Source organism: Mauremys reevesii, linkage group 5, assembly GCF_016161935.1.
Source record: "Mauremys reevesii isolate NIE-2019 linkage group 5, ASM1616193v1, whole genome shotgun sequence".
Classification (NCBI taxonomy): Eukaryota; Metazoa; Chordata; order Testudines; family Geoemydidae; genus Mauremys; species Mauremys reevesii.
The window spans coordinates 105,506,604-105,750,396 of NC_052627.1; the positions used below are offsets into that span (position 1 = coordinate 105,506,604).

Sequence of the window (243,793 nt, forward strand, 5' to 3'; positions counted from 1 at the left end):
CTAGCCCTATTCCACACACTGAATATAACCAACAAACAATATAGGGGACAATTCAATACAGAGATGTACTAAGTGCCTACAAATCTCCTGTGCTTCTGGGCACATTTCCTGACAGGAAGTGGAGTAACTGCAAATTCACCTCAAGAGTCTAGAGCCACCACTGCAGCCCCTTGTCAGAGGGAAGCATAATCAGAACAATTGTTTGAGCAAGGTCAGAAAATAGGCATGTCTGAGTACTATTCCCCACCACTCTGTGATGGTTTGGACCCCTTGGGAAGCCACCTGATTTGCTGAGATACCACTGAATCTACCTGTCCTGCCAGCATGGGCCCCCTTTAACCCGAGCCAGGGTCTTAAAACCTGCTCTAACACACACACAGGCAGGGCCACACCCAGCTGCAGATCAGCTCTGGGAAGACTCAGCTTAAGGGACTTGCTCCAGCGTTCAGATGTCCACCTCCCTTGGAGTGCAGACCCAAAGACATATTATGAAATTTGCCTGCTCCCTCAATGTACACACTTCTTCCCTCCCCCCCACCAACCAGTTAGAAATTACAGAAACTGGATTTAATAATAAACAAAACAAATGTTATTAACTATAAAAGGTAGATTTTAAGTGGTAAAAGGGGTAACAAACAGAACAAATCAGATTACTAAACAAATGAAATCAAACATGCAAACTGAGCTAGTTTCACTAAAGAAATCGGTTACAAATAGTATTTCTCACCCGAGATATTGTTGCAGGCAGTTTGCAAAGCTTCTGTGGTTCAGAGTTCCAGTTATATTCCTTTTCACACTGGACTCCTGTCTCAGTCTGGACTCCCCCCTTGCCTTCCCTTCCCTTTCGCAGTCTTTCTTCTTGGTCAGACAGGCCATGGAGAGGAGGAGTCCTGTTTGCCTTCCTGCCCACCGTGAAATAGGATTTACATAAGGCGGGAAATGTTTGTTTCCCAAACTTGATCCCCCTTCCCTCACAGTGGAAAGTTACAAGAAGTCCCAGGTAATGTTTTAATATCAGATGACAAGACCACCTGACTCTGTAGGATCACTGCGTCCATGAGTCAGTGGCAGTATGGAGGATCCACAGGAAGGCCAAGTTTTTCACAGTGCATTGTCCTTGCTGATGGGCCATTTGCCTCGTCTGGCTTTTCCATTGTTGTACCTGAAGTGTTAGCAGTGGGCGTCACCCCAAGTACCATAGTTGAAATACAGATACATAGTCAATATTCCTAACTTCAGATACAGAAAGTATACAGGCTTACAAATTGGATAATTGCATTCAGTAAATCATAACCTTTCCAATGATATCTCACATGAGCCATCTTGCATAAAGTATATCTCAGTTATGTCATGTTCATATCATAAGCATATTTTCATAAAGAATATGGAATGACACGTCACACAATCCACTTTCCATACTGTGGTTTGCAATAGTTGCCAGAAAAGTTACTGCAAAAACTGACAGGATTAAAAGGGGCTGTGTGAGGAATTGTTGTGCTTCCATAACCACTGTTGCAGCTTGTCCTTCACTGCAATGAAAATCAACTGATGTCATTTGTTGCAGGAGTGCTCTACGTCTGTATGTACATAATTAGTTAATATATAAGGTACTGGGAAAGGTGCTCAAAAATATGTACCTAGTTCCTGGGTTTTGTAGGATCAATCAAACTTCTTGTTGTGCACTGTAAATGGCTTTTTCTGGTAGCTCTTAACACCATTTACAAGGCCATAATCTGAGCCCAAGATCAGCCATATCTGGGTATCCGGACAATCTTCAGGCTATCTACTGCCCACTTGTGAACTCTCTGGCTGTGGCGACCCCGTCTTGGTCTCTGTGACCTAAGCCCCTATATCAACCTAGAAGACAACAGGTGGAGTCCAAACCTCGTTTTCCATATGGATAGAGAGAGTTAGGGAATCCAGTCTCGACTGAGACCCCCCTGGCGCTGCAGTCATATAAAAAAAGCTGGGGAGAGGGAATTCAAGATGCTAAGTTGGGTGTGTATGTGTGTGTTGTGGGCCACCTACATGAGCACTGCTCTCTGCAGCTGCATAGGTCACGTAGGCCTAAAATGTTCATAAGTAGTCTACCAAAGAAAGAGCCAAAGATATAGAAAGTTCCTAAATATTTACACCTGGAACCATAGAGTAATATTAGCACATACTCTTTGAACATCAATCGGAGTAATATATAATGCATAGTATCATTTCCCTACCTCAGTGGGATGTTTTGAGCATAAATGTGTTAAAGACTATAAGGTGCTCAGATACTACAGTCATGGGGGCCATATAGGATAGATGGAGACAGAGAACCAGAAACCATGAGAAATATAAACCCACAGAATGCCATGAAACATGGTTTCAAAACAGGGAAGATGTTTCCTTCCGCCCCCATCTTCTCACAGGGTTTTTCCAGATAATGTAGATGCTTAAGGAACAACTATAACATCTTTAGAAGATTGTTAGATTATATGAAAGAGAAAATAGTAATATACATAGAGAGCGATACTGAGAAAGACAGTACGTGGTTTGAGTCGGAAACCCTCTGATCTCAAAAGCAGCAGATGATGCAGATAAAGCGCAGGCTTCACTGGCACAGCTAGCGGGGAACTTTTATGCATATGTAAAGCAATTATAAAAGGTGTTTGATTTTGCATTAAACCAGCCAATTAGGCCCTTTTTAAAACTAAAAATATATATTTTTAATTTTTATATTTTCAGCAGACAACAGCCTAAAATGAAGCTTGGAAAAAGGGAAGAACTATAAAGAGCTTTTAAAGTACTCAGAACAGTAAAGCTGACATGACAAAAAATAAGCCTCCCTCCCGCTCACCCCCCACCCCTAATTTATAACCTGGACATGACAGCTTTCCAATGTAATTGATAAGGACAGTGGTTTCTGAAAAATTCCTTTTGGGCCAAGGACAAAGTTGGATTTTAGAACCTGAGGCTGAGACACAGCAGCTCACAAGAGACAGTGTGTCAGCTGTGGATGTGTACACTTACTCTGGGGTTATCCTGGTTAGGTTGTTCATTGGTTTTGCAAGAATTTTTCTCTTAAAAGCCGGGAGAGGTCAAGGAAAGCCAGTGACGAGTAACTGACTATGACACAGAACACAGAGCACAGAACCTATGATACGTTGGAGTCTCTGTTTGTTCTGCACTGTTGTAACTGCACAGTTGTATTACACAACACTTCTTTTGTTTTCATTTGGAAATGGCTTTCAGCAAAGTTTCTACAGCATAATATCTCCCCACTATGGGATGATTTTAGATGGCAACGCTGAATGACAGACATAAGACAACTGCCAATTTTAACATGTTTATATGGACACTGATTTTGTATAGTGGCACTGTAGCATACTAATATTCACTTATTATGTAGTACTTGCTTTTAGGCAAATAACATGGCCAATATTATATTCCTCTCCTTCGTCTCTCCTCCCAATACAAATGTTGTTTATTAAATATTATTTATTTAATAATTATTTATAAAATATAGTGGCAAGGAGCAAGGCTGAGATGACTTCTGGGGAGGTGGAGGATCTGCACACAAAAAGCCATGATATCTGAGTTTCTGGAAGCTGTCCTGGTCTAGAATGGAAAGAGTGTGCCCAATGCAGCTATGCTTGGCAGCATTTTAATGACTGGGAATAAAGATGAGTTAATGAATCACTTTTTGGTCAATGGCAGTTTAAAAACTTTTTAAACAGTTTTGGTTTGGATCCAACCAAATCTGATTTTTTTTGGAATTGTCAATGAATCGAAGAAGTGCATTTAGATTCTGTTCCAGAGCAGGGATTCAGACCTCATTTTCCCCAATCCCTCATGGGTGCTCCAACCACTCAGCTAAAAGTTAAATTGGAGCATGGGCAGCTTCAGCAGCGCCACATTCTCCTTTTCTTCTGGCTGTTTGTGACTGTCCGTAACAATTTGTGTCAAATTTGAGAATAGTTTTGGATCGACTGAAAGTGCATTTTTTGTCAAATAAACTATTCATCCACAAAATCTTGCCCAGCTCTAATTGGGTAATGAAGTAACTCAATCAATACAATGTGTCATGCTCACGGAGTACACCAATCATATTGTGATTTTTGCAGATTTACAAGAACAGTTTATATTGTTCTAGTCACCTTTACTGAGTCACAGCAGATGCTCAATTGCACAGGGCAATTTCCTGCAATGTCAACTCGGCATAAAGATCTTGAGTGAAGTAGACTAGAACTCTGATATTAGTCTCAACGGAACATACTCCACTGACTTCCATATGACGTACTTTACTGTGAATCTGTTGTATCCTACTGTATCACAAATTGTGAACAGTTATCTGTGGTCATTTTCTTGGACAGGTTCCATAAATCAAAAGATTTCCAGGACATCTTTCACTGACTGGCCTTGATTACTGCCAGGGGAAACACTCCTATTTATTTTGAGTATAAATCACAGATGTCAAGGTGATACCTTTATTCCTGGTTCATATGATGAATTTTTTGAAGACATCAGGCTGGAGGTATGTAGGTGGGTACAGGAGACCAGTGGCCATTTTGTTCTAGAGTAGGCAGTCTTGCTGATGCACTTCCTCATACCAGAAACAAAGTTGCTAGTTCCAAAATGCCTTTTATATACTCGCAATCTCCAACCAAGCTTTTTCACATGTATCCTGAACCTGAATGACTGTAACAGTCATGTCCTGAAAATTTCAGGAAGAACCAGGCTTTGTGTTGGGTGAAAGTTTGGAACAGCCTAGAGCTTCTAATGGGCAAATGGTGGCCAGTACCTGATGTTTCAAATGGAATGCATAGAACAGAACTATTATCAAGAGATAAATCAGTCCCAGCTTCTGGCACCTGGAGGTTTAGGGATACCCAGAGCATCGGCTTGTGTCCCTGACCATCTTTGCTAATAGCCATTGATGGACCTATCCTCTATGAACTTTTATAATTCTTTTTTGAACACAGTTATACTTTTGCCTTCACAGCATCTCTAGCAACGAGTTCCATAGGTTGATGGTTCCTTGTGTGAAGAAGTGCTTCCTTATGTTTGTTTTAAACCTGTTGCCAATTAATTTCATGGGTGACTCTTGATTCTTGTATTATGTGAAGAGGTAAATAACATTTCCTTATTCACTTTCTCCACACCATTCATGATTTTATAGGCCTCTGTCTCTTTGCTAAGCTGAACAGAATGAAAGCACTGAAGTACTTCACAGTTTGTTTTTCACCAAATGGAAATCTAGTTTTCTGGCCAGCCCTAGCACCTCGCATTTTTTTGGGTAGTGCATAAAAATGCCAAAGTCCTAGTACATCATTCCCTTGCTGCTGCAGGCTATCGTCACCCATTAAAGTCTATTTCAGATATGAAATAAATACTACATAGAGGGCCAAATCCTGTTCTTCTTACTCATGTAGTGCTAGACTATGACTTGGACTATGCAGCCATGCAAGAGAGTAATAGAGAACAACAACCTCCCCTTTAAGCATTTACCTGGACCTTGAGTCCAAGTGTTTAGGAGAAATTGATGCTACAAGCTCACTCCCTCCTTCTCTGGAACAGGAGAGTGGGGAGGGACCAGGAATGGATGGTGAATTGGCAGAGCCTTGATTCCATCCTCTACTCACTGTCTGGAGTAGCTTATCCAGTGAGGGTGTGGGGGAGTGAGGGGTGTAAATTACTACCTGCCACAAACAAGGAGGAAGTAAAGGAGGAACATTCCTCAAAGCTACTCCCAGGACAGTACTCAGGGCTGTGCCTAAAGTCAAAATCTAGCCCACAATTAATACCATTAAGTTCTTGGCTCATTATGTTCACGGGCCTGACTGGCAAATGAATGTAGAAACAGGTACCAGGCGAGAAAATAGAATCATAGAATCATAGAATTCAAGATCAGAAGGGACCATTATGATCATCTAGTCTGACCTCCTGCAAGATGCAGGCCACATAAGCCGATCCACCCACTCCTTAAGCAAGCGACCCCTGCCCCATGCTTCGGAGGAAGGCGAAAAACCTCCAGGGCCACTGCCAATCTACCCTGGAGGAAAATTCCTTCCCGACCCCAAATATGGTGGTCAGCTGAACCCCGAGCATGCGGGCAAGACTCTCCAGCCATACCCTCTGGAAAAAGGCTAACAATATCCTATCATTGACCCATTGTACTAATTACCAGTGTGGCACTTAATTGACCTATTGACTAAGCCCGTTATCCTATCATACCATCTCCTCCATAAACTTATCTAGCTTAATCTTAAAGTCATGGAGGTCCTTCGCCCCCACTGTTTCCTTCGGAAGGCTGTTCCAGAATTGCACTCCTCTGATGGTTAGAAACCTTCGTCTAATTTCAAGCCTAAATTTCCTGACTGACAATTTATATCCGTTTGTCCTCGTGTCCACATTAGCACTGAGCTGAAATAATTCCTCTCCTTCCCTGGTATTTATCCCTCTGATATATTTAAAGAGTGCAATCATATCTCCTCTTATCCTTCTTTTGGTTAAGGAAAACAAACCAAGCTCCTCAAGTCTAGTTTCATATGACAGGCTTTCCATTCCTCGGATCATTCTAGTGGCCCTTCTTTGTACCCGTTCCAGTTTGAATTCATCCTTCTTAAACATGGGAGACCAAAACTGCACACAATATTCCAAATGAGGTCTTACCAACGCCTTATATAACGGGACTAGCACCTCCTTATCCCTACTAGAAATACCTCGCCTAATGCATCCCAAGACCGCATTAGCTTTTTTAGCGGCCACATCACATTGCCTACTCATAGTCATCCTACGATCAACCAGGACTCCTAGGTCCTTCTCCTCCTCCGTTACTTCCAACTGGTGCGTCCCCAGCTTATAACTAAAGTTCTTGTTAGTCATCCCTAAATGCATAACCTTACACTTCTCACTATTGAATTTCATCCTGTTACTAATACTCCAGTTTACAAGGTCATCCAACTCTCCCTGGAGGATATCCCGATCCTTTTCCGAATTTGCAATACCTCCCAACTTGGTGTCATCCGCAAACTTTATCAGCCCACTCCTACTCTTGGTTCCCAGGTCAGCGATAAATAGATTGAATAAAATCGGACCTAAAACCGAACCTTGAGGAACTCCACTGGTAACCCCCCTCCAACCTGACAGTTCCCCCTTCAATACAACCCTCTGCAGTCTCCCCTTTAACCAAGCTCCTTATCCACCTCTGGATTTTCATTTCGATCCCCATCTTTTCCAATTTAACCAGTAATTCCTCATGCGGTACCGTATCAAACACCTTACTGAAATCAAGATATATTAGATCCACCGCATTTCCCTTGTCTAAAAAATCTGTTACTTTCTCAAAGAAGGAGATCAGGTTGGTTTGGCACGATCTACCTTTCGTAAATCCATGCTGTAATTTGTCCCAGTTGCCATCGGCCTCATGCTCCGTAACCACTCTGTCCTTTAAAATTTTTTCCATGACTTTGCATACTACAGATGTTAAACTAACAGGCCTGTAGTTACCCGGGTCACTTTTTTTCCCCTTCTTGAATATAGGAACTATATTAGCTAATCTCCAGTCAAACGGTACAACCCCCGAGTTTAGAGATTTATTAAAAATCATCGCTAACGGGCTTGCAATTTCACTCGCCAATTCCCTTAATATTCTAGGATGAAGATTATCCAGGCCCCCCGATTTACTTCCGTTTAGCTGTTCAAGTTTGGCTTCTACCTCAGATACCGTAATGTCTACCCCCATATCTTCATTCCCATCAGTCCCTCTATCACTATTCCTTAGCCCTTCATTAGCCTCATTAAAGACTGAGGCAAAATATTCGTTCAGATATTGTGCCATTCCAAGATTATCCCTAATCTCCAGTCCGTTTAAAGTTTTAAGTGGTCCCACTTCTTCTTTCTTGGTTTTCTTCCTATTTATATGGCTAAAAAACCTTTTACTATTGGTTTTAATCCCCTTCGCTAGGTCCATCTCCACCCAGCTCTTTGCCTTTCTCACTGCTTCCCTACACCCTCTGACCTCAATAAGGTAGGTTTCTTTGCTGATCCCTCCCATTTTCCACTCCTTGTACGCTTTCTGTTTTTTCTTAATCACCCCTCTAAGACGCTTGCTCATCCAGCTCGGTCTAAAACTGCTACCTACGAGCCGTTTTCCCTTTCTCGGGATACATGCCTCTGACAACTCCTGCAACTTCAACCTGAAGTAACCCCAGGTGTCATCTGCTTTTAGATCCCTCAATAGATTGTATCAATGTGCCAAAGACATGAAGGTATAAAATGGTAATTTTAATATTTCACTAAAGACTCAGACCTTAAAAATCCTTCTAGAACAACTAAAATGTATATATGACTGGATGAAATGAAAGTACTATACTATACTAGACTATAAAATTCTGGTAACTTTAATACCAATGTGATTGTTAGTGTAGTTATTCACTGAACAAATGGCAGTGGGATGCATGCAGGACTTTTTAGTTTTGTTGCATTTTGCTGACTTAACAGTAAAATGGTCTTCCTTTCTTAGATTTTAATGTGCTATGTCAGGAGTAAATTATATAATGGATGCTTGGGACTTTCTGTCTTGTGGACTGATTCTATAACAAATTTCACCCTTCTTTTCCTTGGAGAGGGTAATTAATGGAGTGTACCATGATTTCCATACAAGATAATCTTCAGAGAACTTTCTTTAGCTGTGTATGTGCAGCCTTGTGAATCCTTTGGTTAAAAAAGGAAATACATTGTTAAAAGCTTAAAATAGCACAGATAAGCCATAATTCTATGGAGAACCTGCTTTAATGGATTTAGAGTTAAATTTATTGTAGTGGTAAAGGTTTGTATTGTTTGTCATTTATATAGCACTATATGTTTGCATGGTCCTTTTAAAGTAAATATTGTCCCTGTCCCAAGGGGCTTAGAATTACAATTGCATTGTTAAAAGAACAGGAGTACTTGTGGCACCTTCAAGACTAACAAATTTATTTGAGCATAATCTTTCGTGGGCTACAGCCCACTTCATCGGATGCATGGAGTGGAAAATACAGTAGGAAGATATATATATACACAGAGAACATGAAACAATGGGTGTTACTATACACACTCTAACGACAGTAATCAGTTAAGGTGAGCTATTACAAGCAGGAGAGAAAAAAACTTTTTGTAGTGGTAATCAAAATGGTCCATTTGCAGCAATTGACAAGAAGGTGTGAGGAACAGTGTGTGGGGGAATAAACATGGGGAAATAGTTTTACTTTGTGTAATGACCCATCCACTCCCAGTCTTTATTCAAGCCTAATTTAATGGTGTCCATTTTGCAAATTAATTCCAATTGAGCAGTCTCTCATTGGAGTCTGTTTTTGAAGTTTTTTTGTTGTAATATTGCAACTTTTAGGTCTGAGTGACCAGGGAGATTGAAGTGTTCTCCGACTGGTTTTTGAATGTTATAATTCTTGACATTTGATTTGTGTCCATTTATTCTTTTATGTAGAGACTGTCTGGTTTCGCCAATGTACATGGCAGAGGGACATTGCTGGCACATGATGGCATATATCACATTGGTAGATGTGCAGGTGAACGAGCATCTGATAGTGTGGCTGATGTGATTAGGTCCTATGATGGTGTCCCCTGAATAGATATGTGGACAGAGTTGGCAACGGGCTTTGTTGCAAGGATAGGTTCCTGGGTTAGTGTTTTTGATGTGTGGTCTGTGGTTGCTGGTGAGTATTTGCTTCAGGTTGGGGGGCTGTCTGTAAGTGAGGACTGGCCTGTCTCCCAAGATCTGTGAGAGTGATGGATCATCCTTCAGGATAGGTTGTAGATCCTTGATGATGTGCTGGAGAGGTTTTAGTTGGGGGCTGAAGGTGACAGCTAGTGGCATTCTGTTACTTTCTTTGTTGGGTCTGTCCTGTCCTGACTTCTGGGTACTCTTCTGGCTCTGTCAATCTGTTTCTTCACTTCAGCAGGTGGGTATTGTAGTTGTAAGAACGCTTGATAGAGATCTTGTAGGTGTTTGTCTCATCTGAGGGGTTGGAGCAAATCTGATTGCATCGTAGAGCTTGGCTGTAGACAATGGATTGTGTGGTGTGGTCTGGATGAAAGCTGGAGGCATATAGGTAAGTATAGCGGTCAGTAGGTTTCCGGTATAGGGTGGTGTTTATGTGACCATCGCTTATTTGCACTGTAGTGTCCAGGAACTGGATCTCTTGTGTGGACTGGTCCAGGCTGAGGTTGATGGTGGGGTGGAAATTGTTGAAATCATGGTGGAATTCCTCAAGGGCTTCTTTTCCATGGGTCCAGATGATGAAGATGTCATCAATGTAGCGCAAGTAGAGCAGGGGCATTAGGGGACAAGAGCTGAGGCAGCACTGTTCTAAGTCAGCCATAAAAATGTTGGCATACTGTGGGGCCATGCGGGTACCCATAGCAGTGCCGCTGATTTGAAGGTATACATTGTCCCCAAATGTGAAATAGTTATGGGTGAGGACAAAGTCACAAAGTTCTGCCACCAGGTTTGCCGTGACATTATTATTGTTGACAATGGAAATAAGGACTTTTTCAATGAATAAGGGATTAGGGGGCGGGGGGAGGTGGTGGTGGTGGGGAGGTTATATGCTCAAGCCCTAAAGAAGTAACACTATTTTAGTAGCACACTTACATGTACTTTGGTCCAGGGCTTAAATCAGCATAGAGTAGGTAGATGATTGCAGAATGATGATCTCATTATTCAGGTGGAAATCTGATTATGGTGATCTTGGCAAGCTGATCCTCCCAGCAGAATTGACTCAGGCTCTTTAAATGCAAAATGGGGAATGAGTACAGAGAAAGGGGGAAACAGAACACAAAAATGAGCAAATGAAATTACTGTCTGATTTTATTGTCTTTGTTCATCTGTGTAGTAGAAGTTTCCTAACTGAGTATGTGGTAAAATAATCATTTGTCAAAGGAGTCAACTTACTGTACACTAAATCTCTGCATTTAAAAGATCCCCAGTGTACTATGAACTATACTGTATTCATAAAAAGTCATACTCAAGAGTCAAATATTCTTTCTTCCTCAATTACTGTAGTTTTCCATTGTCTCTTAGGATGGACTATTAAACACTCAGTGTCAAGATACACCAGGTTGTACTTTGTACTACGTACTGACACATTCATTAGCCCACATGCTTTGAATTTCTGATTATATATATATGGCTTTCAGCAAGCTACTTATAGGCTGTAATGAAAACAATGAAAACATTCAGTCAGTATGCATTGCAATTTTGAGGATACTGTGCATTAGTCCATGAAAGCCTGGGGTCATTTTAGCTTGGACATTGCATACAGTGTGCCTGCCAGATTCAATATATATAATCCAGTGCCAAGTGGCTGAAATTAGGGTTTTACTATTTGATCTTTCAGGCAAGTAAGCAAATTGTCGCTTTCATTTCCCAATAATTGCTGGGATAACAGATCTGACTATTATTTCCCCCAGTCTACACTATTAACCAAGATGGAATGGAAGAAATCTGATCAAAGGTAATTAACAAATTGGAATGAGATTTCATTGGGGTATTGGATCACATTTCCTTTTCACATGTCAACGAGAGCGCAAAAGAGAAGTCTGGCTAACTGAACTGGCAAGATTTTTGTGAATTATCCTGAAATACATCTTCCATCAGAAACTGTTGTTTTAAAAGTAATATATTAAAAGTCTGAGTTTATAGACCCCGATTCTAAAGGTGGTGAGGGCCCTTATAGACCCTGATCTTAAAGGTGGTGAGGGATGCTGAATGCCTTCAATTTCCACCTACATCATTATCATTATTTATTTGTATTGCAGCAGTGACTAAAGGCCCCATTCAGGACTGGGGCCCCATTACACTGTGCTTTGTCAAAATACAGACTAGAAGAACAGTCCTCACCCAAAAGAGCTCACAATCCAATTTAATTGAATGGGAGTTGAAGGTAGTCAGCTCTTCTAATGAGGTGCTCCACACCTTACAGAATTGAGAATCCGGCCATGAATCCAGATTTGCTTGAGCAGAGCTCATTGCAGGATGAGAGCCTTAGAGAAACATTGCTTAATATGTAGAACAATAGGAGGAATACTTAAACTAATTTAATAAATCACGTATACAGAGCACATATGCTATGGAATGAAATTCAGTCAAATGGACCGAACACCTATCTTGCTTAAAATAGTGTATCTTCATAGGAAAAAGAAAGTCAAAATTTCTTTAAATGCCACTTAGGAATCTTAAACAAACAAACAAACAAACAAAAAAAACCCAATGTAGACATGGGTAAATTGCTGAAACAATCTCAGAATATATATATTTATATATGTGCACAGACTCACACATACGACCCCAGAATTATGAGAGAGAGAAGGGTATGTATGTATGTATGTAGTAGTACCTTTTCTGTCAGATGATTGGCTGTGTACTGATCACTTTCGGAACTGCCTCCAGTTGCTACATTGAAGATTTGAAAGCCATACAAATATTTTTTGAAGGATGATTGTAGAATGCCTGTTATGTACTACCTGGCAGTCAGAGCACTTTCAGTGCTAAAATCCATCACTAACTATAAGGGAGTGGAGAAGTTATTATTTATTTTTTTAAAAGAGCACTTTTTCATATATTACTAATCTGTATTCTGCAAACCCACCATTAATGGCAGGTTTGTTGGAGTGTAAACCATTCTCTGCTTTGCCTTGGGCTGTCTGGTTTGTTCAAGTTACTGTGGAACAGAAATAGCTGTGGTTTTGGCAATATCAGCCCTGCTACGCTGTAGGGAATACATCACTATTTAGCATTGAACATTTTCAAATGCAAATGACCCTCCAAATTAGGGATGTCCTGCTTCTTAGAACCACTACTAAACCACCACCTGCATGTGTTCATATTCAAAGCTGGTCTACTCACCCCATATGCATCTCCTCCAGTGTTTTATTCGACAATCTGTTTCAGCTTTGCAAGGGAGCTAGCAAATTATGTATTGCTCATTTTGTCAAAGTCATCATTGATGACAATTCCGGCATCAAGAGGCTCATTTTATTCTGCAGATGTTTTTTTTCAAATAGAAGATAAATCATGGTTTACAATTTTTTTTTTTAAATTGTGTGAGTGTGAGTGTAGGCGAGAGTATATGTGTTGTGCTTCTGGGACTAACAGAGGGCACAAATAAAAAAAATTCTTTAATTTAAATAAATAAATATGGGACCTCAAGAGGATCTCCACTTCAAATCTGCAGAGCTCACCAGTAGGTGTTATATTTAGCACCAATGTAACAGGCAGGAAAAATTACTGAGCTTTTTACATGGAGAATGGTTTCATTTCATCCCGCATTGGATAACCGCCCAAATTCCATAGCATGATTTACAGTCAGCCCAACACAGAGCTATTTTGCAACACAGCACCATCCATGCCTGCAGAGGGCGGTACTATTAGATGAAAGGAACAAGTGAGCTCATTGGTAAAATGCTATGGGAGGCTCTCTTTACATCTTCCAATACTGCAGTCTGTCTAAGTCTTTACAATGCTGTCAGTCTTTTGAAGTTGGCAGGTAAACTTCTCTCTCCATGGCCAGATTTCTAGCTGTGCCCAGCACCCACACATGGGGCTAGATTTTCAAGAGCTCAGCTGCCATTTAGGGCCCTTAATGAGGTGGGCAGATTTTTTTCTGAGAATTCAGCACCTAGAAGCTCTCATTGGTCTCACTGGGAACTGTTGGGTACTGAGCAGAGCTGGTCAGAATTTTTTTCCCCATGGAAAATTTTGACTATTTGGTGAAAAACCAAAAAGTTCTATTTGGAGATGCTGCCTTGGTACCTCATGGGAGTTATAGGTGACTGCCTCTATTCCTATACTCCTGTATAGGCTGAGCTCCCTGGTCAAACTACATCTCCCATGATGGACTCCCCACTTCGTGAGGGGAGGAGGTGCATCATGGGAGTCCAGTGACCAGGTTTCATCATGGAAACTTAAGTACAGTTAGGGAGCCTGCCTGCCCCATAGAGGAAAATGGGGACATGTGGCAACTGAACTATAGCTTCCATGAGGCACTACAGCAGCATATCTATCCTCATCAAAATATTTTGGTTTTCAGACAAAAATTATTTTATTAATTTTTGTTTTGGGTGATACCATTTTTCAACAAATCAAAATTATCCATGGAAATTTGACCTCTCTCTCTCTCTCTCTCTCTCTCTCTCTCTCTCACACACACACACACACACACACACACACACACACACGTTTAGTTTTTTCTCTCACACATTTCCCCAAAAATTGTTTAGTTGAAAACACAATTTTCCACTGAAAAACAGTTTTGATGGGTAATTGTTGTCAGCCCTTTCGAAAAAATCTGCTTCCTTCATTTAGACACCTAAATAGAATCTATTGAAAATCTGGTTGCAAGTGTTTAATTTTTAGAAACCATCAAGAAGTTTTGAACAAAATTGTAAGTCTGTAATTTCGTGGCTGCATGGTACTTTGGAAATTAAAATAGAAAAGCTTGTTCTATTTAGGATAAGAATCTCTCAAAATTTTGTCAGCCATATCTCACAATGTGGGCCTTCAGTTTGCCAATCATTGACTTGCTTCTTGTATCAAGTAGGGCAATGTCCTACCAATAATTTGATTAGTAGTTCACTGTAATCAAGTGTTGCTTTTCATTAAAGATAAGTAAGTCCACTCCCACCTCTTCCCATGGTTGGGTGAGCAGTTCATATGGTAAGTCTTTGGTGCTGGCATTTATCATGTGACCAGCAGGTGTCACACCTTTCTATTAAGAAGTAGAGTTATTTATTCATTCCCTGCCAGTAAACACACACTTGAGCCCACCCATACCTGGGAGTGAGGCATGTATGCCTTGAATTACATCCATACATAAGGAGGTGAGGATAACTACTCTCTGTCTTCAAAATATGATTCCATCCTGTACACCAGGGGTAGGCAACCTATGGCACGAGAGCCGAAGGCGGCACGTGAGCTGATTTTCAGCGGCACTCACACTGCCCAGGTCCTGGCCACTGGTCTGGGGGGCTCTGCATTTTAATTTAATTTTAAATGAAGCTTCTTAAACATTTTAAAAACCTCATTTACTTTACATACAACAATAGTTTAGTTATATATTATAGAATTATAGAAAGAGACCTTCTACAAACATTAAAATATATTGCTGGCACGTGAAACCTTAAAATAGAGTGAATAAATGAAGACTCGGCACACCACTTCTGAAAGGTTGCCAATCCCTGCTGTACACTCAGCTCATCCTTCATTTGAAAATATGGTTCTGCTCCTACCAGTACTTGGCTTTTGTCTTCCGGTCACCCTGCTAGTATTGCTGTCTTGACTGCCTGTAGTTTGATGTCCTTTTCTGTAGCCTCTTTGATTACCACCGGCTTCGCTGTTGAAACTGGGAGATAGTGCTGCATATTCATGGATTCAGTATCCTGATCTCCTTCCCCCACCTCACTGATACTGGGTATATATGCCCTGCCCTGGTATCAGCTAACATTGGTAGTCATCCTGGGTAATATCTAATTTCTACCTAGTAACGCTGGTGTCACATCAACATGCACTGCAATCTCTTTGGAGCATGATTTTCTCTAGGGGTTTGTGGTCTCATTGCACTATTACTGGGTAGCCATAGGTGCACTGATGTATTGCTCCACTCCAAATCTCAGCTTTCTTTCTATTTTGTGTACCTCTGCTCAGATCTCTGGCAGGGTTTTGCTGGCATAAGTGACCAGCTGCTCCTGTAAACAGCTGTGCCCAATCTTTTCTCTGATGCATCACATGGTAGTGTCAGTGGTTCTCCTGGCCGGTAATATTCAGGACAGGGGCATCTGTTATTATTTGTCTCATTGTGTCAAATTCTTGGTGTTGGGAACCTGCCCAGTCCCATACAACATCCTGCCTTGTGCGCTGATGTATGAGCACTGCTACTGCAGACAGGTGTGGACCGAACTTGGACAGAAAATGTATCATGATGTACCCCTTTCACATCCACTGGAATGGCATGTCTATTCTGTCCTGAATTAGGGCATCTGTCAGGTCCCCAAACTGTGCATAAGGTGGTAACATATAATTTTCTCCTCCCCATCTTGCTCCACAGTTTCATTCTTCTTTGAGGTGCAAGAGGTCCCCAGGGTTCCTAGGATTGCTGTGAGCCTTGAGGCAGCACAGAGCTTCAGAGTAGTGCAGACTCCTCTCTGCCGTAAGGTAAAATAACATGCATGGTCATGTCCATGTTCAGCTGGAACTCCTCCTTCCACTGGGTCCGATGCCGGGCTAGGTTCGTGTTTGAAAAATCCAGGGCTTTGGGAGGAGGCTCACACTACCAGCTGCTGCAATGCAAAGAACTCACAGCTCAGATGCTGCCACCATGTTTCATTAGCAAAGAGTGAAGCTGAAAGCAGGTTAAGCTAAACAAGCAGAACTTTATTAAACTTTGTGCACTGCTCCATCCTTGTGGCTGAATTGCTTCCAGCCCAGCTCCTCACATTTCCTGTTTTCCTGGTGTTCCATCAATACCAGTCCTTTCAGGGAATAGGGGGCCTCTGACTCCATTTCCACTGATCATGACACAGTGAGCCATTGTGATACCTTCAGAGAAATGCAGGCCAAGCAACAAAAAGGAGACAATGAAAACACCTAGCATCTCTGAAGACCTTGGAGCAAACTAGGAATGGACCTTTTCACTGCAAAACACAAACTGCCTCCTTATTGTAGTCTACCACTCAGACCTCTGGGAGCCAGAGGAACTGTCAGACTCTATCAAAGTGACCATTACAGTCAATGCAATGAAAGAGTTCAGCAGGCATGGTATCCCACACTGTGTAGAATCAGACAACAAACCCCAGTTTATGTGCAGTGAGTTGTGCTATTTAACAAGTGTATTGTGTATTTACAATACATCATCACCATACCACATACAGTCAAATGGCAAAGCCAAATTGGCAGTTGAAATTGCTAAGACTCTATTAAAGAAATCTGCAAAAAGCAAAGAAAATATATGACAAGCCATTCTTAAATAGAAAGCCTTAACAGCAGCCTGGTGCAATGATTAATTTCAAGACATGTGTGGTGGTGGAAGGAATACCAGACAAAAAGAAAGAGAGACATGCAGAAGCCAAAGCCTACTGTGACAGACTAGCAAAAGTCCTTCCAGAACTACAGCTGGAGTCCGTGTCAGGATGAAATTATTTCCTGAGGACAAATCATACACTTGGAAGCAAGTTGCATGTATTGAACAGATAAATCCTAATTCATATAACATAGCAGTGGATTGGCCTATATTTATTTCACCAAAACCACAAATACATTCACATCCTATGAACACAAAATACGGATTTGGAGGAAGATAAAATAAGCACTCTGCTGAAATTGGATCAGCAGGACATGGAAGGAACACAGGCCAACAAGCAACTGATGGATATTGGAACAGACTCTCAAAACATGAGACCACCACAAGAAATAAAAGTGCATAACAGTTTCCTGTTATCATAAGAAAGACTTGCATTTGCTCCAACATCAAGGTATACACAAGACTTTGTACAACACTAAGGCATGACAGAATAACCCTTCCAAACCCAGAGGAAAATATCTTAGTTCTCAAGCAAGCTAAGAGTTAATTGAAAAAAAAAAAGAGCTGGTGTCAAGTTATATATATGATGTGATAGACTTTTTAAGAGAATGGAATAGAATGTTAAATACGTCTGCAATTTATGGTATTCATGTTTAATTTTGCTATCTCAAAAGGGATATTACAACAGATCGCTTCCCAGTAGTGTGGGGGTTGGGGGAAGGTAGTATTGTATGATTAGATATAGGGTAGTGTCCAGGAATTTAGAGTACTCTGCTGTCAGGAAGTGCTTGATGAGAGAGGACTGTGTATGTAGAGGAAGGAGTAAAATCTGAATGTTGCCCTGCCTCCCTCTCTCTCTTTTTATGCTTGAACAATGGGGATGTTTGAAATATTTCAGCACCAACCTGTTGCTTTAATAAGCATAAAGTAAAATCCCGAGGATCAAACTCTTGTGTACTTGATTATATCACTTACCCTGCAGCCATCAAAGTAGTCAAAGACCAAATTCTCCTTGCTTTTCCTTTGGACCAGAAAAGCAGAGCCGACAGAAGGATTCCTATTGAAGTTAGTAGAAGGCCTCCCTTTCGACTGAGGCCTTAAAGAGAAAAGGCTTTTTTTAAAAAAAAAAATCTTTCATGCCAAATGTTTCTTTCCAGTCTAGTTGTCTTCTTTCTGCTAGAGAATCTTTAGAATTTACCCAGCAGCTTCACTGCAGTTTGCTATTTAAGAAAGAGATTCCATCTTATTTCACATCATCCCCTATCAAGTCTGAATAAAAACAAGCCAATCAATATGTATCTCTATAACTGGGGCACTACAGTGGCTTTTTATGTGGGTTTTTTGTAACCCATTTACCTTACTTCCATGTGATTTACCATTAAAGGTTTAGGCAGAAAGAGATACTGAAAGGCAAATAAGGTTTTAACAAGCTTTGACAAAAGGAGATAGAAACCTAAAGCATGAAAATAATAAGCAATAGGGATGCCAACAAATACAACCTTCAAACAGATCCAAAATAAAAATATATGTATTTGTATCTTTCAGTTCGGCTTTATTTTAACTATTTGGTTTTCTCCCTGTTTGGATTTATTTAATCTCCTAATGCCTTTTTGCAACCCCCCTCCCCGTCTGTCTCCTTGCTTTAAAATCTTTTATATACTGATTTTCAGGCACAGTTTACTGTTTCTTACAAATAGTAGATATCATGGAAGTAGCAGTAAGAGTTATTGTTGGCGCACAAATAGCCTAAGACAGAATGTAAAGTCCCTGGTGATCAAGGAACTATATAATGCTGACTAGTTCCCGCAGCAACAGCAAAAATTTCATAAACCAGACACTTAGATTTCAACAAGCTCTTCCCCTTCAACTGTTTCCCTCTGAAAACTAACTAAACCCAGACTTATCAGTACCATTAGCATTATGTCTTTCTGACCCTAAAAAGTGTTCCTGGGAGTTTAGTGCTAAACCCTCTCTGTGCAAATAATCACAGGAGCCCAGTCTTGTGCTGTGCTGGGCAAAGCAGCTTCTGAAAGCAACTGAGTTCCTCAGCTCCCACAGTAGTCAATGGGAGGTTCGGGTGCTCAGCATTTCTCAGGGGGTGCTCAGCACCTTCAAGGATTAAGCCCCAAAGGACTAAGGGCTTGTCTAGAGGATTTAACTGGACTAGCTTTGGAAGTGGTCTAAGCCAATCTGGAAAAAAGGCATGCGTTTGAGTGTCTACATGGGGAGCTATATCAAAATAACAGTCATGCTTTGAATTCGCCCCCTACTTTAGTCTGAAATAAATTTCAAAGGTGGACAAATCCTAATCCACAAGGAAAAAGAAGTGAGAGAGGGCCTGATCCTGAAAGATGCTAACTGCTTCAAGCGCTAAGGCAGCTAAGCACCTTAATAAAGTGCGTCCTAGGTCAGCATCTTACTCTTATGAATAATTGCATTTGCACGTTAAAGGGTAGGATGATAAATAACTTATCTTGGCACCAATCTGTTTGCTTATTATCAAGACACAGTGTACTCTGTGGTCAGCTGGACCTGCATTCTGCCACAAGGTCCCTGGATTTTGTGCTACTTTGATGGGGTAAGACTGGAAATTCTGCAACTGCTTCCTTTAAATTACGAAGAGGAATTTACTGAATTAAATATGAGGATGAATAATACCTTGGCCTGGTGTATTTATTTTGTTATGACATTTAATTTATGTTATGCTGTTCCCATGTTTTCATTTTTTATATGCTGCAGATTTAGACTTGTCAACTCTCCAGGATTATTCTGGAGTCTCCAGGAATTAAAGATTAATCTTTAATTAAAGATTATGTGATGTGATGAAACCTCCAGAAATATATTCAACCAAAATTGACAACCTTATACAGATTCTTGTAGAGACAACACATAATTTCATTGTAGGAGTTATGAGTGGGAGGGAGGGTTTGGTATCTTGCAGCATGAGCTTTCGTGGGTGAATACCCACTTCTTCGAATGCAAGCAGTGGAAATTTCCAGGGGCAGGTGTGTACACACCTGCCCCTGGAAATTTCCACTGCTTGCATCCGAAGAAGTGGGTATTCACCCACGAAAGCTCATGCTGCAAAACATCTGTTAGTCTATAAGGTGCCACAGGATTCTTTGCTGCTTCTACAGAACCAGACTAACACGGCTACCCCTCTGATATTTGGTATCTTGGCAGTTTGGGTTTTGGGTAGTTTGGGTTTGGGGCTTAGTCACATAAACTGTATCTTTCTGCTGAAATAATCAATAGTGAAATAGTTAAAAATATTGACATTTAAACTGTCACCTTTAAGGTTTCAGAGTTAATTCTCATTGGGATGAATGGGGCAGTTCACACCTCTTAGAGCTATTGCTTCAGGCTGAATGCAGATCAAAGGAGATGACACTTCGATTTATACCTGGTTCATGTTTTCAAGGTTCTCTTCACTGCCATGAAAGCTAGAGATGAAAAGTATACTTGAGAGCTGTAATGAAAGTTCAGATTCTACAGTACAGTTCAGTGGCAAGGGATGGAGGCTGAAGCAAATTCAACAGCTCTGGAATCATGAAATAAAAGGGACCCTGTACAGTCATTGTGACCAATCCTGCCCTCTAAAGCAGGACAGTGTGAATCCGGGCAGATAATGCTCTCTGAAGCATACAGCAACCTTTTGATAGTAATGTAACATTTTCCATTCACATTAGGGTTTAAAATATATATGAGATGTGTGATGGTTTGGGGGCTATTGTGCATTGCAAATGCAGCTAGGAAAACTACACTGAAAAGTTACGTGATGTCAAAACATACATTACTTAACATGATGTTAAACATGACAACAGTCAGGGTAGACAAGGACTCTGACATTGTGTCAGCTGGTTGTAGATAACCTTAAGGTGGCACCAAGACCTGCTGACAATATTATACATAACAGATCTTGTCTACATTGTGGACTGTGTTCTTATTTACATGAAAGTCCCTTTACACCTCTCTAGATCAAGGTAAATGACTATATTTGGAGTGGCAGTACTGGCCACTTTACTGGCCCATCTCTGCATCATTACTTGTAGCAACGTGTATGGAAATTGGAGGGAGGAGCACAGGTTACAGGAGGGAAGAATTTGGAGGAGGCATCAGGAAGCCAGTGTATGTGCATGCAGCTAGAACGCTATTTGCAGCTGCAGCATCTTTTCAAATAGTTCTCTTTACAAAGAGCCAGTTTAGTTTTAGGAACTTAGTATCCTCTCATGTTCTTACCCAGGATGTGGTACATGAAACATGGTGGCAGTAGTCAGTCTAGCAAGACCCACCATAAGGGAGAGAGGGTGATTAACAGGCAAACAAAGCAGCACCTAGAGACAGAGCAACTAGGTAATATGAAAGGACTCAGACAAGTGGGAATGTTGGATTTCCAGACAAAAACCTTGCACAAGTATGGAAACAGTGGAAGGAAGAATTGAGTTTGTATAGAGCCAACCATGGGGGATAAAGATGAGAAAATGAAGGTAACACTTTTTTACTATCTTATTGGGAGAAAAAGATGAGAATTAGTTGGACACTGTTGCTGGGAATAATCCCCCAAACACCAAAACAGCTGATGAAGGTGTTTGCTGAGAACTGTAACCCTGGACAGAATGAGACTCTAGAGAGAGTACATGGGTACATTTTTCTACCCAAGACCAAGAAACAGAAGTGGGAATAGATATTTACATTACACAGCTGAGAACTCTGGCATGTACATTTAACTCTGGAGACATAAAACACTCACTAATTAGAGACAGACTCATTTGTGGGCCACTTGATTCCACCTACAGGAGAGATTGTTGAGATAACAGATCTAACCCTTGAGAAAGACTTCCAAATAGCAAGGGAAAAGATCAAGCCAATGATAGCCACTAGTGTGAACAAATACATATGCTCAAATTAAAGGAACCAAAGGAGCAAGACAGAGATAGATCAACAGAGAATATGGACATTGACATCGAGTGTATATCCTGTGAAAACATCATGAAAGACAGAAGGAAAAAAATGTCCTGCCTATAGGCAACTGTACAAAGGATGTGTGGAACAGAATTGCTTCATGTCCCAATGATGCAGGAATCCCAGGAAGAAAAAAGCAGCAGTACATGCAGTGATTGGAAATGTAGAGACTTCCCATGAAAAGAGAGGATATCTGCAGTGTGACTTTAGCAGACTCAAAGACACTCAATGTATACATGCCACAGAAGAGGGCTGCCAGCCATTCAACAACCTTACTTGCAATTATACAATTAAAACAACCAATTAAATTCCAGCTGGATTGCAGCAACAAGATGCAGTGTAGCCCTGATAAACAGTAATATAAGACTGGACAAGTGTGACCAAGTGCTGGTGATGTGCAATAAGATCATTTTGAGGCCAGTGGACAAATGCAAGTGTCAAGAAGAAACCCATGAAACAAAAAACATTATTACTGAGGGTTTCGCTGCACTGCAGCTGGACCCATGCTTTCCAATCTGGATAGACAGCTTAGCACTAGCTCTACTCAAGCTGGTGCACTAAAAATAACAGTGTGGATGTTGCTGCACAGGTGGAGGGATGGGCTAGCCTCATGGGTTCAAGCCTGCCAACTCCCTGGGTCTGAGCTCGGGTGGCTAGCCAATGCCATAACAGCCACACTGCTATTTTTAGCACACTAGCATGAGTCTTTCTACGCAGGCTCTGGGGCTCAGGGCACCCAGTGTTTTGGGGCTGGGGGTGCTTGGGTCACTAGGGCAGGCTGGCTGGGGCAGCCTGGAGCTGGGGTTGGTTGTGGCTGTGGTGGGGGGCTTAGGGCTCCGGTGAGGGATGGAGGGTGGGAGGAGCAGAGCCTCAGGCAGAAGGGGTGGGTCTGAGGGCTAACCTTCCCGAATGGGCAGCTCACACCCCGCCCATGTAAAAACCAGAATATCCTCTTTTTGAGACAGGAGGGAGAACTTCCCATCCATTCGCCATCCAGCATTCTAACACATTACAAGAATGTATTTCAAGGAGATGGACACCTAGACAGCAAGTTGAAGTTAGAAATAGACCCTCATGTGTAGCCCATGAGACTTCCGATATGCAGAATTCCATTGGCCCTGGAGGAGCCATGAAGCAAGGATTTGGGATGTCTGCAAAGAAGAGGCATCATTACATCATTGAAACTGGAACAGATGGGTCAGCAGCCTAAGAGTGGTGAGAAAACCTTCAGGTAAATTGAGTGTCTTCATTGATCCAAAACTACTGAACAGAGACTGAAAAGAAGTCACTGCCCATTGCCCATGATTGAGGACATACTATCTGATTTACCCAGGACAAAGGGTTCACTGTCTGTGTTGTCAAGAATGGGTTCTGGAATATAGAGGAGCCATCCAGCCACCTGACAACTTTTGCCACTTTTTATCAGGTACCACTGGGTATGAATGTCTATAGGTATCAGCCAACCCCAGAGGTGATCCTGCATAAACTGAACAAGGTACCAGGAGATTCCCAGGCTTCAGGAGGACTCCTAGGTTTCAATATTGTATCTAATGACATTCTTGTTGTAAGAGAGAGATATCAAGGAAGAGGCAAACCAGGACCATGAAACCAAGCTGTAACAACTCCTAAACAGGTGCTGGGAGCAAAGTATTAGGTTGACCACTGACAAGCTGAAGTTGAGGAGAACTGACGTCCCCTACGTTGGACATCTGTTGACTCCTGAGGGACTCCAGCCAGGCCATGAGAAACAGACAGCCATTAAGGCAATGCCCATACCAAATAAGTGAAGGGAGTCAAGCAGTGTGTAGGGATGGCAAGCTATCTGTTCAGCTTCTGCTCACACCTGTCAGAAGCCTGTGAGCCTTTGAGACAGTTAACATGCAATGAGTGGGAATAGTCAGGGATTCAAGAACAGGCACTGAAAGAATAAAGAAAATCATAAGTGAGGTACCCATCTAAAGTACTCCAACTCTGCAGAGCAGCTACAGCCACAGTGTGATGCCTCAGAAGGAGGCCTAGCAGCAGCACTGATGCAAATTCAGCAGCCTCTAGCATTTGCTACTAGAGTCCTGAGAGATATAGGACGCGGATATGCTCAGATAGAAAAGAAGCTACTGGCGGTAGTCTTTAGAATGGAATGATTCTGTCATGGAGACGTGAAGTCTGATCACGAGCCATTAGAATGCATTATGAAGAAGTCACTGCGGAGTGTTCCTATGCAACAACACATTACTGAGGCTGCAGTGCTACGATATGGGGACTTTTTGCCCAGGAAATTTGTTCCTGGTGGCAGATATACTGAGCAGGGCACATTTTCCAGAGTACAACACAGATGGCTCTATGGGACAGGAGATATTTTATCAACAGGCTACAATATCTTCATATTCCAATGGGCGGCTCCCCACAACCCAGCAAAGCACAGAACAGGATACAGTCATAGAATCATAGAATCGTAGGACTGGAGGGACCTCGAGAGGTCATCTAGTCCAGTTCCCTGCACTCAAGGCAGGACTAAGTATTATCTAGACCATCCCTGACAGGTGTTTATCTACCTGCTCTTAAAAACCTCCAGTGATGGAGATTCCACAACCTCCCTAGGCAATTTATTCCAGTGCTTAATGACCCTGACAGGAAGTTTTTCCAAATGTCCAGCCTAAACTGCCCTTACTGCAATTTAAGCCCCTTGCTTCTTGTCCTATTCACAGAGATTAACCAGAATATTTTTCTCTCTCCTCCTTGTACAAACCTCTCAGTCTTCTCTTCTCCAGACTAAACAAAACCTTTTTTTTTCCAAACTTACCTCATAGGTCATGTTTTCTAGACCTTTAATCATTTGTGTTGCTCTTCTCTGGACTTTCTCAAATTTGTCCATGTCTTTCCTGAAATGTGGCACCCAGAACTGGACACTTCAGTTGAGGCCTAATCAGAGAGGAGTAGAACGGAAGAATTACTACATGTGCCTTGCTTACAACACTCCTGCTAACACATCCCAGAATGATGTTTTCTTTTTTTGCAACTGTATTACACCATTGACTCATATTTGGCTTGTGATCCACTATGACCTTTTTGGATCTGGGCCTTAATCTCTCTGTACATCAGTTCCCCCTTTGTGTAATGGTATAATAGCACTTCGTCACCTCACAAGTCTGTGTGAGGAGAAATGCATTAAAGATTGTTGGGAATTCAGAAGCTATGGTAAAGAAGACCATATAAGAACCTATATAGGTTGTTGCACTAAATATGTTGAGTTTTGCTCATGACTAAATAGCAACCAAGTAACTACATGATATATACAGATTACTTAAACCAACCATATTTAACCACTTTTCAATTAACAGTTCATCATCATTACATCACTTTTGTAACATTGGGCCAGATGTTAGCAGATGTGAACTGGCATTGCACACCCATTCTTTTCTATTAAGTGTCCATTATCTGCATGTCTATCTATATTACAAATGTCTAAGAAGGAATCTTTTTTTATGTCTCCATTAACTATAGCATACACTAATCCATGCAATGTTTTCTATTGTGGCAAATAATGGTATGTGTATTACAAACTTTTTAGGATGGCTTTTATTAGTATTCCATTGACTGCCTCCAAGTTACATACTTCTTGTAAGGACATAAGAACATAAGAATGGCCATACTTATACTTACAATAGTCCCTCTAGCCCAGTATCCTGTCTTCTGACAGTTGCCAGTGCCAAATGCTTCAGAGGGAATGTCTAATCATTTTTGTTGTCCTTCTCTTTACCTTTTCCAATTCTAATATATAGTTTCTGAGATGAGGTGACCACAACTATATGCAGTATTCAAGGTGTGGGTGTACTGTGGATTGATATAGTGGCATTATGATAGTTTCTCTCTTATTTTCTATCCCTTTCCTAATGGTTCCTAACATTCTGTTAACTTTTTTGACTGCCGCTGCACACTGCGCAGATGTTTTCAGAAAACTATCCAGGATGCCTCCAAGATCTCTTTCTTAAGTGGTAATAGCTAATTTTATACACCTAGTTGGGATTATATTTTCCAATGTGCTTTACTTTGCACTGATTTTCACCTGCCATTATGTTGCCCAGTCCCCTAGTTTGGTGAGATCCCTCTGTAACTCTTCACAGTCAGCTTTGGAACTAACTATCTTGAGTAATTTGGAATGTCTACAAACTTTGTCACCTCATTGTTTACCCATTTTCCAGATCATTTATCAGGTTTCAGAGTAGTAGCTGTGTTAGTCTGTATCCGTAAAAAGAACAGGAGTACTTGTGGCACCTTAGAAACTAACAAATTTATTTGAGCATAAGCTTTCGTGGGCTACAGCATCTGATGAAGTGGGCTGTAGCCCACGAAAACTTATGCTGAAATAAATTTGTTAGTCTCTAAGGTGCCACAAGTACTCCTGTTCTTTTTACAGATCATTTATGAATATGTTGAACAGCACAGGTTCCATACAGATCTTTGGTGGATCTTGCTGTTTATCTCTTTCCATTTGTGAAAACTGACCATTTATTCCTACCCTTTGTTTCCTATCTTTTAAGCAGTTACTGAACCATGAGAAGACCCTCCCTCTTATGCCATGGCAGCTCACTTTGCTTAGGAGCCTCTGGTGTGGGACTTTGTCAAAGGCTTTCTGAAAATCCAAGAACACTATATCCACAGGATCACTCTTGCCCACATATTTATTGCCCCCCTCAGAGAATTCACATAGATTGAGGAGGCATGATGTCCCTTTACAAAAGCTCTTCTGGTCACTTAGAAGCTAGCTTTTTAACCCCCATTCTCCCTTAGTTAGCCCCGCCCTCACATCAAGGGATCCTAAAGGGATTAGTGATCAAATGATAGCAGGCTAGAGCCTTGTTAGGAAGCTCTCAACCTAGCCTAGCAAGGTGCTTAGCTCAGCACACAGCCCCACCAACAGACTGCACTATAAATTTCAAGCAAGAAAGCATACAACACGTGAACTACCAGACAACAAACTCACCCCAAGGGTCACATAGTCTTTCCTCCTTCACTTTGTGAATTCTCTCACAAAACTCCCCTGTTTGCTGGCTCCTAGCTAAAATTTCCCATTTGTTGTGTATCTAGTCATGTTTCAAGCAATGACAAATGTATAGTGTCCTGTCTCATGTATCCTCCATTACCAGTAATTACTGGTGTGCTAACCATTTCATGGTTCTTGGGTGAAAACTTTAATACTGCCCAGTTAGTAATTCAAACTGTACATTTCACTTTTACACAGGTTTCACTTCAGTTAGTGAAACTTATCTGAGGGCTGGTCTACACTGGTGGGGGGGATCGATCTAAGATACGCAACTTCAGCTACATGAATAGCGTAGCTGAAGTCGAAGTACCTTAGATCGAATTACTTACCATCCTCACAGCGCGGGATCGATGTCCGCGGCTCCCCATGTCGACTCCGCTACCGCCGTTCGTGTTGGTCGAGTTCCGGAGTCGAGAGGAGCGCGTTCGGGGATCAATATATCACGTCTAGATGAGACGCGATATATCGATCCCCGAGAAATCGATTGCTACCCGCCGATACGGCCGGTAGTGAAGACGTACCCTGAGACCAGACCAAGTGGGAGACAGATCAGGTCATTCACAAGTGGTGATTACAATAATAATCTTCATAAGGAAAAGGAATTGAGACAAATGGAACTGCAGGTTTAAAAACTCAGTTTACTAGTTCTGATCATACAGCTACAGACAAATCTTTTTAACCCTTTTATTAAAGTTATAAAGCCATGGCAAATCAGGATAAAGATCTAGTGCTGTCATCATCTTCTGCATTTAATCCACTAAGCGAAAAGGTCCACAATCCTCATCCATAACTGCAACTTTGCCTCTCCTATCATAACCAGTTTCTTCAGAGAACAAAACAGACAGGAAAATCATATTGCTGCCTGCCAGACTCTCCTTCCAATACTGGGGCAGAAATTAAAAAAAGGAGACCACATGAAAGAAAAAGAAAAGAAAGGAACATCATTTTTGCACAGGTCTCTCCCAAAGTCTCATGAGAGCCTCGCGTGCCAGACCATTTTTGTCTATTCCAAAAATCCTATGCTGTTTTCCAGATATACCTGTTGCTTCTCCATTCTTCTCGAAGATGACAGCGGCAGACAAAGCTTTGACAGTAGTCTCCTATCTATTTTCGACAGGAAAGTCACAGGACCCATAAAACTGAAATACATTTCCCCTCAAGTCCTCACAGTTTTGTAATGGATGGCCCTGTAATTGCACAGCCTTTTACTTGAGAATTGACAATATACATTCACAGAAAGAGGAATTTACTGGTGATGCAGAGATGTGGACAGTCAAAAGGATCAGCTCTCTTCTTCAACTAACAAACAAATGGGATTCTTTTATTTGAAGAAGGGGAGCATTGGTTTGATCAGACAATACCAAGCCAGTATATCATCAGCTACTCCTTGCAGAATAGTGTGGAGAAACATAATGCTTCCTTTCAATTTCAATGATACTGTATTTTGTGTTAAACCCATTGCAAATTAAGTTGATTGCCCAGAGACTATAGCTCGGAAGAGAGACAAGATAGTGTAATGATCTGTGTGTGCATACCGCACATGTAGACTACAGCCATCAATCAACTATAAAATCTTTATCAAGATTCATTCAAGTCGTTGGGAGTCATTGTTGTTAAAACACAGTGTGCCACTTAGAAAATGTGGGGCTTAATATTGCTGAATGGGGCAAGAAAAAAAGTGGAAGAGAAGAAAGGTGAGATCAGAGCAGAAGCAGATAAAGTTAGAGTTTAGTGCTCATGGGTGTACATTACTTTTTGAGTAGATGATCACCAAATAAACATTTTTAAAGGAAAACAAATAGCAATATATAATTTCTCCAAAGGCATAATTATTTTTTGTTTTTGTGCTCAACAAAATTATCATCCCTTTTTCATTAACTTCAGAAATATTATTTTGAAGAATATTGAAGTTCTTGCAGCCAAATTCCAGTAACTTCTTCCTTTTCGAACAACTGACAGTAATAAAGTGGCTCCTTGGGATCTGAAAGTGTTAAAAAGAAAGTTAAACCTTAATTATGGTCTGTGAGATGCTACAGAGAGAATACTACACTGTAACAATGACATCTGGACTAGTACTAGTGCACATAATGCATATTTGTCACTGACAACTCACTGGGTTACATTTAATTCAGAATCATCAGTCATGTCTTCTTCTTCTCCAAGCACAGAAAGAAGCTACAACAGCATCAGTAGAAACAATGCCAGTGGTGGACAGATTCTTTCATATGCAGTGCAAGAAGATGACCTTACAAATGTTAACATAATGGATACAATAAATGTCAGTAAATTTTAAGTAGGCAAGAGTTTCAAACAGCCTTGCTTACATGCAACTTTATAATAGCAAATGAAGCTTTGTCAATTCTCTTTTGCACACACTCCCTTAATAATGCTGGGCCTGATTCCTCTGCCTCTTTGACCTCAATGGAATTACTCTATATTTACCCCAGTATAACTTTGAAGGAAGATGTGATTTAACATCCATTTAATGCAGTGAAATATCTATTCCCATTCTTAGAAATCTAAGAAACATAATATTAAGCAGTTACAAGGTTACTCAAATGGCTGGTTGAGAAAAGTCAAGCTCTACATGCTCCACATATTTGTGCACTGAAGAGGCAGTAATGGCTAAGGACTAAAGGACGTCAAATGGAACTATACTTAAGTAAGGAACAGTCAATATTGAGCACCACAAACCTAAATACATAAGAAGAATGGTCCTCTCTTAGGCCATGTCTACACTACCCACCGGATCGGCGGGTAGTAATTGATCTATCAGGGATCGATTTATCATGTCTCATCTAGATGCGATAAATCGATCCTTGAATCGACACTCGTACTCCACCTCAGCAGGAGGAGTAAGTGGAGTCGACAGAGGCACTGCGGCAGTCGACTTGCCGCCATGAGGACAGCCAGGTAAGTCAAAGCGAATAGCGTAGCTGAAGTTGCGTATCTTAGATCAATCTCCACCCCAGCGTAGACCAGCCCTTACATTGCAGTTCTATATGCTTGAACAAAATGAGTGTACACCAACATGTAGGATTGTCTGGAGATGTTTCTCTTTAAACGTGCAACTGTTGCTCCCACAGCTTCACAAGAATGTGGATGCAGCCAATTTTAACTGAACAAGTCAGCCAAGAGAAGCAAAACAGCAGAAGCTAACACTTGTCCAGATGCCTTTCCTACAGATCTGAAAACCTATTTGGCAAGCTCTCATTCATTCAGCTACCAGTATCTCAGCTGTCCTCCCACTAAATGTAGTCTTACCACATACGTCATTTTTCAAGATAGAGTGAACAGATGAGTGCATCTTACTTAATCACTAATATTGATTCACACATTCACACATAAGAAGATGCAACTTGGAATAGTCTTTGCAGAGAACTCACCTTACATATGCACAATTAAATATTAAAAGAATTAGCAGGTGCTCTAATCAAGGCTCTTCAGGATGTGCTCTATGATTTGACCACACATCATTATGTTTGTCCTTTTTATGTTATGAAGTGACCTCTGAGAAGGTGCACATTTTCCTACAGTTTATGGCAATTGCGCTTCTTGTTCATGGTAGATTGACTAGAATCTCTTTCAACTATCTTGTGTATAATCTTTCTTTATGTATCTCTGCTATAATACTCTATGCATTAGCACTGGCCCACTGGGTATCATTTTTATTCCAGGCTTCAAATATACATTCTAATTATTCTATTACTGTACCACCATTTGAACTTAATGTTGGAAATAGATTTTACTTTTCATAAGGTCCACCAACGAAATTACAATTTGTGACACTTAGGTTAAGCTTCTACTAATAAATATGAAATAATATAGCTCTTTGTAATACGATGCATCCTAAATTGCCAAGTTAAAATCACATGCAAGCAAAGAAATGTATACTGTTTCAAAATATTACATATTATTATAAACCATATTCATAATGGCATCAGTTGAAAAGTAAGATGTTATAAGTTCTATAATGTTCTTTAATATTTACTATGCTAAGCTATTAATTATTATTATTACTATTATTATTATTTGCATTACAGTAGCTCCTAGAGACTGAGGCCCCATTTATTTATGCTTGACCCTGTTTTCTCTAAGCCCCACTCCTTTTCTGCTCTGGCAAATAGACAACATTTCTTATCACCCCCCCCCCCCCCCGGCTCCCCATCTAAAGTTCCAGACTTGGTCCCCCTCACAATGTTCTGGCCAGCATGCCTGAGCTGGGGTGGAGGTGTTATAATTTGCTGACGGTATAGGTCAATAACTAATTGTCCCTCCTCAGAGCAAGAGGTAAATTGGGGGGAATTGTGCCTCAAAGTGGTATCTATGAGGTACAATGCCCCTCAGGGCTACACCTGGGGTAGTGAAGCTTAAATATCTCTCCTTGCTCAGGGCTGTAACTAAAGGCCCAATCTACTCCATAAATTTTTGCTACCTTGGAACATTCCATTTTTAGAACCTACTTCAAGGAGTAGATTTTGGGGGTCACTTTAATTTGCCTTCACCCTGGACAGTGTCTATGCTGCAGAGTGTAAGATCCTATATATTTCTGTTACTGTATCCCTCTCCCCTCTCAACATGTACATAGAATGTTTTTAAAGTTGTGTGTTTTGATTAGAAAACAGTATAACAATATAACCATTGTGTCACTAATTCATTTGTGTATTTAGGAACTGTTTATGCAGAAAGACAAGTACGGGAGGCCAAATACAACCGATTAGTAAAGAACACCTCTAAAATATTTTGTTGCTTTTTAGAAGTACAGAATTTTCTTATACACAAGGAGTTCCTGGATAAATTACAGAGAGAGTACATTTTATACTGAGATTTGTGGCAGATCTCTTTTAGTATGCATAGGGGTTCCAACATAATACAATTCATTTAGGAATATGACACATCTGTGTAATTTGTAGGTGTTGACTGTCTAACCTTCAGACAACTTGGTGGAAAAAAAATAATTCATCCATAACAGAGACCTTTATTTTTCTATCCATAACATTCTATTTAATGTCTTAGAGCTACATGAAAAGAATAGAAAAACAGGAAAAATAAAACAAGAAAAAATGCCTTACTGTACAGAGCTTCAACAAGTAATGTAAATATGGATATTTCCTATGTTTTCTAATCCTATAGTTCTTTCTGTGGAACTATCTTACTTATCTTTGTGACAAAGTAAGAGAAAAGACATTATAATCGTATATAGATATGACATATATTCTTCCAGCAATTCAGATAACTCAAACATGACAACACTGAAGAGTATGTTATGACTATTTTATCTCATGATTGGGATCAACTTCATATTTAATGCTATACCTTCACATACCATAACTATGCTGTAATATACAAGTATATGATTTATTTACATCACAGTCATTTTTATCAAAAGAAAACAGAAGTTAGAGATAGCAAAGGCAGGACAATAAGTAAGGTACTCTAGTCCTAACATGACTTTGTTTTTCCTATTTATAATAAATTTAGTTAATTACAGCAGAGTGAATTTTGATTACCCCAGATAATATGATCTCTCTCTAAATATTGGCATGCTAGGTGTTGGCAATTTTGTTAATAGCAGGTTTAGGGCAATGGAGAGCAACAAAGCATTAAGATCTGCAGATTCTAAAGTAGCTCACAGCTCACCCTAGTGCTAATAATTTTGTTCCCAGAAGTGGGATCCCAGCTTATATAACACTGTTCTTCGCAACAGTTGTACAACCTGTGCACTTGGTATCCATTTGTCCTACATGTACTGACAGATACATTGGCATGGCATATATAGAGATGTACCATATGAAATCAACCTAGTGCACCAGGATCCACAGTCATAAAGTATGAGAAGCCCAAAAGGGAACCAAAATGAAGGTGATGGAACCCAGTGGACAATGGACAACATAAGCAGCAGTGATAAACAATGGCAGCTGTTTGTTACTGTTTGTTAACCAGTTGTTGTCTGATATTTCTCTCCATGCTGATCTCTTTATAAACATAGAGAAATGTTCTTTAGCCCGCCCGCTTCTACTTTGCCAGCTCTGCCCGGGTACAGGCTCTGCAGCCAGTGCTTTAGTAATTTTGAAGGGACTTTGCCCCACTTTAGCCAAAGGGGTCAGTTTTTTGCAGGTCAGTTTCCGTTTGGACCAGGAAGACGATGCGGAGTAAGCTATTTTCTTTGTGTAACTAGCTTATTTACAAGATGTACATCAGTCTTCTTCCTCTGAACAGTGGTAGGAACAAATTACTCACTTGACTTGCTCCCTTTTGCAGGAATCCCAGAAAAAGAATCACTGCCTGGCCTGAGAAAGCAGCTATTCTGAGCCCCCCTGGCTCTTTCCAGGGGCTCACACAGACTCACAGTCAAATGAACACTGCTTCCTTCCAAGGATTCCACCAAACTCAGTCCTCTGACTGCTTGACATGCTTATTTGTTCCAACCCCGCTAGCTCCATGCTTTCCCTGTGGCCTACCTGGTCTCCCTCTTTTGCATGGAACTTTTTCAGGCTACAAAAGGCCCTCAGCTACTCCTCCAGTTGGGCACGAAAGTGCTTCAGTCCCCTAATGATGGGCCATTAATACCTCATTCATAATGGGGAATCATTTGATGCCCTTTGAATTGTTCCTTTTCTAGTTTTTGATTTATTTTTTGACCATCAGGACTTTTGTTTGCACAAGGGGACAGAACAGCCTCTAGTGCTTGCAAGAGATACTCAGGTAAGCACTAATGATCTATCTAAGGTATGAGTCTAACAGAGCACATTTGGAACTACTGGAACTTTTCTGGAAAGGATGATCCAGTGACTGCTAATTTGGCAGAATGCTGAATTCTCTGTGCATGCAAGCTCCCCCAGTTTAGCTGCACAAGAAACGTAAGATAAGACTTTTTCTCTGCAACGTATTACAGAAGAAAAACCTACCCTACCATATAGTATATTGTAAATCTCTTGGCTATATCAGTAAGAATCATATTTTGAAGTGTGATAGAATGCACAGGTATGGTGTGCTACATTTTTTTTAAAGTAATGAATTTTATGCCTGCATGTTTCTGTTCCTTTGTCTATTTTTAATTCAAATATGTAAAAGCTTTTTTAATACAGACTCCCAGGTGTCAGTTGCTGCCTGAAGTCCCTTTTCTTTCCTCTATTGTTCTCTTAATTGTTACTTCAAAACAATTAGCTGGGCATTCAAATGCAAATGAATGCAAATGTACAGGGGATTGGGTGTGAGAGAATACCACCATTCGTTAATTTCCACTTCAAGGTCTGCTGGTAGGAAAGGCAAAATTGCTTAACAATGTATTTTTCCTGGGCCATAAAGGGTGAACTCATGAAGAATCCAACCATCCTGCTGGCTCTGCAATTGTTAAGATTCTGCTGTGTTACTTGGTGAGATTTTTTGAGGGTTTTATTTTTGTTATAGCAGTTGTGCTGAACCTCTCACTATTTACCTTGTCCTTGTTCATTCGTGCTCAAGGACATGCCTAAATAAGTTGGTTGCATCCCTGATTGAGATATGATATGAAATAAAATAAATAAATAATAATATGATCCAGTAGGAGATAACCCCTCCCCGTAAGAATTTCTCATGCCTCAAACAAAACATAACTTTTATAATTTATTTTAAAAGCGTGCCTTATTGCATTTATGCCACAGAAGAAAAGACATGCTGACTGATGTGTTGAGACTATGAATGAATCCTAGAGAGATTTTCTCAGTTGTTAAAATAAATCTGATCTTTTTTGGAGCAATTGCAGTCTATTGTGTAAATCTGCATTACTATTTTAGGCTGTGCATAGTAAAACTCCTTATGAAAAGCAGTTGGTTACTCAGCATTCAAAACTGCTTTTCAAAGATAAATATCTTAGCTTTTCACATCTAATTAATACATCGGAAGCAATTATAGGACTAAATCCTGCAATCTTCACCCAGGAAAAATTCCTAGGACTGAGGACCAAAGTGTATCCTAATCAGAAATTCCCTTCTCCGAGCAGGAAAATTCCACTGTACAGCTATGGATTTCCTATCCATCAGTTTGCTTCCAAGAGGCATAACTTCCATAACTGATATAGTGGGGAGCATATCTCTCAAATGTTGAGAACCATCACTCATTTTAACCCCAAAGTTACCCTCTCACTCTTATTGTTGAAAACTGAGCAGAAATAAAGGACCACAAAATTAGATTATTGAGGCAATGCCCCTCTTTTCTGGGGTGATTATACATAGCATAGTGGGGTCCTGGTCCATGACTGGGTTGCGCAGTGGTTAGGACAGTAGCAAAGGACTTGGGAAACCTGGGTCAGTTCCCTGCTTTTCCACAGACTTCCTTTGTGGCCTTGGCCAAGTCACCTATTTCCCTCTGTGCCTATGTTCACCACCTGAAAAATGAGGAAATTAGTACTTCTCTACCTTAGAGGGATGTTGAATGAATCCCATAGCATTTTAATTTTACTGTGTGTCTATTTCATTTGTTTGCTTCATTTGGGGGTCTTTGTAATTTGTTGTGTCCCACTTTGGGGACTTTCTGAACTTTTTCACTAGGAGGGTGGTGAAGCACTGGAATGGGTTACCTAAGGAGGTGGTAGAATCTCCATCCTTAGAGGTTTTTAAGGTCAGGCTTGACAAAGCCCTGGCTCAGATGATTTAGTTCGGAATTGGTCCTGCTTTGAGCAGCGGGTTGGACTAGATGACCTCCTGAGGTCCCTTCCAACCCTGATATTCTATGATTCTATGAGTGATGTGGTTTTGGGATATGCTTTTAGCATGTGGGTAAAATCCTGTATGTCTGCCAAAGGGAAGGAGGAGAGAGAAAAGAGGAAGGTGACTCCTTGTCTTTGATGAGCACACAGTTCCCTCACAGCGAGGAGGGGGACATGATCAACATAATCTTGGTTGGCCACCCCCTTGGCAACAAGCTTGAAACTACATGGTCTTTCAGTGGTTTCAGGGTTCTCAGGAGGATGATTCACCTGCACACAATTTCCCCCTTTCTGCGTGTCCCTACCATGATGGCCAGTACTCTGTTTAAATTAGTGCCCTCTTTTCCCCAGGAGGACATCCCTCTGTAATGATTTGATCCCAAACAAAGACTTCAGGATTTGGTCCACAGCTAATATACAAATGTCAGAAAGGCCTTTAATCATAATGGTTCTATTTCTCCCCTGCTTAAAACCTGGGGAAATTGATATATTTGTCTTCATTATGACACAAGCACCTGTGGAAGCTTGGAAGATACTGGATGTATCTCCTTACAGGAGGAATAAATGTCTCATCCCAACAGTCAGTGCCCTTATTGCAACCTATTCATACTTCACCAACCAATATATTTTATCTTCATATACGGCTGAAGATTTAATGGGATATAAAAAGGCAAATAAAATACATCTATCTTCCAATAATTACAAAAGAGGTTATTATTAGCCAGTGAAGTAATACTAAAACAGACTGAAGTGCAGGAAAGGGGAAAAGATTTCAATAGCTAAGTATATTAAACAAGTATTTAAAAAGATAAGCATGTTATATCCTACAGTTCTTAGAATGTTTTGTCATAAACAAGTTGTTTCAGAAATTTGCCCTTTTCTTTTATATGGCTGATGTGGTTTCAGCTTTAAGATATGAAGAACATTTGTAAATAGGAAAGAAGGTGATGAGTAAATATACTTTATGATCTCACTTTGGTGCAGTGCTCTGTCAGAGTTGCATGCTGGGTTTGGTAACAGAATTTAAAGTACCTGGCCTCCATTTGTGCATGTTTATTATTATCACTGTCACCTGCATGCACAGGTGGTAGAACTAGCTCTCATGTATCTAGCTATATAACGGTAAGGTTGTTTCCTATGTACTGTACCTTTAAAATTAAGTGGGCACCCTAACCTGTCTATAGATCATTCCCTGTGAGTTCATTCTGGCCATCTGCTGTTGTTGAGTGAGACGCACACACTGTATATACACTTAGAGACTTTATGTTCATCCTTTCTTTGTAGATTCCATTAATCTAAAAGGAGAAAAGCCATTAAGACTGAAACTATGTCCTCACTCCAGTAACTCCTTTAAATTTTGTCTCCTACTTTCACAAACATCTTCACACTTTCTTCCATGTCACCCTTTGTGCTTGGAACTCTGCCCCCAAACCGTTTCACTGAGCCACCTTCATTCAAATCACTCTTCCAAACTAATTTCTCCTGCAAAGCCTCTGAAAAGTGCCTTACTAACCACTTAAGCAACCATCTGCTCTCAGCATTGCCACCCTTCTCCTAACTCTCCTGCCCCCTATGTACCAACACACACACACACACACACACACACACACACACACACACACACACACACACACACACACACATATATATGCAGGTCAAAAATTCATGTGCAGGTCTTTGTGCTTAGGAAAAGCTCAGCATTTAAAAATGGAAGCTAGCTTGAGGCCTCTCTGAAAACTTTGTCCTGAATGTGGACTCCCCTCCCACCTTCTAAGCCTGAGCCTGAGCTGCTGGAACTTAAACAGAGGATGTGCCATTGATGTGTCCTGACCACTGAATAACCACTGTGTCCCTTCACCTCCCCATTCATTCTGCACTTGTGGCTGATTTACAGAGATTGACTGTGTTCAGGGCCAGTTTTAGGCATAGATGATGCTATTATAAGGTGCTCACAATGGATGGGGAATGGCTCCATTTTAGAGTTGGGGAACCAATATACCAATACTGGCCATAGACAGAGTTTTGCATAAGACTAGACTCTTGGAGGCAGGTAGCTATGATGCAGCTCCTGATGAGTAAAAAGGACTGGTAATAATTTAAAAGAGAAAGCATTCCTGTGTATCAAAGCTATGGATGTAACATAATATATATCTAACACATTTTATGCAGTAAAGATAAATAGAAAGAACACAAATGTGTAATCCCATCGCCAACATCAAAGCATGCAGATATCAGAAAGAAAATGCATGATTAGAATGTGATTCAAGATATAAAGCTTTTCACATCTCAGCAAAATGCATATATATATATATATATATATATATATATATATATATATATATATATATATATATATTCTTGCATAATACAGTTTGTGTAGCTCAGATCTCTGTCTTTAGTACGGTTCCAGTATCCTTCCTTTTATGTCTGGCACTCCCCATTCAGATTTTTTAAAAACAGATAAAATCCCCCCTAGCCTTTCTTCTTGATAATCCTTTTACTTTTTTTTCCTTATCTCTTTCTTTGCATCCATTTTTTGATTGTGACACTTACACAGGTCTTTACACAAGGTTAGTCAAATTAAACATTAGCTAGCTCAATAGGTAACTTCTATTGCTAGCTACTAAGATAAACATCCAGATACTGGATGTTGGAGTTTTCTTCTTTTCCACCTTCATTGTTTCAAGGGACTGTTTTTGAAGAACAGGTGACCCATTTCATTGAATATTCCTTAGAAGCAGTTTGCCCTTATAATACTTTGTGATAAACACTTCTCTGTTCTAAAAACATGTGGTAGCAGCAGTTAGTTTTAGTGCATCATCTTGATTTGGATATGGCTCCTCTGGAGTATTTAATATTCTTGCATTGACTAGTATCAGAGGGGTAACCGTGTTAGTCTGTATCCACAAAAATAATGAGGGGTCCGGTGGCACCTTAAAGACTTTGAGTCTTTAAGTCTTTAAGGTGCCACCGGACTCCCCGTTGTATTTGCTTTGACTGCTGCCATTGTGTATCTGGAGATTTCATAATCCACTGGTACACTGTGAGGTATAGAGTCCCGACTTCTTTAATCTTTTGTAAAGAATCAGAGCAGCAGGACTGAACAGAAAAACTACTGCAGATCCCAGAGCTCCACAAGACTTCAGCTGCTAGAATGCAAGACAGGGTGGGATCATAAGTTCCAGAACTTGGATAGGATGCGGGACTTACAAAGAGAGAGGCCTCGCATGGCCATTTTCTTTGAGTTTAAGGTCTAAGCTGGAGCAATAATCCTTTTGCAGTTTGCTCAGTATGAGTTTTCACTTCATTATGGAGCTTATTACTCCCCTGGGTTATTCAATGTGATGGGCATAAATGAACATAAGAGAGACAACCCAAGAAGGACAAAAAGTCCATTCAGTCTCTGCTCTAGAACAAATCGTAACCTGGCAACAGAATAGTATAGGTGCTGCTAGTGCTCATGGTTGGGAGGCATTGGCAAGCCCTATCTGTATAAGTTGGAATGGTAACTACCTGCACTAAACTAGGGCCATTGCCATTGCTCTTTGCCCGTCTGTTTCATAAATAATACAACAGCCACCCTTAAAAACATGCCAGCCCTTGCAGTGTTGCCAACTCTTGAAATTTTTTCATGAGTGAGGAGATTTTGACTGGGGCTGGAGCGAGTCTCATGATGACATGAGATGCCCCAGCCCTTTAGCAAATATAAGCCATCTGGTTGGTTGTCTGCTCCACTTACCCACCCTCAGGCAGAACAACCAATCAGAGCTGCTATAGGAAGAGGTCTCTCTCCTCCACCCTTCTCCTCAGCAATCCAAAGCTGTTCTCACAGGAGGAGAGGCGGAAAGAGAGAGCAAAAGATTCCATCAGCTCTGGGCACCTCTGCTCCCTCATCCCCTCCAGCAGCAAGGGGGACAGGATGGTACCTTTACTCCTCCCCCGTCCCTGCAGCATCTGGACTGGGAGCGGGCACAGTGTGGACAAGAGATATTGGAGCTACCTCTCCCAGCCTGAAAAGGGCAGAGGGAACCCCTCTGTAGTCTCCAGGCCTGAGAGAGGAGGGGTAAGAGCTCCAGGAGGAGTACAGGTGTGGTGATCTGAGGGGGGCTGGACTGAAGGGGTAGAGCAAAATTTATTGCTAGGTAGGGGATGGTCAGATGACAGGGGGTCAGAGCTCCTGCACCAGGAGACAAAGTCACTTTACCCAATACATTCAGATGAGTTGGCAACATACATTTTCTCTCACACACACTGAGGATGGGCATAGGGAGTTCAAAAATCAAAAGACAGGCCAAAGAACACAATATAATCTCTGAATAATCTCATGGTTTTGGGGCCAATATCATGATTTTGGGGGCCTGACTCATTATTTTTGAACTCTTGAGGCTGTCAGTACTACAACTGCCTTACTTCATGTAATAAATAGAAACTGAGTCTCATTAATGCTCCCTCCCTATTTCTAGTATTGCCTAGGTAAAAGGAATAACAGAAAATCCTGGGAAAATGGAGGTAATATTATACAATTATCTATATCCAATTGGTAAGATTTTAAGGTCTGTCACTATATGTTCAGTCTCAAGTTTACTAAAAAAAACAACACCTAGGGTCTTTAAAAGAGGGTGTTTTGCTACAGTTAGCTTAACTACATTTTCTGGAAGGTCACCTCAAGATGTCATCTAGTTCTGCTCCCTGTACTAAGACAGGACTATATATATATGGACCATCCATAACAGATGTTTGTCCAACCTGTTCTTCAAAACCTCCAGTGACGGGATTCCAAACCTCTCTTAGTAACCTATTCCAGTATTAAACTATCCTTATACATTTTCCCTAATATGTAACCTAAATCGCCCTTGCTGCAGAGAGCAAGCCAATTACTTTCTGTCCTACCTTCAGTGGACATGGAAAACAATTGCTCACCATCCAAATTTTAATCCTACTTAACTAGCTTACAAGTACAGCAAGTCCTTGGGATGGACTCTGTCCCTACCAGACCCTGTCCCTTCAGCTGTGAGCAATCAATACAGCTTGCTGACATCATTAGGACATTAGACCTCTCTGATGAGTAGTGACTGGCTACAATGAGCAAGGCAGCCAATCACATATAGGACTCCCTTTTTTGCAATGGATTTTTCACAGTTCTGAATGACTGACTTGAAGTGCCAACAACTTGCTGCCAGCAAATGCAATCAGATAAACAAATCTGCCTTCCACCCTCCAGCTCCAATGGCTCCTAGCCCAAAGAAAGGTGGCTGGGGACAGTTAGTACTGCCATGGCAGGGACGTTGGCTACTGTAGCTCACTAACGAGCTTTTACGTGCTGTAGTTGGAGTCTTCTGTTGGCATATTCTCTAATTATTCTCTTTAAACCTGCCCTATCTCTTGCGATCTAGCCATTGTGAATGTATGCATTGATGGTACAGTAATGCTTGTCTTACATGTCTGCACCCCTGGGCCATTCCCAGGGCCAGCTGGCTGTTTGAACAGGATTTCCATTGAAGCTGCAGGTTATCTGAGTGGAGTGGGGGATGGAATCTCTTCATACTGATTCCAGTAGGCATTAGGAATGGAAACTCGTGCCTTTTTTTCCCCTCTGCTGACTACTAATTGGGGTAATCTAATCAGGTGCTAGTGCTCCGTCTGAATGGTCCTTTTCTGTCACACTCACTCTACTCAGAGTACTGCACCCTTCAATTAGTTATGGACCATTTCTCACATCAGAGGCTACTCTTTTCTCAATATTATTTAACAGGGTAGTGTTAATTGCTTACAGATTATGCTTTACTGTCCACAATGCTCCCATTAAGGTCTCCTGCTTTGGACTCTCTTACGAAGTTCCCCTGTACTTGCTAATCCATTAGACCACTCAACAGACTCCTGTTCAGATTCTGAAGCACTTTAAGAGAGATTCATCCCTTCAGTGTCCCTGGTTTTCTTTCTCATCTATTTTAGTGATTCTCTGATTCCTTCATCTTGTTTTTGCCTCCCTCACCTGGCTTTCCTGATTTACCTTCTCTGTTCTGTCTCCCTGCTTTCTCTATTCCACAGCTCCATCAAAACATATTGCCTACTGACCATGAGCATTGCCCTTCCCCATATTTTTCCATTTCTTTCTTCTCATCTAGGTATAGATTTCCCAAGCCAGCTCTTCTTCCTACATCTGCTCTGTGCCATGTACAACAGCCCTCCTCAATATCTTTAGCTAACCCTCTTCCACCATTCCTTCTCCTACCCTTGATTCCCATTCTACTCTGTTCCTACCACCAACCTACCATTTCTTTTTTTCACTATACCTAACCAACAAGATCTCAACCCCCAACCATTATCCTTCCAAACAGTTACATCTGGTTTATCTCTTGTTTGGTCACTATTGTTTCTAAAAATCTGTTCTGCTGCAAGACTACAGTCCCTTAGAAATCAACTACCCTCTATTCAGCCCCATGACACATTCTACCTAACTCAAGCTTCACCATGCAGTGGAAGAGAAAAAAGACCGTGTAATGCTAAAGCAGACCTTTGTTAAATAGAATATTTCTGCATCCATCCTATTCCGGGCAAAATTTAGATTAATCCACAATGCTACATCTTTCACGTTCTGGGGCACAGCGCCAGTGTTGCAACTGCTGCAGAAGGCAAGAACAAAGAATGAAGATAAGGAGTCATAGTGTAGAAGAGAGGCGGGAGAGAGAGGTGGGAAAATATTTTGCATTCCTGGAATGACTGTGACACAATCATAATAATTCTGAAATAATTATATTTGTTATCAGTCAACATAATTTCCTGCCATTCTCCACACAACATCATTTTCCTCTCCTAACATTCAGGCTGAACAAACGGTTCTGTCCTTGTTATTATTTTAGCACGAAGCAGAGTAATGTTGGTTGAGCTAATAGTGTAAACACAGGGCTATCACTTAAAAATGCCAAAAGATGATATGCAACTTTCTTCTACTGCTTTTGGACAGGGGGCAACCACACCTGGTAACAATGAATATTTTCCTAACATTTTGCCCACAAAGTTGTGGTTTTGTCTTATAATATTGGACTGCAATATTGCTGTAACACCAAGTCTATTCTATTTAGGTTACTACACAGAGCCCATTATTGTAGTGTCTGAACACACAAGAGAAATAATATTCAGTGCATTAAATAATATCAGACAAACCCAGTATCATGCTGTAGGCTAACAACGTATAATAACATATTTAAAATAAATAAAAATGCACCCTAATGGATTTTAGCCTATGATTTATGAAAAGGAAACATATTTACCCCCTTTTTCTCCCATGGGGCACAGAGAGGTGAATTTCACTTCTCTCCACCAGGAAGCTCCACTGTTTTCCAGTGGGATTCACCTAAGAGAAAGTATTTCCCATTGGAGTTCTGCCAGGGGGGAGAGCAGCTGTAGCTTGTGCTATTGGCTCCATAGGAATTCTGACAGAAGGGGATGCACTGCATCAATATATTCCCTGGCTGTCATGGTCATGTCACTTCTCAGATGGGGCCACACAATTTTTGAATTCCATATTGTGCTGTGGCAAATTATCCCCAGTGGACTTTCTATTACTAGAAGCCCCACAGCTTGACTTAGACTAACAGAAGCTCACAGGAATAAATCTGGCCCAGCTGTCTACTTTCTTGTTAAAGTCACTGTCTGATATATCAAGCCAAACTCAGTCCTGGTGGAAGGGGATCCAGATCTCATTGACTTCACTGGGAGCTGCACTCCCTTCCTCCAGAGTTGCATTTGGCTCTTTGTGTTTAATGCTATTGCTGTATAATAATGAGACTACCTAACAATTGCTGTGCTCTTTACCCATTGTCTCATGTAACAGATTATTCATTTCAAATATAAATATGAGAAAATCAAAATGGAGTCTAAGAAACTTTAGTGGCTTGGATGGGAATCAAGAAGTGGGAAAGCAGGTGTGGTAGATATAGAAATTTAATAGGGGAAATAACTTGTTAGGCCATTTGCCCATTCTTGGTCTAATGCAAGACCAACTGGGCTCTACAATATATTCTAATACCACTGCCTATCATGCTGACCCATATTGTCTTATTGTTTCCTTGTATCCCCCCATATGTCTCTATCTAATTGTTGTCTCTTGTCTTATACTTAGATTATCAGCTCCTTGGGGCAATGACTTGGATTTTTTGGTTGTGTTTGTACAGTGCCTAGCACAATGAGATCCTGATCCATAACTAGGACTCCTAGGCAGTACAGCAGTACAAATACTACTAACTAATAATAAATAATAATATTTTTGTCCAGTTCAGTTTTAAGTGGACTTCAAAAAGAGCACCTAACATGCTGCTGATGCTACACAAATAGTAATATTGCAAGGAGGTTTCGAGTCGAGTGCCACAAAGCTCTATGTTAGATGTGGACTTATTCAATATCTTTATTCATGCTGTGTGTGTGTGTGTGTGTGTGTGTGTGTGTGTGTGTGTGTGTGTGTGTGTGTGGAGGGGGGATGTTGATTAAATTTACAGGTGATATTAAATTGAAGGCAAATACTAATGAGGGCAAATTACACAATAGAATCTTTAGAGGTCAGAAATATGGAAAGTAGCAAAATGAGATTCAGCTTGCAAAAAAATCAGTTGGGAATAATAGCCTTACCAGAATAGTGGATGTAGAACACATCCCCCTTACTTATGGCTATGTGAGATTTGACTTCAACAGCCTAAAGGGAAAACTACAGCTACAGCATGTCCCACAACTGCAGCATCATACAGTCTTCCATCAAAATCGACTGAATTTGAGTGTTTGACAACAACAAAACAACAACAACAACAACAACAAAAGAAGAGGTAATATTTATGGAGGCTGCCGTGTATTAGCAAAAGGGAAGGAAGTTTGATTCCCTCAGGGGAAGAACATTTTTATCATTTATTTCAAGGGAAAAAGCAGTTAATTCTGAAGTAAGTCCATACATTTCAACATGCATTGAATTATTTATTTATTTATTTATTTATTAGGGTTTAAATGGTTTTAGGGTGTGGTTTTTAAATTGATTTTATTTACTTTGCAAGCATTGGGGCTCAGGATTTCTAGAGGAAACTATATAATTTCACTCCCCAGTGCTCCTGTGTCCCCTTTGGACATTCCTCTGTATTCTCTCTTACCCTCATCAGGGCTCAGAGGAGTGCACAGGAGAGGTTTCCATGCCAGCCAACTTTTCTCTCTCGATTCTTATTCCAAAATCACATTGATAAGAACAAGGAAAGTTTTTCAAGCAGGGACGAGAACTGAAAACAAGATAATGGGAAAGAGTTCTCTGCTATCCAGATTTGCTGCCTTTTAACAGGGACAGCTATTTCCAGGAAGTAATCATAGAGGTATCCACTATCAGAAAGCTCTACGGGGAATTTCTTTAATAACCATTGCTTATATATATTGCTTATATAGATATAGATAGATAGAAACACACATACAGAAAATGTAATAAATGTTTATAGCTATCTATCTATAACTGGATATAGATGTAGATGTGCATGTATGTATATATATATATATATATATTATATATCAAGGGTAGGCAACCTATGGCATGGGTGCCAAAGGCGGCACGCAAGCTGCTTTTCAGTGGCACTCACAGTGCCCAGGTCCTGGCCACCGGTCTGGGGGGCTCTGCATTTTAATTTAATTTTAAATGACGCTTCTTAAACATTTTAAAAACCTTCTTTACTTTAAATACAATAGTTTAATTATATATTATAGACTTATAGAAAGAGACCTAAAAACATTAAAATGTATTACTGGCACACAAAACCTTAAATTAGAGTGAATAAATGAAGACTCGGCACACTACTTCTGAAAGGTTGCCAACCCCTGATATATATAATAAAATAGTTGAGTACAAAAATGCTGGCATTTCCTACAAATGATACACTAATATCAGGCTTTTAAATATTTTATTAAGCAATGGGCATTTCACTTGGGGGCTGATTTCCAGAGATACTGAACACCCATCACTCCATTCAAAGCCATTGGGACCGGGGTAGAATCAGCATCTCTAAAATCAGGCCCTTTGTCCCATCAGTTGTGAATCACAGGGCATCCAGTGAATCTGAACATCAGCAAATTTAAAACAGAGTCAGAGGAAGTACTTTTTCTGCAGTGTATAGTCAATCAGTGGTGGAATCACTGCCACAGAAATTTCCAAGGTAAGCTATTTGGGAGGATTAAAAAAGGATTAGGTGTCTGTATGAACAGGAACAACATTTGCAGTTTTGTAGCTATGCTACTAAGGCTGAAGAGTTATAAGGGTGATGAAGCCTCATGCTTCAGAGTTTAAACTGACAACCCATGGGGTGAGTAAGGAATTGTTGCCTCCATTATAGCACGTTCAACAACTGCCCAGTGGAATTATTGTTCTTTTCTGAATATGGGGTTTAGGGGCATTATAAGAGGCATGATACTGGATAGATGAACTAATGATGTCCCCGTGTATGGCAAAGCCTATATTTCTGTGACAGCAATTTTTTTCTAGCTGTGATCCTTTTGGAATAGATCTTTCCCGAGGGAACAGCCAGTGAGTTAGTTGTACAGCGAGGAAGAAAATTTGCGAAATGCCCATGATGATGTATTTGCTCTTGTCCTGTTTGCTTGGTATGCCCTACTGTGAATAATAAATTTTTGTTACTGAGCAAGATCGATTCAATGGACACATGAAGCAGGAGAAGCTTCCTCCCACACAAGAGATATCAAAACTCTTAAAGCTCTGTCTACAATCAAGTGAACTAGCTGTGGTGCCCACAGGGCCAAAGCTAAGATTCATGGGGCCAGGAGAAGATATCAAAGCAGTGCCCCACAGGGCTTCCACAGTGTTCTTCCTTGCAATACCCTAGCCCTCCCCAGAGGGCTTGCCCTTTTTGCATTTGTGCGCACTCATTTATACCTTTATGTTTCTATTTAACTCTAATCTGGTCAGAAGCCTGGCTCGCCCAGACACCACTGCCACCTACCCACACTCATTCAGCCCTCCATGCTTTGCTTACTCAGCTAGGCACAAGCACACATACACTCACCCACATTACACCCTCCTCCACGAACATCCACTAGGCTGTCCCATACTCTCAGCCAGGCACCCAGACACACTCACTTTCTCATTCCCTGGGATGCTGCTGAGCCTGTGCCTGAAGAGTATCAGAGGGGTAGCCGTGTTAGTCTGGTTCTGTAGAAGCAGCAAAGAATCCTGTGGCACCTTAAAACGTCTGTTAGTCTATAAGGTGCCACAGGATTCTTTGCTGCTTGTGCCTGAAGAGTGGCTTCTCCTCCTATCTCCCCTTAGGCTTCAGGAGGAGTCTTACCACTGAGTGGGAGTGGGGGTTAAAAGGGGCCTCTCCAGGCATTAGCACATGGGAGATGGGGCTCAGAAGAGGCCCTAAGGGGATCTGCTGATGGTGAAGAAAGGAGAACATCAGGCTCCATACAGCAACACTCAATTACTTTCTGGTGGTCAGGAGGAATGGTGTTGTGCACCTGTTGCAGTGCTTGGTGGCAGCATCACAGGCCTGACAATGGCACAGTCTGGAACAACTGCTCTGGCTGGCGTGCCATACCCCTAGCTTGCAATGGCCAACCCAAAACAAAGCATACTATTTTTTCTCTGTGGTACACAGTCTATTGGATTCAATGTTTTCACTTTACAGAACTGGCTACCTCTTCCAGTCTACTTGTGTGGCCTCCATCACCATAGCATCAGAGCTCCACCTATGTATGTAAGAATAGGTATTGCTGTTGACTGATTTGTGAGGTGACCACAACATATATGCAGACATTCCTGAAGCAGCAAAAACAGCCATTTATGGACAAAACATTTCAGCTAGTTTGGCAAATCCCACTCATTTACATTCACTAACTGCTACATAGTACACCCATCAACAGATAGACCACAAGGGAGATGGCAATGAGGGGCTGCCTTAGAAAAAAGCAGGTTAATAATCTGTCTGATATTTCTATTTCAATAATACCTACTGTAAATAATAAACCATGTATTCACTGGCGAACTGTAAAGCACAGTTCCAAAAGTCTATTGCTGATTTCAGATTGTGCACCAAGCGCCAAGCAGTCAAGATCAAAACTCATGAGAAGAAAACTCACTTGAACTGAGATAGCATGACCCAGCAGAGATGGTAGATTTATGATGATTTAAAGCAGCAATTTAGAATTAAAGTCTCCTTTTAGCCACGAATCCTCTGGAAGGATGTGATACAGTGCACCTGTAGTTTTGAGATAGATTCAGGAAAATTTAAAAGTTGCTAAGTAAGAGGTTACTGACAGTTTGCAGGAGGAGCAGTGATGGCTAAGCCTCTAGAAACCTGAAGGGATGCCAGTATGATTGGATTTTAGGAAAGGAAAGAATTGCTAAGGCAACAAAGTACACTCTCCTAAATGAGAAATCAAGGAGTACCCTCACTAGGGGCTTATCTTTGATATATAGATACTATATGCTAGCTACCAGTTCCCTTGAAGCTCTTGATAATTTAAGATGACTTTTTATAATGCACCTTGCTGTAGCATGCAAATTACATAGTCTTTCGTAGAATTGTATTATACAACAAAGCAAGAATAGTCTGAATGGAAATTAATGGACAGTATTAATATTAATGCACAAGTACTTAAGCATTCATTTTGGTTTGATTTACTGATCCTATTGTTTTCCTATTTTATGTCACCAAAATAATAATAAAATAAATATTACTACTACTACTAATAAATTAATTAACAAGAAGCAAATTCGCTCTAAATGCCACAATATATAGGACACAATATAGTTCATTTTGATTTTTGAAAAACAAATAGCACCATTAAACTTGCATATTAAAATATATATACACACATTCACACATAAACTGCTTCTTCAAGTGGCAAATAATACATTGGCTGCCAACATAACGGCCATTGAGAAGACAAGAGAAGTGATTTTCAATTGGCTAAAAAAAATTAGTTCATATACTGTTTCATAATCAGTATATACATTGGTTGGCTAATTGTGTGTATGCTATTTCAGGGTAAATTATCACACCAAACTCTTTGCTCTTCTAGTTGCAAATTAAGCTGTCATTCACAAATCATACCATTGCTAACCCTAAGAACAAACACACAGCCATTTTATATTTTAAAATGTCTTTTTTATATGTATACACTTCATCTTTTAATGATTCTTTTCCTATACCTTGTCTCAATTTTATGTTAATTTAATTAAATATTGAAATTTAGGGGCATGCTAAGTGATAATTATTTGTGCATGGTGTAAGGACTAGGTCAAGACTATGGGTTTCACCAATGCATTAATCCAGTATTTGAAAATCAATTGAAATGAATAGTTTTACCCTGGCATAAAACTGGAGTAAAACAGCAGTGAATCAGATCTCTCTCTCTCGCTCTCTTTTCAGTCATCCAATAGCTTAAGTTTTTGAAAATGGTTTGGACCTTTTAAAATTTACCCTGTGTGAATTTTAGTGGTTTTCATGTGTTTTTGTTAGGTTGTTTTCCCAATCCCAGTCCTGTTAAGTATTGTTTCTTAACTAAGTAGTAGAGCACATGGAATTTGCTAACGTGATGCTAATATGTTTCTGCTGATCAGACATCAGGGCCCATTTTGTGCCAGATCCTCCACTGGTGTAATTTGGTGTATCTCCATAAAGATATGGCCCTTTGGGTTTGGAATAGGTGCTGTTTTTCCACTGAAGACTCAAAAGGGCTCCTGAACCTCAGTTTTCTACATATTATCCTATTTTGCTGCCATTTCTGTTTCTCCCCACATTGTTCCCCAATATACATGTGCATAATTCCCATGTTCACTTCAGATAAGCAAATGTATAGGTACTTTTCCTGCTTGGACTATGAGACTCAAAACTACCTGTCTCATAAAAGAAATGCTGATTCTAGAAAGACTCATTCATTCATGAGAGAAATGTCAACTCATTTTTCCTACATTATAGGGGCCAGATAGTGGCTTGCCCTACATGCCCACCCAGGGAAGTAAAGGGACATAACTGATTCCTCAAGTGGCAGCTACCCCCCATAGTGGGTAGTAGCAGTGGAGGGTGGGAGAAGCACCCTCTGCAGAGCCACTTCAAACTTTTCCTGTGCAGGTGGAAGAGGAGTGGGCAGAAGAGGGCAGAGAGTAGCAGAGCCTTGGCTCTTCTCCTCCAACCCACTGGACAAAGCAGCTGTACTGGGAGGCCCAGGTATGGGGCTGGTGCAGGAAGCAGAAAGCAGGTCTCTGAGCTACAGTCTGGGTTCTGGGCTGCTCCAGGGCAGTGCAACAGCTTGTTCTCTCAGATATAAAACTTGTGGCCAAGCCACGGAATAGCCCCAATTTGTACCTTTGCCTCTGAGCTGTGTGGAGTTAAAAAATGCTGATCCACAGATACAGACTAGACAGTGCACGTGGCTCGGCAGTTTGTAACTGAAACACGGGGTTAATGGTTCGTGAGAAGTTCTGAAATAATGACATTTGATTTTGCTTTAAATTGGAATGAAACCAAACTTTTCAAGATTGCTCCTGAACTGGAAATCTCCCCAAAATGTCAAACACCGATACATGTTTTGTTCTGAAATGAAATAAACTCTCCAGACCTGCAGCTGCTGAGTGAAATTGACATTCTTGTCAAAAATGTCGATTGCAATCGCAGCTGCGGCGGCTCCCAGGTCTGTGTGTCAGGGCAGCCCAAGGAGCCAGCTGGCCTCGGAGTCTGGAAGCCGTGGTTGGCGTCCCTAGCCCAGGGCAGTCCATGTGGTGGGACTGCCCTGGAGACACAGATGCTGGACAGCCAGGCTGCCCAGCCCAAGGGCAGACCACACAGTGGGGCTGCCCCAGAGCTCTGGACCCTGGAAGCCTGGGCTTCCAGTAGTCCAACAGGTGAGCTGGCAGGGAACCATCAGAAACCTGCCTATGATTTGAAGGAAGTTCATCGAGACTGATCCATTTTTGTAACACATTTTAAGTTAAACAAACTGGCATTTTCTGATGAAACTTAGTTTTATTGGAGAATTTCTGACCAGCTCTAGTTTGTAATTCTCAGGAATGAAGGAAGTGGCAAAAGGTGTACAGAAGCAGCAGCATATGTTGGAAGGAGATAGAGTTCTCTGTAGATGGATATTTTCTGTGACCAGAATGCTGTATATGCTATTTTTTCTTTGTTGAATAGGTAAACATAAGAACATATGAATGGCCATACTGGGTGAGACCAATGGTCCATCTAGACCAGTATCTTGTCTTCTGACAGTGGCCAATGCCAGGTGCTTCACAGGGAATGAACAGAACAAATAATCATCAGTGATCCATTCCCTGTCATCCAGTACCAGCATCTGACAGTCAGAGACTTTGGGACACACAGAGCATGTGATTGCATCCCTGACCATCTTGGCTAATAGCCATTGATGGATGTATCCTTCATGAATATATCTATTTTTTAAAAATCCAGTTATAGTTTTGGCTTTCACAACATCCCCTGGCAACAAGCTCCACAGGTTGACTCTGCGTTGTGTGAAGAAGTACTTATGTTAGTTTTAAACCTGCTGCCTATTAATTTCATTGGGTGAGCTCTGGTTCTTGTGTTATATGAAGGGGTAAATAACACTTTTTCCACATCATTCATGATTTCATTGACCTCTGTCAAATCCCCCCATTAGTTGTCTCTTTTCCAAGATGAACAGTTCCAGTTTTTTTAAATCTCTCCTCATGTATAAGCTGTCCTGTACCTTTAATCATTTCTGTTGCCTTCTCTGTACCTTTTCCATTTCAAATATTGTTTTTTGAGATAAGTTGACCAGAACTGCATTAAGTATTCTAGGTGTGGCTGTACCACAGATTTATACAGTGAGATTGTGATATTTACTGTCTTATTATCTGTCCCTGTTCTAATGGCTCCTTACATTCTGTTGGCTTCTTTGGCTGCAGCTGCACATTGAGGGGATGTTTTCAGAGAACTATCCACAGTGACTCCATGATCTACTTCTTGAGTGGTAACAGCTAATTTAGACCCCATCATTCTGTATGTATAGTTGGGATTATGTTTTCCTATGTGCATTACTTTGTATTTATCAACGGTGAATTTCATCTGCCATTTTGTTGCCCAGTCACCCAGTTTTGAGAGATTCTTTTGTAACTCTTTGCTGTCTGCTTTCGACTTAACTATCTTGAATAATTTTGTATTGTTTGCAAACTTTGTCACCTCCCTGTTTACCCCCTTTTCCAGATCATTTATGAATATGTTGAACAGGACAGATCCCAGTATAGATCCCTGGGGGACACCACTATTTACCTCTCTCCTTCTGAATACTGACCATTTATCCTACCCTTTGTTTCCTGTCTTTCAACCAGTTACTGACCCATGAGATGACTGTCCCTCTTATCCCATGTCTGCTTAGTTTGCTCTAAACCCTTAGCTGAGGGATCTTGTTAAAAGCTTTCTGAAAGGCACAGTATCAGATCACTTAGATATTTGGGCAATAGTTATTTGTGTAGGTTCCCATTATTTTTATAAAGTTGACAGAGCTCTGACCAATAGCTTACCTCGCAATAATAACTAGCTCACATTAAGCACTTTTCATCCATACATCTCAAAGCACTTTACAAAGGCGGTCAGGTGGGGACACTGAGACGCAACCATGTGATGTGACTTCCTACATTGACACAGCAGGCCAATGGCAGAGCTGGAATTAGAACCCAGGTCTCCTAAATTATAGTTCAGTCTATCCACTGGGCAATACTGCCCTCAACACATTAATATTTCCAAAATTCATCAGCAGCTTGAAGGTTGTCATTACTGGGCAGAAATTTTATAGGGAATCATAACTACATACAAATAGATTTAGATTTCAAAGCCGACCAGGGATTTAGCTACAGTACTCCTAATTGGTGTTAATAATAACTCAGTGGCAGTGCTTTGAAAATCTTGGTCATAGCCTAGAATGCACCTCATAAGACCAAGTCCAAAAAGTTTACGTATGTGTTTATTACACACATATCAGAATTGAAGAGCAGTCTGCTTTGTATATGTTGCAATAGAAAAGAACAAACTGACAGAGAGAGCCTGCCAGTTGATTCTCTGCTGCAGCCTGAAGTTAGTAAGTAATAATAAGCACAAGTCTGTAAAGTGATACGACAGAGGAATTGTTCAGCAAGGTCTTGACTGTGACCTTAGAGTACCTGTATCAAAGTAATGCAAATAAGGAGACAGAATAAACCAGCCAAGTACCCTCTAAAATTATTCCTGGCATCAGAAACAACTACCGTACATCACAGTATTGCTCTATGAATAGAAGCTAGAGTAGCTCTGGAAGATTTGCAGATCATGTAATTTTGCAGCTGAAGTTGATGGCTGGCAGCCGTTTATGGTTCTAGCGGCTGAATAGTGACAGGACTTTAGAGCTGTCCAAGTGAAATCTACAAGCAAATTGCAAGGTACTTCAATACTTGAAAATTACATATCTCTCAAAAGCTTTTTGTTACATCAAAATAAATGTCAATGAATACAAGCATGGCAACATTTGCTGGTCAATCAAGTGAATCCTCAGAAGATTGAGACTGTTTTCCAGTTGTACAAATCATAGACCCGATCTTGGAAATGCTTAGCAGACATAGCGATTATTACTTGTGCTAGTTAGTGTTTTCAGGATCAGGACCAGTGGATTATTATTTCTCTTGTAGCAATGCCTAGGGACCGCAAACAGAGATTAGGGTACTACCGTACTAGGGACTGAACAAACCAATAACATAAAAGCAGTGCTTGCCCCAGAGCGTTCACAATCTAGGGTTTAAACAACAGGTGATAAGTAGAGAAATAAGGGGAAGAGGTGTGGGAGGACAAGGCTAGAGTAGAAACAGGTTGAATGTATAAGCCAGTAGTCAAAATGGTCAAAGATGACTACCAGCAATATTTGCATGAGCAAATTTGGGAATGAGTGTCCTTTTTTATTAAATAAAAGTCATATAGAATATTTGTCATTCAAGAGCTTATGTGCATGGTAAATGTATATCCATTGTTATCTGACAATCCAATCATATATTTTGGGTGCCAAGGTTGTGTTCCCCATGCTATGCAATGCCATTACAGATATCTACAAATAAAACATCTTACATCTCCACTCCAAGTTGATTATAATGTGATTGCAAATAGCAAGTGTACTGTCTCGACATGGTTACTGTTTATGAGATGCATTTCAGTTTATAGGTGCATACAGATTGCCTGGAAAAGTACCAGACCTATTTTTTTTTCTTGTAGGTTAGTGATGAAAGAAGACAAGAGTGTAGATCTGTGTATTCTACTGCTGTTTGAAAATCACATGGAGGGAAACAAATGAGTGCAAGAAATCAAGATTGCATAAAAGTCTCAATATCGATGAATTTCCTCCCCGAACTCCCTTGTGGGACTGGCTGGGAATCAGGCTCAGCTGAGCTAGACCAGGCCAAAAAGGAGAAGAAGTGGAGTCTGGAGATCTATGAGAAACCAAGACCACAAGTCTGTAAATTCTCAGCCAGATGTGTGAAGGGTCTCTGCCTTGGAGTTTTCTTTAGGCTACCCTGCTAGTCATGACAGCATGCCCCAGATGGTAGCTGTGCTATTTTTGGCTACATGACCCATGTGTGCACTCTGTAAGGAAGGGGTATAAAGGACTTAACACTGCTTCAAGCCATATTGACTTTACTCAACATTTACAGCATATGCTACCCAGCCTTCTCAGTAGAAAATGCCATATACACCAACTGCTTCCTAGCTCCTGTCACATCTCCCCTGCTATGCCCATATATCCCCATGACCTATCAGTCACTTGGATGTTTTGTGGGAGGGAATGTACCATTTACATGCACTGACTGGAGGGGGAAAACCAGAATGTATTGCCACTTAGGGGCTTTTTATACTATTTCCCCCCACCATACTCACACAAACAGGGAAACCAGAGAAACAGGCAGACAGACAAACTACATTTCAAGGTAGCAGGTAATACTTATGTTAGTTGACATTTTGGAAAAGGGTAAAGAAAATCACTACTGCATCTTGTTTACAGTACAAATAACAATTGTTTTACATATAGCACCACCACCAATTACTCAAGATAAATTACCCAAGATAATTACTTGGGCTGTCGATTATTCGTAGTTAACTTATGCGATTAACTCAAAAAATTAATTGTGATTAAAAAAAATTGCAATCAATTGCAGTTTCAATTGCACTGTTAAACAATAGAATACCAATTGAAATTTATTAAATATTTGGATGTTTTTCTATATTTTCATATATATCTTGTATTCTGTGTTGTAACTGAAATCAAAGTGTATATTTTGATTACAAATATTTGCACTGTAAAAATGATAATAAAAAGAAATAGTATTTTTCAATTCACCTCAGACAAATATTATAGCGTAATCTCTTTATTGTGAAAGTGCAATTTACAAATCTAGATTTTTTTTGTTACATAACTGCACTCAAAAACAAAATAATGTAAAATTTCAGAGCCTACAAGTCATTCAGTCCTACTTCTTGTTCAGCCAATCGCTAAGACAAACAAGTTTGTTTGCATTTACAGGAGATAATGCTGCCCACTTCTTATTTACAGTGTCACCAGAAAGTGAGAACAGGCATTTGCATAGCACTTTTGTAGCCAGCATTGGAAGGTATTTACATGCCAGATATGCTAAACATTCATATGCCCCTTCATGCTTCAGCCACCATTCCAGAGGACATGCTTCCATGCTGATGACGCTTGTTTAAAAAATGATGCATTAATTAAATTTGTGACTGAACTCCTTGGGGGAGAATTGTATGTCCCCTGCTCTGCTTTATCCACATTCTGCCAAATATTTCATGTTATAGCAGTCTTGGATGTTCACATGTTGTTCATTCACTGCAGATATGACAAAACGCAAAGAAGGTACCAATGTGAGAGTTCTAAAGATAGCTACAGCATTCAACCCCAGGTATAACAATCTGAAGTGCTTTCCAAAATCTGAGAGGGACGAGGTAGGGAGCATGCTTTCAGAAGTCTTAAAAGAGCAACACTCTGATGCGGAAACTATAGAACTCAAACCACCAAAAAAGAAAATCAACCTTCTGCTAGTGGCATCTGACTCAGATAATGAAAATGAACATACGGTGGTCTGCACCGCTTTGGATGGTTATCGAGCAGAACACATCACCGGCATGGATGTACGTCCTCTGGAATGGTGGTTGAAGCATGAACAGACATATGAATCTTTAGCGCATCTGGCATGCAAATATCTTGCGATGCCGGCTACAACAATTTCATGAGACGGCCTGTTCTCACTTTCAGGTGACATTGTAACAGGAATCAGGCAGCATTATCTCCTGCAAATGAAAACAAACTTGTTTGTCTGAGCAATTGGCCGAACTGGAAGTAGGATTGAGTGGACTTGAAAGCTCTAAAATTTTACACTGTTTTATTTTTAAATGCAGATTTTTTGTACATAATTCTATCTTTGTAAATTCAACTTTCATGATAAAGAGATTGCACTACAGTACTTGTATTAGATGAATTAAAAATACTACTTCTTTTGTTTTTTTACAGTGCAAATACTTGTAATAAAAAAATACAAATTGAGCAGTGTACACTTTGTAGTCTGTGTTGTAATTGAAAAAATCAATATATTTTAAAATGTAGAAAGTATCCAAAATATTTAAATAGATGGTACTCTCTTATTGTTTAACAGTGTGATTAATTGTGATTAATTTTTTTAATCACGCAATTAATCGCGATTATTTTTTTTAATCGATTGACAGCACTTATAATTACTCAGAAAAAAAGCAACCTATGGGCTGGAATCCAATGCACAGTTTAGTAGCACTACTATGTAACAGTTTATAAGCAGAGAGTAAGAGAAGAATAATTATCCAATGGAAGCCTCAGGTAAGTCCCAACTTCCCCTTTTCCTCTCAGCAGCGTTGGGATTTGGGAATTGTGTTATTTGCTTGGTATATCCCTATTCTTGTTAATTTCGGTAGTGGCATTAGTTAAGCTTTTACCAGGCCATCTAAAAGAAAGAAAAAAATGGCTAACTCAGAATGGCAGAAAGAGAATAAGACATGGTGTGAGGAGAGGGAACAGACCACCCCAGTTAAAAGCCTTGTATCTAGTCTCTCATGTAGGGTTGTTTTCCCTCATTTTCCTATTCTTCAGCACTTAATGATTTTTCTGTCATCAGCAGAGCTTTAATTGAGTGGGATTAGGGGTGGATTAAAGGATCTCATCAAAGCTCATACTCCCTCCATCCCTTTCCTGTTGGAGCCTCTCAACTGAAGAACTTTTGGCATTAGAAAAGTGAAAAATACTTAAGACATACTGAGGGGTGATCTCAATCAAAATGTAAGCCCATTATGGAGTAACAAATGTAAAGGCAGTATGTCATAGAATCATACAAAGCAGATTAAAAAATGATCTATGTCACTAGGCCCACTATTCCAGGATTTCTCCCAAAGAGTTTAGCAGTATCCAGAGAGGGGGTGAATTCCATCAGATTCAAGGAAATCACCTCAACCCCTCTTCGGCTGGTGGTGGATTTTTTAATGAAAGCTCTTTCCAGCACATTGCTGCATCCAGTGTAAACCATTTTCCCAATATTTTACACAACAAAATGGAGGCTACTGGGTCTTATATTCAATTGTCAATCTATATGCCACTTTGAAATAGTAAAGAACAGCAGAAGCATTTTTCCCCTTTTTTGTGCCAGGTAGAATTGGATAGCTAAGCCATATGGGTTCTTGGGTTAGTTTTTTACTTTTTATTTGTTCTTTAAAATATTGGGTTTTTTTAACCTGAGTGGCTACTCAAAGTTCAGAGCCCTGCTGGTGTCTCAGTGAGAAGTGGAAATCAAGAATGGGGTCTGGTATTTAATTTGATGCAATCTAGTTTATTTAAAAGGAATACACACAGTCCTGTTTCTTTGAACATAATAGAAATCACTGTTCCTAACCTGCGTTTCCAGCTAACATTCTGTACCCAAGAATCTTTTTCTTGTAGCTTTAGCTTTATCTCAGGACCACATTACTGTGCTTCCAGGCTGTGTCTGCTTGGCTTTCTTTCTCTCTCCTGTATTTTTTTTTTGTCCCTGTGTCTCTCTTTCCTTGTGCTGTGTCTGTGGTCCCCCGCCCCTCCACACACATGTCCTTACTCGAAAGACAATACTCAGCAAAAACCTCTCCATCTGAGTCATTAGAATTACAGTCCTGAGTGGCCTTGAGTGTGCCTTTGTGTTGAAGATCACAATTGTTTCTTACATTTAGCTTGAATGAAGGGCAGTTTTTTAATTTATCAGTTTAAGAGTTTTTAAACCAGTATATAACACTAGTTTATTTCTTCGTAACAAGAAGATAGGGTGCAGGAACTGGATGCAATGTGCATACATTTGCACTGCCTACTCACCCAAATACAGGGCAAAATCCTGGCTGTATTGAAGTCAAGGACAAAACTCCCAATGATTTCAGTGTCCACTGGATTTCATCCAGCATGTCCTAATAAAGAGCAGAGGACCAGTTCTGCTCTCCGTACACCCCTTTGTGACTCCCACTGAAATTGATCGAGAGTTCTGCATGCACATTGGAGAGGAGGATTGTGCCCAGCACATATAACCCTAATTATATAGCTCCGGGAACAATGACCAAATCCCATAAAAAATAATTCCTTATCTCTCAGACTTTACAAGAGCCACTCCAACAGCAAAATTCTCCTTTCAGATCTGCACAGCGGGTCTTTACTCTGATATTCTTCTGACATTAATGGGAGATCTGTGTGGAGCACAGGATATACACATCAAAATTTGCTATGAGTTTCTAAGAGGATGATATTACCAACTTATTTCCCTCCATTTCGGCAATATTAAAACAAACTGTAGCCTTTCAGCCCTTTCGATGTGTTCCTGGGTTCAGTGTAAATGGTTCTGAGGCTCAGTTCAAATAAACCTCTAAATATTTTGCCTATTCAAAGCTATCTGAACTACTCTGGACTGAAAATCTCATGGGGCTATTTCGTGAAATGTATTATTTATGATAATGACCATTATTATGTATTATTTACTGAGTGCAGTCAGTATTCAATGTTGGAAGACACAGAGAGAAATCACTATTGTGCCCATAGAGTTAGACACATCACATAGCAGTTCTTTTCAGAAACACTTTGGTTTTGCTTCTTGCCCTGGCTTAAATCAGGTAGTACAGACAAATATGTTTGTGGGCATGGGCAATAGGGAGGAACTGTCCAAACATGTGGATCTATTTTTGGGTGCAGGTCTTTTTTAGTTTGCCATCAAAATTCTGATCACTGTTTATTTAGTCTAAATGGTGTCTCTTAAATTAGTATTTCTATGTATGCTATACATTAGACTCCTGTCCAGTATGAGTTATTTAAGAATGTTGATCGTTCATGGGCCCCTTACTAGCTCAGCTGACAGAATTCCAAGTAAATTGCCGGTAAAAGTTTAGATTTACCATATTATATCATAAGCACGGTAAACTACCTTCCTCCAATTCCCTATAGCATATAGGATTGCACTATTTAAATACATTATAGGTGGTTTTTATGAGTATCCTGTCAGAGACAGATGCCAAACTACATGGACCAGTGATTTTTTTTCTGATATAACAATCCCTAGGTTCCTAAGGTAGATACAGTATTTTCAGAAAGCATTACTGCTTACACAACTTGATGAAATGCTGTAAGAGATTTGAGGAGCCCTTTCAGAACTTTGAATAAAATTAGATGACATGCTTGTATTGTAGAAAAACCATCAGAAATCTGAATATAAAGAAGCTTTGCAGATCAAGGCTTTGAAATAAGCTGGATTTGCACTAACAAGGGTTTATAAAGCAACCTGTCTAGTAGGGTGTGGTTGCTAAATTATTACAGAGGTAAAGTTTTCCATAAGCACAGAAAGTGAAGAATTTCCTCATTTGAATCCTGTTTAATTTTATGCAAAAGAGTATCACAATAACTCAAACTTGCCACAGATACAGAAAGTCTGGGATGCTGATTGTAAGGTGATGAGTCATCCCTATACTAGAGCCTGATTAAGCCACATGCACTGATGAGTCATTCCTGTATTAGGCTCCAGCCAATCCACAAGCCCGGAACTGGTCTGGTGACTTTCAGGGCAGGTATATAATCCTCACAGGATGACCAGAAATTCAGTCTGCGCAAGGCCACTCTGGGGCTTGAAACTCTCCCCTGTCTGATAGTGGCAACAGACTCCTAATCATAAAGCCTTAGGCCTGGGCTACACTGGGACGGGGAGGGGTTCAAACTAAGATACGCGTAGCTGAAGTTGAAGTATCTTAGTTTGACTTACCTGGCCATCGTCACAGCAGCAAGTCAACCGCAGCAGCTCCCCCATTGACTCTGCTTACTCCTCCTGCCGAGGTGGAGTACAGGCATCGATTCGGGGATCAATTTATCGCGTCTAGACAAGACGCGATAAATCAATCCCTGATACATCAAACACTACCCGCTGATCTGGCGGGTAGTATAGACGTATCCCAAGTCTGCTCCAGCTTTGCTCTCATTCTAGCCCTGTTCCTAAACCTGCTTCAGCCTGGCTCTCACTCTGACTTTGCTCTAACCCAACTCTGGACTCCTGGTTCTGGCTATGACAACTAGGCCTGACTATCCTCACCATGGTTTCTGACACTGATTTACTTCTCTGCATACAGCTTGGACTTTGAGTCAAATAAGTCTACTCTTCTCTGAGAAATTGTAGCATGCATGTCATCTTTATTAAGGCCTATTAGTGTGTTTTGGGCAAGGAGTGATAACCAACACTATTAGTATTTACCAAACAGAAAGATTTCCAGTGTTCATATCTTGTGAGACAATGAGAGCTTTGACCTACTGTTCTTTGTTGAGCCCTAATAAATACTTACACAAGGAGCATGCTAGAGAATATAAAAGGAGGCTATCCTGCTTAATCCAGTAACATGGTCTTTTGTTTGGGCAACAGTTACACCCTAAGGGTTGGGAAATACAGTTGGGAGGGAGATGGATATAAATTGTCTCTGAGAAAGCTGCTCTGTTGTAACCAAAGTTGATGAGCTGAAGCTTCTTGGAAATCAATGGCAATTTTAACTTAAAGTAACAAGTAGGCATTAAATGCAATTTGAGTTCTTCACTCTATAGCATTCATATTCAAGAGTACCAGGACTTGAATTGATACAAGATATTAAATTACTTCTACCACTAGAATCAGGGATTGGCTTGCTTTTATACCAGTTCCATCTTGGTAGGGTTGCATGTGTGCTGCTTTGAATACTTTGGCACCAGCTAGTAGTATTGGAGTTCTCTGTCCCTTTCTCTTTTAATGGTGGGTGGCAATTTTTCATGTCAATGTCATGACTGATGTGGGTTAACCATCACTAACAATCTTTTGAAACATTTTGAGTAATATTAAAAATCCTGGTATGCAATACATCAAAATCTTTCTCAAGACTTACTGAATAAGATAATAAACATCAGGGAATTGTGGAAGGCAGCTAGAGTATTTTGTAAGCAAATTTCAAAATGCACGTTGCAGGCTTATACGCTACATAATTTACACTGTGATATATATTGCATTTTATTAAAATATAGTGTGGGTGAGGAACAGATGGTAATCGCCTACATTTATGTCTTTGCACCTGACAATTTGAAATGGAGATCAATTCACTAAGAAAAATATCCAAGCATGGATTATGTGGCCTGTCTATCAAGTGTAAGTTCCCTGGGGAAGTCCTCAATCTCAGGCCAAATGTCTGTGTTGTAATGCCCAGCATTCTGAGTATGGAATATGGGATTACACCAACCATCTGTTATTGACAGGCAAATGTTACAGCCACTGATCTTGAGCAATCAGATTCTGCATAACACAGGAAATCCCTCCCAGACATGACTCACAAAGAAGTGAAGTGAAGCAAAGCAAGAAGAAGGAGTAGGTGGTGGTGTATTTATCCTAGCAACAGACAAAAACAAGATGATATCCACTACTGTCACTCAGACATGTAAATATATGAACAAACAGTGTAAGGTTAATCAGGTCACTGGCAGTTGTACAACACAGATCTCTACCATTTGTAAGGTCAATGTCTTTTCATTAAGTATTTAATTATTAGAAGAGAAGCAGAAAAGGAATGTGGGAAAGAAGCTGTAGCCACTATAATCAAAAGTCAAGTAATCTAAATTATTACTCTCCCTGTTAAATCAGCCACTTACATTATGGTGAACTAAAATGTTAACATTAAAAAGTCTGAACTGAAGAGACAAATTGTAAAATTGCTGAAGATATTGAATATTTGAGCCTGCTTAAGCATTCAGTGTGAGAAGATAATACAATTTCCATGGAACGAGTATATGGCACTTCAGAGTTTATGTTGTAATCCCTTGCACTAGTGTCAGATGTATCACGGAGAACAACTGGGGAGAAAAGCCTCTGGCACAGTTTGCCTAATAGGAAATTATCAAAGCCATGGAAAACCAAAATTTGACAGATATATTTGATTGTCATCAGTGATGCTCCTGTAGCAAAAGGCTGACCAAAGAGACACATAGTTTTGGATGAATACATACATATCCTTTGTGAGGGTATATTGCAACCCAAGAAGCATACATGGACCTTTAAATGTAGTCTGGCAAATAGGTTTGAGAAGAGTATGCTTGTACTACTGAACACACTCCTTTGATAAATCACAAGGGTGACTCCACCGAACACAACATACTGAGATGGTCACCTGTAAAGCTCCTGATTTTAAATAATAGCATGTCTAGTCATGAAGATAAACTGATTGTCCATAAAAGAATGCAAGTCCAGTGTTCTGCACAGTGCCCGTCAGGAAAATGCAAATGCTTAGGTGATGATCAAAAAACCCCATGTCTACACAAGCAGAGAGTGTCTGTCTGCTTATCTTGGGTATTTCCAGGTGTCCATCACCATAACAGCTGAGCACCTAACAACATACTGGCACCAATAGTTACAATATACTGGCACCAATATTACATCATGTTCCCTCTGGAGAGCTTCTAGTGGTGCAAAACCCACTTGAGGGAGAAACTGGTAGTGAAACCTGGCTAAACCTCACCTCTGGCAGAGAGCACTTAGCTGGAAAGGACAGCCCCAAAAGTGGGCCTTAGATCATAGAATCATAAAATATCAGGGAAGGGGCCTCAGGAGGTCATCTAGTCCAACCCCCTGGTCAAAGCAGGACCAATCCCCAACTAAATCTTGCCTTGTTGATCAAGAAGGGACTATGGCTTAAGCATTCTGGGGATATGCTGATTAACTGTAGCCCTATAACAGTCTTTACAGGTGCTGCTCCTATTGTACCCTGAGAATCACAGAATCATAGAACTGGAAGGGACCCCGAGAGGTCATTTAGTCCAGTCCCCTGCACTCAAGGCAGGACCAAGTATTATCTAGACTGTCGCTGACAGGTGCTTGTTCACCCTGCTCTTAAAAATCCCCAATGATGGAGATTCCAACCTCCTTAGACAATTTATTCCAGTGCTTAACCACCCTGACAGTTAGGAAGTTTTTCTTAATGTCCAATCTAAACTGCCCTTGTTGCAATTTAAGCCTACTGCTTCTTGTCCTATCCTCAGAGGTTAAGAAGAAAAAAATGTCTCCCCCTTCCTTGTAACAACCTTTTATATACTTGAAAACTGGTATCATGTCCCCTCTCAGTCTTCTCTTCTCCAGACTAAACAAACCCAGTTTTTTCAATCTTCCCTCAGAGGTCATGTTTTCTAGACCTTTAATCATTTTTGTTGCTCTTCTCTGGACTTTCTCCAATTTGTCCACATCTTTCCTGAAATGAAGACAGAACAGGTTCTGTACTGAGCTAGGTTGATGCTGAATTTATTTAAAAAGTGTAGAAAAGTGTGGTGGTGGGTTGTCCGTAGTAACTAGCATTGTAAAGAAACTAAGAAAATAAAGGTTCATTTTTACTTATATTATATCTTCTTCTGGCGCAGAACTGCCTCTTTGTTGTGTCTGTACAGTGCCTAGTCCTAGTCCACGACTGGGATCCCCTGACACTACTGCAATAAAAGTTACAAATAATAATAATAGCAGGGTCATGAGCCAGGCCCTGATGTGAGCAATTGGTCTCTCTGGGACTGGGAGGGAGCTGCTACTCAGAGAGCTGAAAAGTCTGACAAACCAAGCTCTCCTTGACCATGTCAGGGCGGTTAGGAGCTTATGGTACCTAGAATATTTACCTGAATAAAAATAAAGATCTCTGATCTCAGCCAGAAGCCTGATCCTGTGTCCACTGGTCAAATTTGCATTGACATCAAAGGTACAGGATCAGGCCCCAGAAGAGATGACAGACTTCAAGAGAGTATGTTTATATGTGAAGATGAACTTCACACTAATTATAGCATTATAGTGCTGGTTTGACCAGAATACAAAGAATTTTAGAACAGTGACTATTATAGCATCTTGTACATTTTTGAATGAAAATCTCTTGCTCTTTTTTAAATTGCCTCTCCTTTTAAAAACTTTTGGGGGGGTATGTGTGTGAAAAGCTATTGACATTATGAAAAAAAGGGGCTTTGTGATATTTTTGCAATATTTTAGTTAATTTTTTTATCATTTGGTTATCAAAATATGTTTAGCCAAAAACATGTTTTTCAGTGAAATAAAAGAGGTTTTTCATGAGTGTTGTCAAAATGGTTATTTTTTTTCTAATTCAATGAAAAAAGTAATCATTTAGATAAATTCAGAAAAATACTAATAAAAATAATTTCACTGCAAACCCTGTAAAAAGGAAACAACTTTGAAATTTACCACAATTTTTTTCCTGATAGCTCCTGTGACTATATTTTGGGGTAATTTTTTTAGACTGCATGTATATAATCCATATATCCATATGATGAATATGAGAAATGTGATCACGTGATAAAATTGCATTCGTTATGCAACTTTGACAATCCTCACATGTATTCTGCTCACTGATCCATCTCTCCATGGGCTTCCCAAGACAATGTCAATAAAACCTTTTTAGTACACCTCACCACCATGTGTTTTCTTTGAGCTATAGTCTAATTTACAAAGTATTTAAGATTTTTAGTATTGTTACTGATATTTTTCATATATTTCTACCTCTGCAGTCAGGTTACTTTAATTATCTTGCATAAAGCTGTCATTTGTTACAAACCTCTTCAGTCTATTTTTGCTATAAATAAGGGTTTCACAGTTTTACGGTCCAGTATCTCCTGACATGCTAAGGCTGAAAATCAAAGCTACATATGGTTTAAATTATGGCTTTGTCACCAGCCCCAAGTAAAAGGCAGTGCATTGTTGTGATGGCCCAGGAGCAGACCAATGGGACCCAGTTTTCTCTTTGCTCTAAGGGAGGTGGACCTTGAGTCCAATATGCATTGGGTTCAAACATGGTCCAATATATATCTCCCAGCATCTACACTGACTGGTGAATTGAAGGCTCCATCTACTCCCCACACCATCCCAGCTACTTCTGCACATAGGCAAAGTGGGGGGTCATCTAGAGTGTTCTCCTCCCATACAGTATGGATATCCTGCAGAAGAGATTAAGGGCGACCATTATGTCTCTGCACTTCCATGCACAAGTTTGGCCACAATTTGACTCTATATCACTAGAAAGGCTGAAATTCCAGGCCTGCACTGGTATACAGCAGACATTTCTTGTTCTGGTTGTTCATGAGATGAATCCTGAAACCCAGCACCAATGCAGGACTGGATATTATCAGTCTTGAGCTCTTGACCACTGTCATTTGAATTCTGCTTTTGCATTCATGATCTACATCTGTGAGGAGAGAAGAAAATATTTGTAATGATCCTGCTGGCTCATTACTGGGCACGGTGTTAATTTTCAGTTCAACATCCAGACAGCAGAGGACTCCATAACCTCCCTAGCACAGCAAAGGGAAATATAACTGGGTTTCAGTCATTTCAAGGAGCAGGCTCTAAGTGATATTACTTTATTTATATAGTGTCAGCAGCATGGTCTGGGAACTAAGGCTCTGATTCAGCAAAGTACTAAAGCTAAAGGTTAAATTTGTGCTTACGTCCCATTGAAGTCAGTGGGGTTTAAACGTGTATAAAGTTAAGCATGTACTTTGCTGAATCAGGGACTAAAGCAGGTGAGTGGGAGTCTGGACTCCTGAGTTCCTTTCTCACATCTGCCACTGAATCATTGTGTAGCCTTTGGGGCAAGTCATTTAGATCGAAATTTTCAACCCAGCTTCTAAATTATGGTTCCCTCAGCTTTTGATGCCCATCTTGAGAAACTGAGTGCAGGTTCTATAACCCTAAGTGAAGCCAAAGCTTCACTACACACCTTTGTTGTGAGGTGTTGAAGGGGTTGATTATTTAACATTTGTAAAACACTTTGGTGTACATAGATAAAATGGGCTACAAAAGTGCAGTGACTATTTTTATCAATAATGATTCTGTACTGTATATTTACTCTCAGTGTGACACTTCTATCAACAGACTAGAAGCAATTTGAAAAAGAGCAACAACAATTATTAAGGGACTAGGGGATTTGAGGAAAAAGTTGAGAAAACTATATCTGACCAAATTATGAGAAAGCATCAAGAGTATGAGAATCATCTACAAGTATCTATCAAAGATGGAAATAAATTGTTCAGTAAAATGCAAGAGGGTGTAACTAAGCGTAATAGAATGAAACCAAGCAAAGAAAAGTGTAACCTGAACATCAGGAAGAATGTGCTAATGATGCAATCAATTAAACTGTCAAATGATTTCCCAAGGGAACTAACAAAAGTCTCATTTTTGAGTCAATTCAGACTGGATAGAAGAGTGCACTGTGTGCAACATTCTGGCCCTGATAAGGGATAGACTAGATAATCTAGTAGATTTTTTCTATTCCTGTTTTTCATGGTTGTTTGAATTAAGAAAAATAAAGGGCAAGTTCTCTGACCTGTCAGAGCTGTACACAGCACAAGACTGTAGATGGGGACGGATGAAAGTGGAGTTTAGCTACCTGTGTGGCACGTGGATTCTGAGAGTAATCTGCTCTGACTGGCCCCTCCAGCACAAACTAGAGCAACCCTTACAATTGTCTGTTTTACACTAGCTGTCCTTGACTCCCAAGGGGTTGTTCAGCAACAGGGGATCAATGAAGGCATAGGGCCATCCCAGCTGCAGGCATGATCCAGGGGCTGGTGGAAGAAGGTAGGACATACTACTGCAGCTCTATGCCACATAACAAAGAGGAAAACCTCAAGGAGCCAGTTAGGATGGTTTTAGGACTGTCACTTTACCAGAGCAGCTCAAAGATGCTGGAGGAGGATTGAAGATTGGGTCCTCAAGTGTTTGAAATATTTGAGAACAGAGGGGCTGTGACAAAGTCACTCTTCTACCTTGGTGGGTCCTGCGCTTCTTGGCAGATTTGCTCACCTCAGTGATCTTCCCCTCTGGTGGAACCCACAATCTGGGTCAGCTTCTCCTGTGTCTGATCAGGAGTTGGGAGGTTTGGGGGGAACCTGGGCCCACCCTCTACTCCGGGTTCCAGCCCAGGGCCCTGTGGAATGCAGCTGTCTATAGTGCCTCTTATAACAGCTGCATGACAGCTACAATTCCCTGGGCTACTTCCTCATGGCCTCCTCCAAACACCTTCTTTATCCTCACCACAGGTCCTTCCTCCTGGTGTCTGATAATGCTTGATTGTATGATAATTCCTCAATCCTCCAGCAGCACACCCTCTCAGTCTCAGCTCCTTGTGCCTCTTGCTCCCAGCTCCTCACACCCTTCTCTCCTCTGGCTCCTCCTGCTTGACTGGAGTGAGCTCCCCCTTTTTATACCAGGTGCCCTGATTAGCCTGCCCTGATTGGCTGCAGGTACTCCAATCAATGTAGCTCTCTCCGGTGCCTTCTAGAAAGTTCTTAATTGGCCCCAGGTGCCCTGATTAGCCTGCCCTGATTGGCTGCAGGTGCTCCAATCAATGTAGCTCTCTCCGGTGCCTTCTAGAAAGTTCTTAATTGGCCCCAGGTGCCTTAATTACCCTGGAGCAACTGCCATTTTGGTTCCCATGGTACTAGGGATTTGCTTAGCCTGGGGCTAACATACCTGTTCCTGAGTACTTTCCTGTAGCCATCCGGCCTTGCTCCATCACAGGGCCTAAATACTAACAGATGCTTAATAAGTTGAGAACTCTGTCATGTTTTTTTTCCAAAAGATATGCTCTAATTCAAACAGGAATTATTTTGAGAGAAGTCCTATGGGCTGTGTAATGCACGAGTCTGTTGCCAGCATGGGTGGGTGAGGCTCTGTGGCCTGTGATGTACATGTTAGGCTACATGCTCACAATTGTCCCTCCCAGTGATTTCAATGGGAGTTGGATTGGACCTTTATTTATTTAATTATATGTACTTACTTTGATGAGATTAATAAAAAAAGAGTTGTCTATCCAAAGCTCTATGTACCCCTGACATAAATAATTAGCAACTAAGTCCACAACAGCGAACAAAAGTCAGCCTCCTACCAAGAGTATAAGAGACCTGGTGATAGTAGAATCCTCATCATTTGCAGCTCTGAATGGGCTCATTCACCCCCGCCCCCCCCGCATGTTTTGAAGATTAGAGGAGGAAAATCTCACCACACTGGTGCAAACAGCTCTAGAAGGCAAAAGGATGCAGATCTATACAGCACATATATGTCTCTGTGTGGTAGGGGGCTGGTGAAATACATCACAACATCTGATTGTATTATACATCATAACTGAGAACACTTAACTAATCTTGGGAAAGGTGTTTAAGAAAGCCACAAGGCCCAAAGAACATGTATTTCTATTCTGTATCAATATCATAAGTATATCAATATTATCCCAATGACAGCATCAAAATTTACTGACAGCTAAATGGAACAAAACCAATTTTTTTCACTTGTTGTGGAACTGTTTGGCAGCTGTCGAGAAATTTCCTCACCAGTGGCTTATTCATCTTTTTAAAGTGAATTAAAAAATACATTTAAAATCTAAAAATATGATGTGTAAAATATATGCTCAAATCTGAAAAGCTATTTGGAAAATCTCTCAAGTTACAACAGGGTCTAACCAAACCCTAGGCAGAATCAAGAGAGCAAATGGATTATTATACAAACAAAAAGGAAGTGGCAAAATGCAGAGCTCCCAAAAGTGATATAAATAACCAATCCAATATGGTACTAATAAATAATAATGAATAATAAACCTTAATATATCTAGAGTCTTTTATACAATAGAAATGTATTGCAAAACACTATGCAGACTTAGTAATATAGTTATAGGGGGTATGTCGAATTATATATGTGAATTCTGCTTTCAGTTGCATATGAACAACTCCCACTGAAATTAGTGGTAGATGCATGTATTTGGCCAATGGAATAATTTGGCAAGATATACGTAAAGAACTATGTAATGGATTTACCTACACTGGGCCAGATCCTCAGCTGGTGTACTGACAGAACTTCACCGCCCTCAGTGGAACCATGCAGATAGACACCAATGGAAAATATAACTCATACTTTTTAGAATGAGACATGTTAGTAAAGCTTAATGTAGTGGTTGCTACCTCTTTCCCTATAATTTCATTTAAAACAATTTTCTTTTACATGTAACACTAAGCTTGAGAAACTAAACATTCAAATATCAGAAAAGTAGATAAGGTCAGATATTCAACATTAACTTGGCCTTCTTCTGTTTATATCTTAAATTATGGTCTGTCTTTATGAGCCTGAACCAAAGATCATTGAAGTCAATGGAGGGCCTACACCAGAGGTCCTCAACCTTTTCATCTGGTGAGCGCCAGACGAAGGACCGTGGCGGTGATCGAGCATCCGCCCAATTTCGGCAGTGACACCTCTCAATGACGCCACTTGCTGCTGACAAATGGCGTCATCGAGAGGCATCGCCCCCAAAATGTCGCTGAATTTCGGCAGCATTTCTGCGGATGCTTGACCGCCGGCCAGGACACGGGTGCATTTAGTTGCCCCTGCGGGCGCCATGGCTCCCGCGGTCACCGCATTGGGGACCCCTGGCCTACACCATTTTAAATTATTTGTCAGTTAATCTATGATTGATACAAAGTGGAATTTCTTATACCTCCAACTTACATTCAGTAAGTGTGATAACCTGAGCTAACATGATCTGGAAGTCACAAACTGACAATATCATGAAACCTCATGCTGCAGGTTTTACAGACTCACTTTTGATAATGGAACCACCTTTTACATTTTTATGATTGTGCTGTATCAATTTATAGAAATGTAACATAAACTGAAGTATTTTATTACTCCAGTATGACATCAACACATGTATGCATAATGATCATGTGCACCCCTTATATAAATTTTATACAGAAGTAACCTGGGCAACCATTGAAAAACACCCGTCTTTCTCTTACACATGCACATGAGGTTTTCTCCAGTATTCTGTCAACAAGTGAGGCCTGTCAGAGCTCCCCTCACAACCCATAGCCTCATCTTCCAAAATGGAGGATGTTCTTTGGTCTCTGCAGCCATGCCACACATCCCTACCCAATAGCTGTCCCACACACCATTTGTGCCTGGTTTTGTCTGTCTCATTAACATGAAGTCTGGAGGTAATCCATAATAATGCAGAGTCCACAGTAACCTAACATGCTTCCTTCTCTAACTTCCAGTGTGTGTGTGTGGCAGAGAGGTTCCAGGCACAGCTGCATTAGATGAAGTTCAACATTACCAACCCCAGGTGCTCAAAAATCGTAATCCAAGCCCCCCAAAATCATGTGATTGGCTGAAAGATCATGAGGTATTTTTAAATAACGAGTTTGGGGTTCTTTTTATTTCCCATCCACTTACTGAGCCTTTAGGGTGCACTTACTTCATGTATTCAAACTTTTCTTCACAACTATCAAGCCTAAAAACTTACTTTTAAAAAGGGAAAGAAGAAATTCTCATGCAATCTCTTGACTCCAGGAGCCAGGGCTTTAAGAAAAACACCAGCTATCATGAGACTCATGGAAGCTGGCAACAATAGTTCATGACATCATGGCTTCTTCTGGTGCCATGTTATTTAGTTGCTGTTCGGGGCTGTCCCCTCGCCCCCTCCCCTGGTTCTTGTTGCGCAGACAGAAAGCAGAAGACCTGAAGTCCAAAGTGCAGGCAATGTGATGTTTATTGGGGTTAGTTCCAAGCAAACATATCCATAGCGCTACACGCCGGCAGAGTCTGTTTCCCAGTATTCTGTTCTCAGCACTGACACCACAGAGCGTTTACCCCGTGTTCCCCTTCCCAGCTCTGAAGTTGTAGAGCCCTGCCTGTGTCCCCGTTCCCCATTCCCACTTCCTCCTTCTTAGCAGGCCCAAATATACCTTCAGTGTACATCCCTAGTCACACCCCTTACAACTTATGGTCATGTTCCATTTTAGAGTCTGGGGTCTTCGTCCCATCTCTTTTGTATCCCAGGGGAGGGGTAAGGAGTGATGTTGTGTTCTGGCCAAGGACCTTTTCTTTGGCTTTTAGTGTTTCTAATCCTCCCCCCGACCCCATTTCCCCTTGCCTCTTCTAACTGGTTGCCTAACCTTGGCTTAAGAGAAGAGTCTGGCAGCCTTCTAGTGTATGCTCATATATTATATTCCCACCAGACCGTGAAACACATTTAGTTCCCTCTTATACCTTACCTTTTCTCATTGTACTAAAGCCCCATCTGGTTATGGGAAATGCAACACCCAGTGTCTTTGTTCATTGTTCTTCACCCATATTAGTAAGGATATAAAAGTATCAAGAGTCAAACCCCAAATTCTATCTCAGGCTGAAAAACAAGGCTATGTACTAACAGTCGCCATGGGGCTGCTGAGGCAAAGGAGATTCTATGTGGAAGCCTCTTGCCTTCAACGGATCATCAGGGTTCTGAGAGTTTATGGTCTCTTCCTTGGGGTAGATGGGATAGAGTCTGCCTGATGGAAGAGTTAGAAGGCAATCCCTTGAGTTTAAGAAATTCTCAGTTTCTATTCACCTACTTTATTACTTTTATTTTTTAGGCATAAGCACTGTGCTTGGTGCTCTATTACATGCAAAAAGAATGCAGTTCTTGACCCAGAGAGCAAACTCATAAATATCTGTGAGGTACTCAGATATTACAATCTAGACAGAAGTGTCTGGAACCTCTTGCAGTAGACTTCATGCCCCAGTCAGAGGTCTGGCTTTGATGGGTTTGTGCAATTATAACTTGGCTGAAGGAAGTATGGTTTCCATGTAACCTTACAGAGATCCCGTATGGGGTAGATGAAAACTTAAACGAAGGAGCTGATGAGATGAATTAAATGCCAAGTTGCAAGATTCATAAATCTCAAAGTCTTAGCACATTTTTACAAGTTTTGGCAGAAGGACATCATTAATATTTCAGAAGATATTCTGATCTCCCTTCACTCCTTTTTTGGCAGGCGCTCACTCCCTGCAGCTTTCCAGCATAACATGCTTTATTACTGGGAAGAAGATGATGTTTCTCTTGTTTGATGGGAATCTCTCCTCTTCTCCTTTAATGAATTGAAAAATGAAGCAGAACACAATTAAGTAAGCAGGACTTAAAATGTGGACACCAGGTTAATACAACAGTCAGTTCCTCTAGCCCTCTTTTTACTATTTGTTACCGTTAAGTGTAGGTTCAATATTATACTTCAGCTAAATCTTTGAGGGAGAAAGATTTAGCTTACAACAATACTTTAGGGTCTTGTAGGGGGTAATTCACTATGCCACATTTTTCTTTAATTTCTACTGGTTTACCATTGTATGTCACTTTTTTAATGTTGTTATCACTTTCACTTGAGCAGATATCTCACAAGAATCTCTCACAACGTAATCTAATATTGTATTTAACCTTACTCAGAAATATCGCAACTTTGGAAAAATGTTTTGCAAAATATAGTTACATTAGATATGATTTTTTTAATTAGTGGGGATAGAAATCCTCATGCTTAACATATGAACCAAATACTGGTAGACTTTAGAAGAATCTTCTGTTATTGTCACATTATTGAGGGCTTGGCTACACTTGCAAGTTGCAGCGCTGGTAGAGGCTTTCCAGCGCTGCAATTAGTAACCGTCCACACCTGCAAGGCACATCCAGCGCTGCAACTCCCTGGCTGCAGCGCTGGCTGTACACCTGGCCAGGTTGGGGTGTAGCGATTGCAGCGCTGGTGATCCAGCACTGCTCATCAAGTGTGGACACACACCAGCGCTTTTATTGGCCTCCAGGGAATAAGGAGATATCCCAGAAAGCTTTTAACTAAATTACTCTCTTTGTTTTGTTATGCAGCCTCTCTTTGTTTTGTTGTGAACTCCGATCGGAGCTCCGTTGAACTGCTTATCTAAAAAACAAACACTGATCACAGCAAACAGGAGCTATCTGTACCTGGCTGTGAACGATCAAATGAGAGGCAGGGAATGAATGTTTGCTTGACAGAGAAACAGCGTTGGAGGCAGGCTGTTTGCAATTAAGACCAAGGGTTCGCGAACATTTTGTGATTTTTCAATCCAGGAAGCTAAACTGTTGGCTCCAAAAATCCACTCTCTCTCTCTTCCCCGCTCCCTGTCACGGTTCACTACAGGGAGTGAGTGAAACAGCGGGGAGTCGTGTTGGCTGCAGGCTGTTTGCAATTAAGAGTTAAGACTAAGGGGTCGGAAACATGTTCTGATTTTTCAATGCAGGAAGCTAAACACACAGTGTTGGCTCCAAAAATCCCCTCTCTCTTTCCCCCCGCTCCCTGTCACACTAGACCCCACTCCACCCCCCTCTTTTGAAAAGCACGTTGCGGCCACTTGAATGCTGGGATAGCTGCCCATAATGCAGCACTCCCAACAGCGCTGCAAATGTTGCAAATGTGGCCACACACCAGCGCTGGTAGCTGTGAGTGTGGCCACACACCAGCGCTGCTCCTACACAGCTGGATGACCAGCGCTGCAAACTACCAGCGCTGCAAACCGTAAGTGTAGCCAAGCCCTCAGCAGTTGTCCAGTGTTTCCTACACCTTTACTCTGAAGCCTCTGCTACTAGTTTCAGTCTGAGACAGGGTATTGACCTAGATAGACCAACTTGATCTGATCAGGAGGGGAAATTCTGATGTTCCAAGGATATATGTTTTTTCTTTCAAAACTAATACTTCACAATCTAATAATAATACTTGTATGCAGTGTTGTTGTAACCATGCTGGTCCTAGGATATTAGAGAGACAAGGTGGTGAGGTAATTTCTTTTATCAGACCAACTTCTGTTGGTGAGAGAGACAAGCTTTTAAGCTTACACAGTATCCAGACCCGAAGAAGTTGGTCCAATAAAATATATTGTGTTACCCTAGAGTCAGCAGACAGCAAGTGTGAAAAATTGGGACAGGAGGTTGGGGATAAAAGGTGCCTATATAAGACAAAGCCCCAAATATCGGGACTGTCCCTATTAAATCGGAACATCTGGCCACCTTATGTCATCCACCTAGTCTTTCTAATATTAAGTGATAACACTTATCACTTAAATTTCCATTTGTTGGATGAATGAGGCACTTACATACAGAAAGTTAAAAAACTAGAGATAGTCCTTTTTACAAAATATTCTGAAATGGGCTAAAATTTTCATAGCTAGACAAGCTAGAGAAGTTTCAGTTTAATGGAACAGGATACAATAATTGCTAAATAATATGATGCTTATTTCCAGAACAGATCAGATTTGTTTAAGGAAAAATAAGGACTAATCTATTTCGACATTAAGATTTGGCAGTTCATTTTTAATTGAGGCCTAAGTATCTTAAATATCAATGTTCAAGAAATAAGCCTTGGTATTACTGATTATTGTATCTGCCTGAAACTGAATATTGTAGATATTAAGGACCTAATCCTGTAACTTTTATCTATGAAGAATAATCCCTTTGATTTCCATGGGACTATTCATGTGATTAAGATTAACCCACGAGTAAAACTGTAGGATTGGGCCTTGTATTTTATGAAGTCAGCAGACCACACCCTCAGTTGATGTTAATTGAAGGCAATAGAGCTACATTGATTTACACCATCTGAGGATTTGGCCCAGCATTTTAAAAATATATACTGTCAACTGGTGAATATATAATATAGGAGATACTAAAAATGGGATTCTGTTTAGATAAAAGAACACCTTATTTTAACTCTTTATGGGTAACCACCTAGCGACTGATCCTGCATGCATTGCACACTTGGAACTACCATTAGCAGTAATAGGAATTCCATTCACAGAGCACTGTAAGTCCCATTAAAGCACTTGAAAAAATCAAGCCCTTAAAACCCAATCCTTGAAAGACTTCTTAATGATCTGCTTGATTAGTGACTGAAGAAGTGACATAATGGCTCCTTTACTATGGTAGTTCAAAGAAGGGGCAGTTGACTCAAGAAATCATATACCATAGTATATCAAGTCAAGTAATATTTAAATGCATTTTAGTTCATAGATCAATGGTCTGATAAACTGTAATGAAACTTTCTGAGCCATTAAGATCTAATGGGGAAAATGCAAGTTCTGTTCCTCTGTTTGAATGTAAGAGCTATAATGGAATTACTTTGACAGGGTAACAAGCCTTATGGATGGGAGGAAGTGGTAGACACGGTATATTGTGACTTTAGTAAGGCTTTTGATATTGTCTCACATGACCTCATAAAAAAAATTAGGGAAATACAACCGAGATGGAACTACTATAAGGTGAGTGCTTAACTTGTTGAAAACTGTTCCCAGACAGTAGTTATCAGAGGTTCACAGTCAAGCTGGAAGGGCATATCGAGTGGGGTCTCACAGGGATCAGTTCTCGGTGCAGTTCTGTTCGATATCTTCATGAATGATTTAGATAATGGCATGAACAGTACACCTATAAAGTTTGCAGAGGATATCAATCTGTGATAGGTTACAAGTGCTTTGGAGGATAGGATTAAAATTCAAAATGATCAGGACAAACTGGAGAAATGGTTTGAAGAAAATAGTGCTGGTTTCTGTATTCCCACAGGAAACAGATAACTAAAACAGCTTTTGGCTTCTGCTTATATCTTCCAAAACTCATTGTATTGTCCCCAGAGTCAGGATGACTGTGGCTGTTCTTCATTTTCTCTTGACTTTCCACCCCCCAGCTGATTTGTATATAAATGAGGCTTCCATTGTTTTGATTCCATAATGCTTTATATACATTGGAGACAAGTAGATAGCTATCTTCTCTCCTGTCTGGGAGAAAACCTGCTTCTCCCTTTCTTTGGTCATAGATTTTAAAGCATAGTATCAATGAGTTATCAATAATTCTTCAGATAGCATTAGCACATACATTTTACAATGATAATAATCACCAATGTGTCATAAGCATTGATAAAAGAGCTTAGTTGATACTCTTTTATAGTATAGTAATATTGTATATCATCAATTAATTCAATAGCTTATTCTTTGGGGTTCAGACCCCCTGTGGTATCTGGACCTAGATTGTGACAATAACCTTCCCAAAGCACATCTTTTTATGATAAAAGCAATGGCAAATCCTTTGACAAAGTGAGTGATGCTGTCATAATATTCTATCATCTTAGTCCTAGAAAGAAAATGTTTAAGAATTAAACATTCCAGAAGCCATATTTGTTAATCCCAGGTCCAGAAAACCTTCATATTAAAGTCTGAAAATATAATAGTAGTGATAAGAAAATTGTCTAAAATATTTAGAAATTGTAAAATATAGAAATTTTGGATTTTGTAAAAGGATTTTTGTTTCCCTGACAACATCTTGAAAGCTCTTTCTCTTTCTTGAGTAAATGAGAATTCTCTTACACCATAAATACATTGGATTGATCCATTAACTACTACCAAGCTGAGTGAATGTTTGTTTTATACTAACACTACTCAGGTGAGCCTAGACTGCAGAATCTGGTCCCTAGCTCATGTGTACTAGCAAATTTGCTAAGGGGTTATGTATTGCTGCATAAGAAAGGTCCTAAACTTATACCATATTCAGTAATGAAACAGTGATCATGTACTGTATATGAAGGCATAAGTATTTTTATGGAGTAGGTCTCCTCCCTGCCTGTCCCCAGAGACTTTAAAACTACACTCCCCTATTTTGATGGTTTTGGAAATTCCAAAAAGTGTAGCACACATAAGAGTTTTCTTAACTGAGGAATATACTTTACTGCTATAGTAAAGAAGAGAATTATCAGACACACAGATAAACTTGATTGTTGGGGAAGACTCAAGATGGTTTTTGTAAAGGGAAATCATACCTCACCAATCTACTAGAATTCTTTGAGGGGATAAACAAGCATGTGTACAAAGGTGCTCCAGTTGATATAGTGCAGGGTTTCTCAAACAGGGGTCTCCGCTTGTGTAGGGAAAGCCCATGGTGGTCTGGGCCGGTGTGTTTACCTGCCCCGTCTGCAGGTCTGGCCGATCGCGGCTCCCACTGCAGGTCTGGCTGCAGATCGCTGCTCCAGGCCAATGGGAGCTGCTGGAAGCGGCGCGGGCCGAGGGACTTACTGTTTGAGAAACCCTGATATAGTGTTCTTAGATTTTTAGAAAGCCTTTAACAAGGTCCTTCACCAAAGGCTCTTAAACAAAGTAAGCTGTCGTGTAATAAGAGGGAAGGTCTTTTCATGGATCAGTAACTGGTTAAAAGATAAGAAACAGAGTAGGAATAAATGGTCAGTTTTCAGAATGGAGAGAGGTAAATAGTGATGTTCCCCAGGGGTCTGTACTGGGACAAGTCCTATTCAAAATATTCTTAAATGATAAGTGGTAAACAATGAAGTGGCAAAATTTGCAGATGATACAAAACTACTCAAGATAGTTAAGTCCCAGGCAGACTGCAAAGAGCTACAAAAAAATCTCTCAAAACTGGTGACTGGGCAACAAAATGGCAGATGAAATTCAATGTTGATAAATTCAAAGTAATGCACATTGGAAAACATAATCCCAATTATACATATAAAATGATGGGGTCTAAATTAGCTGTTACCACTCAAGAATGAGATCTTGGAGTCATTGTGGATAAGTTCTCTGAAAACGACCACTCAATGTGCAGCGGCAGTCAAAAGAAGCGAACAGAATGTTGGGAATCATTAAGAAAGGGTTAGATAATAAGACAGAAAATATCATATTGCTTCCATATAAATCCATTTATGCCCACATCTTCAATACTGCATGCAGATCTGGTCATCCCATCTCAAAAAAGACATATTGGAATTGGAAAAGGTACAGAGAAGGGCAACACAAATGATTAGGGGTATGGAACAGCTTCCATATAAGGAGAGATTAATAAGACTGGGACTTTTCAGCTTGGAAACGAGATGACTAAGAGATATATGATACAGGTCTATAAAATCATGAGTGGTGTGGAGAAAGTAAATAAGGAAGTGTTATTTACTCCTTTCTCATAACACAAGAACTAGGGGTCACCAAATGAAATTAATAGGCAGCAGGTTTAAAACAAACAAAAGGAAGTATTTCTTCACAAAGCTCACGGTCAGTCTGTGGAACTCTTTGCCAGAGGATGTTGTGAAGGTCAAGACTACAACGGGGTTCAAAAAAGAACTAGATAAACTCATGGAGGATAGGTCCATCAATGGCTAAGAGCCAGGAGACAGGGATGCAAAACAATGCTCTGAAGTGTCCCTAGCCTCTATTTGCCAGAAACTGGTAATGGGCAATGGGGGATGTACGTGATCTGTTCTTTCCCTCTGAAGCACCTAGCTTTGGCCACTGTTGGAAGACAGGATACTGGGCTGGATGGACCATTGGTCAGACCCAGTATGGCCATTCTTATGATCTTATATTTCCGTGGTGTAAAGCCAGACTAATTCCATCAACTTCAGTGGAATAACTGATTTTCACCAGTGTAACTGAGAACAGAATCTGGCCTTCTTGTCTAGCCACTCCTGGAACACAGAAGAAATTTGGCGATCTGATATAACATTGCCAGAGTGGTGCTTGGGGTTATGACACGGGGGAAGCAGGCAATATGAGACAAAGACAAAACTGACATCCTACATCAGGAACAACAATAGAAGGAAAGAGAGAGATTTTTATGTTTGTAATATAAGATTCTAAAGTATTTATATAGCTCAGAGCTCACTGAAGAGGAAGAGAGTCAAACAGACAGGCTGAATGTTTCACAGTCTCACTACTAGGAATGTGAGAGGCGAGAGAAATTTTTTTGAAAGGAGAGGAAAGCTAGACGTTTATTCTATTCATCAAAGGGAAGGAAGAAGCAAATGAATCAGAAATCAAAGATTGAATATCATCAGTCTTGCTGACAAAGCAATCAGCAATCCCCTCACAGCCAGTAATAATTAGTCAACAATAGCTATGTATAAATACATGAAGTAAGGCTTCCAGCCCCATGAGGGTGTTTTGGCAATAGTCTTAATCTCAGTTTTCCTGTCCTGGTTTGAGTGTCCAACAACACAATGCATTCCTGCAATAGCTACTTTCCTCCTCCCTCTCCTTCACTGCACCACTAGTCACTATTTGTTGTCTAGGGGTGGCAGCATCCAGAGTTCAAGCAGGTCCAGTGCTACCTGGTCCGCTCTAGGGCCTGTATCATCTAACCCAGGGGTATTAATTATAGCTATATTAATTGCTGGATAGCGAGCCCTCACCACAATCCCTACTTTATGCTGCTACTCTCTGTAGCTTCAGCAATTGTTGGGTCAGCATTACCTCAAGTCACACAGCCACTTCTATGGCATTGCCTGCCTCAAAACCACCTTAGCACTACTTCTGCATAGAATTTTCACTGAGGGATCAGTGGCCCATACGACACTGAGCAGACTCCTTATAATCTGGAATGCACTCCTACCAGAAGATAAGAGCTGCTTTCCCCCTCTTTCTCACTTTGGTTTGTGGGTCAGCTCTACAATCCAGTGGTGGAACACTGAGTCTTTGTTCAGAGTGACCCCTCACCCCATGCGCATTTGATGCAGCTGTCTTGTCCTTTAGCTCATCAATGGTGCTGGCAGAGAGCTCTGTGCACTATTGAGTTCCTGTCCATTTAGAGTTCTCAAGCCAGTCTGGGACATCTTCTCCCCATTCACCCACAGATGTCAACATCAGGCTCCCTATTCAAGGTCAGGGGGCGTGCATGTAATACAAATAATAATAATAATAAGGATGTAGCAGTACCAGACAGTAAGATATGTCTGTGAAGAGAAGACAAGCAAGTCAGAAAATATTTGACTATGTGAATGAAAAATACACCATTTCCACAGTCGTTAGATGGGAAAGTACTTCACAGTTTGCACCATGGAAATTGTGAAATTTGTGTTCCATAATGCTATGGAGTAAGTATTTAAAATAACAACTAACTGCCAACAAAAACACAGACGTTGTCTTATAGAAGCATATGAACAAATTCTTATTCTGCTACCCCTGAATTTTGGCAGTAGTAATGGAAAAAGAAAAGAAATCAGCTGAGGCTGCTTTCAAGAAATGGCAAATAATCTAGTGGCTAAAGCCAAGTTTCTGTTAAACATCTCATGTTATCTTAGGTACCAGTCATATAATCCCTTATCTGCAAAACTTTTTTTTATAGTAAGGAACATGTATTAAAAAGACCAAAAAGGAATTTCTAATGAGAAAGGATGCGCCTGCTTTTTGGGAAATTAACTGCTCCAGTGAATTGCAAAGATAAAGCAGACGAAATTATCCCAATAATTTGTCTGTTGTAATTAGAGATGAGCCTGAGTTGTGAAGTTCACAGCTAGATCCAAACGTCCCCAAATTTCGGGGGTATTTGGGCTGGGGTCATCTCTTTGTAATCAGGCTAATGTGAAGAGCAGATAAAAGTTAAAACTCCAGGGGCCTATTCCCCTGCCACAGGATTTAAGCAACTGCCATTGACTCTAATGTCAGTTACTCAAATCACATGGCAGAAGAATCGGAATGAAGTACTGTAAGTTAGTGGTGTTCAGCTCAAGATATTTTCCCTTTGGGCACAACACTGAAACCCAATACTATAATATTGAGACCATTGTACTTAATTACTCACATCCTGCAGGGGGAACATTAAGCCCCACATGTTTTCGAGCAGACTGTTACAAGGTACTAGTGTTTCAATTAAATGAAAGAAAAAATATCCCTGAAATCTAAAAACATGTTTCTGCTATTTACCTCTTGCGGGAAGAGTGGGGGATGAATAGGGAGGGAGAGAAGAGAAAGTGTGACCTAAGCCAATGAGCACCAAGAGCTTTCTGGCAAATCCCTGCCCCCAAATAGTTTGCCACACAGATGCAGTCAGGTGACAAGTCTTCAGAAGGTTACTAAAGATCAAACTAGTATGCTAAAGCCTTGAGCTATAGTAATTGAGTCATAGATTTTTAAGGCCAGAAAAGACCATTATGTTAATCTACTCTGACCTCCTCCATAGAAATTCACCCAGTGAGTCCTAGGTGAAGCTCATGCCTTATGATTGAACTAGGGCCTATGTTTTAGATATAGTGGTCCAAACAATCTTTTATTACTGTTATTGTTACTCAAGCAATATAAGTGAAAGGCACTAGGACCAAGAAGGCATTAAATGCAGATAATCCACCAGGCAAGCAGAAAATAGCAGCAGTGCAGATGAATTAATTAGACAAGAGAGATGGGAGTGGGGGAAGCAGCTATAGAAATTGGGTAGTAAACCAGAGGATGGGTTCGGGCTAATAGGTCCATTGTATGAGCAGTTCTACTTCACTCTAACAAGAGTGATCCTGAAAAAGATGCAGTGCAAGGGGGAAAGTAATCAACAGTTTAAAATACCAGTCAAGCAGCCCCAGCAAATTAACACTGACCTTCCAGAAAAGCTGCTACTTTAATCAAAACAGCTGCCCTGAGCCAGTTTGAAACAAACAACAGAAGGTAAAACTGCATCACTGATTCTGGTTACCACAAGTTCAAAAAGAGTGAATGAAGCACACTATAAACATTCCTACTAATTAAGTAAAAACTAAAACAAAAAGCAAAACAATTATCAAGCAAATAAAGGAAGCTAAAATCAGCCCAAACCCTATAAAATCTGGAGAGAGAAAGCAGCTAAAACATGACTAAAGCAAACCTCAAAGCACAACAGCCATCTGTGCCAGCCAGGATCTTGTAATAATGTGATTCCCAATAGCAAAACAAATAATAAAAGAAAAATCTCACAAGCTACCATGGCTTTTCAGTGACAATAATAGATTCTCTCTGTGGTCTCTGATCTTTGCTTATGGACCCTCATAACCATGTTTAAGACTTGGGGGGATAGAAAATCTCTCCTTTCCGAAACTAACAATAGTGTATTTGTACACACCTTGGGCCCAATCTTACTCTGTCAGCACAGCACTGGATCGCATGGAAGAACACCTCTCCCCTCCAACTGTGCAGCCAAAGCCACTCATAATTTCTCTGCACCCCCTCTCTTGTAAGCTTGAGTTTGGATAAAAGTAGCTTCCAGTCAGATATTAAGTTAAGGGAAAGTGTGGGGGAGCACAGCTTCCATTGCTAAAGATAAAGGAACCCTTTGGCATCCCTGCTCCTCTAGAGCTCGCCTTTCTTTTCCCTGGTGAATTAAGGACTCACTAGGCAGAAGAATATGAAATGGAAGCAGCAAGAGGAATTAGGCCTAGATCTTCAAAAGGTATTTAGGCACTTAACTCCCATTGGAGGCCCTTTGAGGAGCTGGGTTTGAGTGCATGATTGAAGAGTTTCTATAGCTGCTGGCCTTTATGCGCCCGTACTTCAAAAATGATGTTGAGAAATTGGAGAGGATTCATAAAAGAGCTACAGAAATGTTTCATAGTCTGAAAAAACATATCATACAGTGAGAGAACTAAGGAGCTCAATTTATTGCTCACCTATTCAGGTCTGCTATCTTGATATCGCCTCCCCCCGCCCCGCAAAATTACAAGTTTGGTTGATAAGGTAATAATGTAGACACAATATATTTAAATTTCTGAAAAGCGTTTGACTTGGTACTCTACAACATTTTGATTAAAAAACTAAATCAATGTAAAATTAACATGGCATATTAACATATTAAATGGATTACAAACTGGCTAACTGATAAATCTCAAAATGTACTTGTAAATGGGGAATCGTTATCAGGTGGGTGTTTTTCCAGTGCGGTCCCACAAAGATCAGTTCTCGGACCTAAGCTATTTGATTTTTTAATCAATGATCTGGAAGGAAACACAAAATCATCACTGATAAAGTTTGCAAATGACACAAAAGTTGGGGAGTGGTAAATAACGAAAGAGAGGTCACCGATTCAGAGTGATCTGTCTCTCTTGGTAAAAATTTTCAAGCAAATGATATAGGTTATAATATGGCTAAATACATTCAGGAACAAAGAATGTAAGCCATACTTCCATGACTGGGGACTCTATACTGGGAAGTAATGACTCTGAAAAAAGATTTGGGGGTCATGGTGGATAATCAGCTGAACATGAGTGTCCAATGTGAGGTGGTGGATATATCAAGAAAAGAATCTCGAGTAGGAGTAGAGAGGTTATTTTACTTCTGTATTTGGCCCTGGTGAAATCACTGCTGGAATACCATGTCCAGTTCTGGTGCCCACAGTTCAAGAAGGATGTTGATAATTTGGAGAGGGTTCAAAGAAGAGCCACAAGAATGATTAAAGGATTAGAAAACATGCCTTACAGTGTGTGACAGAATGTACCCGTGTCTACACGCTAGCTACTGTTGTAATAATCTTTGTACAAAGTATGCCTTGTAAGGTATCATCTGAAAACTCAGAATTCACTGTTCAGTCTTGTCCTGATAAAAGATGTGTAGCAACATTGTATGTGAAGTTATAAGATTCCACCATATGGTGATCTTAGCACATGTTCCAAAATGAGGTTGGCAAACAGGTCTGTCTCAAACAAAGGAATGTGTGCTCTGTTTAATTTGCATTTAAGCAGTAAACAGAGTCATCAAGCAGGACAGGTATACAAAGAAACCTCAAACAGGTGACAAAAAGCAGCAGGAAACATACTTTCCTATAGACTGTTTGGGAACCTGATCTGGGAATGTTTTCCAAGGGGAGGACTGACACTATAAAAAGGTACCCCCTCTTCCTCTCTCTCTCTGCCCATCGATTCACTGCACCAGAAGGAACAGAAGAAGCAGTTATTACACAGAAAAAGGCCTAAGAAGTTTGGCCAATAAGAGTGCTGAAAGCATCTGGTGAGAAAAACTTTAATTTGAATTTAATATGGTTTGTTAAGCTGGCACTAGCTGCGTTTTATCTTTATTTTTCTTGTAACCATTTTAGACTTTTATGCCTCATTACTTGTATTCACTTCAAATCTCTCTCTTTCTAGTTAATAAACATGGGTTTTTTTTGTTTTATCGAATCCAGTGTGTTTGAATTGACGTGTTCAGGAAACTCCATTTGGGGTAACAAGGTATGTTCATATCATTTCTATTAATAAAATGACGGACTTTATATAAGCTTGTATTGTCCGGGAGAAAACTGGGTAGTACAGCACAGACATTTCTGGGGGAAGATCTAGGACTGGGGGATGGGTGTGCTGGGCTCATCCTGCAATATATCCAAAGCTGGTGAGAGCCAGAGTGTAACCCAAGTGTGGCTGGCAGGCTGCAGTTGCACACAGACATCGGGGTGTGGCTTGCATGCTGGAAGTCTCTCTGTGAGTAGCCCAGGTGGGAACTCCTTCAGCAAGGCATTGTAAGGCACCCAAGGTTACAGGGCAGGAGTGACACAGTCAATCTGGATGTGTCACATAGTGATAGATTTAAAGACCTCAATCTATTTATTTGAACAAAGAGAAGGTTAAGGAGTGATGTGGTTACAGTCTATAAGTATCTATATAGGGAACAAATATTTAATAATGGGCTCTTCAATCTAGCAGATAAAAGTATAACATAATTCAGTGTCTTGAAATTGAAGCTAGACAAATTCAGACTGGAAATAAAGTGTACATTTTTGACAGAGAATAATTAACCATTGGAACAACTTACTAAGGGTTGTTGTGGATTCTCCATCATTGTCAAGGTTCCTTCCCCACTCTGAACTTTAGGGTACAGATGTGGGGACCTGCATGGACACTTCTAAGCTTAATTACCAGCTTAGATCTGGTATCGCTGCCACCATTCACAAGCACTCACTTCCTTGGGTAGCCTTGAGAAACTTCCCCAATTCCCTGGTGAACACAGATCCAAACCCCTTGGATCTTAAAACAAGGAGAAATTAACCATCTCCCTTACTTTCTCCCACCAACTCCTGGTGGATCCAGATCCAACCCCCTTGGATCTAAAAAACAAGGAAAAATCAATCAGGTATTAAGAAAAAAGGCTTTTAATTAAAGAAAAGAAAGGTAAAAGAAAACCCTCTGGGAGAGATTAGCATACCAGCTACTCACAGACAACAGATTCAAAACACAGAGGATGTTCCCTTGGGCAAAAACTTTAATACACACAAGAATACCCAAATTTGATAATTCCCTTAATGGTACCAAGACAAGTTACAAAGAAAGTAAACATAAAACAATTTATTCCTTTCTAAAACTTACTACTCTGATAAGAGGCTGGTTCCTTGATCTTTTTCATTCCGGCTGAAACTGAAAAACTAACTAAACAAAGGAAAACTTCCCTCCTTCCTTTTGAAACATCTTGTTCTCCCATTGGTTCCTCTGGTCAGGTGTCAGCTAGGCTAGGTGAACTTCTTAACCCTTTACAGGTAAAGGAGGCATTAACCCTTAACTATCTGTTTATGACAATCACTAACAATTTTTAAATGAAGATTGGATGTTTTCCTAAAAGACATGTTCTACAAATTATTTTGGGGAAGTTCTGTGGCCTGAATTCAGACTAGATTATCAAAATTGTCGCTTCTGTCATTGCAATCTATGACACTAGAGGGTTTCTTTAATCTGGAAGACAAAGGCATAACAAGAGCCTATGCCTGGAAATTGAAGGTAGAGCTATTTAAACTAGAAATAAAGTGCATTTTTTAACAGTGAGGGTAAATAACTTACGAAGGGTTGTGATGAAATGAAGTTTTTAAAACAAGATTGGATGTCTTTCTGAAATAGATGCTGTATCTCAAACACAAGTTATTGGACTTGATACAGGAATCACTGAGTAAAGTCCTCTGGCCTGTACTATGTAGGAGGTCAGATTAGATTATCACAATGATTCACTCAGAATCTATAAATCTAAGATTCTGTTTACTTTTCTCCACAGGGCAAAGATCTGTCCCCAGCACCCATTTCCCCTCTTCTCAGTGAGGAGAGAGAAATAATGAGATTTGTATACAAGAAGAGTTGCGGGACAGAATAAGAGGAGCAGAATGGAGGACTAGAGAGGTGGAAGACTGATTTACATTGGGGAAGGGTGAAAGAAAAGTAAATCATAGTGGACATTAACGTGTAGAATATGTAGAAAGGAAGGGAATAGAGTCCTGGTTTTTGGTAGGACAGGGCAGAATCTTATTTTAAAAAAACTAGTCTGGTTGTTGGCATGCATCTATATGTTTTAACATCTGTGTGTGATGGGGATACATGCATGTCAGTCCTTAGTCCTGCCATTAGTGCAGGGGACTGGACTAGATGACCTCGCGAAATCCTACAATTCTATGATTTTATATTTGGGGCCTGTATGTGCCCCAGAAGGATTCAACCAAGGGAGGTGAGACGTAGCTTGCATCTATATCCTCCCTTGAGGATTTTGCTGGGGAAAAGAAGATTTAATTTGTGGCCAGAGCTCCACTAATAGAGGCTGCCAAGGAATATGCAGAATCACGGTATCCTTTGTACGCCAGCTATGTCTGCTTCCAGCCAGAGGACCTCCAACAAAGAGATCACTGCAGCCACATTGTGCTGCCACAATCCCCTTCTGAGTGAACTTTCTGTACCATGTAAAATACTATTTGTAGCATTCCCTGTGTAACACTGATAGATGTAGAAATGATCAAGCTCTCTAAAAGGATATGAGGATGTTTTAATCTCCTAAATTAGAGCTGTTTTTCAAGCAGTATTGCCTTCTGTGTAATACTGAGGCTAGCAAGGAAGTTCAGGAATATCCATCTCTAATTTAATCCACTCAAATTAGCCTATTTTCAGTATTACCAACCATGAGTCAGGGCCCAAAAATATAATGAGATTTTAAAAATAATAAATGCTGGTTTTTTTCTTTGCCTTATGAGTTTTCTGCCACTTTTCCAAGCTTTTCTCTGTAACTATGAGTGTTAAAAACTTACTTTTTTCCCAAATGAAAGCTGTAATTTTCACATAATCATGACACCAGGAACAGGGGCTTTAAGAAAAAAAACAACAAATAGCATGAAACTTGTATTTAAATTGCAAGAGTTGGAAACACTGCATTATGGTTTTCAAAATGCTTAAAGTCACAAACAGACTGCATGAGGCCATCATTACGAGTTGGCAGTTTTCCTTAAATGAGTACTTGGATGTACAATGCAGAATCAATAACTGATTTTCCTATTTCTAAAAAAATACTAGAAAACAGCAAATTTTGTTGGATGAATGAAACTGAATCTAATTCTTATGGAGAATCTATTTAGTTCATTTTTATAATTTAAAAATATTTTACTTACTGTTGTTTAAAACATTTTGACGTTTACATATGAAATCTGTTTCCTTCGTGAATGTGTTTCTACCATCAAAATAGCCAGTAGTTGGCTATTGCTGCCACCATTCTCTCGCTCTTTGCCTCTGGTTCCAAGATGTCCCCAAGGAAATGTCATCAGTGGAATAAGCAGCGTAGGAGGTTCAGTTTTCCCAGAACTGGCTATGCTTCTGCTCTTGGCCCTCACTCTCTAGCTGTCATTGATTACAACCTGAGTAACTGGAAGTAAAGTCACTCGCCTTCACTTTTACAGCTGAGAACTGATTATAAGAGTTAAGCAAATCCAATCAATGAACAGACACGATACCATGTGACTAATATTAACTATTACAACTAAGATAACGGAGTTCAAATTACAAATTTCAAAGGGAAACAACTAAACAAAATTCACAAAGAATATCATCAAATAATTTCAAACAAATAAATCTGAGAAATCTTGATCTTATTGGTGGACATTCTTGTGTCTGAATACGTGATTCTTTCTGAATTATTTGCTGAGCATCACTCATAACATATTACATTTAGATTCTAACTTTTACAAGAAGATACACTGGCATAAAGAGGATTTTTTATTTAAACTATTGCTCATGCAATTGAACCCATGTGAGCCCGCCCGTGGCCTACGCAGAGCCTCACACATGTCAATAGGATTCCAGGCAGCAATAAAAGTCCAAATGCAGGATCAAGGCATAAGTTTATAACCACTAATAATTTACTTGTGGATCCAACATGGGGGGTGAATCTGGAGTCTATAACTTGGGAAGATTGTTCATTTTGTGAGGCATATTGAGGCAGCCCTTCTGAAAATTACTTTAAGCACTTCTGCAGTGAGTCCTTGTAATTTGTATACAAGTCTGGGTAAGAGCATTGAATCAAGAAAACTTAATTTTGACAGGCCTGATATATAGTCTATTTTGGTTAACCAAAAGGAACACATACATTTTCTACATTAGAGAAATTTCCATTATTTTTCTCTCATCCATGAAAATCGATTTTGATGTGATTACACTCAGAGGCCGCTTGATGTGCTTCTGACAGTACAAAATGGATAGAAACGGTGGGTGGTGTTGAATTGAGGATACTGTGGTTAGCTGAACTCTGTCACAAGCTGAAAATGGTAAGATTAAAGCACACACCATTAGTGTATTGTGCGGGAGAGTGAGCCTTAGGAAAAATGGTGACTGCAGTATTTTGATACTGAAGATTGCAAATGATTCACAGGGTTTTCATCATCTTCTGTTTACTGTAAACGGTGCTACTTTACAAGTGGGAGGAGATCACCAATACTCATCAGATAAAAGCAGCTTTTAATAGTAAACAGTGGGGTATGTCTAAACATAGCTGGATATATGTAAACAGAGAAAGTCACATGGTATAATACATTAAGGATCAAATACTGGTCTCATTTACATAGAAGTAACTATTGACTTTTGTGGAACAACTCCAGTGCCTGAGAGCAGAATTTGGCCCTATATTTCATATGTCAGAGAATGATGTCATTTCTCACAAAACTGAAATGTTTACTCCTAGTCTAGTATGTAGAAAGATCCCCTTCCATCTAGAGAGACTGCATTATTCGTAAATACAACTTCCTCCAACGTATTACCATGTTTTAAATATTTCACTGGTGAACAAAATAATGACAGGTGAACCTCAAAAGTTCAATTCAGTTAGACAGCCAGAAGTATAGATACTTTTCTGAAATTCTTGGTCCTATCCATATAGTAACTCCTTGCTTAACATTGTAGTTATGTTCCTGAAAAATGAGATTTTAAGCAAAACGATGTTAAGTGAATCAAATTTGCACATAAGAATTAATGTAAAGGGTGGGGGAGGGTGTTTAGGTTCCAGGGAATTTTTTTTCACCAGACAAAAGACTATATATATTATATATACACACACACACACACACACACGGTATGAGTTTTAAACAAACTATTTAATACTGGTACACAGCAATGATGATTGTGAAGCTTGGTTGAGGTGGTAAAGTCAGAGGGTGGAAGAGGTGGGATATTTTCCAGGGAATGCCTTACTGCTAAACGATGAACTAGCAATCGGCTAAGCTCTCAAGGGTCAACACATTGTTGTTAATGTAGCCTAACACTCTACAAGGCAGCACGAATGGAGGGAGGGGAGACAGCATGGCAGAGAGAGACAGAGACACACACCCACACACCAGGTGTGAGAGAAATGAGCATTGGTCCTTTAAGAATGCTGACCCCACTCTAAGTACACTGCCTTTTTAAGTAGATCAGCAAGTTGAGACTGCCGGCAAGCTCCCTCCATCCTGAGCCCTGTCGTGTCTCCACCCCTGCTCTATGGAGATGGGGTAAGCGGAGTGCAGGAGCAGGGGGGAGAGGGACACCCTGACATTAGCCCCCTTCTTCCCCCACCCCTGCCCCTGCACAGCAAGCAGGAGGCTCTGGGGAGCAGCTCCAAGGCAGAGGGCAGGAGCAGCACATGGCAGTGTGGGGAGGGACAGCTGAACTGCCTGGCAATTGATAGCCTGCTGGGCAGCTGCCGCACAGGGAACTTAGGGGAATGGGGAGCTGATGTGGGCTGACAGTCCACCCTGGTCCCAGACCCCCACCAGCTAGCTCCAACGGGCTGCTCTTCCTGCAAGCCATGAACAAAGCAGGTGGCTGCCAAACAACGTTATAAGGGAGCAATGCACAACTTTAAACGAGCATGTTCTCTAATTGATCAGCAATGTAACAATGAAACAACAGTAACTGGGATGATTTTAAGTGAGGAGTTACTGTAATAGAATTTGCTAGTTTGGTGTGTAAACACAGTTGTGGCTATCAAGGCCCTATTATATTTCTCTGACGAGTGTGAAGATGGGTTTTTAAAAAACAAACAAACAAGAAACAACTGCTATAAACCACACCTATAGACTAATACAGATATAGGTACCATATATTATGGTTTTATAGCATGGTTAAAAGAAAATGCATGCTGCACTGGTTCAAGAAATCATGCTAGAACCTTGCCAGCAAACATTCACAAGCATAGGTGATATTAGTAAGTTTCAACCATGGTGTGCCTATGACTGGAAAGCTTACAAGAAGAGACTCTCCTATGAGATTTGCTTGACTTCCTGGTTTTAGCTAGAGATACCACGATAGTAGTCTTTCTTATGCTATTTTTTCTATTTACACTTCCTGTCCAGAATGAAAACAGGCAACTGCAAATCACTGAGAAAATGTTGTTTTTAAAAAGTTTATCAAATGTTTCATGAACCTCAAAAAATGTTCAAGTTTGGTTTGGTTTGAATGTCAAGCTTAGAATTGATTTGGTGCTTATTTCATTCAAAACTGTGCACTCTTATAGATTTATAAGGATGTGATCAGTAGGGAGATATATATACATACATTTATATGCACACATATTTATATGGTCCCACAGAAATACTATAAAAATGTACAGAATTAAATAGAGAATTATATCCATCCTAGAACATTTTAAAACCAACCTATTGAATGTAATAGAGAATTATGGCCCTGCTTCAGCAAAGCTCTTAACCATGATGTAAAAGAGTCCCCTGCATTTTCTCTCCCTGATGGTGGGAGAATCTGACTTTTACACTGTGTGTCTCCAGCACAGCTTGCATCTTGCAAGAAGACCTATTCTTTGCAGGCCCTTTTAAGTCCCTCCGGCTTTCCCTGGGAGTTTGCTGCACTCTCCATAGGGCCAGGGTGAAGACCTCCCGGCTGGGAGCTCCTTTGGAGGCTCCAGGAGTCTCTTGCTTAGGGCAGTCCTGGCTTGGCTTGAGTTGGCTTGCTCTCCCCCTCCTCCAGCTGACTCCTCCTTTTAAAGACCTCTTCCCGACCATAGATGACTCCTCCCCCAGGACATCTCTGGCACCTTCCTTTTCAGTGTGGGATTTATACACATCATCACACATGTGCTAATCTTTTAGCACATGATTAAATCCTATTGACTTTGAAGTTTAGCACATACTTAAGTGCTGAATCAGTCCTTAATCTCTCTGAAGCTCAGTTTCCTGTTTGTAAATTGATAATAATACTGCCCAACTGCACGACTGCACAAAGAGAATAGACCAATTATGGTTGTGGAGTGCTCAGATAATATAGAGATTGGAGCAATATAAGTACCCAGATGGAAAGACATGTTGTCTATATGCTCTAATTTAGAGTCACTACTTTGCCTCATTTTAATCCTGACTCAGATCCCACTGAAGTCAATGGGAGTCTTCCTAGCGACTTCCATGGGATTTGATTGAGACCAATGGACATAATCACAATCATAGTAAAAACAACGCATTTTCTGATCCTTATCTTGTTTTTGTAAAAACAGCAAAGTGCGAAAGTTTTCACTTTCTTTTCTTTCCTCTTTCCCCAGTGCTAAGCATTTTCCATATTTTCTCTCCTCGGTAAAAACATTTATTTCGCCTGGCCTTTCATCACTAATCACTTATGACTGTCTATTGGGATTGGTTCCTAGATTGTAATGTCCTTGGGGCAGGGATGATGTCTTGCTGGTTTTGTGATGCACCATTTCACACATCGGGGTCAATACAATTGATTAAAATAATAAATGAAAACAATTTATGTATTTAATTCCAGATTTTTTTATTAAGACACAGCAGCTGGATTACTGTCCTTGTCATTCTTCCCGGGACATGACACAGTCCTCATGGTCAGTTAATCCTATTAAAAAACACTTTGAGTAAAATTTTCAAAAGCACTTAGGTGATTTAGGGTATGTTTACAATGCTTTAAAACACCTGCAGCTGGCATGTGTCAGCTGACTAGGGTTCACAGTGCTCAGGCTGTGGGGCTATAAAACTACAGTGTAGACATTCAGGGGCAGTCACTTTTTAAAAATGTGAATGCTAGAAAAGTACTGTACAGTAGGCAAATCTTCATATAAATGCTTAATAAGCCAGAGGTGTCTATTTAATATCTCATTAATCTAAATTAAACTCAGTTAAGTGCTAGTACTATATTCTACCTGTAATGTGTTCACATCTCCCGTTATCATTAGTGAGAGATATGTGTGTGCATCAAGAAGAAAATCAACGCCATGGGATTAAATTTTTAACCTGTACATTCAAATCCTATTATTAGGCCAAAGCTGGAAATTGTTACTAAGTTTTTTCTCAGTCATCACTCAGGGTACGTCTATACTACCCACCTGATTGGCGGGTAGTGTTGGATGTATTGGGGATTGATTTATCGTGTCTCATCTGGACGTGATAAATCGATCCACTAATTGATGCCCGTACTCCACCTTGGCAGGAGGAGTAAGCGGAGTCGACAGGGGAGCCGTGGCGGTCGACTCGCTGCCATGAGGACAGCCAGGTAAGTCGAACTAAGATACTTTGACTTCAGCTACGTGAATAGCGTAGCTGAAGTTGCGTATCTTAGGTCGAACTCCCCCCCCCCAGTGTAGCCCAATCCTCAGTCAGATTTTGCTATTCAGGATTTGGACCATGGTTAGCATGACTTACATCTAATTTATCTTGTATGTAAATGTATCCCTTAATATAAAGCTTTATTTGTGAAGCAATGTACATTCTTTTTGGTGTTAACCAATGTAGGAGTTTTTAGTGTGTTTTTTGTTTTGTTTTACTTTTTGTTTGCTCTCCCGGTTTTTGTAGATATAAATATACTGGCTTACTGTGCAATTTTTCCCTCTGTCTTGGTAATAACTATAATCCAGTGACTTTCCATTTTTCCCTGACGTTTTGGGCTGTAAAGATGGGCTGAACTAATTTGCAAATTACAGGTAATTCTGCTCCTTGGGTATTATTGGATGTTGGGAAGGTAGATCTTATATTTTAATGCCTTTATACATCCTTGCCTGTGTTAATCGGCCATGTAGATTGGATTGTAAATGTTAACAAGGTATGGAGAAGTTTAGCATGAGAGGGATTCTTTCAAACAGTCGTCTTCTTCTAGTTCTCTTCTGCTTTCCTTCATCCAGGGTCAAATCCTGGAACTCAAGACAAAGGGTACTGGGTGGGAGGAACAGGCAGGAATGAGGGAAGAAATAATCCTGTCTCCTAGCCACAAGTACAGGTGTTGTTCACCGCAGCCCTACCATGGTCACTGATCCTTTGCAAGGGGAGGAATGTTGGTCGTGGCAGTTGTAATACTCTTTCTTAGCATTTTCAACTGCCATCTCAATGCACAAACCTACCATTCTACTTGTCCCCTCCCTTTGAGTCTCTAGCACTGCGTCTTGTTCTTACGCATCTTGTGGCATTCCCACCACCAACTAAAGCTTAACAAGGCAAAAACCAAGCTCTTCATTTTTACTCCTTAACTGAAACACCGCTCTAGTGAGAGAGGACCTGGGGAGTAAAGAGGCTTTTTTTAATGAAAAGTGAATTCATTTGGGGCCATAATAAGTTTAAATTGGTGGTGGAACATTCAGGAAGGGATGTTGGTGTGATAAGGTTCTTATCTGTTCTTTCAATCATGCCAGCCCCACTATTCCCTTTGCTTCTCCATTTCTAATTGTCATGTCATGTCTTCTCCCATGCAGCCCCTACACACACAGCATCCATGATCTGGATGCTATTGCACTGCAAATAAAATAAATAAATAATAAATAATAAAATAAATAATAATAATAATGAGATTCATATTCACTATGAGATTCACATTCATCCTCATCCTTAAAGTTCTACATAATCTTGGTCCAATCTATTTCCCCATTCTCATTTCCCCTTCATTTCCTCCTTCTCCGTCTCATCGGCTTAGTACACCCTTTGTGTCTTCCCACCCTTATTAACTCTGTCACATTGTAGTCATCTACCCTCCTTCTGTTCCTTCAATTCCCTCTTGAAAACTCACTTCTCCAAGCAATTCTTCCTACCTTCTTTTCATAGTCAATAATTTCCATAAGAATTGTCTAATACCCCTTCACACAGGGGGATTCTGTGGAATATGGGCAGTATGAATGGCACTATGCCTCCTTCTTCTGGCCTTCCCCACAGTAGGAGCATGATGGGGGTGGAAAGGACCATTGTTGCAGGTGTAATTTAGCATAGTCTGTTGGCTGGTTTAATTTATGCTGGAGGCAGAACTAGCTCCTGGCCAGCCCCAGGATTAGAACATAACATAAGAACATAAGAATGGATGTACTGGGTCAAACCAAAGGTCCATCTAGCCCAGTATCTGTCTACCGACAGTGGCCAATGCCAGGTGCCCCAGGAGGGAGTGAACCCAATAAGCAATGATCAAGTGATCTCTCTCCTGCCATCCATCTCCACCCAAACAGAGGCTAGGGACACCCTTCTTACCCTTTTTTACTCATCCTGGCTAATATCCATTAACGGACTTAACCTCCATTAATGTATCCAGTTCTCTTTTAAACACTGCTATAGGCCTAACCTTCACAACCTCCTCAGGCAAGGAGTTCCACAAGTTGACTGTGTGCTGTGTGAAGAAGAACTTCCTTTTATTTGTTTTAAACCTGCTGCCCATTCATTTCATTTGGTGGCCCCTAGTTCTTGTATTATGGGAATGCCCTGTCTTTTAACCAGTTTCTTTTGCTGAAAGGATCTTCCCTCTTGTCCCATGACAACTTAATTTACATAAGAGCCTTTGGTGAGGGACTTTGTCAAAGGCTTTCTGGAAATCTAAGTACACTATGTCCACTGGATTCCCCCTTGTCCACATGTTTGTTAACCCCTTCAAAGAACTCTGATAGATTAGTAAGACACGATTTCCCTTTACAGAAACCATGTTGACTTTTGCCCAACAATTTATGTTCTATGTGTCTGACACTTTTATTCTTTCCTATTGTTTCAACTAATTTGCCCAGTACTGACGTTAGACTTACTGATCTGTAATTGCTGGGATCACATCTAGAACCTTTTTTAAATATTGGCGTTACATTAGCTACCTTCCAGTCATTGGGTACAGAAGCCGATTTAAAGGACAGATTACAAACCATAGTTAATAGTTCTGCAACTTCACATTTGAGTTCTTTCAGAACTCTTGGGTGAATGCCATCTGGTCCCGGTCACTTGTTACTGTTAAGTTTATTAATTCCAAAATCTCCTCTAGTGACACCTCAATCTGTGACAATTCCTCCGATTTGTCACCTACAAAAGCTGGCTCAGCTTTGAAGACTGATGCAAAGAATCCATGTAATTTCTTTGCAATGATTTTATCGTCTTTAAGCGCTCCTTTTATATCTTGATTGTCCAGGGGCCCCACTGGTTGTTTAGCAGGCTTCCTGCTTCTGATGTACTTAAAAAACATTTTGTTATTACCTTTGGAGTTTTTGGCTTGCTGTTCTTCAAACTCCTCTTTGGCTTTTCCTTATTACATTTTTACACTTAATTAGGCAGTGTTTATGTTCCTTTCTATTTACCTCACTAGGATTTGACTTCCACTTTTTAAAACATGCCTTTTTATCTCTCACTGCTTCTTTTACATGATTGTTAAGCCACGGTGGCTCTTTTTAAATTCTTTTACTGTGTTTTTTTAATTTGGGGTATACATTTAATTTGGGCCTCTATTATGGTGTCTTTGAAAAGTGTCCATGCAGCTCACAGGGATTTCACTTTAGTCATTGTACCTTTTAATTTCTGTTTAACTAACCCCCTCATTTTTGCATAGTTCCCCTTTCTGAAGTTAAATGCCACATGTTCGGCTGTTGAGGTGTTCTTCCCATCACAGGGATGTTAAATGTTATTATATTATGGTCACTATTTCCAAGCAGTCCTGTTATAGTTACCTCTTGGACCAGATCATGTGCTCCACTCAGGACTAAATCAAGAGTTGCCTCTCCCCTTGCGGGTTCCCATACCAGCGGCTCCAGGAAGCAGTCATTTAAAGTATTGAGAAATTTTGTCTCTGCATTTCATCCTGAGGTGACATGTTCCCAGTCAATATGGGGATAATTGAAATCCCTGACTATTACTGAGTTCTTAATTTTGATAGCCTCTCTAATTTCCCTTAGCATTTCATCGTCACTATCACTGTCCTGGTCAGGTGGTCGATAATAGATTCCTAATGTTATATTCTTATTAGAGCATGAAATTACTATCCATAGAGATTCTATGGAACATGTGGATTCACTTAAGATTTTTACTTCATTTGTTTCTACATTTTCTTTCACATATATTGCCACTCCCCCCCAGCACGACCTGTTCTATCCTTCTGATATATTTTGTACCCCAGAATGATTGTGTCCCATTGATTGTCCTCAGTTCACCAAGTTTCTGTGATGACCATTATATCAATATCCTCCTTTATCACGAGGCACTAGTTCACCCATCTTATTATTTAGACTTCCAGCATTTATATACAAGCACTTTAAAAAATTGTCACTGTTTATTTGTCTGCCCTTTTCTGATGTGTCAGATTCTTTTTTATGTGAATGTTTCTTGTCTGATCTGGTCTGCTCTGCAACCTTTTTAATGTTAAGTGCCAGCAGTCTGGTTCCACTTTGGTTTAGCTGGAGCCCATCTCCCCTGTATAGTCTCCCCCTATCCCAAAAGATTCCCCAGTTCCTAATGAATCTAAACCCCTCCGCTCTACACCATCATCTCATCCACACATTGAGACTCTGAAGCTCTGCCTGCCTACCTGGCCCTGCACGTGGAACTGGGAGCATTTCTGAGAATGCCACCATAGAGGTTCTGGATTTCAGTCTCTTCCCTAGCAGCCTCTTCTCCTACCCTTCCCTATGTCATTGGTACCTACCACAACCACCGACTCCTCCCCAGCACTACACGTAAGTCTATCTTAATGCCTCAAGAGATCCGCAACCTTCACACCAGGAGGCAAGTCACCATACAGGGAGCAGAATCGTGACTAAGAGATTACCTCTCCCTTGGTCCTCTGATTTTGTACTGAGTATAGTTCACATAAACCCAATGATCCAGTACTTTAATTTTAGTATCATAACACCCCACTGAGATGTGGGGACACATACTTGTCGTGTCAGAGAAGAGAAAACTGAGACAGAGAAAGATTAAGGCTAGGCTCTGAAATCAAAACCAAGGGGAGTTGGGCTCCTAACTTTTCTGAAGGCTCCTTTGGAAATCTCAGGTGTCTTACTCAAGGCTATACAGGAACCCTGGTGGAGCTGGAACTAGAACTCGGTCTATAACACTGGGCTGTGTCTTAGCCACTAGCCCCTCGTTCCTCCTCTGGGAGGCATATTTAGGACAAACATATCCTAATTCATGTTTTAAAGCACTGTGTACATTCATTTATCATTTTATTTATAAGTGCATTTTACTATAGCAATTATTTTTCATTCTAAAAATAATATTATAATTAGCAGCACTATTATTATGGGCCAAATTCTGAAGTCCTTATTTGATGTTAATTGGCGTTTTACCTGAGTAAAAATGAAGGGAGGTGTTTTTCTTTTGGCACAATAATAATGAGGATATCGTCTCAGGTATTCTGACCTTGTAATGTCTAAGACATTCAGCATCAAGGAGGAGATTTGGTCAGGACACCAGTGAAAGCAGATGGTGCATATAACCAAGATCACTGAAAAGTAAAAGCCCTGCTGAGAGGGATATGTGACATTTTGAAGGAAATCTGCCTTTTGATACACTGTATTAGAATTTTAAAAATTTAAGATCTCTTTTATGAGTAGGAAAACATACTCTGGGGTCCTGCTGGTATTAAAGAGATAACAGCATTTGCAGGGGTGGGAGTCACTTCAGTGTCATTCATGAGCCAGTTGGTTAACTCACATCAACAACATGCATTACCATATGTCATTCAACACATATCACCAGGGGTTAAAGGCAAACACAGCTCCCTTTCTCATTCCTCTTCCTCCACTCTCCCTCTCCTAGACTTGGAGGAGCACAGCATCAGTCCCGAAACACGGACTCTCCAGGAAGGGAAGTATGACGAGAGAGCAGCAAGAAGAGTTGGTGCCTGTCTAGGGCGTTTATGGTTCCCAGCCTTCCTGTCAATAGGGGGAGCAGACTGGAGGACAGGTGTCCTAAACCCGAGTCTCCTTTCTGCCTCATCTCTTCCACATGAAAAAGATCTTATTTTAATTACTGCATAACCCATACTTGGGCCCAAGAACGTACCAAGAAGAACAAGAAGCATGTCTTTGCCTTCAACAGACCTAATTTGTATTTAGGCAAAGTGCAGCTCACTCTTATTCTGTCTGGATATAGGAAGGGATATGGTAATGGGAAATGGCATTTTAATCTTCATTTGATAATTATGGCTACAACCTATGTAAACTAACATATTTAAGTGATGTACGGTACGTGATGCTGTTATTTGTAAGGCATAAATTATATATATGGATGCAGTTCTGTGAGCATGAAAAATGCTAAGAGCATTTGTAAAATGTTAGTTACTCAAATGTAAATATTAAACCATGATAGCTGCATGAAGCTAATCAGCCCAAGCATTCTGTCAAAGCTCACATGACAGGCTCGCTCATCCCTGACAGCCTAATTGTCACTATTAATTTCACAAGGAGAACAACTCTCACAATAATGTACAGCAAGTACAGATGCAAAGAATTTATATACCCCAGTCTACCTTTCACCTACATATTTCAGAAATAGTGTTTAGCCTTGTATAATAACTGCTTCATATTCATAAATTATGTGCAGAGGCAGCAGCATTGTGCATCCTTCATGTGTGCTGAATGACGCAGGGTTCCTATGGGGAAAAAAAATCAATCATATAATTAAAGACTGTGTCAAAATGAATATGCACAAGAGGGTGCACGGGCAGCCTTAATTCAGGCCATTCCTAACTTTTAGTGCTTGACTTTGCAACCTTAATGCTCTTTTACATAGGTTTTATTTCTACACACATAGACCAATGAATTCCAAAGTATGTGTACAAAGCATGTGTATCTAAAAATGCCACTATGCGGCCGGTGATCACGTGGGCACCAAAAACATTGTGTGGTGCTGCAGTAAGATTGCCAGTGATGAACATAAACTGAATATCCAGCCAGACCACCAGCAGCACCTAGCCAGAGACTGATTCGGGTGATGCTCCATCTGCAAGGAAACCACATCCCTTTGGGATTGGCCATGATGATGATGATCTATATGCATAGAAGAGAATAAACCTATTTATTCCTTTCTAAAACTTACTACTCTGATAAGAGGCTGGTTCCTTGATCTTTTTCACTCCGGCTGAAACTGAAACTGACTTTAAACAAAGGAAACGTCCTTCCTTCCTTTTGAAACATCTTGTTCCCCCATTGGTTCCTCTGGTCAGGTGTCAGCTAGGCTAGGTGAACTTCTTAACCCTTTGCAGGTAAAAGAAGCATTAACCCTTAACTATCTGTTTATGACACAAGCAATGACACATATAAGATCTATCTCTGCAGTCTTTAATCAGGCAGTGAATATCCCCACTCCCAGAAAAACCTGTGTGAAGGGAAACATGCTACTCCAGAAATGGTGAGGAGCTGTCACCACGGTCTCTCTTCCAAGTGGAGGAATTTTTGCCCTTGCAGAGAGGGGAAAGTACACAGGTTACATGCACCATGGAACGAAAGGATCCATGGGAAAGCAGAGCATAGTCCTACACAGCCTTGCCAATTCCTGAGATCTTGTCCTCTCAATGCTGCTGTCTCCATTAGGAGCCATACTGACATTGGCTGTGTTTGTAGTCTGTCCGCCTCCTTCTCTGATGGAAAGTTGGTGTTGTGGAAGAGAATCATTCCTGCTAACTCACATATAGACTTCCACTTGGGAAAGCCCCAAGTTAGGAGAGGTGCTCAGCATGGCTGCCTTCTAGTACCATAGACGCCCACTACATACCCACAGTGCCCCCATCCTACACTGGTTTTATGTAGGGGCTTCTCCCAGCTGCCAGGGAAGAAAACTCACTCTTAGGAGAGACGGTTTTACACAGAACTGTTTTAGTTTCCATCACATGTTCTGTAACCAATCAAATGGCTGTTGACATAGCCATATTTCAGGGCTTTTTGTGTACAACTCTATAAGGTTCCATAAGAAAGGAATAGAACTTCAGCCATCTCATTGTATGAAACCTGGAATCATGCGTGGGAAAATTCTCACAATTATTTGGATAGATCGAGATAGAGTTCTTTATATAACTTTTTATTTTACTGATTTCCATAAGGCCTGCTAAGAAACCTTAAATCAGATAGTTATGATTATTAATACTATGTATTATGATTTCTATAATGCCAGTGTGCTAGATATGCTCTACGCCTCTAGTTATATCTTGTCACTATTTGGAATGTAAGCCCCTTGGGAAGGGACTGTCTTTTACTGTATGTGCACATAGCATCAAGCATAGTACAGTCCACAGCGAGACTTGGCTTCTTGGCATTACAGTATTACAAATAAATAAATAAATAAGAGAAGAATCAATAAAAAGCCAAGATCTCTTGATCTCAGTACACACGGATTTTACAATCTAAACTGGAAACCTAAGGAAAACAATGATCTTACAATCATAACAGTGAGGTTTTAATATTACTGCTCATAGCTCTTCAAGGACCTCTATATGGAACACAGAAGCACAATTTCCTCTTCTCCCACCCCCAACAATGTATTAAGTGAGGTCACCATATTTCTCCTTTCCTTCTCCCCTCAGACCTACAGCATTGCCATATCCTTTTTTTCCTCTCTGCCCACATAAGTTTAGGGGATCATCCAGTCCTCAGTTGTTACTCAGATCAGACTCCTGTTGAATAGATTGCACCTGGTTATGAAAATATAACAGAATGTCATATTCATCTTTATCAGCATCCACAGAAAAAAAATTCACCAAAATATTTAATTCATGAAAAATAAATGAAGACATTTTTAATTTCATATGAAAGTCTAACTACAATAGATTGCTTTTGAGAATAAGATACTATTATTTTTTTATTCAGTCTTACCTTCTTCACTTTATATATTAATTCCTGACTCCTGTGGCACTCAGTAATTTTGTTGATATTATGTGGCTGTACAGTATAGAGTTATAGCTCAATTGTTCTCACTTAAGTCCCTTTTTCTTTCTCACCATGTGGATGGCATAGGTATTCTTTTTCATTACCAAACACCTGCTTTTCCTTTCATTTGGTTGAAAGGCTATTTACTTTGGAAATTACATTATTAATTGAAAAAATTGTAAATATTGCTAATGTCCTCACTTACAATAATTGCTACCACGTTCTTGCTGCACGTTTCCCTCCACATTTGTTGACTATAAATCCTGCTTTGTTACTGCAATGAGAAGGAGCTAGACATTATATGATAATCTTAGTAATATTTATGTCTGGATTTCAACAAATTGGGTTAGAAAAATGAATAGAACCTACAACATCCCCTTTTGGGGCAGGTAAGCATTGAGCAGATGGGGTAACTTAGGTAGAAAGAGGGTAAGTGAGCTGCCCAACATCATGTTTTATGATTTAAGCAGGACTACATGTGGGCACAGGGGTCTTCCCAGGGCTCTTCCATTTTTAGGATTAGGCCCTAACTCTGTGGCAGAGCTAGAATAGAATCCTGCTTCCCAATTGTATGCTTTAACTACTAGACAATACTTGCTTCCTAATGGAATTTTGGAATAGCTAATGCTACTCACTTTAGTAGCTGTTTGATGGTCCCAAGGCATAAGGCACACTTTTCCTTGAAGGAGAAAAGAGTTGTATGATGATCTGAAATTAAATGAGGGTCCCAATCCTGTAATCTTCAACTCTTATTGGGAGTTCAGTGGTGTGGTGGGGGGTGGGGAGGTTGCAGGATTGGGTCACTAGACTATAAAGAGAAGAAGAAGGTGGAGAGAGAGATTGCAAGGGATTTTGTGGAGGCAGATACAGATGGAAAATGTGGCTCCAGTTTAATATATCTTCAATGGTTTCAGGAAAATTCAGCTCAGACTTCAAAACCAGGATCCCAAAGAAACCATCTGGCTGGCCTTAGTGCTCGCTAGTCCACTTCTCTACTAGATCCTGTTAATATAATGTTTTAAAAAGAAGCTCAAAGAGAATTTTCTGGAGTAAAATCAAATGCCTGCTTCCCAGCTCCCACACGTGCAGCTGAATCAATTTCACACTCGCTAGGAGAGAGACACCGTTAACCACAGAACCTGTTGGTCAACTTAATTAATCTGTTTTCCCTAAAAAGTATTAAGTTGACTAGTAACCTGTTAAAAACTGAACTTCTTTGTAAAATGAAAAAAGAAACAAAACAAACAGTCTTTATAAATAAATTAAAATTCTAACTAAGAAGCTAATTATAAGGGTATTTGTTTTGTTTGAGGTAAGGCACATCTATTATCATAAAGATAATTAACTCAGTCTGACAGATCTAATAAAAGGACAAGTTTAGCATTGGCTTAGCCAGAAGCCCAAGGCAAGCAATTTTTATAATTACTAGTTATTGTAACTGGGCTCAGAGAAAATGGTCTGTGATATTTAAACAGTAATGTTAATTTGCATTTAGACCTGTTTTTTTTTTCCCAGGCAAGATCTATTTAACCGGAATAACGAAAAGAAACTTGAATAACTAAAAAGAAAAGAAAAAAAATATTCAGAATGGCTCTCTCTTCACAGAGAAACTTAAAGTCGTTTTATGTCTGGATAATTAATATCCTTACAAGGTAAGTGCTCTGGTAATCACAAAACAATTAAACAGCTTAACACAGTTTTAACATGCAGAAAATGTAGAATTTTCAGCTTGAACTGATGTCTCTAAACAGTATGTATTTAGGGCAATTGTATTTACTAATCCACAGATCTGCCACATGTACCTTTACTGTGCATGCCCTCAACCATGCTCCTGCAGATCAAGAAGGGGCTGTAGCTGTGAAAAAAAGAGTCATTCCAACTTCTGTAGCCAAGTGGTGCCCATTCACAAAGAAAAAAGGAACAAAAATGATGTTTAGGAATATATGCATAAGCAGTAAATTGCTCCTGCTGGCATGTTGTAGTAGCCCTTTACCTAGTGCTTACCTCAACATTTCACAGCACATTTTCTGCAAAAGAAACAAAATCAACATTTTAAAAGGAAAAAGTTATTTTTTTAACTGCTTCTGTAATGATGGTTTTAGAAATAAGTACTAAGCAGGGTCAGAAAATACATTGGTTATATACTACAGAAAAGCACTTGGCATTCAAGTAGGAATTTCATTATGTACTACTTCCAGATAATGCTACCCCATTACATTTTGCTAATGGAGGACCAAATCCTGGGTAGCACTGTATGCACACTTACCGCCTCAAAATGGGTTCAAGGATGTGGGGCAGATCCTCAGCTGCTGTAAAACTGTCATAGCTCCACTGAAGTCAGCTGAGGATCTTCCCCCATGCATTAGCTTCACAGTAGAAAGGGGGCAAAGCAGTGGCATCCCTATGCATGGGAGCGAGGAGGGCGGGATGTGGATCTGTGCACTTCATGAATCCAATGGAGCAAAACACTGCATGCAAGTGGGGCAGGTATCAACAGGCTTTGGCTACTATTCTCCCCACCTCTGAGCCTCGTAGTTGTGGTTTCAGCCCAGCTGCACAGTCATCTAGGGCTATAAATGTCTGTTTATCAGTCCCATTACCTTTTCATGTGGAGCAAAGCCTTTTTGTTCCAATTCCCAAGATTTGGCCCACAGCATCTTGTATGTGCTCATTATTTGTAATGTTCCCTGGTGAGTACATTTGCTCCATCGGCCCAGCTAACTGGAAGGGCTGGCATGTTCTGGGTTGTATCAGTGATGGATGCTGGCAGCTGGCTGTACCTGCCTTACTGTATTTATCGGTTTATCGATATAGATAAAGATATTGCTCTAACTCAACAGCTACCATCTCTTTTTTTGCCTGGCTGTTTGATATTCAAGCCACTATGCCTCTCTATGCCTCTTATGCTTCACTCTCACTGGATTTGATGTGATTTTGAACACTTTAGCCAAGATTTTTTTTTAAATGGGAGGCTAAATTAGAATCTCAAATCTCTTTTTAAGCACTTTGATTAGCTTATGCTTTATCCTCCATTTTGATTATTGGTTTTATGTTAATAATTTGGATTTTGTCTTCATTAGGATTAGAGCCCTTCCCTTTCATGTATTTTTCCGCTTGGTAAGAAAAAATAACAGTGTTGTCCATTTTAATAAACATTTTGACCATTTTTTTTCTAATGTCTTTGCTCTCATTTTTTATGGTTTGGGGTTTCATACCTTTAGAGAGATTCCCAACTGAGGCCCCAGTGCAGCAAAACACTTAAGCAGACGTGTTACTTTAAGCACATGAGTAGGCACCGGGACTAGTCACCTGCATAAGAATTATGCCTGTGCTGAAGGCCCGGATCCACAAATGGACTTATGCACCTAGAAATTCACAGGAACAACAGTGCAACCCATAAAGCCTGAATTAGGCATCTAGGCTCCTTATACAAACCTGAGGAGAAAGAGATGCCTCAGGATGTGATCCATAAAAACTCAGTATGCTAGGCAGGGAGCAGCCACTGGGAAATGCTGACAAGAGGGTTATGTTTTAAGGCCTGCCCCTCTCACAACGTTAGGTGCTTAAATCTGGGCTGGAGGGAGGCACCTGTGTCTGCTTGTGATCCACAACTAGGAACCCCTCTCATGGATTCAGGGAGCATAGGTGCTTAAGTTGTTTTTGGAAAGAATGAGTTAGGCACCAGCCTCTCTCCACACAAAACACCGACGAAGCCCAGCGATTAAAGAGACCAGGTGGGTAGAGTAATATATTTTATTAGTTATTAATAACCTGGTCTCTCTAATATCCTGGGACCAGCATGTCTACAACTACACTGCAAATAGTGGTGAGAGCACTCTCCTGAGAGGTAGGAGATCCACTGTTCAAATCCTTTCTCCCCATCAAGTAGGCAGGGGAATTGAACACACATCCCAGGTGAATGCTTTAATCCCTGGGCTAAAAGATATAAAGTGGGTAGCAGCAGCACCTCCTGCTAATCTGGGCAGATTTTGAATGGGCCCCATTCTGGTAAGCATGCTCAGTTTACCTGCCAGATTGAACTCCACAGGTGAGATAGGTGGCTCCTGTGCCTATCTTTCCTTGGTTCATGGATTGCATTTGGGCTTAGGTGAGAGATGGTGCCCAGAGTGAGGTGGCAGTGCTGCACATGCCAAGAGGAAGAAACATAGGTACTTAGGGATTTTACAGCAAAAATGTGTGTGTGTTTAGGTGCCTACAGGATTAGGTGACAGGAGTTTTGTGGATTGCAGTGGTACCTAAAACTGATTTAGGCACCTAAGTTTGTATTTTAGGGGTATAAGTACCTTTGTGGATCGGGGCTTAAAGACTTTGCTGGGTTGGGGCCCAAGGGTCTGATCCTGAGAAATGCTGAGCATCTGCAACTTCCCCTGACTCCAGCAGCCAGATGCAAGTGTTCAGCACCTCTAGGATCAGATCCTAAGAATATTAGCAAAGCGCTGATCTCTTGCTCATATTGGAGACGTGGGGGGCAATCTTGGGGATTGGTCTTCTCCGATGGTTGGTTCATGAACTCAGGTTTACAAGGTTCCTAATCCCAAATCCTGCAAAGGTACTTAATCACCTGACTCTCAGTGAAGCCAATGGTAGTTGGCGGGGTGGGGGAAGGTGTCCCTTCCTCTGGAGCCTGGGGCACGAGTACTTGCGGGTTTAAACCAGTGTAAATGGTGGATTCTCTGTAACTTGAAGTCTTTAAATCATGATGTGAGGACTTCAGTAACTCAGACAGAAGTTAGGGGTCTATTACAGGAGTGGGTGGGTGAGGTTCTGTGGGTTGCAATGTGAAGGAGGTCCAACTAGATGATCATGATGGTTCCTTCTGGCCTTAAAGTCTATGGCTCTCCCTGAATACCATGAGTGCCTTCAACTTGTATTGACTTCACCTCATCAGCTCTCAAGCAATGCTTAGCAACTAAGAGATTCCAATGATATTTAAGACCAACACTATGAGACAGAAACACCCATTTCATTATACACACCCTTTTTGTCCTGCCATGTTAGTGGCTCAGGCTAACAAGGCTCAGAAGGATTGGAGCAGAAAGACAAGTCCCTTTTCAAGAATCCTGATTTGAGTTGGAGGGAAAAACATCCCACATCCTGCTCTACTTCTGAATTGTTGCACTGACAAATAATCATCAGCAGGACCCCTTGACCCTCCCGCTTTTCTACTGAACTCTGTAGGGTTTTAGAATAGTTTTTCTAGGACCCTAAGACATTTTATGGCGCCCTATATGTTTCATGCCTTAAGTAATACTCTAGATTTTTTTTCAAAAAGTCACAGAATTATAAAGGTATTTACCATCACAGTTTAAGAATTTAAAGGGGGTAATTTTTTGCCTAAATAGATTAATTGTGACCCTTTAAATATGCTCCGGTTGTCACATATTAGTAATCACTGTAACAATATAAAATACATGGTCTCCTTGTTGAGAATAGCATGTTTTCTTTTCCCTATGAACTGACCCCTGAAGTATTCCGCATGGGAATCTATACACACACATATATGCACACATGCGCACACACATTTCTAATGCAAAATGGCTTTAAACTGCAGATGTGCTAATCTGTAGGAGACTCCAGAATTCATTGATCTGTGGCCAGCATAGGTATTAAACTATGTTGGTTGGAAAACGGAAAACAAGAACAACTAATTAAATAGCCTGGAGGATATTTTTCTAAACGGCAATGTAAGCAGTGACGGACAAACCTCAAAAGGGTAAGGGACTGGGTTCAGTTCAGATAAGCTCCCTAATGTTCAGATGCTTAGCTGATCTTTAGGGGTTTATATAGGAGAACAAAGCAATTTTGAGCTAATATTTTCTATTAGAAAACCATTAGCCCAAGGAGAAAGGGGTCTGTAAATAAATTCTAATTCTTCTGTAGTGAAAGACAAGGCCTGTCTGATCTCTGGAGGTTCAAGCATTAGGAGTGGAACACCATATCTGCTTTTACTCTGAGCATCTATTTCAGAAAGGGATGAGAACCCAGGCCTGGGTAACATTGCTGGGAGTCAGTACAGATACCAAATAATTGCAACAAAGTTACACAGTTAAGTGACAGTATTCAGATATTTTTCCAAAATCCTTACTCTGGGACAACTACAAACACATGCTGGTTTACCATCTCTTATGGCTTCCAAAACAACATTTTGTAAAGCAACGAACGCTAATATCAACCCATAACCCATGTCTGCTTCACCAACAGCCATTTTTTGCCTTCTTCCTTGTTGCTCCCATGTGTGAAATGCCCTCCCTAAATTCATTTACAAGTCAACTACCTTTTCCTCCAAATTCTTCCTGAAGAATACTTCTCCTATGACACTGACAAGAAAATATAGGTTGAGGGGCATTAGGTTATAGAAGCGGTACATATATGTGTGTCTATTTCGTACTAAAATTGTACATATCTTGAATGCATCCCTCTCTCATACCCTTCGTATACTGCTTGTCTTAGATTCGAAGCTCTTCAGGGAAAAGATCACATCTTCCTTTGTTTGTACAGCACCTAGAACAATGAGATTCCCATCTTGATTGATGCCTCAGAATAATTAATAATTAAATAATAATACTAATTAATAATAATAAATAAGTTGTTATATGAGCAAATTAATTGATCAAACAACTGTAATAATTCCCACTTGGGTTTTTAAAAGAGAATATGTATGCACATCTCTCTTAAAGTCTCTGCTGCAGTTTGGACACATTCTAGCTCTAGCATTAACAGATCTTTCTTAGATCTTACAGCCAGATGGTCAGCAGTTGTGAACTGCTTACTGAACTGCTCTTGAAGTTATGCCAAGATATCTGTATATGTGTGCTTCTTTTGCAAGCCAGTGCTATAAAGTCACAGGAATAATAAGGTCACAAGTGATTTGGCTTGTGCATGGGGGGCGGGGGGGGGGGAATGTTAGCTCCGCCAGCCAAGCACAGTTGTTGAGTTGCAAACAGAGCAGTCAGGGCAAATAATTCATAACAAGTCATTTATTCATTGAATTTTGCCTCTCCTTGTGTTTGCAAATTGTCCATGAACAGACCATGATTTTCCTGTGTATATTTGTTATTCAGAGTTATTTGCTGACACAGGCAGCAGAAGCTCTGCAAGCAGTAAATGGGGAGAGCATCCGGTGCCTACTCCACCTTCACCAGACCCACAGAAGAGTGGGAACAACCTCCCATCAGCTGGACTCCAGCCATTTGGGCAGGAGAAAGTACACCTCAGAGGTGGGCTCAAAGCCCAGGGAAGAGAAGACACAGAGATGCAGGCAATATCAGAGGCTTTGCAGCCTCTTGACCTTAGTGACATCTCCAACTATGTTCCTCAGCTTGAATGCTGGAATTTGACACTTGGTGTGTGGTGTGCTTATAGAGTTCCTGGTCTTCCACAGTTGCCAGAGAGGACCAGAATGTGTTACAACAGGGAGCTTAATAAATGTAGGAACTTCCTGGTCAGGGAGTTCTCTAGTTGGTGCTTAAAGCCAGGCTCTTTGTGTTTGTCCTCAAACTACAATGTGTTTGCTGTTCTATTCTCCTCCTGCTGGTTGCTCTTCTCCAACTGTCAGACTCGCCCTGCTGCTTGCCTCACTCTCCCTGCCCACCATGCCCCTTCCTTCCCTCCCCAGTTATTTCCCTCCTTCTTCCTTCAATAGTCATCTCCCCTTTCTTCCCTCCCACTCTTTCCCTTATATAGTTTCATTCCCTCCCAGACACACACTGTCAAAATATTCAAATATTTTTTTAAACACATGGAGCCCTCCCCCAACTATTTTAAGACAAAATCTGAACCTTCAAGTAAACTCAGAATCTAGTGTATATAACCTCTTTGCTGCGGTCTCTCACCCTCTCCCTTCTGCTTTTGTCTTCCCTTGCTTTTATTGTTTAGCTACTGCCAAAGTGCACGTGGAGTGTCTCACAGACATGCACTCAAGATAGGGCCCTGAGGTGCTTACAATCTACACAGAGAAATGATGGTGAAAGGGATGGAACACAACAATGTTTTTCCTTCTTTCTTTCCCTTTCCTTTCCCTTTTGTTAAAGTTTATTTAAGCTTCACTTACCTGCATATATTCCAGTTCACCTTGTCATGTCATGCCTTCATTTAGGCTCTGACCCTGCAATTGGATATGTAGAGGTGGACCCAGTTACTGGTCAGTAGTTCATTAGTGAGCAATTTGTTGAAAACATTCAATAATTGTGTTACTCCAAATGGACACATAGTATATTCCTGTTCCCTGATTGGATGCACATAACTCTTAAAAATGTGTCACAGGTGCAAATACTCAGGGTTACAAATTCAGAATTTGCTCTCCATTAATATTTTGGGACATTCACTTAATTTAAAAAAAACCCTGTGACTATAAATGTTCACAATTTCCACTTCCGCTCTCCATTTTTGATGAAATAGAACTTTTCTGACTGCTCTAGTTTCAGCAAATGTTCCTGACATTAACCTAATTAGGTAGAATATTTGTGGAAAGTGAAGGTAAAAGGAGTGTGAATGCAGGCAAACCAGATTTGATTACAGATTGAAATGAATAGTCACTGAAATATTTTGCATTATTCAACCAGTTCTAGGTGAAACTCCCACATAATTTAATTTATTTTTAATTTAATTAATGTAGCTAAAAGCACCTTCTTGTAAAGTGAGTTCCCAATACAGAATACAAGTTTGAACTTATCTTGTGCTGTCATACATGTGAAATGTGTCTTTGTGTGAAAAGGTGTTTCAACGGCGCAATATACTGCGATTCATCAGTTGTCATAGCCTCCTGAAAACCACTGCACAAAAAATAAAACCAAGAGCAGCAGAAATTTTGGAATGGGAAGGCATAATTACTAGGCTGAACTATTTGACAGTGTGTAGGCTTTTAATCTCTTGTTCCCTTATATAAGTCCAGCAGCATGAGTTACATGTCTTCCCTGCTGATTGTTAGGGGATAGTTTCCCCAGATGTATAGAAAGAACGGTGCTCTGGATAAATCAGTTGTTTCCTGTTCAGCAGGCGGAAACAACTTTATGAAATCTGTTCAATTGCTGCTTTAGTTCGCTCTGAAGAAAATGCACTCCTTCATCCTCAGTTCACGATTCCAGGTATTATTCTCTTCAGGAGAATCCACAGCAGTGATATTCTGTAGCCTCTCAGAAGAGAACTATATTAGTGTTCAGCAACTCTTTAGTTCCCAAGCTTTCAGACTGCCTGTAATAACTACCATTTTAAACACCTGAGTAGTCTGGGTTTGCCCTGAATTACATCTCTACAGTTTCTTTCTCTTTTGGCTCTGCTTGCAGATCAGCTGGAAACATTTTTTCTCACTGATTTCTCTGACCACAGCACAATTTTTCAGACTTCTGGACATATGTTTAGATATGATTCTGATATCACTTTGCTGTTTTCCCCTTTTGTTCCTGGTATCACTTCTACTATGAGAGGGAAAATGTGAAAAAACCCACTAGAGCAATGGAAATTAGCTCTCACTCTCAGGAGAGTGTTCAGTAGCAACTGAAGTCAGTATACTGTAGCTATCTTCCTTTGCTTACTTTGTGTATCTGAAACAGAGCTAGACTCATCCTCACGCCAGATACTAATATTCTCTGAAGACAGAGCTACTGGAGTGAGACATGCCTCTCCTGCTCCTCAAGTTATCTTATCAGCTTCCACTCCTGATCCCTAGGATGCAAGGGAATTGCTAGCATAAACCTTAAGCGCTCCCACAAGCAACCAAGTCAGCTTAAATGCAGAAATTATTAAGCTTCTTAATGTAGTCATTTTATTTCTTAAGCCTTGAATCTCTCTAGAAAGTGAAGGAGAAAAGTCAAACATTTATTAGAGTAGTCACTTATCTGACTGATTCCAGCCTTTCTGTAAATAGCTTTCCCCCTTTCCCACGTTGTTTGCCCACTTTCCAGTCTCCTTACCTCTGGAAAAATCTCTCTTGGAATGAGGAGCTTCAGAAGCAGAAAATGGGAAGGAGTCTAAGTGAGGAAACTGATTTCCTAGTGTTTATAATTGCACAAAGAGAGACTGCTACCAACGTAGCTTCACCTTATCTAACTTCATATAACTTCATTTGCGTTACTTTAGGTCAGAGAATGTAACAATGGAGTATTTTACATGATCATAGCTGACTGGCCAGAAGAGAACACTTAAAATATCAGAAGATATCATATTCCCATTCTCTTCTATTGGTTTTTTGTCTTGTCCTAAGATTTCTGCAAAAAATTTGTGATGGCTTTTGTGTCTGAGAGATGAATAGAAAACTGTGATTTGAGAAGGGTTTAGTTGACAGGGACTTGCACTAATATTCTACCTAGGCAAGGAGAAGATGGCATCATTCTTATTTATAGCTAAACAACAACAATCCCACCAAAAAACAGCTCTCACCTGACAGTAGAAGAGCTTCTGTTGTTTATCTTTTGGCACAAATTAACATCGTGGCAACTTTGCGTATATTCTTTATTACTTGTGCCTCATAGTGATATTTTGTGTTTGCCTTATTCTACCTTCTTTGTCCTGTATGAGTTTCATCCCTCTTTATTGACTGTCCCCCATCCTCTTCCTCATTTAACTCCTACCTGCTTGGACAATCACCAGAGCTGGTTTTATGTCACTGCTTCTAGGACTCAGTAATGTAAGTACCACTACCTTCAGTATGTCCTGCCATGATAACTGGGGTTTGCTGAGGGCCTTGGCTGTGGATGGCTGAAATTAGATTTTGTATGGGTGGTGACAGGGCATTCTCAGTGCCAAGCCATTACCTTTGCGACTTGGTCCCCATCATGTTGCAAAGGTTTCTTTTCAATCACTCTTCAGGTTGCACATAGTTTGGTTGATTCTATTTTGTTTTTGGCTACAGTTAGTTGGACGTCTTAGGCCAAGGGAATTTTATGAAGGGCAGGGCTACATATGAGTTAGTCTGTGCTTTCTAAGGCCTATTCTGCCTTCCATAATCCAGTGAGGAACTTCCATTGAGGTAAGAGAAAAATCAGGCTTTTAAAATTATTTTAATTATTTTCCATCTCCTAAGTACTTTTCCAGTTTTGCAAAATTCTACTCACCCTGGCTAAGTAAAATCTTTTAAATTTGTTCATTACTATCTTTGTCATGCTAAGGTGCAGGCAGAGAGATTTTGTGCTTAGGTTGTAAATTACCAACCCAGTTTTGCAAGTCTAGCAATATGTAAATAAATAAATAAATGTAAATATGAAATGAAAGTCAAGGAGCAAAGAATTGATTCTCCCTTCTTTCCTCCACTCAGTTCTGATTTCTCCAAATTAGATGCCTGGTCCAAAATCCACTGAAATCAACAAAACGTCTCCCATTGCCCTCAATGGGAGTCAAGTTGGGTCAATGCTGAGTGCTCTTGAAAATTCCCCCCTTGCTTATTAGTTAGATTATAAGACTTTTGGGAAACAGACCCATCGTCTATGTGCTTTTTATAAAGTACCTAACACACTGCTGGGTAGTAAAAAATTATAAATCGCTAATAATAAAAATACTAAGTGTAATGTTGCCACTTCTCTGCTATGGACGCTTTCCCTGCCGTGTCCCATTCACTCTCCCATGGTGTCCTGTGGGTTAGTATACCTGGATTCACTCGTGTTTTTACACTTGTGTAATTTTCTCTTGTGGATGGCAATAGCTGTTATTATAGCTGTGACATACAGATCCCAATCTGCCTGATGCTACAGTTTATACACATAACATTTCCAAGTCTGTGACCTTATATTCTTGCTTTACATGAATATGAGGGCACCAAGGGAGCATAAATACCTATATGCAGCACTGTTAAACCTCAGGAAATGTATCACAGGACTTTGATATTTGGTATTCTTCTTAAAGCCCCACTTCTTGGACTCATGAAGAACTCAGCTTTCATTTTTTAAAAAGGAAGTTTCTAGCCCTCACGGTTTCAGAGAAGAGCTGGAAAACAGAGAAAAGCTAGCCTAAAAGCTCAGATAACCAGAAATCAAAGAAAAGTAAGCACAACATTTTTGGGGCCTCACTCATGATTTCTGAATTCTTGGGTTTGGCAATAACGTATACACCAGCCACTACATTGTATCTTCAGTTATTACTTGTTGCTCCTTTAATTCAGAATTCAATATCTGTCTATTTATAGTCATTTTAATTGTTGTGTGTTCTTAATACTTTGGGGGAACGGTTCCAACGCAGCACACAGGGATTTAGCTTTGCGAATCCTATTAAAGTTAATGGAGGTCATGCAGTTATATCTCAATGCATCATGCTGAAAATTTACCCCCAAACGTCCTTAGTGTACGTGTTCTCTCGTGTTGTGCTCATCATCACGTGGAGCATGCGCCCTGATTTCTGTTATCCCTCTGAATCGTGTGCAGCAGTTTTGTCCTACTACACCTTGCATGATGCCACTGACTCTTCCCCTTGCTAGCTGCATCCTGCTTTACTGCTGTGCTGGCATTTTTAATTGTCACTCTCCTGCTGCCTGCCTTTATAGTACGTACAGGTACAGTGTCATAATTAATGCAGATCTAACAGATAATGTCCTATTGAATACATAGGTGGCAGGTACAAAACTGATGAATACAGGATACCCTCTTTATATATATATATATATATATATAGCTATATGAGACAGAGACTGAATAGCACATTTTTTTAAAACAACCATGTGAAGATAAATCCATCCAGGTTTAATATTTTTAACTAAATATAATGCACACCAAAGGAAAACACACTATATGTCCGATTATAAAAAACAATCCCAATTTTTTCTTCACTTTCTCCTTATCCCTTTAATCAGGGTTGGCAGCTGTTGTTCTTTATCGCCAATTGTTCCTGTCAAGTGTGTCTTGCAAGCTGACACCGACCTTCATGTCATCCTTCAACATCTTGAACCACCTTTTACTGGATCTTCCTCATGATCTTTGTCCCATGACTATTAAATAGTGTACTCTGACCAACACATGCCACATTTTGTTGCCACACGTGATTTAACCTTCTCAGTCAATACTCCCTAAGCTTTTCCATGATGGGGCCTATCTGCAGCATGGCTCATACCATCTCATTGTGTAGCCTATCAGTGTGCATCTTACCAGCATCCACTCAAGCATTTTCATTTTGGCAGTGAGAAGTAGTTGTTTTCTCTTCCTCATCAAGCAGCATTCTAAACTGTACATCACAGCTAGCCTAATTATGGTTTTATACGCTTTGATCTTTAGCTTACTTAGCGTATTGTTATTGCAGAGAATTTCCATCATCTCCCTCCATTTGCACCAACTGCTCTTCATGTGACTCCTAACATTGGCATATACCCTCCCATCATAACTCAACACTGAACCAATATTTGAATTGTTGCACACAAGTATTCTGTCTTTTGTCAGCTGATTCATAAACCATTGTCTTTTAATGCAGCAGTCCCCATATTTCTAGATCCCTTTCCAGTTTGTATGTATTGGTGAAAAGCATGCTTCATGGAGCCTCTCCTCTAACTCCTTGCATCAATATGTCCATTACAATAACAAATAGGAATGAACTTAAGACTGATCCTTGATGTAGACCTACCTTCACAGTCAATGACATGCTGTAGCCACAGCTGTTTCTCACTACCATTGTGCTACCTTCATACATGTCCACAATAGGCTAGAAAATACATTTCCAGCAGATTCCGTGACCACAGGCACCACTGTATCAATTTTCTAAAAACTGTCATAAATCCACAAACACTAAATGCAATTCCTTGCTTTTCTTCCTGTACCCCTCCTGCAATATTTGGGCTGCAAACATTGCATCCATTGTTGACCTTCCTGGCATAAACCCAAATCGGTTGTCACTTACTTTGTGTTCTAGTTCCTGTTGAAGTCTTTTCTCAATAATTATTTTCAATCATTTCATAGTGTGACCCACTACCTTGATGGGTCTGTAATTACTATATTCTTGTACATCTGCTTTATGCTTGAAAATAGAGACCAGTGTGCTCTTCCTCCGCTTGTCGGACATTTTTCCAGTTCAGAGGATTAAGTGGAAGAAGTTTGTCATTACTCCCTTGTGGCCTAATGCTTTAAATGCCTCAATTAGAACACCATCCAGTCCCACTGCCTTTTCATACTTTATCATCTTTAGTGCTATCTGAGTCTCTATCACAGTGATTGGTCTTGTAAGGTTGTTGCTTTTGCATACTTTCCTCAATGGTTTCCTCAGAATTTCTGCATTGAGCTGTTTCTTATAAGACCACTGCTATCTCCTAATGATTTCTCTGTCTTCCACCACTGTTGTTTCACTTGCATCTTTAACACACTTCATGACAATCATGTCCTCAGTGCTTCTTTGGCTAGTCCTGGTTAATCTATATATTCTTTCTCCTCCCTTCCTTAGTAAGGAGTCCTGCAAATAAGGCCTTAAGTGCCTGACCCTTAGCTTCTGCAAACAATCTTTTGGCCTTTTCCTTTACTAGCTTATATTCCTCATAACTTTTTAACCTTTTCTTACTTTCTGCCATCACATAAACTTTTCCTTCTTCTTTACTATCTCTTGTACATTGACGGACCATCACCATGTCTCCTTGCCTTGAAATTGCTTTCCTTTTGTTCAGCCACAGATGGCTTTTGCACTTTCTGTGATATATTTGGATATTTCTCCCCAGGCCTCATTGGTGTAATCATGGTCAGTTTGGCCATTGTCCAACCTCTGTAGAACCTAATCCTTAAATCTCAGACTACATTCTCTATTCACAAGCCTTCACCACTTTATCTTTTGTCCCTAGCTAGCCTTTTCACCCAGAAATCCATTAGAAGCAATCTACGTTGCTCTGCAGTCTGCTCTCCTGGAATCCTCTGCAGTGTCTCACATTTTTTAGATCTTTTCTTCTTATCAAGAACCTGTGACCTGTTGGCTCCTTTGTTGTATGTAACTAAATGTTCCTCCCTCTTTACAAGGTATATATTGGCAACAAGCAGGCAAGGGTGATAGCCATGCGCACAGGAAGGACTGCAAGTGTAGGGGGGCCCAAGCCTCCCCACCAGCTCCACCCTCCTGGAGCCCTTGCCCTTCCCTTCTTACCTGCTGACCAGACCAACGCACTCGGGTGACAGGTGCTTCCTGCTTCCCGGATCTGGTGGGTTCCCAACAGCAAGAGGAGCCTCTATTGCAGTTTTGGTAGCTGACTGGTGAGAGCCCAGCTGCTGGCATGTGGCTCAATGCATAGTGTGACCTGGGTGCCAAGCAACTGGGCCAGGCCACAGTGCGCTTCCTCCCAACCAGTTTTAAAGGGGAGGGGGGACAGGACAATGGCTCTTCAGGCACCAGAACATTTGTATAAGGAGGAATTAATACTTAAATATCTTGCAGAGAGTGCATATGATTCGGTTGTTAAAAAGTGCCGGGGGGAGGTATGGCTCCCTGGCCCACCTGGTTCTGGTGGGGTTGGCTATCTGTAAGATATCCTCACCAGCTTCATGTCTGCTTCCAAAGCCTTCTCCTCCATGACAGTCCTTGTAGCCCTCACTGTGTTTTCCTACATGACCACTGAGATCTGCTCTGATAATCAAGCACTCACAGCTTGTGGTACTTCTTTTATCACTTGGTCCAGTGCTGTCCTGTCTGTTCTGTCATACAGCCAGCTTGGGGTGCATATCTGCATATCACATGAAGTATTTGGTCTCTGCTCAGTACTCTTCTAATTTTCATCAGCTTGTCACTCTTCCTTTGGATGTCCCCTACCTTACCCTGTAAAGTTTCTGCGATGATTATTCCTACTTCATGCCTCTTTGCTACCAAGCCATGACACATTATCTTGTAGCCCTCACCGATGTTCATGGACTTCAACCCCTTCTATTTTGTATATAGGCAATGTGCACTCTCCTTTTCTTCAGCTACTTTTTGGTTTCCCAATTTAAATGACACAAATGTACCGGAAGTGCATTTCCGAAGAAGGAATGTAGAAGAAGAAGATCTCCTGAGTGCTCACCTGAACCCTGCAGCTGATTTGCTGTGTGGTTGTAGGCAAATCACTGTAGGATAAATTTTATCCTCATTCTTTCCTGCAATGCCAATGGAGTTGGTATCCATATTTTAAAAATGAAGAAATTTACACCCAGAGAGGCTGAGGGAATGTAACTGAAGGCAGAATCATGCAGGCAACTGCATGTCTTCATTGGAAAATGAGGATGCTCAGCAGCACCTTGCAGGATTGGATTTAAAGTCTCAAAGGCTTCCAGTCTTCAGGACTTCAGGCTAATAAAGATCTGATCAGCCTTATTCTTTGCATAACTTTTATTTCCATTTATATATTTTGATTATATGAATTAAGGCTAATTCTATCCCTAATATGCACATTGTACTTTAATATAGGCCACATACTATACACTGCATCAGTGTAGTTCTGCAATCCAAAATAGAGCAATTTCATTTCAGAGGGAATGTAAGTTTTGTGGTTAAGAAATGCCTTTATACTGAAACCTGAGTTCCCCCTCAGTGGACTTAATTTTCTGATATTTTGAAATCAAATGCAACTTTCTGAAGCGTGTTTAATATTTTCAAACAAAATAGTAAATGAAAATTAATATATAGAATACTCAATATTACTGGAGCCAACGCATTTCAGTGAAGCAAATTATTTCCTTTATATCTAGTGATTTTTATTAAATGTTTTTTTATTTTATTTTTAAATAAATTTTATTAAATGTTTTTGCTGATGCCAGTAAAGTCCCTCCCCAACCCAAAATATGCATATATCTAAATAGTCATACAATTTTTGCTTGAGCAAATATTTTTTTCAAAGTCAGGCAACATTTACTCTAACCAACATTTACCCAGATCAATACATTTTAATTGAAATTAATGGCAGTTAGTTCAGTGAAAAAAATCTGTTGGTTTAAGCTAAGTACAGTAAATCAATATATATCTAAATTTTGCTATATTTTGTGTAAAAGGTATTTTTAGTCTTAGCTAAATTCATTTTTATTGAAACATGTGAATACTAACAGTAATCAAAGAACTGATTATGAGGCCCAATATTGGTGATACCAATACGTTTAGAAAATGATGGGCAGAGCTTATTTGTATATGTATCTCAAAATAATATAAGAGGTTAATTGGTAAAGAGGAAGGTTAAGACACTGGACTGGGACCAAGGAGACCTGGGGTTGGTTCTTGTCTCTGCCACAGATTCCTTGTGTAATCTTGGACAAGTCTGTCTATGGGTATGTCTACACTGCAGCTGGGACTTCCCAGCTCAGATAGACAGATGCGCTAGCTCTGCTCAAAATAGCACTAAAAAGTGCACTAAAAATAGCAGTGTACCTGGGGGTGCTGGCTCAGGCTACCAGCCTGAGTACATACCCAGAGAGTCCAGGCAGTTTTGTATTTAGGCAGTTAGCCAGTGATGATGCCTGTGCTACCCCTATCTACACTGCTCTTTTTAGCATGTTAGCTTGAGCAGGACGCACATGTGTGTGTCTACCCAAGCTGAGAAGGACACTGCCAGCTGCAATGTAGATGTACCCTATGTCTCAGTCCCTCATTTGTAAAGGGGGAATTATAGTACTTCCTTTATCAGTCTTATCTTAAAGTGTAAGTATAACTGTTGGGTGGGCTAGAGTTTACTTCACCACCCCTTGTGCTTAAACACAACTCCGATAGAAGAGCACATGGAGACCCAGAATTCAGTCACTGAGGATTTTCAGCAAGGGTTGCACAGGGTCAATCTTCCCCCAATGAAGTCCAAAAAGAACAAAAAGAATGAACTTAAGAATTAAGTACTATCTTTTAATGACAATGAAATGTAATAATAGATTAATTTCTACTACATAACAAAGCTACTGCATTATCCATATACATTATCTTCAGGGCCGGCTCCAGACACCAGCCTACCAAGCACGTGCTTGGGGCAGCACCTTGGGACGGGGCAGCACTCAGGGTTTGTTTTTGTTTTTTTTGGTTCGGCCGAGCGGCGCTGGGGGGAGGCGGGGCTCGGGAGGCATGGTGCCGTGCTGGGGGTGGGGACTTGGGCGGCGCGGCGCTCAGCAGGGGTGGGCTTCAGCGGCACGGCGCTCGGGGGAGTGGGGACTTGGGCGGCGCAATGTGACGCTCGGGGGGGGCAGGGGACTTGGGCAGCGCGACGCGATGCTCGGAGGGGGCGGGGTGACATGACGTTTGGGGGCGGGGCGACGTGAAGCTCACAGGGCGGGGACTTGGGTGACACGACGCTCGGGCGGTGGGGTGATGCGACTCTCGGGGCGGGGCGGCGCTCTTTGTTTTCGCTTGGGGCGGCAAAAATGTTAGAGCCGGCCCTGATTATCTTCACAGTTTTACATACATATAAACCAAAGAAACAGATTAAATCTAAACAGATTAGTCCCCACAAACACACAGTGAGAAGTAACTCAAAGTTCCAAAAGCTTATGCTGAGTTCACTGAGTCTCAGTTAAAGTCATGGTTCATCAACTCTACACAGTCTGCTGAGTAGTATCTTCCCCATTTTTGCTTGCAGAACTGTCCAGCTGGAACCCAGGCAGACTCTCTTCCTCTGCAGGACTGTGGAATCACTGTTAGCCAGTCAACTAACTAATTAACCAACTAACCAGCACTAAGCATATAAATGAAAAAACCTGTTACAAGAAATATACAAAACTAGGAAAAGCAAAATATAAGTGGCTCTTTTCCTATAATCACATTTAAATAAGAAAGGAGGTGGTGAACCATGCTGGTTAAAACCAAATAACATTCAAGGTGTACAACTAAAATGAAAAATTAGTTTTCCCTCCCAATTTCCTCTTTCTATAACTAACAGTGCCATTCTTCCTTGTGTTGGAAAGTTAGCAATAGGACCTGCTGAAAAGCACTTCAGAGTTAGGGGGAAATCACCTGCTTTCTGATTCTGTGGCTAAGTGTCTCCCAACCCAGGAAAGTCACATGTCCCTTTTGTACAGCAGCTTCCCTGACTAATTGGCCTCAATGAGGTCTGAGTCCACCTACATGGAACCTATCGCATATACCCAAAACTACCACGCTTCAATTCCAGAAACTTCTGGGCATGGAATGCTAATTGTGCATCTGGCTAGTTGCAATGACCCAGACAACTCACTTCTCTCTCCTGCTTCTCTCTAGAGCTCTTAAAAAGATATCCCCCTAATAGGCACGTGGTTACCTAAGTTCTTTGGGGTAGGGACTGTCTCTTACTATGTGTTTGTACAGCACTCAGGACAATGGGGCCCAATCTCAGATGGGGCTTCTTGGCACTACTTTAAAACTAATAATAATAGTAGGTGTTTACAAAGATGCACTTGTGCTGCAGGGTAGAACTGGGTGCTTCAATGGGCACAGAGTGGCATTTGCAAGTATAGTATGTAAATATTTCAACAGGAGGTACTCAAGAGTGAAAAAACAATTGCATACATTAGAAAGAGAACACAAAAACAACTGGGTGGGATTGGGACTGACACATGGTCATCTGTTTAAGTACTCACTTACAATCAAAATATAATTAGACCACTAATTGCATGCCCAAATTTAGTTGATGAATTTGTATGTGTAATTATGATTTATTGAAACACACTGTGTTAGAAGGAAATGGAGAGCCAAGCACTGCAAGCTAGGGACAAGGTTTATTTTTCATCTCTTCTGCATTAAAGCCACATGAAACAAATTTAAAAGATGGCCACAAAACACACACAGCTCTGTCAGATATACCTTTGTCCTGCTGTACAGAAGGCCACAGCCCCAAGCCCAGACACTTGTTTCTGTGCCCTGATCTTCCAGTCTGATCTGTGCGGGAAAATTCCTGTTCCATTGTGGGGAGGCATTGACTTCAGTGGAAATACATGCAGGACTGAGGCTTTTTCGCTCAAGTGTCAGCTGCTGAAAATAGCAAGATGGGTTTTTGAGACCGCAGTCATCCATTATTAGAAAGGTCAGGGGTGGCTCTATGTATTTTGCACGGCAGACAGGCGGCTTTCGGCGGCATGCCTGCGGGCGGTCTGCTGGTAACGCGGATTCGGCGGCATGCCTGCAGGAAGTCCGCCGGTCCCATGCCTTCGGTGTACCTGCCACTGAATTGCCGCCAGAGCCGCGGGACTGGCGGACCTCCCGCAGGCATGCTGCCGAAGGCAGCCTGGCTGCTGCCTTCATGGCGACTGGCAGGCCGCCCCCCGCGGCTTGCTGCCCCAGGCACACACTTGGTGTGCTGGTGCGTGGAGCCGCCCCTGAGAAAGGTACTTTCCAGTGAAAGAAAAGCAAAAATTGTCTGAAACTAACCCCAATACTTTATATGCTGATTCTTTGGTCCTTCATCCACAACAAAACAGGTGCATGAGAGCCATGGAGCCTATATCAACTCCTCAACTGGAGTAGCACCATTTCCTTTCCCTTTGTCTCATCTTGAGGCCAGATTGCTGAAATGGAAGAGCAGATGGAGATGGAGACAACATACAGGGACATAGAGCAGGCGTACGTCAAAAGAGGCTGCCCCAGTCCTTGAGTTAAGGAAGCTGGTCTCATGATGAGAGGGAACTCTATTGGAAGGGAAGGACAAAACAAACACTCCCTTACTTGGGAACTACTTTCCAATTGTTACCTGTTATTGACTGTTTTGAGAAATAAATTTAAAGCATCAGTTCTGTCCTTGTCTTGAGCCTCATTAGGATGAGTTAGACATCCTTGTTAGAAAGGTTAAAGGTTGTAAGCAGTAATAATTTTTATTAGTGCCTTTTATCATCTTCTTTCTAACTCCTCCAAAGTCCACAACAGATTGACCAGGGACAGATGTTTTCAGAAAGTCTATGTCATTGTTTCCAGGACACAATTATATGGAGATGGCCAATAATATTATACTAATTAATGTTGTTTCATTAGTAATTTTCTCCTTTTTGTTGGCATGTGTTGGTGTCTCTCAGTGTACTATCTCCACTATACATTTCTTTACTCAATGCCAGGCCTCCAAGGAATAATATTCCTGTATACAATGCCTGTAGCATCTCTCTAGTGCAGCATTCGAGCACATTTCTTGAGGATGTATATATGAGAAAATTCTAATATGTTCAGGCATAGTTGCCCATAGCAGCTTTTCTCAGCCAAAATCTGAAGCACAGCTATAGGGCCTAGCTTGCTTCCACCAAGGCCAGAGAAAATGTCTAAAATACACTTCAGCCAAGTTCCAGAGAAGGAGAGGAAACCACTACTAAAATTTGCAAGTGAACCAGGTTTTGCAGAATTGTATTTGCATTGGCCTGCCTGTTCCATTGTACTGCCAAGTCAGGCAATGAGAAAGCGAGACTCTTGCCATCCAATCCCCCTGTAGCCTAGGGGAAGTGCACTCATCTGGGAACAAGATGACCACGAGTTAAGGTCTAACCTTCACTGACCTGCTGTTCTATTTCTGTGAACTTCAAAGCCCTTATTACTGAGCAAGACGTTATACCCTACCTTAGAAGGCAGTTAAGTATCATTCCCCATTTAACAAATAAGCCAGTGCAGAGAATGCACACAGTACTCTTTTATGTACTGGAAAGAATTAATTAAATATTCAAAACTGGCCCAGCCTTGCTGCCCTTCAAATACCTGCACATAGGGCAGGAAACTGTGGTCCTTCTAATAAAAAAAAATACATTAACCTCCTCCCTGCCAGCCTCTGTGATATACCCATCATACTGACAAATTTGTAACCAAGAGGATTGGTTAAAAATACCCAACGTTGTTAATAATTACCATATATTTTCTCTCTCTCAGACACACACAATTTGCAGCTACATATTAGAACATAAGAATGGCCGTATTGGGTAGACAAAGGTCCATCCAGCCCAGTATCCTGTCTACCGACAGTGATCAATGCCAGGTGCCCCAGAGGGAGCGAACCTAACAGGCAATGATCAAGTGATCTCTCTCCTGCCATCCATCTCCACCCTCTGACAAACAGATTAAATGCAGCATTATTATACCTACATCCCAGCTTTACCATAAGTATGTTTGTACAATGCCTTGAAAACATAATATACCATTTCAGTGTTTATGAATTCTTATCATGATTACTAATAGCTTAGAAGCCCTATTCTGGGGCTGGTTTTGTGTGACAGTACAGCACCTTCTGAATTTTGTGTAAAAATTACACTCTGAATATTATTTATCTTTGGCTCATTGGTGGGTTGAAGAGGCAAAATTCCTGCTAGCATAAAACATCAGCACTTTTTAATTACACTCTTATGTGGTATAAGGTGGACCTGTGAGATGACCTACAAGAGGAAGTCAGCATTTTTTGAGTGAGAACCAGCAATTTCTTGCACTTGCTTTCTTCAGCCTTTTCTCCTCTTTCAAATGGATCAAATTCCCTTTCTTTGGATCTTTAGCTTTTGCCCATTAGTACATCCCCAAAGACTATTTTATCAAACAAAGCAAAACACTTTAGAGAAGATTTTAGGTTCTTTCCAGAGTTATAGCCAATGCTTTGTTTATGTATTGTGATTATTTACTGAGCTAGCACTCCCCAAAGAAAAATCTGGGTAGATACCAGAAAAATGCTTTAGATAATTGCTACTTGGCTTGATCTCTTTGTATTTTGTGGTATTTTATGCAGTCTTAATGGCATCATCTGAGATTCTCTGGGTACAAAAATGTTTTAAACTGTGGTCCCTAATAAATTGTAAGGAAGCAATTTTCAAATCCCAATAGTAACTAGCTATGCTGAAAATATTTGAATGTCCAGACTGCTGTTCTTGATAACATCATAACAAATGGCTATATGAAACTTACATCCGTGAGAAAGATTGGGCCAAGAGATCATGATCTCTGTAAGCCTCAATCTTTAGTACAATCAACAAGTGTTTCCATTCATTCTCTTTTCCATTTACTGTCTTTTGGTTATTAATAGATTGCTTGTAGTGCAATGCTTATTATTATTTGCCTTGTTTACATCCCAAGATCTTTACTAAGTATTGATTCTCTCTCAAAATATTGTTACTTTCTTAAACAATAGTATGGTCCTCTCAATTAGCTTCTTTTGATGACTTTGTTTGCAGAATACCTTTTGAAATAGTACTTTTTAGTACTCCCTATGTGTTTATCCTGAGTTTATATTAAGCTGATGGTGATAACTCTACATCTACAAACTCAAAGGTTCAATAAGTCATTTCCTTGGTACAACTCTCTCAACTTTGTCTAAATAACTAAGAAAAATTCAAGAGCCATAAGCTTCAAAACTTTAAAAAGGCTTCAGTCTCATCTGCTTTTTTGCCAGTGATATTATAGCCAAGTAAGACTGTCAGCTTTTAAAAGATTCAGGACACAATCTGAGATTCTCCACATTTTGAGCCAGATAGTCAAGAAAATCCAGCTGTTCCATGGAGATGTTTTTAAAAAGACATTGGGATAGTCTAATCGAATTATGGAATATTTCAAAACCAAACCAAACTGACACAACCAATATTTTTTCATTACTCAATATTATGTAGACATCTTTCTGGTGACCATTTAGCTTGGTCTGTATATTTCAAAGCCTCAACCCTGTCATTTCAAAGTTAATGTTCATGTTCCATATACTAAGATAATATGAAAACAGTATTACTCTAAAATACCCTTTGTCATTTAAATTCATTGTTCTGCTTGAGGAGGGGCTGGCTAGACAGTTGATTATTAAAAATTTCTAAAAGTAACTGTGAGGTAACTTTGTGCAACTTACAAAAACGTCAGCAGGCCAAATTCTGCTTTAATTTATTTGCTTGCAACCCCACTGACTTCAGTGTGTGAGAGCAGAATTTAGCCAACATATTCGTTTTTGGTAATCAATAATGTACATGTGGATCATGGGAAAAAGCTTAGCTGCTCTATATTTAGCCACTACACCTCTTCCCCTTCCCTTATATTATCATCTACCCTCAAACACCGGCTGCAAGTATATATTTGTCCATGTGAAAGTCTATGTGTGTGTGCTAGTGGGGAGTATCTCATCATAGATAGGAGTTGGCAAAGAAAGAGTACCACATTATTTTTCCACAAAGACAACTGTCACAGTATTTCCCAAGTGGCCAATCCCACTCTGTAGGGGACAGCTTCTTCTGTACTATACCTGCTTAACATAATTCATTAACTCTGTCAATTACCAGCTACTGCAGTAGCTTTTGTGATCCTGTTACACATCTTATGGGGTGCAATTCAAATAGACTGTCCAGTTGTTTCCTGGCCTGATTTTCAAAGGTGCTCAGCACCCACAATTCCCATACATATTGTGGATTCAGAGCACCTTTGTAAAGGATGATTATACTTTCCTTGACAGTGCATTCCTGAAGGTTTCATTGTCAAAATATCACTGCTAATTCTATTTTGGCATGCTTTTAAGATAAACATTCAGCTTCCTTTGCTCCCACCTTCTGACAAAGCCCACCTGATTTTAGTCTCTCAAAATGGTTTTAGCCTGGCCTCTATGTTTATGGATGCAATCTCTTAGGAATGCAGTTTTGCCTATGTACATTATCATATACTCAAAAACTCCATTTTTAAACTCACAAAGGGCTTTTGCACATACTTGTGGTGAGAGATTTATGTGAATTGTTATACTGGCAAATTATACACCTAAATCTCATATTTAAAAATGTGTAAATTATTAGATTAGATGTCTAATGACTTGGTTTGCATGTGGAAATCTAACACACATGCTCAAAAAACTGGTAAAAATTCAGAGACCACTTTTGAAACTAAGAAAATCTGTATTTCCACAAGGAAAATCAAATGCCATCAACACTGACTGCCTGTAACAAAGAAACCCACAATTAGACAAAATGAAACACACTTTTCAGATCAATCTAGCATCAAGTGTTCTGAAAGGGAACAGATTAATAAAAAAAATACAGAAAGTCATAAATACCTCCCAATTATTTGGAGTTTTCCTGGTCACTTCCTAAAAAAGAAGCAACAAATGTACAATATCTACTACTGCTGAAAGTAGGATCCCGCAGGTCAGATAATGGTTGTGTTCTGTTGCTCTCCATTTTCCAAGGGTGGAGTCTGGAAAGTATCTTTTTCTGTGCTTCAACTTTCCAAATGATGCCCTCCCACATCCCCTTTCCTGCTTTTCTCCTCACTGCTCTTCATTTTTGCTTTTCCATCCAAATCAGTATAGTTCCTTGGATTTTAGGGATGCAGCAGCTTGCTACTAGGTTTGGTCAGGGTAGTTTCTTTGATAAATCAGAGCAAGTGGCATTACCTGTAGTCTCTTCCCATGCTTGGGCATGATGCAATGCAATATGAGGTTCCAGCACACCAATTAGCTTTAAAATACTATAAGATCATATTGAGAAACAGCTGATACCAATTGCCATATGCCACATTAATACCAAGACTGCCATTTAGCTCACCCCTGGGAACAGTATTGAATTCCCTAGTACAGTTGGAATTTCACTGAATATGTATAAAGAAGGGATCTATCGCTGTGTTCATCAAAGGGTTTGCAATAATTTTACATTGCCTTCTATAATCCTGCATGCATTCTCAATTTTGTACTGCTGACTGGGTTGAGATTCTTTTTCTGTATTAGATGGACAATATTTAAAGATAAATCTCTAATTGCAATGAAAATAAAAGCTTGCAATTCTCTGATGTGCCCATCACCTGAATTTTTGAATTAGTCCGGGGGGCAGAAGGGGTTGGGGAATTGCAATATACCGTGAGCTAGTTCCATTCCTGAAAAAGCTGTTTGTTCATAGTCAGGTGAAGGATGAGGGTTTTTTTTAAATAAAAATGAACACTATGCAAACACAGGCTGACTCCTTTTTAATCTGTCAGCACATTCTTTACATCTGTGCATAAACATTATTATCACAAACTCAGTGTGTTACTGCAAAAATTATCAGAGTCCTCAAAATGTACTCTCTGCGGCTTCCAGTGGAATACAACTTTAATACATTAATGTGAAAACAAGCAAGCTTTAGGAGGAAAAAATAGGCTTTTCATTTTCACAGAAGATTAGCCAAGGTTTCCTTCACTATCATATATACATACAGGATAAATATTTTGTATTGAATACAGTATTGTCTTATGACACATACTTGGCCTTGATAAAAATTTTCCACTGTATTCACATAAAATATTAACTGTTGATGAAAAGACACAGTCAGACTTAGGAGGAGACAGGGATATGGCATATCCTCAGAGATTTGTAAAGATTACCTTGTGAGGTGGGAACCTCTAAGTGTTTGGGTGTGTGTCTGTAGAAAAAAATTACAATCAGCTTTTTCATGTTTATAGGGATGACCTTTTATGTTATAGTATGATACTTTGAAGCACCATTATTTTTAATTGCTTTATATGCCTTCTGAGACCATTCAGTGTCTCATTTTGTAATATATAGTACCAAGGCACATATTTTTGGTCAATGAATCGTTTCGCAACTTTGTATTTATGCTAAAGTCTCAATAAGAGTGGTGGAAATGTTGCAGGTTTTTGTTTGTGCTTTTGTTTTTTTTACTGTCACTATTGCTGTATACCTAATGAGGTGACAGAAAGAATTAAAAATGACAGATTGTTTTGGCTGCAGCGGGGCCATCTGAGATATATTTTCCTATAATACAGCTCAATAAACCCAGCTTGTGTGAAGCCCTCTGTGTATGATTCATTGCTGCAGCAAGGGTACTCATGGAGGTTTAACGAGAGATGGTCTTGGGCTGGTCAGCAGGGAACTGGAATTGCTGTCAAAAGACAACTCTGGGGTCTGCTGCCAGCACTGCTATATGAATTCACAGGGGGTTGGCCAGGCTACATAATAATATACATTACTCCCTAAAACATCTCATTGGACATTGCATTGGTTGGCTACAGAAATACACATTTCTGGCCAAACACCTTGAAAACAAGCAGCTTCCAGGCCCTAATACTTGCAAAAGCGTGGTTGTCCCTTGTGTGGCCAGTCCTTCAACGCCTTAAGTCAATTATGTAAAATAAGCATCAGTGAGATTAAAATCAGACTCTAAGTCTTCAGTAATAAACGTCTTAACATCCATGTGCCATTTTGCTGCCAAGTGTCTGGTAGAACAATAAAACATATCAGAAAAGATTCTTCAAGAGAGAATGGTTAACTACAGGTGTTAGACTGATAGCCGGTATAATTAAGAAAAAAGATCTGTCATTTCACAGTCAGTGCAGAATAAATTCCAGGTATCTGTGCATAATCTTTCAAAGTACCTTTATCTCTAGAGCCAGTGAGGGTGACCACAGAATACCCTGAACCCAATTATGTACTTTCTGATTATCATATTTTTATTTCTCAAGACACAGGGCTAATATGAAAGATCAAAAAATGTTTGAACCAGAGTAATTTCAAATGTCAAGAACTAGTTATTTTTACAACAAGCTTCCAGATCTTGACAATGTAAGCTGTTTGCTGTTTGGTTTGATTCCTCCTGGGGAGGGGAAATGAGGGACTAGGGGATTTAAAGTGACTTTATACTGTGGAATGAACATATGCTATTGAGACCTGCAGTTGACACCGGCTTAGTGGGTTGTTGTTTTTTTGTTTTCTTTTTTCTGAGAGAGAGAAACCTGAAAAGGCATTGCAGCCTGTCACGACCACTGAATTTCTTTTTAAACCTGCAGACCAGAAGAATCTAAATAGGTAATGGTTTGCAGAAAGAGCCTGAGATGTCAAGAAAAGTAAAAAAACTTAATAGATGAAAGTCACATAACAAATGTTCACCTCAGAATAGAAAGTAATTTTATCAATGATACAACAACAACAAAGATGGGGAGGGGCCAGAACGTACACTATTGCTTTACAAACAATCCCAGTTTGGAAAAGGATTCATGGGGGTATTCATTTTGCTCTTGTGATCCTTCATGCCCGAGGAAAAGAATAGTAATGTAAGAGAAAAACCAGTGGCTCCCCCAGTGGTGCTGTTATGCATGTAAGGCAAGTGTGGAAGCAGCTTCAAGACCCTCACCTCATGGGTTGCACTGTGGAGAGGGGATGCCCTTGGGGCTTGATCGTCACAGATGCTGAGCACCCATAAGCACAGTTGAAGGCATGGGAGCTGTGGGTGCTCAGCACTTCTGAAAATCAGATGCTAGGTATTTGGATGAGAGAGGAAGCTGGTCCAGCTCTTCATTCTCCTGCTTGCTCAGCAGAGATGGTAAATTACACCCTCTCAACAAGAGGAAAAGTGATGCAGCAGGAGTTGGGAGCTAATTAAAAGAAAAAGCTCTGTAACGAAGAAGAAAGCTTTGTCTATGTATGAAAAAAGTAGGGCTTTGGCCAATAACAACAACAACAAAAAAAGGAATGTGAAAATAACCTTTCAAGGGGTTACCCGTTTCTCCCATCCTGACCGTTACACTTCGTAGTTATTTCAGTTACAGACAAACCAAGAAAATCATTACACACCAGTTTTTTAAAAGTAACACAGAAGATGGAAAAATACTGCAAGTAATCATGCAAAGTAGTATTCTGAGAATAGCTTCAAGAGAACAAAACAAAACTGTTTTCACTGAGATCAATCGTGTTAGTTTTCTGTGGGGTTTTGGGGTATTTTTTTTTAGTTCTAATTATCAGTACTGTGCAGGAATCACAGATTAGACACTATTGAAGCTATTTTTAAGTTTAGCTTATTGAAACCTGTTCTTTTCAATGAATCTGTTCAGAACAAACTCAGCTTTTAGATTGCGCAATATACTGCTCAGAATATCCCTGAAACTGAATACTGAAAATGAAAAGACCACTGCCAGAAGCCCAGAGGTACACATGCACACACATTAAACCAGCCAAGCAGCATATCATTTGGAGATGGGGCTGAGGAGGCCTATAGGTTAATTTTTCAAAACTTTCGCTGTTTGGGTTTCATTTTGCAAAACTCTCTTTTGATCTGGGTTCCATTCCATCTGAACCACCAGAGTTTATGAGAGGGATGACAGAGAAAAGATTATAGTTTTGGCACTTCTCTGTTACCATTTGAAAATGGCCCCTGATTTTAGGGAACTATAGTACTGAAACACAGGGCAGACATTGAGTGAAAAGACTAAAGACAGTCATGGTGCATCAGAGAAAGCTATCATTTTGACTTGTGGTGGTAAATTCTGGTGGGAAGGCGTGCTTGATAAACCAGGCTGCTATAGAAACTTGAGGTACAAAGGAGTGCTAGTTTGGGGGAGTAAGGGGAAGAAAAAAGAGGAGATGGGCACTTTCGTTTTTTTTTAAATCCAGTCCAATCTATATTTAACAAGAGGAGTCTAGGAAAAGAGGCACAGATTAAAAGGGGGAAAGAGAATAAGAATGCTGAGGAATGTTGAGAGAAAGAAGAGAGTGTGAAGATGGCTGCTATAGAAGGGTTACTGAACAAAGACAGGAAACTAGGAGTTGGCAGTTATGGAATCCAATAAAAGGGGATGAGAAGAAGGGTGATGGAAGAACCTGGAGGACCAAGACTGACAAATATCCAAAAAATCCTAAAACTGCTCTTCATAGCTCAAATCCTACTACTAAACCATTCCAGTATGTGTGCGTGCACTTGTGCACGCACACCCATATAAGTGTACGTGTATGTATTACACATGTATATACACAAATGCATATACATATAGTGAGATATGGTTACAGACAAAGAGGCATCCTTTAAAAATTGGACGGCAAATCATAGTGAGGAAAACAGAAAGGAACATAAGTCAAGTGTAAAAGTATAATAGGGCAGGCAAAGCAAGAATCTGAAAAGCAACTAGCTAAGGACATAAAAACGAACCATTTTTGTAAGTAGCCTGCCAAACAGTCCGTGAGGGCCACAGGACCATCAAGATGGTAAAAGAGCACTCAAGGAAGACAAGACCATTGCATGGAAGCTAAATAAATTCTTTGCAACAGTCTTGACTTGCACAAAACTGAACACCCTGCTCTGCCCCTGCCCCTTCTCTGAGGCCCCGCCCTCCAGTCACGCCATCCCACCTCCCTCTGTTGCTTGCTCTCCCCCTCCACCCTCACTCGTTCATTCATTTTGACCGGGCTTGGGCAGGGGGTTGGGGTACAGGAAGGGGTGAGGACTCCATCCTGGGGTGTGAGATCTGGGGGGGCAGAAGTGAGGGGTTCATGGTGCAGGAGGGGGTTCCAGGCTGGGGCATGGGGTTGAGGTGTGGGCTCTGGGGTGATGCCAGGGATGAGGGGTTTGGGATGCTGGAGGGGGCTCCAAGCTAAGGCAGGGGATCAGGGTGTGTGAGGGGGTACAGGATCTGGGCTGGGCGTGTGGGTTTTGGGGAGGGGCCAGAAATAAGGGGTTCAGGGTGCTGGAGGAGGTACAGGGGGTGGGCTCCGGGAGGGAGTTTGGGTGTGGGAGGGCGCTCCAGGCTGAGGCAGGGGGTTGGGGTGTGGGAGGGGGTGTGGGCTCCGAGCAGCACTTACGTTGGGGGGCATCCCTGGAGGCAGCAACATGTCCCTCGGCTCCTAGGCAGAGGGGTGGCCAGATTGCTTTGCACGGTGTGCACTGCCTCCAAGCACAGGTGCTGCTCCCACAGTTCCCATTGGCTGTGGTTCCTGGCCAATGGGAGCTGTGGAACTGGCGCACAGTGCCCCTCTGTCCGTTCTTCTGCTTAGGAGCCAGAAGGAGGTGTCACTGCTTCTGGGAGCTGCACAGAGCCAGGTAGTGAGCCTGCCAGCCCCGCCAACCGGACTTTTAACGGCCCAGTCAGCAGTGCTGACCAGAGCCGCCAGGGTCCCTTTTCAACTGGGCATTCTGGTAGAAAAACAGACACTTGGCAATCCTGTCCCCACTCCCGAGCCATTCTCTTTAGGTGACAAATTCTAGGAACTGTCCCAGACTGAAGAGTCAGTACACAAGGTTTTGGAACAAATTGATAAATTAAACAGTAAGAAGTTACCAGGACCAGATGGTATTCACTCAAGAGTAATGAAGGATATGAAATTGCAGAGCTACTAACTGTTGTATGTAACCTATCACAGAAATCAGTCTCTGTAACAGATGACAATATTTTAAAAAAGGCTCCAGAGATGATCCTGACAATTACAGGTCAGTAAGCCTAACTTCAGCACCAAGCAAACTGGTTGAAACTATAGAAAAGAACAAAATTATCAGGCACACAGATTAACAAGATATGTCAGGGAAAAGTCGGGCTTTTGTAAAGGGAAATCATGCCTCACCAATCTATTAGAATTCTTTGTGGGTGTCAACAATATGTGGACAAGGGTGATCCAGTTGATATAGTATACCTGGACTTTCAGAAAGCCTTTGACAAGGTCCCTCACCAAAAGCACTTAAGCAAAGTTAGCTGTCATGGAGTAAGAGGGAAGGTCCTCTCATGAATCAGTAACTGGTTAAAAGACAGGAAACAAAGGATAGGAATAAATGGACAGTCTTCACAATGGAGATAAGTAAATAATGGGGTCCCCCAAGGATCTGTCCTGGGATCTGTGCTGTTCAACATATTCATAAATGATCTGGAAAAGTTGGGTGGCAAAATTCACAGATGATAAAAAATTAGTCAAGATAGTTAAGTTCAAAGCTGACTGTGAAGAGTGACAAAGGATCTCACTGAACTGGGCAACATAATGGCAGATAAAATTCAATGTTGATAAATGCAAAGTAATGCAAGTTTGTATGTAAAGCTGGGATTATTTTTTTCCAAATGATGGGTTTAAATTAGCTGTTACCACTCAAGAAAGTGAGTCATTGTGGCTATATCTCTGAAAACATCTGCTCAAGATGCAGTGGCAGTCAAAAAATGTTAGCAGAATGTTAAGACCCATTAGGAAAGAGAGAGATGATAAAACAGGAAATATCATAATGACAATATACAAAAATCCATGGTATGCCCACAGCTAGAATACTGAGTGCAGTTTTGGTTGCCCCATCTCAAAAAAGATATATTAGTATTGGGAAAAGTTCAGAGAGGGGCAACAAAAATTATTAAGGGTAGAACAGTTTCTATATGAGGAGAGATTAAAAGACTAGGACTGTTCATTTTAGAAAAGAGATGACAAAGGGGGATATGTAGAGGTGTATAAAATCATAAATGGTATGGAGAAAGTAAATAGGGAAGTGTTATTTACCTCTTCACATAACACAAGAACTAGGGGTCACCCGATGAAATTAATAAACAACAGGTTTATGACAAAGATAAGGAATTACTTCTTCACACAATGCACAGTCAACCTGAGGAACTTGTTATCGTGGGTTCAAAAAAGATTTAGATAAGTTCATGGAGGATAGGTCCACCAATTGCTATTAGTCAAGATGGTCAGTGCCACAAGCCCATGCACTGGGTGTCCCTGAATCTCCCACTGCCATAAACTGGGACTGGACGACAGGAGATGTATCACTTGAAATTGCCCTTCTCTGTTCATTCCCTATGGATCTGGCTCTGGCCACTGGCACTGTATACTGGACTAAATGGACTGTTGGTCTGACCCAATATGGCTGTTCTTATGTAGATGGATACAGTTATATACCTTTAATAAGCAATTTGGGCTTTGATTGTCCAAGGAGCCTAAGAGATGTAGGCTACCAACTCTATTGAATTTTAATCCCTTCGGCTTCTTTGTAAATCCCATCTTCATACAGCATTGTTTAGATTAAATTCTGGTCTTTAATTGTTCATGTGCCTTGAGAGTTTAAGGAGTTACACAAGTACATCGGGTCTTTCCCTTGGTGACAGTTTGGATCTATGTGACAGTCAATAAAAGAGCAAGATGCTGGTTTTATATACAGTAGTTTTACATTAAAATGTACACATTTTCAAATTTATTCAAGAGACTGGATTAGGCTTGTATAGCAAACAAAGCCTCCAAGAGGTTTGTACATTATTAATGAGACAGTGGAAGTACTCTACAACCAGCTTTCATCTAAATAAAGGTGATGATGTTTATCTGTACCCTTTGTATTCATTGTTGCCTTGAGTGCATAGTGCTTCCTGGTGGTATGCATGTTATCGATTTGCTGACTAATCTTTTTATCTGATCATTATAGATTGTAACTTTGCATCTATAACCTTTACACATACTGCTCTTGTGGTTAAATAAAACCAGATGGAAAATAATTAACATGTTCCCATATTGATATTTCCCTTCTAGCAAATAGTGTAAGCAAGACTTACATTTGACAACTAGAAGCAGTATTTTTAGGGAAAGGTGTAAATAGAAGATGAATATACAATCTTTAGTTCCTTAATATAAATTACTCAAGAAGAAATAGTATGTTGCCTTGGGGAAATCAACAGCTTCTTCAATTGGATTGCTTCTGTCACTGCATGGACACAGTCTTGTTTGATGTCCTCCTACCATTTGTCTTGTATGGAGTCTTTTATCTAAATCCAAAGCAATGCAGTCTTCACTGCTGCAATTTAATAATGGCTCCACAGGAGCTGTCATCCACAGTTTGCTATTCATCTTGTGAAGCCTTTGAGTTTTCAAAGTATCAACTAAGGTTGGTATTTCAATGCTGTGGACAGATCATTTAAGGCTCTTTTGTGTGTTCAAAACAGGTCTAAATTGAGGATCAGCACATATTGAAATACCCACCTTATTGTGCCTGGGTGCCAAAGATACCATGAAAATGTCAGTAAGTAATTAGATAATTTGACCCACCTTCTACCTGAAAAAGTATGACAGCATGGGTTTGAATCAAGATTTGAATCAGTACCAGCATTGTCTGGTAGAAAAACAATGTTTCTAAGGACAATTGGGATAAATTATTTATTCCATTCTATTCATCTTCTTAGTACTCAATCCATTAGTATGTATGCAGCATGAGTATGGCAAAATGCTCATATAGGACAAATATGGATATGATATTCAGAGTCCATCTTGGCACAGAGTAGATGGGTAGGAAGGAAGGAGAGGAAATGTGGTAGAAGTTGTGGCTGTTACACAGCCCTCCTTAAGCTACATCACTAGGACTATGCACTGCTTAAATCCAATTTTAAAAGCTTTAGCAGTGTATAAATTTACTGTTGACCTGCGTCATGGTAAATTTCACCCTTGGAGATTATGGCCAAGAAGCCATACAGGTACCTAGCTAGAATCCTAGTATGCCCATTCCCTGCATGGTATTGTAGAGGTAGCTCACAGAGAGCAGGGTTTCAGAACACAACGGAGACGTGTGAGCTCACTTTACCTCCTGCAGCTCCTTCTTGTGGAGATGAACTGTATCAGTTCCACTGTCAAGGGCCCATCACAATGGCAGAGACAGGGGCTAAATTTACCCCATATTGACAGAACAGGTAGCTTCTACATTCTTTAACCTCCTGCAGTCTAGTTTAAATGTCCTCTCTTATTAAGTGCTAGTATTGGAAAAAAAAGCATAAATATACCAGAAGTTCCTGGGTTAACCTTATCTCTGACCCTTTTATTATTCTAATTAAATATAATCAAAATATAATATGAAGATATATTTTCGTTTCTTTTTAAAAGAGGTTTGCAATCTTTTAAAAATTACAAGTGAGTCAGTTCAGCATTAGAAAAGTAAAATATAGATATAAAATTATCCAGACACAGTGATATAAAATAGAATCTAAATTGAGCATATTTCAGCAGCATTGGGAGACCTCACCCCAGAGCTAATAATGTAATAGATCTATCTCACCAACAACTTCAAAGTTGCAACAGAGTTTTATCCACAAAGGAGAGTTCTCTGGCCTACTTTATTAAATACCTTGGAGGACTCTGTCTGTATCACCACAGCTGAACAATGCAATTTATTAAGATCACTCTTCTTACTTTTCCTACTTGAATTTTAGCCATTTTGTAATCAAAAATATTTATAAATAAAGCAAACAGGATAAATAAACCTCATTTAAAATATCTATCCCTCATAAGATACACTAAAAAAAATCCTAGCATTGATTTTCTCATAATTATTTATATAGCAGTATATATTATATAGTAGGTGTATTTATTCACCTGGCTATTTTGCCATGATGAATGTATTGATAATGACAGATGGGGGGATTTAAAAAAAGCTAGGGGGAGAGTTGAACAAATAATGAAAATGATATCCATTAAATATAATAATTAAACATTTAACAAAATTAATTGAAAATGAATATAAATATATTACTGTGTGTGTGTGTGTGTATATATATATATATATATACATATATATATATATATATATATATATGAAACTAACTGAAATCTTATTTCATAAACATGATGCACTGAGTTGGGATACCAAGTAGTAGGGAGGAGATAGAGTAAGGAACGACAAGAGTTCCAGCTATCCATTCACACAGTTTACACAGTTCGAGCACATTCTGGTGGCTCAATTAATTATTTTTTCAGTAATAGTTTACATTTATATCTGTTTGTGTGATTGAAATACAAGATTTTACACACTGTAGAATAAAAAATTCATCATGATAACATTTTACTAGCTCTAGTTTGGATATATAAAACAAAGACGGGAAACAAAGTATCCCATTGTATCATCTCCCTGATATTGCACATGAGCGAAGTTCTGCTCTACGTAATCTAGGATTGCATAAAACAAAGGGTAGAAGCAAAACTACCATCACACAAGCTACTTTCAGATCCTAGCTGACATGGAACTGAATTACAACCATCCATCACATCACTGAAAAATGCAGAGAGTACAATCACCCAGTATGCATGTGTTTCATTGACTACTCCAAAACATTTGATACCATCCAACATGACCCGCTTTGGAGGATACTGTCAGATACGGGGATTCCAAGCACTTCATTGAACTCATCACAAGAGTCTACCTCCAAAAACAGCTGTAGGCAACAGTGAGTGGCTTCTACTGGGCAGGATGTGAGACAAGGATATATTTTGTCCCCAAGCCTCTCATATAGATGCAGAGTTTATTATGAGACAAGCCTTGGAGAGTTTTGACAAAATGGAAGGAATCGGGATTTTCATTGGTGGACACTTCTTAACTGGCCACAGATATACTGATGACATGATGCTCTTTGCCACAGCCACCAATGCAATGAAACAAATCAGGCATAGGCAACCTATGGCACAAGCTGATTTTCAGTGGCACTCACAGTGCCTGGGTCCTGGCCACTGGTCCAGGGGGCTCTGCATTTTAATTTAATGCATACAACAATAGTTTGATTATATATTACAGACTTATAGAAAGAGACCTTCTACAAACATTAAGATGTATTACTGGCACGTAAAACCTTAAATTAGAGTGAATAAATGAAGACTTTGCACACCACTTCTGAAAGGTTGCCGACCCCTGCAATAAATGTTGGAGTTTGTAGAAACAGTGAGTAATATGGACTATTCCTGAATGAGATAAATACAAAATGCATGTTCATTGACATGACTTAAAAAAAAGCACAGGATGCAAGCGGACGTCAAGATTAATGTACAAGCTGTAGAAGCAGTAGATAAATTTAATTATAAATGGGATCATATAAATACAACCAAAGAGGCTGTTCCAAAGAAATCAGAATAAGATCAGGGATGGCTCGCTCAGCTATGGAAAATCTATTTTGCATGGAGAGTAGCTATATAAGTTGAGATAACTTGCACTCAAAAGTCCTTAAAGAACTGGCTGAGGAGATCTGGCTCATTGATGTTCATCTTTAATACATTTTGTAATACCCATGAAATTCCAGGAGACTGGAAGAATGTCACTATTAAAATAGAGCAAGTAAGATGACCTGGGTAACCCTGGGCCAGTTAGCCTGGCGTAGGGTGACCAGATGTCCTGATTTGATAGGGACAGTCCTAATATTTGGGGCTTTTTCTTACATAGGCTCCTATTACCCCCAACCTCCGTCCGGATTTTTCACACTTGCTGTCTGGTTACCCTAGCCTAATATCAATCCCAAGCAAAATAATGGAAAAGCCAAGATGGGATTCAATGAAAGAATTAAAGGATAAGAATACAATAAAGGCCAGCCAACCTGGTTTTATGGAAAATTTGTCACACAAACCTGATTTTATTCTTTGAGGAGATTACAAGTTTGGTTGATAAAGGTAACTGCATACATGTAATCAAATTTTGTAAGGTGTTTGACTTAGTACCACATGACATTCTGATTTAAAAAATTATCACTATACAATATCCATAAAGAACATGTTAAATGGATTAAGAACTGGCTGACTGACAGATCTCAAAAAGTAGGTGTCAATGGCAAATCATTAGATGGGGGTATTTCTAGTGCAGGGGTGGCCACATCTGGGTATGGAAATTGTATGATGGGTCATGAATGCTCATGAAATTGGGGGTTGGGGTGTGGGAAGAGGTGAGGGCTCCAGCTGGGGGTATGGGCTCTGGGATGGGGCCAGAAATGAGGTGTTCAGGGTGCAGGAGGGGTCTCCGGGCTGGGGCAGCAGGTTGGGGTGTGTGGGGAGGGTGGGGGCTCCATCTGGGAGTGTACATAAGAACATAAGAACGGCCGTACCGGGTCAGACCAAAGGTCCATCTAGTCCAGTATCTGTCTACCGACAGTGGCCAATGCCAGGTGCCCCAGAGGGAGTGAACCTAACAGGCAATGATCAAGTGATCTCTCTCCTGCCATCAATTTCCATCCTCTGACGAACAGAGGCTAGGGACACCATTCTTACCCATCCTGGCTAATAGCCATTTATGGACTTAGCCACCATGAATTTATCCAGTTCCCTTTTAAACATTGTTATAGTCCTAGCCTTCACAACCTCCTCAGGTAAGGAGTTCCACAAGTTGACTGTGCTCTGCGTGAAGAAGAATTTCCTTTTATTTGTTTTAAACCTGCTGCCTATTAATTTCATTTGGTGATCCCTAGTTCTTGTATTATGGGAATAAGTAAATAACTTTTCCTTATCCACTTTCTCAACATCACTCATGATTTTATATACCTCTATCATATCCCCCCTTAGTCTTCTCTTTTCCAAGCTGAAGAGTCCTAGCCTCTTTACTCTTTCCTCGTATGGGACCCTCTCCAAACCCCTAATCATTTTAGTTGCCCTTTCTGAACCTTTTCTAGTGCTAGAATATCTTTTTTGAGGTGAGGAGACCACATCTGTACACAGTATTCAAGATGTGGGTGTACCATGGATTTATATAAGGGCAATACTATATTCTCAGTCTTATTCTCTATCCCTTTTTTAATGATTCCTAACATTCTGTTTGCTTTTTTGACCGCCTCTGCACACTGCGTGGACATCTTCAGAGAACTATCCACGATGACTCCAAGATCTTTTTCCTGACTTGTTGTAGCTAAATTAGCCCCCATCATATTGTGTGTATAGTTGGGGTTATTTTTTCCAATGTGCATTACTTTACATTTATCCACATTAGGCTCTGGGGTTGGGCTGGGGATGAGGGGTTGGGGGTGTAGGAGGGTGCTCTGGGCTGGGACTGAGGGGTTGAGAGGGTGAGAGGGGGATCAGGGCTGAGGGTTGGGGTGTGGGAGGGCATCAGGGGTGCAGGCTCTGGGCAGCGCTTACCTCAAGCAGCTCCCAGAAGCAGCGCCATGTTTCCCCTCTCGCTCCTACACGGAGGCGCGGCCAGGACACTCTGCATGCTGCCCCGTCCACAGGAGCTGCCCCTGCAGCTCCCATTGGTCATGGTTCCTAGCCAATGGGAGCTGCGAGGGCAGCACTTGGAGCAGGGGCAATGTGCGGAGCCCCCTGGCTCCTCTTACCGCTGCTTCCGGGAGCTGTGCAGAGCCACAGCACATGTGGAGTGGGGCAAGCCCTGGACCCCTCTCTCCAGTGGGAGTTTAAGGGATGGATTAAAATGTCTGAAGGTCCAGATGTGGCCCCTGGACTGTAGTTTGCTCACCCCTGTTCTAGTGGGATTCCTCAAGGATTGGTACTAGGCCCAATGCTGAGGCTCTTCAATATTTTCATCAATGTTCTGGAAGTAAATTTAAATTCACTGCTGATAAAATTTTCAGATGACACAAACATTGGTGGACGGAAAATAATGAGGACAACAGTGCAGTCATACAGAGAGATCTGGATCACTTAGTAATAAAATGTGTTTTAATACAGCAAGATCATATATTTCGGAACAAGCAATGCAGGCCATACCTACAGAATGGGGCACTGTATCCTGCAAAGCAGTGACATAGAGGAGAAAATGGACAAGCAACTCAACATCTGTTCAGGGTGATGCTGTGGCCAAAAGGGCTAATATGAACTTTGAATATATACACAGAGGTGTGGTGGGTAAGGATAGAGAGGTGATTTTTACCTCTGTATATAGACTTGATGAGACGAATACTGGAATATTGCAGATAGTTTTGGTGTCTGCATTTTAAAACGGATGTTGAATAATTGGAGACGGTGCAGAAAAGAGCCACAAAAAATGATTCAAGGACTGGAGAAAATGCATCACAAAATGATTTAAAGAGTTCAATCCATTTAGCTTATCAAAGGGAAGATTGAGAGGTGATTTGATTACAGTGTCTAAGCACCTTCAAGGGGAGCAAATGCCAGGTACTAAAGGGCTCTTTAATCTAATGGAGAAAAGCAAACAAGAACCAGTCTCTGGAACCTGAGCAAGACAAATTCAAAATGGAAATAAGACACACATTTTTAACATTGAGGTGATTAACCATTGGAACAAACTACCTAGGGAAGTGGGAGATTCTCCATCTTTTCATATCCAGAGAGGATGCCTTTCTGGAAGATATGCTATCCGAACACAAGTTATGCTTTAGTCAAAAACAAGTTACTGCTTAATGCAGGGGAAATGTAATGGCTTGTGAAATTCAGAAGGTCATATTAGATGATCTAATAGTCTCTTCTGGCTTTAAACTCTATGAATCAATTAATATTATCTTCAATACAGTATCTTGGCTGGGGTTTTTTGGAAGGGGTGGCGGGGGGGGAGTTCAAATACCAAAATTTGCCATATCAAATAATATAATCACTTGATTTTGGGGCTCTGAACCCAAGTGAGTGAGTGCAGAATAGGACCCCCCCTTCCTGTTCTAATTTAAAATTTTACTTTTTATTTATACAAGCCCTGAAGGTGGTAGACTTGCTTTTCATTTATATTTATATCTTTTCTATATGGCTGTACCTAGAATAATCTTTGCTTAGCCTTTCAATACTATTTCTCTTCTCCAACAGTCTGCTCCCAACCTCATTCCTGATTCTTAATTATAAATAGATTGTAAGCTCTTCATCTTCCTGTGTATTGGTGAGGCACTACGAATATGTAAAATACTAGCAAATTAATACAAAATGATAATACGCTGTTTTGGAAATTGATTTTTTCTTTTACTCCCAGGTTCAAATCTTGTTTTCCCTACAGTCCAGAGCAAATATGAAATTAAGGGTTAACATGGAAAATAGTGACAGATATTAGCAACATTAAAGCAGCACAAACAGTTAAATTGTAATCCAGGAGGACTAAGTGTAAATAAAAAGCTTAATTTATATGATACAATGGACCTGGTCCACTGCCAGGGTGAAATTCACCCCTCTGCAGAGGGTCTAGCACAGGGTCTATACAAATCCTATGTAAGCCTTATTTTGCAGGCTTACGTGGGATTCAAGTGGCACATAGCCCTTATGCTGGTCCCACGAACAGAGGTGAATTTCGCCCTTGTGAGGTAAAAATGGAGTTTGGCCATTGGCTTCAATAGGAGCAGAACAGAGTAACACTTTTCATTTGTCTGTAAAAAACTGTTTAAAATTGTTATGGAGAACCATTGTTTTTCTTTCCTCCCCTCACAGATTTTTAGGAAAATTGTACTGAGAATCATACCTACAGTATGTACCAAAAACAAATCCTCACTTGTGTCACTTTCTAATAGTTTTTTGTTATGCACTCATGGATTATTTGATCCACTTCATTTGAATGTCGTCTTGATATTAAAATTAAAACAAATGCCTTTGTCAGCAAGATGAATACCTGCAGTAATAAAAGGCATGTTTGATGCATGTTTGTGACTTCTTTCCTCTGTGTACCATTTTTCTGTGACAGATCACAGAGTCTAAAGTGCTGGCTATCGTTCCTTCAGCTTTTCAGCTTTGCTATGTTGTGTAGAATAATGTCATGCCAAGATTATCTGCACTGAAAAAAGTGTATGTTGAAGGCTGGTTCTACAAAGAGATTCCTTAGAAAATGGCATTCTGCAGAACTTCAGCAGCATCTGTAGAATAGCCTATGTCAAAAACAGTATGCTGTCCTTCTCTGGCAATGTTCCTTATTTGAACTGCTTTTGCGTTAATTTTGATTTCATTTCATCTTTTTCATCAACTGAATGTCAAGACGATGTCTATATTTCATGCACATAAAGCAAATGTGGAAAGTTTCTCTGTGGATACCTTTTCAGCTTTTTAATAAATTCTTTCTTTTGCCTGAAGAGAATTAGAGACTGGCTTTTGACCTCTATTAATTTTTTTAATTTAATAGTTCTCTGCATGCATTAAAAATATTATTAACCATACTTTGTACTACAGCATTTCCATTTCCTCTTTCCCAATGCTTTCTCATCTGCTGCAGCAGGTACCCAGTTGGAGAGCAGATTAGCAAAAGTAGAGGGAATAAATAGAGAGACTCATCAATATTTCAACTCATCAAAAACAAATATGGGGATCTTAGTAATCTCTATAACTACCCATGCTTTACAAAATTGTAATTATAAATGAAATTGCTATTTAACAGTTAAAACAACGTGGCTTAGCCTAACACTATTTTAGACCTCAGATTACAATATAGTGAATTGACCTGGTATTTTTTACTTAAGGCCAAATTATGCCTCCTTTACTCATGTTGAGTAGTACCTGATTCTGTGAACAATTCCACTGATTTCAATAGGGTTCTTGTGGGGTCAGATTAATTCTCTATGTGAGTAGGATTATTAGAATATGGCCCTCACTATTGTAGTTCTTCCAATATAGGCTCAAATTTACCCCAAAAATAAATAATTCAGTTTCAAAATAGAATGAGGCTATAAGTACATAATATATCCTGGTCAAACTGCAAATGCCATTTATAGACATGATATAAGCCATAATATTTAAACCTAATTTGTGAACCATGTGTGTGTTCCTATAGGTTTTTGTAAAATGAATACCATGTAAAAGTCCAGTAGCTGTCTGTTAATTTATTGCCAGGGCAAATAATTTTTTACACTAATATTGTTTTTGTTTTGTTTTGTTTTGTACCTACAACATAGTGACAACTAACGGGTATTCTTAGGAGGCTATCCACTTGACACCCTTTTAGCAAAGCATTTATCATACAGGAACAATTGACCCCTCTAGTGGAATCAACAATGTACTGCAATTGTATGTTTATGGCTACTTAGAAATAGCAATTCAAATAGATCCACAGTATAGTAATCTCTTCTAAAAATGTTTGTAGGGATCCTTAAAACGAAGACTCACTTCTTTCATAATGCCCACAAAACCCAAAACAAACCTAAACCCTTAAACCGCCTACTTATTCTTTTCTTTGTGCTTTCCTGTGTTTATTCTGCAACTGTCTTTTTCAAAATGTATGCCTTTTTGTCCAGGGATTGTTTGTATGTTGTACAATATCAAGTTCATTATTGGCACTTAACAAATAACATGTAATAATAAATATGATAATGCCCATTCCCATGCAAAAGGGGCTGGTTCCCATCTACTGATGTTTGTTCACATTAATCTTAGTTTGTAGCTTCTTTGGATTCATATGATAGTTGAGTGCGAAGTGGTTCTCAAAGTACTTTAGAGAATTAAATAATAATGTAAGAATAAGTTTGCATCAAGGTTTTTAGAAATACTTATTTCTGAAACAATGATTCAGAATTTCAGAGGAGTTTTCTGTAAAACATAGCCATGGAAAATGTACAACTGAATAGAATAAAGTAAATAAACCATAGATTATAAGCATAGTGTGTGAACACACCACACACACTCTTCTGCTTCATGTAAGCCCCTTAAATTCCATTTCTTCTACAAACCATTCCCTTGCTTATTTCCTATCACTAGTGTTGTCACATGCTCCTGCATTTGAATTGTTTTTCCATTTAATTTTAATTTTTTTTGTCTTGCCTGTGTTACATTGCAGTATCTTTGGACCTGAGACCATATCTTATGCTGTGTTTTGTAAAGCACTATGTATATTTACTGCACTGTCTAACTATTTAATAGCAAAAGGAAGGAGCTAATATTGCTGTTAGAGAAACCTGCAATAAAGACCACATCCAAAAGGCAATGTCCTGTCTTAAAGGGTCACTTAAAGTGTTCAGGGTTTCCAGTGCCGCTTTGTTTGATGGTTAGTTAAAGGCCACCTCTAGTTCAGGCAACCAATTTTTGCTGGTCCTTCAGATGGTTGCTTAAGACAACATTATTCAGTGCTCTAGCACACACAAAGCAAGGGCCATCAATGATCCTCAAAGTGTTTGCAATCTAAAGCCCCAATCCTGCAAATATGTAGCAGGTGCCTAGACTGGTCTGCCCACACAGAGCCCCACTGAAGTAAACATTAAAGATCAACACAGATAAAGTACTTGACTCTGGGAAGCCCATAAAAAGTGAGAAAATTGGAAAAAATACCACTCATGATAGACAGTCGCTTGTTTAATTTCTCCTTTAAAGGTGCACAGACACCATGAGGAGTGATATACGAACCTGAATACAATGGAATTTACAAACAACTTGAACGCAGAGAGGATAGTAGCTTGGAGAACTGGTAATATAATATCCAATACAATGTCCATTGGGTAAATCTATCTTTGCAGGGGAATAGGCTCAATGATCCAATAGGTCTTGTCCTTCTCAGACTTCTATAATCCATTTCATTGTGCCTGCTGCAGAAGTCTGAAATTATATTATCACATGTGCTGAAATGCCCTCTCTTCCCTTCCTACGTACTTATATGGCCCCATTCAGAACAGTAAGAGTTAAAATATTTATGAAAAGTCTTATTGCTGAATGCAGAGAATTTTGAGTTTAAATCATCCAACTAATTTATATTTTATGTATCTTGTTTTGTCTAAGTCAACAGTAGTGTTAAACATGAAAACATATTAGAAAAGTCTATAATTTATCCCATTGACATTGAGATCATAACAATCTCAATAGAAATGTATGTCACATCCTTATTATCTACAAATCATGATATGATAGACTGTAATGACCCCTTTTAAAATGTCATGGTCTGTTATGTTAATGAGTATTTAGGGAAGCCTAAATCATAGGATCATTGGTGAGATCAGAATAGCACTTTCTAAAACTATTAGCAAGCATCATTTCAATTTGTTCTCATGAAGGATTTCATTTCCCCAGGCATTAAGACTATGGAAAGGGGTTTTTCTAATATAGACCTTGACCTTACAAAGGGATCTGAACAGGCAGAGCCTTATACCCTGATGGAGTCCCCACAGGTGAATCCAATTGTAGGATCAAGATCATAGTGACGGAAACCTTAAAACAAAGATCCATATATAAATGTAGGGTAACTCATTTTATTTTCAAAATATGAAAAATAAATATTTGCTCCCTAGCAGAGACCTTGTGTGAGAACATGTACTTTAGAGGCATTTGTTATAGCCAAGTTTTGCTTAGTAAGTATTATTTGGTCTTTAATAATTACACTTGCATTTGCATTGAGCAATTTGATTATTACTTATTCCCACTTTTTAAAAAAAAGCCATACTACACTGCCCATTGGGTGTGCAGAAGATCTGAATAAGCAGTAACTTCAACAAGATGTTAACATTTAGTGTAATATGGTATGTTAGTAGGGAGTCCTTTGTAATTGTTTTTAATACACACTTTGGATTAGTGTTAGTTAAACAAAAACAGGATTTGAGAATATGTGTTTGAGCAATATTGGCTGCACTGTGGATTTCAGCCAGATGATTCATTATCTCCATTTTTTGATTCTGTAATTCCCAGAACTAGTGTACCAAATATATGAACACACTGCATTCTGGATTTATACACATAAATGGGATAGACTCTGAGGAAAGTTTTTCTTTCAAGAAATCACAGCAGAGCTAAATATTAGCAGTTCTTGAAATACTTCTGAGTCCAGTCAAAACACATAGCTCAAGAATTCAATGTCTTATCTGTAAGAGAGAGCTCTGAGCTGTAACGACCACATATATATATATCCTCCGGCTGTTCAGAAAAGATCTGACATCAGTCCAAGATCAAATGAGAGATAATGTGTATCAGGAAATAAAAGAAATACAAATCCTTGAAGGGCAGGTGTAAATTGGATAAGCCAAAACGCTGTAAGACTAAGAGAATGCAAGAAGACATTCAAGAGCAAGAGCTAAAATTTAAGGCTTTGTATACCAGAAAAGTATTATGTATATCATAACCTCCGTGTGAAACATTAAAGCAGAAATATTTGACTCAATGTGTATTCAAAGAGCTGAGTATTAAAAAAGAAAAACAAGAGGAAATTCAAGCATAATACTAAATCAGACTCACAGTAGTAGAAATATAAAAAGGTGATGTAGAAAGGTATAATCGTAAATCATGTTTGTGAAAGTGAATCTGGAAATCCATCTGTTAGTGAACCCATCAAAGCCAATGTTAGACCTTACATGTAGCTGTAAATTCTCGACATGTGTCTGCAACAGTGTCACTTGTATGTTTAGACGTAGCAAATTCATCCATGTATGGGAACAGTATGTTAGAGAAGCCAATAAGACAGAAACCTAAAACTCTGAATAAAAATAAATCCGTTTTGTTAGCCTCTAACAGATTGAAATCCTAGCAGGGTAGGAGAAATGTAAGGGGCCTGCTGTGAGAGTGAGGCAGGCACCATAGGTATGTGATGAAGGTAAATGCTGATATCCTAATGAACCATTTGTGCCTGAAGGACTGATGTTGGAAAAAATAAAGCTGCTTATTCAGTTTAGAAGAACTCTGCAAAGACTGTAAGGATGTGGTGACACAAAGAATGAAATGCTACATACCTAGTCCCTGGAACTCAGCGCACCTATCCGGGGATCCATTATGGAAAAATAATCATTTCCCCCTGTAAAATAGGAATGATTTGTCACACTTTAGTATAATAAAGGAATCTTTTCCTGTCTGTCTAAAGTGTTTATAGAGAATCACTTACCCTACTACCTAGGCACTGTTCATTCAGGGGGGAAAGGGTTATTTCTGACTAATGCTAGGAAGGCACTATGAGTAATTGTTAGCCTTTTATTATAAATATAATCCGATAATGTCCTAACCCATGTTTTCTTGAAAAACTGTTAGTTTTCCAGCATAAGCATGGTTTAGGTCACCTTATACCCATTAAACTTGTAATTCTGATGAATGCGTAAAGGGAGTCTAAATTCTAAAAAATTATCATTTATTAAAAGCCAAGGATATTACTAAAGATATATTAAAACCCTGATATTTGCAGGCCTTCAGCTCTTAACTAGCCAAAAGTAACTTCAAAAACATTTGTGGATTAAATGCAGTAGTATAATTATTGGTGCTAATTTTCCTTATATGTTTGCTGTTCAGCAAATGGTATGGAACAAATTCATCCCTGCAGTAACTCCACTGCAATCCATGGAGTTGCACCACAGGTTAATGTGGCCCATCATGTAATGTTGTGCATGAAATGATATCCCCTTAAGGAAGAGGTTAGAGTTTGGAGGCTGGTGGACAGAGCCTGAGCTGGTGTAACTCTGAATAGATCCGTGAAGTCAATGAAGCTATTACAATTTACATCTGCTGAGGGTCTGGCCCTGGATTTGTAGAGTTGAGGCAGAGGGGAAAACAGAAAGATAAGCAGAGAGAGAAAGGAGAGTTGCTCTTCTCACTGAAGAGTTACAGAAGTTAATTCAGTACCTCAAACATAGCCTAAGGAATGCAGGCACACTTAAGCATACTATCTATTTCTTTTTAATAGGTGTAAAGTGTATGCATATACTATACACACATAATAGCTGACTGTGCAAGAAATGTAGCAATATATACTCTTATATCTAAGGTCTGCATCAAACACTTAGGCTTGGTCTACATTACCAACTTATGTCTGTATAACTACTTGGCTCAGAGCTATGGCTGACATAGCTACCACCTCTTCTGGGGGTGGAGAACCTATGCTGATGGGAGAAGCTATCCCGTTGGCATACATAGCATTTCACTAAACACTATAGCAATGCAGCTGAACCAATGCAGCTGTGTTGCTGCAGCACTGTCAGTGTAGACAAGGCCTTAGTAACAATCTAGAGTAATTTCAGAGAGGAATGAAATTACTGTACTGAGACCAGGCTAGGCAGAAAGGCAAACATTAGATGTGGACTTCAGTTCTTTCACACAACAAGAGACCAATGTATGGAGCTTTCTAGGTATTTCTACTATATTCATCACAGTGCCTTACAAAATCTAAAAGTTATATTAATATAAGCATTTCTGCTTCTTTTCCTCCATCCTTTATTTGGGCCTGAATAGATGACAGGAGAGTGGGAAGAGACATGAGGAAGCAATAAAATTCAGCTGGAGCGGATTAAAGAAAAGCCTTTTTTTTTTTTTTTTTTTGCTTTGCACTGAATTCTGATCCAGAATAATCATAATGTTTAAAATTAATGTTTTGTTATTTTCATCACATACAGTTGCTGTTTGAGAAAATCCATGTCCAGGCATCAGTGTAATTTCTGAGACTACAGAACTATACACACAGTACAGAATTGGCCCTGGTCACACTAGCAGATGACCTCCTGATAGCTATGAACAGGGAAAGATCTAGGAGAATTGACATGGAGAGCTGTCAGCAACTTTGGACATATTTGTCCACAAGATACTGTTAGCACATTTGCTGGACTTAGCAGGGGCTGAAAGAGTTGTGTTAAGTTGACTCTGCTTATTCCTGTAATGTATGCAATGTTGTTGTAGTCATGTTGGTCCCAGGAAATTAGAGAGAAAGGTGGTTAAAATAATATCTTGAGAGAGACAAGCTTAAATTTAATTTCATAACTTTGCTAGACTATAAAAATCATGGTCTTAATAAAGACACTGGATTTATAGCTATTAACAACGATCTGTAACCCACTAACCCCCTTTTTCGTCCTATGACTACAGGATTGTTAATGGGCCACTTTACCTTGAATGGTTCCTTAGAATATGTGCTAACTACTTATGCTAAACTATCTGTTCTATCTTGTATTTAGCTGTGACCCTCCTAGGTGCTATTCCGAGACCTGAAGAAGAGCTCTGTGTTACTCAAAAGCTTGTCTCTCTCACCAACAGGAGTTGATCCAATAAAACTGGGGTTCCCAAACTTTTTTCCCTGAGATTAACCTGTGCAGCTGCAAAAGGCACCGTGGCCTACTATTAACACTTCTTGAGGAAAATTATTAATTTTAATTATTACATACATATACATAACACTGTATATAAACAATATATGTTTCCTTTTCATTTTAATATAAACAGTTGTGATGATAGAAATCCCTAGCAATAAGCACTCAAAGAAATGCTTCAAGATCTTTGAAACCAAACAGTTTTAGTAAAACTACACTTTAAAAAATTGCTGAGAGCAAAAATTGGTGTTCAAACAGGGAAAACACAATGTATACATGTAACTGTATAAAACTGAACAATAAGCAACATAACAATGTTAACAACATTGTAAAAAAAGATTGTGTTATTTATTGATTTTAAAACAAAATAGTTATCCCACTTTGAACACTATATTGTGTTTCCATTTTTTAAAATGTAAAATCTGAGTTTCTGTGCTATGCTGTAAGTAAAGACCCAACCCTACTTTCTACTAATTAGAAAAGAATCAAATGTTGTAAATAAAAATATGATATAAGTTATAATATAACACACTGAGGCAACGTGTACTCATCGATTTGGTAAAGGAGAATCCAAACTTCAAGTATGTGTCTCCATGTTTTCTTACCATTTTCTTCATTTTTATGGTGGACTCATTTCATGTAGGTGTAGATGGTACTGCTTGCCATTTTTTACGCTTGTAAATGGTGGACTGTGTGTACATTGCTAGGTTATCTTGCAGTGAAATGCATCGTTGTACTCACAAGAATTAAACTTGATATAGTGCAGCTTATTTTTTTAATAAATAAATAATTTTCTTTCTATACTCTGTAAAAAGTGACAAAGAGTCCTGTGTCACCTTATAGACTAACAGATGTATTGGAGCATGAGCTTTCGTGGGTGAATACCCAGTTCGTCAAAGTGCTCCAATACTTCTGTTAGTCTATAAGGTGCCACAGGACTCTTTGTCACTTTTTACAGATCCAGACTAACACGGCTACCCCTCTGATACTTTCTATACTCTGTCCAACACATACAGCTCAAAACATTACATTTATATAGCTTTTACTTAGATTACACAAGTCACATGGAGTTAAAGATTTACTAAGAGCTTGAGTGGAGAATGCAGTTGTGTTGGTGGGAAAGGGTAGAGTGGGGGTGGGGCTTAAGGCTGAGCAGGGGTTGAGCTCCCCCAGGCAAACCCAAAAGCCTGAACCTGTGGGAAAGATCATACTATGGACTTTCTTCACATACCATACCAGGATCCTTGGAAAGTCAATCCTGCTGAAGGAGGAGCAGAAAGGATGGTCCATATTTGGATAGTTACAATACATCTTTTAATCTTGTTTTAGGTACTTACATATTATAGTGATAGGCCCTCTAGAAGAAGAACACATTATATAGACCCCATGTAATGGGCGGGGCCTTCCGGTCAAGTTGGGGTATCCCCGTCAGTCTAGTATGGGGGTGGATCCACCACTCGGTTGTAGGCTTCTCCATTAAGTGGATGATTTCTACCAAGTGTGGCCCGGCCCCCAGACAGGTCACCTAAATGAGCAATCTGTGGATTCTGAGCAGCAAAACAATCAAACAGTCTGTGGAATAAGCCCCCTGGTCAGGGCAAAGCAGCAAGCAGGCTCCAGCCCCTGGGTGAGGCAAAGCAAGCAAGTAGCCTATAACCCAGCAGCCTCCTGGCTGGGGCGGCAAACAATCAAACAGTCCAGAGAATTATCCCCCTGGGCAGAGCAAAGAAGTAAGCAGGCTGCAACCCCAGGGTGGGGCAAGGCAAGCAAATGATCAGTCTATAGGCTTTATATCTCTTTGGACTGGGGCGTAATTTAGGCAGCTTTCTTAACAGGCGGGAGCCCAGCTTCCATGGAGGTCTCCATAGCCAGTGAGGTACCTGGTGGGTAGTCCAGGTCCCTGGGCTTTACCACCAGGAGCACTGCAGGTACCTCTGCAGGAGCCAGCAGCATACTCCCTTCCTCTTCCATCCCCCACCCACCCACCAACTGGCCTCAGCTGCCTCCTTTTATCTGAGTTCTCCACTTGAAGCACATGCAGCAGGGAAGAGGAAGCATGGCCTCCTGGACCCACAATGATTGGTCCACCCCGGCGGCCCAGTGCAGGGCTGGTGCACACTGTCACACCCCATATACTCATTCTCTGCTTCTACTGATCCAGTAAACCCTTCACATGCTACACAGTTTAACAATTTTTTTTTCAGAGATTCTGTTCCAATACATTAAGGTTGGATTTTAAATGCTCTAACTCCTTTTTAGTATATTTAGTCTCTGTGCAGGATATTACATTCCCTTTGTTAGATTTTCTCAGAACAGTTTTGAACATATTCTTAATTTACTAATAGATATTTTGTAACAAAAAACTACAAACACAATAGGTAGCTGGGTGCCATATCTAGCAACACTGCCCTATTCAACTGTAACTTTGGTAATAGCTTCAGTTACAGAACAATTTCAATCCACCTTCAAGGAGGTTAATGCAAGAATGTATGTATTTTCCTATGATGACAGCAAGAGAAACTGAATGCATAAACGTACCTATCACATTTCAGGGTGCAATCTGGACCAGCGAGGAGTTGTGTCACCACCTGCCCTGCAACCTTGGGTGACTCACAAGTTAGGATCTCTCACAGAATCCAAAGGCTGATTCCTTTGTCTTCTTCGGTGAAAGAGAGGGAGAAAGAAAGTGTGCGAACCTGGGTGTTTTGCCCCTCACTTTTATAAAGTCCAGTCACCCATTTGAAATGCATTTTCCTAAAGGTTACCCATAGATAAACTTCCTTCTGGCTGTGAGGATGGAGGCATGGAGTCATGTGGTGAAAGAGGTTCCAAGCTGTTGCTTGTTAAAATGCAAATCAATCTGCTCCTGGTCCCCTTTGTTGCTAAAGAATGGCCACTTGACCGGTGATTGCCAGGCATCAGCTTGTCTTTTCTCTTTGAGGAACAGGTTTACCTTTTCCCTAGATTTGTCTGGTCAACACATTTCAGTCATAATTTCAGCTTACCTTAATAACTTCACATATAATGTTGCTACACACATTTCACCATAATATAATTCACCAGTGAATTCTTAATTTTCCAATGATATCTCACAAGGTATATTTTGTACAAAGATTATTACAATGGTGTGTAGGGTGTCAATGCAGGGTCACATTCAGTCACATTACCTTTAGTAGTAAAGTTGCCACAAGGCACTCAATCCCCTCATCGGTTTGTTTGTAAGTGCAAGCAGTGTGCTAATAGTGGTAGAAACCTGCTTCAAATGCACTTCCCCCATTCCAGGCCAATCAGTTTAATGCCAAAAGTAGTTCTCATCAACCCCTTTTATACTACTGTTTTTTATCTTCATACCTGAAGTCCTAATAAAGGGAGAGAAGCAGTGGAGAGGAGGAATGGGTTTGTAATATATCTCAGTGGTTCTGTACATGCTCAGAAAGCAGGGGGCAGAGCTACAAAGAACCCAAAACATCCAGGAGAGGAAATGTTTATAATCCCTCAACATGCTCACTAGCCACACTTAAAGCCAGTGTGTAGAAGCCTGCATTAGGTGAGCAATTCTATACATCCCAGAATCTTCTGGAACTCACCAAATCAGAGCTTGAGGGGACAGTCCAAGATGACCAGACTTGCCAGAGTGTCCTGAAAGGAAGAGGACCTGACGGAACATTGCTGCTGTTGGTCTGAACCACAGCATCACTCCAACAAGAGGATGGAAGTCCTTGTAGAAACAAAAACAATCTGATCTTTTTCCATTATGCTTTGGAGACCTAGAGGTAGTTGGAATTATTGGGGCATGCCAGGTGTACTGTGACTTACAGGCAAGCACTGTAGCTGCTTCAGTAGCTAGGTCTTTTAGAAGCTAGCCCTGGTGGCTCCCAATAACCACTTAGCTACATGGCTCACGGAAAGGTTATCTTACAAGGGATGGTGGGAAAGGGAATGGTTGCAAATACCCTAGGTACAGAGGCTAAAACAGTTACACTTCAAAGTGAGCAATAGCAATTCCTGTTTGGGTGCCTGGACAGTCCAACTGAGAGTCAGAGTTCTTCAGGCCCAACGCCTGAGGTGTCCTATCCAGGCCAATCTCTATTTCAAGCAAACAGGAGCTTTCAGGTTTTCAGGACAGGTTCAGTTAGTGTCTCTCATTTGGGCCCCGGGCACTGGCTCCCAGCCAAGCTGCTGCTGCTCCCCATAAGTCCCACAGAGACCTGTACCCAGCTGTGATGTCAGACTGGAACACAGACTGGAACACAGACTGGAAGAGAAAGCTGCCTAGTGGGGAGAGCTGAAGGAAGGACAAGCTGGAGGGTGGCTCAGACCTTGGGAAGGGAGAAAAAATAGAGACAGTGGGGGAGAGGCAGACATGGAATTATTCAGCAATTGGAAGGTGCATATATATATAGGCCAAGAGCCTCAGAAAAAGTTCTCCTCAGAAGAGCAGAAGGAACGGCCCTTGAAGATGCCATTTGTAACCTTGAAGATGTGAAAGTGTAAAGTGCTGTGAGCAGGCAGGTGCAGGCAAACCATATGCAGATTTTTATCTCTAGTTTTTTGATGGCCCAATGTAGTCAAGTCTGAAATGCAGCTATTAAGAAAGATTCAATAATGACTTGTTAGAAAGGCCAAAGCTTTCCAGTATGGACCGAGATATATACTTGTGTTCATTCCAGTTCTACTTCAACGGAAGGAAAGTGAATAACTCTACATTTTAGGCCTTGTATTAGACTGGAAGTCATCTCCGTAGAATATCAGAGGGGTGTGTGTGTGTGTGTGTGTGCGTGCATACACACAAATAAAAGAGGATAAGTGTTATGCTGAGGACTCTAAGTTGTGATTCAGTTGTCATAAATCACCAGGAAAAGTCACTGGGAAAGTATGTAGAGAAAGGTTTCCCGGAGTTTCACTATTCATAGATTTCTTTTTTAGTTAATATTTTAGGTAATGTTTAAAATGCTTGTTTGCAAATAATAACGATATATTCTTGCATTCTAAACAATGATACAGTACTCTCTATTTGATTTGAAGGTAACTGCTGCTTATTAATAGAATTTAAAATTCAGGATTTAAATTCTGTGTCACAATTTATTAAAAGTCCTGAAAAGCACCTGGTTTATAGCTTGTCTTTTAACAAAGAGTTTGGTTCAAGTTCAGGAAAGAGAGTGTGATAGTAGTGAGTTGTGTTGGGTGAATCTTCTCAATCATTTTCTGCAAATATTCACTCAGATGAATGAGTTGCAATTAACTATTCACACACTTATTGTGTTCACTTTCCACAAATATTCCATCATATCAGTTTATTGGCAGGAATATTCACTTCAGCAGTGATTTTCCATTTACAATTATTATTTTTACTAGAAAACAGATTCTAAGAACTATGCTCATCCAATCAGGAAAAACACATGTGATGTGTCCAATCAAGACAGCCAGTTTTGAATTTCCAATATCAAATATGTGGATTGAAGTGCTTGCAAATAAACTACATACCAAGAAATTAAATTAATTCAAATAATTAAATTAGAGATTCACAAACAGAAAATGAGGCAAAAAACTCTTCACAAATGGATTATGAATCATTTATCCAGTTCTATTCCTGATATATGACTTTCTCCGATATGCAGTGGTATTGTAGCTATGTGAGTCCCAGGATATGAGAGAGATAAGGTGGGTGAGGTAATTAAGAGAGACACTGGATTTATGGCTTATTACAACAATCTATATAACCCATTAAACAACCCCTCCTTTCCTCTCCCCCTTCCTTTCCTCCCTATGACTGGAGGGGTGTTAATGGGCCACTTCACCTTGAATGATCCCTTGAAATATGTATTAACTACTTATGCTAAACAATTTGTTCCATCTTGTATTTATCTGTGACACTGAGTAAGTTTCCCAGATCTGAAGAAGAGCTATGTATAAGCGCAAAAGCTTGTCTGCCTCACCAACAGAAGTTGGTCCAATAAAAAATGATACCTCACACACCTTGACCCAATATCTCAGTTATTAAATCAAGCTGTTAAAAAAAAATCTCAGTTGCCCAGCAAATGGATGAATCAAGGTAATTCAATGGCTGGATTTCATCACTAGATCTAGAAAGCAAAGGGCAGCAAACAGGCAGATTCAGTTCTGAAGACATCATAGGAGTTTGAGTTAAACTGTAACATACCATTTCACCTTGGCTGAATCTTCATCTTATTTTTATCCAACATGACCACCAGCAACTGACAGAAGAAGTTAAGGCTCAAGAATAAGAAATAGTGGCTGCCTGTCTGAAACGTTTTAGAACAAAATTTGCATTGCTAAATTTTAGAACAGATTTTCTTTTTTAATGAAGATTAGTGCATAACATTTCAGAGAGGTGGAAAGCCAGAACTGTCTGCCTTCCTAGCCAGGGTTTGCATATTTCAAGGTTTCCATCTTCTAAGTAACTGACTGATTCAGAGTGGCAGCTATCTTTGGAAAGCCATTCTGAACATCAATAACCATCATTTGTGAAAGAAATTAATGCTGGATTTTGCTTAGTTTTGGTTCAAACCCTCTTATTATTCAGCTTCTGATCCTCTCAAATAGTTTTGTCATCCCTGCCTTGTCGTTATTATGGGGAAGCAATATCCCCTCTATTGTTGCATCTGCAACCACCTTCTGAAGTCCAATTTTTGTCCTTCTTTAACTTTGGCTTGGAAAATTGGTTTTACCTGAAAATTTCCATACTTTGAAGGAAACGGAGAATGATTAATTTTCTTCAAACGCTGCATAATCAAACTGTTTTTAATTTAGAGGTCATTTAAAAATTACCCTGACTGGAAATTTACTTCTCTAATGTATCTCTGTCTACCTTTATCTCAAAAGAAGCTTGTTAATACCTCTTTCAACTTTCCATAAAGTTATATTTACTTGAAACCTCATGCACCAGCTACATTATAGGAAAAATACATAACAATTAAGAAAAAATTGTGATAGTTTTGAACCCCATCCTTTCCTCATTTACTTCAGTGGAAACAGGATTGAATACAATATGTTTGTGAGCATGTTGCTGTTTTTTTAACAGTTTGCTACTGTAAAACAACACAAGCTATGGAAGAATCTATAACAGGTCACTGCGATCTTCCTTTAGCTCAAGATATCGAGGCCTGTGTCTTTGGAGCTATACAAATTCATAAATTCCTAGATTCCAAGACAAGAAGGTACCATTGTCATCATCTAGTCCTCCTCCATAATACTGGCCAAAGAACTTCCCCAAAATAATTCCAGAGCATATTTTTTAGAAAAACATTCAATCATGATTTAAAAATCTCCAGCAATTGAGAATCCACCAAGGCTCTGGGTAAATTGCTCCAATGGATCATGCTATACCTTTCTCTGCTAGATTGAGGAGTACATTATCAAATATTTGTTCCCTGTGTAGGTACTTACAGACTGTAATCAAATCATTCATTAATCATATTTTTGTTAAACTAAATATATTGAGCTCTTTGAGTCTGTCACTGTAAGGGATGCTTTCTAATCCTCTTATCATTCTCATGGATCTTCTCTGAACCTTCTCCAATTTATGAACATCCTTCTTGAATTGACACCAGAACCGGACACAATATTCCAGCAGCAGTCACAGCAGTGCCAAAGAAGAGGTAAAATAACCACTCTATTGAGACTTGAGATTCACATTTATGCATCCAAGGACTGCATCAGCCCATTTGGCCACAGTGTCACACTGGGATCTCATGTTCAGCTGATTATCCACCACAATCACCACATCTTTTCCAGAGTCACTGCTCCCCAGGATAGAGTCCCCCCATCCTGTACGCATGGGCTACCTTCTATGCTCCTAGGTGTACACATTTACATTTAGCTGTATTAAACACTTATTGTTTGCTTGCACCCAGTTTACCAAACTATCCATATCATTCTGAATCAATCACCTGTCCTCTTTCTCATTTACCAATCCTCCAATTTTTGTGTCATTTGCAAACTATCAGTGAGGATTTTATGTTTTCTTTCAGGTCATTCATAAAAATATTAAATAGCATAGAGCCAAGAACTGATCCCTGTGGCACCCACTAGAAACACAACTACTCGATGATGATTCCCTATTTACAGTTACATTTTGAGATCTATGAGTTAACCCAGTTCTAATCCATTTAAAGTTAATTTTATAATCTTTCTAGCTTTTTAATCAAAATGTCATGCAGTACCAAGTCAAATGCTTTATAGAAGTCTAAGTCTATTACATGAACACTATTACTTTTATCAACCAAACTTGTAATCTCATCAAAAAAGAGATTGTTAGTTTGACAGGATTTATTTTCCATAAACCCATGTTGATTGGCATTAATTATATTATCTTCCTTTAATTTTTTAGTAATTGAGTCCAGCCACTCCATTATCTTGCCTGGGATCAATGTCAGTATGACAGGTCTTTACTTACACAGGTCATCCTGTTTAGTCCTTTTAAATGTTGGCAGAGCATTAGCTTTCTTCCACTCTTTTGGAATTTTTCCAGTGTTCCAAATCTTATTGAAAATCACTATTAGTCCAGTGAGCTCCTCAGCCAGCTCTTTTAAAACTTTTGGATACTTAGATCTGCTGATTTTAAACATATCTAACTTTAGTAGCTGTTATTTAAAATTCTCCTGAGATACTCTTTCCATTTGTTTGGGAATAAGCTTTCATGGGTAAAAAACCCACTTCTTTAGATGCATGGAGTGAAAATTACAGATGCAGGCGTTATTATACTGACACATGAAGAGAAGGGAGTTACCTTACAAGTGGAGAGCCAGTGTTGACAGGGTCAATTCAATCAGGTTGGATGTGGTCCACTCCCAATAATTGATGAGGAGGTGTCAATACCAAGAGAGGGAAACTTGCTTTTGTAGTGAGCCATCCACTCCCAGTCCCTATTCAAGCCCAAATTAATGGTTTTAAATTTGCAAATGAATTTTAGTTCTGCAGTTTCTCTTTGAAGTCTGTTTTTGAAGTATTTTTGTTGAAAGATGGCTACTTTTAAGTCTGTTATAGAATGTCCAGGGAGATTGAAGTGTTCTCCTACTGGCTTTTGTATGTTACCATTCCTGATGTCTGATTTGTGTTCATTTATTCTTTTACGTAGAGACTGTCCGGTTTGGCCAATGTACATGGCAGTGGGGCATTGCTGGCACATGATGGTATATATGACATTGGTAGATGTGCAGGTGAATGAGTCCCTGTTAGTGTGGCTCATATGGTTGGGTCCTCTGATGGTGTCACTAGAGTAGATAGGAGGACAGAGTAGGCAATCGGGTTTGTTACAGGGATTGGTTCCAGGGTGAGTGTTTCTGTGGTGTGGTGTGGAGTTGCTGGTGAGTATTTGCTTCAGGTTGCGGGGCTATGTAAGCGAGGACTGGCCTGCCTCCCAAGGTCTGTGAGAGTGAGGGATTGTTTTCCAGGATAGGTTGTAGATCGTTGATGATGTGCTGGAGAGGTTTTAGCTGGGGGCTGTACGTGATGGCCAGTGGTGTTCTGTTATTTTTTGGGCCTGTGCTGTAGTAGGTGATTTCTGGATACCTGTCTCACTCTGTTCTGTTATTTTTTGGGCCTGTGCTGTAGTAGGTGATTTCTGGATACCTGTCTCACTCTGTCAATATGTTTCCTCACTTCTCCAGGTGGGTATTGTAGTTTTAAGAATGCTTGATAAAGATCTTGTAGGTGTTTGTCTCTGTCTGAGGGATTGGAGCAAATTCAGTTGTATCTCAGGGCTTGGCTTTAGACAATGGATCATGTGATGTGTCCTGGATGGAAGCCTGAGGCATGTAGGTAAGTATAGCGGTCAGTAGGTTTCAGGTACAGGGTGGTGTTTATGTGACCATCACTTGCACTGTAGTGTCCAGGAATTGGATCTCTTGTGTGGACTGGTCCAAGCTGATGTTGATGGTGGGGTGGAAATTGTTGAAATCCAGGTGGAATTTTTCAAGGGCCTCCTTTCTGTGGGTCCATATGATGAAGATGTCATCAGTGTAGTGCAAGTAGAGGAGAGGTGCCAGGGGACAAGAGCTGAGGAAGCGTTGTTCTAAGTCAGCCACAAAAATGTTGGCATACTGTGGGGCCATGTGAGCTTTGTGACTTTGTCCTCATCCACAATCATTCCGATTTGGGGACAATTTATACCTTCAAGTCAGAAGCAACTTATACCTTCAAGTCCTCATTGTTTTTGTGGATACAGACTAACATGACTACCCCTCTGATACTCTTTCCATTTATGTTATCATCAAATGATAGGACTACACTATCTGATCTAGTTCCAGTTCTGCAAGTGTGTATGGTTTATTATGGAGTGGTAGTACCCTGCTAATCTGATTTTGATCCCCTTCATAACACCAAAAAAGAAAAATTCTCACACTTTCATATTTCTAGGGTTACCTCTTATTGTCAACTAAAGCACTTTCTGAAAAAATGAATTTAATTAAGTGCCATGCCATTAATTTTATATACTTCTGTCATGTCTCCTTTTATCCATCTTATTCTACATTATTCTAACGTCAGGGACTCCAGTCTTTTCAATCTTTCCTTATGAGAGTTTTCACTCCCTTCCTCATTCTCATTGCCCTCATCAGAAACCCATCTATTTTTTCAATATTATTTTGAGATCAGGGTGACCAGAACTGCACACTGTATTCTAGATGAGGCTGCACTTTTGATTTGTATAATAGCATTATAATATTCTCTGTATTATTCATCATCCTATTTCTTATGCATTCCGACACTTTGGGGGTTTTTTTGTTTTGTTTTTTTACCCCATCTGCAGGTCGAGCAGAGGACTTCATTAGAGCTGTCAGCAATGATCTTGAGGTCCCTTTATTAAATTGATACAGCTAATTTAGAAATCTGTAAGGTGTTTGAGTTGTTTTCCCTCCAATTTGCATTACTTTTGTTTTTATCAACAGTTAATATCATTTGCCATATCATGGCACCTAAGTTGTTTAGGACTCTCTAAAGTTCTGCACAGACCTCTCTGGTCTTGACCAACCTAAATAACTTTGTGACATTTGCAAATTTTGCTACCTCATTGCCCACCAGCCCTTCCCATATCATTAAGGTATTAAACTACGCAGAACTTAGCATAGAACTTTAAAGCACTCTACTGTTAACCTTCAGTTATGAAGCAAATTGACCACTTAATCCTATTCTTCTCTTTGTCTCATAACCAGTTTATGATCTGTGGCTACTTAGCTTCTTTATTAGCTTCTCGTGCAGAACCTCCTCAAAGGCCTTTTGGAAACCTGAATAAATTATGTCAGTCAGTCCTCCTTTATCCACTACTTTAGTGACATGTGACCCAATGACCTCTTGATGCCAACTGGCGGAGTACACAGATCTCCTGGGTCCACCAAAAGAGTGTCATAGATTTCTAATGAAACCTGTGTCACACTGGTAATCAATCACTGAGAGATGTACGTATGGAAAATATGTGAAGAGTTATGGATGGGTCACTTGATGATTACCTATTCTGTTCATTCCTTCTGATGCACCTGGTATTGGCCACTCTCTCTTGGATAAACTAAAGCGAGCTTCTTCAGTCTCTCATTCTTAAGCATGTTTTCCAGGATTAAAATCATTCCTGTAGCTCTTCCAAATTGTCCATCTTTTTTAAAGTGTGGTCACCACAACTGAACAGAAGGGACCATTGTGATCATCTGGTCTGGCCTCCTGCATATTGCAGGCCACAGAACCTCACCTACCCACTCCAGTAAATCAGCCAGAGGTTATGGATCTATTATAGAAGTCCTTAAATCAAGATTAAAGACTTCAAGTTACAGGGACTCCACCATTTCATCACGATCCACAAATACCTACATGGGAAAGAAATTTATAATAGCAGATGGGTCTTTAATTTATCAGAAAAAGACAATGAGATCCAGTGGTTGGAAGTTGAAGCTAGACAAATTCAGACTAGAAATAAGAAACAAGTTTTTAACAGTGAGGATAATTAGCCATTGGAACAATTTATCTAGGGATGTGGTGGATTCCCTACACTTGAAGTCTTTAAAGACTGAATCTCTTTCTAAAAGATGTGCTGTAGCTCAAACAGAAATTACAAACTTCATGCAGAAGTTACTATGTGGGGATTTATGGTCTGTATTATGCACAAAATGTGACTAGATGATCACAATGTTCCCGTCAGGGCTTAAAATCTATGATTCTATAAAACATTTACTTCAACATTCCAGCAAACAAGTTTACTGGCAGGAATGATTTCAGAAACAGCTCACTGAGTATTGGAAACCTAATTCTTAGTGTTACATCCATTCTACGGGGGAAGAAAAACATAGTATGTGGAAAGAGCATGTATGGATACCAAGTTCTTGCAACAAACTGCTAGGAGCTAGAGACAATGAATAACTAATAATTTACTCAATAAATAACTTTTCTGTGCATAAGCTTTCTGTGACCACATCATGAATCTCAAATTTATTTACTCGAAATTATCAATTATTCACCCCATAGGAGTCAATCATGTGGTTTGCAGTAGTCCTATTCATTGTGTATTTTCAGTAACTTGAGCAAACTAACTGTTTGCAACTTTTGTTTCTAGAAGAAATAAGAAAAAATAGCTTCAATAGATAATCATATCCTTAGGCCAGCCCACTTACCTTCACTTTCTAGTTTAAGCATGGAGTTTAGTGTTCTGTATTGCTGTGGAATATGCTGAAAATACAGATTTGCTTGTAGTTTCTTGTTTTGTGCTCTGTCAGGGAGTATACTGGTACTTTAAGAGTAGAGGGGGGCAGAAGACCCCTGTTCCAGGGAGCTGGAATGAACAAAGTCCCAGGAAATCTCCAGGTCCTGAGGAGAGGAAGCAGTCCTGGGGAATGGATGAGGAGAACCCTGGGGAACTGTTCCTTTAAGGGCTGGAAGAGAGACTGTAGAATGGGGCAGAGCACTCCTTTCTTTCAGCCAATAAGGAGGAAGGAACTCTCTGGATCAAGGTAGTATATAGACTGTCTTATCCCTCAAACAGGGAAGACACTGGCAAAAGAAGGAAGCCAGAGTCTTAAACTCCAGGGAGAGACAGCTATAAGAGGTGACCCTGTGGAGAGCAGGCTATGTGTGGATGGCAGAAGAGCCAGAGATAAGTGTGAATGTTTGTACTGCAGTGATGGACTTTGTTGGTAGGGCTGTTTGTGATCATTAAACCATCCCCAAGAAGAGGGTGGTAGAGGCTAAGGGTGGGGGGAGTGGGGTCTGTAAGGGGCTTGAAGAGGGAGAACAAAGAGAGGATGCTGCAAAGGAACTAGCCACAAGGTATTGCTCAGTAAGCAGCAGCCCTGTTACATGCCATAACTGAAGTTTTGCTACTAGAATTCAAGCACATATTTTTGAAACGTATTCCTATAATGGCTTTTCAAAATCCTGCAAAGCAAGGATAGACTCAAGTTCACCTGGTGCCATTCCACATGGAAAATTTCAATTTTTTTCTCCAACATCCCCTCAGCTGAAAAGAAGGAATTTCCACTGGTTAGGACACTAGTCTGGCACAGGTAAGACTAATTCCCTGTTCCACCACCGACTTCCTGTGTGATCTTGGACAAGTCAGTCACTTATGGATAGATTTGTTATCTTGAAATCAATGGGAGTCAGGCACCTAAATACCTTTAAAATATGACCAATAGTCTCTGTGCCTCAGCTTCCTATCTGTAAAATAGGGATAATAGCACTTCCCTACCTCCCAGAGGTGAGTAATGAGAATAGGATATTAAATGTTATGCGGTGCTCATATACTAGAGTGACATGGGCCATATAAGTACATTAGATAGATTTCTCAGGAAAGATGTGGAATTTGTCCACTCCAATCTTACATCCCACTTCCAATGTACTTGTGCATGTTTCAAAACCCAGATAGTGTTTTTAAATAGCAGGCGAATCTTGGTATAGTTCTAACACAGAGAGTGACGCTTGCACCAACACATGTGCTCTTCCTGTCCCACTACACTGAGAATCTGTTCACCAGCACCTCCCAATAGCTTTAAGGAATGACTGAAGTCTTACAGTTTGTGATCTGATGTAGCAGCAACACAGGGGACATGCTGTGGCTCACAGTGTCAGTATTATTCTTGGGCTACTGGGCAGGGTTGCTGCAAAAGTCATGACCACAAGAGACAGAACAGGATGGGAGCCAAAGAGAGGCAGAGCCAAATGGGATGTCAGGGTCTTTCAAACACAAATTGTGAGGGAATCCCCTTGCCTATGAAGTGCTGGCTGCATAAATTGCATGAATAAAGAGTGGTGTTATAGATGAGTTGCCCAGTGGAAACTACTGGAAAGTATTCTGGAGGTGTTAAGAGTAGGAGATTGCTTCTTAAGGTAAACTAAGAAAATTCATTTAAAACTGCTTATCCTACCTGTCAGTCCATCTTTCATGGTCAATTCCCTGTTCTCACATGATACCTGCTATTTTGGGGCTCATCCAAATCAGGACCAAAATTATGAGAGTGCATTTGGGCCTGAGGATCTGAATCAGAATTCCCCTCCTATTCAGGCATGGGAGAGATTCAGTTGTTCTGACAGTCTCTAAAACAGATTATATGAATATATTGCTAAATGAGATGCTAGATGAGAGTTTTGGTATCTTAAATGTATTGATCATTTGAGGCCTTTTACAATACATTGTTTGCATGTTACTATTGTCTCACTGGACTTTTTAAAAATACATATACTATTGTAATTTTCTTACAAATATACTAACAAGAATCAGAAGGTCAGGAAAAGATATATGAAGGGAAGGCTTGCCTTTGGATTAAAAATATACTAATCTCTTTTTACCAAGGATTATTATTAGGTGTTTGTTTAGCTACCACTGATTTTATATGTAAGCCAACTGAATACACATTGTTCTTAATGCTGAAGTATTTTACTTTACCTCAATATGATTTTCTTTGGGTATTTGCATTTAGATACTATCCCTGTAAAATGAGAAATAATTTTACAAAGGGGGAGGAAAAGGCTCTCAGAAAAGAGCAATGGAGGGAGATTACGAAAGGAAGGTTCTTTTAAATATAAATATGAAGAAAAGGGGGCATTATTCAGAGAAAAGAGTGCCAGCAATGCCCCTCTGCCATGTACATTGGCCAAACTGGACAGTCTCTATGCAAAAGAATAAATGGACACAAAGCAGATGTCAAGAATTATAACATTCAAAAACCAGTCAGAGAACACTTCAACCTCCTCAGTCACTTGATTACAGACCTCAAAGTCGCAATATTCCAACAAAAAAACTTCAAAAACAGACTCCAATGAGAAACTGCAGAATTGGAATTAATTTGCAAACTGGACACCATTAAATTAGGCTTGAATAAAGACTGGGAGTGGATGGGTCATTACAGAAAGTAAAACCTATTTCCCCATGCTATTTTTTTCCCCTACTGTTACACCTTCTTGTCATCTGTTGGAGATGGGCCATCCTGATTATCACTACAAAAGATTTTTTCTCCTGCTGATAATAGCCCACCTTACCTGATTACTCTCATTATAGTTAGTATGGCAACACCCATTTTTTCATGCCCTCTGTGTATATATATATATATATCTTCCTACTGTATTTTCCACTGCATGTATCCGATGAAGTGGGTTTTAGCCCACGAAAGCTTATGCTCAAATAACTCCTCGTTCTTTTTGCTGATACAGACTAACATGGCTACCACTCTGAAACCGTTCCTCACACAGTAGCTTTCATTTTACAGTGCCCTCTAGAAGAGAACAGTTCTCACAAGGATGGATAACTGTCCCGTCCAGCGACCCTTCTGCTTGTTCCCAACATATTTTATTTTGAAGTGCATAAGAAAGAGCGCTGAAGATCAGTTTGGTTTTGTCCACACTAAAGAACTGGATTATTTATAAGTGAGTCAGTTGCAGTGAACCAATTTAGGAATAAATAGGTCAGTACTACCTCACTAGCCAGGCTGAATCATGTTTAAGAGCCCTTGCAGATTTACCCTGAATCCAAACAGACACTGCTGCGAATCACCTCGCACCATACCTTCTGGGTAGCTGGAGTGATTGAGGCTGAATGGCGCTTAGCACTGCTGGTGCACTGTATTCTCCAAACCATATTTAGGCCCCTGTAAATTATCCTGAATGCTTCTGTGCTTGGAGGTCAGGCATTTTACAATCACTTGTGGGAGAACAAACACATGGTTCTTTGGTGTAGATAAGAACATTTGAGAGCCATTGCCTCCAAGCATTTACCAATGTGGTTGTAAAATTGTAATTCTTTAAAAGAGGAGGTATTCTGTAAATGAGCAGAGAAGTAAAAGCAGTCTCAAGATATTGTCCCTCTTTTCCTTTTTACTATAATCCTGATGAAGTGCATCATACCATATTCACTTCCTAAAGGCAGTGTGAAAATTGAGGTGCTGAGAGGAAGAAATAGGGTTTGAGCATAAGGAAGTCACCCAAAACTCTGCTATTGGGGTTGCTACCTGTCTTGAAGAGAAAAATACAAACAATCAGCCCTGAACTGGTGTTTATTGGAAGAGTCTGTTTATTGGGAATTTTCTGAACTTAGACTTTAATTGAGCATTAGAACTCTCCCTCCTCTCCCTCCCCAGGGGGAAATTTAGGTACTTATTTGACACCCCCCCCATAACTATAGAATGCTTCACAAACATTAATTTATGCTCACGAATACTTCTGTGAGGTGGGAGAAGTATTATCCCCATTGTATAGATGGAAATTAAAGCACAAGGACACAAAGAAAGTCTGTAACAGAGCCACATATTCAACCCCAATCTCCCAAATCAAGACTGACAATGAATATAGCCTAGTACTGTAACCACACAAACATCTCACCTTTTTCTTACTTACTACCAAGGAGAAATGTTACAGGGGGTTCTCGGGAAAAAAATCCATAATGGCAGACTGAGCTGTTCCTAGGGACCCCAGGGCCAGCAGCCCAGAGCCCCTGGACTTCCAAGAGCTAAGCAGATCAAAGCAAGCATATTGATCACACTGAGATTTAAACTTCAAGACTCCTTATAAAAATGCAAATGGAGGTGGATATTTTTTGTTGTTTTTTTTTACATTAAATAGGCAGCTAGTGGTGTTCTTAAAATTATTATGAAGAACAAGTTTAAGCTTTGTTGTAATGAGCGTTGCTTGCCTGGACTGTTCAAGACCTGAATGCTTGTGTAGGAGGAACTCTGAGTTGGCTTCCTAAATCCCTTCATGCTGTTTCATGTCTGATACTCCTTGATGAAACCTACGAGCCTAGTATTATAACAGGCTTATTCAAAGTGATACAAGCGACGAAAGTGAGATCTTGGAAGAGTGGTGCCATTTTCATAATGTAATAAAAATACTGTCATGATAAATAATAATTACTAATACATAGTGTGTAATCAGCATGTCCTAAAAACCAATTTTATATTTCCAAGATCACGGCTTTTCTAATTTATACTCAGGTAAAGGAGAAAATCCCTGGAAATATTCATTTTTAGGAGGGGTTTGAGAGACTTGAAATTTTAGTGAAAGGGGTTCACGGGTTGTTAAAGTTTGGGAACCACTGCCTTAGAAGAATTTAGGAATTTTGTCACAATGTCATTCCATTTGATATAATCCATACAAAAACTTTCCCTTCCCAGACTATTTTGGGCACTGTAGTTAACAAGGTCCAGTAACAGGTTTGACCATTCCCTTTGCACATATTTTGGTGTGTTTGCCCCTGTTTAGTCTGGGGCAGAACAACAAAGTCCAGCCTGGCACTTTTTTTTAGCTCTGTTCTACTAAGGGACTCAATAGAAATGCTTCATGCCTAGGAAAGGAGGAGATGCATACTATGCTAGTACCCTACCAGTCAAGGATTAGAAAATGCTCATGATGGGCAGTTTAAGACTTTATCTTGTAAACCCATTGTTTGCAAATAAAATAATAAAGATAGAGATAGTACTTAGAGCAAAACAAGCAGCAATCACAGGCCTACCAGTGCCATTATTTCAAACACTATGAGATTCCTAACACCATATGAGAATTATTGCAAAATGCCCTGGAATGAGTGATGCTGTATAAAATTGCAGTTGTAAAATTATCACATTGTGAACTCACATATATCTAACTAACATTTGTCATATAATGGTGTAATATAAACTAGAAATCTTCACCATTATCCCTTTGATCTTTTAATTTTTGTACATCATTCCGAAGGCGTTGGCGCAGGTTGAGCATAATGCATATAGTGAATAGTTGGTAGCTTGTGCCTGTGTTCATACAGGGCCAGGTTATGTACCCTTTACTCATATTCATGAGCAGCTACTCAAATGATGAATCCCACTGATTTCAGTGGGACTACTCATGTGAATAACTAACAGTTCTCCAATATGAGTAAGGTGTGTGCTGGAGGAGTGGGGGTTGTCACAGGGTCTGGTTATCTTGAAATAACAGACTAGATGAACGTCCTTCTTTTTGACTATGTGCTATAAATGAATGTTCATTTGCTTCTGGGTGGGAATATGTGCAACAATACAGTTCTAAAGAAGTGGTGATCAGATTGGTTTCACAGGTGCCCTTTGACTTTGCAAGCTTCCTCTGGAGCTGATCTGTGATTGTTGGGGTTGGAGTGCCACACTAGACAACTTTGTAATGATCCAAGGCATACGGCCAAATAGTTCCTATTTGGTTTTCATCCAAGAAAAAAAAATAGTATTAAATTTCCAATGCCTTGTATCATGCTGGTGACATATCTGGAGAGTGATTAATTGTGCCCTTGGGTCTATGTAATATTCTATTTTGGACAAAAAGATCTTTTAAAATATATCTAAGAACTATAATTATGAGTGAGGATGGGGACCCATAACTGTAAACTGGTTCTCTGTGTTCCTTATTTAAGTACCTGCCAACAATTGAAAGATGGAAAGCTGGAGAGCATTTTGTACCAGCAAGCAGAATGCAGCAACTTTTCAGGATAAATTCTATCTGCTGTGAACAGTTTTGTCTAGTAAGAACCAATGAATCTATTAATCTGTTCTATAAGACAATGGATAGTGACGACCTGTCAGCTTTGTTGGATACATCAATGTCTAGGCTTATCCTTCTGAAGAAAGGCCATATGCCCTCTGCAGGCTCTGCATTACCGTAGCCCTGTTAACACTGTCAACAGGACCATTATAAAACCTGCTTTTCCGAGATCTATAATACTGATATTTTTAATATTATATCACACAGGGTTAAAGTTCTTCATGAGTCTCATCCACAGAGTGGTTTTGCAGCTGTGGTGATTTTTTTTTTAAACCAATTTAAGATAAAAGAAAAAACCTCTGAATTCTATGTTTATGCTATACAAAAAATTACTATTTCAGACATTAATCATATCTTTAAAAGGGTTTATAGATATAGTCTACAGCTGTGCAGTTTTAGCTCTGATTTTAAAGGGTCGATCCTTTCCTGTGTTGTATCTATATTAATTTAGCCAACCTTTAAAACAAATTTAAGGGGAAATTTTTTTGGTTCAACTTTTTGCATTCATTTTTAAAATTAAAATTTGTAGGCCACTAACCCAGCGTTCCTAATATTTAACTTAACACCAAATAATCCAAAATGTATTGGGTCAATGAGTAATTAATTCATTGGTCTTTGCATCTGACTTATCATGCCTTAATCCTCTCTCATTCACACTAATCCACTTCAGAAATAATTCTACTGAAGTCAGTGTAATCACACCCATGTAAATGTGGAACGAACACAGAATCAGCCCACAGCATCCAGAGAGTGAAAGTTTAGCTGTTTTCAGAAATACAGGCGAGGGTGCTAGCAATTTTATACAGCACCCTTCATAGAGTTCATTTCTATGATCCTGGGGTAAATGCACAGAAATTAGAAGGTTAAAGGATTGAGAGAGTAATAAAGAAGCTGGCTACCAACCTATGAGATTTAATATGGAAATTTTCAAGATAGCATATTTTACAAAAAAAAGATCTGAAGCTCAAATAGTTAAATTGGAGGGGAAAACTTGGAAACTGAAGGTTGAAAGATTCCTACCAGTGAGGAGAGCAGAAAGGGCTTGTCTACACTAGAATGTTCTTCCACTTTACCCATGCGTTATAGTTAGTGAGTGGACAGTTAATATCAATGCAAAAGGCACTTGGTAGCTATTCCCATACTGGAAGGGGAATAAGCTATACCAGTATAACCACCACCACGTCTTATATAGTGCTTGTCATCCACAGATCTCAAAGCACTCTGCAACGGAGGTTCAGTATCACTAGTTGCATGTTACAGATGGGGAAACTGCAGCACAGAGAGGGAAAATGAGTTTCCCTAAGTCTCCAGACAGGCCAGAGGCAGACCTGGGACTAGAACACAGTTTTCCTGAGTCTTAGGCCAGTGCGCTATCCATTAGGGGGAGCTGGTGTGGCTTGAGAGATGCTAGGGAAGTGGGAATTGAAACTGAGCCCTGATCTACACTACAGACTTACAATGGTGCTCCCACAGATGTAAGTTGCCCACTACATCAACTTAATAATGCCACCTATGTGAGAGGCGCAGCATTTAGGCCAATTTAGTCACAGCGGCACAGTGTCCGTGTAGATGCTGTGTTAATTACATCGCCAGTTGGCTGACAGTGGGAGCCCCCTCTCCCCACCTCAGGGCTGAGAGCTTAAGATGTCAGCCTGCCACAGGGCTCAATTTCACAGCAGGTAGCCTACCAGCAGTGAAATTTCACATTTCACATTTCCTCTCCAACACCAGCTGTCAGTCCTGGTGTAAGAGGCTCCAGCTGTGAGCCCCACACGAGGCTGACAGGGGAGACAAAACGTGTGAGCCCTGCGAGCCTGTCAGTGCCTCACAGTACCCCCCCTTCAGTCGGTGAAAGTACACCTCTACCTTGATATAACATGACCGGATATAACACAAATTCGGATATAACACGATAAAGCAGTGCTCGGGAGGGAGAGGGGCGGGGCTACGCACTCCAGTGGATCAAAGCAAGTTCAATATAATGCATTTTCACCTATAACACGGTAAGATTTTTTGGCTCCCGAGGACAGCATTATATAGAGGTAGAGGTAGATGTGTACTCCTTGTGAGGACATGTGCCACTGGCAGAAGGAGGGCAGTGTGGACACCAACAGCCCGTTGAATTTCTGTGATGACTGTAGGTCGGCCAAACTTAATTTGACCTAATTTTGTACTATAGACAAGCCCACTGTGTTCTTCTGCAAGGAAGTGAGGCAGTCTGTTGCCAGTTCTAAGAGAAGCAGTGACTATGTGTATATTCCTTCATATACCTTTGAGGCTGCAGTATAGTTTGGCAAAGAGAAGATGGATTATGATGACAGTGTGCAAATATTTGAAGGGCATAAATGCTACAGGGTGAGGATTTATTTAAAGTTGTCTATGGAGAAGAGAGGGATGTCTATAAGGGAAAGTTTCACCTGAATATCATGCAAATCTTCCTTTCAACAACATCTAATAGCATAGGCCCTAGTCCCCCAAGGAAAATGGTAGCAGACCCATTATTTGGGGCATTCAAAACTAAACTGGAAAAAAATAACATAAAATGGATCCTAAAGTACAATTCTGAATTGGAAGGGAGATAGAATGGAGGACCTAAGATCTTTTCTAGCACCTAATTCTAAGACTGCATGCAAGTGGTGTGTGTGTGGGTTTGTGTTATGCTCACGCCAAACATTAATATATCCCTACCAAGAAACATTTATCACAAATGGTGCTGAGGTCTAGATGTTGCAAGCAAATACTGATATCGGTGCAGCACCAATATTAGATTGTACTGAGAAACCAAGACGTCTCACATCCAAATATAAAAGACAGAAACACAAATTCCAGCTATTTCAATGAGTGCAAAGATTGATGGATGATGAGAAGCAGCATACTCCATTAACCAGCAGGGATTACTGGTTTGTTTATCTTAAAAAATATTTAAAAAAATCTTTAGTTAAACCCCACTACTCATCGTGTAGTTGATATGCTGTAGCTAAGTGTTCCCATCACCATTATTATCCTCCGTCCTCTTCATGTTACATCCGCTTGGTACATCTTTTCTGAATTTAGGCCCTGTTCCTGCATAAACTTACAGATGTGCTTAACTTTAAGCCCATTGAATCTCTGGTCAGGATTGGGGTGTTTGTACAGCACTCAGCATAATTTAGCAGGGACTTATCCTAATTAGGGCCATGGGGCATTACTGTAGTACAAATAATGATTCATAATAATGTTAAGGTAAATGATATGTCAGCCTACTCGTGAAATGGTTTCCAGAAAAATGAAAACAATGAAGTGTCATCATATAAGGTTAACTTGTCAAGGATCTGTGAAATAACAACAACCACCAGAGCTGGCTCCAGGGGTTTTGCCGCCCCAAACGGCCCAAAAAAAAAAAAAAAAAAAAAAGGCACGATCGCGATCTGCGGCAATTCAGCGGGAGGTCCTTCGCTCCTAGAGGGAGTGAGGGACCCTCCGCCGAATTGCTGCCAAATACCTGGACGTGCCGCCCCTCTCCGCAGTGGCCGCCCCAAGCACCTGCCTGCTAAGCTGGTGCCTGGAGCCGGCCCTAACAACAACATGGAAAGAGGGGAAAGAATAGCAAGTATAGGCTTTTAAAAGGGTTACAGAGGGAAGGAATACTATGACTCACAATGCTAAGGGCTCTTAGTAAGGATGTCGATTAACTCAGGAATGACTACAGTATAACTCACCTGACATTATGGATGGAACTGAAGCAACAGGTGTTAAACGTTTATCAGCTAAAACAAAGTGAAAGCTACTTTCCCATGGGACAGGTAAACCTCCAGATGTTGTGGGAAAATTGGTAACAGGTTTGCAGAAGAGGTCAAGAAAATCAAGCAAGAATATAGGGTGTCAGTGAGAAAGTGCAGTACACTTAGGTATACTATAATTGGCACTATAAACATATACAAACTTTTTTTAAAAATAGAAGGAAGCTATGGGATGGAGGAGATATATAATAGACACAAAATGGAACTGCTTGAAGACTGGATAGGAAGTTTTGCGCTAGTGTGGATATGAAGCAATTTCATGTTCACATACATTGACTCGAAGTTGATTACAAAATGACTAAATGGTGTATTCTTTAACATTTAAAGTTTTTATGAGAACGGACAATCGGAGTTATGACTACAATCAAACTTCAGAAAAGGTGCCAACTAGGCACACACATTGGGATCAGTGCATTGACATGGTTATCCACGACACAAAGCAGACTATGGCAGAAGAATATGATAGTGTGTTACAGAATATTCTATGCCTCATAAAATGAGCACAAACGAAGTGGGAAGAGAATAAGAAAAATGAAGAGCTGGTGGAACTGAGATGCATTCAGACAGAAGAGTGACGGCAAATGAAATTGCAAACATACAGATCAGTAGGGTGAATTGAGTGTACTGAACAGATTACTTTCCTGTATAGAGAATAGCAGCACCCTGACAGCAATTGAAATTTTGAATCTGGTATCTTCAGGACAGTGGTGTATCAAAAAAGTGTGGTGGTCTGGCAGCAATAAAGAAGAAAAATAAATGGCAAAATATTGCCATGAGTATCGACTAGTAAGACTGATAGCATAACCTAGGAAACGAATTTTACAACTGATATCATAAGAAGATTACCTTCATTAGCCAGTCCTCATACTTTTAGGCTCCGTATAGCAGGTATATGAAATTCTTGATTTACAAACTACATCATCTGATAAAATCACTGACTGCTTGGATTAAGAATTTATAACTCATGGATTACCACGTTTACTGCTAGTTACAATGGGCCAACATTTATATCAGTTCAACTCAATGAGCATCTTGAGCAAAATGGGACACACTATAAAACCCTGACCCCATTGTGCCTGGCACCAAAATAGGACATTAAAGAATGCTTGTATCTTCCAGACTGTCTGCCAAATGAAAGCTTAGGATATGCATATGTGCCTGCAGCATCCACAGAGTTAATAAACACTATCAGAACAGCACAAGTGCTAAAATACTCTCTTGGAAAGGTGATCTGAGACTATTTCTAATACATTATAGAAGCATATTACAGTCTAAAACAGGAGTTTAGCCCAACTAAATAACTTTTGAGACGAATGATTAGGACAAAATTGCCAGAAATAATTGAGATCAACAGCAATGATTTAGAAGTCAGAGACAGAGAACAGAAGAAGGAGAAGAGATATGCAGATCAAAGGCAAGGGCTTGAAAATTCTGAGCTACAACCCGGGAGACCAAATACTATTGCAGCAGAAATGCAAAGATAAGATTAAAATGACTTTTGAGAATGATCCATATCAAGCAATTCAGAAAAGTCTCTAACTGAGAATACTGTCCTCTGAAGGATAGACATGTATATGAGAAATTCATCCAGTACAAAGTAAGAATGAAGGGGACTTAAATAAATCTGAAATAGGAGGTAACAAAGATGAGACTGGTGGCTTTACTAGTCAGAGTAATGAGAAGAAAATTGTTTCAGCTAGACCAACCAATTTAAAAAAAAAAAGCCAGGATGATTTTGAAATGTTGCAAGCCACAAGAACTGATTAGACAGATGCCGGAAGACTATATGCAGATCACTCCTGCCTGAGGAAAATGACATTAGCAGATATATTGTTTTATGAATTATCTGAGTATAATATTTGGAAAAAAATTGTTGAAATATATAGCAGTTCTCAAAGAATTTGAATTGTTTACAGTGAGACAATGACTGTTTGGAAAGGAATAAAATATCCTCTTGTTTTAGATTAACATCACATGGCAGAAAGCACTACCATCTACTCCACAGAGCTGACATCTGCTGCATGATTCTGAGTAGACACACAGGAAATAGGAAACTGAGGGTTAATAGGTTAATGAAAGAATAATAAAAAGTTAGTTGACACACAGATTGCTCATGAATGCCACCTCTGTGTGGAGTTATTCTGAACCTCAATTTCAATGATTTGTATATCCCTATACAGAAAGAGGGATAGGATATTGCACTAACCTGGGCCTTTACTTATTTAAGGAAACTGAATTTTTAGAAGTATATTATTTAGAAACACTATTGGGTGGACAACATGCCTTACTACTTTCACTGCAAGTTTAAAGATATATCAGGATGCAGTCTTGTCAACATACTCCTCATCTTAAGTCATTTTCTGGAATGCAGATACACGACTCGTATTAATATGAACGAGAGTCTTGTGGTTAAATCCATGTAAATCCAGAGCTGCAGACTTGGGGAAAATAGAAATGTAAAAATCAATCTCAGCTTTCATGTAAAATAAGCAAGAGATGTAAAATAGTTATCAGGATTGGAAGGAAGTAGCCGCTAGGTTCCAACTCTGCAGCAGGAGGTAGGAATGGTCCAAAGAGAAAGACATACCTAATGTAAAATACGTCCATTAAATGTGGGGCTTTTCCAAAACATATTTTCTTAACCCACCAGAAAAATTGTTAGGTCAGCTCTGTGTAGTGGTGAGATCAATGAGCGGACAATCATTGGAGGAGAAAGACACAAAAATTGTTGCAGAGCCCTGAAAAAAATACTAAAACCAATTCTGACAATTTGCTGAAAATGTACCTCCCTATAGCTGGACTGATCATGCTCCCATGGGAGTCAATGGGAATTTTTCTATTTATTTAAATGGGCCTCTTATATCCTTAACATAAGTGCTGGAACTAGGGGTGCTGGGGGTGCTGCCGCACCCCCTCACTTGAAGTGGTTTCCATCATATACAGGGTTTACGGCTTGGTTCAATGGCGCTCAGCACCCCCACTATACAAATTGTTCCAGCACCCATGATCCTCAATGGAGTAATATTGTCCATAACATCTGGGGAGAGAAAACCCCACTATTCTCAAACACCCCCCTTCTTCTTATATCTTTCCCCCCCCCAAGCCCTCACTCTAAAGAAACAACACCAAAGCCTCATTCTCCAATCCCCAAACACCTTTCATTCTCTTCCAGGCTCTTCATAGAATCATAGAATCTCAGGGTTGGAAGGGACCTCAGGAGGTCATCTAGTCCAACCCCCTGCTCAAAGCAGGACCAAACCCAACTAAATCATCCCAGCCAGGGCTTTGTCAAGCCTGACCTTAAAAACCTCTAAGGAAGGAGATTCCACCACCTCCCTAGGTAACCCATTCCAGTTCTTCACCACCCTACTAGTGAAAAAGTTTTTCCTAATGTCCAACCTAAACCTCCCCCTCTGCAACTTGAGACCATTAATCCTTGTTCTGTCATCTTCTACCACTGAGAACAGTCTAGATCCATCCTCTTTGGAACCCCCTTTCCGGTAGTTGAAAGCAGCTATCAAATCCCCCCTCATTCTTCTCTTCTGCAGGCTAAACAATCTCAGTTCCCTCAGCCTCTCCTCATAAGTCATGTGCTCCAGCCCTCTAATCATTTTTGTTGCCCTCCGCTGGACTCTCTCCAATTTATCCACATCCTTCTTGTAGTGAGGGGCCCAAAACTGGACACAGTACTCCAAATGAGGCCTCACCAGTGCTGAATAGAGGGGAATGATCACATCCCTCGATCTGCTGGAAATGCCCCTACTTATACAACCCAAAATGCCATTAGCCTTCTTGGCAACAAGGGCACACTGTTGACTCATATTCAGCTTTTCGTCCACCGTAACCCCTAGGTCCTTTTCTGAAGAACTGCTGCCCAGCCATTCGGTCCCTAGTCTGTAGCAGTGCATGGGATTCTTCCATCCTAAGTGCAGAACTCTGCACTTGTCCTTGTTGAACCTCATCATATTTCTTTTGGCCCAATCCTCTAATTTGTCTAGGTCCCTCTGTATCCTATCCCTACCCTCCAGCGTATCAACCACTCCTCCCAGTTTAGTGTCATCTGCAAACTTGCTAAGGGTGCAGTCCACACCATCCTCCAGATCGTTAATGAAGATATTGAACAAAACTGGCCCCAGCACCGACCCTTGGGGCACTCCACTTGATACCGGCTGCCAACTAGACATGGAACCATTGATCACTACCCGTTGAGCCCGACCATCTAGCCAGTTTTCTATCCACCTTACCGTCCATTCATCCAGCCCATACTTCTTTAACTTGCTGGCAAGAATACTGTGGGAGACTGTATCAAAAGCTTTGCTAAAGTCCAGAAATAGCACATCCACTGCTTTCCCCTCATCCACAGAGCTGGTTATCTCATCATAGAAGGCAATTAGGTTAGTCAGGCATGACTTGCCCTTGGTGAATCCATGCTGACTGTTCCTGATCACTTTCCCCTCCTTTAAGTGGTTCAGAATTGATTCCTTGAGGACCTGTTCCATGATTTTTCCAGGGACTGAGGTGAGACTGACTGGCCTGTAGTTTCCTGGATCTTCCTTCTTCCCTTTTTTAAAGATGGGCACTACATTAGCTTTTTTCCAGTCATCTGGGACCTCCCCCGATCACCATGATTTTTCAAAGATAACCATGATCTTTATCTGCTCTTTCTTCTCTCTCCCTCTTCCAAACAGCTATCATTCTCCACTCCCTCACTCCACAAATACCCTCATTCTCTTCCTTCATCTGTGTCACCTCCTCTTCCCCAAGCCTCTTCTCTCCTCCTCTTTCTTGCAAAATTCCTAGTCTTTTCTACCTCCCCCCCAAATCCTCCTTCTATTTGATCCTGCACAATGTCTTCATCACTGCCTATACTGTACTCAAGCTCTTTCTTAAGTTTATACCTTCTGCATCTTAAGGTCCCCAGTCTTCTCTCTTAATCTCTGAGACAATCCCACTCGGCACTGACATATACGCCCTATCTCCCTCATCTCTTCCTCCTCATCTCCCCTCTCCAAGGCCCTCTACATCCCTTCTCCCCACGTCTACTATCTGCCTCCCCATCCTAGACGACCTCTTCCAAGTCTCTCCAAGGAGACTGCCCCACTTGCAGCTCCCCTACTCAAAAGTGTTCCCCGCATTGACTCTGTCCACAACCAGACGCTCACCCCCACCCAGCATGTACCATCCAACCAGCTCTTCCCCCATCAGTCTGCCTCAGCAGGCCCCCTGCCCAAGCCTCTTTCATCCACAGTCAGCACTCCACATGTCCCACACCTGTATCTGTCCGCTTGTAATTGTCACCTAAGATAGTGCTTCTGTGGACCAACACCTGTATCTACTCCCAAGCCAGGGCAGCTCCCTGCCTGCTGAGGCAGACTTCCCAGTCTGCATTCAGGCTGGGGAAAGAACAGAGAATGAGGGAGAGTGTCAGGCAGTTAGGGAGTGAGGTGGATCAGCTGCAGATGAAATGGTCATTGCAACCTCCTGCCTGCCTGGAGGCAGAAGTTCCAAGCATCTCCTACTGGCAGGAGGCTGCAAGGCAGCTGCATCCATCTGTTGAACGTATCAGTTGTTTGAGTCCAGCATCCAGGAGAAGAGGAGAGTCAATTGATCTGGCTGCATAAAGCAGCCTCACAGCTTGCCTACAGGGGAAAGTTATATCAGTATAAGCTCAGTCTCTCCTGTACTTCCCACTTGGGTCCCTCTTCTCCAACCAAGGACTGAAAGTTGGGGGGAACATCTGCCCTATCATTATGCCTAGGCCCATAAACTTATTCAAAATGTAGATGCCTTTTACAGCATTTACAAAACACTCAAAAGCAAAGAAATTATTTAAGGACAGCCTAAACCTTAGTCTCCCATGTAAAAAAAAGTCTATTTCATCACAATACAAGACATTAACTTTGATCCATGGATTATTGGATTTTATTTTGATGTATTTTTGTTATTGTGACCTTGGTGTCTAGATGTTTTCTTAAGGGTTACTGTAAAATGTAAGGGGGGAATCAGAATATTTAATCAACTTAAAGTAGAATTTTGTAAAGTACTTATTTTTCATATTTTAAGAATAACATTGTGGTTTAATAGAAAAGAGTATAACAATCATTTTATGATAAAATTATGTATGCTCGCAAACTTTCATTTGATCAGTTAGAGTTAAACATAATATTTGTTTCTTTTTCAAAGGGTTTTCTGGTGTGTTCATATTTTAATATCAGTCATGAAAAGATTCATTGTGGATCAGAATTAAAGTTCTTATGATGAAATATGCTTTGCTTATACTGGTTAAGAATAATAGTTCATTTACTATGTGGACAGTGTAAGATATATGTTGTACTTAACTATTCATTTCCTTACTATTACGTGCTTTGGTTTGATAAATGTTGCAGTAGGTAACTATATTGGTTCACTTTGCAACTTTTTTGTTTTGAGAATTTTCCAGTTTTTTTAAAATATATATCTTTGCATGTGTGTAATAAAATGAAGGTACACCCAGAGGAGTGGCCTGCATTGACCCTGGGCTCTAGGCCTTCAACTCTCTAACAACCACAGAGATCTTCACCTCTCTCCCTGCAGCCTCCCTTTTATCTGGCCTTCCTCTCTTTATACTCACATTGAAGCGCCTCCTCCAACTGGGCTTCATTTTCATTTGGCTCTAACCCACATTCCAGAGGATTTAATTGAACTCTGGCACTAAAAGTATTAACTAGAGCAGGAGGGTGTACAGAGCCCATCACAGCCCCAAATCTGCCTGCGGCTGCAATGGAATTACTCATAATGCCGAATGTTACGTACATAGATAAACCTTTATAGGATAGTATCAGAGGGGTAGCCGTGTTAGTCTGGTTCTGTAGAAGCAGCAAAGAATCCTGTGGCACCTTATAGACTAACAGATGTTTTGCAGCATGAGCTTTCGTGGGTGAATACCCACTTCTTCGGATGCAAGCAGTGGAAACCATTTCTCTGAGTAGTGATCTGAATCCTTTCAGCACTGTTAGATGTTGCTTAGGGTACAAACAAGGTTCTGCCTTGCCAGTCTATCCTGGGACACTCTTTGCATATCCTCTATGTTGTTAAGTCCCATATGTCTCTGAGTAGCCTTCAACAGAAGGATTTGGGGGGGGGGCATCCCCTTTTGCTTGTTCCTCAAGCTGCCCTATGGAACACATGCTGTGGCAGATGCTCAACAATTCCTTATCTACAAAGTGATCCAGAAAAAGATACTATGTTGAAAAGTGTGTTGATTTTAATCGACGGTCTCATCACCACAAGCTTTCAACATTTCCCAGCTAACTTATTCATCACCTGCAGCTTTCCCAGGTTTTAATTTTTTTTATTGAGTCTTTTTGCTTCTTTGTGATGTGAGATACTACGATGTCTCATTCTTGGTGTTGAATTTCTTTGTCAAGTTAACAGTTGCTTGTGGTGTTGGCCTGCCTGTAAACTCTTGAAAGTGCTCTTTTGCTCTTTGTTCTATTTCTGCCATTACAAAATATTGAATGTTGATAAGACAGATGCCAAAAAGTCAGAGCAAAGTGTTTCCCAAGCCTGGAAATCTCTTGTCCACATGTAACACCTAAACTAGTAGGCCAGAGTGCTGACTTTCTCTAAGCTTCAGAAATCCCCTCTGACAAAGATGTGCCTAATAATACATCTTTACACTTACATCGTGGATTTTCAGTTGTAGTTCTCAAAATACTTTACAAGGTGCATAAGAATTATTAGCCCAATTTTACAGTTGGCCTAACTAATATACAAAGATGTAAAGCTAGTTATGAGAGGCACTATGGTCTATTTGTTAAGAGATGGTTCTTGTCACCTCAGAGTAAAGGTCTAAATTCCACACCATTATCAAATATGGAAAATGATTCTGTGCTCATATCCCTAAGCAATTTTCAGCCCAAATTAGGTTTCTAAGCCAAAGTTATAAGAGGGGTGGAAATAGGGATTTCTAATGACAGCTTGTTGCAACAGATAATGAGAATCATCATGATTCATGTCAAATATCTACTCAACCAATATAAACATACAGATAAATATGCTACAGACCCTAGTGGCTATCTGTACGCTTGCATTGCAGCATGAAGAAATCTGCACTGCCATTTGCCATGCATGTGAACATAATTGATTTTCCAGGGCTATCAGCTTTCAATGGGCACCAATATCATATTCAAATACACACTTAAAAAATTAATAATGACATTTAAAATAAGAACATGTTTTAAATGAACTAGACTATTTTTCTTGTGAAGACATCTGACTGGGTCCCAAGTCATTTGCCAATATTGTATCCTGAAATTTAATATGTCAAATCAAAACTCCATGAATTATTTTTTAAAACATGCACATTGACTATTTACCTTGACGTACTACATGCAGAAATCAGATTTAATACATACATTCAAGATAGCAACACAGATTGTTACAAAACCATAACAATTTAGATTTAGATTTAAAGCTAGGAATGTATTACTTCATATACCACGGTGCAAAGGACAGCGTCAGCCTTGATTTGGAATTTCCTGTCTTTTATTGCTCTGTGGCACAACCTTAATGTTATTTAAACTTACTTTTTGTACTTAATGGATTTGAGCATCCTGATAAGTGCAATCTGACGGTCAATACAACTCATAAGCACACATGTAACTGACTGACCTGAAGTGATAGAAGGCTAAAGATTCTGATTACTAACATTTGAATAATGTACTCTGTGTTAGGCTGAACTTTCAGGAGTAAAATTTCAGTCCAGTATACACGACTATACACAGGTCCATTACTATTAATAGCTACTGTATTCCTATTTGCCCACACTAACCAATCTAAGATGTACCTGGATCTTTCCTGGAACCTAAGTCAGAAAAACAGTCTTACACCTTAGACATGCAGTTTGTTCATACAAACCCACAGGCATATTACTGATATAATACAATTAAAGCAAATTTGTCTTTATAAAAACATAATACCTACTGTGTTCGAGTAGAGAAATGAATGCCAGCTAACAATCTAAAAGCAATAAACAATAAACTTAAATTATAGTAAAAGTCAATTAGTATGCCAATTAGTCTATACTGCAAGCAACTTGCATGAAAAATCTTATTTTTCACCATCATACAAGGTGTCAAGGAATGAAGTCTATCATTTAGGATTCACTAATAATTATAAAGGGGAGTTTGACAAATTATGATGTGATTCCATAAAGTAGTAATATAAAATAGCTAACTGCCAAATGGTAAAAGCTTTTATACTTCAGCAGCTTTTAAAAGGGTACACATGGTAATAGAGACTCACTTTGTAGTAAGACAAATAAATCTGGGAATGCATATGCTTTGTGTCAGTTTCATGTGGTTCCTAAACAAGATTTTTTACTGGAAATGTTCTTAATGCAAAAAGATAATAACATGGAGAAAAACACATCATTCATCAAGTACAACACACAAAAGCAGTACTTCACTTTATTCTTGGTTGGGGGGAGAGATAAACTCAAAAAAGGTAATAATCCACTCAAATCAGTGGAGTTCACTCCCCTCAGAATAAAAAGATTCTGTGAAAGAAAACAAATACTTTCAAACAACATTATACCACTATTACATATTGTATATTAGAATTGGAACATTACAGAGAAGGGCAACAGACATTATTAAGGGTATGGAACAGTCTCCATATGAGGAGAGATTAAAAAGACGGGGACTATTCAGTTTAGAAAAGGGACAACTAAGTGGGGATGTGATAGATGTCTATAAAAATCACAAATGGTACGGAGAAAAAGTGTTATTTACCCCTTCACATTACACGAGAACCAGAGGTCACTCAATTAAATTAATAGGGGGCTGTTTTAAAACAAACAAAAAGGAAGTACTTGTTCACACAACACACAGTTAGTGGATCTTGTTGTCAGAAAATGTGAAGGCCAAAAGTGTAAATGGGTTCAAAAAAGAATCATCAATGGCTATTAGCCAAGATGATCAGGGACGCAACCCCATGCTCTGGGTATACCTAAGCCACTAACTGTCAAAAGCACCTACAAAATCTCCATCAAGCATTCTCAAAACTACAATACCCGCACGAGGACATAAGGAAACAGATCAACAGAGCCAGACGTGTACCCAGAAGCCTCCTACTGCAAGACAAACCCAAGAAAGAAACCAACAGGACTCCACTGGCCATCACATGCAGTCCCCAGCTAAAACCCCTCCAACGCATCATCAGGGATCTACAACCCATCCTGGACAATGATCCCACACTTTCACAGGCCTCGGGTGGCAGGCCAATCCTCGCCCACAGACAACCTGCCAACCTGAAGCATATTCTCACCAACAACTGCACACCGCACCATAGTAACTCTAGCTCAGGAACCAATCCATGCAACAAATCTCGATGCCACCTCTGCCCACATATCTACACCAGCGACACCATCACAGGACCTAACCAGATCAGCCACACCATCACTGGTTCATTCACCTGCACGTCCACTAACGTAATATATGCCATCATCTGCCAGCAATGCCCCTCTGCTATGTACATCGGCCAAAGTGGACAGTCTCTACAGAAAAGGATAAATGGACACAAATCAGATATTAGGAATGGCAATATATAAAAACCTGTAGGAGAACACTTCAACCTCCCTGGCCACACAATAGCAGATCTTAAGGTGGCCATCCTGCAGCAAAAAATCTTCAGGACCAGACTTCAAAGAGAAACTGCTGAGCTTCAGTTCATCTGCAAATTTGACACCATCAGCTCAGGATTAAACAAAGACTGTGAATGGCTTGCCAATTACAGAACCAGTTTCTCCTCCCTTGGTTTTCACACCTCAGCTGCTAGAAGAGGGCTGCATCCTCCCTGATAGAACTAACCTTGTTATCTCTAGCCTGCTTCTTGCTTGCTTATATATACCTGCCCCTGGAAATTTCCACTACATGCATCCACTACATGCATCCGACGAAAGCTCTGGGAGTAGACTATAGAGGATGGATCACTCAATAACTGCCCTGTTCTGTTCATTCCTCTTAAGTATCTGGCATTGGCCACTGTTGGAAGACAGGATACTGAGATAGATGTAGCATTGGTCTGACCCAATATGTCCATTCTTATGTTCTTATTGTACATTTCAAGAGACAGTGCATTGCAGGCCAGTACAAAAGGCAAGTTCTGATTTGTGTTTCAAGTTCCTGGCTCAGAAACTAGAGGCTGGGGTTTTCAATGACACCAAAAGGATTTGGATGCTTAATTACTGTTAATTGTAAAGGAATTGGGCAGCTACATTCCTTTGTCAATATTAGAAATCTCTGCCTAGAAATCTCTGTGTAGTCTGCTTAGGATTACCTAGCCTTAGAATTTGTTTGTTCTCCTATCCTTGCATACAGACAATAGTTGGCTGAAGTCTTCATTTGGCTCTCTCAAAAAAAGTCTCTGTGGAGAGGCTGGCCGAACACTCGCAGTCTCCAGTTAGTTTTTTCCATTTTGTGTCTGGACTCCCTGCATGTGTTTGTCTGACCTGCATATCACCCTGGCTGAGACACTGGTACCTTTATGGTCTCTAGACAGCAGTTTTTCCTCGAGAACTAATGGAAAGCCTTCTTCCGGCTGAGACTGTTGTAACTATGCTACATTGTTCCAGCTGGTAGTTCATCTTACTTAAAGCTTATATGAGAGCCAGATGTGATGTAAGTAGGCTGTTAACCTACTCTCTTCAGAGTCCAGCACATAAAATCTTACCTTAACCTTCCTTCCTGCTAAGATGATTTGGTATACCAGTTTCTATGCTCTTTAGTCTAATCCCCCTCTGACTCTGTGGACTTGTTCTGTAACCTAGACAAGATTTTTTTTTAATTTGTAAAAGTCACTCTCAGCCCCTGCTCTTCATCATGGAAACTGATGAGGTAAAATACAAATACAGTGCTGTAAAATGCAATGCAAAGCAAATGACTAAGCAGATAAAAGCAAGAGAATGTTTTGGAGCTAGACTGCTTCTGCATCTAAAATGGGCTGTCAAGAATTCTGGAAAATGACTGGCCACTGAAGCATTGGTGAGAGCCTGATAGTCAATATGGAAAAAACACAAACATTTTGCACATATTTGTCTAAATACACTGTCCATGCATTACAATCCAAGTGTGCAGGCTTCCATACTGTTTTGTTTTCACGTTGCCTTCATCATCATGGATTGCTCTGAGGAGGCAGCCAGTTTATAAGTTTTAAAACAGTGGTCCCCAAACTGTGGGGCACACCCCCTAGGGGGCATGGAGGAACATTTAGGGGGCATAGTGGGGCCCAGGCCCGCCCCCATGGGGGGGTTGGGGAGGGAGTGCCATCCAGTCCCACACTGCCCCCAGCCCTGCTCCTGGCCCCAGGCCCTGGCCCCAGCCCCAACCACGAGCCCAGCTGCAGTGCTGGCCCCAGTCCTGACTCTGGCCCTGCTCCCAGCCCCAGTTCTACTCCCGACTGCAGCTCCCAGCCCCGGCGCCCCACCACAGCTCCTGGGGGGCATGGATCAGATAAGTGGGGCACGAACAAAAAAGTTTGGGGACCATTGTTTTTAAAAACTTTGTTTGAGGTACAACACTGGCTTTTAAAGCATCTAGAGGTCTGTGAGAACCCACTGTAACCTGTACATTGCAGATTTACCCCTAACAGAATGCCACGAGCTGATATGTGATAGAAGGCAAGGGTGGTGTTGTCACCATCTATTCAAAATGTGTGTGTTATGCAATATTTTATCCCAGCAGCTAATGTGTTAAAATTGAGTTAGTAAGAAAGAACATGAGCTAACATGTTGCAGTGTTCCTGTCTGTAAGTGTGACAGATATCACCACCCCGTGCAATATCTTGGGGGGCGGGGCGGGCATAATGTATTCAGTTTATGTATCCTTGTGGGCCACAGGTTGCATGCAACTCCAGGGGGGAGGGTTACCATAGCTTCTGCAGGAACCAAAAAACAGTGAACAAAGATTAAGGTGAATCCCATAAGTTGTAAAAACCTGCAGAGAGGTACCATTCCACTCCTAGAGAAGGCTCAAACTAGGTTTTCCAGAAACCAATAGACAAATAAATGGATTTTGGTATAAAAAGACTGCATTTAAACTGACTCGTGGCCGCCTTTCTGATCCAGAAAACAGACAGACAGGACCTTTGCTCCAAGATAAGCCTCGACACTTGTGGAAGGGTTGGAAAGGCTTTGGCCTACTAGGACCCTATAACACTGATGGATGACCTCTGGTCAGGAACATTTATTGTTTGTGTGTGTTTTCTCACTAATGCTTTTATTTAGAAAGAACCGTGTAGTAACTTGGAACTGCTACCACTATACTGTTCGTAGCCCTTGGAGAGAAAGTAATGCACTGGACTTTAGGCAGATTGGCTTGCTGGAAATATCAGAGTGTAAGGCAGGGAGCTATTCCAGTTAGGAAGGAGAAAGGTGTGTGTCTCCACTCAAAATATATGATGTCTAGGAACCAGAAACCTGAAGTGGGAGTCATCAAGGGACAACAGAGGGAGAATACAGTTGCAGTTAACCCTGAGACTGACACAGTAAGTGTCTGCAAACAGTCCACCAATGATATTGTGTCACAACTAGCATGCTGGGCTGCACAGGTGTCTATGTCTGAAGATTGCTTTTGAGCAAGTAGAGCAAGAGCTATCTGAATGCTGGTCACAGTTTTCTTCTCAGAGCTTTCAAGGTTGTTTCATAATAGAAAGGTTATGTTAAGAAACTGTTAAGAAAATACAAGTGTCTGCTTAACAGTTCTTTAATGCACAAGAGCACAGTAGCAGGATATGTCTAATTTTCAAAGTTCAGCACATGTCCTACTGCCCCCTAAGATATGTTCCAGCAAACATGCTAATCTCTGCTTGGAGCTTACCCTGCAGTTCATCTGTCTGAAAGGTCCTGAAATTCTTCAAGGGTTGCCTCCGCATTGTCACTAAGGCCTAGATTTTTAAAGGTGTTTAGGTGTTACTACGTTCAGCTTAGACCTAAATCAATTTGGTGTTGCAACACTGAGCTCAGCAAGGCCTAAATACCTTTAAAAATCCAGGCCTAAATTCAAGGATTCATGGATGAATCTGGGAAAGCTTTTCTGGCAGGAAAGGATGCTTGCAGATGCGGATATGGGATATCCCAGGGCCAAGGGAACACTTTTAGTGGTAGCAATCAGCAAATAGATCTGTAGGCACAACTATGGGTATAAGTGAGCTGGGACAGGGAAAGGTATATCCCCACTGAAAATTTCAGTTTGGGGAAGATAGCTTGCCCGCCACCTCCACCTCTCTGACTTATATGCCCCTATTGGAGGGAAAGAAGGGAGGCTACAGAGGGAACGCTCTGCTAGCTAAAGAACACCTTTTTATCCCAGTCTAGACATACCCTATGAGTGTTATTGTCCTCCAACGAGATGTTGAAAATGACAAAACTAGCCAAAAAGGAATAAATATAACAGTGTCACATGGCAACTTATTTTTTATTTTTTAAGTAGATCAGAGAACTCTGGTCAGAATGAACTAGAGTGCTGCAGGATTGAGCCCAAGGCTTACTATGAAATAAAAAATAGACATGAACAGTAATAAACAGCCATTGTTTTCTTGCACAACTGTAACACTTGTGTACTGTTAAACATTACTGAAATGAAATGTGAAAAAATGAGTTGTTTTCCTAGTAAATATTTTGGATAGGGTACATTTCTAATACTATCAGTTATTACTTATTTATCTGACTGAAGAAAGCATAAAGTGTAAAGGTTCTTGGTGTTTTTAAAGATAAATGAATTAAAATTTTGATCAAGATGATTACTTAAAGTCAACATTCTTTGTATTAAAACACTTGATGTTGCTTTATGTTCCAACCTCACAAAAGTTTTGCAACTATAAAAGAAATCTTGAACAATGAAATGTAGTTTAGCATAATTTACTAACATTTTAATACAGAAAGTTATTTAAATAATTAAGGACATAATTAAGCCCCATCAACCTACTGAACTGTTTATTTTTCAGATTAAAACTTCATAAGGATTCTTGTGCTTTCATCTTTATTAGACAATGTATTTGTTTTGTATTTTCATGGACATCTAATTAATGTTATCTGTTTAAAAATGAATAATTCCCCCTTTGTCTGTCATGACTATATACTAATACATAGTTACTATGGCACTCCCTGGAGTTTAAACCACATTCTGTGAGAAAAGGAGCAATACCACATGAACAGTGGTACCAGAAGTCTTTATACCTATGCCTCTGTTAGGCACAATGCTTCCTTAGTACTGGGGGAGTGCCCTTTGCAAAGGGGTAGCCAGTATTCCTCCCAGCCAGGCAAAATCCAAACCCTCTTTTTATTGATAAACAGTAAAAAGTACACGTTCTTCCTTGCTACTAAGAAAAAAGAACAGGAGTACTTGTGGCACCTTAAAGACTAACAAATTTATTTTAGCATGAGCTTTTGTGAGCTACAGCCCACTTCTTCGGATTCTTCTTGCTACTGACATTGGATGAGAAGCCGAACAGAACATTATTGCACTAAGACTACAACAGTCACTTTGCTATAGCCTTTCCTGGTGCTTCCTACCGTCCCTTGGCAAAGCTCTCTTCTGTACAGATCTCTTCTACATCTTCATTTACCCTGAGCGATCTTTAGATTGGACAGCCGGGGAAGCCCAACAGCTAACCAAACAAAGGGGAAGAGTCCCCTAGTCATGTTGAAAGCTCAAGCCATCTCCTAACACCCTCACTCAACCTGTGTGCTTCACTCCTTCTCTTTGTTTCCCAGGTCAGCATTATCTGTTCCCACATACTGTCTTACTTCCCATTGTGGTGTCACTGGTCTGTTAGATGGGACCCTGTCACAAGGTCTGCTCACCGCTAGTATGCCTCCTCCAAGTCACTCTGGGAATTAGCAGATTCCAGGTCCAATGCCTCCTGCCACATGCCCTGCCTTCTCTTCCTGGCTCTCAGTGATGAAAGATGTTCTGTTTGTGAATTAGACCTCCAGAAAAAAACATACATCCTCCCCTTCTAGGTATCAAAGTCTATTCTTACCAACTAGGCAGGCAGTCTTCCCATTCACTGCCCATCCAGTACCACTTCTCCAGTGGCTGGTAGGGGAATCTAGACTCACTCCCTACTCTAGGTTCCAGTTCAGGGACCCTCTAATCAGCAGCCAAGTTCTGTTCCATTTTGGACCTTGCTACCTTTTCCCTGAGCCTTAGTTAACCCCTTCTGGCTCCCCTTCTCTAGGTTTACTAGTCCGAAAACTCCCTTCTTCTAGAGAGGAATTGTATACTTCTTTGGCTCTGTAACCCCCAAACACACTTCCCTTCTCCCAGAGAGTGATTGCAGAATACATCCCTGCTGCTAACTTGCTGTCCTTATAAACCCAGCCCAGCACATTCCTCCTCAACTGGACTCTCTCAATTTTCAGTCAGAGGATTACTTAAACCACCTGATTCCCCTCAGCTGTGGCCCATCTGGTTAATTGGCCTCCTTCTTAGCTACGTTAACTCCGTCAGAGCAAGTGTGGGGGTGAACACCCCATCACAGAGCTAGAATGAATAGCTCTCCTTAATAGTCCAGTTTGGAAATACACCTTCCATTTTAACTTTCCCTTTGAACAAAACATTCAGGTTAATATTATTTTAAATATGCATCTAGGATATGAATATCACCATATGCCACATAAGCAAACCCCAATACTGAAATATATGGCCTCATTCCTCCATGGCTCTATATCATCATACTTAGTACCCACTTGTAAGAGTAGGTAGATTCCCATTACAGTTGAGAGAAACAGAAGAGGAATTGTGTGAATCCAGCCAATGATAGTTGAATGTTCTTCCACTTTACCAAAAGTAGCACTGAAACTAATATTAAAAACAACAATGTGTTTTCTGTCATGATAAAGCCTAAGGTTATCCAGTATTGGGTGAAATACAAAAATAATGCAGAATTGTTTCACTGCTAGACTGAAAATCATGCCACTGACAACAGTTCATTTTTTTTGAGTTATTGCATTAAAATCCTGTAAATCTACTTGTAACACTGCATAAGAATGATCCGTGGATTAAAAATCAATGAGGAGCTTTATATAACACAGAAGAGTAAAGTAAAATAGTAACCCAAAACTTCAGATGCATGAGGAACATAATCTGTAAGGCAAACAACAGAGACAAGATCCACATGAGCAGTTAATCAAAAGGTATTGTAAAGTCTGGTCTAAAATATGGAAATGCCTTTACAAGTAAAAGAGGCCAAATCCTCAGCTGGAAAAATTGGGTCAAATGAAGTCAATGGAGGAGCTTCCATTTACATCAGCTGGGGATCTCATCCAGTGTTTGTAAAATGAATGGACTGCACTACAGTCTTTTAATTTTTCTGCTAGCAGTCTGGAGAGGTAATTAGTATACAGCTATACCCCCAAGAGTGTTGTTTAATACAACTGTTTTTTGCCTTGCAGTGGTATGTAAAAGCATACAGAGAGGCTAAGAGCCAGAGGGCCTGATACACTGTGTAGTCATATACACCTATGGCAAGTAGGAGTCAGCATTTCTGATTTGGTATACAAAGTGCAAAGCAGTGGAGAACTTGGATGTTTGAAATGAAGACAGCTTGTAAGGAAATGGAAACCCAATCCCCAAACCATATATAGTATTGAGATTTCTTAAGTCCCATAGCTAACTATGAATAGGAAAGCATATACAGTATACCTGATAAATGAGAGAAGTGAAGAAGGCAGAAAGGAAAATATGGTGAAATGTGAAACACAGGAAGTGTGCAGACCACAAGGTTCCAGCAATGCACATAGAAAATAAACAGCACACTTGGAATTGCTCCTGAGGCTAGGGAACACTCAGAAAATAGTTTTTCAGACAGAAAAACCACCCTAATGAAGGACTAAAAGAAAGTAAAGTTGGAACAAACTGAAGCCTGATCTCCACCTAAAATTTATATCAACCTACTTGCATCTCTTAGGGCTGTGCAAAGTAGTTAAGATGACCTAAGCCCTGGTGTGAACACCACTAGATTTCTTCTGTCAACCTCACCACCACCTCTCAGAGAGGCGGATTTACTACAGTGATGGAAAAACCCCTTCCAATGCTGTAGTGCCTACATTTCAGTGCTACAGCAGCATTGCTGAAGTGTAGACAGACGGGAAACACTGTAATCATTTCAGGCAAGCAATTCCATGCCTAAGCAGGAATTCGTTATCTTGTTATTAAAGTGCATGTGTCAGGAATACTGTAAATACAGTGGTAACATTATATAGTTGTCTATGGAAAACCGTGTGGATATCCACTAGATAGGTAAAAGAAAAGAGTAATCACCCACTTTGAGTCTGATTTTCATGGTACTGAGCACTGACCTATTGACTTCAGTTACCTTTCTGAAAATCAAGCCCCTGGGGATTCAAAATGTTGGGAAACAGATTGAAGACTCCTTTGTACAAGACCACATCAAAGATATACTTTACTGTGTGTGCGTTGTACCTTAAATAAAAAATTAAGCCTGGCATTTTCAAAGGGACTAAAAGGAGTCAGGGATCCCAACTTCCATTGAATTTTATAAAGATTTTGGGAGCTTAATTCCCTTAGCTTTCTTTGAAAATCCCAGCCTAAGGGCTTGTCTATGCATGGAATTGTTCCTGATTAACTCCATGTGTGGACATTCTTATTCTGTAATAAGTGTTTTGTTCCTTAACCGACTTGGAAAATTTGAAATGGTTTTCCTTTTCTTTGTAACTTCAGCCCTGCTGCTGTGTTTGGCTACACTTGGGGATAACCTTGCTCTTAGGAACATGCTGGGACTATACAGTATGTTAGTTTCTTAATAACATTTTTAAAAGGAGACTCATCGCCTTGACCATTTAAAGAGAGCTTTATCTTCCTTTCCAGACAGGCTATTTGATCGAGTAATTTAATACAAACTTTCCAGAGCATGAGCAATACAGGTTGTGTTCTGATCAAAGGGACCTTTATACTTAAAAAAATGTATCTTTTTTGAAGCTGATTGACCTTTAAGAAAATGTGTATCCTGTTTTCCATGTCTTATTTTTTTTCCTCTCTTTTCAAGCACACAGCTTCCTGAAAAGGTTTTATACAGATCACATTTAGCAAAACTGTGAAAAGTAAGTGCTTAAACAGCAAAACAGCACATGCTTAAACCACATGGATATATAAACTACAAGATTTAGGGAGACTCAAGATCAGAATTTTTTTGCAAAAATCACATTGGCTTCATTGGATAATTTGCATGGAATAAAGCAAACAACATTTGGCCCATTCATTAGAACACTTTCCTCCCAGAATATTAGGGATGTGTTGTACCAATAAGCATTAATACTTTTTTTTGCAGAACATATAATAAAAAACTGCAAATAAATTATACAGTATTTGTCTATAAAAATCTAGGCTGTTATTTTCAAAGGAGCCTAAGGGAATTTGATGCCAAATCCTATTAACTTCTTTAGGTTCCTTTGAAAATGAAAACCCCAGCCTTAATTAGTATAAGCCAAACATCCAGCTAGAATTATTGTGAAAAATAATAATACATTGAATTAACTAATTTTCAATCTAAATAAAACCATTGTTTGCAACAGACCCAGGTCATTGCTAAACTCTCATTTTTCAGCTTGAGAACTGATAGCCACACCAGCTACACAAGCACTTTAAATTCAGTGTCATAGCACATCTCTGTTCCTCGGAATCTTACATTGGCCTCCACTGGTAGCCAGGAAGGCAATATAATGATGTGGAAACAAAATTTCAAGGTGTTAAGTTGATCCAATGCAACTTTTGTTATAGAGCCCAATAAGACCCCACTTTTTCAGTAGCCCCTTCAACTATATGGCCTCAAATTGATATGGCTCTAACTATAAGCTATTGATATCAGGTTTCTATTCATTTAGGCCCAGGTTCTCAAAAGTGTTTAGGTGCCTTATTCCCATTAGGCAGCTGAGCACTTGCAAAGGAAGGGAAAGCAGAAGACCAACACACATTTTCTAAAAGTATGTGTGAGTCCCAGCTCCGGTAGACCTAAAGTCCATTAGCTCTGTTCAAGCTAGAGCACTCAAAACAGCAGTATGAGTGCAGAGGTGAGGAAGGCTTCTCAGGCTAGCCACAGGAGAATATACCCAAGGACCTGGACAGGACAGGATTGCACTCAGGTGTCTAGCCCATGCAGCTGGGGCCAGACTGGTATTTTTAGCATGCTAGCTTGAAGAGAGCTAGTGTGTGCATGTTTACCTGAGCTCGGAAACATCTCTCTGCTGTTGTGTAGACATACTCTTAAAGGTCAATCAGCTGCAAAAAAGATGCATCTTTAAGTGTAAAGGGCCCTTTGATTTGAATGCAACTGATAGTCCATTAAGGCACCTAAATCCATTTAAGGATCTGGGCCTTAGTTCCCATGTCCCTCAGTGTATAGAGGACAGCTTTTCTGTGGCACCTTTTTTCTTCTCAGGATAGCCAGGAACTGTTGCCAGGTGGTAGAATTGTTTTTCAGTATCCAGTAAGTACCTGAAGCTGTAATACTTTTGTAGGCAAATCCTACACTAACTTCATTGGGCCCTACCTAGAATCCCATTTGAACTCTTTTCTTAAACAGACATCTTACACTTGGCTAATTGTTACAGTGTACAAAATATCAGAGGGCTAGACATGTTGTTTTTGTGGCAACAGATTGAGGAGTCTGCTGGCACCTTAAAAAGATTAAGATTTATTTGGGCATAAGTTTTTGTGGATAAAAAACCCACTTCTATGCCCACGAAAGCTTGTGCCCAAATAAATCTGTTTGTCTTTAAGGTGCCACTGGACTAGTTTTTGTAGTTTACAAAATGTAAGGTGGCGTGTTTTGTTTCTAATACACTGGATGCAACTCTTTAAATTTCTGCAGCTGCACACCCTAAATCTTGGCACAACCCACTAATATCTCTTGGGTAGAAATATGACCCAATAAAAGTAGAGTATTATAAGCACTAAAGCTCTGTTATGTCTAAGTCCAAGTATGAGGCTTTTTACTCAGTATTCATACAACAGAAAGCAACTAGAGAACCACTATTTCTCAGTGTGCAGATTCAATAATTATTGTCTGTTTGTTTGTTTTAATGAATGCACAAAGTTGCACCCCACCCAAACCATATCATAAAACTGAGATAGTACTGTTTTCAAAGAGATCTCTCTTCTAACAAAATATCATGTAATTTTGCAATGTAATATATATAAATAACAATGCTATGTTCACCAGTTTATTCCAGCTGCCTTAGAATACTATTCCAATTAATCAAAAGGCAATCAAAGAGATTGTTGGGGGAAAAAAAAGGCACTGTAACCAACATCAATGGCTACATCATATTGTATCTAGCGGTCATTTATAATGAATGATTATTCATGACTTTTTGCAAAAGGGTTTGCATCTGCCAAAACTAATACATACCAAAATTGTGGTGTCACTTCTATAACTTTTTAATAGCTATTTTGGCAACAGCTGGCCTGCTAGCACTTATATTGTGGGCATATCTGGGGATTAACTTGATTCAGGTCTAATGTCCCCCTCCTGTACCCCTTGCTTTCCAGCACTTGACCCTTTAGCCAGGTCATTTGGTAGTTCTCCCTTTCCAGGGTAACAAAGTCCAACCAGACAAGCTATCCAGATGCTGCCTCAGAGTCTTCTGTTCCACATCTCCAGGTCCTGTACTACTTTCCCAGTAGCTAATAGGAGAATTAGGGAGCTCCTGCTACTTTAGATTTCAGTCCAGGCACCCTATGACTAGCAACCTAGATCTGCCCAATGTCAGACCATGTTGCTGTTTTCTTAGGCTCCTTCCTGCCCCACCTCTCTATCTCCTTGCCTGTGTCTAGTTTATCATTGGAGCTTTCTCTGTGGCTATTTTACCCTTCTCAGTCTCTTGCTAGACTCCAGAGACAGGACCACAGTGCTTACTCTCATCTTTGTCCCTAGCCAGCTCCCTTTCCCTCTGGGGATAACTACAGACCTCTTCCCTACAGCCACCTTTTTGGATTCATCCCTTTATATAGGCCCCACCTGCCCCTTCCCAGTTGAACTTTATATTCCATTTGGCTTCACTGAGCCCTGGCTCTCCTCCAGGTGCTGCATATAAGATTAATTGACCTAACTGACCTACTCTGCTTTGTGTGGGGGTAGACACCCCATCACAAACCTCCATAATATAAAGATTTTGAAAACAACTGGAGTGTGATTAAAGAGCAACAAAAGTGATTAAGGATCTGGCTGAGCTGATCTATGAGAAAATATTTTTTTTAAAAGCTAAATCTGCATATCTTGTCTAAGAGACCACTAGGGGATCTGATGACAGTCTACATGTATCTAAAAGATGTAAGAAACAACTGCCAAATTCATCTCTGTTATAACTCCACAGACAACAATGGAATAGCACAGGAAATGAATTTGACCTTAAGGATTAGAATTCTATAATATGGTACACAGGTGTATAAACAGTGCATTGGAAAGGAGAGACTGGATAATTCAATAGGTCTTTTTCATCTTTAATTCCTTTGAAACAACTGAATATGGTAGTTTATTTAAGTGTGACAACTATTGTTCAATCTCATTAAATATTCTTAATAACTAACTGGTATCTGTAACAGCAGCCTCCCACTGATGTAACTGGGAGTTATACCTGTGTAGCTGATGACAGAATTGGGCTCACAATATACAATAAATTCTTTATATCTTTGCTCAAGCAATTCATTTAGTTGCATAATTTACTACATAAGAAATAATTATTAGGAGCATATTTACTTAAATACAATTGTTTGACATATATCTTCATAAAAATTGTTATACTTCAATAAATATCCATAGTAACCAGTGTGTATTTAATTAACATATTATAACTCTCTCATTAAATCTAAGTTAAATACTTTTGGGGGATATTTCATTTAAAGTGCAACTGGAAATCTCTTTTTGCAAGATTACATAATTAACCTTATTTTTGGTTCATGACCAAAGACAGGGCACTTGACGGCTAATGCTGAATTGTCCTTTCCCTGAACATGTGTCTACACTTTGATAAAAATCTAGCCAAAGGGTTTGAGAACAGAACAAGAAAGAATAAAATGAATGTATTATTTAGCTCATCTGTGATTCCAAAATAGTTTATTTGGAAGCCTTAAAAGCCTTGAAAAAAAATGACAGAAGAGTACAATTTTCAATAACTAACAAAGTTAAGGACCATTTTAATTTACATCAAATAGCAAGTTAAATTGCTGATAAAAAATGATGAGATCTTTCAAAAAAATGTTAAACCACCCAGTCACTCTAAATTTGTCATTCATGCTTTACCTCCCCACCTTCCCCTCTTTTCTACTGACCCCCTTGTCAGAATAGAACTGTTAGTAAAGTGCACTATTGTCTTTTGGCTTACATGCTAATGTACATGAATGGGCTGAAAGTTACTCACGCTCACCTTTATACGTAATTTATGTGGGGCTCCAATCTTCTCTTTTCCTAACAAATCTTCTACAGTTGAGTAATCCATAGAATAGTCTGAGGTATAGGCCCAAGATATGTAAAAGACTAAGTTTCACATGCTAATAACAACATCATTGAAATGTGTATCCGATTTTCTAAACTGGGACAAGTCTGTGCCTAGACAAGTCAGGGGCTCATCTACAAGGTTTGTGTGAGTATGAGAGAGAGAAATAGAGAGAGAGAGAGAAATAAGCCTTAGACTTGAGGTATAGTGAAGATATATATATATAGTGAAGGTATAGCACAGTGGAGGGAGAGCCCTGTGGCGGTGCTGCAGTGGGGTGCTGTAGGGGGGAGGGATAGCTCAGTGGTTTGAGCATTAGCCTGCTAAACCCAGGGTTGAGTTCAATTTTTATTTCAAACAAGTTTTCCTTTTCATTTTAACTATCTTAACTAACCAACCAGACCTCTGGTAAGGAAGGTAAAAAAAAATCCAACTTGACACAAACCAATCTTCTGCAGCGGGAAAAATCCCTTGCCAAAAAAAGCATTTTGGCTCAGCTCACAGCATGCCTGGAGATCCATCCAGGCAACTACACAGCAAAGGTGGGGTGGAATGGATGGGGGGGGAGGCAGCAAACAGTGGTCCACTCTTGAGAGGGGCCTTCTATGACCCCACCTCCTCAGTTTAGCTAATAGCCCCTCCTAACTCCCTCTCCTCCAAATGCATTGCTCATTCCTACAAAGACAGGATAAGAGGGGCAATGGATATATAGGCAGCTGATGCCTCCTTTCTCCTAATCTGGGCAGGGCATTTTTGTTGTACTCTTATTTCTCCATCAAGAAACTGACAAGTTCTTTCTTTTGGAAAGGCCTAATGCCATTTTTGTGTGACGTAGCTCAAAAATCTTGCTTGATTGCTGTATAGATAATGGCAGTTTCTTTTTGGGGAGCCTCAAGTGGGGGGAAGATAATCTTAGTGCCTGATTTTGCTAGCACTTACTATTGGGCATAACATCTCTTAATCCCATTGATGTCCCTTAGTAAGCACTACACCCAGTTATAAGCGTTTTTCAGGATCTAACTCTTAGTTTTTCCGTTTTGCTACCTATCACCATTTCTTTCATCAAACAGGAGACCAAAAAAACTCTTCAGGCAGTTACCTCTCAAATGTCCCTAATTTCAAAGGACCCACACGCTGTACCTAAATGGTATCCTCTTGACTTTTACTGTTGAGATGATTTAGATTAGTAATACAGATTCATGAAAGCAAAACAATAGACTTGTTTACACTAAATAACAAAATATCAGAGTATTTTAAGTTTTCTGCATGCATAATTTTTGTGTCCCTCATTTGAGTATTTTAACACATTGATTCTCCCCTCTGGGCCTGGTAAGATTGACAGCTATGTTCAAGCAGTTACTGTAGGTACATCCAAGGGCGGCTCTAGGTATTTTACCGCCCCAAGCATGACAGGCAGGCTGCCCTCAGCGGCTTGCCTGCGGGAGGTCCCCGGTCCCGTGGATTCGGCGGCACGCCTGAGAGAGGTCCGCCGAAGTCGCGGGACCAGCGGACCCTCCGCAGGCATGCCACCGAAGGCAACCTGCCTGCCACCCTCGTGGCGACTGGCAGAGCGCCCCCCGTGGCTTGCCGCCCCAGGCATGTGCTTGGGGTGCTGGTGCCTAGAGCCGCCCCTGGGTACATCTGCCTGTCTTCCCTTTAATACTTAGACCTATGCCTATGGCATGTACCTCTTCTAGTAAAGTAACAGCATGATTTTGAATTCAAAGTGATCACTCAGTAAAATGAGAAGTGTTTTAAACATAATTTCACTATGTTGTTTTTTTTTAAAATACCCTTTCCAAACATCATACTATGGTTTAGAAATGTATATATATATATATATAGTATATTTTATACTGTATTGCAAAAAACTCCATAAGAACATAAAATAAAATTAATTTAAACTACATAACATGTATAAAAGGAATATGGAAACTGTCTGTAATATTCAGGAAATAAGCTTCATAACTCACTAGAGGCTCTGCTATTCGTGAGTTACGTGTTCTTTCCACATCTTTCACAAATTGATTATATATTTTTTGTTCTCTATTTACTATACTTTATCTTCCTGTGTGTATGTGTGTGTGTACAGGGACACACATTTATACATATATTCCTATATTTATATATGCAAATAATCACATACTAACAGTTTTTCATCCCTCTTGACTCCATGTGTTATCGCTTCACCAAACTAACAAATTAAAAACAATTTCCAATTTCTTTCACAAATACCTAGTGGCTAAACGTTATTAATGCATTTGTCGGAAAGGCACAAACTCAAACATTGCTCAGTTAGGGAAGAAGAATATACAAGGTTGATTGTTTACAATCAGTTTTTGTAATCTGTATTTTCTTCACGGAGCTGAAAGTTTATCTCATCGTAGAACAACAGTTATAATTTCACCACAACTATTCATCAGAACTGATATTTCAGAGCCAGACGCAAACCATCACTTTCTGAGGCTACAAAGTAAGCAAGCTGTTGACTTTTTCCCCATTACACATTTTTAAAAAAATGGCTGCCAGCAAGTTATGGGTTTATCTCATACATGTGAGAGTACTCCAATAAATCAGTTTGCCTGCAGTAGTCATAGAGTATGAGGCTTTTATAATCATGAAATAAGCCCCATAGCCCACTGCTGTTTTCAGAAGATTGAACATCACTGAGTATTATGCTCTTTGTATGGGTGTGTGGGTGTCTCATTTTTCAGGGGCTAGTGTTACATTTAGCTATCCTGTCAGCATGTATCTTGTACAACAGTAATGCTTTCTACAAGTGAAGAAACATCAGGGAGTTTTTTCAACTCGTGCCATCTTCGCTATGAAAGAATGAAGTTCACGTCAGGTGTTTCAAGTCTCTCAGATCACTTTTTCTTCTCTTTCTCTTTCAGGAATGTTAATCTTGCATAATCTATTATAAAAACTGTGCTTTGAAATCATTCTGTACTGCAAGAAGCACATGAAAGTAATCTGAATGAAGTCTATAAAGGAGATTTATCTGAATTCTCCTGCAGAACAATTACTGCCATTAGAAACACCAATACCTTTGTATTCTTAATATTGCAATATTCTTGAAGTAATGATTAGAAGGAGTTCCATTTAAAACCAAGGTTTGATGACTTTTTCAACTAAGCAGGTTTTGTGAGCTGTAAGCAAGGTAATGATGACAAATATTAAGGTCAGTGTAATTATCAACTTTCTATATTTGGGTAAGTATTATCCTGGGTCTTATAAACAAATCATTTACAACTCTTATTTTATTACTGCCATTCCTTGAAAATGGACTTTGCAGTTTTACATTGTGAACATTTATGTCTGTTCCAAATGGGAATTTCATTTCTGCTTTAAAAATCCCTCTTCTTCTACTTGATTTGGCTTTCTAAACCAAAAGGTGCAGGCATGAAAAATAAAGAGAAAGAAACCAAAGCAAATTTGGCTTTAAAGCTACAACTGTGCATGCTCAGAAATGCAGATTGTAAAATGGTATTTTATCCGAGAGAGAGGAGAATAGCAGACACAAGCTAGAATTCAAAAAGGAATTGTTGTGTCAGGTTTCCATTTACATTTCTGATACTCCTGCAATTATTAGATAGCTATTTGCTTTAATCTTTCCATATCAGCCACAAACTGCTTGTACACGTTGTGTCAGCATCACTGTGATAGGAACTTTATCCAAGTGGCATTCAACTTCAAATTTTTATGCCCAAACTGTTGGATGATAACTATGTTTGAGGGTGATATAAGAATCTTATGTAAACAATGCTTTAGAACTATACATATATCTTGGCTGCACTAAATCAGCAAAAGTAGCGGTGTGCTCATTCAAAGGCACACTTCAATGGAAAAATGTTTCAAAGCCAAAACTAACATGAACTACTCTGCCAAACTGGTCTTGTGAGCTGTGAATACATAAGAACATGTTAACAAAAGACAAGGTCAGCAAAGTAAGCCCTACTTCATTAGGTCTTTGTTCTAATACTATTCAGTATCAAGACATATTCAACTCCTTTTCCCCCATGTAACAGAGCCCCTTTTGAATTATGCATCTTTGAAATTATTTGTTTTCCCTTCAAGCCATCTTGTGACATTCTTACAGTACATGCTGAAGAGTCACTCACTACAAATGAGCAACTCTTTCAGAAGACATTGGTTAACCTCATCCCATGAATAGATCACACACTAATGGAATATCCTCTTCCAAGTCGCTCTCATATGGTGGACTGAATGTTCCAGGTCTGAAAGGTGTACAGTCTGGAGTAGTTCAGTGTGTGGAAGCCTGAGTCCATCAAGTTTGTCGACTTTCTACCATCAGTCATGAATTCAAAGCTTCTGCCATTTTCACAAAGTAAAGTCATGATAAAACACTTCATAAGCTACAAAGTGAAGGAAACAAATACTCCTCTTTTACTCAGTGGTGACAGCTTGTCTCTCTTTATTTTTCATCCAAACAAGTGGAGCACTGTAAATCCCATCCAGCAGACACAGACTGAAAGAATTAATGAAAGGTTTGCTTATGAGCTGTTTGAAGCAGATTAAATGTTGAAGCAGATTAAATGTAGACAATACACTTTGCAAATTATCTATCAACATCAACATCGACCCTCATCCAAATTTCAGTGGGAGCAGAAAAGGCCCCAGAGAGGCAAGCTGAGTCAGTCTGGCTACCTCCAGACCTGAAGTTATCACCTAGATTATTTCCCCAAATTTAGTCCTTGAAATTAAATCCTTATGTGTTTATACTGGAGCCTATGTGCAATTACCAGACCACTTCACCACAGCCAAGAAATGCTCATTTTTTAGAGCTAATCAACAATGAATTTTCACAGTGAATCAGTGGTCAGTAGCATAGGATTTCCCTAATTGCAATACCCAGGAGAAAATAACATGCTCAGTTCCTCTGATATCAAAGAGTTCCTCATGTAGAAAGAGGAGACACTATCAACCTCTGAGACTGTTTAGCTAAAGACTAGAGATGAGCAGGAAGTGGCTTTTCTGTCCCTTGTAAATTTTTGAGATTTTAAAAAATACCTCCCTACTGTGCACTGGGATGAAATCCTGGTGATTAAATTAAATAAATTAAAATTTAAATAATTGGAGATATACCTATCTCCTTGAACTGGAAGGGACCTTGAAAGGTCATTGAGTCTAGCCCCCTGCCTTCACTAGCAGAACCAAGTACTGGTTTTTGTCCCAGATCCGTAAGTGGCCCCCTCAAGGATTGAACTCACAACCCTGGGTTTAGCAAGCCACTGAACTACCCCTTCTCCCAAGAAACACAAGATTCAGTTTCTTGGGTCTCCCTGGAGTGCAGGAACCATGATAATTCTCTGTCTCTCAAGTTCAGGCTCAGGATAACTCTCTCTGGTTTAGCTCAATGGCTTTGTTTACTGCTCATTTGTGAAATGAGGTAAACCCACATTGTAGGCTTTCTAGTCTAAAACATGTTCTAGTAACATCATACAGAAGGAATTCATAACTCACTCTCTCTATATAAAATCTTAACACGTGCATTTTATTAGCTTTCATATGATACTTCAAAAGGCATATTTTGTACAAATATTATTGCAGTAGTGTGTAGGGAGTGAATACAGGGGTACTTAAAGTCACAGTCTCCCAGATGAGAGTGCCCAATCATTGGGCTGTTGGCTATTCCAGGGTCCCCCTGTCTAGTTTTTGACCAGAAATTTTATCCCGGATCTGAGAACGTTTGGTTAAAACTGATACATTTCCATAAAAGTTTTCAGTTTGGACATTTTCCAATGAAAAACTATTTTGTCAAACAATTTCCCAACCAGCTCTACTAAATACCCACACATATATTCATATTCCTTTCTTTCTTTCTCTTTACTTCTACGTGTGTGTGTCTGCTCTTCCCCCCATGTTAGCTGAAGAGAAAACTGTTTGGAAAACCACTCTTGTATCTAGATTTCTCCTATAATACAAGTCTATTGCTAAGAATAAGAAGCATTCACTACTGTGTGGGCTTTGATTGTTGCTTATTATACTAAACAAGATCATTCTATTCTTATCTGGTCTTCCTCCCAACTTCCCAGTCTCCTCCCTCGCTTGTTTGGTGTCTCAGCCTGCCATTGCTCCTATGCAAAAGCTCATAAGCACTTCAGAGAAATGACTGGTGCCATTAGAGCCTTGATCTATGATTGGGACCTCTAGATACTATTGTGACATTTGGGGAAGGTTTATATTATAGTCAGTTTATTGATTTCATAATGCACCCAATCCGATCTCATTCAATAAATCCTATGATCCTGTATTATAGATAAGAATAGTATTCTATTCAGGTAGCAAATATTGACATTTCTGTGAGTAGTTGGTGGATTAAATTACCTAGATACCCTTGCAGTTCAGGTTTTTTATTGCCCACCATTTGCTATGTCCAAATTGTAGTCCCTATCCTTGAAGATGCTGAGTTGAAGTTACTTAACACATTGTAAAATTGGTAGAGCCCTGCAAATCTGTGGACATGTGTATGGATCGCAGATCAGCTGTGGATACAAACTTTGTATCCATGCAGGGCTCTAAAAATTGAGGCCAGGGTGGCCCATGCTCTGTTTTCAGTTACACTGCTATAAATATAGACTACCTCCAATGATTTAAGTGTAGTTGCGCCAGGATTTTTTTTGTTTGTTTCTTTTGATTTGGTTTTTTTGAAACAGTGTAACTATAGAATGTAGCCATGTCTAGTTAAGAAATAGAAATTGTTTGTTTATATGAACAGTTTTGTTCTATCAAAGGAATAAGATTATGTGGCAAAAATTTTCACAAATTTGACTATGATACTTTATTACAACCTATCCTGTGAGTGACTAGTAAAGCTTTGCTAACTAATGAAGTGGATTAATGTCCTGAGTCGAGTTGGGTGGAAATAGGATTTTCCATTTTGTGGAAATTCTGCAATATAAAAAAAAATGTTGCAGGTCACTCAATGTTACATTTTGTTTTGATTTTGACCTTTACTTTTTTTAATGTTTTTATATTAAAAAATGAATTCCATTTCATTTTGAAACACAAATTCAAAAGTTTTCATTCTGAAAAGGTCAAAATGGAACATTTCAACATTATCAAAATGCTTGGTTTTGTTTTTTTCTAAACAAATGGTTTTGCTGAATGTGACATGTTTCTCATTGCAAAACCATTTTGACAAAAAATTTCCAATCAGTTCTAATCCTGAGTTCATGGTACAGTCCCAAAGCCTTAAAATTCCTTCCACCCTGTAAGATGGTTTCTGCTGAATAACAGTGAGTTCATATGAAAAAGAATTTCCCTTCCTGCAAGTACTGTGGTGATTAGTAGAAATCCCTACCAAAAAAGCCTCCACAACCCTAAAATCATCATCATCAACAAAAACCCTTCAAAAACAAGGATTGGTTTGGCAGGACTACATCACATATAAATACCTATTTTCGAACTTATACTACCTGAGGGAATATGACCAGTGCTTAATTTGTAAGAAGAGAGAAATGTGTGTCACCCATTGGTGCTTAGGAGAAGAACTACATTTGCCTCAAAAGAGAATGTGAAAATGGCTGGCATTTGGACCACCCTTGTAGAGTTAAGGATTTTTTAGGTGAAATTCATTAATAACTGTAAAGTATTTTGAGATTCTTGCAATATGCTATTGGCTCAGCTCCATTTGAAGTCATTGAAGCTGATGGAGCTATGCTGATTGACACTCGCTGAGGATCTGGCCATATATATGCATAGTGCAAAGTATTTGTTAAAGAGCAAGAAAAAACAAAACCCTGATGATTAATTTAGTCTTGGTTTTCTTTAGAGCTTGAGTCTTTAGAGGTACTCCACAGTTGGATTCATACAGGAGCTGCAGTATTTCTCATTGTTTAAATCAATTCATTTGCATTGTGTTGAGTACTCCCATGCTACAAGATGCTTAAATTGTGAAAAATAAGCTCTTTCTTCATCTTACTGGCAATGTACTGTAAACCACAGCATATAAAATAAGCCATGATGCAAATGATTTCATTAAGTTATTAGATTCTCTGAGATTAATATTAAACAACTGACATTGCTCCATATAACAATAGAGGCTTTTCATTGGTACAGCTAGTTTTAAAATAGTGTGTTGTCATTCTTATCATTTAGTACCAGATGAGAGTAATAAGAAAAGAGCTTCCTCCATCGAACAGCTGGGAACCCCAGCTTCATAGATAAGAGAGGTTGTGTTAGTTGTGACAAAGAGTGAAATGTACTCATTTTTTTCTAGGAATAATGAGATCTACATGGAAATGCAAAGACCAATTTAACAAATTTGTACAGGCATTAATCTTATGTTTTAAGCTCATTTTAGAAAATGTGGACCTAATTCATGCTTGCTGTAACTTACATTTTCTTTCTGGCTTTTGAATAATCACATGTGGCTATTTTTTGTCATGAGAAAAAATTAAACAGAATGATCAAAATACTGAAAAGAATTGGTTCAAGTCAGGGTCAAGACCAGAATATTGTTATTCTAAGGTATGGAATAAAAACTTGGGGCTTCCCTTGGTGTGAACATTTTTAAAGGGGGAGAATAGAGGTGGGGCACACTTCTGTAAAGCATATTTTTAGTCTTATTTGGGGGGGGGAGTTTTGGGGGGGGGGATCCAGCAACCACCATCACTACAGCAGAGTTAGAAGGCCATTACAAGTCAGTGCAACCTAAAGCCCCTGAAGACATGATTATTTGCACTGGGGCTGAACCTATTGTCAGCTCTTCCCACAATTGGAGGTGCAGAACCATGGTGGAAAGCCACCTTCCCCTTCACCTCCCAGGTTCACCAAAGACTGTTTTGCTGCAGGTGAGGATTCAGACCTTAGTCTGTAAATTACATTGTTCAGCTCTGAACAATGGGGTTTTACCTGTCTTACATTGCATATGCTGAACGGCTGGATTCTAGCTTGAAAACATAGGCCATTTCTACACTACAAACTTTGGTTGAGGGAAGTTGCATCAACATACAGCTGCCCAAGTTTGTATATTGTTTGGGTGCATGCATACTTGGCTTCTTGCATTAACATTGCATGTACTTACCAGAAGTGCTTATGTCTATGTGCAGTGCATCAGAGGTAAGTATCCCAATGCTGTCCAGTACAATACCTTTTAGGACTTTTTGCAATGTTTTGTACTAGAGTAATGACATGCCACATATCTCTATGAGCTAGGGCTCAAGTTCTTCGCATGCAGTTTTCTCAGTCCCACAATGCCATCCATATACCACATACATGCCTTTTAAAAAAAATCTCATAAACCCATGTGGTATGGTTCGGTGTCTGGCATCTCTGACTGAAGCATGGAGCCTGCAGAGTTCTGCACTATTCTCATGAACATTGCTAACATAGGATGCATGATTCTCCTATATTTGCAGTCCTTCAGAAAGTACCACAGCAACTGAGGACATGAGGAGTTCTTCTAGGAAAGTTTGCTGAAGGACACAGCAAAAAACAATTCATGGAGCAGCTGCAGATGGTGGCATGCCATTTCTGGGCTTGACAAATAGCACTGACTGGTGGGACTGCATGGTAATGCAAGATTGGGGTGATGAGCAGTGGCTGCAGAACTTTTGGATGTGAAAGTCCACATTCCTGGATCTGTGTGCTGAGCTTGCCTAAGCCCTCCAGAGCAGGGACACCAGAATAAAAGCTGCCTTGACAATGGAGAAGTGAGTGGCAATTGCATTCTGGAAGTTTGCAATGCCAGATTGCTACCAGTCAGTGGGAAATCATTTTGGAGTTGGAAGATCCACAGTAGGGGGCTGTTGTCATGCAAGTGTGTAGGGCCATTAATCATCTGCTATGCAGACTGAGATACTTGCAGGAAACAATGGATAGATTTGCAGCAGCTGGGCTCCCTAACCGTGGTGGGGCGATAGAAGGCATGCATATCCCTGTTTTGGCATCAGCCCACCTTGCCACACAGTACATCAACAGATGCATGTTTCTGTGGTTATGCAAACATTGGAGGATCACGTGGGATGCTTCACTGAGATCAATATGGGCTGGTCAGGGAAAGGGCATGCCACTAGCATCTCTAAGAGCACAGGACTGTTCAGAAAGTTGCAAGAGGGGATATTCTTTCCCAACTGGCAGATTACCATTGGCGATGTTGAAATGGCAATAGAGACTTTGGGAGACCCAGCCTACCCATTGCTCCCCTGGTTCATGAAGCTGTACCCTGCCCACTTTGACAGCTGATATGATTTTGGTAGATTGAAGGAAACTGTTGGTATTTACTCACAAGATTGGATCTCGGTGAGAAAAATATCCCAGTGTTTATAGCTGCCTATTGTGTCCTGCATAATATCTGAGGCAAAGGGGGAAAAATTGCTACCAGATTGGATGGTGAGCAGCTGTCTGCTGAACTTGAACAGTTATTGCAAGAGCCCAGTGTGGAGCTATGCAGTAGAGGGAGGTGTTGAAAGACCACTTTAACCACCAGCCACAGTAGAGTTCGCTGCTGGAGTGTTCTCTGGGCCTGGAGCTTTGTGGGCTGCTAAGAATTGTATAGTGCTTGCTGTACAATTATAAATGTGACTAGGTGTTTTCCTGAAGTTATGAATTCTGTGGTGTTTGCTGTGCATTTAGAAGTACTGTTTGCTTTGATTACTGCTATGCATTCTGCAATATTTGCTGTGAACTAATAAAGATAATTTGATTCTCCAAAAATAGAACTTTACTGAGTGGAAACAACGAGTGCAGAAAATCAAAGTGGAAAAAAACCCCACAAGAATATACAAATTTTTAACATAACTGAGTGGAATGAAAATGTATAAATATAAAGGAAGTAAACATATATGTCTGTTTGAGTAAACAAATGTTGTCTGTTGCCGCTACACATACACTGATCTGTGAAAACTATAATTGGTATATGTGAAGCTGTGGTTTTCCTTGCTATCCCCCCGGTGTGAAGTGGTAAGAGTAAGGATGTGGTCCATGATGCCAGATGGTACGTTGGGAGGGAGTAGGAAGCAGCGACCATGTCATTCTCCAAGGACTGCAAAGTGTGGAGAGTCTAGGATTTTTGGATCTGTAGGCCAACCAGCATCTGTAGCATTTAGATTTGCTGGTTGGAGGACCCATTATGCCCTAGTGCATTTCCTGGTCATTGTCCTGCTGGGACCCCTGGGCCTTTTTCCTGTCCTTTCTGTCTCTGTCTATGCTGTTGGCCTTATTGACCTGCCAAGCCCTTTGTTCGAAGCAGCACTATCTTACAGGATCTTGAAGAATATGTCTTCCCTAATTCTCTTCTTTCTCCTCCTAGTTAGGATCGGTGTCCTCTGGACAAGGAAGGGGCACGCCACCAGGCTGCCACGCCAGAAGCTAGTGATAAAAATAGATGTACCATTAGATTTACAGCAAAAAGTCCTGTGGCACCTTATAGATTAACAGACGTATTGGAGCATGAGCTTTCATGGGTGAATACTCCCTTCGTCATCATGCAGTCTTTAGTCTATAAGGTGCCACAGGACTCTGCTGCTTTTACAGATCCAGACTAACATGGCTACCCCTCTGATACTTGACATTAGATTTACAATCACCGTGGAAAGAGACATAAAAGTTTCCAAACTTCCTTCCCTTATTCCCATAAACATTTTTATTATGAAATACTTATTGACACTTCAGCTTTAGGGCACCTCAATGCAGCGCCGCTCCCCAGCCCTGGTAAGTATGGGCTGGAAGGGATGAGGGGGTGAAGGATTTTCTGTTGCATGAAGGTATAACATTTTAGTCCCTATTTCATGGATACAAGTATAGAGCGATGGCATGAATATTTACTGCAATGGTGTTTACTGCAATAGTGAACTCATCTCAGAGGGTGCGGGAAAGTGTCCTACTGCGGAGAAAGAAGGCAGCCATCCCTAGAAACCTTTGAGAGAGGATTGCAGAGTACCTCCATGAAAGTTTCATCAAGATCTCTCAGGAGGATAAAAGGGACATCCCTATGCACATAAAGTGCTCTGCATGCGCTGCTCCTACCTCCTCACCCCGAACTAGCCGAACAGGAAAATGAAAAACAGATGCTGACTTTACCTCTTTTTTTCATGCCACTACCTCTTCTAGTACAAGTAAAACAATGAAAAGTTGATACCTGTATCTTGTTAACTTGGGGACAGGAGGGGCACCATCTTTAAATGTAAATATTGTCAGGAAAAATGCATTAATACTTACCTGAGTTCCCTTTCTCTTCATCAGGCTCATCCACCCTCCCCTAAAGGGACTGTCTAAACTGTGGCAGAGTCTCAAACAGGTCGTGGCTCATGACAGGGCTGGAGTCCCACACTGTGTCTCCCTCCTTATCCTCCGCACTGTTCACAGCTGGGGTCTCTGTCTTGGGCTCCTTTGAAATAGCCACAGTTGTCTGCAGGGTCCTAGTGAGGTTTCCACCACGTATGCCATGCAGTTTGTTGTAGAAGCAGTAGGTGTGTGGCACAGCATCAGATCTACCTATTGCGCTCTCTGGCCTTGTGGTATCCCTGGCAAAGTTCCTTCACTTTCACACAGCACTGCTGCTGATCGTTGTCAAACCCTTTGGCCTGCATTGCCAGTGCAAGCTGCTCATAAATGTCCACATTTCTACAGCTGGTCCATTTCTGTGCTTGCATGGACTCTTCTCCCGACTCGCCCAAGAGATCCAATGCTTTCTGTGTTCTGCAGGCACGAGTGCGTAGACCTGGCCCGGTCAGTTGGGCAGTTTCACACAACAAAGGTGAGCTGCTAGGAGAAGGCATTTCAAAAACATGCAGGAGATGTTAAAGGGTGTGGCAGTGGCTTTTAGTCTCTGTGACCCCAGTCTCAATTTTAAACTCCCCTGCTCACAGAGATCATTGTCGCAAGGAATGGGGAAATTTTGGGATAGCTGCTAGAGGACAATTAAGGTTGACACAGGTCATGCAGCATCTTTATTTGCACTGCATCATCCTCAGTAGGTCATCCACAGCACTATGCCATTTGGGGAAGTGGTTTTACTGCTGTAACTGGGCGCTTATGTCAGCTGGAGACAAATTGAAGTGTAGACACATGCACAAATAGGTTGATGCAAGGTGACTTACATAAACCTAACTTTATACTGCAGATCAGGCCATAACTAACATCCATGTTGCAACTGCTGTTGAACTTGGCCCAGTAACTAAAGCCTACCAAATACACATATATATTTGGTAGACTTTAGTTACTGGGCCAAGTTCAGCAGCAGTTGCACATACATATCAAACATTCTATTTACATATATTTTCTTGATCCTCAGTAGTCAGTTTTTGGAGCATTGTTTGAGGTAGAAATGGCATTAATAACTTTGGTTGATAGTCTGCTCCTAGCGAGGGATGCTGAAATGATGTCTATGAAGTTTTTATTAAATCTGTCACCTGCCTTGCATACTATTGACTATGAGGCATTGATGACTTATTTGCAGTGCCTTGCTGGAACAGCAGTTTGTAGTCCAATAACCAATTTAAGTTCACTTTCTGCCGCAAATACTAACTTGAGAGTGTTAAAGAGCTCCCAGTTGACATCCTATAATATAAAATAAGAATTGAAAGTTGCTGTGTGAACACAAAAAGGCTGCTTGAAAGGGCAAGGGACTTTCTTAAAGAAATATTTAGCGTGTTATACTGCTCCGAAAACAAAAATGGTGAAGGAAGCCAAGGCAAAGGCATGAGTCCTCTGTGCAAAGCAGTGCCACACGAGGGCCAGAGAGGGCAGTACCGAGCAAGAAAGATAGCAACCTGAAAACTGTATTTCGAAAAACAGCTGTTTTATAATGCATTTTCATGATAGCTCTCAAAGCACTTTACTGAGGAAAGTAAGTTTTACGGCACTTTATAGTTGGAAAAAGTGAGGCATAGAGAGGTAAAGTGGCTAGGCCAACCAGTGGGGCAGTGTCAGAGCTGGAAATAGAACCCCATTGTCTTCTCTTATTATTAGCTGATAATGACCCCTATATTTGGGTTGCTTAACACATTTTATTATAAAAGATTTTTGCAGCCTTCTTTTGAGATGCTCTAGCACCTCTAGCGTTGTTTGTAGCAGGCATTTGAAATTTGGCAGGAAAAAAGCACTCAGGCTACAGAAGTGCCTTCTCTTTGTTCCTTAAAATTCCATTCAGGTTTTGCTGAGATTAAAATCTCCATTTCCCTTCTCTCACTAACATTGTTCAGGAAAATGTTGGCAACATGCTGAAATAATAACACAAGATGAACATTCTAAAGAGCTGGCCCATCCTGCTACCAAAGCAGCAGCAGAGGCAGTAGATTCATAGATTCTAGGACTGGAAGGGACCTCGAGAGGTCATCGAGTCCAGTTCCTGCCCTCATGGCAGGACCAAATACTGTCTAGACCATCCCTGACAGACATTTATCTAACCTACTCTTAAATATCTCCAGATATGGAGATTCCACAACCTCCCTAGGCAATTTATTTCAGTGTTTAACTACCCTGACAGTTAGGAACTTTTTCCTAATGTCCAACCTAAACCTCCCTTGCTGCAGTTTAAGCCCGTTGCTTCTTGTTCTATCCTTAGAGGCTAAGATGAACAAGTTTTCTCTCTTCTCCTTATGACACCCTTTTAGATACCTGAAAACTGCTATCATGTCCCCTCTCAGTATTCTCTTTTCCAAACGAAACAAACCCAATTCTTTCAGCCTTCCTTTATAGGTCATGTTCTCAAGACCTTTAATCATTCTTGTTGCTCTTTTCTGGACCCTCTCCAATTTCTCCACATCTTTCTTGAAATGTGGTGCCCAGAACTGGACACAATTTAGCAGACACTTTACTGGGAATGCTGGGAGCTGTAGGGTTAGGGAGAGAGTTGGGTTGGGCTAGGCTCCCTTCCCCCAACCCCATCCTGCAGCCAGTACAGGGTGCCAGAAGCCCATTTCCCTTCTCTTCAATAAATCTTCTCCTGCCGGGTAATGAAATTATCCCAATAGTTCTAGTCATAGAAATCTCTGTTGCAGTGCTGAAGGCAGGGGCGGCTCTACAAATTTGGCCGCCCCAAGCAATCATGCCCGGGAGGCGCCCCCGAGCCGCGGGAGCAGCGGAACTGCCGCGGGCATGACTGCAGAGGGTCCGCTGGTCGCGCGGCTCAGCTGGACCTCCCGCAGCTGCGGGCGGTTCGCTGGTCCGGCGGCTCCGGTTGAGCTGCCGCAGTCATGCCTGCGGGAGGTCCAGCCGAGCCGCGGGACCAGCGAACCGTCCACAGTCATGCCTGCGGCAGGTCCGGTCGTCCCGGGGCTCCGGTGGACCTCCCGCAGGCATGACTGCGGCAGGTCCACCGGCGCAGCCTGCCGCCCCCCTGGGAAAGGGCCGCCCCAGGCGGGTGCTTGCCCCGCTGGGCTCTAGAGCCGCCCCTGGCTGAAGGTTCAAGGTTTAAACCTGATGATGATGATGGTGGTGTGTGTGTGTGATTATAACAGGGGCATATAATACAACTGTTTTTTACTTCTTTTTAATGCTAGGAAATTACATACCAAAAACTATGTTAAAAGAATGTTGTTTGTTGCAATATAAATAATACAAATATAGACATTTTGAGAAATACAATATTTGGGGTTAACTCCTGCCCTTGGATACTAGAAATACATAAAACTATAATGGTCTTCAATGGGGAAAAATTGGCCCTTAAATTGTTCACTGTACACATAAATGAGTGAAACAAGAAATGCCCTATTCAATGCTATATTTTAGCCATTATTCATAGAGAAGTAAAGTGGCTAGGTTCAACCAGTGGGGCAGTGCCACTTTAATAAAATTAAGGAAACGTGGGATGCCCAGTATGTTACGCACCATTTATGGGCATGTTCTTCAGCAATACTCAAAGAACTAAGTAGAACTCATTAACAAATAGAGGCTTAAGTGCTTTTTACACTAAGGGGTCTATTCAATTTATGTGAAAGTCCATTAATATAAATAAGAGCTACACAGATGTATCAAGGGGGAAACGTACACTGAGTAATTATTCATTATTTCAAAATACAAACGAACTCTACTCTCTTTCACTAATATGCACCTAGTCATAGTTTACCCATCTGCTTCTAGACCTGTGGTGCAAAATGTGTTTAGACTGCTAAGAAAGAACAAGTTTTTAACTATTCTTGTCAGGACATACATTATGAATGTGGTGATGTATTATTTTTTGTTTCTTGGAGGTTTTTTAAGCCTTCCTGGAATTAGAGGCATATTTAATACTCTGTGTACAGCATACTAAACTCTAAATTATTTATGGAGAATAATGGCCCTAGGTACTTTTGTGAGACTTTGTATGGAAAGTTGGGGTGAACAAGTTAGACTATTTAAAATCCACAAGAGGTCCGGTGCAGAGGAGCAGTTAAACAGCAGCTAAGATGCTCTGCTAGTTAGTATTGCAAATGCGTCAGGTGGGATGGATCTCCCTGCTGGCAGGCCAGTTACTCCCCAGCATCAGCTGATCCAAAAGGTTCTGCTTTCCACAGAAAATTTAGAAAAAATTGACTTTTCATCAGAAAACACCCAACTCTCTCCTCCCCCCCCAAAAAAGAAATCTGATTCAGAAATACCACTATGGTGCCTGATGCAAGTTGTATTTCATGCCCCCATTTTCCTTAATGCATCCTGGTGGTTCTGCAAGAAAGGAACCATAGTGGCAAGAGAGGAAACCCTGGGACATGTAATCCAGCCCACAGGGAAGAATGGAGGCATGCAGCAGGTGAAATACAGCTCCCCCAAGGCACCTTGGTTGACATTCCTGAAATTAAATTTTTAGTTTTCAAATGAAAAATTTCAGCTGAAATTTTTCAACTTTCAATTTTGCACCCAAAATTTAATTGAAAACAATTTTGTTTTGTTTTGTTGAAATTATTCAGGTTAAGAAAAATATTCTGACCAGCTCTAATCATACATAATATTTTCAGGTTCTATATTTAAGGTTTCTGTCCCATAATAATCTAACAAGTGAACAACCTTTAAAAGTTGCAAACCAAATGTGTCCATTTCCCCTTCCTATGTTTTTTCACTTCTCTCTCTCTCTTCTTCCTACCCTATGCTGCTTTTTACTTTTCTTCTTCTTCTGTAGATTGGGCTGCAGACTCAGTCTATATTATTTTTTATCTATAAAGATATGGCCCCTAACCTAAAGAGCTAACAGTCTAAAGATAAGATACAGCAAAAAAAAAAGACCACCACACAACAGGAAAGAAAGAAGAAGTAGAGCAACAGTAATAAGCACATGCGGTTACAGTGCACAACTAGATGAATCCATCAACCCTCTACCCTCCAGCCCCCTGCCCTTTTAAAGACTAAAACTAAACAGAGGCAAGCACAGGGGTCTCATTTCTCAGCTAAAGAATGAGAAACTAAACCAACCAATAGCACAAGGAGATGTGTTGAGCCCTTTACTCTATATTCCTAGGTTTGACTATAAAGTTGCCAACTAATTTTATCTATTCTGCTGTTCAAAATGTAGGCTGAATGGGTGTCAGAAAATGGCTGGCACCTCCTTGTGGCGGATGTTCAGTGCAGGTACTCCACAGGGAGGGCAGCCAGTGACCAGGTAAATGGCCTGGTAAAGGTCTTAAAAGGAGGTCCTGGATAAAGGAACAGAATGGGGGAGGGGGCTTGGGGACTTCTATGACTGGCACGTCAGGGAGCCAACCCCCTCCATTCTCATAGCCCTCCTAAACCCTCTCACAAGGCTGGTGGATGGTAACGTCCAAGGCATGGGTTGGCTGGGGGACCTGGATGGAAACAAAGGGGGGCTGGTGAAAGCACCGGAGAATTGATTTAAATAAGCATGGATTTGCCTGCACTGTACACTTTATCTGCCGGGTAGTCCCAGACCATCTATATAATAAAGTTGCGGCCCGATTAAAATCCATATGAAGTCTCCTGTCCTTCTTGCAGTATACCCAGACAATGTAGGCTGAATGGGTGTCCAAGCACTCACAACTCATACACACCAGAACTATTTTCCTTAAGGATCATGTTTTCTTATGGCCAGAGTAGCTGCTCTTTCTATATTATCTGTTCAATTTATTACAGATATGTTTTCTCTGGGAGATATCCTAAGCATTATTTTCTACAGACAGTTTGTAAATCACAAAACATGTATCCTACCATGTTCAGCACTCCTCAATTTAAAATATCCCAGATCTTTCACATTTTAATATAACAATAAACTTTAACAAGTACCTTGGTTTTCAGCTATTGAATTGCTAAACTCCATTTGCTTCTTCCATATGTTTTATATTCTCACATCCTCTAACTAGCTACAGTATCTCCAAGTGCACAGCATGGTTCTGCATAGGAAAGGTCAATCATTCTGAGGTATACTATTTAATAATTTTACTGCCCATGTAGGAGATCATGTTGATTACACTTGGAGATAATATTTATTTTTTGCTTTGTATCTGTTTATTCACTGCTTTACTGACGCTTTAAAAGCAATTATCGGAGTTAATGCCTTAGGAGGTGAGCAATCACATCGCTTTAGCTTCTATGTATAGGTTTTCCTTCACTTTTACAAATAATGATTTATGCAAAGTCACCCAGACAGCTATTGCTTTCATTGCGAAGTTTATTATCTCCAAGATGAACAGACAAGTCATTAAGCTCTCATAGAAGCATTAGCATAGAAAGATCGCTGCATTGTGATTTTCTGGTTACATGGTTCAATACAATGATGGTTTAAGGAAGTAAAAGCCAATTTTAGCACTGTCATTATAGAACACCGTATGTCATCAATAGGCAGTTATAAATACTATAGCTGATAAGAGTTGCCTCTTCATAAAGGGCTCTTTCTGTATGCACCAACTGAGTGAGTAACTCATGAAAATAATTTATGAAGAATGGTGTTCAGGATTTATCTTTTATCTAACCTGAAATATATTTTTCAGTTACATCTTTGAGTCTAAAAGGTCTGTAGCAAGACAAATCTTCTCTAGAAGGTTCTTTTCATGTCATTGTACATTTTCACATGACAGATGAGTTTTCAAAAATAACCAAGCTAATTAACTTGTTCTTAGAGAGGGATGCTGTGCTTTTGGCTTTAGCACTAATCCACTATATATCTTCTCTCCTGCATTTAGAAAAGGACATATGATCCTCTCTGGCATATTATGTGGCACGTTATTTGTAAAATAAGCATAACCTTTACAATTTGCATATTTACAAGTCATTTAACAGGAGTAGATGTGGGGGGAATCCTTTGATCAGGTTTCTTGACTGGCTTGGTATCAGCAGAGCACTATGTTAACCTTCTATGGGAGACTCGCAAGTTTCAGATAATCTTTTTGATTCCTGCTTCTGGGATTCTCAGGTTTCAGAGAACCCTTTTGATCCCTGCTTCTGGATATCAGGTGCATCAAAGTTACCATGCTCAAGGCTGGATTCTCCAGCAGACAATGGAAAATTTGTAATGTGTAGGGAAATTCTCCCCTGACGTACAACTGCCAGAGATGATTCTGCCGCCCCCTCTGCCAGAGCCCATCCCAGTGTAAGCCATCCCAGGGATGTTCCAGCTGGGTCATGGGTGGCTTTGTAGGGTGGTTTGTGTGACACAGCAGAGCTTTGTTATACATAATCCTCCACAATCAGAAAGCCCCTGAGGGAACCCTAACTTGCTCTGGGGCCCAGCAGCCCTGAATCAACTGGCTCCCTGTGGCTGCCCCTCTCCATTATGCCCAAGCACATAAGAGTGGTAGTTAGGGGCTGCCAACTGGATAAACAAAGTATTCTCTATGTGGCTTATGATTTTTATTGATAGTCCACATAACTCATGCAACTCATGCAATATGAAGGTATATTCACCCATGTGTCAGAGAACCCACTTGAGGGCCAAGGCCAAGGAACAGCCACTCAGAAAGCCAAGGCTGTGGGAGAAAACCCACACAACGTCAGAGAATAGATGAGGCTATAAGACACCATTACATTGAAATCCTTTCACAGAAGCTACCCCATGTCCAAGTGGAAAATAGCAAGTCTTTATCCACAAACTAAAGTAATGGTGTAACACATACTGGGAGCACTGACAGACATAACCAGACACCTGAGATTACACATGAGGAAGGAAAAATCAGCCATGTCCAGGGCAGGTGAAAAATCTGATGCAGGGAGATGTGGCTAGGCAGTGACAATATAGCGGAAGACCCAAAGCAGCACTTTATACCTCCATTTTCCAGATTTGTATTGGCAAGCAGGGCAATATTTCTGTGTTTCCAGTGACAGCATTGAAATGACTCTCAGATCCCTAACTGGCTTATTCTGTGAAATGCTTGAGCACCAGTTGTTTCCAATGAACTCGTTTGAATTCAGACAATTTAAGCACTAATAAGTGATTTCAGTGTGAGTTAGGTATCTAAATACCTTTAAAAATCTGGCCTTAAGTACCTGTCAGAAATCTCTTCCCTGTGTAGGTACTTGTAGCCTGTGATAGAAGATAAAGAGGTGACTCCCTTGGATGAACTAAGTAGATGGAGCTTCTTTTGCAATGGATGCATGATAAACTGGAAATTCTATGACATATTGCACCCTTTTTATGTTTCTGTTGTTTTGAGCAGGAAGGATAAGAAATCTAGTTAAATCCAGCAGTACATGTAATTTTGATATTAGTTAAAAAGTCATCTAAACTTTGTAGAAAGTGTTTCTAATATTCTCTTTTTTCCTTCCCCGAAACATAGAAACTTTAAAATAACAAAAATGAAAAATTTGCCCACCCACAAAATACGATATGAAAAGAAACTGTTTAATAGCTCAAACTTTTTTTTATCTCACTCATTTTCCTCTTATCTATTTAAACATTTTTATTTCTTATTTTCAATAAAATGATTTTATGAGTCAGAACATTTAGATCTATTATTACAAGGAAAAGATTTTACAGGTAAGTAGGTTGCACAGCATCTTTCAAGTGTGCAGGCCATGAAGAGAAACAGATTTTAAAGATAGGCATTCATTGTGCTAATGGAAATATCATGAAAGGTTGTGGGGGATGGGTAGAGGAAGAGAAGTATTTTCTTTCTAAGACTCTAACTTTGTGTGGACAGGTATCTAACATATGTTTAAAAACAAATCAAAGACACTCACAATTTGAATTTATTTTTCTGGGTTTTTTAAAATATTCTGGTCTTAGTGAGTGTTCCTAACTGAATATTCTGCAGCTGTGCTTACAGCACATAACGAATAGCCCTTCACAGTGATAGCACAACACAGTCCATATTCCTTCTAAGCCGGTTCTTCTCAATTAATTCATTATTTCCCCCAACTGTCTACAGTCTGTTGCACAAAACTAGTCTCCTGTAGATATTTAAACATAAAGAAAATCTAATATAGAGTCAAATATCTTATCTTGAATGTTAGGTAAGGATCCTGGCCATATGGATATGGAGTGCAAGAACAGATCCTGTATTTATCATTCATATTATGGAAGTGCCCAAATTTCACTGAGAGCTGCCAAGTCAAATGGGAAGAGACAATCCCTTTCCCCAAATTAGCAAATTCAATACAAAAATTACAGATTGTAATTTGTGCTCTCTGTTTAATTTTTGCATTTCACATAGCTAGGACAGCATAACCCAGATTTTTAAAAAGTGGTTTTTAATTTTGGTACTTTCATTTTGGGGGGCCCAATTTTTTTTCATGTAGGTCTCAGTCCCTAATGTCATCTTGACTGTTTGAATTTAATACACAAATACTAACAAAACCATGACTCAATTCCTGAGGTCTTTATTCTCAAAATTCCTCTTCAGCCAATAGGAGTCTTGCCTAAATAATACCTAAACGTCATCTCAATTTTGGCTTGTGGGTGGGTGTCTTAAATACTATTTGAAATCAGAATTTAAAAATGCCTGAAAAACACCTACCACCATACAGGTGCATTTTAACTTGACCTAAATCTTGGTATTAACCTACTTGACAATGTGAGTGTGTGTTTTAGAATATTAAACTACAATTATTATCAAATTAAATGAAAAGAGTTGAGTACATTTAAAAAAATACTGCTACTTTTAAAATTATTTATATTGTGGCAGTGCTTAGAGATATCAACCTCATTGCACCGGTCACTGTACGAACATATAACAAAGAGATGGCCCCTGCCCTGAAGAACTTACGATTTAAGTATAAGACTAGTGATAACAGGTGCATATAACAGACAGACGCAGCACCAAGGGACAATGAGACAAACTTCATCTGGGTAAACGCAGCTATCAGCAGGACACCAGCTACCTAACCATTGTCAAGTTTTTGGTAGCTATCACAGCTGAGATAAGTTTGCTATACTGCCCACAGAGGAGAACTTCATATAGAAATAGTAGATACCATTTTTTACGTAGACAGGTAGAGGCAAGATATAGATAAACAATGCAGAATGGAAAGTGGCATGCCCAGAAAAGTGGAGAGTTACAATGAAGTTTTCCTTATAAAGACTACTTGGTCAACTTTGTTTACAAACTTTCATCTCCATGCTCTGCAACATTAACAGTCCAAATGTGAGTCAGATTGTTTTGTGATCAGCTTATTGTGCACAAATGAGTTAGTGCTAGCGCTAGAAGGAGAAGACACAGCAAAGCAAAATCATATGTATAATATGTCAAACACAAAAACAACTGAGCCTGAAAGAAACATTGGAATATGAAAATATAAAACAGGCTTAATAAAGCAATTAGCAAAAATGTATAATGTATTTCTCCCTGTGAATCTAAGTGTGCAGTATGTTACAAATCTCAGCTGAAACCACTGCCTTCTTGAGCCAGCTGGAAGCAGCAGATTTAGCATTAACAAAGTTCTTGGGGGAGTTGGCCAACATGCTCTTACAGATAGCATGGTCTCAGGCAGCTCTTTGGGTTCCTCTATTGCAGGATCCCATCAAAATTTCCTACCTACCCAGTGGACAGCTGCTGAGGAGGGAAAGCAGCTGCTGGAGACAGTAAGGGCTAAGTTGCAGGCAGGATTTGGTGACAAGAAGGGGTGGAGGAAAAGATAGAGAAGGTGCTGGAGGCTGCTGGCAGGGGTGCTGGAACAATTTGCATAGTGGGGGTGCTGAGAGCCATTGAACCAAACTATCAGGGGAAGCTCCAGGCACCAGCACGCCAAGCGCGTGCCTGGGGCGGCAAGCCACGGGGGGTGGGAGGGCGCTCTGCCGGTCACCGCGAGGGTGCCAGGCAGGTTGCCTTCGGCGGCATGCCTGCGGAGGGTCCGCTGGTCCCGTGGCTTCAGCGGACCTCCCGCAGGCGTGCCACCGAATCCGCGGGACCGGGGACCTCCCGCAGGCAAGCCGCCGAAGGCAGCCTGCCTGCCGTGTTTGGGGCGGCAAAATGCCTAGAGCCGCCCCTGCAAACTATAACCCCTGTATGTGATGGAAATCACTTCAAGCCAGGGGTGTTGGTACAGGGGGAGCTTCTGGAAGTAGAGAGGGAGTGCTGGGGCAGAACTAGTGGCTGCAAAGGCTGGATAGACGGTTGAGGCATCAGAACAGCTATTGCTGGTTCACAGCAGAGGTAGCTGGAGGGTGTTAGTGTCAGAACTGCTACTACTACATGCTTCCTGTGGGCAAGAGGCTGAAACCTATGCCACTGGAGAAGTTCAGCAGCCTTTGAAGGGATCCTCCCACTGAGACAAAACTGAAGCTGGAAGGAGGATGAGGCCTTACTCCTAAGAACCTTAGGAGATGGTGCCAACCAGTGTTCTGTTTGTGTACCAATGAAGACATCTACCGCTCAGTACACTTGACTCATGTACACAATCCCCACTGACTCATTTCAACTATTAGAATTGAAATATGCAAATTAATTGTACATAAATAGGGATAATTGATAGAGTTACCTCTTATTTCGCAATTATAGTACAGTACTTAAGAAAGACCTGAGCAGTTGAACTGGCCCTGACTATAACTGTAATAGTTATAAACAAACTAATTAATTAATTACAACCTAATTTCTCCAAATGTGCCTGTTTCCAGAGTTTTCAATTAGCTCTAACTTACAAGAACCATGTCTTCACCTGCACCAAAGTTAGAAGGGGTTTAGGTTCCAGCTTCAGCTTTGAAGCATCTTCAGTGCTCAGGAATCTCATTCTTTGATACATTATGTAGTTGCAATTTCCTCCAGAGTTTATATTGCCTGGAGGATAGATTTCATGCCTTTACCTTCAAAATCTCTGTATTAGTGGTTTATGCTAAGTGGCTGACCTGAGAAATTACCTATCTCCCAGTGCACACTGCCACAGCAGCAGTGGTAAACTTGGGCTGGAAACCTCTTGTTATACAAGAGGGGGATGGCTGGTAGGGCATTCTCTGCTCCCCTACAGACCCTACTTCCCCCGCCTGAAATAGCATGAATTTGGTGATTTTCCAGGCAATGCTGAAAAAGACACCAGTTTGAGAGGGATTTTGGACAGGGCTATGCATATGCTTCCTAGATAGCGGAAGTAGGTAGGTGGCTGGCTGGCTGAGTTCCTGCAGAACAGATTATTTTAATGCTGCTGAAATGTAATTTAATTTAATTATGTTTATTGTATAATTAGGTGCCCTAATATAATTAAAACATTGGTTAGGAGACTATTATTTTACTTCTAAATAAAATAAAATATATTATCCTGGATGAGCTAAAAAATAAAGACCTCATAGCTGTAGCAAAGGGCTTAGCTCCACATCTGTCAAAAGCTTTTGTCTTGTCTTTAAAGAGCACAAGAACACTCAAGTCATTACCTAGAGAGCCCACATTGTTGCCATATTCTCTCTTTCATAGTTACAGACCAGATTCCCAGCCCTATCAAACACCACAGAAACAGTGCAGCTACCATCTGATCCTTCCAAGTCAGGCAGATCAAAGATATTTTCTTAGAGGAGATAAGTTTTGGTTTCAAAATCTTCAGAGCAGCATTTCAGCTTGACACAAATCAAGGCATTTGGGAAAAAAACAAACACAGAAACTTTAAAAAAAATCAAATTGAAACAGAGCTCAGAGAACCTCAGCTATACATGTCCCTTCAGCCTGCCTGCCAAGAGGATGTTAATATAGTGATCATTCATCCACAGGCCCATCAGAACGGATATTTGCAATTAAATAATGCTGTTAGCAATGTTTATTTGTTTCCTATGTAAGACTTGTGGCCTGAAGCCCAAGAGAGTAGGGAGCTCACCACTGTGAAAAGCAGCCCAAAGCTGCTTCAGAACTCATGGACAGAAGCTCCACAGGGGAGGGAGCTGTCTGCTAGCATCTGTTAGCGAGTAAGGAAAACAACCGAAAGGACCAGGCCTCATTAGCGTTTCTTTTACAGGATAGTTTGGGAGCATTTGGGTAAAAAATCAGTTATGTTTGGGGGTAATCAAACGGTATCATCCCAACTGGGAAATAAACAACAAGAGAACTACATCAAATGTGCCTGACCAAAGCCTTAGTCTTCCATCACTGGCACAAACCAGACAGGGGACAGAAGAAAGGGGCAGTGGCACTCAACTTCTGGTAGGAGCCCTTGCATGGAGGCAAGCACTCTGTTCAGAGTCCTACATACTACTGACCCTCTCCAAAGATGGCAAAAAGGCAGCTTCTGAGAACGAGAGGTGGCTTTGAGGCAGGAAGTGGTACAGACATGGCTTTTGCTGAAGCCACAGTACCACTGAGAAACTCCACTATCCAGCAATCAAAGTGCTAATCACTACAGCTGGGTTAGGTGACACAGTCCCTAGAGTAGGCCAGCCAGCACTTTCTTAGGGGCTAGAGATAGACCTTTCCAAACTCTGGACCCCACTACCCACAGACAACAAACAGTGAGGATAGGGGGTGGTGCAGTGGAAGAGGGAAGTCATTGCAGGAACACTTTGCCTCAACCATGAGTGAAAGACTGAGCTTAAGACTATTGCCAAGACACACTGGGGTGGGTGTGGAAGACTTCAGCAGCTACTTATCAGAGTCAAGTTTTAATTATCAATCCAATTTTAAAAGTTCTATATCTTCTAACCTGATTTTTTTTAGAAGACAGACAAATTTGACCATACAGTAGTTAAAACAATATTAACATTGGTATCTGTATTGACTGTAGGAAGCCTCGTTGCTGACAGGGAGGAGACCAGACAAACAAACAGTGGTTAATATTGAGTTTGTTTATATTAAACTTCTAAAACATATTTTGGTTAGCTTATATAAAACAAAGTAGCTATCTCATTAAGAAGACAGAAGCAAGAAGCTATTTCTTGGAATGAAGGAAAAAAAAGATATATTTTATGTATGTCCTAGAGGTGAGAACTACTCAGAGAGATTTCCAACATAATTTTAACATAGTATCTTATTCGGATTATAAAATAGATGCTTTGTTTATCATGGAAATGTGGACTTTGTGACTCAACAATATGTTACAAAGTATCAGGATCAGATGGGTTACAGTAACGAGAACAGTCGAATACTCGAAACCATATTCCACTTTTTTCTATACTAATCTTTACCTTTGTGTCTTTTCTAAGGTTTTCAAAATTTCAGCTTTTGCTTTCAATCCAAAGGAAAATATCTCTTGTTAAAACCAAGAGACATTTTAGAATTCAGCATTTTTGCCTGAATACTTCACAGGTCATACAGTAAGTATGATGCACTAGTTAGAGAAACTCCTCCAGCATAAGGTGATTCCATGATCTGTACAGTGCCAAGCATCCTATCTGTGATCAATAATCAATCATTCACAATAAGAAATAAAGTTCTTCACACTGTCATGGGGAATTTTCATGATGAGACAGTGCCAGGGCATGGTTCAAGTGCCTTTGCTACCATCTTCTGAAAACTAAAGAGGGCTTAATTCTCAGTGACCAGAATTACTGAAGCAAACTGTAAGAAAGTGTAGCTAGAAATTGAAGTTATGCTGATGTTCATTCCTAGGCAATGTGGGTGCCCATCAGCACAGGAAAATGGATTTGTACAATGTGTATTTTAGCTATAGAATGGCACTCAGTGCAAGTATAATGCCCTCTTCACTGTGCCTATACTGAGCAACTGAGCTGAGTGTCTCGGGGAGGGGGGGCACACTGATGAAAGATGAATTAGTGTTCAGCTACTCACTCCCAGACCCAAAACCAATGGAACAGGAATGAGTTACTCCACAGCCAATGCTCCACCAGAATGACATTCAGTCCCTGTTCCAGGTAAAGGACGGGCTTAAGGATCCAACGGGGGAAGTCCCATTATAGCCCCAAAGAGCTACTGCATGCAACTGCACTAAGAGCCTATTGGGGCTGAGATATGTGGCTCCCCTCTGTGCAGACTTCTGCCAAACTGTGACTGCCGTACAGCCGAACTGCAGGAGTTCCACTGGGGCAGGGCCTTCAGCCCCTGTGGACTTACAACTTTCACATCTCCCTGTGTTTGATAGCAGCAATCAACAGAGGTGACAAGTGACTGAAGTGGGGGATGCTTGCACTTTGTAGCGTACCATAGAATATCAGGGTTGGAAGGGACCTCAGGAGGTCATCTAGTCCAACCCCCTGCTCAAAGCAGGACCAATCCCCAGACATCACACCATAACTAACAGATCATAATGTCTTTAACTATAACCCTTGTTGTAAAGGATGTGTTCTCACTGTTGTATAAAAATTAAAATTGTGTAAGTCATCTTCTAGTGACTGGTCAACATGGGGGATAACAATGTCTTCTGTAGCTCAAGTAATAGAAGTCTTGTTCTGGGCAGCTGAAGGTCTAGAATTCAAGATACCCCTGGGGGGATCTTATAGCTGCATATGGTGGAGTTGGCTTATCCAGTTTTATAAAAATAACTATGGGTCTACCCTATTAGAAATGTGGTTTCTATTTCCAACTCTGGCTGAAGTGATTTTGTGAAACCTTTCCATTGTCTTATTTGTAAGGGAGGGAGGCTAATACTGACTGTCTTTTAGGGTAGGATTATGAAGTCTCAGCAATACAGTCTGGAAACTGCACAGAAATATAAATGACAGTCAGTAACACTGAGCCCAGACATCATGATCTCCTGGCATCCAGCTCAATGCAACTTCCCTTCCCATGCACCTTCCTCTCAGCCTTCAAGGTGGAGCATGCCACAAAATTTGGTGCATTTGAGAGGTCTGCATATAGAGGAAAGAGTAAGATGTATGTCATAGATAGTCATAGATAGTCACATTCATTTTGCAAAAATAAATTTAATTATAATACTTAGCACAACAATAGTGGTGGTATAGCTCAGTGGACATTCAGCCCTAAATCAAGCCTAAACAGCATCTGTTTATGTCTTGGAAGTAACACAGTCCAGGCACAGCATTAGTTTACATTGCATTAGTTAACACAGTATAAACCTCACTCACCTTTTCCTCCCTCCCATTGCAACAGTCTCTCATTCTACTTTCTCGCTAGCTAGGCTGCAAAATGCTTAATTGCATCTTTATTGCTTTAAAATTTCAGCTTTTTTTTTTTTAACTCTTTCAACTTACATCATTTTTTCATCTGCTGCCTGTTTGAGAACCACTGAACCTGACTCTGAGAAGCGTTCTCTCTCTATTCTGCCTCTCATTATAAGACATTTTTGTTATGCTTTGTCTGAAGAATGCTATACTAAAATAAATTGTATTATGTTATACCTGAGACATTCCTGTAGAGTAGGAGGCACAAATCACATTTCATCAGATTTAAGGAAAGATTGCCATCAGGTGTCTAAATGCTCCAGCTACCTCAGCTACCTGTTATGTTGGTGGGTACTATTGTTTGCCATCAGCCAGCTTAACTGGAATAATAATTTAACAAACTTATTTTATGCTGTTTTGTGCAGGCTCTATAGAATCAATGTATAAAATGTCTGATTTAAAAAAAATCCAAATATATCATAACTATATCTATCATTTTTCCTTCTCAGTATGATTTCTTTAATTTAGACACATTAGTAACCCCATAACTGAATCTGTGCTAATATTATGAGTGATTGCATTGGCAGCTATTCTTCAGCCAGTGGGTTACATGTGTATATTTTGAGGAGAAGAAATTCACTGGCCTATATTCAGACTTGGTATGAGAGGTTGAAGCTGTAGGGCAGAGGAGTTGCATAGGTTTACAGCAGGACCACCATTTGAACAGTGGGCCAAATTTTCAAAAGAAAATCCTCAAAAGCACATGCTAAAATAGTCATAGCTGCACTTATACACGTGGTTACCTATTGCATACTCCCAAATGCCTGTTTGCACCTGCAAATGTAGTATTTGGGTCTTGCTGGCTGACTTGCTCTCAGAACCAGGAGCACAGAATAGAAGGGTTGTTTGAAATTCTGCCCATTACGTACATACTTAAGTGGCTCCCTCCCCTGTAATATCTGATGCCAAAAGTGTGCTGATGCTTTTACAGTAAAAACAGAGAAACTGTGCTTCCAGACATCTTAAAATCTCCTTGTACCTATAATATATTGAGTGTTGGAGGGGAAGGTAAAATAGAATGAAGGGAATGGGATGAGGAAGGACAAAGATTACAGCAATAAGGTCACTCACTTTAGGCACATCTTGGGGTTTCAGTAGTACAATATATACCCTCCACCCCCACAGTAAAATAAGCAGACGTAGAGTGACATAGTAAATACAAAATATTGACTGGATTTGAGACCAGCTATAGTTCACTATTGCCTGTAGGTTAAAGCCGTTCCTGAGATTATACAATACTGCATGAAGCCAGTCTCCGGAAGCTTTAATATCCTTGGCCTATAGTTTACTGCAATTTCCCCTGAAACCCAGTCAGCATTTGTTTAATTAACAGTTTTTGGATTGGGCAGGGGGAGGGGGTTAATAGAAAGTTTCTTCTGGGAAACACAGAGGGGCTGAAATACAAGCTGAGATTCTCAGCAATGGCAAGAACAGTAGAACGTGCATGATCTTGCTGGGTGAACTGTTACTTTCTGCACTGGGACTGTTAGCCTGTTGTTTCAGTTTGGGGGCAATATATATTTTTGGTCAGATAAGCATATCTGAACTTACCTCAATGGTTTTAAAGGTTTAACACATGTATAAAGCAACTACTGTTTGTTACAATTTATTGCTATCAAGTATGGACATTTAATTACCCCAAATGCTGCATGATAATCAGTTTATGCATATGTCCTTCCCACCACCCATGCCTAAACTATATGAAACACAGGGGCCCAAACTGAGAAGTCTGGGTTCATATTGTAAACAATACAAAGTTTGGGGATTTTAGGGATTTGTTACACTCATTTATTAAGAAAGAGGTCAATTTGTGGCCTTGATCCAGATGGGGATGAGATTTCATACACCTTCCAAAGTCTGGAACTGCTTGGAGGAGATGGGTTTGGGGTTAGGCCAACCTCCAAGAATAGAGAATAAAAAGCAATGATTGCTCAATAAAAACCACACTCAAAATCAGGATTATTTGTCAACTCAAGTACTGAGACAAAAGTGAAATAATATAATCATATACAAAATGTTTGCTAACCCGGTCTGCAGTGGGTGTATTTAATATTTCAGCATCAGTAAGTTCAAATACCATTACAACAGTTAAGAGAATGCATTAAATGTGGGTCATTTCCAAATCCCTAAAGCCAGCACTGCAGCAAGACATTTAAATGATGACATGATGAGTTACAGTCTGCCAGCTTGGCACAGATTCAAAGTGGCAGCAGCTGAGGTGTGCTTTAAAAATAGGGATTTTTAATTGGATTCAAAATCAATTAAAATCCCATTAGGAACAATTGTAGTGATACAAATCATAAAATAATATTTTACAATAAACTATAAAAGTGAGGAAGCTTGTATAATTAATGCTATGGACTGCCCAGGCAGACCCACACCTTTCAATCATGGACAGTAGATATGTAGAAAGGATGCCATCGACACATAGAAAGTAAAATTTGAAGAGGAGGTCAAAATACATGAAGCAGGATTCAGAGGTTCATGTGTACAAAAGAACTTTGACCCTCCATGGCTCCAGACTAAACATTGCTTTTGGAGATTACGCACTGGCAAATCTAAATCTCAGAACAATAAGACTCGCACCATGACTGTTGCATTCATTTCAGTAGAAATGGTTAGTAGTTAGCTATCCAATTCTTTACTCCAGTTGGAGAAAAATAATGGGCCAGGCAATGCTGGTGTAAATGAGTGCCACTCCCAGTCAATGAAACTATGCCCATTGACAGAGAATTTGGCTCAATTGTTTCTTTAGAGGAAACAACGGGAAAAGTGTGGCAATTCCAGCACCATTTCTGTCAAATACGGAAATGAAATCCCAAGATTATATCAGTTCCAATTTTACTGAGCTGTCAACCTCTCTTGGACTTTTCTAGCACTGCCATCTCCACAGTTTATCATCACCAATTCTTAATTCCTATGCAACACACCATAGGTGAAGGTTGGGTTTTTATTTATTTATTTTTGTGGGTTTGTATTTCTTTGGACAATTTTTTGTGACTAGATCAATGACCCCTACTGAAGAGTTAAGACAATAAAGATGCTTATAAAGATAATGTCTAAGTTTCCGGTCAATCTAACTTTTCAGCTATTGACACAACCAATTTTGTTTTACATACATTATTTTTTTTAACAACATTGCATACTAGAAAATTTCAGTTACCACAAGGTATCAATAATGTTTTTTGCAATGATACTTGAAATAAATGACCCTGTAAAGATTAAGTGCATAACTTAATTGTCCTTGTATCAGATGAAAAAACTATGATTCCCCACAGCAGCCTATTGACTCCTTCAACCTTGCCTCTTGAAACCTTACTGAACGCAGAAGCTGATACTGCAGGTTTTATATTTATAATGATTAATTAATTCTGCACTAAGCAATGTTCCTGACTGCAAGAACAAAATCCACTTTAGAAAACATAAATGACAGCTTGCCTAAAATAATTAACGCCAGCACTGATAGAATTGGGGTGTTCTCCCTCTGCTTTACACTGGCGTATTTGAGAGAATTTAATTACTAATATTTCTGACTAGCAAAAGACTTGCATTCTTAAAAAGCACTTGATGTGTTAGGACTGAAAATTCACATAAAGAATATATGTTACAGAAATGTAGTGCAGCCAAAGGATAAATGCTGGCTAAAAATTGAAGATATAGTTAAATAATTCAGACAAGCTTATGAAAATGTTTGTTTTCCGAGGCAAGCAGATCATGTTAAAAAAATAACAATCCGCATAAACAAATGTCATCCTGCTCTGTCCCCACCAACCCCAGCATGTATAGCACCAGAGTCAGCTGCACTGTGAGGGTTTGTCAGGCAGGGCAGCAGGCTATGGTTCTGCATAAACTGTTGCTCTGTGCAGGCTTGATATGCAGTGTGCTGATGGCAGGGTGGAGGTCATGACCAGTGGGGCTTTGTAAGGAGAAAATGCAGCTTCCCTGGATCCTTGACATTGTTCCATGGCCTTGGGTGGGTCCTTCCTTCCCAGCCATTGTAGAAGCTCCCTGACTACAACCCATGTACTCTGTCTTTGCACAGGGAGAGAATTTGGCCCTTGGTGTGTTGAGTACTACATGCTACTTTAAACAAGACCTTGAAATATTACCCCTCACCCTTGTGACAGGAGAGTTTCCCACTTCTTTTCTCTAAGCTAAATGTCTCCCCCCGCCCCGCACCACCAGTCCTAGCTACAGTATAACGGTGTACAGAATTTATTAACTTCAGATTTCAAAGCTCAGATAACCTGCTCATGTGATGTAACAAAGTGTGACAGGAGCACGCAATACTGTCTCTTTCATTTCCCCAGGAATTTCTGGCCAGATTATATAGGTTTTGGTGCAAGTGGAGACTCTCAGCCAAATAAAACAACTCAGAGCTGCTGTTAGACTGTCTCTCTATCAAATGACTGCTTTTCTGATAAATTCTTTGACATTGTCATCAGTTTCTTTCTTGTGAATCCTCAGCCACCAACCCCCTACCACATCTATAATTTTATATGCATACACTTTGATTTAAATTCTAGGTACTGAGATGGAAATGCCATAACCCTCCTTTTCCCCCTTCACCCTCTCATGAAAGCAGGCACGTGCTCACATACACACACCCTGTAATGTTGATAACCCCATGTTTCACCTGAGGATGGCACTACAAGTAATAATTTGCACAGGGTTCTATAGATACCACCATTGTTTAATCTAGCTGTCTTACATCTGTACATGTTTCAACATGCATACTGCACTCACTTCCCAATGCACCACTAAATCACATCAATTACAGAGGACCAGTGAAGGCAGTAAGGTCAGGTTTTGTCACATGCTCCTCCTGCTCTCTAGAGGTTTTCTGACAGGTGAGTGTGTGCATTGCTAGACAGAATTTAGCCCATTTTTTCCCTAGTAGTTTATGTCACATTGAATTCTGATACATCATCTAGGACCTAGCCCTGCAAGGTGGAGAGTCTTTATTACAATCAATAGTGAATTGTTTCATTCTGTAACACACCCCACCTCCTCTCCTGGATTGTATGCAGACCTCACTTGTACATTGCATTGCTGGAAGAAAAACTTTAGATCAATCCTCCTCAGCCTTTTCTTTACCTATGGGATGGAGAAAGAGATAGCCGTAGGGCCAGAATTACTGAAGCGAGTGCAGGTATGTGTAAGCTATCTTCCTGTGCCAGCCTGTCTCCTCATCCCTTGGGATTCACCCCAAGGGAGCGGAAATGATTGTGAGATGGATGAGAAATCTATCCGCGGTACCTCTGTAGGTAACTTCTACTTAATTCTAATCATTACTTAATAATGAATAGCATTTACATAGTACTTTACATGTTCAAAGTGCTGTAAGAGCATTAACTAGTTAATCCTCATGACACTCCTGTGAGGTAGGTACATAAGTATTAGCCCCATTCTATACTTCTTTCCATAATAAGGGAACAATTAAGATGAAATTGATTGGCTAACTTTATAGAGACCCTAATTCCTACAAATAGGAAATAACAGGCCTAAATGGGTATACTTCTGGGTGTTTAAGAGCAGTGTTCATCAGCTGGATTGCAGCTGATTTTTCAATGTAATTAACTTTGTATCCGAAAATAAACTTTATTGTTTCACTTCTAGTATATTAAGCACAATAGGAGGGATGCCCCATTTTCTCTGGCAATAATCAGGTTCCCTTCAGCCTTGTAATTGATTCAAGCAGGAACCAGATTATTGTCTAGTAAAACTGAGCATCCCTCCTATTATCCCTTAAGTAGCAGTCAGTCTGGGAAGAAAACAGTTACAATGATATATGAAGTTCAAGGCAGATGCCAACTAAATAGATCTCTGCCTATGCTAGAAAGAAAGGGCTAAAGAGTTTGAAGAATCAACAAAGGTTCTTTCTCAGCTAAAAGTTGAACAAATGCTTTGCAAAACATACTAATTTGCTAAACTCGTCCTCTAGCTTTCAATCTCTTATTATTGTTTATAATACAAAAGTGCCCGAAGAGTGTCCCCTTTCTGGCTGTGTACCTCCTTCCCACCCCAAAGATTCCATCATTTATGTCTCAAAATAGATATGAATAGGGCCCTACCAAATTTATGATCCATTTTGGTCAATTTTATGCTCATGGGATTTTAAAAATCATAAATTTCATGATTTCAGCTATTTAAATCTGAAATGTCATGGTGTTGTAATTGTAGGGGTCCTGACCCAAAGGAGTTGTGCGGGGAGGGGGGTTGCAAGATCACTGTAGGGAGGGTTCTGCTACTGCTACCCTTACTTCTGTGCTGCTACTGCTGGTGGCGGCGCTGCCTTTGCAGCTGGAGAGGAGCAGCTGCTGGCCAGGAGCCCATCTCTGAAGGCAGAGCCGCCGTCAGCAGCAGTGCAGAGGATGGATGGCATGGTATGGTTTTGCCACCATTACTTCTGTGCTGTTGCCTGCAGAGCTGCACTTATCAGTCAGCAGCCACCACTCTCCAACTGCCCAGCTCTGAAGGCAGTGTAACTCAGGCACATCTTGGGTGTGTTGTTCTGTCCCATCTAGTGGCACCAAGACCACTTAGAGAGAGAGATTGAGTCTGCTCTACAACCTTAGGTAACAGCCAGTTGGCTTTTAACTCATGTGGTAGAGGCGCATGCACTAAGCTTCTGAGGTCCCCCATTTGATCCTGCCTGCCGACTACCAGGGACCTCTGGAGCTTAGTGCATGAGTCTCTACTGCATGAGTTAAAAGCCAACTGGCTGTTAGCTAAGGTTGTAGAGCAGACTCAATCTCTCTCTCTAAGTGGTCTTGGTGCCACTAGATGGGACAGAACAACACACCCAAGAGTTGTGTGGGTTACAGCAGCACAGAAGTAAGGGTGGCTATACCATGGCCCCCCTAAAATAACCTTGTGACCCCCCTGCAACTCCCTTTTGGGTCAGGAACCCCAGTGTGAGAAATGCTGCTCCCTTCCCCTCCCCGCCCCCAGTGAAATCTGTATAGTATAGGAAAAAAGCTCACAAAAGACCAGATTTCACAGTCCGTGGCTTGTTTTTCATGGCCGTGAATTTGGTAGGGCCCTAGATATGAGAGTGAGGAAGAACTGCCTGCGAAGGGTGACCAGGAGGGGAGGGGTTATAAGAGTAAGATTCTGGGTGGGGGCTTGAGTCATGGTTTGAGTTATTTTCTAACAACTAGACATTGGTCCTGGTCCTGGTCCTTCTTGCTGCCAATCGACACCTGACAGCAGGGCTGCACATTTAAAAGGACACTTGAAATCTTTAGGGATTTATTATTCTGAAATAAGTGTCCTCATGGAGACTTGCACCAAAATAAGAGGTGTTAATTAAAACAGAATTAACACGAGTTATTTCAATGCAAGTTTGTGTGAAGATCAGCCCTGAGGCTGAGATTTAGGTAATCCCTTCTCCCAGTTTGTATGACTAATGGTGACTAGACCTATCTGCCTCTCCTCACACTGGCAGCTTAGTTCTATTGCTCTACTCAATCCCTCCTCCTCTCCCTTCCTCCCTGACTGCCAGCTCAGTGGTGCTGTGCCTGCTGTCACTCAGCCTATCCCCAGTCTTCTCTGTTGTTCTTGTCTGGCGAGAAAGAAACCTGACACTTTTACTCACTAGGGTGAGCACTTCTATCTGTCCCAGGCTTCTGTCTAGTAGAATTTGTCCTAGTATGTTTTTTAGTTCTCCATGAGAGTGGTGAATAGCTTCCTAAGACAAATAATTACAATCTAGAGGATATTCCTTTTGAGCTCATCACTTCTTAAAAGTGCCCCTTTAAATCTCATTGTGCACAAGATGCTAAGCCGAGCACCAAGTTCCATTCCATTTTTCCAAAAGCCCTATTTTAGACAATTTGATCCTGAAATGAAGATCAAACAGATACAAGCATAAGGAGTACTGTAAGCCATTGATGGATATCCAACTCTTGAAGGAACACAGACGTAGTTATTACAGCTAAACTTTCCCATTTCTCTGACATTATTAACCACAACAAATGCTGCCTTTTAGCTTTATTTTAACCAAAAGCAATATAGTACTCTTTTGCAGCACTTTCAAAATCTTTTCATGCCTGTGAGAGTTTGGCTCATTTCACTCTCTCACTCCCACCTTTAAAAATAAGGCCATTCTTCTCTCTTTCATTTTAACACATCAGGAAAACCTTTTCTCTTCCTCTGTTCATGTAAATTTAAATAAACACTTCAAAACAAAACCCAGAAAAGTTACAGTCACAATCCAGACAGCAAGAAGCTATCCAACTGTACAGATAGCGTGAGCTAGAGTTTCAGGTGAGTCATCATGTGCCTGAAAACAAGCTGAACCAGTGGCTCTGCCATAGGTAGTGTAAAACGACTGAATTGACAACTGCCAAAATCTCAAAGAATATGCACTGCAAGTGTCTGACCTTCCTTACTGCAAGCGCTGACTCCTCTGGTATCTGAAAAAGTCCGAAAAGCCAAGTCTGGCCATGCAACAGTGGGACTCAGTTCTGAGTCCAACAAATCCCAAAATGTGGAGGTTAAAGGTGCAGAGCAGGCTTCCTTTATCTCCTAGGTGCTTCCTTCATAGGTTACCTCTAACGTACAGTTTACCATGAAATACCCACTACTATGTATCCCTGTACTTGAAGGGAGCTCTGTTATTTCAAAGGTAAAAAAATGGCCCACTGAGACAATATTCTGGATAATTCACTACTGCTAAGTGACATTCTGAAAGATATTCCTTAGGCCGCTCTGGTATAGCACTTTCCTGAACTGTGAGCTACCATACTGGAATTCTGTTGCCTGAATTTGCCAATAGGAGATACATCTTAAAGCAACTGGTACGTAAGAGGGAGCCTGCTCTGCTACTGCAGGAAGTGAAACCTTTTGGGGGGCTGCATCCCCTTTTTCTCCACCAATTACTCCATTTCTTCCCCTGTGACATTTCTCAGGGATATTGGGAAATTAGAGTCCATCCTCTACCCGCAGCTGCATGAACCCTATGAAAATTAAAAAACAAAAGCAACACCATCAAGAAAGTTTCAGGGAATGCCATCCCTATACCCACCATAACCTACTGTAGTCTCTTTTCCTATTATCCTGCGAATATATCAGAAGAGACTGCCCCAACCTTTTATCCCAGTCTTTTGCAAATGTAGCTGACTCCCACTCCCCTTTAACATTGAACTATTTCCTTCTTAACTTCCTCCGATGCCCTTATTTTGCTGCATTCTCTGCCTTGCAGTCAACTATGAAGAGCTCACAAATGGCGCTGCAATGCTAAATCATGTTTGCAATCAGTTGTATACAGACTTCCTGAAAAGAAACGTAGAGAGATCACCACTATCTACTTCATCAATTCTCACCATTCTATCTGAGATGCATAAAACTCTTGAAATGTTTCTTGTTCCATAAAGATACCTTCAAACCTAATTGTAACTATATTGAAAAAACCTTATGTTTTGTTTCCAGTAACCCCCGCCAAGTTACTGTCCTGTACACCCAGAGTTCAACTCAGACCAAGCTTAGTCAGATAAGTCTGCAGGCTGTGCTGCACTGTACATCATCCGGTCATTGAGATAGCTTGCACATAGTCAATAGGGCAGGGTCTATCTGATTCCGTTCTAAAAAATTTAAATACCTTCTACTTCCTTAAGCGGAGGGATAGCTCAGTGGTTTGAGCATTGGCCTACTAAACCCAGGGTTGTAAATTCAATCCTTGAGGGGGCCCACTTAGGGATTTGAGGCAAAATTAGTACTTGGTCCTGCTAGTGAAGGCAGTGGGCTAGACACAATGACCTTTCAGGGTCCCTTCCAGTTCTATGAGATAGGTAATATCTTTATTTATTAAATGAGGATGCCCAAAAACATCCTTTAACCCAGTAGCATCACACAGTGCTTGCAATAAGTTTCATCAGCTCATAACTCTTTAGGTTGCTTCGCTCTATCAGTCACTGCAGCTAAACAATTAAAATTCCCCATTAAAAAAACTATTAAGAAATTAATAAGAAAAGAGCAACCTCTACAAAAAGATCTTTCCTCAGCTTCTGACACAGGAGACACAATTATATCCAACACCCAAATAACAGAAATCAACTAAAGCCCCTTTCCTGGCTACAGTTCTACCACCCTCTGCACCAATACCCCTACTACATCATAAGTTCAAAAAGCTGGGTCTCTCCTTCAGTCCCTCTGAGCTACCATAACATCACACCTAGAACACAGTCTTGTATCCTGGATCCCCACTACATCCAAATCCTGCCTTTGCAAAAAACAAAGCTCATCATCCACACTTAGGATGGAGTGCATGTTCCAAGTTGCAGTTTTCAGTACTACCTAGATACAGGCTCCAATCTGAATCACCACAAGTACTCGCAATCATTAAATAGTTGACCACCTTGTCAACTGAGCCTGTGGATGTTCCTTCTTCAGTTTTCCTTTTGCCACCCTCCCCCATATTACCAGTGCTCATGTCCTCATTTGTATTATCCTGACTCAGTGATTCCCACGCCCCCACCCTGACCCCTTCCTAACCTTTTACCAGGAAATGACAAGGTCAGTCCTTCCCCCAAAGGTAGAGGGACCCTGACACTCAGAATGGGGACTTCATCAACCCTTGCAGGGCTGCTTAGAATCCTCTAACCAAGGATGCGTCATGGAAGAACGAAGGGTCCTTAATAGGCTGGGGATGATGTCTTTATTATGCCATGCCTTTGGGCACTGCCCATAAACACATCCACTTTCCCTTCCACTCATGTTGCATCTAATGAAGTCCCTTCAGTCTTCAATGTAGTGTGCATTAGAACCATTTCCTCACACCACAGCTCTGAGGAGCCACAGGTAAGACAAAATGCATGGTTGTCCAGGATAGCTACAGTAACCCCACACAGCACCTAAGTAAATTACATTGGGAAGATGTTGCTCTGATTACATACCTGGAAAAATTAAACAATGCCTTTCAATTCACTATTCCAAACCCTAAACTGATCATAAACTTTAACTGAAGTCTGCAACGCATTAGCATAACATGAAACTCAGTGCAGAACATCTGCTTCATGTATATTTCCATTGAGGCAGAAAATTGTCACAGTCTTAATAGCAGGTTGGGATAAGGAAATGGCTATTAGATCATCTCAACCTCTAGTCCCCTTCTTAATTCCAAACTGCTCCCAGAAAAATTCCCCTTCACCATAAGAGTAAAAGAGGATGCCAAATTCTCTGCTACTTGGCAGGTGAATCACAGTTTTCTGTTGTTCAGGAGAGAATCCAAAAGCTTTTTAACAAGAGTCCCAACAACAAAATCCCTAGCTGGACATTTGCCCATGTCCCCCATGTAGCACAAATTACATATGCCTGTTGAGGCATTGTAGTATGATGTTTCCACTGGGATGAAGCCTAATCCTAACTGGCTCTGACTGCTGCACTGGATTTCTTCCCAGATGGCCCTTCAGGAGACTCAGGGTTGGAAACAGGTACCTCAAGTCCTTCCTTACTGTCACTATTCCTCAGTTACTCATTCATGACAGGTCTTTGTGCTCAACCATTAACACTGGAGCTTCCCTTTGTGCTGCTGGAAACCCTGAGGTCAAGAAGAACAGGAAACCCCACTTCACATTATTACAAAAATGTGTTTTTTCAGCCACTTTTCCCTCTGGTCAACTGAGTGGAGTTCTTAAAATGAATGGACCCCCTGCAACTGAAGAGACTCCACTATTAGCCCTTTCTCCACTTACAGGGCAAGGGGAAGCCTCAGTTGTGGCTGCTAAACTGTCCTTTACCCCTTCCTACATTACTGATACAGCACAAGTGTGGCAAAGCTCCACTGTATTCCTGCCCCTCCTCAAGACCCTATACAGAGTGTGAAATGGAGGATACATCCTGACAACCATTTCTCAGAGTAGGGGAACATATAGTTTCACCACCTCCATACTCAGGCCTCCCTCTGGCAGCTGCAACCCAACAACATGAGGCTGCAGAGCAAACTTTTTCCTGCTTGTCTTTTCACCCCAAATCCTTTCCCACCCCCATACAGTTCCCAAGTCAGCTACCCCACAAGTACCTTTGGCCTGGGGGCACAAACCCCAGGCACCACAGGAACAAGGCTCACAACATTGGCTGATAGCACCACACCATCCACCAGCCTGTTCACAGAAACTTCTGTATCAGTCTCCAGACAAACGGACTCTTCCACCATCACATCCAAACAACTTACTGGGGGGAACAAAGTCACCTTCAGCCCCACCATTGCAGCAGCAGCAGCAGCTATCTTGACAGGAAGAGGAAGTGAGAATTCTCTCTTTGTTGCCTCTTTGAGCCTTGTTTCTAATTCGGAGCAACTACCTTGTAAACTAGTCTTACATAATTATCTTGCTGATTGTATCACATCTTTTTATAGATTCTGCTCTGGGGAAGTTTTAACCTTACTCATGTAGCAACAGAAATTCAGAGGCACAGACACGGTGGTAGTAAAATTAAAGCATAGCATTGCAGACAAAAGAACAAAACAAAACAATTGCAATGCTTTAATTTTACTACCACCGAGTCTGTTCCTCTAAACTTCTGATTGCTACATGAACAGGTTTCCATATTCTGTTAAATCTTCATGAATAATATTAATTCCTCGGGGGGATGGGGAAGGGAGGGACTTGCCATTCACACACCACTGCAGTCTAGCATCATTAGCACTCTGATTAAACTAAATCAAAGCCCAACCCCCTCCAGTGTATTGTATGGTCTTTCCATGTATAGTTTGGTATCCATTTCTTTCCACAATTTTAAAGAAGGCCATTGAGAAACAACAAAATGATGTGAACATCTCCACTTATTTGGTCTTAATGAAAGATTTCAGTCTTGATAAAAATCCAGCCATAGCAGTGGAACAGCTACTTTCCAAAAGACAGCAGTTTTCTCTTTTAAATGGACTTTGGCTGCTGGCCTGTTAAATATCAAGTGTGCAGTGTGGCCCTTTGGTATAATGGGCTGCAATGCTGTCTTTTACTATAAGCGTTATTTTCTTGATTCTGCTTTTATTTTTAATGTCTATTCAGGCTCTGCATAGAACTGTTTCTTTAATGTTCAAGGGTCCAGCTTGCCCTCTAAGATCTTTATCATTTATAGAATGTCATTTAAAAGAGATGAGCAAATAAGCTGATCTTCAGATGCTGACCTTGTATTTGGCTGACCTTTGGACTGTGAATCAGACCACCAGTGAACTGAATATCACTCCCAGAAATGCCTGAGACCTCCTCCCCTTCCTCAATATGCTTTAGGTTCCCACTGTCACTTCTTTGAGTTTTCTCCTGGGAAAAGGCTGCCTGTACACTTTCTTCCTCTAGTGTCTTCAGAGGGGATTCAATAGGGAGTTTATTCAAACAACAGTGGTGTGATATGTCCAAAGATCTTTTCCCACTGACCTGAATTGTAACTTGTCTCTATTTTTAGCTTCTTTGTGGGACTCATAATTATGCTGGTATGCTGAAAGGTGCTAACACCTGCCATCAGGTGAGTCTGCCAAGCACTCTCTTTCATCCTCAACAGGGAAGCAATCAAACCCCTTTAAGTAGTAAAGACAGCTGCAACCAATGGAGGGATTGTCCAAGGCAATAGGCTGCATGGCAGGTCAGAGCTAACTTATGTGGACTAAGTGGTTTCCCTGGTTGTAAACCCAGAGGCTAGGAAATTGGGTTGGAGTCTGTGTGCTGGAAGCAGTAAACTAGAAGGTGTGTGAGTGTGACCCTGAGAGGAAGCAAAGAGACAGAGCTTTTGGGGTTTAGAGAACATTGGAATAGCATACTTGGGGATTTCTGAGCAAGGAAACCACAGTTTCTACTGTGCTCAGCAAAACTGGATGAAGTATGCATTTTTTGTAAATACACCAAGAACATACCTGACTCGTATCATCAATTTCTTATTCTCTTGGAAACAAACCTGCAAGGTTCCAAATGTAGGCTAAACACTTGGAATAAAGGGGCAACACTTTTGAAGACATTAGTTCTGACATTTAGGACAACTACATACCAATTACATGCCTAGTGAGCACTAAATGTGACATATTCAGTAATGTAGCCAGAAATCTTACAGTTCACTGTTTCTAACTTAAAAGTTTAATTGAGATGTAATGTAGTCAGAATTAACAGAACACAATAAAAAAAAGTTAATAGGTTGAATCATTTTTTTCCCCTAGTCCCAACAAACTTTGTTTAGTATTTGGTACCTATATAAGCAAGATCCAGAGACTGGGCCATTTAATGCAAAAATTTTGAGAGAGCAGTGCAAGAGAATACCTAGATTTAGTTCAGACTAAACATACAGTCTCCTTTCCTCAGAGGATTAATAGGGAGAGTGGGTAAATGCAGCAGAGCTCATTCATCTGTCTCAGTCTGGAACATTTAAGAGAGACACCATGCAAATCAATATCTATGTGGTACTCAGCATTGTCCTTTCAAAAACAGCAACACAGAAACAAAAACTGTATTTCTGTAAGTATATAAAATAACTTGACTATAAGTTATATTCTTGGGCAGCCTTTAAAAAAAATAACATCTACTTGATTTTATTAGTGTCAGCAAACAATCTGAACCTTGCCACCATTTTTGGAAAGAGGGGAAATAATAATGTTAGAAATATTAAATAGCACTGCTGCTGATTTTTCTTAAAGAACTGGAAACTCCAAACAGTCAAAATTATGAAGCAATATTGATGTTGGAAGGAAAATACTGCAGCTTCCCACCAGTTCAGTGCAGTAACCTTTATGGCTATTGGAAACCAATGTGTAGCATGCAAACTGTTACCTTAGTCCATAATGTGATTACACATACTCCAGCCTTATGGTTTACAAGCTGAAGAAACTGGCAGTGTATTTGTCATGACATAAGATAAATGTCATGCATCTTTAATTAGCAATGTATAGCAGTGTTGAGGTTAACACAGACATAAATAAAAGATAAGAATGGCATTCACATTCACTAAAATTCAGAGCAGAGATTTAAAGATTAATAAACAAAGGAAATCAAAAAGTTTCTGTTGAGCCACATGAATGGATACATTGAGAATAGCTAGTCTTTCTTCTGGGCTTTCTCTCAGGCATTAAGCTCAAAGCATTACCAACATTAGAAAAATATTCTTTACACAGACCTAAATATTGTTCAATGATAAAAATAGCTTGCTTTATTCTCTGTTAAACAGAAGAGAAATACCCTATGGGTAGTAAAGGGCCTTATCAGCAGGGAACAATAAAAAACTGATCAAGGGAAGTAATCTTCCTCATCTCAGAGGGACTACTACAGTTGTTACATTCTACTTGTTGCAGTTTATCTATATGCAAGACTTTGCAGTATCTTTCAGATTAATTTGGCATCTCAGAAACCAATTTCTAGCTTTAGGTCAAGTGATTCAATTTAAAGATTCCTAGTGAGTATAAATTAATGTGGTGGCTTTCATTTTGGTCCTAGTTAGCTGGTATTGTGAACATGGGGCTAACTGGATGCAATTATGAGGCCTTTACTGAAATTTGATAGAAGCAAATGATGACTTTGTGCTAAAAACTTTTAACATATTTCAGGTGAATGTAGTATTTGGGAAAGTGAGGGGTTGATAGCAATTATCTATTTACTGGGAGCTATTTAGATGCCCCCATCCCACAGATTCAGGATATAAAGCCCATTTCTGCCCTCAGGTAGGATTTAATCCTGTTGTGGCTGAAGTCACTGCTAAAAGTCTCTGTTTGAGTGCAGGCTCAAACTGCTACTCCTATGACGTGTCTATCCATTAGGAGATGTGCATTAATATCTGTTTGCAAAATTGGGCCCCTTTATGACTAGGCCCTGTGTAAACTTCTCTCCATAGCTCTGTGACTGGCTTCACTTCTGCTCTCTGAGTTGAATTCATCCCTAATGAAAGATTATATGCTATTATGGGGTTTGCTTAGCAAAGGCTGCAGTTAAGGTTACACATTATAAACTCATTTTCACTTGCTTATAGCTCTCTGAAAAATTATTTTGAGATTAAATTTGCCTGGCTTTCTCTTAGTCCAAAGGTGAATGTTTTTGAACGTTTAAACAAAATCCCTTCTTCCAGTTTTGAGTTAGGGGATAATATACTTTTTCTTTAGTGCTAAGACTTCAAGACATTTTTGGTGTAAAGATTACTCAAAAAATAGCTGACCTACACAAACCAAAGCTTTCCAAGTAACCAGCCCCTCCAGGCCACTTTACAACACTAATTAAAAAATAATCGAGGTCTAGGTGAGGAAAGAACTGGATCTGTATCTATTCAGTATGAATTTTCCTCCGAGTTTAGGTTTGCAATGCTAGCTACAGAGTTATGCAACAACCTAAAAAAACACCCCATAAATATTTGTTACATAAGTGCGGATTTTGCATGTAATTCATTGTGGCATTCCATTACTGTCTATTGTTTTGACTGTGAAGATGTAGTCTTACAATAGGATATCAGAGCAATAAGGGAAATTAAACAGATAACATTTAGTGTGTTTCCGTAGGTGAAAGAGGAGAGATGTTAAAAGAGCACTTTAAGAGTTAATGCTGTAGAACTCGCTACACCCAGAAGTAGTGCTGATGATCTGTGTCACTTCCAGGTTATTAATAATAAAAGCACTTACCGCTGTTGTAACCACACTGGCCTTTCTGCACTCCTGGCTCCTCCATGCACGTCAAGAGTTGACAAATTCATACTGGAGAAGTGTCACTGGTTTGCATGTTCATTGTGACATATGCTCAGTGTAGATCTTGCAGACACATGGTATACCCTGTTTTTCAGATGACCTAAGCCGCCTTGTGTCCTCCATGTGTCCCAAGGAGGGCCATAGCATCACACAGCTCCAGAGTTTTAAGTAACATTCAAATGTTCTGTTAATTTCCTTATATCTCTATTTTTCTCTGCACCTCCTTTTTTTTTTTTTGGCAATAATTAGTTTGCAAAAGTCAACAACTATTAATTATTAATTTATTATCCAGCTCAAAATAATCCAGTTGGACTCTTCTGTTTGGGGTCCCAGAGATCCTGTAGAGTATTGTTAACATAGGAAGTTAAAATAAATGATAACCTGATGTATTTGAGAACTCTCATCTCCTATTCTTTGTTAGGATGAATAATTTGCATCGTTTTAACATCATTAACTGTTTGCTCATTGCTGCTATGCTCACTGTAATGACAAAAATGAAGACCACAGAAAGTCTCTGATATTACAGGACGTGCTGCAGTGAGAAATACTTAATGCTATTGCAGACAGTCAGAGGCAAAAAGCTGCAAATGAAAATTACAATAAGTATAAAATTATTATAAAACTGTCACATTTCTAATATTTCATTTCACTTCTGACCATAAGCTCCACAGCTATAAAAGCAATATCTTTTACTCCTCAATGTGCACTGATGATGGCTTGCATTCTTCAGGGCTTATGATGTTAAAATGCCTTTAATTATGTCCCAGATAGCTGTTCATAAGGCATTCTTAAACCCCTTCAAGGTCAAAGCCTTACTTCTTGCTGATCCTCAGATCATCATTCTATGATTTCTGTTTCACTGACATAATATCTGTATTATTCTTGGGAAACATTATATTACTGTGTAGGCCACACAGGCATAGGATAACATCAACTATCCCTAAAGGTTCAGATGCTGTTTGCTGATATCTGTTTCTCCTTTACTAGTCTTTAAAGGTCAGCTAGATTGAAAACTGAGGTATGTACTTATTTCATATTTGGAACAGATAGCAATATTACCAAGTTACTCCTTTTTTGTTGCAGCTGGGCTGTGAATATCAAACATATGGTAAACAGAGGAAACATCTTACAAACTTGTATTTTTGATGACATATTGTAATGAGAATGAGAAAGAAATGATCACAGGTACAACTAGGCACCTTGAATGCTCCAGTCTGTATGTAGTTTATGTTGAATTTAAATGATTGCTAGCTATACAGCCCACGGTAATAGACTCTACTCCCAAACCATTAATTTAAACTCTCAGACACCAAAACTCAAAGAAGACGCTTCTTCATGGATCGCTGACCTTGTTAACAAGTATCAAATAGGATAAATTGTATACCACAGTGGAGCCCACTAGTTCTGATATATTTAAGGGTCTTTCAATGTTTCTATTGCTATAAACCCTATTTCTTAGGGAATTATAACATCCTCTATTTAAAAAATGGACACAAATCAGACATTAGGAATGGCAATATACAAAAACCCGTAGGAGAACACTTCAACCTCCCTGGCCACACAATAGCAAGACAAATTTAACACCATCAGTTTAGGTTAAAACAAAGAGACTGTGAATGGCCACAAACAAACCAACCAGTTTCTCCCTCCCCCTTTTCTCCTCCCTTGGCTGCTGGGAACAGGGCCCCATCTCCCTGATTGATCTAACCTCGTTATCTCTGCTTCTGCTCTCTGCTATATATATATACACACCCCTCCCTGGAAATTTCCACTGCTTGCAAGAAGTGAAGTGGGTATTCACCAGCTCATGCTGCAAAAAAAAATTAGTCTATAAGGTGCCACAGGATTCTTTGCTGCTTCTACAGAACCAGACTAACACGGCTACCCCTCTGATACTTGACTCTATTTAAAAAATCACTATAAATTGAAACTGGAGCTTTTTGTACATATGCTCATTCTGAATGTGCAGTATAGTCCATCTGATTTATCGTTGGGTTTTTTTGTTTGTTTTTTTGTTTTTTTTAAAATATACAAACTCCCAGCAACAACTTTATGGCTTATTATGCAGATGACTCTTTCATCATTATGTGTAGACATAAGAGATGTATCAGGTCCAGAGAAGTCATTGCAAGATATGTATGTGATCGCTCATAATAGTCTTCAATATACCACCCAGAATAAGATAAATGAATCTCAAAGTAACATTATGGATCATCTGCACAAGTAAGATTAAACTTTTAAACACACTTTTTTTAAACCCATAGAAACAAGAAAGTCAAAAACAGGAAACAGTCCTTAACTCACTTTGTCGTGAATGGGAATTAAAATAAAAATGAGATCAAATTCTGCCTCCATAAAAATGCTCATAACTCCCACTTAAGACAACAGGTGCATATTAGTCCACAGCTTAAGTCTCAGCAATTGCCACTGGGGAAAGTAGGAGACAGGGTGGAAATCTTACCTCAATTTCCAAAGTCCAACGCGTATTCTTACATATATAGCAAAGTTGTTGTGCTTGTTTAATGGTGCTACCAAGATCTTCTGCATGTAACTAAACCTCTGAGTTTCATTAAGTCCACACAATATGGCATATTTTATTTATCTGCTTCCTGTAAAAAAAAAGCTATTTTACTCTTCTGATAATTAATAAGCCATTTCTTTATTAATTATAATTATTTAAGCAATTTTTGCTATCCCTCAGCAGAAACTGGGATGAAATGACCGTGCATGTTTTCAATGCAGTATTCAAGAGAAGCGTGTTTAAAAACTCCTAATCTCAATAATAGTAGCTGTACACTTAATTATCTGTCCATTGCACTAAAGACTAGTGTCCAAGATACAACAATGCAAAGGAGAAAGTGTAGTGGGCCATAGGGTATACTGGTCTTTAGAGAAAATCCATTATACATTGGATAAGTACAATGCATCTTCAGTGAGTCAGTATGGATTGCTTGGATTTCACCCTCCAGGTACACCAACCCAGTATACTGTATGAACTGATATATTATCTAGTTGACATCATTGTGTTTTGTACTTTTGGTTTGTGTTTCTCCTTTAGGCCTATCAGGTCAGAAGAGAAAGATTGGTCTCCACTTATCAATCCTGAAGCTGAATCCACAATAAGAATTTATGAGCAAGGTTTACAGAAGGGACTAGTGATTTTGGGGTGCCTCAGTTGAGGAGCCTGATTTTCAGAGAGAGAAG

General features: G+C 40.2%; 1 long non-coding RNA gene across 3 annotated transcripts; it reads right to left on the reverse strand.

Moving 5' to 3' along the window:
* Positions 1-119,106: 119,106 nt before the first annotated feature.
* LOC120405802 lies at positions 119,107-236,207 on the reverse strand. 3 transcript variants are annotated; one of them, XR_005598892.1, is made up of 6 exons: positions 235,967-236,179; positions 147,006-147,067; positions 144,703-144,891; positions 121,452-121,588; positions 120,888-121,055; positions 119,107-119,806 (listed from the first exon to the last, which is right to left on the reverse strand). It is a non-coding gene; the product is annotated as an uncharacterized LOC120405802 (long non-coding RNA). The 3 variants fall into 3 exon arrangements; XR_005598893.1 differs by lacking the exon at positions 144,703-144,891 and having other exon boundaries at positions 236,120-236,207; XR_005598891.1 differs by lacking the exon at positions 144,703-144,891.
* Positions 236,208-243,793: the final 7,586 nt, after the last annotated feature.